Consider the following 243,072-nt stretch of genomic DNA (forward strand, 5'->3'; position numbering starts at 1 on the left):
AGCATTAGAGCTGAGGCTCTATTAAAATCTGAATTAGAGTTGCGGCTCTATCAAGTAGAGCTGCGGCGCTACATGAAGTCAGAGAGGAATTCCGGATCGCGAAATGCACTAGAGCTGCGGCTCTATCAAGTGGAGCCGCGGCGCCAGTCTGTACGGAAGCCGAAGTTAGGGCATTTTTCAAGGGCAATTTTGTACATAATTAATTAGGGATTATAAAAGCTTTCTTAATGACTTTTTAAGGGGAGATTAACCTAGGAGACGGTTGAAGGCACATTGTAGAGGATTGCAAGCGGAATCGAAGAATTCATCACAGTTTTCTTCTTTTCTACTTTGAATTTCTGTATTTTGGATGCTTTTTATTTCGTCTATGGTTATTATGGATTTGATCATGAACTAAACTAGTTTTCTAGGGTGTTAATGGATTCTCCTGAACCTTTATTTTAAATTAATGCAAGTTTTATGATTTCAATTTTATCTTGTGATTTATTCAATTCGAACCTAATGCTTGTGAATGATTGATCACCATTAACATGAAATATATGATTTTGATTCGAAATCTGAAAAGTGAGAATTGAATATGCTGTAATTGAATAAACATAGATTTCATATTAGGACGAGAGTACCTGTGTGATCTGTGTAGTTTTAGGGTTGTTAATCTTAATACCTATCTTATGTTTATTTATCACAGAGATATAGAAAATTTGCATAAGATTGAGACTTATATATCCTAGTACGAATATAAGTTATTATTGTTGACCTGCTATCACAAGAGAGAAATTGAATAGTAAGATTTGTGTTAAGGAGAATTAAAGAGGATGGTTGATGAAATTAATTGCCCTAGTTTTTAATCCATTGAATTTTCTTAACATTATTTATTTTCAGTTATTGAAGTTAATTTTAGAATTTTGTTTTGCAATTTTAGTTAATTCTTGAGACTTATTCATCGTAAGCCAAATAGAAATAGGAACTAAGTTTTGGTACTTAGTATACAGTTCTCATGGGAACGATCTTACTTACTCATTATTACTTGTTACGATTACGTGCACTTGCATATCGATTTTACACAACACTTCTTTATTCATGGCTCCTTTCGTCCATGTCTGAAAGCATCCTCACTCATGTTGTTGGTGACAAAACCTCAGCTCAGGTGTGGTCCATTCTTGACTCCTATTACACTTCTCAAACTTGTGCTAAGATTGATCAATATCAGACACAACTCAAGAACATCAAGAAAGGATCTCTATCGTTGAATGAATACTTGCTGAAAATCAAAACTCTTGTTGATAAGTTGGAATCTATTGGCCAAACTATTTCTGTCAAAGAACACATCAATGCTATTTTCAATGGTCTTCCTTCTGATTACAATGTCTTTATTGTTTCTGTAAACTCTCGAACTCAGCCATACAATGTGGCAGAGATTGAATCTCTGTTGCTTTCTCAAGAATCTGGCCTAGAAAAGAATTATCAAGATCTTGATTCTACCCCTGCTATGGCTAATCTTACCCTCTCTCAAGGGTTCAAGAAATGTGGCAATATTACCAATAATTTCTCTTCTCCAAGTTACTCCAACAATTTTTCCCACAATGGTCGTGGTAATGGTACTAATATGGTCGGGCGTTCTCACTGGAATCCTTTTGCCACTAGTGGCTGTGGTCAGTTTCCAAATGTATCAAGTGGTCCTGCTACTTCTCAAGGATCTTCTCGTGGTTATTCCTTGTCTCCTAATGTTGGTCGACCTATTTGTCAGTTATGTTCAAGACTAGGTCACTTTGCTTCTAAGTGTTACAATCTTTTCAATCCTGATTTTCCTGGATATGGTGCTACTCCAGTGGACAAGAATCAAGCAGACATGGCTGCAATGGTTGCCACTTCTGAAATTGTCAATGATCCAGCTTGGTATCTGGATTCTGGTGCTACAAATCACTGTGCTAGTGATGATTCCAACTTGATGCAGAAACAAGAGTACTTTGGACATGAGACACTTCATGTGGGTGATGGTAGTGGCCTCATGGTAAACAATGTTGGTAAGATAGTTTTTCAACCTCATTACTTTCCAAAATTTCTTCTCCTTAATCATATTCTCCATGTTCCAAATATAACAAAAAATCCCATCCCTGTTTCTCAATTCTCTAAATCTTCAAACTTTTATTAAATTAAATTAAATTATTTAATTAGATAATGTTATATCAATCTTTTATTATTTATTTGATAATAATTTTACAAATAAACCATTATTTAACTTGTACACAATTTTTTTTAAATAATTAGATAAATTTTATTAATCTTTTCATTCATTATTTTATAACTAGAACAACAAACAAACCTAGAATAACTAGAACAACAAAATATTTATTAAAATAATATTACAACGCAAATCAACATAAACCATAATATGATTAATACAAAAAAACAACAAAAGCATACATTAATAATCTTATTTTTTTTCTTTCAATTTCTTTTTTCTAAACTGAAAACATCAAAACTCTATTAATAAATAGCACACTTGCACTTCATATATATATATATAATATATATAATATACATACACTGATGGTGGTTTGAAAATCCGGCGTGGGGTTCGAAACTCTGGTGTGACGTGGGGGGTTCTGCAAATGAATACAAACAATTAAAATTAAAAAAAACTATATACAATCAATTAAAATTAAAAAAAATTAATACATACAAAATTAATAAACTACAGCGTGGGTTCCGAAACTCCGGCATGGCGTGGGGGCAGTGGTGGTGCTCGGACAGAGGGGCAGACTGAGATTGGGGTGGCAGTGCTCGGACAAAGGGGTGGTGGTGCTCGAACTGAGATTGAGAAAATGTGTCTGAGAGAGGGAGAGGAGAAATGGGAGAGATGGACGAACCCATTTTAATAAATAACATTATTACCGGCAGGGACTCGCTGCTATTGATATTACCTCACCGGTAATACATTATTAGCGGCGGGACCCACCACTATTACTATGACCCGGCAGTACTAGTGTAATTACCGGTGGATATAGACCCGCCACTAATAACATTAGAGATGGATAGTCCGCCGGTAATTAGGGAAAATACCCCCCGATAATAAATTTGAAACCGCACCCCTTTTCGTTTCCTAGGCATTGTATTAGCAGCGGACTACCCGCCGCTAATAATTGGTAAGTCCGCCGCTAATAAAAAAATTATTTTTTTATTTAATTTCCACATTATTAGCGGCGGACCCAGTACTCTGCCGCTAATAACCCATACATTACCGGCGGACCAAGTCCGTCCCTAAAAACGTCTTTTCTTGTAGTGGTAGGACACAAAGAAAAATAAAAGATTTCGAATATGGAGACATATGGTGCAAATCTACAGAATCTAAATCCATGTAGAGGAGGTCATACCTGATGTGCTAGTGGGGGGCTGACCTACCAAAGAAGAGGTAGACATGGCATTCGACTACATGGTAAGAAACTTCCGAAACTATTCTGAGAAGGCATCAAAGGCAGAGTTGGAGGATGTGAGGACCCAAAATCATATGAGTCAGATGGAGGTACAGTAGAAGTAGTGTTAAATTATGGTGGATGGTATGGTCGAGATTGAGATTGGCTGCTGAAATATGGTTGATTACCATAATGAGGCAATCGATTGTTGAATTGATGTTGGTTACCATAATGAGGAAGTGTACATTAATGTCTTTGTTGCTGAGGTGCACGATTTACTAGCTCAGGACATTGAGTCTTCCAGTGACCCTTGTATTTGCAAAAGCTGCATTCATCATCCCCAACCTTTGTGTGAGGTTTATTCTCATGGTTAGTAAAAGATCTAGGAGGAATTGCCAAAACAGAAAAAATGGGTGCTGGGAGAATGTCTTTTCCTGCTTGAGACTTAAGACAAATTTTACATGCCGACAACTCACTGACTACTGAATCAACTTAATGAAGTGGAGTACGATGCAAAATAGAGCCACGAAGGCCCTCAAAGTCACCACAAAGTGTCATTAAAAATTGAACCAATCATTGTTCCTCCCTATGAGCAATATAAGGTGCAAAAGCTCATAGCTCTACAGATTCGATAAGTGCTCATATCTTTATGTTCAAGAGCTCTAATATTTTATTCCAACTGATATTGCTTTGCAAGTTTGACTAATTATACAATCTTGCAAGATGGTCCCGAACTTCCTTCGGTGTTTCGTACTTGGCTAATTGGGTGCCTATAGCATGTTCAACATAATTATTTATCCAAGTAATAACTGTTTATCCAACATAACTAATGCGATAGCATAATAAGTCTTGTCACTTGTGGGTTTATTAATAATTCCATAAACATAACCCCAAATATCTTCCCTTTGAGAAAAAATTTCATCACATAAGTCCAATACGAATAGTTTCACCCATCTAACCTCACACTAATGATGAATTGGAGGGAATCATCTCTATTACTAGCAATTGCAAAAAATAACAAACAAATTTCCAAGTGTCAAATAAATAGAAAGCCCCAAATTGGTGAAACCCTAAAATTGCAAAATGAGACAAATTTCCAAATACCAAAGCAATAGAGGTTAATGAGGACTACAATGACTGTGTTGATGCAACAATTTTTATAAATATATTTCTTTTAATTAATAGGGACCCTTTATATATTATTGGGTTTATACTTTTTTAGTTCCTGTGTTTTGTCTCATTACTTGTTTGGACCTTGTGTTTTGACAAATTACTTTTTGGACCCTGTATTTTCTAAAATAATTTAAATAGACCCATAAACCCGATTTTGATCAAAATTTTTTGAACTAAAATCATAAATAATTAATCAAACTAACAACTTAGAACAAAAATACATCCATTCTGCCTAAGAACTGTGTTGTTATACTCAATTTTTTGTTCATCAAAGTCAGGTTTATGGGCCTATTTGAACTATTCTACAAAATACAAGATCCAAAAAATAATTTGTCAAAACATAAGATCCAAATAGATAATGAGGCAAATCTTATGGTCTAAAAAAGTATAAAACCTGTATTATTAGGGTGTAGATACTCACTTTCAAAATAAATATTTATTTAATCAATAATATTATATTATAAAATAATATAAGAGAAAATGTAGAAAGAAGAAAACTGTAATCAATCAAGACATGACCCACCACTATATACATATTCTCTTTTAATAAAGTTTAATTAAAGAGAAGGAAAGAAAAGACTCACTTATTGACTCTCGAAGACACTTTAATTGATACGTATAATAAGTAAAATTGGACTATCAACATATCTCTATTATTGTTATTTTTATTAACAGAATTATTTAAACCATGGATATCACCCTTCTCATTTGAATACAGTTTTTGTTACCTCTGCCATGGTTAAACTACACAACATTAACCAACATAAGAGTAAATTGGGGTTAAAAACTATAATATTTTTAAAATGTTGCACTTCTATATCAAAAAAAAATTGCAGTAAATATACTTAATGTTCTCAAAATGTTACACTTTTATACCTAACTCTTTTTTGAGGTACATATTTCTAATATTTTTAAAATGTTGCTCTTTTATATTTATTTTGAGAAATAATAAAAAAGTGAAAGAAAATATAGATTTTTAGTTATTTTCAAAATTTTAAATTATTTTTACTTATTTATTCTTTCTCAAAATAATAATAAAAAAAATCATTGAAGATTTTCAAATTAATCAAAATAATTAAACCTTATATTTTAAATTGATGGTAAAATATAAGTTTTTAAATATTTCAAATTATTTTTTATTAATTTCTAATATAAAATAATTACTTTGGGAAAGTTTAAAAAAGAGAAAATAATTTAAAATTTTAAAAATAATTAAAAGCTTTTATTTTTCATTCGCTTTCTTATTATTTCTCAAAATAATAAAAAATAGATATAAAGGTACAATATTTTAAAAATATTAGGTACATCTATCGAAACAAAATTTGGAAATAAAAATACAATATTTTAAAAACATTAAGTACATTTACCGAAACAAGATTTGGGTATAAAAATCGAAAATTTTGTAGATATTAAGTATATCATTTTGAATACATTGAACCAACATTAAACAAGTACATTATTTTCATAAGTTTTAGTGGTGTATATGGATTATCATCTTAACATAAACAAGAATGATGTCATGTCTGCCAAAGGTTGAATTAGAGGTATACATATAATATTATTATTATTATTATTATTGATTAAGAAATTAAGTACCTGTGCATCCTTGTTTTATTTTCTGCTATTGATACAAATTAACTGTTGAACCAACATTCGAAAAAAGAAAAAGAAAAAAAAAACATTGAAGTCAGTTTTCTAGAGTCAATAATTGTCATAGTGGTCAATCATAATCTTCAATGAAGTTTCCCTTAAACGTGAGGTCTCAGCTAATAGTCAATATAATTGTCATTTCTGCTTTAACTGAACTTTATCATTGGAATTGAAATATAATTAATGATAGTGGTGGGTCTAGTCTCTAGTGGGATCCAATTACCTTTAACTGATTGAATAAAGTTGTCGTCTTGCTTTTGTTCTTCTTAATTTTTCATTAACATCCCACGAAATTTCACAGAAATTCTCACAAAGATTACCAAGCTTGATGAACTTCTTTCAAGGCCTTTTATAAGGTAGGTAGGTAGTCCATGTTTGCAATTTGGTTTATCATTGTAGTTTTTCTCATTTGTTCTTGTGAGGTTTATTTTCTCAAGTTCCATCAATAATATATATGGCACCAAAGAATAAGTATGACGTTTTCATATGCTTTAGAGGTGAGGATACCCGTTGTAATTTTACTAGCCATCTCCACAAAGCATTGTCCAATAACAGTTTACAAGTTTACATGGATGAGAGGCTTGAGAGAGGTGATGAGATTTCATCTGCCCTTTTGAAAGCAATTGAAGACTCAAAACTTTCTGTCATAGTTTTCTCGGAAAATTATGCATCTTCGAGGTGGTGTTTGGATGAACTGGTTCATATTCTGAGGTGTAAAGAAAGAGATGAACAGATTGTTGTACCAATATTTTATCATGTGAGTCCATGTGATGTCAGAAAACAATTAGGGAATTTTGGAGTTGTATTTGGTGAGCTTGAAAAGCGGTTTAAGAACAACTCTGATAGGTTGACTCAATGGAGGACTGCCTTAACATCTGCTGCTAATCTCTCTGGCTGGGATGCACCCACTACCAGGTACCTTTTTTTTATTCGTTTATTTATATTGAACTATTATTATAAAGATCTAAATGTTCAGCTGTTTTTTTTTTATAAAAAAGTTTAAACTTTTTTGGATCCTGTGTTATGTTTTGTCCAATTACCTGTTTGGACACAAATGACTTTTTTGATCTTGTGTTTTGTAAAATGATTTTGGTCAAAGTTTTCTGAGCTGAAATTACAAATAGTTCACAAAACTAACAATTTAAAACAAAATTAAAATCATTTTGTCTAACAACTGTGTTGTTATATTCAATTTTTTCTTCATCAAAATTAGGTTTAGGGATCTATTTGAACCATTTCACAAAACGCAGAATTCAAAAAAGAATTTGTCAAAACACATGGTTCAAACATATAATGAAACAAAACACAGAATTCAAAAAAATATAAACCCTTATAAAATAGATGAAAAAGAAAAGACAAAGCTTCCAACCACTACTTATGACCACTAGACCTCTACTTTTCACGTTCAACTTGTAATTTTTAATTAAGGAAAAAAACTTATTTAAATCCTTGATATATATTATGCTTAATAATTCACTTTTATGTAGACAAAACAAAGTTTTAATGGTATATTTTGTAAGTATTGTAAAAATAACATGCTAGCTTCAAATAACAACGATTAACTTGTATTTGTTTTTGGCTATATTATTCTAGGTGCGAGTCTGAATTAATTGAGAAAATTGTCAAAGACATTTTGAAGAAATTGAATTTTATTATGTCACCAAGTAATAGTGATGATTTGAATGGTCTTGTTGGAATAAAGAGGCGTGTTGAATATCTTGAATCATTGTTATTATTAGATGCTAATAAAATCGTAGGCATTTGGGGCATGGGTGGTATAGGTAAGACCACTTTAGCAAGTGTCTTGTTTAATCGATTCTCCGGCGGATTTGAAGGTCAGTGCTTTCTTGAAAATGTTAGGGAAGAATGGCAAAAGCATAATATGCTCAAGTTGAGGAAAAAGCTCTATGCTGAGTTGTTGAAGGAGAAAGGTGAAGATGTGGTCAACATCTTTGCAAAGGAGAGACTTTGTCGTACAAAAGTTCTCATTGTTCTTGATGATCTAGATGATGTAGAACAGTTTGAGTATTTAGTTGGAGATCGTGATTGGTTAAGTCATGGAAGTAGAGTAATTATAACAACTAGAGATAAGCAAATGCTTAAGAATATTGGTGTTGATTGGGTCTATATGGCAGAGCAACTAGATGAAGATGAGGCTCTTCAACTCTTTACTTCGAACGCATTCAAAAGAGATGTTCCACCATCGAGCTACATGGAGTTGTCAAAAGCAGTAATGAATTATGCCTCAGGCATTCCCTTGGCCCTAAAAGTGTTGGGATCTCATCTGTATTCGAAGAGCAAAGAAGAGTGGAACAGTGCACTGAAGAAGTTGAAAGTATATCCCAACAAAAAGATTCAAAATACACTGAGAATAAGTTATGATGGACTAGACGACAAAGAAAAAGATGTATTTCTTGATATTGCATGCTTTTTCAAAGGAAAGTTTAAAAAATTTGTGGCAAGATTATTGGACGATGATTGTATGTTTGCGGATGTGGTCAGAGTTCTTGTTGACAAATCTATCATAATCGTGACTCCCTATGAGAAGATATGGATGCATGATTTGATGCAGGAAATGGGATTGGAAATTGTTCGTCAAGATTGCATGAAAGAGCCTGGAAGGCGTAGTAGACTATGGACCAGTGATGATATATGTCATGTCTTACAAAATAATACTGTAAGTCTTAATTGTTTAAACAATCAAAAGTTTATTATATTTAGCCTTATTTGTTCTCGATTTTCAGGGTAGCTCAAAAGTTGAAGGAATATTCCTTAACATGTGTGAAATTAGAGGGAAGAACATGATGAAATTGAAGTCTACGGTGTTTAGAAAAATGTACAATCTAAGACTACTTGAAATATCTAGAGATTTTGAACAAATGGAGATGTGCAAACTGCAACTTCCTCAAGGTCTTGATGCACTTCCTAACTCCCTTAGATATCTCAAGTGGCTTCACTACCCTTTGAAGTCTTTACCATCAACTTTTATGGCACAACATCTTGTTGAGCTCAACATGCCGTTTAGCCAATTGGAGAAACTAGGGGATGAATTACAAGTATGTATGTGCTTTGCAATTTTACAATGGCACAGGTTTATGAATAGGCTTTTAATAAGTTATACGAAGAATTCTCCTATAGAGGCTTCACTTTAAGCTTTATCGGTGGGGCTTTTAGTATTATCGACCTGTGAACAGTTTTCGACGCGATTTATTTATGACCGTGTATATTGTAGCTATTTAGAGCGTTTTGCAAATTTTCAAAAAATTCCGAATAGTTTACAGTACCGAAAACTAAGTTCAAACATGTTGCATACGTGACTAATTTTTTTTATGCTCGTGGAAAGCAACATGTTTGAACATAGTTTTTCGGTACTGTAAACTATTCAGAATTTTCTGAAAATTTGCAGGATGCTCTAAATAGCTACAATATACACAGTCATACAAAAAATTCGCGTAAAAAACTGTTCTCGAGTCGAGAACACTGAGAGCCTTACCAGTAGGGCTTAAAGTGAAGCCGCTATCCCTATAGAAGAATTATCCTAAGTTATACTAACTATAACCATTTTCCTCTCTTTCTCCCTATTTTTTTTTCTTTACAGGATCTTGAGAACTTAAAAGTTGTCGATCTAAGCTATTCCCAAAAGCTAACTCATATCCCAGATTTTTCTCGCGCTAATCTAAAGGCTCTAAAACTTCATGGCTGTTCAAATTTAGTTGAAGTTCCTTCACTAAGGTTTGAGAGAGTTCATGATACGTGTGTAAAAAAGGTTGTAAGACGTATACCTTTTTCTTATCCCGATCGAACCACACCTGTGATGTCTGATTCTCGATCCTGGTTGTGGTTTTTTCCTCATGTCATTGACTACTCTGTTTCTATGTTTGGATGCTCTAATCTCAAAGTTCTTTCACATATCTCGGGGAATATTCAGTACATTTGTTTACGTTCAACTGCAGTGGAAGAATTGCACCCTTCCATTTGGTCACTTCAAAATCTTTCTATATTGGATCTGAGTTACTGTAAATCCCTCAAGAATCTTCCAAAAATCATGATTCAGTTGAAATCCCTAGATCATTTAGATTTAGAGGGTTGTTTTTCTATTGACAGGTTCCCTGAGCTTCCCAAAGGCTTGAGGTTTTTAAAACTGACTTTGACAAAGATAAAACAAGTGTCTGTATCATCCTTTGAATGTCTTCCATATCTTGAGGAGTTACATTTAAATAACTGCACAAGGCTTGAATCCTTGCCAACCAGCATCTGTAAGTTGAAATCTCTTGTGGTTTTAAACCTGTCTGGTTGCACAGAACTAAAAAGTTTCCCAGAAATCTTTGAGCCAATGGAGTGTTTGAAGGATCTCTCTTTAGGTGGAACAGGGATTATCAAGTTGCATTCATCAATTGAGAAACTAATTGGGCTTCGTTGGCTATTTTTAAAGGACTGCAAGAATCTTGAGTTTGTTCCAAACAACATTTTCAATATGAGTGGCCTTGAATTGCTAAGCCTTTCTAAATGTTCAAAACTAGAAAGTTTACCAGCTGTGCCAGTTGGTTTTCATTTTAAGATTGAAATAGATCTTAGTCATAACAGCCTATTGAAATTATCTGATTGGATCTGCGGTTTATCTTCCACACCAATGCTAGATTCATGTGGATCAATGAGTGACATGAGACCTGTCAGTATTGAGCCACTTTCTAACATGATTTTCTTTATGTTAGACAAGGGTGATACAGAAAAAGTTGTTGATGTTCCCAGTTTCACTGATTGTTTCATCTCATGCCGATGCAAACTCTCAACCTATGTTAAAATGCCAAATATTTTTTGTGGCTGCTCAAGATGGGACACTGAGGAGTATTATAAGTTGGTGTTTAAGTTCTTGCTTTTCGTCATGAAAGAGGCAATTTATTTGGCTCTAACAGGTGGAGAATCAATAGAGGTATATACCTATATGTGTGTCTTTCATCTTATTAGTACTTCACATTAGAAATAATCATGTCTCTCTCTTGTGATGATGCAGGAAACAATTTGGCCTAAGTTCCATTTATGTTGTCCAGGAAATAAAATTATAGGATGGTTCTCTGAGCAAACTGAGGGGTCTTCAATAAATATTAATCTTTTTTCGGATTGGCATGGTGCAGATTTCTTAGGCTTTGCCTTTTGCATTGTTGTTGAGTTTGAGCACTATGGTTTTGATCTTAACAGTTTGAATTGTCGCTGCGAATACGTTTTCAAAATTGGCAATGGCGAAAGCCATAGATGGAGTTGGAACTCTCAGAGACTAGAAAAGGCTAAAGGGGGTGAGATAGAAATCAAATTTCTGAGTTCAGATCACATGTTTTTGGGGTATATTGATGAGGACTACAGTGACTGTGTTGATGCAATAGAGGTTTCATTTGATTTTTACCTTGAACAAAATGATTGGGAAGAACTTTTTAATGTTGGCAAGTACAGAGTAAAAGAGTGTGGAATCCGCATGCTATATCTTCACCATGCAGTGGAACTTGGCCTTATTGATATTGAAGATGGAGAAGAGGAATTAGATGAAATTCATTACCAAGTTGAGCCAAGAGGAACTGGGTCCTCAACAACTCTTATATTTCATAAACAAACTATCCATGTTACAGGTAATTAATTCATGTCTTTTTCACAGTAAAGGCTTTAAATTAATGCACAAACTTTCCATGTCAAACTTTGTTGCCAATAGATATCAGAGCATTTAAATTAGACTACATATGATTGTTAAACCTTGAATCTATTGCCAAGCTTGAATATATCACCTACTGTTAATTACGTAGCAAGTTTACTTTGGATTATGTTAATCTTATTATTTTCCTGCAGCTGGCAAATCAGAGTACCAGTTGAGCTTGCCTCAGGACTTGGGTGTTTAAATTTTGGTGATATCATATCTTTGAAAGCTTGTAAATTGTAGTTATTAGGCAGAGTGATATATCTCTTGGCTGTCCTGGTTTTACTTTCTTTTAAATCAAATAAAAACTTATGGTCTTTTGGTTTAAAGTAAGTAGTTTTATGTCACATAAGTAACCCTCAATAAGTTAGGGCGTTACATATACAAACAGACCAACACTACAAGAAAAAATAGTATTCATAATACTTAAAAACTGCTAACGGGAAATATTCATAACACTTCTCAAAACGTTAACATAGCCCCTCTTATTAAAAGTCTCATCCTTTCTACAACAGTTTTCGAATGTTATGTTCGATGTTATCTTAAAATATTCAATAACACATTTTTAGTTGCTATCATATTAAAATAATAACGCTTAGTTAGAGTAATTGGTTATAAATTTGAAGCTTAATCTTAAACTTTTTGCATAACACTTTTCAACTAGTATAATTGATTATTTTGATAACGTTTTTAGTTTGTTATATTATATAATTATAACGTTTTGTTACACTTATAATATGTATCCAAAACATCCATAAATACCATATTAGAGGTCTAGTAATAAAATTTTATTATTTTAGTCTAGATAATAAATTTTTAATTGTGTTGTGTAAGGATAATTATAAGTTTTTTTTAAAAAATTAAAAGGTTTTTATCATTGTATTTGGATAAAAAAAATATCAAAATTAATCACAAAATGTAATATTAAATAGATTGATAAACCATAAGTACTACATTAAACAAGAACTAATTCAAACCTTAGTTCTAACTTATGTTTGAAAGCATACATAATAAAGTTCCATAATCATGAACATCTTTTACTTCAAAAATGAAAAACAAAAACATAGCAAGATACACCAAAAGTAAACCATGAATATTGCTCCATATTATTAGTATATTCCTTGATCAAAACCAATCACAATCATAGATGCCTTCCGTGAACATTGAGTCATTTGTGATTCCTCATTTTATTCTGTATCCTTATTCCCCTTGAAAATCCAGATTCCGTGATCCAATATTTCCAAGACAAATTCACAAATCAAATCCTAGTCAAGCTCCAAATCTATAGAAAAATCCCCCATCAATGACATTAAAAATGCAGTCTCGTTCTCTTTTCTTGTTCCTCTTATAGTTACACATACACAAACCAAAAGTCTTATACCTAATCGAAGACATTGAAACTGGTTATGACTTTAGATAATCTTGGGAGCATATAACTAGTAAATACCAATTACCATAAATTAAATTTATGTCAAATTTCAACTATTCTAGTCACTAAATTTAAAGAGAAACCCTCTTAAAAGAATGATGATAACAATATTGCTCAATGCAAGAATCAAAGTAAAAAAAAAAAAAAAATCAGGTCACTCGACTCCTACACAGAACAATTAAAAATAAAATAATAGAAGATGAATCTTGCATTCAAATCATTTATACTATATGTACTTCAAACCAAATATAGTATCACCTTCATCTACAATTCTATGTCTCAAAACATGCGTTATGCATTCAAATCTTTATTGTTAAATGAAATTTTGTCTTATTTAGATACAAATGTTCTTGTGCATTAAAAAAACATCCTATTTATTCATATGACATTAGTGGTCCCTTATTTCAATCAACCCTATATTGAATTGGCAAATAACATAAAATTCGTGAAACTAGAAATTTCTAAGTGAACCGAACAATAAAAATGATCTAGATACACTTTTGAGTTTGTGCTAGCATATAATCATGGATGATTGTGGATGAGTGCATGCATATCAGCTCATGAACACATGTTACAGAAAAGAGAAGAAGCATTCTACAATAAGAATAAAAAATTAGGCATTTCTATTATGGTATTGTCCACAAATAACTACTGAATAATGGTATACTACGAAGAATACAAAGGTATGAAATTTTTTTTTTTTTTGTCAAGAAGAAAAAGCTTCATTGATCAAACAGGCAAATACAACCAAGCAATAGCTCAGAACTAAACCGAAACAGCCAGACAACACCAAAAAAACCACTTACATACTAGCTAGTTTCCTTAAGAAAATGTTAAAATTCGAAAGAGACTTCCTACTATGGACACTGTAAATTTTATACTGGACTAAAGTAACAATCTCTTTAGCTATACAATTAGCTGACAGGGAGAAGCCATCATATATACATCTATTCTATTCCTCCAAATCTGATAAACAGCAGCTGCCAAGATCATATTGATAGTCATGCTCATTCTGTTATGCTGGCTAAGGTTGAGACCCACAGTCCAAGCCGAGAAGCTGGAAGCCCAGGCATGAAAACCCAGCCACGAAAAAATGCAATGCAAGATCTTCTGAGATAGGTAGCAGTCGAAAAAGAGATGGCTGTGACTCTCCACTTGATCTTCACATACAGGGCAGAGATGGCTGTCAATGGGAATGGTGCATTTGGCCAGGTTGTCTCTGGTGAGAAGGAAAGAATTAATAGCCATCCATAACAAGAATCTATGTTTGGGAAGAATGGTACGACACCAGATGCCTTCTTTATAGGCCACCCTTTGCTGGTTTATGGAGCTATAATAAAGCTTTGAAGGTCTGAACGTTCCTGAGACACCAGCAGCCAGAATTTCTTTTTCATTGAATCGAGTTCTGAGGTGACAAAGCTTGCGCCAGTACCAACTACTATCATGTTTCAAATCATAATCCCAGAAGTTCACTCCTTTTAAGTAGACATGCTGAATCCATTTCACCCAAAGCGAGTCTTGTTTAGTCGAAACAGCCCGAATATACCTGGCAAGAAGGGCCCTATTCCAGCTAGTACCATCCCTAAGACTAAGACCCCCATAGGCCTTAGGCAAGCACACTTGGTTCCAAGAAGCCAAATGAAGCTTACAGCGAGTACCCGAGGCCCCCCAAAGAAACTGCCTACACAACTTCTCCACTTCCTTGATGATGCTTTGAGGTAAAGTGAAAATAGACATCCAATAGTTCCTTAAACCAGACAGCACCGTTTGTATGAGTAGTAAACGACCTGCATAGGATAAGTGTTTACTAGACCAGGAAAACAATTTAATACGCATCTTTTGGATAATGAGTTCACAGTCGGTGTGTTTCCATTTTGTAGGCCTCAAAGGCACTTCAAGATAGTGCATAGGAAAGGATCCAGCTGAAAGGTTCAACCCCTGTAAAATCTCAGTCCTAATTCCTGCTGAAACCCCTCCAAAATACACCTGGGACTTTTTGGAAAAAGGTATGAAATTTTTAAAGCCATTAAAATTAAATATGTTTTTTCTTTCCCCTCTCATTCATGAGCAAAGTGCAACTAAAAGTTATTCTCCATGATACTCAAATTAACCATTATGTAACCTGAATAGTTAAGGAACTAGCACAATAATGTAGCTTGGAACCTTTCAAAAAGAAAAATGCAGGTTGGGAAAATCCATAGAAAAAAAAATCAGATTTTAGAAATGTTTAGAATGTCACTTCAATATGGCAGAAGATATACAAAATAGTGTCATTGCTAAATGTAATCGAGCTTAAGCCATTCTAAACAGATCCATAAAAAAAAAGAGATCATTAACACAATTTTTTCTCAAAATGAGATGTTTCAAAATAAAAAAGAAGAGAGAGAGAGAGAGAGCATAAATATAAAACAAATAAAAAAATCAAAACTAACTCATGTTAGGTAATTCTAGTTGCCAAACAATTTAACTCTGCAACTACTATTTGTTAGTCAGAAGAATCTGCCACATTTAAATTAATCACAATAAAAAAAAATAGTGAAACGAGCATAGATATAGAATCCTAATAAATCTAGAAATAGTCTAAAAAATGTATTTGCTTCACATATTTAATTTTATGTAACTTGGACCGGGGAAGTAATTAAACATGATGAATTAATACCTCCAAGGCATATGAAAATATATGCTTTGAACAACAACCAAGAGTGTCAAATCCCAAACATGGGAAAACATATCCATAGTCCAAAATCTTCCCTAACATTTACAACTGTCTAGTATCACAAACCAAGGAAAACAACTAGCATGCATTATAATTTAAGCTTCAAATGAACAACTCATATTAACATGAAAATATCACTACAAGAGATCAATTTTGTCCAATTTTTATTGTACGAACCATAATAATTCAGATTCAAAGAATCAAAGGTCCATGATAAATAGTTTGTCAGTTCAAAAAATAGTTCGTAAGGAACAATTATTTTCTATCAAGTCATCAGAAAAACATAATAGCAGTTGGTCCACATACAAAAAAAGCAAACACAAACACTACTTTTTTTTTTTGTTTTAGCAATAACATAATATAACTTTTTAATAGAACAGTTATAAACACACAAGTATTACCTTAACAGAACAACCACAAACACTACTTCTTTGTTCTTCCTTTTCCTTAAATACACACTTCATCACATAAGTATATAAATGACTTGGTCTAAAGCTCAACAAAAAAGATCAATATCCTTGTTCAAATTAGGAGTGCCAACTTAAACATATATGGTGAAATTCAAACTTAGTTCCTGCTTTTGGTCCGTAAATGGCAACAAGAACACAATCAATATAAAAATAACAATGAATAAATTCTGCACTAATTAACAATGAATAAAAAGTTCAAATAGAAAAGAAAATAATTCACAAACAAATACGATATTTTACTGCTCCAAAATATTATATAGATACCATTTTATTGAACAATGATCACTAATCATTCATTGCTCCAAAATCTTCATATAGAAATATATATAGGTGTATCCATTCAATAAAGATTAAGTACATGGAAAAAAAAAGTTCAAAAAAAAAAAAAACCAAAAACAAGAGTTACAGAATACCCTTCCAATTTTGAAAGAGATCTAAGAAGAAGATGATAAATATGAAAGTTGATTTACATGATTACGGAATTTATAACAAGACAATCAATTTGATAAATGAAAAAATAAAAGTAAGAATTTCAAAATCTTAGTTACATGATAGTTTTCATGTAAAGTTAAAATAGCTAGTACACAGTAAGAATCATCAAATTAGTCCATCAATATAAATGAAAATTAATTACTCAAACTCCAAACAATTTCAAATAAAGTTTCTTTTCAGTTTGAAATTGAATTCAGCCGCTAAAATGACAGTAGAATTACATTCATAATTTTTCTTATGTGTCTATGAAAAATTAAAACAAAAATCAAAATAAATAAACATACAAGTTTATACTTTTAACAATCTAATTAATTTACCAATAACCAAACACAAGTTAATTATAAAATAATAATAAATAATTCTACATAAAATCATAAAACATTCCTCTCATATTATTAACCAGCCATCTACCATTATCAATTCAAAATATTCAAACAACACACAAGTTTTCTTCCTTATCTCGCCGCAGCACACAAATTTCTCAGATCCTACTTCACTAAGACACACAAGTTCTCAACCTTCCGTTATCACCGCAACACACAATAATAATCTCATGACCTACTTCACTATGGATGAATATCTAAGATATTCAAACTCTTCTAACATTTGCATAATATTATAACAAAAACAAAAGTAAGAGAACATACCTCTTGCAAACTGTTGCAAATAAAGTTTCATTCCAATTTAACAGCCAATGAAGCCGCTAAAATGAAAGCAAAATTACATACCAATTAATAAACTATCAACATCAATGGCCTTTAATTAGGATATCTAATTTAAAAATAAAAAGAAAAAAGAAATACAACTCTTGCAACCAAAAAACTATCTCAAATAAAATTAGTCTAAAAAAGAAAAACTGAAATGGCTCAAAGTTTGATGTTCAATTGTACTTTGTAGTCCAGATATGTTTTTTTTGGTATGAACCGATCGACCTCCAAGAAGAAAGCATTAGCACTTCATTAATAAAAAAACATAGCCAACACAACAAACCCAAAATTATGGGCAAAGTTGCAGAGCAAATCCATTAACTAAAGCCAAAATAAATAACAAAATGAAAATGCAAAAAAGCTTGGGTATGGCAGCAAGATCATAACTAAAATAAATATATAGATAAATAATATAACAAGTGAATACAAAGCCAATCATATAACTAGCAAGGAAGGCAACTACAACTTACTAAAGCTGCAAATAATAAGAAAAGAGAATACAGAGCAAATAAAATCAAGAAATAATTAATATTGCGTGACTGTGAGTGTAATTATTATTAAGTATTCCATGTAATATTGAATGCAACAATTGTTTATCATGTTTTTCATTGATACTCTTGTTTTTTATAATTGTTGCTTCATGCAACTGTAAATGGGACCCATCGATTTATAACTATTCCATCTCTGAATCAAACAAAACAAGAACACATAACACCATTAATGATAAACTAAGAACTGCATCCCCTGCTCATAGCAGAGCAAAAATATAAAAATAAAATACTCTTACACTAGAATAGAAAAAAAAAACTTGATATTAATGACAAAATAAGGACAATCTATGGGTTTTCTTTAGGAAGATAGAGCCACACCCTGAACCCAAATCAAATCATTTTTTTTAATAAAACTTTTTATTTTTTTAATTTATACCAAATCTGAGAAATTACAACTGAGAACAGATATAAAATACCCCAAAATCTCTCAAACCAATATGACAAGAGTACAAAATCTCTCAAACCAATATAATAGGAGTACACAATCTCTCAAACCAATATACTGCTTCAGTTAGACACATAAGCAAATAAACAAATACAAAACATAGAGATTAAAAGCAATACCGGTAATAGGCACTAAAACAGAACATGAATTTAGAAATGACATACTGAATTATTGTTGTGTGTTATGTCACCATTATAGTTTTATCTCACATCTGTTCCGCTGTCATCCCCCTCTATATCACAAAACATGCATAAACGAATTTAAGCATTATGGTATCAAAATGAACAGAGAAAACAAACATCATAAATCTTAGGACAAGGTAAACAGAATAAGCCTTATGAATAAAGATATATATATATATATAACACAAACAATTAAGACCAAAATTTCATTGTAGAACATAAAATCTAAAAATCTAATGATCTAATTGGAGTGTGATGATTGGGCAATGATAAGCCTATTGAGAAAGTCAAAATACAAACCAATGAGAAAAAGAATAGCCTAAAACTTATGACAAAATCTTTCCTGCAATTGTTTTCCCAACGTTTGACAAATCACAATTTTTCAAGAATAAGTACTAAATAACCCTCTTAGAGCAAAGAACATTAGAGAAACTCACCCACAAGATATATACAACCCCCCTCTAAATATGGTTCAACCTTAATCTGATTTAACAATGTTGATTAAATAGTTAGATTCGCTACCTTCTGTTGTCTGAAACACACAAAAAAAACATTTTGGTAAACAAAGATAAATATTGAAACAGCATAAAATAGTTACCAAATTCAGTAGCAACAAGAAAGTAATTAAGTAAAAGCTGATGAAGTTTATGAGCGACCAAGAAGTGCCAGTCAAATCCCTGTAATTCTGAAAGATAAACCACACATAATTAGTGACCCTAGCATTGATAAGAATCTTTTCCTATTAAGAAAAAAGTTTATGGAAAACATGGCAACAAGTGCAATATATATAAATATATATTATATATTTTGATGAAATCTACGATTGCAATTTTGTGGTCACAGACTCAATAATGGGTCTAGTTCCATGGGGCTATAGTTTGATAATATATATATGCTCCACGCTTATGTATTGATATTGGTTTTTCTATTCTTTTATTGTACGTTTCTCAGGTTCTTCTTTTTTATTAGGTTTTACTACAATTCTTTCTGTGGTATATATGTACTTTTCTACAGATTTTAACCTTACTATATAATCTTCAAGTCATTACAAATATCTCCCTTCATCAATGGCATATCAGGTTTGCTTTATTAATTAATTAAATCAGTTACTTTTATTAACTAAGTAGCATGAGATCATTATTAAGAGCTAGCTGTAGATATATAGAAGCAATAATAAAACCCTTATGTACTCAAAATAAGGAAAAACAATTACACAAACAGTTAGTATGCACAGAAACAAATTAAGAACATCACTTCAAACAGATTCTTCCATATTCAACACGAACCAGCAAGTTTGGCTCCAACACAAACAAATATATATTTATATATATACTGATTATATTCAAAGTATTTTCTTGATATTAAATTGAAATCTGAAAATATAAACATTACCTCGGAGACAAATGAAGGTTGGCAGATTGGTGTAGAGCGTCGCCTGGTTCTTCAGTGACTGCCTAGTTCTTTAGCAGCTCAATACGTTGCCTGGCTCTTCAATAGTTCAGCGGCTAGCACGCCTGGTCCTTCGGTGGCTCAGCGGCTACCACACCACGACGAGGGACTGTGTGATAGAGAGGTCGTGGTGTGTTTCAGCATCGGTGTCGCCATGGTGTGCTTCAGCGGCTCAATGGGAAGGAATACAGAGTACCGGTATGAATGAGAGAAACCCGAGAGATTGTGTGTGATAGAGAGAGAGAGAGGGAGAGAGCATGAAGGAGAGAGAACCAAGTGACTGAGTGTGAGAGAGAAACAGAGGAGGCGTGAATTGTTATTAGGGATTCAATTAGGAATAGTAATTTTTTCATTTGGCGCCTAATGTTTTCATTTCAATTTAGTAAAATGTCCATGTCTTTTTCTATTAAGCATGCCACAGTAGCACTTTTTAAAATATGTGAAATTTGATGGGTTTATACATTTTTAGATCATGTGTGTTTTTTTTAATTATTTGTTTGGACTCTGTGTTTTGATAAATTACTTTTTAGACCTTATGTTTTGTAAAATTGTTAAAATAGAACCCTAAACTCAATTTTGATGAAGAAAAAATTGAATATAACAACACAGTTTTTAAAAAGAATGATTTTTTTTTCTGAATTGTTAATTTGGTAAATTATTTATGATTTTAGTTGAGAAAACATTGACCAAAATCAGATTTAGGGTTTTATTTTAACAATTTTATAAAATATAGGATTCAAAAAGTAATTTGTTAAAAAGTCCAAACAAATAATGGAAAAAAAAACACAAGGACCAAAAAGGTATAAACTCATATTTTAATGTAATATATGAGCATAATTGTTGTAGTGCAAGTAAGCATTGTTGGTATAATCTGAACCATTAGAAGAAACTGAAAATTTCTGTAGACCTCTTCTAGCAATGAGGTTGATTCATTAGCACATTCTATTCTAGAGATGAGAACTTTTTTCTAATAGTCTACAACTCCAGCTAATATACCCAAGAAATATGTGCTTGCATTCATGTATCTCTCCAATCATTTCCATCTTAATTAATTAACTTAGTAAAATATTTTCTTTGAGAAAAGGGAATAATTGAAATTAACTTATTTTCCTCCAGAGAACAAGTTTAGTATTAAAAACTTGAGATATATGATTAAAAATTTCAGTTCTAGTTCTCGGATTTTAGCAAAATTACAGAAGCTTTACAACAGAATCAATATTATTATTCAAAGACTAATTATTCTATGACACAATTAATTCCTGGCAAATACATATTAACACTTGGCTATAATAATAAAAATAGATAGTAAAAAATAAAAACATCAAAACTAATGTAATTATTCAATATGGTGAAAAGATGTAGACTACTTGAACTTATTACCAACTAAATTATATCATTGAATTTTAAAGAGAGTTTCCAGGAAATGATGATATATAAGATTCTTTTGGATATAAGTAGGACTTTGAAGACATTTCAAGACAGTCAAAATCACCCTCAAACATTGTGATGACTTTGTTCATTGCCTGACGAGCACACAAGGCTTCAATTTATAGAATGGAGAAAGGAGAATTGCTTTGTTTCTAAAAGATGTGAGATTCTTTTCATATATAATTAGAGAGACATTTCATATCTCCCAATCATTCTATATATTGTAGATTTTTTTTTTTGAAAATATTCTATGTTGTAGCTAGTTGGAGAGTGACATGAAAGTGCCATTAATTATTAAGTAAATACTAATTTTGAAAGAGCCATTTCCTACCATATATTGTTTAATATCACATCTAGTGATCTACTATTGTTTAATATTAATTTTAATAAAATCTCTCTGTGATGATTATGTGTATTAATTTAACTAATCATGGATTATTGGAATTAAAATCTATCTTGATATAGACTTGTTGGAGATGAGAAGAGGTTGTAACTAATTACACACAAACTTGCTAACCATGGACATCACCTGCTGCAAGAGCTCTACCGATGCACAAGCACTCGTCGACAGGAAACCAAGAATCCTAAGGGGTCGTTTGGTATGCAGGAATCTGGACACGGGAATGAGAATTTAAACACTTTCTCATGTTTGGTACTGAGTTTAAGTTTTTCTAACCTAGGAATCTGTACTCCAAGGAGTTTACCTTTTCCTGATTCTAGATTCAAGTGAAACCCATCTGACAAGTGATTTTCAGATACCCAGGAATGTGAAACACTTCAAAATTATTATTATTATTTTTTTTAAAAATCTTAAACCAATAATTTTTTAGTTAATAACTTATTTTATTTTTGAAGCTTATAATATAAAAACAAATATACATATATCAAACTATAAAATGATAGAAATATTTGTTTATTTAAAGAAATTGATTTGTAAAGCCTTTATATCATTAGTTTAGTTTAAAATAACAAATGAATTATTATTAAAAATAAAATAAGGGTATTTTTGTAATTTTAAAAATTATACTTGATTTTAGTATTCAATAGATGTATTTTTTTAATTTTGTTAAAATATATTTCATGAGTAAAATTGTTTATAAATTATTTTGATGAAATATATTAATATTATGAAAATATGAAAACTTAACAAATTCATATGCACAACCAAACACAGAAAGTGATATTCCCAGAAATCATAGATAAGATTACAGTGCACAACCAAACACAATGATGTAAGTTTTGAGACTATCAGGTTACCCTCTTCAACTTTCCCAATAATATAAAAACTGTGAACTCCTCGTACCAATCGACCCCTAAATAGAAAATGATTGATCTCAGGTTCGAGATAGAATAATAAGAGAGTAAAGCATGCCAAATAGAAATCCTAATTTTCATCAAAATTATACTCAATATAATTTTTAATTGGAGATAGATTAATCTAGGAGTAGAGAGGTTGTGAAGAGAGTATATAGACACACCCTTCATTAAATAAAAGGCAATGAAATACAACCAAGCTCCAAGAACTCAGAAACTAAAACAAAACATACCCAAGGGATGACTAGTGATATCTCATCTCATGGCTACATTTTCCTTATTATTAACACAAACAACACGTACGTACGTACGTACATGCATGCATGCACAAACACATACAGAGCTGCCAAACATACATGTTTTTTAAGTAGCTAGCATATATATATAGAAAATAAGAAACATCCATGATTATTATTTATTATATAAATATAATATAGTTTCTTATTTTCATACATATATACGTACTATTATTCTAATAAGTTGAAGTTGAGACACTTTCTGCAACATTATCAGAGGGCAGTAGTTCATTATTTGGAACACAATATCCCCACGAGGTAGCGTTGCAATGATTCGGGTAACAACAGGGAGTTGATAACAATGCGCAGCCATAACCAAGTGGAAAACACTCTTTAACAGCCACACATTTTCGATTCTCACTGATCAAAGCTTCAGCTTCACATTCCAGTCCTTCACAACAAATCTTCCCTTGTGCCCAGTGACAGTATTCGCCAGGTCTCTTACACTGACCAAAGCACCCTACAACCATCATCATCATCATCGCCACCACCAATATTATGCCAAACTTCTTCATTTTCTTCATTTGGTGAACCTTAATTTTCTTTCATTTTGTATTTATATAGGAGAAAACAATTGTTCCTTTGAGGATGACCTAAAGAAATAATGTATAATTTTATTAAAAGTTTTCAATTATATTTGAGTTTATATTTTTTTGGACCCTGTATTTTTTTCCATTACCTGTTTGGACCTTGTGTTTTGACAAATTATTTTTTGAACCCTATGTTTTATAAAATGGTTAAAATAGAATCCTAAACCCGATTTTGGTCAATGTTTTCTCAACTAAAATCACAAAAATAAAATCATTCTGCTTAAAAATTGTGTTGTTATATTCAATTTTTTCTTTATCAAAATTGAGTTTATGGTTCTATTTTAACAATTTTACAAAACATAAAGCCCAAAAAGTAATTTGTCAAAACACAGAGTCCAAACATATAATGAAGAAAAATACAGGGTCCAAAAAGATATAAACCTATTATATTTCCACATAGATATTACCAACTACCATATTTAATATAAATAAAAAAGCTAGTCAATTAACATGCTTAATAATGTCTATAATTTTTTAAGATAATGTAAACAAAAGATTTTTTTCCACATTGATGAAACACACCAACTACTACAACATCACGTGATTATCTTTAATTGGTCGTAGCCTGCAAAAACTATCAAGCAAGAAGTTTTTACAACCTGTCGACTCACTCAGGGTGCAATATGCATAGGTTGCAACATACCAACTAATAGATTTAATAATCTATAATTTTATTAAGATTTGTTATAATGTAAACAAAAGGCTTTAATAAGGTTGAATATGACACGATCAATTAATATATTCAATAATGTATAACTTTTTTAAGGTTTCTTAGGATAATGTGTAAACAAAAGTTTTTTAATTTTTTTAATTTTCCACATTGATGCAACAATCAATATTGGTTTAACCCAATATATAATTCATAAATAAAAATGTTTCCCATGATTTTAAAAAGTAGGTAGCAGTAACAATAATTGTACTTTTATTGAATTAATCTATGTCTTTTTTTTTTTGTCTTTTTTTAGAAGAGATGATTTAAATTTTCTGTCTTAATTTTTCATGTATCATTTCTCGTTGAGATGTTTAAGATTAGGTTTGATACCTTGAGACACAGATAAACGTACATATTTGCCTCTTTTATAAAACATTACATATATATAAAAATAGATATAATGAGCATGTTTATCAACTAGTATCATTAATAAATTACTTCTATATCAAAATTAAATATAATAAGCACGTTTATCAAGTAGTATATATTTATATATATATATATATATATATTTTGAACCGCTAGTATCATATATATAATGACCATGCTTATCAACTAGTATCATTAATAAATTACTTATATATCAAAATTAAATATAATAAGAACGTTTGTCGGCTAGTATATATATATATATATATGGGTGCACTCTTAATGGTTACTACCCATGGATGGTTACTTTAATTTCATTTTCTTCATTTGGTGAACCTTAATTTTCTTTCATTTTGTATTTATAGGAGAAAACAATTGTTCCTTTGAGGATGACCTAAAGAAATAATGTATAATTTTATTAAAAGTTTTTCAATTATATTTGGGTTTATACATTTTTGGACCTTGTATTTTTTTCCATTACCTATTTGGACTATGTAGTTTGACAAATTATTTTTTGGACCTTATCTTTTGTAAAATGGTTAAAATAGAACCCTAAACCCGATTTTGGTCAATATTTTCTCAACTAAAATCACAAAAATAAAATCATTCTGCTTAAAAACTGTATTGTTATATTTAATTTTTTCTTCATCAAAATTGAGTTTAGGATTCTATTTTAAACATTTTACAAAACATAGGGTCCAAATAGTAATTTGTCAAAACACAAAGTTCAATCAGATAATGAGAAAAAATTCCAAAAATGTATAAACCCATTATATTTCCACATAGATATTACCAACTACCATATTTAAAATAAATAAAAAAGCTTGTCAATTAACATGTTTAATAATGTGTATTATTTCTTAAAGATTTTTTTAAAATAAAGTCAACAAAAGATTTTTTTCCACATTGATGAAACATACCAACTACTGTTCATTATTGGTTCACCCCAATACATAATTCATAAATTAAAATATTAGCCAAAGAACTATCAGGTGACTATTACGAGTAGGTGATTCTCTTTAATTGGTTGTAGCTTGCAAAAACTATCAAGCAAGAAGTTTTTAAAAACCGTCGACCCACTCAGGATGCAATATGCATAGGCTGCAACATACCAAACTGATAGATTTAATAATCTATAATTTTTCAAAACACAAGGTCCAAACAGGTAATGAAGAAAAATACAGGGTCCAAAAAAGTATAAACTCATTATATTTCCACATAAATATTACCAACTACCATATTTAAAATAAATAAAAAAGCTTGTCAATTAACATGTTTAATAATGTCTATAATTTTTTAAAGATTTTTTAAGATAATGTCAACAAAAGATTTTTTTCCACATTGATGAAACATACCAACTACTACAACATTCATTATTGGTTCACCCCAATATATCATTTATAAATTAAAATATTAGCCAAAGAACTATCAGGTGACCATTATGAGCCACGTGATTATCTTTAATTGGTCGTAGCCTGCAAAAACTATCAAGTAAGAAGTTCTTACAACGTATCCACCCACTCGGGGTGCAATATGCATAGGTTGCAACATATATGTAATAGATTTAATAATCTATAATTTTATTAAGATTTGTTATAATGTAAACAAAAGTTTTTAATAAGATTGAATATGACACGATCAATTCATATATTCAATAATGTATAACTTTTTTAAGGTTTCTTAGGATAATGTGTAAACAAAAGTTTTTTAATTTTTTTAATTTTCCACATTGATGCAACATACCAACTACTGCAACATTCATTATTGGTTTAACCCAACATATAATTCATAAATAAAAATGTTTCCCATGATTTTAAAAAGTAGGTAGGAGTAACAATAATTGTACTTTTATTGAATTATTCTATGTCTTTTTTATTTGTATTTTTTTAGAAGAGACGATTTAAATTTTCTGTCTTAATTTTTCATGTATCATTTCTTGTTGAGATGTATAAGATTAGGTTTGATACCTTGAGACACAGATAAACGTACATATTTGCCTCTTTTATGAAGATGAAATCGTATATTCATATAACATTCGAATCTTTTATTGAAGATTTGAAGTTAGTCAGAATTAAATCTCATAATTATTATACGTTAATACAATAGCTATTTTTTTATTGTTATTCGGTCTGTTCTACCAATTTATTTTAATTAAATAAAATAATTATATGTTAGTGCGAGATAATTATATGTTACAGTGCTGAATTATTTAAAAATTACCTAAATATTACGTCTTTATTAATAAAAAAAATTACTTATATATAAAAATAGATATAATGAGCATGTTTATCAACTAGTATCATTAATAAATTACTTATATATCAAAATTAAATATAATAAGCACGTTTATCAACTAGTATATATTTATATATATGTATTTTTTTTTTTTTGAACCGCTAGTATCATATATATATATATATATATAATGACCATGCTTATCAACTAGTATCATTAATAAATTACTTATATATCAAAATTAAATATAATAGGAACGTTTATCAACTAGTGTATATATATATATATTTATATATATATTTTGAACCGCTACCTAATGTGTAACTTATCTGAATAAAATATTGTATGTCCCTATTAGCTACACCTTATTACATGGAGTGAGATTTATTGGAAAATAATTAATTATGCAATTATTGTCTTATAATAATAAAGAAATATTAATACAGATAAGTTAAGAATAATAAAGATAAGAATAATTTTATGCTTCAAGCAAGCACTAGTGTTTCATACAGTATTTACTCTATATATGTCACTACAGGAAAAAGGGGTATTAGCGACGACATTTTTCGTCGCTAGAAGGGAATTTATCGTCGCTGGAGGCTCTAGCGACTACATGGTCGTCGCTAGTTGTCGTCACTATAACCCGGTCGCTAATTGGTTTTTATTAGCGACGATCTTATAATTGTCGTCGCTATAGGTTATAGCGACAACATTAGTCGTCGCTAGAGCCCGATAAATTCGTCGCTGGATGACTTCATATTTCCGTATTTGCTTTTTTTCTAGCGACGACTTCTTCCCTATGTCGTCGCTAGAGGTCTCATACGTTGTCGCTAGAGATATTATTTTTTTTTTTTTTTTAATTTGCTTTTTTCTATAATTATTATATATTTTATTTGATTTTTTTTTATTGAAACATAAATAAATCTAATAAAAAATTTTAATTTGCTTTTTTTTTATATTTATTATATATTGTATTTGATTTTTTTAATTGAAACATAAATAAATCTAATAAAATTTAATAATCATAAAATTTTATAAATATAATGTTCAAATAAAACAAGGTAAGTCTAAATAAAGTAGAATGTGATATATAATATTTTCCTAAAGTCAAATTACATAAAGTATAAAGTCATAAATAATGTTCTCCAGCATCCTATTGAGTAGGAGGTGTCGGATCTTGACCATCACCTGGCTGAGAAGATCCAGAACCTGAGGCTCCACCAAGTCTAGCCATGTACTCCTCAACGATTCGGAGATGTTCAACCACATCCCGCATCTCTTGGGCAGTAGGGGGCGGTGACGGTGGTTGAAGTGTGTCAGTCACTTCACGTTCCGCGCTCGAGCGAATCCGACGACCAAGTCCTGTCTGATGGCCCCGACGGCGTCCAAAGACTGTCTCAACAAGGGCAATGTCGTCCACCTCAGTTGTGGCAGTACTCGCATTAGAGGTGGTCGTAGAAGATTGGGTCTGCTGAGTTTGACGTACCTCCAGCAACTTTTCCTGTATTATTGAATTTTTAATACAACTATTGCAAATTTACAAAGTAAGAAAAATATAAAAAATATACAATTACTTACATAATTATCATGTGCTACTTGACTGACCCAACCTCTCCCTTCTTTATATTTAGTATCCATCCAAGTTTCTGGAACGCCTGAGAGATGGCCAGTTTGCATATTGCGCTAATATACAAAAATTATTTAGAAATTTAATAAAAATATATGAATTTTTTAAAAAATTTAATAAGAAAAAATACCTTCTTATAACGAAGTGCTGGCGTAGACTGCGATCCTTGGAAGCTATTTTGTTTTTGTTTTGCTCGATTCGCAGCATTAATCTCAGAGCGCCTCTACAAAATGACATTGTGTTAATTATATATATGTTATATTAACAAAACTAAATTAAAAAGAAATTTTACCTTCACTTCAGGTCGATCAAAATAATCAAGCACTTTCTTCCATTTTTCTTCTACCAAACCATCAGGAGCATGTCTCCGACCATGCTTCTTTATGTGAGTAGATATATCATTCTTCCATTCTGAGTAATGATCAGCGCAAGATCGTTGAATGCCGAGAAGAATGCCACTTCGATGTTCTGCCCCATACCGAGTGAGACCAATATCGAATAAATCATCCTAAATTAAAATAAATTAAGTTAATTAGTCAAATTTAACATTAAATTCAACAAAATACAAAAGATAAGAAATAAATTACCTGTAGACGAGGAAATATTCGATCTCTAACTTCCTTTGGTACTTTATCCCATCGATCATAGTCGGGATCGACATATTGTCGAATGAGAAGGCCGATCTCCCGAGACAAATGGTGAGAATATTCACCGATTTCCTTGTACGTCTTTCCTCGAACATCCCACTCAAGGGGTAATGGTCTACCTAAGGCAGCCCTAGCCTCTCGGGTTGATATCCCTTTGTTGATGCCACGCCTTTTTATTGCAGGCACTATTATTTTACAATTGCATAATATTAAATTATACATTTATAGTTATAAGGTTAATTTATGAATAAATACAGTAGATAGTGAATGAATTACCTCTCTCACAGTCAGCCTCTATATGTGTTGGATCTCGAGGAGGATCTGCCCCGCCATCACCTCCGTGATGTCGCATTACCGCAGAAGACATCTAATAAATTTAAATATAATGATATATATATGTGTGCATATAATAAAATGTTGACAAATAAAGATAAACATAAATAATATGGTTATCCATAAATAATATTATCATTCAATCTTTGAATGTAAAAATTACAACTTAATCATCACTATAATATTCATTATCACTATCATTCTCATTTTCTTCTACATTATCTTCTTCTAAGTCCATCTCTTCCTCTTCCTCTTCCTCTTCATCGACCATCTCCTCTTCCTCTTCATCAACCATTTCCTCTTCATCTTCCTCTTGATCAACAGGAGTATCTACATTGACAATAGATGGCGGTTGATCTCTACGGCAAAAATTGATTTCTGGCAACGGACCAAGATCGACAAACAATTGGAAATCAGATGATATTGTGTCATGCATAACATCTATTTCAATGGGATCCAACTGTTCATCAGCTGCTGAGGTGTCCCACACATTTCTATGATGAACTTCTTCAACAATTTTCCAATCTCGGTCATTTTTCAAATCATCAAGATAGAAAATTTGTTTTGCCTGAGTTGCCAAGATAAATTTGTCATCTTTGTACCACTCGAACTTGGTAAATATTCTGGTTATATTATTTTCATTCTTCATCCTACTCTTGGTAGGATCTGTATCAAACCATTTACACTTGAATAATACAACAGAACAACCAGCAAGGTATGACATCACTATAACCTCTTCTAATTGCCCGTAGAAACTTTTGTTGTCTACTTCGGGTACTAAGATACCACTGTTTTGAGTTTTCAAATTTTTATCTCTATCATAGCACAAAAATCGAACTCCATTAACAATACACCCAGTGTATGAAGAAACAAGATTAGAGGAGCCGCTTGCTAAGGAGAATAACTCTTCAGAAGCTTCTGCAGATCCCGCTTGTCGAAGATTGTAAAGCTTATTGTAAAACCACATGGGGAACTCCTTTTTCTGTAATTGATCTAGGTTTTCAGCACCACTAGATAAAAGGATCTGCTTGTGCTCTCTACACATATAAAATATGAAAGACTTAAAAAAATTGAAAGATAAATGGAAGAGTAGATAAATATATTGTTAGTGTGATCAATATATAAAATACCTTGGGTCATTTGGATCCAAGGTGATGATATATAAAAGAAGGCTCGGACCATGTTGGTCCGAGGAAGAAAGGGATGTGTCCGATCGAACATGGTGCTTATGGAGTACCTTGGACCATTTTGGTCCAAGGAGATGTAAGTGGTGGCTCGGACCACCTTGGTCTGGAGAGAAAGGACCAAGGTCCGATCGGACCTTGGTTGAACGAAGGAGGCTCGGACCATTTAAGTCCGAGGAGAGGGGCATTGTGCCCGATCGCACAAGATGCCTGAAGGAGTGCTTTGGACCATTTTGGTCCGAGGAGATGCTAGGAAGAAGATGGCTTGGACCACCTTGGTCCGAGGAGCAAAGTGCAAGGTCCGATCGGACCTTGATTGAAGGAGTCAAAGATGGTGGTTAGAACCACCTTAAGCCAAAGAAGACAACCATTGTGTCCGATCGAACACAATGAAGGAGTATACCTCGAATGTGCCCGAGGCAAGAAGCAAAGTAAGTACCCTCGGACGACCTTAGTCCGAGGAGAGCCAAATGTACCTGACCTTTGTCCGAGGAGAACCATGCACGTACCACCTTTGACCTACGAAAGGCTTGAAGAGTAGTCAACATGCATGAGAGACTACGTCAAATTGCCCGAAACTACTTCAGTGAGAATTGGTCCAAGCATCCGGGAATATCTCAATCCTCACTTGAATTTAGGGATCAGTTGTATTTTGAACATTTATTTTGTAATATAAATATTAGTTAAATAATGAAATATCCCTATCTAACGGGGATATCAGTTGAGAATCCCATCTCTATAAATAGAGAGTTGGGAGGATCGTAAAAGGACTTATGGAAAAATTAAGAGTGAATCTGTGTTCTAGAGAGAGAAAGTGTTTTTCCTGAGAGAACCCTTTTTTGTATTCTGGAGTATTTTGCACTGAAGAAACTCAATTGACACGGTTCATCTGATCTTGAGTGTGAATACAGTAATAAAATCTCTAAGTGGATTAGGCTATTACCGATCATCGGGGCTGAACCACTATAAAATCTCGTGTTATTTACTTTAATTGATAAAAACTGTCTGTTGTCGTTTATAATTCTCTTGAAGGCTTGTCGTAGTTGACGTTCTTACGTCGTTGGCTAAATTCACAGTCAACACCATATATTTCATAACTTAAATAAAATTTAATTAAACTTAAACTCACTTATTATAATAATATCATATTAAACATATAATATAATTTACTGTCAATTAGCAACAAATTACTTTTTAAAAAAACTAGCAAGAAACTTAAATTTAAAATCCAAGTATAATAGTTAATATTACATTAAACATATAATATATAATCTCTTCTTATCATTCCCAAATTTAAAAACTAGAACAAATATAAATTTAAATAACAATAAATAAATTATTTAATTAAAATATAATATTTATTAAAAATTTATATGACATTAATATAAATATAATAAAAATAATTAATAAATTCAATAAATAAAACTAAACAAACGTACACGTTGCTTGTATCTAGTATATATATATATAGCAAGACTCTTATGATTTAAGCTTGTTAAAATTAATAAATAAAGTTGTTTATTTCTCATCAATATTTGAAAATAAAATATGAAATCCATATTAATTTGCGCTAATACAACTATGTCACATCAATAAAAATAAGCATGGATGACATAAGGTGATGTATAGAAAGACCATTATTGTAATTAAGGGATTTTATAATTTGGTTGTGTTGGGGATTAGGACCTGCACAACACAGCCAATATAGTGCACAAAGAATAACAATAAAGAAGAATAAGTAATAGATAATTAAGCAAACCTAAAATAATCAAAAGTAAAACACAAAAGAAAGAACACCAAGAATACTTGGTTCATATATACTCAGATTGGTTGATCCTACATCCAAGGCTAAACAGCAATGCCTAAGTCAAATCCACTAAAACTATATTATAGGTTGTATCTAGATAAGGGTGGTTGTAGAGTTTTGTGGTTTTGAATATGTAGGGAGTATATATTATTGCCTATTAATCAATTTGTAATAATACTGGAATATATATTATATATGGGAGCATATCAACTTAATTAATTCAACTTTACAAAAAAAAAAAAAAAAAAATACAAGATGCCACAAGTGTCTTGAATTATTTGATGGCTTCACTATACTTAATTTTGCTTTAAACATACATCCTCAAACATTGATTTTTGGCAGTTTTTCTTTCTTTCTTTCTTTCTTTCCTTTAAATTATCGGATAGACAAAAGTAATCGATTGAGTGGTCGCTCCTTTGTGGTGCTATATTTTGATTATTTTGTTTTTATTCCTTCACTGTTTAATAATTTGAGAAAAATTATTAATATGAATTCTATTTGAAATTGTTTTTTGTGCTTGACTAATGATATAACTTTCACTCCATTCTACAAATGTATTATAACAATAAAAAAAAAAAAAGCTATTTTATTCATACATTTGAGTACAATACAATGTTTAATCGAATGATAGAGCTATTAAGCAGAGTGGAAGAATAACTAATGAAAACACAATTATTATATCTATGGGCACTTCATTAGTAAAATACGCCCATAGAATGATACAAAGTACAAGCAAACAATCACTAAAGTTATGAGCAATAAAAAGAAATTCATGATTGGAGGATGAATATATATAGAGGAGTAAGAGATGAAGAAGTTGTTGCAAGTAAATAGTTGAAGGGTCGAGTATTTATAGGACAAAAAAACTAGCCGTTTATGGCCGTGGCTAAAGAGTGATTCGACTGTTGGAAATAGTAATCTAGCCGTTGGAGATATAGCTGTTGTAAACAATATTCTATTATGGGATTTTAATAGCTAAGTTGTTGAAGTAACTGAAATTCTATTTTTAGTAATTACCAAATTAATTAAACTATGTGAATTAATTAAAGTGCGGAATGGTAATTAATTATTTAAACAGATTGCAGTCCTGTCGAGACAGAATCTGAACTTGTCACGACAGAAACTGAACACAATAAAAAGACAGTGCAAAACAATAAAGAACACAACGAATTTTTACAAGGTTCAGAAACCCTTTCGGATAACCTACTCCTTGGGGCCACACCCAGAGAATAAAACCAATTAATAAAGAATCACAAGTACAAAATATTGACTTAAACAAAACAAGATTCACTCTTGAGATTTGCCGCAACTTTGTTGTACTTCTCTTCACTAATCTGATCTTGATTGAAACGCTCAACCACTTGAACTCTCTTCAATGGCCAGCGAGTGCTTGCATCCTCCCGACGCAAGGCTTGTAAAAATCTTCTCCTGAAGACTATAAACGTTGTGTTCAAATTATAATGTGTATTCACTCATGAACATGGTATAAACTCACCACTAAAAACTAAACACACATATTTCTACAAGATCACGTGAATACTTATGATCTTGAATACAAAGAGGAACTCTCACAAATATTACAATTATGCTCACAAATTATGCATCTAAGAGTTCACTTTTCTCACTGCCTTTAGAGCCCTATTTATAGTGTCCTTTTTCGTGCTCATAAAGGCTGAGAAAGAATTCTTCTAATAAAGGCAAGAATCATAGAAGATATTCTTGATTGATGAAGAGTTGCCTTTTTTAGAAGATGCTGATCCGACAGATGCGATATTGGTGGGGACAGTTCAGACCTGTGTCGGATAAAAAACAAGATAAAAAAGGAAACAACAATTAATGACATTAAAGAACCAGTTTCCTGTTTGCAATCCTTGAGCTGCACGAAAATATATAAGAAAATAATCTATAAACAACTTTGGGTAAGTACCGAATATTTGCAATATATTTTTTCCCTTTATAAACAAAATGAGACAATATAGGCTAAATAAGGAAGCACATTATTGTCCAAAATTCACAAAAAAAGGGAAAGTGAATTTCCGAAAATTGTAATAAAGGAAACCAAACAATTCCGAAAATTATAATAAAGGGAAACAAACAATTCCGAAAATTATAATAAAGGGAAACAACTAATTCAACCAATTTATCTTTTTAAGAAAAAGATATTTCTATTAAAATGCCAATTATAGGATTTACAATCTCCCCCTTTGGCAATTTTATAGACAAGGAATATCTATTTTTAAAAGATCCCTGCAAAACACAAGTAAGTGCTAAAAATCATAAGAGTCTATAAGAGATCTACGTAAAGAAAAGCAAGAATGCAAGAATTGATGAAATGAATTTGTTAAGCTCAGCTTGAATACTGAAGCTTACGAGTATATATAGATATTGAGTTGGTTAGTTACAGGTACAGTTGTACAAGCTGCATGGACAGTACAGCTTAACAGAAAATAAAGAGAGAGACCCAAAGTCGTTGTAACTAACTTATAACAGCCTATATGGTTAGCCTTGGCCTGTAATGATTCTAACACCCCCCCTCAAGGTGAACGTAGCCTGTCAAAGTGTAAGCTTGTCTCTCAAGTACTGAAACTGCGTAATGGACAAAGGCTTGGTGAGAATATCTGCTATCTGTTGAGCTGAGGCAATATAACGAACATTGAGTTTTTTGTCAAGAACACGATCGCGAACGAAGTGAATGTCGACTTCGATATGTTTCGTTCGGGCATGATAGACAGGATTAGATGCCAACGAAGCTGCACTAACATTGTCACACCATAGTACGGGAGTAGTTTTGTTGAGCATGTTGAGTTCCCGAAGAAGAGATTCAATCCATATGACTTCGGCAGTGGCTGTAGCAAGAGCACGATACTCAACATCTGTACTTGATCTTGCTATAACTTGTTGTTTCTTTGACCCCCAACTAATCAAGTTATCTCCAAGAAGCACACAATAGCACGACGTTGATCTTCTATCGTCCAAAGAACTGGCCCAATCAGCATCCGTAAATGCTTGAATATTGAGATTGTTGGTAGGCCTGAAACACAGACCAAGATGAGGAGTACCAACCAGGTATCGTAAAACCCTCTTGCATGCTGTCCAGTGAAGCGAAGTGGGAGACTTGAGGTACTGACTGAGCTTATTAACAGCGAAGGAGATATCCAGGCGAGTCATGGTGAGATACTGGAGGGCTCCGATTATACTCCTGTAAAGGGTAGGATTAGCTAGAGGAACACCCAAATCTGATGTAAGCTTGATACTTGGACACATGGGAGTAGGTTGAGGAGAAGATGCACTCATGTTAGTTTTGTGAAGTAGATCTCTGACATATTTGGTCTGTGTTAAGAATATTTCATCGCCATGCCTTGTTACTTCAAAACCAAGAAAGTAATGAACTTCACCCATGACTTTTAGAGCAAAACTCATATGAAGATCAGTAATCAACTTGTGAAGCTGAGAAGGATCAGCACCAGTAATCAGGATATCGTCTACATAGATCAACACGAGAAGAAGTTTGCCATTTCTATTCGAGAAGAAAAGGCTGGAGTCAGCTCTAGAATTAGTCAAACCCCATTGAAGAAGAGATTGCTTGAGCTTGTCGAACCAAGCACGGGGGCCCTGCTTAAGACCATAGATAGCCTTGTTCAATTTGCAAACATGGGAAGGAAATTGAGCACTTGTGAAGCCAGGGGGTTGTTGCATGTAAACAGTCTCCTCAAGTAATCCATGCAAGAATGCATTATTTACATCGATCTGTTGAATGGGCCATTTATGAGAAGCAGCAAGAGTGAAAATCAACCTGATAGTGCATGGCTTTATAACTGGGCTATATGTCTCGAAGAAGTCGATCCCCGGAGTCTGTTGATAGCCTTTGGCTACTAGTCGGGCCTTATGCCTGTTAACCGAGCCATCTGCATTGAATTTAACACGAAATATCCACCTGTTTTGAATCACTGGCATATCAGGTGTAAACGGAACCAAAGTCTACGTGTTATTGTTCTGCAATGCTTGAAACTCTTGCTGCATAGCCTATCTCCAAAGTGGGTTAGCAATAGCATCCTTAATAGAATTTGGTTCCAATTCAGGTTAAATATTAGCCATATAAGTCTTAGGTCTAAGTGTGCCTGTTTTGGAACGGGTTATCATGTTATGAGTATTCGATGCTGGTGGTGGGACAGGTAAATCAATTTGGATAGATGAGATAGGTATATATGTGGGAGATTCAGTTGTATGAGGCAAGGGACTGATAGACTCGGTTGATGGTGACTTAGGTGGTAAGGATGACTCAGGGGACACAGAAGATCTATTTGGAGAATTATGAGATGACTCAGGTGTGAATGTCGTAGGTTGAGTAATGAAAACAGGTGATGGGATCCTATAATCATGAATATTGACTGGTGTACGTGTATCTGAGGAAGAAGCAACAGAGGAAGTAAAGAGAGTGGAGTGAGGAAACTCTGACTCATTGAATGTCACACTACGAGCTATGTACACTCTTCCTGATGGATGCAAGCATTTGAACCCCTTATGATGTGGACTATATCCAATGAATAAGCATTTTGATGATCTAAAAGCTACTTTGTGATTGTTATATGGACGGAGGAGTGGAAAACAAGAGCATCCAAAGACTTTTAATATGTTGTAATCTGGTTTGCATCTAAAAAGGACTTCATATGGTGATTGAAAATTGAGATTTGGTGTAGGTAACCTATTGATGAGATAGGCTGCAGAGGAAAAGGCTTCAAACTAGAAATGTAATGGCATGTTGGCTTGGGATAGTAAGGTAAGGCCAGTATCAACAACATGGCGATGTTTCCTTTCGGCATTACCATGTTGTTGATGAGTGTGAGGACAGGAGTTCCTACGGAGTATGCCTAGTTTGGTGAAGAGTTAATAAAGAGGTTTGTACTCAGTGCCTAGATTTAGTTGGATGCTTTGTATTTTAGCTTTGAAATTACGTTCAATAAAGGCATTAAAATGTTGAAAGATTTGTGTTACCTCATATTTTAATTTCATTGGATATAACCAAACGTATTTGGAGTAATCATCTAGAAAACTAATGTAATACTTGTATCCATCCATAGAAGAGTAAAAGGATGGTCCCCAAACATCCGAGTGAATCAATTGAAAAGGAGCAGTTGTATTATTATTTGTTCTTTTAAAACTGAACTGATGTAATTTGCCTATTTGGCATGCATCATAGAAAAAGGAACTATTACATTTGACATTGGGGGAAACATGAGACAAGACTTTATATAGGATAGGCTTTGAGGGGTGTCCTAAGCGACAATGCCAAACAGTGGCATGTAATGACTTATCTTGTACATTATTGCTAGTAGTAGTACAATTAAAGGCAAACTTATTATAGACATTCGAGGACTTGGACAATGAGGGAAGATGACCAGCGCCTGAGTGTAATGGAGACAAGAGATTGAGCTTGTAGAGTCCTTCATTGAGGGAACCCTGAAGAAGAACCTGCCTCGAGGTCTTGTCCTTAACAAGACAACAGGAAGAGTCAAACTCGAGAACAACATTGTTGTCATGAGTAAACTGAGAAATGCTAATCAAGTTTTTGGTAAGATTAGGCACATGTAAAATATCTTTAAGAATTAAAGAGTTATTGGCTTTAAAGGTTTGCACTGAATTGAAACCAATGTGATTAATGGATAGAGAATTACCATTGCCAACTAACACCTTAGCCTTCCCTTTGTAATCAACTTTGTTGTGCAGCTGGTTTGGATCATTTGTCATATGATTCGTAGCTCCAGTGTCTAAGAACCACGATCCAGGATGTTCATCAGAATAGGTAGACTCAGAGATCATTGCTTGTGGAGAGTCATTGTTGAGCGTATTGTTCGTGGTGGTTGGTGCATCGTTAGATGAGGGAGGAGGAGGACCTGAGTAGTGAACATCAAATCTGTGATAACATTTAAGCACCGAGTGACCTGTTCTTCCACAAAGTTGACAAGTGATCCTGTTGCCTCTGCCTTGACCATGTCCATTGTACGGAGGTCTGGAACCACGATAGCCACCACGTCCAAATCTTGATGGAGATCTGCCATTGCCGCACATAGACAGACCTGCGAAGTTAGCTTGGACGTTGTCAAGTGTGGAGCTGGAAAGTTGTTGGAGCCTCATCTCTTGATTATGAAGGCTGAATTGCAGATCTTGAATGCTGAGAGGTTCAGATCTGTTCGTGAGGTTGACAATAGTTGCTTCATACTCAGATCCGAGGCCGCCTAATATGTATAAGCAGAGGCTTTCGTCTGAAAGTGGTTCTCCAGCTGCAGTGAGATTGTCAGCATAGTTCTTTATCTGCAAGATGTACTCGTCAATTGAGAGAGATCCTTTCTTTGTAGATTGAAGTAATCCTTTGATCTGAAGGATTCGAGCCTTGGATTTGTTGGCAAACAGTCGAGCAAAAACATTCCAGATCTCGGCAGACGATCGACAGTTGAGTACATGACCAAGCATCAACTCATGAATTGAATTAAGTAACCAGTGCATAAGAAAGTGATCGAATCTTTGCCAGTTGAGATAATCAGGATTTGGAACGAGAGTACCTGTGATCGTAGGTGGCGGCGGAGTGATGGTGCCGAGAAGATATCCTTCCAGATTGTATGCACGAACGGCGGCGAGAACTAGAGTGCGCCAGTAGGAATAATTGTTGTGATCGAGACGGAGATTCAACGGAAGGAGGTGATTGTTTGGAAGTGCAACTGGATCTGGAGCGATCGACGGTGGAGCTTGAACTTGATTAGCGTCAGCTGCTTCGGAGTTGTTTGTTCCAGCGGAGGCCATGATTGTATGGCTCTTGATACCATATAAGAGATCTACGTAAAGAAAAGCAAGAATGCAAGAATTGATGAAATGAATTTGTTAAGCTCAGCTTGAATACTGAAGCTTACGAGTATATATAGATATTGAGCTGGTTAGTTACAGGTACAGCTGTACAAGCTGCATGGACAGTACAGCTTAACAGAAAATAAAGAGAGAGACCCAAAGTTGTTGTAACTAACTTATAACAGCCTATATGGTTAGCCTTGGCCTGTAATGATTCTAACAGAGTCACAAAATGATCAAAAAATGACTCCCCCTGCGAAAGATAACCAAAGCACAGTTAACAAAACCAATATGAAACAGCAGGTCAACAATATATCGATGAACCAAAAAATAGTCGCTATCTCCCCTTCATTGTTTGAAAAAATGCCAAAGAACAAGTAAATGAAATCAAAAGAAAGACACATTAAGTGTTATTTTACAACTAACAAAAGAAAAATGGATCAAAGGTACTGGGATCATCATGGGGCAGGAGAGTTGGATGCATTGAGAATGGCCAATGAAGCAAGAATTTGGCGCTGAGTCTCCTCCATGAGAGAGAACCGGTCAGAAAGACTTTTAATCCCTGTCTGGACAGCAGCAAGATCAGTTGGGACAGCAGGAGAGTCGGTCACAACATTGCCAGAACCAGGACCAGCCAGATTAATTCCTTTGACTTTCCGAGCGGTGGATGGAGCATGATCATCTTTGACAGTATAGGTGGGACCAACCAAGGGAGAAGTCAAGGTTTCATGGGACTTCTTCAGCGGACGTTGAGAGTCCAAAATTTTGTAAATGACCTGTGGAAACATCAAGTGTTGTCCCTTGCATTTGGCACCACTTAAAGACATGATTTGGTCAAAAATAACAGCTGCAAGATCTATGGCGACTCCAGTACCAATTTTGAACAATAGAAAGGCCATGCCATGTGTGATGGTGGAGGAATGTGTGGTAGGCATCCAATTAAACATGGCAAATTTGAAAAGAGCACCATAATAATGAGTGAGATCCGTGACTGCGTATTATGTAACACCGAGAGGGAATCAACTTTCCACCTATTTTGGCAATGCCAAATTGTGTTGAGATTGTGGTTTGGCACTATGGGAGGTATTAAGATAGAGGAATTTCATTTCCAAAACTGGGAGGAGTGGTTCCATTACTTCTTCCTAAACCGAAATCTACCGATAGAACTTGAAGATGAGGAGTTCTTCAGCTCAGCATCCATACTGATTGGCCACATCTGGAAAGAGAGGAATAAGATATATCATGGAAATCCACCTACTCCTTTGGACACCCAGTGCAACATGGTGAATAAAAGAAAAGAGGAGTGAAAAGAAGAGTTCAGGATAGGTATTAACAGCTCTGTGAGGGAACTCACTCCCAAAGATTGGATCAGTTATTACTCAGATGCGACCCTTAGTGACAATGGCGCCTTCATTGCAATAATCAGCAGAGATGGCCTCGAAGAGATTATAGTGGCTAAAACTTGGAGCATCGACGCAGCATAACCTATGATTGCAGAGGCCCTTGCGGTGATCCAAGCAGCTAAGGAGGCCCAAAAGAGGAGGGCGGGGGGAAGCATGTCTTATTCCATTGTGAAAATATCTGGGTAGTTGATTTTAATCTAGCAGGTAGATTCCAATCCAAATGGTTGGAAGATCTATGTCAGGAATTCATATCATTGACTACCCATTTTGACCAATGGAAGCTTACTAAAATCCCAAGAATTCTCAACTTTGAAGCCCATAACGCTGCAAAGTACGCAGCTATCAACAATCTCCAACAGGAGACAAACATCTTGAGCTGCAACACTGATATCTTGCAGGAGTCTAACAGGGATTTGCATATTAGAATTAATACAAGGAGTGTGTGAACCTTGTTTATGTTTTGTTTAGCTTAGAGTGTTTTAGATAATTCTTTTGTGTTTTTTTAGTCGCCCCCCCCCCCCCCCCCCCCCCCCCGATTGGGAAGCTTTGTGTTGTTAAGTTGTTTTCGTTTCCTTTTGTCTTTTCAGCGTCCCCTGCCGCTTTCTTTGGCAGCTGATGTCGTTTTGTTAGTTTGCTATTTTTCTTGTTTGTTCTCCCTTTCATGGGCATTTCTCCAGCAAAAAAAAAAAAAAGTAGACTACTTTCTTTGCTCTCTTTTGTACTTTCTATTTAATTTTGTGACAAATCTCATTTTTTAAAGACTGTTTATTTTTACTTAATAAGTAGTCATTATATTATACTTTTATTACACTTATGTCACTCTAACTAATTCACTCCATTAATTTTTTTTTTACTTAAGTGAGAGTAGAAATAAGAAAAAAAAATTAGCCAGCACAACAAACATGTAGAAGTTTTTTTTTTCATTATATAACAAAGCAATTACTTAAATTGAAGTACCAAAACAAATACTTAAATTAGGGGTGCACACTGTTAGGAAAAAGGTTTTGCCTCAATGGAAATGGTAAGAAAATGTTACAACTCTATGCAAAATATTACAATAGACAAGGATTGATTAAATAAAGTGTTACAACTCTATAACTGAAAATACAAATAAAACAAAGGAAATGAAGAAGATGATGAAGAAGAAGAGAATAGTAAAATACAACTCTAAGCAAAATGTTACAAATAAAGTAAAGTGTTTGAAACAAAAGAAAAGAAAAGATTACAACTCTTGAAAAAAAATACAAGTAAAAAGAACAAGAGAATAAGAAGAAAATAATACAATAGAAAGAAGAACTGAAATACAAGAAACTCTCACTTACACAACCTAAGTGAAGAGGGTTGGGGATCACCAACTTGAACAAGGTTTAAAACCTTTGTCCAAAAGCTTATTTCCCCCTAACTCAAGCACTAAGGGATCTCTCTTAAATATTGGAAAAGCTTTTTTGGAATTATCAAGCCTCAAGGTGTTTCTAGCCAAGTGCTCTAATGGATAGAAATGTTGTGTCTTACAAGTGAGCTAGAGGCTCCTATTTATAGAGTTTAGAGAAACCCTTTGAATTTCAAATTCCACCAACCCCCATGGCTGTTACCAATGTTTAATTGCATTAATATGGAATTAAAAATGAGATTTGGGAGTTATTTGGGCTTTTTGAGCCGTTCAACAAATATTGAAAAAACTGAAGAAAAAAAATGGTCAGTTTTTGGCCTGTGGCCGCGGCCAGAGATATTAGTGGCCGCGGCCACTAGCCTCTGTCCCACAGGCTGTAGCCACCAACATTCAGTGGCCGCGGCCACCGACCATTTCAGCACTAAAAAATGTGCTGTTTTTCCAAACGGTTCCACACCCTCCCAAATGATTTTGTAACTCCCAAAACACATTATTGGGGTTAAAATCATGTCTCTAACAGCCATATCACATATGGCTTTATGAAATTCATCTCAATATTGTGTAACAACAATTTTACACAATAAATGGTAATATTTGGAAGTTACAAATTTGTAACACCCAAATATGTTACATTATTTGGATATATCTCATATATCTAAATATTGTCACTCTCTATTATATGTTACAATATGTGACACACTTTGTCACATTTATTTAATCTAAAACATTATATTATAAAATAATATAACACACACAGGTTGGATTTTCGGGTTTCGGGTGCATCGGGTTCGGGTATTGCGGGTTTCGGGTGGAGAAAAATGGTACTGAAACCGATCCGAAAAATTCAGGTTTTTGTGAGGTTTCGGGTTTCGGGTTTTTTCGGGTCGGGTTCCAGGTTTGATTTCGGGTTGGGCCGGGCCTATTGAGTTTTGGGCCGAAAAGTCAAATTTTGCAAAAATACCATTTTTTCTACACTTTTTTTTTTTCAAAAAATACCATTTTTTTTCCAGATTTAGGGTTAGATTTCTCATTGGGCTGGGACTATTGGGTTTTGGGCCGAAAAGCCAAATTTTATAAAAATACCATTTTTTTTTTCAGATTTTGGGTTTGAACCCAAACCCAAGTTTAAAAAATTTAAAACCCGACCCGACTTTTTTCGGGTTCGGGTTAGATTTAATGCGAATCTGACGGGTTTTCCCAAAAAATGGGTTTTTGGGTTGCGGGTTGGGCCGGTTTGCGAATATTGCGGGTTTTTCGGATCAAATGTTCACCCCTAACTTAAATTTCAACCTAAAAGTAAAATCTATATTTCTATTATTGGAAAATAAATTAAAGATTAAATTCATTCAACATTTGTGGTGATTGTTACAACATATTTTTTTTTAGGGCCTCTTGGCAAAATGACATATTTTTTAAAGTCATTTTGCATTCTAGCCTAATTTTAATAATTCTTTGTAAAATTGTCTCTCATAATTTAGACAGCTAGTCAAACATTTAGAGAGGTCGTCAAAAAATTTAAACAGCCAGTCAAAAATTTTAGACAGTTGGTCGAAACAATTAGACAACTGGTCGAATTTTAGACAAATGCCATTTTGTAAAAAATTATAAAAAGTAGACCAAAGTGCAAAATCACTTCAAAAAAAAAACTATTTTCACTAATTTCTCATTTTTTTAAGCGTTATTGTTGAACTAGATAACACGACCTAATTTTTGGAGTTTGCCTTCTAAGTTATAGCTAAGAGAAGCATTAAATACCTAGTTTAGTTGTGTTGCAATGATAAATATTTATGTGCTATATAGTGTGTGGCTCCTTAGATCTATCAAATACAATTATGACTACAAAAATAGATAATATTGTAGGTTAATCATCTTTACTACCAGCCTAGACAACACTCTAAAAGACATGTAGAGTAGTTTGCATGGTGTTAAGTGATTGGGCCAAACCGTACCAAACCACATCATTGGGAACTACACTACCAGAACCAACTCAGGTCAATAACCACTATTCATTAGCCTGTAAGCAAGGTAATTAAGTTGCAACAACATAAATATATCAGAGTATAGAACATCAGAGATGACAAAAATAAAGTTTTCTAAAGGTTTCTCTTCATGCTTCTTATGTTTGTTGGGAAATTATTGATCATATGACATATCATATTTTAAGTTAATTACTCTCTCTCTCTCTCGAACCCTCTTAATTATAATTAATTAATATTTTGTTGGAATCGGGGGCTGATTGGGGGTAACTATCACAATGTTAATTACATTTTAAGTGATTATCTTTTATCTATCAAATTAACATTTGAATTTCCAATAATTTAGATAAGAAAGTTTGGCATTCCTCCTTGTATTTATATACCTCTTTGAAAAAGAAAAAAAACAATGATAAATATATACTAAGAAATAATCTATTTGTTATAATTTTTAATTTAAAATTTCGTGATTATAAAAAATAAATAGTATTTGGAGAAAGGGTGTTTGCAGGATTAATACCTTATGTTTTTGCGTTGATATATATCTTATGTTTTTGCATTGATATATTCATGAACGTTACAATTTTATTGCATCTGTGACCATCTCCATCGTACCAAGGTGACAAATGTAATCCATTTTATATTTTTAATTAAAAATTATTAATTTATTTTAATATAATAAAATCTAAATATTTATTTCAATTAATAAAAAATAATTATAAAATAAAACCAAATTTGTAGCAAAAGAAAGAGTAGGTTTAAAGAGGAGGAGCATATGATGATGCACTACAAAAAAGGAGCCTATACTGACAACATTGAAAAATGTTGTCAGTATATGTGTTTTCAGAAAAGTGCCTAATATTCGCGATTTTCTTTTGGGTTATACCTTTACCGACAACATAACTTCTACCGTCAACATATTGATGGTAGAATGGTAGAAGTTGTCGAGATTATTAAAACACAGAGGACCCCCTTCTTCTTCTTCCCTCCAGATGTGAGAAACACCCACTCTCTCTCGCTAAAATCCCCCCATTTTTTTCCTTTGCCTTCTCTCTAAAAAATCTCTAAACTCTCACTAAAAAATCAACCCAAATTAGTAACTCACATCTCAGATTGGGGAGGATTGGTATCACATTTCAAGGTTTGTTTTAATTTTTTGTATGAATTTTAAATTTTTTTGTATCAATTTGAATTCGAAATTGAGTCGTGACTTTGTTTGTTTGTAGGTATTTTATTGTCCTTTGGTGTTTACAAAAGACAAAGGACATCTCTATTGGTAATAATTTTTTGTTTTTTGTTTTTTTTTTTTTGGTTTCTCCATTTTTTGTTTACTTTTTTTCCTCCATAATTTTGGGTGTAGCCGCTGTAGGTACGACTTCGACACCTCCCCGGCGGCGTCTCCAGCGTTGTCTCCGCCCCTCCATAGCTGGTGGTTCCGTGTGCTAGCTTCCACAACCCCTAGGTATATATATATATTATTATTATTATTATTTTGCTGAATATATATTTATTTTGTTAATTAAATAAAAATCAGATTTTAGTTTAGTTAGAATGTGAGTGTTAATTTGAGTGTTAATATTTGAGTGATAATTTTTTAGATTTGGTTAAATAATGTGAGTGTTGATTTTTGGGAGATAAAGTAACAAGAAATGTCAATATTAGGGGTGGACGCATTAGAGGTGGATTCAACTAATAAGAGGGATATTAGCAGCGGACCCAGCAGTCTGCCGCTAATAAATTGTTATTTATTTATTTTTATTTAAAAAATCATTTGCGACACAATAGAAACTATCCACCGCTAATAAAGAAGAGGGAAAGTGCATGAATTTTCCTGGGCTTCTATTTGGATAGGTATTAGCGGCGGACCCACACATTATTAGTGGCGGACTGCCCGCGGCTAATAATGTGTAATTATGAACGCTTATTTTAATACCGGTGGGAACCCATTATTAGCAGCAAGAGTCCAATGCTAATAATGGGTAATTTTGACCATTTTTTTATTACGGGCGGAAAAGCATTATTAGCGGCGAACACTCGTTGCTAATAATCTCCTATATAAATGCCCACCGCGCCCCTTTCTTTTGTTTTCCCATTTCTTCGTCTCTCTATCTTCTCCAGCCGCGACCCTCCGCCCCCTACCCGAGCCCCTCCACAACCAAGACATCTCATGGGTAAATGCTTCTATTTGAGTTGAAACGGAGCCTTAAGTCCACCTTTTAAAATTTTCAACTTTTCGATGGCAAGTTTTGCAATTTTTTCACTAATATTCGTACATCTCTCAGTATTTTGGTTGTATCTCCCTCTACACCCCTTGAAATTGCTGGAAATTTTATACGTAGAAGCCTAAGACATAGGGCTACAACTTTCGTGCCCATTACCCTCATAGTTTCCTTAATATTCATTTTCAAAATATTTCTCGAATTCATATTATAGAAATTGAATTTTTCTGAAATGGGTACCTCTATAGTAAATTGGAGATTTCACTAATTTTGTCGTAAAGTATTACACTCGTGTGCTACTCGTTTGATATTTTTCCCCACGGCATCTCATGGGTAAATGCTTCTATTTGAGTTAAAACGAATCCTTAAGTCCACATTTTAATAATGACATTACGCAACCATTTTTTAAATATAAAAATAAACATTAATCTTGAATATTAATTAAATAGTTTAAGTAATAAATTCTAAAGGAACTAAATAACTTTTAACCTAATATTAGAAATTTTGTGAAAATGAATAAAACATTTCAATAATCTTAGAAAACAAAATTTAAACATAATCTTAATAAGTATCAAAATTACATTAATTGTAAATGATTAACCATTTATTGTAATTAAAATTTAAATTAATATTTGAGTTAGAAAAAAAAAGTATGTCAAATTTATATAATTTTAATAATATTTACACTTAAATATATTACAATCGGACATTATAAAACAACATAATTAACTTCAAAGAGCACAAGACATTATAAAAAAAAATATTTAATTTTATTTGTTTTTCTTTGGTAATAAGAAATTATTACCAAAGATAGGATAGTGTGTTATTATCACCTAGTGATAAATTTTTATTTTGTTATTGTTCATCACAAGAAGCCTTAGACCCGTTCGGAGATGGTGAGTTATTGAAGACTCTTAAATTTTCCTCTCTCTGAATTGTTCAATTCAGACAGTTTGTGATTACTGTATACCTATAGTGTGATTTGCTACTCATTTATTGTTTCATTTGTAAAGATTTCAGTATGCATTTCTTTTTTGTTCTCTTAAGTGGCCAGACTGTCTTCAGAAAGTGTCGAGGCCATCAGATGGGTTACGACCGTATACTTACCACGAGGGACGGTACACATCTGTCGTCGGTATAGGCATAGCCATAAACAAACTTGCGAGGGTTTCTGCCGACGACTTAACATCGATATATACCGACAATAAGTTGTCTGTATAAACTGTACCGACAACAGATACAATATCGCCGGTAGAAAGTGGACTTCTACCAACAAAGTTCTACCAATCGACAACATTTTACCGACAACATATTGTCGGAAAATCATCTACTGACGATACTTCGTGTTCTATCTTTTTTGTAGTGATGATGAGGAGGAAAAAATTAAAAATCCATCATGGTTTTGCTAGAATTCCGTTTCATCTTAAGCCTTAAAATATACATATATATGTATATATTTATATCTACGCATGACCTTTATTTTCGATTATAAAGAATTTGTGACTTTTTAAAGGCCGCTAAATTTCCTAAATATAATAAGTTAATAATTTAATTTCAAAGTGAGAAATTAGTAGAAGTGGTCCTTTGTTAACGAGGTAGTACAACGTTGGAGGCTCTTTCTATAAAGGCATTGTTAGGCGAACCCTATGCTATTGAATCAATTCATGCTTACTTACCATGCCTACGTACTTACACATAGACTTCTTTCCTCTTCTTCTTATTATTTTTTTTTATCTTTGTTGTATATATAAATGCCATTTTCCAACATTTGGTTCATCAATAATTTTCCTTCATATATTTTCTTAAGCAAGCCAAGCCAAATCACTAATCATGTCCACTCAAATCTTAGCATCATCATCTCAAAATGAAAAAATACATAAAATTCTTCGGCCAACAAAAAAATTTCAACCATCTGTTTGGGGTGAGCGATTCTTACATTACAATATTTCAGAACAAGAATTGGTAAGTAATATCATTCTAATCGATCTATTCTATAATAGAGTACGTATATAATAAAAGTAAATGATTATATTAATTTTTTTATTTTTGAGTGAATGTGCCAGCAAAACTTAATTTGTTCACTTATATTTATTTAAATATATAATCATGAAGATATATATATTGATTGTATTCTATGCAATCTCTCAGCGTTATAAACAACAGGAAGTTGAGGAGCTAAAAGCAGTGGTAAAAAAAGAAATATTTGGAAAATCTGCATATGATGTTTCTCATCAATTGAAGTTAATCAACGTCGTCGAACGTTTAGGATTGTCCTATCATTTTGAAAGTGAAATAGAAAATGAGCTAGAAAGCATTTATAATAAAAGTATTGATCAAAATTACATTTTGAAAGATGAGAATTTACATGATGCTTCCCTTCGGTTTAGACTTCTACGACAACATGGATTTAGGATTTCTTCTGCAGGTAAGTATATAAAACAATCATATATATATATATATATATTATATATATATTTAGGACAATTCTCCTATAGGGGTTCCACTTTAAGCCCTACTGGTAGGGGCTCTTCAGTGTTCTCGACTCGTGAACAGTTTTCAGCACGATTTTTTTTTTTTTATGACCATATATACTTTAGCTGTTTAGAGCATCCTGCAAATTTTCAGAAAATTCCGAATATTTTACACTACCGAAAACTAGGTTCAAACATGTTGATTTCCACGCACATAAAAAAATTAGTCACGTGTGCAATATGTTTGAACCTAGTTTTCAGTACTCTAAATTATTCAAAATTTTCTAAAAATCGTGTTGATACTCTAAACAGCTACAATATATACTGTCATAACAAAAATCACGCCGAAAACTGTTCAAAGGTCGAGAACACTAGGAGCCCCACCGGTAGGGCTTAAAGCGGAGCCCCTATAGGAGAATTGTCCTATATATTTATATATATATATAGGGTGTTTCAATGGTAGGGGATAGAAAAAGAGGTGCACCGGTGCACCTCTTTTCTGTTCTCCTATCGTGAACAATTTTCAGCGCGATTTTTTTAATGACCGTATTTATTGTAGTTATATATTTATAACATCGTCCAAAATTTTCAGAAAATTTCGAATGATTTACAGTATCGAAAATTAGGTTTGAACGTGCTGTTTTCCACGCACATAAAAAAAAATTAGTCACGGGTACGACTTGTTTGAACCTTGTTTTCGGCATAGTAAATTATTCAGAATTTCTCGAAATTTTGTAGGATATTCTAAATAACCAGAATAAACAAGATTATAAAAAAAATAACGCCGAAAACTATTCACGATAGAGAACACAAACAAAGGCCCACCGGTACGCCTCTTTTTTAGCCCCTACAAAAAAAAATCCAATATATATGTGTGTTTTGAAAAATGCAATATATAGCATTCCAAATACTATTGACACCTTGTATGATACTCTGTGTGGAGACCATTTTGTAAAATATATATATATATAAATAAAGGTCATTTGGCACAATGAAATTTAAAATTGTTGTACTTTCATCACTTATTTTGTTCTTGATTTAATATATGAATACTATTCTATATATGAATTATGTATATGCACGCAGATATATTTGAAAAGTTTAAAGATGAGGATGGAAACTTTAAAGAATGCTTGGTATCCGACACCATTGGTTTGCTTAGCTTATATGAGGCCTCACATTTGAGCTGTGTTGGGGAAAATATATTAGATGAAGCCCTTGCTTTCACGACCACACACCTAACTGAGTTCTTGGCAAATAAAAAAGAACATGATGATCCATTATCGAAAGAAATATCCCAAGCTTTAGAGAGGCCCTTGAGAAAGAGCCTTGAGAGGCTGGATGCTAGGCATTTCATTTCAATATATGAAAATGAGACCTCCCATAACAAAGTATTGCTACAACTTGCAAAGTTAGATTTCAATCTATTACAATCCATGCACAAAAAGGAGCTTAGTGAAATCTGCAGGTATATAAACACACACAATATAAATATATATATATTTATATATTTGGTAGGGTAGGTAATCTAATATGTGTTTTTGTAAAGTATTATTTTGGTACCTTGTATTTACAATGATGTTTATTTAATTACTTAATTACATATAACTGATAGTTGTTTGGTCATATTAACAAAATTTTATTTATCAAATTTGCGTTTAGGACAATATGTGAGATTTTAAAATACAAGGTATCATATAAACAAAAATATGAGTAAATTTCGTATTTGGTTTTTAATTTTAATGAAGCATGATTGATCTACTAAAGCCTAGCTATCATATCTCTGTCTTGCATATATATATATATATATAATTAGGTGGTGGAAAGAATCAAACTTTGTACACAAATTCCCTTTTGCAAGAGATAGGATTGTGGAACTATACATGTGGATATTAGCAGTCTATTATGAACCCCAACACTCTTTGGCAAGAAATATTTTAACCAAAATTATTGCACTCACCTCAATTACTGATGATATTTACGATGCATATGGTACATTTGAAGAACTTGAGCTCCTTACTGAAGCAGTTGAAAGGTTTGATTAATTTTGATATTATATATATGTATATTGTCTTCTCTTTATATATATATATATATATACTAATTAGTATATATGTTTTAGGTGGGACATAAATATTATTGATAAACTCAATCCAGAGTATTTGCAAACATTTTATAAGGAACTTTTGAACTCTTATGAAGAATTTGAGCAAGAGCTTCCAAAGGAAGAAACTTACAGAGTTCATTATGCAAAAGAACGGGTTCGTAATGTTTATACTAGTATATATATATATAGATTGAATATCAAATAGTTTTTATTATACGATCTTGCTAGTTACAAACTTGACATGATAATTCTCACTATTTAAATAATTATTAACAGTTTAAAGAATTACTTCGATCTTTTCTGGAAGAAGCTTGGTGGTTGAAAGAAGGACGTGTTCCAAGTTTCGACGAGTATTTGAAATTTTCTTTGATTACTACTGGTTACCACATGTTGATAGTGAACTCTTTAATTGGAATGAAAAGTAGCGTTGTAACAAAAGAAGTTTTCGAGTGGTTCTCTATGGACCGCAAGATTATTAGGGCATCTTCAACTATTTGTAGATTCATGGATGACATAGCCGAACACAAGGTATAATATAATAAATACATACAAACCACACTAATTAATTTAGGGTTGTTGGCAAAATGACTTAAGGTTTTGATTGATTCATGATTGGAAAACTGCATTTTTGAAAAGTGTGTTTCTAAAATGAAAATCTAGATTTATAGTCTTAACACATGTTTTTTAAAATGTGATATCTCTTGGTTTGGAATTCGTAAACTGTTTTTGAATTTTAAAGAGCTGAATATGTAATTGGTAGAGAATCTAAAAATATAAAAAAGTGATAGATTTGTAGGATTTTAGGATATAATGACTTGGATTTGGAGAAAACGTGAAAATATCGTTTTCTATTTTGTAGCTTAAAGTTAGAATCAGTATCTGGATTGAGAATTTGAAAACAATCATCTAATCAAGTATTCATGTGGGCCTTACTATTTTTTAGTTTTAGAAATCATAAAATTGAATTTGGATTCACTACCAATCATACTCTTATTTTTTTAAAGTTATTTTGCATGTTAACTTAGTTTTGATAATTTTTTGCAAAACGACATTCGACACTCACGACAGTTGGTCGAAATTTTAGACAGAGCCAATTTTGTAAAAAATTATCAAAATTAGGCCAGCGTGTAAAATTACGCCATTTTCACCAATGTATAGTACTTATACACATATTTGATTTGTTAACCAATTATTTGTTTACACAGTTTGAGCAAGAGAAAAATGAAGAACCATCTGCAGTGGAATGCTACATGAAGCAATATGGAGTTTCCGAAGAAGAAGCATACGATGAACTTAATAAGCGAGTAGTTAATGCATGGAAAGAAATAAACGAAGAGCTTTTAAAGCCAACTGGTGTAGCTTCACCTATATTAGTCCGTGCTCTTAATTTATCCAAGTTTATGGATCTTTTCTACAAAAATGGTGATGGCTATACACAAGTTGGAAAAGTGGCCAAAGATAGTGTTGCTGCGTTGCTTATTCATCCAATTCCATGATAAATCTATCATACTATTCGTATCATACTCTTATGATCTAAGCTTGTTAAAATTAATAAATAAAGTTGTTTATTTCTCATTATTAGACTATTGTGTCCCACATGAAATAAGTGTAAGAATATTGAACCATTAGTAAGAACATGTGTAACTCCACTAATCACCAATTAGTTTTTAGATGGAGCCTCATGATTCTTGACACTCATCGATATTTTCATTGTCCTATATGTATGTTAGACTTAGATGAGATATATATGTTGGTTCTTTGCATATAATTCTTAAAGAGATATATAGTGTGAATCTAATTAATGCTTTGTGTCAATGAAAAAATTCCTCTTTCCATTCTCAACATTTATTTTAGTATACTAGAGATAGATGGATGAGGATATGGGGTAGCATTATTCCTAAAAAGATGTGGAAAAAGTTTATTAATTTATACCTAATTTTGAAGATAAAATATGAAATCCATATTAATTTGCACTAATACCAGGATGGATGACATAAGGTGATGTATTGAAAGACCATTTTTGTAATTAAGGGATTTTATAATTTGGTTGTATCTTAGATGAGCGTGGTTGTAGAGTTTTGTGGTTTTGAATATGTAGGGAATATATATTATTGTATATTAATCAATTTGTAATAATACTGGAATATATATTATATATGGGAGCATATCAACTTAATTAATTCAACTTCAAAAAAAAAAAAAAAAAAAAACAAGATGCCACAAGTGTCTTGAATTAATTGATGGCTTCACTATACTTAATTTTGCTTTAAACATACATCCTCAAACATTGATTTTTGGCAGTTTTTCTTTCTTTCCTTTAAATTATCGGATAGACAAAAGTAATCGATTGAGTGGTCGCTCTTTTGTGGTGTTATATTTTGATTATTTTATTTTTATTCCTCCACTATTTTAATAATTTGAGAAAAATTAATAATATGAATTCTATTTGAAATGGTTTTTTGTGCTTGACTAATTATGTAACTTTCACTCCTTTCTACAAATGCATTATAACAATAAAAAAAAAAAGAAGCTATTTTATTCATACATTTGAGTACAATACAATGTTTAATCGAATGATAGAGCTATTAAGCAAAGTTGAAGAATAACTAATGAAAACGCAATTATTATATCTATGGGCACTTCATTAGTAAAATACGCCCATAGAATGATACAAAGTACAAGCAAACAATCACTAAAGTACTGAGCAATAAAAAGAAATTCATGATTGGAGGATGAATGTACGTATATAGAAGGGTAAAAGATGAAGAAGTTGTTGCAAGTAAATGGTTGAAGGGTTAAGTATTTATAGGACAAAAAAACTAGTTGTTTATGACCGTTGGTGAAGAGTGATTCGACTGTTGGAAATAGCAATCTAACCGTTGGGGATATAGCTGTTGTAAACAATATTTTATTATGGGATTTTAACAATTTTAAGTTGTTGAAATAACTAACATATGAGAATAATTAATTTATGAATGTTCGAGAAATGTTTTCAGAAAGGTTTGTGAGCCAAAAATGTTGAACTAAGTAAAATAAGAAATTGGGAAGTTTTCATTTTTTTGGTTATTATTCACTGGGGACAATTCATGGAACTATTCATAGTGGGTCCCATAGTGGGGTCCGCAAAGGTCCCACAATGGGGTCTACCCTATGGTTCCCACATGCTAATGCATTAGTGATGTAGTGACGAATTCAACTAGTTACTATGCTTGATATTTTAGATATTTTTATCATGTTACTATTTAGCATGGTAACTCAAAGTTTTCCTATAAATAGGGCTTCCACAATTCTTTTTGAATTGCCAAAAGTTCTTTTCTTTCTCTCACTCTACCTAAAAGTCACTACAACAAATTTAAGATATTAAAAATTAGGAGGTGTTTTTAATGTCTTATGGTGGAAGACATTGAATTTTTTTATTAATGACTAACACATGTGCAGAGAGGAGAACCATTAAATTCATTAAAACAGTGGGAAAACCTAGAAAAACGAGGGTCTAACACGTGTGCAGGGAGGAGATCCAATGCTCTCACTAGGAAACGTACCAGGTGTCCCATGCCTCCCAATGGGAGACGTTAGAAGTACATGACTTCCAACGTCCCCTATTGGGAGACGTGGGACACCTGGCACATCTCCTAGTGGGAGACGTTGGATCTCCTCACTGTATTTACCTGAGCCACCTTAGTTTCTCTCTTCTCTTCTTCATCCTCGATTACAGAGAGATGATTTTGGGGCAAAATCAGGCAATTTTAGGGCTTGAAACTACGACATTAGCTCCATTTCAAGCTTTTGAGGTAATTTTTCTTGAAAACAATCATGTGTTTGCTGTTAAGATGATATATATATATATATATATGCGATTTTGTGCAAGTTTTTTATGATCATGAGTTTTTTCAATGGATTTGTAGGATTTTCTTGGAGTAAGAATATAAGGTAGAACTTGAGATTTTGACTCAAAATTTCAATTTGAAGCACACATTTGAGGTAAGCTTTTAAAAATTATAAGTATAAATCATTAATAAAATGATATTTAGTGAGATTATTCTTTATTTTGAGTGTGTTTCTTAGAAAATAACTTTGTTGACAATGTAGAAAATAATTTTAATTTTACATATCACATTATATAGATTTGACTCAAGTATATATGTTTAGTTTTTTAATTTTTATTATTATTTAATTTGAAAATTATTATAACCTAAAGTTTAGATAGAACCATTAAGAGCATGACACTTGTCATAATCATGTTTATTTAAGGATTTAAATTTAAATAAAAGAAAGATCTAGAAACTCTAGAACCTTCCAGAACCATTAAGAGCATGATACTTGTCATAATCATATTTATTTAAGAATTTAAGTTTTTTTAATAGGATAGTTTTACTCCTCAAACTCTATAAATAGGACCTAGAGCTCAACCATTTTCTTCATTCTTCAAGTATTCGATCAGAGCCTCTAAGGTGCTAGTATTACTATAGAGAACACTTGGGAAGTGAGAAATAGTGTGATTTCAGTATTAAGGTTTAGATTAATCCATAAGATCAATCAAGGTATTCCTATTCCTAAGTTCAGTTCTTTATAATCCTTTAGTTTTCTTTAGTTTCTTTAATTTAGATCCTAACTCTTGTGTTATGATTCTTGATTAGGTATTTAAGTTCTTGAAACTTAAGGTCATTCTTAGTAAGTTTCTTCTTGATGGTTTAGTTTTCATATTCATCTTTATTCTTGTAGATTCTCACCTTTTCTACTATTGGTTTATAGGAGTATTCTAATCACGTTCGTGTTCCCAAATATCTCAGCTTTTGGTAAGAAAAATATGATAGATTTTGTATGTTTATGTTTATGCTTATGTTATGATATATTTATGCTATGATAAGTATATGTATAGTATGTTTTGTAGTCCTTGGGCATATGACTTGTTTAAACAACAAGCCCCAAGAATATGTTTTTAGTTGCTTGGGCATTCGACTTGCTTAGATAAGCAAGCCCCAAGAATTTATGATTGGGCATATGACTTGCTTAGATAAAGAAACCCCAAGAAGTTATATTGGGCATATGACTTGCTTAGCTAGCAAGCCTCACAAATTTATGGGCACATGACTTTCTTAGCTAACAAGCCCCAATAATTTATGATGGTCATTATTGTTATAGTCCTATATGATATATGTTTTTATAATCATACATTTTATAGTATATGTTTATGATATAGTCTTATGTTATGATATGTGATTGTTAGTAGATTTTTCTTGCTGGGCATTAGGCTCACTCTTTTATTTTAGTGTGATGCATGAAAATGAACATGGAAGGCGGGAGGATTCTTGGTAGCTTGGCTTGTGTGTTGAGGATGAATGGACTGAATGGATTGCATGTCGATCGAGGGCCAAGTTATTTATGTTTAGTCTTTTAAAATATGTTTTTTTTATGTAATTTCAGCAATTAGTATTTAAAAGTTACGTTTTTATGTTTTGTAAACAATGTTTCCCATACCCTATGACATTTTATTTTATGCTTTTATGTTATTTTGTATTTGATACAATATCTATTTTGGGGTTTTAATAAAATTATGATTATTTCTTATGTATGTTTTCTCCATTAGTAGAAGTTGTGTCTTGTAGTTTTAATGGTCCAATGCCTTAGAAGTAGTTGCGTCGTTACAGTAATAATAACAAGAAAATTGGATAATTTAGTGGCGAGAGAAAGGATTTCTTAATTTCCTAGCAACGACTTTAACGACTCGATGGCTGAGATAGCTGTGAATAGGACTACCAAACCTGCAACACAAGTGGAACTGGTCGTCCAAAGATCCTTAAAGTAAACCCTTTTGAGAGTTTCCTTAGCGCGGTTGTACCAACGCTCATAGAATTCGTTAAGTGGTTTGCATTCGTCATTGTAGATGAAATTTTCCACATATATATTCTTGGGAAGTTTGTTGATCATGTTCGCCACAGCCATATTACTTTCAAGACAATGAGAAATGACTTTCTTCTCAACTAATAGTTCCACGTCCTCCTCGGTATTTATGAGTTTATCCATTAGCCAAATGTAGCTACAGATGGGAGTCTTGGACTGCAAATCAGGTTGACATTGTTCCATTATCATCACATTTAGCAAAAAGCATTCTGTGTTATTCTGTATCTCCAAAACAGGAAGTTGAAGCTTGAGGGAATTCAAACATGGTATGAATTTGCACCACCGCCATCCTTGCTGCGAAACCCTAACTCTTGTTAGCGGTGTTGAGTCTTCTTTGGGTGGCGGAGGAGCAAAATCAACACCGACTTTGTCTAGCTTTGTTGCAGTGTATCTAAGATCGTAGAAATTTGTACGATAATGACTCTTAAAATTTTCTTTTGGGAGCCAAGACCTTCTGTACAAGTCAGTGAAGTGTTTTATTCCATCCAAGTGGTCTGAAGGAATTTTAAGTTGAAAGAATTTCATGGAAAGCTCCAGAAACGACGGTGAGTGGCCGGGCTTAGGGTTGGTAAAGTCGTATAGGTTCTGAAGAAAAGATAATGGAATCTGGTTCTCAAACATTACCAAGTCCTTCTTTGTCCAATATAATAACAATGGAGTTGACAATATGTAATCTTCTGGCCTTTTTCTTTCACACGTTAAGGAAAAGAGTTCAAATATGAAGCAAGCATCAGTGAGAATAATATCTTTGAACTCATTGTCATCAAGCTTTATGGGACCAACATATTTAGACCTGATCATATTTTCAAAATGTTCTTGAATGAACTGTGAGATTTCCTCTTTCTTCTTTGTAGAACGTTCATTAAGAAAGTTTTTCAAATAATAATTCTCCTTGTGACATTGCATTTCCTTCAAGCTTTCTTGGCCATGATGAAAAGGGCCAATGGAAACTAACTGAGGAGTGTAATGTTTTTCATCATCTACATTACGGAGAATTTTTGGGACTTGACAAATGATAGGTTCCTGAAATTTTAGCTTTAAAAAAAATTTATAAATTAGAGTACAAAATAATATCATTTCATTTATTTCTCTATATAAAACAATGACAAATGCATCGTGTATTTTAGGGGCACAATCTGGTAGTGTCATAAGTTTAAGGAACAAAAATACTGTTTATTTTAAATATTATCATAAAAAATTTAAAATAATTTAAGATGTCGAAATCATGATTCAAATTGCTTGTATTACACACGTGTTTGTTTCGATATTTATATGTGCGTGCAATAAATTATTTGCAATAATAATTTCAACATCCTGAATTATCTTAAATATTATGGAAATTTGTGTGAGAAATCTTGTGTAACTACATTATATGAAAAAATAATTAGTTCCAACTTAATTATTCATACTAAAAGTACCAATAGGTAGTCATTTTCCTATATATTGTAAAAGACCAATTTTCAATGGTAAGTTATCATGAGAGAGTTATATTTTGTGTAACTTACAATAAAAGGTTAAGCAGTCCATCAATAAATAACTTTCTAATTTTAGATTTTATTAATTTTGGAATTAAATATATAGATTTCTAAAAATAAAATCAATTAACTTTGAGATAATAAATTCTTACATCTTTAAAAATAAATATTAACTTTTACCTCACACAAGGGGATGAAAGTTTTGATTCTAATTTCAAAATAATTTTAAAAAATGATTAGCTTAGTATCAGTTTACTAGCTTATTAAGTTTTTAGTAAACGTTCCATACCATTCATTCTTCTTTTGAAATTTTCCATTCTATTCTACAATCTAAACTTCCACCAAAAAATTAATAGACAAAATAAACAACAATCGAATCAACAGTAGTCTCGTTAAAGCATGGGCTAAAACTACCCCATAAAAAGAACTTGGTAAAAAAAAAAAACTTAATATGAAAATCAAATTAATCACTATAACATATGTTACAATGATCTTGTGAGCAAAATATATATCTTCTATATAATAAGTGTGTAGATAATAATGGAAATTCTTAGTTTTAAATGTTTTATATTTTTTTTAATGTTAATTTTAATTGAATATTTTTATATTTAATAGAATATTCTTATATTTATTAACCGTAGTTTGTAAATATTTAAACTTAAATAAAATAAAATAAATAATTAAAAAAATTTAAAAAGATATTTTTGAGATATTTTACCATTGTGGTGATAATTATTTAAAAATAATAAATAATTAAACAAATTAAAATATGATATTTTTCAGATATTTTACAATGATAATTATTTAAAAATAATAAAATCATACGTTTTATAACTTAAATAAAATTTAATTAAACTTAAACTCACTTATTAGAATTATATCATATTAAACATATAATATAATCTAGATTGAATTAGCAACAAATTGTTTTTTTTTAAAACTATCAAGAAACTTAAATTTAAAATCCACGTATAATATTTAACATTACATTAATGTTGTCACTCCCAAATTCAAAAACTAGAACAAATATAAACTTAAACATAATATTAGGAAAAAATATTCATTAAATTCAATTGTACCTGTTTATTGTCATTTTTCAATAATGGGTGGTCCGAAGGCTGCTCGATATCCAAAATTTCCTCAGGAAAAGTCTGCAAAAATATTATATCATTTCTAAGAGCATGACTAATTAGTTTTGAAATAGCCTATTCCATATATTATTCTTTCAAAACATTCCATTAAATGACGAAGTCAGGATTTACAGCTAAGGGGGTCAATTCTTTTTTCAATAAAAAATATATAATGTCATCTAATATGATGTACAAAAGTAAAACATAAAACTAATATATACTTGTAAATAGCATTGTTATTTGAATGGAAAAAATTATGATAATTATGTTATATTCATATAAATATTTTTTTTAAATATATATTTATATATGAAATTTTTTTAGGTAGTGATTACAAATTTTTTTATTATAGAAAGTTTTCTTTTGAAAAATATTTATAAAAAGTACATATTTCAAGGTAAAAGAAAATAGTAAAGTATTTATTATAATAAGCCAGGAATCTCGGGATATTGAGGTTCTTAGACACAAACTAGTGTGCCAAATGATGAAAAAAATATGATCTATTTTTAACTGTCTTAACATTACAAGATATATAATTGCTTGAATTTCTGAATTTGAATTCGTGAAATAGAAAAATAATTGAAAATAAAATTTATATTTTTAAGATAAAAAATGATTGAGTAAATAATAATTTAAAAATTAACAATTAGAAATATAACTATTATTATGATTATAATTTATATATATTTCACACTAAAAGTATACAGACTACATATAATATCATTAAATTTAACAAAAAAAATCTGTTAAATATATATATATATATCACTATAGTAGTGACTATTTTTAATCACTATCTATAAATGCTTTTAGTATTTTCTGAACATTTATAAGTTCCAACTTTATTTGTATTTTACATGATAGTGTATAATGTACATGAGAACTTCTACACATTTTCAAAAAATTTCAAATAATTTAGGATGTCGAAATCATGATTCAAATTGCTTGTTACACACATGCTTGTTTCGATATTTATACGTGCGTGCAATAAGTTATTGGCAATATGTTACAATGATTTTGTGAGCAAAATATATATCTTCTATATAATAAGTGTGTAGATAACGGAAATTTTTTATTTTAACGGTTTTTTTTTTTTTTTTTAATGTTAACTATAACGGAATATTCTTATATTTAACAGAATATTATTATATTTAACCATAGTTTGTAAATACTTAAACTTAAATAAAATAAAATAAATAATTAAAAAAATATATTTTTGAGATATTTTACAATGATAATTATTTAAAAATAATAAATAATTAAACAAATTAAAATATGATATTTTCAGATATTTTACAATGATAATTATTTAAAAATAATAAAATCATACGTTTTATAACTTAAATAAAATTTAATTAAACTTAAACTCACTTATTAGAATAATATCATATTAAACATATAATATAATCTAGATTGAATTAGCAACAAATTGCTTTTTTTTTAAAAAACTAGCAAGAAAATTAAATTTAAAATCCACGTATAATATTTAATATTACATTAAAGATATAATATATAATGTTGTCACCCCAAATTTAAAAACTAGAACAAACATAAACTTAAACATAATATTAGATAAAATTGTTCATTAAATTCAATTGTACCTGTTTATTGTCATTTTTCAATAATGGGTGGTTCGAAGGCTGCTCGATATCCAAAATTTTCTGAGGAGAAGTCTGCAAAAATATTATATCATTTCTAAGAGCATGTGTTACTTCTCACATGACTATGGGGATTATATTTTTCCTAATTTGTATAGAAAAATTTATTAAGGAGAAAACTAAAGTATGGAAACACAATTGCTAATTAACTAAATATTATAAATTTGATTAAAAAGTGAAACTATGACATAAACTAATTTTTATAAAAAAAAATGAGAAACTAAACCCATAAAACTGAAATTTTTTGCAAACCCATAAAAGCCATAGAATAACTTTTTTTGAAAAAAAAACACTATATTTTTGTAAACTTTATTAAAAAACTCATATAAAATGTAATTTCTTCAAAATTAAATTGGATGAATTGGAATTGTACCTCATCAGGGTGAGGATAACCACCAAGACCCATAGTGTACTCTGGCAATTGAATTTGTAGCTCCAAAATACTATTTATATATAATTTATATGCTATAAGGGGAAGAAAACAATGAGTTACATGGATTTCCCTAGCTACGATCTTAATTTATAGAAAAGCAAAAGAACTACGCAACAATTAAGGCAGTTCAAGTATCTTTTTTCAGAAAATAAAGTAAGAAAAGCCATTTGAATGAAGAGTAATCTTTCATTCATTAATTTGTTCTCTTCTACTTATTCTTTCCTTCCTTCCCTCTTTTCTTTTCTTTATTCTTTCCTTAATTCCACGTTTTCTTTCTTCTTCTTCTTCTTCTTCTTTTCAAGATCAATCCAAAGCAAATAAAATAGCAGCTTCACACTAAAGACTAATTTTTTTTTTTTTGTATGTCATTGAATGAATAATGTTCAATATATTATTAGAGTTCAATAATATATGGTTTGGGAGTTATGCTAGGATTTATGAAGTGGGTTCTGTAAAGACCTGAAGTGTTCTTTGTCTCAGATTTGGTATTTGTTTCTATAGCAAATGATGATATTATATATATATAGAAGACTTCTCAATAGTTACTACTCATAGATGGGTACTAACAATTATGATAATGTGACAACATAGTAACTTGGTATAGCAAGTCACCAACAGGTAAAAAAAAAATCTCTACATTAATTTCGAATTTAGTTATTATTTTTTTGTCATAATTAATGTTGTTTCCAACCAATGAGAGACACTAGCTATATTTAGAAATTGACATACATTTGAAAAATAAAAATTTTACAATATTATATTTTCATAATAGATACACGTTTTTCATTAGGTAACACTTCCCAAAATTTGAAAAAATCAAAATTAACTTTTAGACATATTAATTAACAACTATAAATATGGATCATTGATCTTAATCCAATGGTTAATATTAAAGTAATCATCCATAGATAGTAACTATTAACAGTGCATCCATATATATATATATATATATATATATTGCAACATTCCTTAGAATATATCAGCTTTGGTCTGCAGGAAGTTTTCTAATCAAGCCAACGAGGTATATATTCATTGTTTACTGATTTGAAATATATCAACTTTTTCAACATCTAGATTGATTGTTTCTGATTTTATGTATTTTTTTATTAGCCATAAGTTTTTATTATTGCTGGAGTTTCCTGATAGAATGACTCTCTAATTAGTGACTTGTTAAGCTTACCCTACGAGTACATTAAAATTAAAAATATACTAAAAAGTGCCATAAAGTTTTTAATTTGTTTGACTAAATGATCCACTCGATTGTATTGTATCTTCTTTCAATGTATTTAAATTGATCTGAGCTCTCAAATAGGTTGCCATTGTTTGTGAATTTGCATGATTATACAACAAACCCAGTGAAAGGATCTTTCTATGTAGAGACCACTTGGATCATGAAGGCCCTGCAGTTCTTGGTGAGACTTGCTCATATATCAATATGAACTTATAATCACTTGAGTTCCACTTATGTTATTTGGCCTCTGGATCTGGATTTTAAAAAACTGTTACAAATTAGAGTGTCAAACTAGCTTAACTACTATGATAGCTCTAGCATAGCCAATCAAATTAAAGTGAATCTAACCATTGTCATTCCATAGAATTTCAAGAAGATTTGAAGAAGAAACATGCAACTGATATTTATTGGTTTGGTTATTACAGATTAGATGTGTAGAAGAATGAGAGTGGGGAAGGTTTGACCTGCATTTTTCTTGATGTTTTGTTTTCCAAGACACTGTCAAATAGAACAATAGGTTTTTTCTTTGCAAATTGAAATTTCTTCCCCAATTCTCTCAAAAATAGAAATTTGAGAAGCATCTGAGAGTACTCTGTATTTGTAATTGTGATTTAGTTCTGAATTGGTGATTGATTGTGAGTGGATGGGACTTCATGACCACGATTGATGTATGATAGTCAGAATCCTGTGATCCGTAAGGGGAAAGACCGGGTAAGCTGTGCAATCCCACACCGCCTGAGGAAGGTCAAATGTGATGATTCTAAGACTGTGTAGGTATGAGATTACACAGTTGAAGATGACTTAAATGGATTGATGGGTACTACCTATATCAACAAGATGCATCTTCTTTTCGGTGGCCCATCACTTGAGAACTCCAAAGTTAAGCGTGCTTGACCTGGAGTAATCTCAAGATGGGTGACCTCCTGGGAAGTTTTCCCAGGAAGCGTGCGAGTAAGGACAAAGCACGCTCGAAAGACTCGTGTTGGTTTGTAGGGCCACACTGGAAAGACTCGTGTTGGTTTGTAGGGCCAATCGTCATTCCAGGAAGCAGTCATAGTGACGTGGGGCGTTACAAATAATTTTTGGCACAATTTTTTTTATGACCGTGTATATTGTAGCTATTTAGAGCATCCTGCAAATTTTTAGAAAATTCCGAATAATTTACGTATTTGAATATATATATTGATTTTGACTATTAAATGTATTACTTGTTATTGATGAGGGATCTTTAGCATTGGTAGACTACAGCATGCACATCTTTTTTCTAATAAAATTTTATGAGGTGACTTTGGTTTCCAGATTAGGAGAGCTTCCTAAGTATGAAGTGAGGTAATACTTCCAACTACTTATAAAACTTCCTTAGTATCAAGTTTCTAGGTCTAATGGTTTTCATTTGTGTTCTCTGGTGTTTGCACAAAGCTCTTTTTGATATAAGGATGAGTTGGTCACTTTCTTTCTAAAGTCAGCTGAGGAATCTCATATTAGACTTTATAATCACGGATGTCAGTAATATCAGTTAGATAGTATGATAGACTTTGATGAATGTTATAGTTTTTTTGCAATGTGTAGGTATAATGAGATAGTATTTCTTTGGAGAAATAACAAAAAAAAATTAAGCAAAAATTGAGACAATTGTAAAGACAAATTAATATTACAAGATTAGGTCCAAACGGTGGTTCCAAACCAAACTAAACTGCACGTAGATGCATGGATTGGTTTGGTTTGGTTCGAAAGTAAAGAAAAACAACAACAGATAGAACACCTCTAGCAAAGAGATTAGAACGTTGTATAAAAAAAAATGTGCACACAAAAGCTACTGATATCAATTCTTTAAGTATGTTCCACTACTTGGATTCCTCTGAGTTCTGAGTTAGCTTCAGCTGAGATTCAAAAAATCAGCAAGACCCTCGAACTGTTTTCAAAAGAGAAACCTGTCCACACAATTTGTATATTACAGAGTTCATATATACTCAAGCTCAACATATATCATGCATCAGAGAATGTGACAACCTTCCTTTTCTTTTGGTTTTGCTTTACTTTCCGGAGCTGCACTAGGTTCAGGATTTGTTGACTCGTTACTGCCTTCAGAAACCTCTGGCTCACCCTTGTCTGAATTGCTAATTTTCTCAGATGTACTGGTTTTAACACCTTCATTATCACAATCTGTGGTATGCTTGTGAAAAAACTTATTCAAGACACCTTCCATTCTTAGTTTTCTTGATTCCACCTGCTTAGCAAGTTCTTTCGCTAGAGATATGTCCCTAACAAGGTAACAGAAGTAGAAAGGAATAGCTCCCCAAGATCAAATACACTAGAGAAAAGGAAACTCATCACAAACACAAAAAGTATAGTAAAAACCAAAACTAACTTGGCATCCAATGCTACAGAAAGTTGCTTCAGTTCATTTACCATGTCGACCATATCTCGAGATGAGATCTTTTCCTCGAGTTGGGGAATGTATTTTTCCAATTCCACCTAAAAATGATGATTGAAGAAAATAAAGGGGAAAAAAAACCACTGCAATGCATCCTAATTTCTTTACATGCTCATATGTGAAACAAAACAAGTGTAGAACCAGTATGTTACCTTGATTGTTTGAGCATTTGATGTAAGCTTCTCTTGATCTCTTCCATTTCCTTCAGAGTTAATGGCTTCAAATATTTCCCAAAAGCATAAATTCATTGGTGGATTTTCCCCTGCTATGAAATTTCTTGTAGAAACTTCAACGCTTTTTGGAAACAATGTTCTTACTACATTCTTGCAACAATTGGCCCCCACATCCACATGTAAAGCATCTGGAAATGAAGACTTTGAGACATGTGTCCCAACACTTGCAACGACCATAGAATTGCCAATCTGCTCAAATGCTTTGGCGAGTACATTTAGATCTAAGCTATCTAAATATGACTTGAGAGCAACACACAATTTTAAAGGCAAGTGTTTAGTGATTCTAGTCATTCCCAGCAAATCAGAAAGTAAATCTGAACTCATCTCGAAATTCGCATGGAGCAAACAAATTATCAAAACCATTCTAGACACAAGTAATGAATATGACTCGTTATCTCTTGAGGGAGATGTGTTGATCCAATCAATCATATACTGCTCGTCGTGAAAACATTGATCACAAACTGAAGTAGTTCTAGATATGAGAGTTGAAAACCAACTGAGGTATTGGAACTTGACTTGGTCATGGTATCAATCTCTTCATAGATGAGCCATTCAACAAAGGCTGATTTTGTTGTAATGAAGTAGCCCTTATATGAAGATGACCAAATCACAAAACGTTCAACAAGATACAAGAAAAAACCAAGAGATATTGGGTCACATTCTCTCTTACATTTTGCATTGTATGCATCCACCAAAACTCCATAAAAGCTACAAATCATAGATGAGTTTGGAAAGTATGATCTTCTTGATCTGTGCAGAAGCTCAAAGAATGCCTTCCATGGCAGGTTCTGGTTTATCCTTTTCATAATCATCTCAAATAGTTCATCATTGAGCTTACTAGAGCCGAGAACGAACACTGCTATGTTTCCAATTTGCCTGTGAGTCAGATTATTCCTCGAGTTGCAGTGTTCAACAATCATTTGTTTCAGAAACTTATTACAAACATCTGTTCCTCTGAAAGAAACAAGGTTCTCTGCCAATCTAAAGGGAATATGTGTCCTGAAAAATCAGTTGACAATCTTATCAATTTCTTGAGATCATCTGAATTTTGACATGTTCTATTCAGATTTTTGGACTCTAAAAGAAATTGCGCAACCTCATTGATAAGATTAAGAGTCCTGCATTTCCTAGAAAAGGAATCATCACTACACCAAATACCCATTACCCATTTCCATAACACATGAATATAATACTGTTATGCTAGAATATTATATTGTGCATGAAAAAAGGGCGGTAATAAACACCATCCCGCCCCTTAGTCTTTTTTTTTTTTTCAGTACTGAGAACTGAAAATTTGTGAGACCCGAGAGACCCTTCGGCCAAATCCTAATTTCGTTTTGCTTCTCCCGGTCGTCGAGCCTGATCGACTCGACTCTTTTCCCTGCCCCCCGGCCTCTCACTTCGTTTCTTTCTTCTTCTGTATCGTCGCTTGAATGAAGACACCCGATCGGCCCGACTTTCCCAAATGTCCACCACCGGCCCTTCTCCTTTCCGGGTCTGAATTTTTCGTGGTCGACGAGGAAGAAAGAAATGAATGAATGTTCTGAGACCCGAGACCTTCAAAGGCCAGGTTTTTCTTCTTTTCCTCTTCATTTGTTTATAATGGTTTTCATTTTATTTTCTGTTCAGTTTCTGGGATTTTAAATCTTTTTCGTTTTGTTTTTGAAATTGGTAAATAGAGTTCTGGTAAATCTTCGGTGTTGGAAAGCGTGGTGGGCAGAGATTTCTTGCCTCGTGGATCTGGTACTTCTTTCTGGGTTTCGTTTTTTTGGATGATTTGTCAATAAAGATTTGTGTTTGGTTACTTAGAAAGTGAAGGAATTGTAAAATGTGTGGAGGGTTTTTTGTTAGTTTATTTTGGCTAGCAAAATATTGGGAGCTTATCTAATTGAGCATACAGGAACTCGTTTGAAAAAAGCTTTGCTATTTTAAGCATCCCAACTGACACAAATTGTGGGAATTTCTTTCAAGTTTTCCCAATCTTTCCGAGCAGCCAAGCAGAGTATTTTAACTGTTATATTCAGCCTGATTGATTGGTGTCATGAATTGTGTATCTGATCTCATAATCAGAAGATGTGTAGTCAACTCATAAGAGTTAAAATCATTTAGAATTTTGTATCCAATATCTCGAACAGTTCTTTAGTTTGTCTAACTAAAGGTCCCTGATTTCTAGGTATTGATACGAGGAGGCCACTGGTGTTGCAACTTCATAAGATAGAAGATGGTCAGACTGAGTATGCGGAGTTTCTTCATGCTCCTAGAAAGAAGTATACTGATTTTGGTGAGTTAATTTTCTAATCTGGGAATTTCTTCTCGATTAAGACATTTATCATTTATTGAGGTTTTTATTCTATTTATTTAAAGATAATCTTTCTATTGTATTTTTTTTGTTTTCTGCAGCTGCTGTGCGTAAGGAGATCCAAGATGAGACAGATCGTATTACTGGGAAATCTAAGCAAATATCTAACATTCCAATTCATCTGAGCATATATTCTCCAAATGGTTTGTACTTTCATTTCATATGGAAGTGCTTTAAGTGAGCTAATAATATAGAAATATTAATCGTTTTATAAATTTGTGTAATCAATATGTGGAAATAAAAAAAATATATCATCAGTAATTTCTCAAATTTCATATCCTTTCTTAATTTTTAATCTTTCCTTTATATTGCAACTTCTTGGTGGTGATTGTCCTTTGTACCCCTTAATTGTCTATTAACCAAGATGTGTGCTGATGAATCTCTTTTTCTGAAGAACTATTGAACTTTTCTTTTTATAATTTTTGGACAAGAAAAAAACATGTATTAATTATGAAGAAAAGAGTACAAGTTAAGCATAGATAAGTTATCCATACTGTAAAATTGCAACAGAAAGCTCCAATATCTTAGAAGATCAGAAAAGTAATACATCCTTAAAATCTATTACACCAAACAACTATGGGGCAACCCACTTTCAGCTTCTCTACCATGTCATTGAAAATTCTGTTATACTTGTCATACTTAAAGTTTTTATTTTGCGATGGTAACCTTGTTTTGCTGGCGACTCCTTGATGGATCTGCTGTGAAATTTATAATTTCTTTAGTCCATCTACAATGATCGGTAATCCAATCCACTAGCAAACTGTAAATTCTTATGGAAAGCATACTCTGTTGTCTGTTATATACACTTAAACTCTTCTCGTAAATTGTTACAAGCATGCTTTATTTGTGCAAATGAAATTGGAGATCACTGTTAGCTTTTCATACAAGTGTTCATCTTGAGCTTTATTTGTTTTCCTGGATTCTATGGATGATTATTCATATTACATTGCCTTGTCGATGAAACACTTCTATTCTACGCTGGTTTTAATTGTATAATCTATAATGACTAAAATCACGTTTCCTCTGGCAGTTGTAAACTTGACAGTCATAGATCTTCCTGGGTTGACAAAGGTTGTTGTAGGTAATAATTTTCTCTAATCTATATAATTCAGTCAAAGAAAATGGCACTTCCTTTCTTTATTTGGTAAATATAATGAATATATAATATCGAGTAACAAATTTTGGCTGTTGCAGAGGGACAACCGGAAACCATTGTTGAAGATATTGAAAATATGGTCCGCTCTTATGTTGAGAAGGTGAGTACATGAAACATTTCTTTTTTATTTCTCTCTGTTCTTTTTTTATATTTTTATTTTTGAATTCGAAATAAATGGTGGCAGTTTTCCTAGCTCATGTAGTCACTTGATAAACCAAACACAGAAATAAATGGTGATACTGTAAATCTAGAAGAGTAAATAGATGTTCATTGCCTATTGTAGATTCTTATAAAAGGAAAAAAAAAAGTGTTCTTGTTTTTAAGAGATGGAGGTGTGAGCCGTGAAAATGTATTTCATATGGCTTCTCAAGAAATTGTTGGTATTTTTTTACCCATCATCTCTAAAAACATCTGCCAAATCCAGTATCACCACCATCAAAATATTAGATACTGCAAGAGTATCTACCAAGTCATGAGCTCCAAATCAATTATATATTGATGCAAAAAGATTCATTTTTTTTCTTCTTTTTTCTGGGAAACTAATGAATATTATTATTATTATCATTATTCCTCCCCTCTTAAGTTGCAAACTGTTTGGGCCAGTGCAATTATTATTATTATTATTTTTAATTTCATCATCTAAGAAACCAATTTATTAAATGAAGCAATGGAATTTCACGTTTTAGGATGAAAATATTCATGTTCTTTCTTCTAGAACTCAATTTTGTGAATAGGGCAATCATCTATCTGGGTTTTGGATTAAATTGCTACTTTCTTACATGCCATTGCTTAAGTGGTTGAAAAGCTTTCATAAAGAAGGGCCAACAGTCAGTTTTATCTAGTATTTTTATATTCACCAATATGCGTTTGTGTCTTAAAAAAATGCAATGCAGTTGTTCCTATCAATTTCTTAGATTGTAAAAATTGTGGAGTTCTACCCCTATGTCAGTTGCAATTTCTACCTCAAGGGGAAGGATATCATTTACCTTATACAACTGTCTTTCTAAGTTCTAACAAAATATGCCTTACCAAGCTATTAACAGAAGAATCTAACTGCTTTTTCTCTTTAGTGTTTATAATAGTTTTTGTAGGACGTTGGGATTGTACTTTTTAAAATATTTGAAACTGTACTTTTTAAAATAGACTAGTGACTCAACTGTAACATAGATTTTAGAAATCATGTGTTGTTGTGAATGCAACAGATGATCATCATGTACTTCCCAGAAATACTCTATGACCTTTGTATCAAGATGAACATCAAGAACTCTCCAAACAGATAGGATTTCTCCTCTGACACTCTTATGTCTTTGAGAAGCAATCATTTCATATTTTCTCACTGCAAGGCCACTCTTCTTATTTGCAATAATATCAGCTTCTGTGCAAACAAAATCATAGAAATCTTTTGTCTCATTCATGGCAAGTGACTTGGCTTTTGTTAGAAGAAGACTATCATCTTGTTTACCAGATGACCAGAGTGAGTTGGAAAGAACATGGGAAAGAATAAGTGTTGCTGCTTCTTTAAATTTCCCAGCTTTCTCAAAAAGATCTATTGCAGCTAGTATATCTCCTCTGAGCTTTGCAAGTTCTGCAGCTTCCACAAAATTTCCTGATCTTTCTTCCAATGACATAAGCTCATCAAAACAACCCAACGACCGCAAGAACTTACGGATTGAATTCATGGAATTAAAAGCTTCAACAAATCTCATCATAGATTTTTTGTTTTCAAGCTTATAATAGTACAGAGCACAACTCTCCAAGAATTCTTGTTCAGTTTTTTCTATTTCTGTGCCTCTACCAGTCACACCAAAGCCTTGTTTGGCTTGCTGTTTCCAGGATTGTATGTATTCCAAACCCTTTTCAAATAAGAGTCCTTTGGCACAGACTTTCAGACACTCTGAGAACAAATTTCCCTTGGCATAGGCATCAGCAGCTTGCTGGTAATGACCTGCCAGGGAGAAGCATTCCCCAGCTCTCTGCAACCCAAACTCGCCAAACTTGTCCAAATAAATTATGCCTGCACCAACCAATAATAGGAAATTCATTTAGATAAAATTACTAAATCTCATGGGAATTAAGCAAGAGCATGGGAATTTCTATACCTGCTTTCTCATAGTCTCCCGAGTTTCTATAACAACTCGCTGCAGAATCAAACTTTCCCACTGTTTGGAATATCTCAGCAGCTTCTCTAAAGAGAGATTTAGCTACTTCAGGATTGGAAGCACGCATACGATCAGCTGTAGTGTGAAGATCAGAGAAGAGAATGAGAAATTGTATAAATTCTGTTATTGAAGAATGTTACTGCTCAAGGAGCAAAAGGTATAAGACAGACTATATGTAAACCAAAAGGACACGTGTACCCTATACACTACCATTTACATATTAATTAAGTAAAGTTAAGTATAAAAATAATGATACTTAATTTGGCTTAACAGCCCCCCTCAAGCTCAGCGGTCTAGGCAGGACGGTGAGCTTGGATCGAAGAGAAACAGGAGTAGCAAGGGGCTTAGTGAGAGCATCAGCTAGCTGCTCAGCAGAAGGCGTGTAGCGAATAATGAGGGACTTATCAGCAACCTTTTCACGCACAAAGTGGTAATCGAGCTCGACATGTTTGGTTCGTGAATGTAAAACAGGATTCAAGCTGAGGTAAGTGGCACCAATATTGTCACAAAGGAGGATGGGGGGAAGAAGGAAGCGTGTAACACAAATCAGAAAACAAAGATCGAAGCCACAAGAGTTTAGCCGTACCATTTACAAGGCTACTATACTCAGACTCAGTACTAGAACGAGAAACAACACGCTGCTTGTTGGAGGACTAGGAAACAAGATTCAAACCATGGAAGATGCAGAACGCACTAGTACTCGAGCGATCATTCGGACAGAGGCCCAGTCAGCATCAGTGTAACAAAGCTCAGAGGAATCAGCAGACAGTTGATAGGACAAACCATAGTCAACAGTGCCAGACAGATAACGGAGAATACGCTTGACAGCGAGCCAGTGGGAATCCGTAGGAGAGTGCATAAACTGACAAGCCTTGTTAACACTAAAAGCAATATCAGGTCTGGTTAAGGTGCAATATTGGAGTGCTCCGACAATAGAACGATACTCAGAACCATCAGGAAGAGGTACCCCAGAGTGGAGAGAAAGAACGTGAGCAGTTGACATGGGGGTAGCAGCTGGCTTCGAGTCGAAGAAGGCAGCCCGGGCAAGAAGATCCAAAATATATTTGGACTGACTGAGATGAAGACCAGTAGGATCACGATAGACTTCAATGCCCAAGAAATAGTGTAAGTCGCCCAAATCTTTGATAGCAAACTCAGAAGCTAAACCAGCAATGAAATCTGAAATATGAGAAGCATACCAGGACTACTAATTAATTTTTTTTTTCTATTTTTACAAATTATAATAATAATAATAATAACATATGTTCAAGCAAAATGGAGAAAAAAAGAACAAAATAACATGATAATATGCACTTATTGTTGTTTTTTTTTTCTATACTCACTTTTTTTATTAAATAAACTATCTTAAATTTGTTTCAAAAAATTTCACAATCTAAACAAAATTAGTTTCCCTATTAAAAATATCAAGTTGCGATGAAAGTTAGTTAGTTATTTGACTAAATACTTTTTTTTTTGACAAAAATTAATAAGCAGTTCAAAAAATTTGGTGTGGCCGCTAATAATGGCAATGGAGGAACACAGACGTGATATAATTAGTTTGTTTCAATTTTAATTTAAAAAATAATTACAAATTTTTTTTTAAAATAAAAAATAATTCAAAATTTATTAATAAAATCTAAAAATATTTCAAACATTAAAAAAAATATTTTAAAATTTAAATTAGTTTTAATTGAATTTGTATATTTTTCTAGCACTTAGTTTAATTAATATTAAATAACTAAGAAAATGGTGATAAAGAAAATATGGGTGCTAATAATCTGATTGATCAAGTTTAAATCCTCTTTATTCAATATTAACAAAAACACTATATTTTACTTAATACTAAACCATCTATTATTATATTTTATAAATTAATTTAAATTATCACTTAAATTTTGTTTTTAACCAAAACAGTCCTATAATTATTTATATATTCCTATTTATTTTGATTTTCATCTTTCTTACTAATTTTCACTCCGTGGACAAAAAAAAATAGCAGGAAAGAAAGCAATTAAAAAATAAAGTAAGAATAAACATATATCTTAATAATAGATGTCAAGATTTACAGACCAAGGATACTAGCTAAAGGACTCAAAACTAAAATATTGTGCACTAAACAAATACAAAATAAATTATTCAGAAAAATATGTCCAGATAAAGAAAATATTAAATACAAAAAATATATCCACACATGTCGAGGGTGTGCCAAGGTCGTGTGTGTGTCGGGATCGTGGGTGTGTCGCTGTCCTTATAAAGAAAAAAATTAAGACCAAAAGATACACGAAAAAAAAAATTCAAACCAAAATAATATAAAACTAAGTATAAAAAAATGCAATATGTTGGTTAGGCATTACATTGCAAATAAGTATAAAATACACCATTATTCACCATTGAAGATGATTAAAGCAGAGAGCACAAAAGTAGCTAGTATAAAACAAGTGTTTCTATATCACTTACAACAACGACCTACACAAGTTTATTTATTTTAATCAATTTATTAATCTAACTTTTGCAAGTGCTTAAAATGCATGCACTTGTTTGGTTTAAATTAAAATAATAAATCCATCCTAATTTTTCTATAATATTAATAAATTTCACATAAAATTTATAAACACAAAATAATTAACAAACTATATTAATAATTTCTACATACTATAGAAAGAGATTATAAGTGTGATACAAATTTTGCTTAACCATTTAATCAACAATAATAAATGTGGAGAACAAAACACACATGATATATATATATATATGGGTGCACACTTAACGGTTACTACCCATAAATGGTTACTTTAATGTTAATCATTGGATTAAAATCAATGGTCCATATTTATAGTTGTTAATTAATATCTCTAAAAGTAAATTTTGATTTTTTTCAAATTTTTGGAAAGATTACCTGATGAAAAATGTGTATTTATTATGAAAATATAATATTGTAAGCTTTTCATTTTTTAAATGCATGCCAATTTCTAAATATAGCTATTGTTTCTCATTGGTTCGAAACACCATTAATTATAGTAAAAAAAAAATTAATTAAATTCGAAATTAATGTAGAAAAAAAATATTTACTTGTTGGTGACTTGCTATACCAAGTCACTATGTTGTCAAATCATCATAATTGTTAGTACCCATCTATGGGTAGTAACCATTGAGAAGTCTTCCATATATATATATATATATATAAGAATAAAGCAGATTACATATGTATAGTGGGTCTGCTCGGTGTGAAGGAGGTGACACAGAAAGACACCATCATGAAAAATACACAAAAATACACTTGGTTATATCAGAAAGTACAATTAGAAAATTTTGCTCCACAAAGCAAATCATATCATTCTTGAAGCATAAACATAAACAGTAGAAAAAAAAATGGAAAAATAGATAATTCAAACACTAAAACTTACGCCTGAGAGGTATGGGTCAGTGGCGAAGGAGGCCAATCGGCGTAGGTCACTAGTTGTCGTTTCCTGAGAGAAGTATAAAAACATTAGAGCACAATATGAATATAGATACATTGTTATATATATATATATGCGAGGAAGTGGTTCACCTGGGTTTAAGCGTAGAGAAGAGGCAATTGGGTTCGCGTGTTTATGGCGAACCAGCGTGAGGGACTGGAGAGGCTCGGTGTTAGGGAGAGAGAGCAGTTCGAGATGGAGTCGGCGTTAGGACTGGAGAGGCTAATATTTTTTTAATATTTTTTTAAATACTTACTATTATTAGCGGCGGACTCCCGTGTCCGTCGCAAATAGCCTTTATTCTTGTAGTGAGGCGACTTAGATGAAACCAGGGCAGATGGGGTGGGAGGCTGTGGTAATGTATAGTACTCAGAGGAGGGAAGAAATGTATTGAGATTAGTTGGGGAAGGAGATGGTTGGTAAGAAAAATTGGCTCGGTGGTAGCACACCAGAGCAGTATGGCCAAAGTTGCCACAAATCTGACATTGGGGTTGAGTAGTAGATGGGTGAGAGGGACGCCAGGCACCAGGAGGGCCAGGAGGTTTGCCCAAGACACCCGCAGCTAGGGTAGGGGAGCGAGGAACAAAAGGAGAAGAGGGCGGTGTAGAAGCAGGGGGTTTGGGGGAATAAAATGGGCGTTTAGGACGATTGGTATGGGTGAGATGTGTGTGAGTCAGATCCAACTGATCAAGGGCATTTTGAGATTGGAGCATGGCATCAATTTGTAATAATACTGGAATATATATTATATATGGGAGCATATCAACTTAATTAATTCAACTTTACAAAAAAAAAAAATACAAGATCCCACAAGTGTCTTGAATTAATTGATTGCTTCACTATACTTATTAGTTAGAAACTTGTAGCAACAGTTATGAATTTTATAAGTTTAGCCTATAGTTTAAGAATATTAATTATAACATAAGGTTTGATTAATATTGATATTCCTAGAAATATATTTATTATAACCTAAAGTTTATATAGAACCATTAAGAGCATGACACTTGTCATAATCATGTTTATTTAAGGATTTAAGTTTAAATAAAAGAAAGATCTAGAAACTCTAGAACCTTCGAGAACCATTAAGAGCATGATACTTGTCATAATCATATTTATTTAAGAATTTAAGTTTTTTTAATAGGATAGTTTTACTCCTCAAACTCTATAAATAGGACCTAGAGTTCAACCATTTTCTTCATTCTTCAACTATTCGATCAGAGCCTCTAAGGTGCTAGTATTACTATAGAGAACACTTAGGAAGTGAGAAATAGTGTGATTTCAGTATTAAGGTTTAGATCAATCCATAAGATCAATCAAGGTATTCCTATTCCTAAGTTCAATTCTTTATAATCATTTAGGGTCTGATTGGTTCGCGATTAGAAAACTATATTTTTGAAAAGTGAGATTCTAAAATGAAAATCTGAATTTAGTGACTAAAATCATGTTTCTGAAAATGTGATTGGTTCAATGTCAGTAAACTGTTTCTGAGTTTTAAAAAAATAAATCTGTGATTGGTATTAAATTTGAAAATATAACATAAATTGAATATGTGATTGGAACAGTTGAATTTGAATATTATTTTAATTTTATATATTTTATATACATAGGTTGTATAATATTAAATTTTGATTTATCAATAGATTTAATTAAGTAAAATTTAATTATATTGATAAATTAAAATTTAATAGTAATTATTGATTAAATTTATAACAATATTGCATTGTCATCTATAAAAATACCAGCACAACTTATTTTTGAATTGTGCATAAATGTCATAAAATGTTCCATAAACACCTTATTACTAGTGGGAATATACTCAAGTCATAAAAATTGGCAAAATAAAATAATAATAAATACAAGCAATGATACAAAGGATAGGAGTAGAGAGAACAAACAAATCCTGATTTTGATTTTAAGTTTTTGGAGAAAAAATCACAAAACAGAGAAAATGCAAAATTGTTGTTTTCTAAATTACAACATAAAATTAGAATTCTGATTAGGATATAGTTTTAAAAAAAATCTACCAATCAAATATTTTGGTAGGTCCCACAAATTTTAAGTTTTCAAAATCATAAAATCATTTCCAAATCCCCTACCAATCACACCCTTAGTTTCTTTTATTCAGATCCTAACTCTTGTGTTATGATTCTTGATTAGGTATTTAAGTTCTTGAAACTTAAGGTCCTTCTTAGTAAGTTTCTTCTTGATAGTTTAGTTTTCATATTCATCTTTATTCTTTTAGATTTTCACATTTTCTACTATTGGCGGTATATAGGAGTATTCTAATCCTGTTCTTGTTCCCAAATATCCCAGCTTTTGGTAAGGAAAATATGATAGATTTTATATGTTTATGTTTATGCTTATGTTATGATATATTTATGTTATAATAAGTATATGTATAGTATGTTTTGTTGTAACGACCCGATTTTTCTTAACTAGACCCACCGAACACGACTATGACTATCCGGGGTCAACTGGACCCTTACGGTCAACTTTGGTAAAAATCGGACGTTAACATTTGGTATCAGAGCCTACGTTACTTAGGCTCCTGTAGATCCTCACAGTATGCATATGAAGATCAGAAAGGCCCCAGCTACTACACTGTAAGTATATTTCTAAGTTTTGCAAGTATTTTTTTTAGTCTAACGATAATTATGGGTTTCGTAAGGACTAGATAATAGTGATGATGAAGAAATAGTTATGTCTGGCCGAGGACGTGGGGCTAAGGAAACCCGAGATTATTGAATCCAAAGGACTAGGGAAATAAAAATGAGCCTGAGGGTATCTATGATGAATTCGAGAGGCTAATTAGGCATATCATGGCAGTGAACTATGACATTCAAGTGATTAAGTGGGTAGAGGGCTTACTTGAGTGTCTAGAGTGTTTCGAGGTTCTAATGAGCACAATCTCTTGGTAGAGTGTTAGGGATGCTCTTAACCAGGCCTGGAGCGAGGTAGCTCACTTAGAAGGTTAAGCCCCAAATCAATATTCGGTTATGGGGAAGAGATTCCCTAGGATCTACTTTGAGAACATAGCCAAGAAAGTTAGGTTTAACCCTTTAGGGATCAAGAAAATAAACCATAGTAAGAAAAGGTGGTTATAAGGAACCCCTAAGCTACCCAGGGGAGTGATTAAGGAGTTGTCTCCAAAACTTAGGAAAGAATACGAGGATTCATTCCTAGTCCATATGGTAGTCTGTGACACCAACAGCAGTCAGGCCAGGGCTGGAATTGGGATTTAGAAGTTATTTCCTTTCCGGTTAGTGAGTGAACGGGGGGTTCTGTCCTTGTTCTAGGATATGTTTGCATGATTTTTATGATGTTAGATTGTTGTATTTCATTTATTTTCAGTTGACTACTTATGTATCGAAATCATGTAAGTAATATTAATGACAAGTTATTTTGCTCTTTTCTCCTTATTATACAATTGTATGAAGTATGTGAGGTTTGAAACTCAGTTTATATTATTGTTATTGTTCTCTTCGAGTTTTGGCTAGAATGTGTTAGGCCTTTTTCTCAATGGATAGAAGATTTATCGTTCATAGTTTAGGCCCTTTGGCTTAAGGATTTCAACGAATCGCGATGCCTCCATGAAGAGCTGTACGACGAAGAGTCAATAGGGCTCAGGCACCAGAAAACCTGAACCCGGGAAATGCCAACATGGATGCAGCTACGCTGTTTGGAGTTAGTCAGGAACAGACTGAAGAGATTGCTCGTCTTCGAAAAGAACTAAATTGGGCACCTAGGGTTGGAAGGCCACCAGCCCAGCAAGTTGTGGAAGTGAGGCCACAACAACTTGCTCAACCAAATCCGGTATACGAACATTTCCGAAAGCTGCACCCTCAGCCTTTCGAAGGAGGCATGGATCCTATGGAAGCTGAAGAATGGATGAGTTTTATTGAACCCATTTTTGAATTAATGCAGTTGGAAGACCGAGCTAAAGTATCTCGTGTTACATATATGCTGAAGAAGGACACTTGCATGTAGTGGGAGAACATGAAGCTTATCTATAATGTTAGAGTTATGACATGGGCAGAGTTCGTACAAGCTTTCAACGAATAGTTTTACAATGAGACTATCAGAGCTTTTAAGGTGGATAAATTTGTGAACCTGATCCAAGGAGATACCACTATAGCTCAATATGCGCAACAGTTCAACAGGTTGGCTAAGTTCGCTGGAAATTTAGTGGCCAACGAGGAAGCTAAGGTCGACAAGTTCATGAAAGGGCTTAAGCTAATGATTGCCTGAGATGTAGAAATGGCTAGTGTGGAAAGGATCACTTATGCACATGTCATATTCATATAGCCAATCTCTTATGCAATATGTTAGTTGATTCGGGTACTATCCATTCTTTTATATCAACGTGCATGATTGAGAAAATAGGAAGACATAGAGAGGTATTTTCGATGGCTCAGTACAAGGCCTTGTGAGGGCGGATTCCCCATGCAGCCGTACAGTGGGGTTATTCGCCAAGTCAATAAAGTCATCGTGTTTTAGCGGAGTGTACCCCTTTGGTATGGGAGGTGAGTATTCTCTGGGTCGTGGAGGCCACACTGGGATTAAAACCCCACAGATAACACGATGGCTCAGTTGTATGTTTTCAGTATGTTACGTAGCACTTTGACTTATGTGAATATGCTAGACGTGTTGCTCAGTTTGCAGTTTCTAGATATGCATTTCTGTTATGCAAAGTTTGTTTTGGATAGAAGAGTCATAAGTTGTAGCTAGCTTCCTTACTGAGCGTTATAGCTCATCAGTTACTCTGTGTGTAGGTAAGGGCAAAGCTTAAGGAGCAGTGCAATAAGCTGGAGGGGATTCTGTCTGAAGTATGCATACTTTGAAACAACCGACCTGCAGGGTTGTCAGGGTTCTCTTAATTTTTCCGCTGAGTCCGGTAACAATTTCATCAATTTCATGTTTACTAGTTTATCTAAAGAAAGCCATGTGGCTACAGACTATTTCTTAAGTTACGTTTAACTACATTTTGTTTTTAAAACTATGGGATCCCATCCAAATACTATTTTATTTCAAAGAACTCCAATGTAAAATTTTCCAAAGTTTACTTTAAAGTTTATTTAGTTTTTAACGTCCGATTTTTACCAAAGTTGACCGTAAGGGTCCAGTTAACCCCGGATAGTCATAGTCATGTTTACTGAGCGTTATAGTTCATCAGTTACTCTGTGTGTGTAGGTAAGGGCAAATCTTAAGGAGCAGTGCAATAAGCTAGAGGGGATTCTGTCTGAAGTATGCATACTGTGAAACAACCGACCTGCAGGGTTGTCAGGGTTCTCTTAAGTTTTCCGCTGAGTCTAGTAACAGTTTCATCAATTTCATGTTTACTAGTTTATCTAAAGAAAGCCATGTGGCTATAGACTATTTCTTAAGTTACGTTTAACTACATTTTGTTTTTAAAACTATGGGATCTCATCCAAATACTATTTTATTTCAAAGTACTCCAATGTAAAATTTTCCCAAGTTTATTTAGTTTTTAACGTCCGATTTTTACCAAAGTTGACCGTAAGGGTCCAGTTGACCCCGGATAGTCATAGTCGTGTTCTGTGGGTCTAGTTAAGAAAAATCGGGTCGTTACATTTGTAGTCTTTGGGCATATGTCTTGTTTAAACAACAAGCCCCAAGAATATGTTTTTAGTCGCTTGGGTATTTGACTTGCTTAGATAAGCAAGCCCCAAAAATTTATGATTGGGCATATGACTTGCTTATTAGATAAGGAAGCCCCAAGAAGTTATATTGGGCATATGACTTGCTTAGCTAGCAAGCTCCACAAATTTATGGGCACATGACTTGCTTAGCTAACAAGCTCCAATAATTTATGACGACCATTATTGTTATAGTCCTATATGATATATGTTGTTATAATCATACATTTTATAGTATATGTTTATGATATAGTCTTATGTTATGATATGTACGATTGTTAGTAGATTTTTCTTGCTGGGCATTAGGCTCACTCTTTTATTTTAGTGTGATGCATGAAAATGAACATGGAAGGCGGGAGGATTCTTGGTAGCTTGGCTTGTGTGTTGAGGATGAATGGACTGAATGGATTGCATGTCGATCGAGGGCCAAGTTATTTATGTTTAGTCTTTTAAAATATGTTTTTTTTATGTAATTTCAGCAATTAGTATTTAAAAGTTACGTTTTTATGTTTTGTAAACAATGTTTCCCATACCCTATGACATTTTATTTTATGCTTTTATGTTATTTTGTATTTGATACAATATCTATTTTGGGGTTTTAATAAAATTATGATTATTTCTTATGTATGTTTTCTCCATTAGTAGAAGTTGTGTCTTGTAGTTTTAATGGTCCAATGCCTTAGAAGTAGTTGCGTCGTTACAGTAATAATAACAAGAAAATTGGATAATTTAGTGGCGAGAGAAAGGATTTCTTAATTTCCTAGCAACGACTTTAACGACTCGATGGCTGAGATAGCTGTGAATAGGACTACCAAACCTGCAACACAAGTGGAACTGGTCGTCCAAAGATCCTTAAAGTAAACCCTTTTGAGAGTTTCCTTAGCGCGGTTGTACCAACGCTCATAGAATTCGTTAAGTGGTTTGCATTCGTCATTGTAGATGAAATTTTCCACATATATATTCTTGGGAAGTTTGTTGATCATGTTCGCCACAGCCATATTACTTTCAAGACAATGAGAAATGACTTTCTTCTCAACTAATAGTTCCACGTCCTCCTCGGTATTTATGAGTTTATCCATTAGCCAAATGTAGCTACAGATGGGAGTCTTGGACTGCAAATCAGGTTGACATTGTTCCATTATCATCACATTTAGCAAAAAGCATTCTGTGTTATTCTGTATCTCCAAAACAGGAAGTTGAAGCTTGAGGGAATTCAAACATGGTATGAATTTGCACCACCGCCATCCTTGCTGCGAAACCCTAACTCTTGTTAGCGGTGTTGAGTCTTCTTTGGGTGGCGGAGGAGCAAAATCAACACCGACTTTGTCTAGCTTTGTTGCAGTGTATCTAAGATCGTAGAAATTTGTACGATAATGACTCTTAAAATTTTCTTTTGGGAGCCAAGACCTTCTGTACAAGTCAGTGAAGTGTTTTATTCCATCCAAGTGGTCTGAAGGAATTTTAAGTTGAAAGAATTTCATGGAAAGCTCCAGAAACGACGGTGAGTGGCCGGGCTTAGGGTTGGTAAAGTCGTATAGGTTCTGAAGAAAAGATAATGGAATCTGGTTCTCAAACATTACCAAGTCCTTCTTTGTCCAATATAATAACAATGGAGTTGACAATATGTAATCTTCTGGCCTTTTTCTTTCACACGTTAAGGAAAAGAGTTCAAATATGAAGCAAGCATCAGTGAGAATAATATCTTTGAACTCATTGTCATCAAGCTTTATGGGACCAACATATTTAGACCTGATCATATTTTCAAAATGTTCTTGAATGAACTGTGAGATTTCCTCTTTCTTCTTTGTAGAACGTTCATTAAGAAAGTTTTTCAAATAATAATTCTCCTTGTGACATTGCATTTCCTTCAAGCTTTCTTGGCCATGATGAAAAGGGCCAATGGAAACTAACTGAGGAGTGTAATGTTTTTCATCATCTACATTACGGAGAATTTTTGGGACTTGACAAATGATAGGTTCCTGAAATTTTAGCTTTAAAAAAAATTTATAAATTAGAGTACAAAATAATATCATTTCATTTATTTCTCTATATAAAACAATGACAAATGCATCGTGTATTTTAGGGGCACAATCTGGTAGTGTCATAAGTTTAAGGAACAAAAATACTGTTTATTTTAAATATTATCATAAAAAATTTAAAATAATTTAAGATGTCGAAATCATGATTCAAATTGCTTGTATTACACACGTGTTTGTTTCGATATTTATATGTGCGTGCAATAAATTATTTGCAATAATAATTTCAACATCCTGAATTATCTTAAATATTATGGAAATTTGTGTGAGAAATCTTGTGTAACTACATTATATGAAAAAATAATTAGTTCCAACTTAATTATTCATACTAAAAGTACCAATAGGTAGTCATTTTCCTATATATTGTAAAAGACCAATTTTCAATGGTAAGTTATCATGAGAGAGTTATATTTTGTGTAACTTACAATAAAAGGTTAAGCAGTCCATCAATAAATAACTTTCTAATTTTAGATTTTATTAATTTTGGAATTAAATATATAGATTTCTAAAAATAAAATCAATTAACTTTGAGATAATAAATTCTTACATCTTTAAAAATAAATATTAACTTTTACCTCACACAAGGGGATGAAAGTTTTGATTCTAATTTCAAAATAATTTTAAAAAATGATTAGCTTAGTATCAGTTTACTAGCTTATTAAGTTTTTAGTAAACGTTCCATACCATTCATTCTTCTTTTGAAATTTTCCATTCTATTCTACAATCTAAACTTCCACCAAAAAATTAATAGACAAAATAAACAACAATCGAATCAACAGTAGTCTCGTTAAAGCATGGGCTAAAACTACCCCATAAAAAGAACTTGGTAAAAAAAAAAAACTTAATATGAAAATCAAATTAATCACTATAACATATGTTACAATGATCTTGTGAGCAAAATATATATCTTCTATATAATAAGTGTGTAGATAATAATGGAAATTCTTAGTTTTAAATGTTTTATATTTTTTTTAATGTTAATTTTAATTGAATATTTTTATATTTAATAGAATATTCTTATATTTATTAACCGTAGTTTGTAAATATTTAAACTTAAATAAAATAAAATAAATAATTAAAAAAATTTAAAAAGATATTTTTGAGATATTTTACCATTGTGGTGATAATTATTTAAAAATAATAAATAATTAAACAAATTAAAATATGATATTTTTCAGATATTTTACAATGATAATTATTTAAAAATAATAAAATCATACGTTTTATAACTTAAATAAAATTTAATTAAACTTAAACTCACTTATTAGAATTATATCATATTAAACATATAATATAATCTAGATTGAATTAGCAACAAATTGTTTTTTTTTAAAACTATCAAGAAACTTAAATTTAAAATCCACGTATAATATTTAACATTACATTAATGTTGTCACTCCCAAATTCAAAAACTAGAACAAATATAAACTTAAACATAATATTAGGAAAAAATATTCATTAAATTCAATTGTACCTGTTTATTGTCATTTTTCAATAATGGGTGGTCCGAAGGCTGCTCGATATCCAAAATTTCCTCAGGAAAAGTCTGCAAAAATATTATATCATTTCTAAGAGCATGACTAATTAGTTTTGAAATAGCCTATTCCATATATTATTCTTTCAAAACATTCCATTAAATGACGAAGTCAGGATTTACAGCTAAGGGGGTCAATTCTTTTTTCAATAAAAAATATATAATGTCATCTAATATGATGTACAAAAGTAAAACATAAAACTAATATATACTTGTAAATAGCATTGTTATTTGAATGGAAAAAATTATGATAATTATGTTATATTCATATAAATATTTTTTTTAAATATATATTTATATATGAAATTTTTTTAGGTAGTGATTACAAATTTTTTTATTATAGAAAGTTTTCTTTTGAAAAATATTTATAAAAAGTACATATTTCAAGGTAAAAGAAAATAGTAAAGTATTTATTATAATAAGCCAGGAATCTCGGGATATTGAGGTTCTTAGACACAAACTAGTGTGCCAAATGATGAAAAAAATATGATCTATTTTTAACTGTCTTAACATTACAAGATATATAATTGCTTGAATTTCTGAATTTGAATTCGTGAAATAGAAAAATAATTGAAAATAAAATTTATATTTTTAAGATAAAAAATGATTGAGTAAATAATAATTTAAAAATTAACAATTAGAAATATAACTATTATTATGATTATAATTTATATATATTTCACACTAAAAGTATACAGACTACATATAATATCATTAAATTTAACAAAAAAAATCTGTTAAATATATATATATATATATCACTATAGTAGTGACTATTTTTAATCACTATCTATAAATGCTTTTAGTATTTTCTGAACATTTATAAGTTCCAACTTTATTTGTATTTTACATGATGGTGTATAATGTACATGAGAACTTCTACACATTTTCAAAAAATTTCAAATAATTTAGGATGTCGAAATCATGATTCAAATTGCTTGTTACACACATGCTTGTTTCGATATTTATACGTGCGTGCAATAAGTTATTGGCAATATGTTACAATGATTTTGTGAGCAAAATATATATCTTCTATATAATAAGTGTGTAGATAACGGAAATTTTTTATTTTAACGGTTTTTTTTTTTTTTTAATGTTAACTATAACGGAATATTCTTATATTTAACAGAATATTATTATATTTAACCATAGTTTGTAAATACTTAAACTTAAATAAAATAAAATAAATAATTAAAAAAATATATTTTTGAGATATTTTACAATGATAATTATTTAAAAATAATAAATAATTAAACAAATTAAAATATGATATTTTCAGATATTTTACAATGATAATTATTTAAAAATAATAAAATCATACGTTTTATAACTTAAATAAAATTTAATTAAACTTAAACTCACTTATTAGAATAATATCATATTAAACATATAATATAATCTAGATTGAATTAGCAACAAATTGCTTTTTTTTTAAAAAACTAGCAAGAAAATTAAATTTAAAATCCACGTATAATATTTAATATTACATTAAAGATATAATATATAATGTTGTCACCCCAAATTTAAAAACTAGAACAAACATAAACTTAAACATAATATTAGATAAAATTGTTCATTAAATTCAATTGTACCTGTTTATTGTCATTTTTCAATAATGGGTGGTTCGAAGGCTGCTCGATATCCAAAATTTTCTGAGGAGAAGTCTGCAAAAATATTATATCATTTCTAAGAGCATGTGTTACTTCTCACATGACTATGGGGATTATATTTTTCCTAATTTGTATAGAAAAATTTATTAAGGAGAAAACTAAAGTATGGAAACACAATTGCTAATTAACTAAATATTATAAATTTGATTAAAAAGTGAAACTATGACATAAACTAATTTTTATACAAAAATATGAGAAACTAAACCCATAAAACTGAAATTTTTTGCAAACCCATAAAGGCCATAGAATAACTTTTTTTGAAAAAAAAACACCATATTTTTGTAAACTTTATTAAAAAACTCATATAAAATGTAATTTCTTCAAAATTAAATTGGATGAATTGGAATTGTACCTCATCAGGGTGAGGATAACCACCAAGACCCATAGTGTACTCTGGCAATTGAATTTGTAGCTCCAAAATACTATTTATATATAATTTATATGCTATAAGGGGAAGAAAACAATGAGTTACATGGATTTCCCTAGCTACGATCTTAATTTATAGAAAAGCAAAAGAACTACGCAACAATTAAGGCAGTTCAAGTATCTTTTTTCAGAAAATAAAGTAAGAAAAGCCATTTGAATGAAGAGTAATCTTTCATTCATTAATTTGTTCTCTTCTACTTATTCTTTCCTTCCTTCCCTCTTTTCTTTTCTTTATTCTTTCCTTAATTCCACGTTTTCTTTCTTCTTCTTCTTCTTCTTCTTCTTTTCAAGATCAATCCAAAGCAAATAAAATAGCAGCTTCACACTAAAGACTAATTTTTTTTTTTTTGTATGGCATTGAATGAATAATGTTCAATTTATTATTAGAGTTCAATAATATATGGTTTGGGAGTTATGCTAGGATTTATGAAGTTGGTTCTGTAAAGACCTGAAATGTTCTTTGTCTCAGATTTGGTATTTGTTTCTATAGCAAATGATGATATTTTTATATATATATATATATAAATATTGCAACATTCCTTAGAATATATCAGCTTTGGTCTGCAGGAAGTTTTCTAATTTATTATGGTAATCAAATCATCGAGGTATATATTCATTGTTTACTGATTTGAAATTTATTGTTTCTGATTTTATGTATTTTTTTTATTAGCCATAAGTTGTTCTTATTACTGGAGTTTCCTGATACAATGACTCTCTAATTAGTGACTTGTTAAGCTTACCGTACGAGTACATTAAAATTAAAAATATAAAATAGGTTGGCATTGTTTGTAGATCACTTGGATCATGAAGGCCCTGCAGTTCTTGGTGAGACTTGCTTATATATCAATATGAAATTATAATCACTTGAGTTCCACTTATGTTATTTGGCCTCTGGATCTGGATTTTAAAAAACTGTTACAAATTAGAGTGTCAAACTAGCTTAACTACTATGATAGCTCTAGCATAGCCAATCAAATTAAAGTGAATCTAACCATTGTCATTCCATAGAATTTCAAGAAGATTTGTAGATGAAGAAACATGCAACTGATATTTATTGGTTTGGTTATTACAGATTAGATGTGTAGAAGAATGAGAGTGGGGAAGGTTTGACCTGCATTTTTCTTGATGTTTTGTTTTCCAAGACACTGTCAAATAGAACAATAGGTTTTTTCTTTGCAAATTGAAATTTCTTCCCCAATTCTCTCAAAAATAGAAATTTGAGAAGCATCTGAGAGTACTCTGTATTTGTAATTGTGATTTAGTTCTGAATTGGTGATTGATTGTGAGTGGATGGGACTTCATGACCACGATTGATGTATGATAGTCAGAATCCTGTGATCCGTAAGGGGAAAGACCGGGTAAGCTGTGCAATCCCACACCGCCCGAGGAAGGTCAAGTGTGATGATTCTAAGACTGTGTAGGTATGAGATTACACAGTTGAAGATGACTTAAATGGATTGATGGGTACTACCTATATCAACAAGATGCATCTTCTTTTCGGTGGCCCATCACTTGAGAACTCCAAAGTTAAGCGTGCTTGACCTGGAGTAATCTCAAGATGGGTGACCTCCTGGGAAGTTTTCCCAGGAAGCGTGCGAGTAAGGACAAAGCACGCTGGAAAGACTCGTGTTGGTTTGTAGGGCCACGCTGGAAAGACTCGTGTTGGTTTGTAGGGCTAATCATCATTCCAGGAAGTAGTCATAGTGACGTGGGGCGTTACAAATAATTTTTGGCTCAATTTTTTTTATGACTGTGTATATTGCAGCTATTTAGAGCATCCTGCAAATTTTCAGAAAATTCCGAATAATTTACATATTTGAATATATATATATATATTGATTTTGACTATTAAATGTATTACTTGTTATTGATGAGAGATCTTTAGCATTGGCAGACTACATCATGCACATCTTTTTTCTAATAAAATTTTATGAGGTGTGTTTGGTTTCCAGATTAGGAGAGCTTCCTAAGTATGAAGTGAGGTAATACTTCCAACTACTTATAAAACTTCCTTAGTATCAAGTTTCTAGGTCTTATGGTTTTCATTTGCGTTCTCTGGTGTTTGCACAAAGCTCTTTTTGATATAAGGATGAGTTGGTCACTTTCTTTCTAATGAAACAAGAAAACATATCATCTAGCACTAATTTAAAGTCAGCTGAGGAATCTCATATTAGATTTTGTAATCACTGATGTCAGTAATATCAGTTAGATAGTATGCTAGACTTTGATGAATGTTTTAGTTTTTTTGCAATGTGTAGGTATAATGAGATTATATTTCTTTGGAGAAATAACAAAAAAAAAAATTTAAGCAAAAAATGAGACAATTGTAAAGTCAAATTAATATTACAAGATTAGGTCCAAACGGTGGTTCCAAACCAAACTAAACTGTACGTAGATTCATGGATTGGTTTGGTTTGGTTTGGTTCGAAAGTAAAGAAAAACTACAACAGACCAAACACCTCTAGCAAAGAGATTAGAAAGTTGTATAAAAAAAAATGTGCACACAAAAGCTACTGATATCAATTCTTTAAGTATGTTCCACTACTTGGATTCCTCTGAGTTCTGAGTTAGCTTCAGCTGAGATTCAAAAAATCAGCAAGACCCTCGAACTGTTTTCAAAAGAGAAACCTGTCCACACAATTTGTATATTACAGAGTTCATATATACTCAAGCTCAATATATATCATGAATCAGAGAATGTGACAACCTTCCTTTTCTTTTGGTTTTGCTTTACTTTCCGGAGCTGCACTAGGTTCAGGATTTGTCGACTCGTTACTGCCTTCAGAAACCTCTGGCTCACCCTTGTCTGAATTGTTAATTTTCTCAGATGTACTGGTTTTAACACCTTCATTATCACAATCTGTGGTATGCTTGTGAAAAAACTTATTCAAGACACCTTCCATTCTTAGTTTTCTTGATTGCACCTGCTTAGCAAGTTCTTTCGCTAGAGATATGTCCCTGACAAGGTAACAGAAATAGAAAGGAATAGCTCCCCAAAATCAAATACACTAGAGAAAAGGAAACTCATCACAAACACAAAAAGTATAGTAAAAACCAAAACTAACCTGGCATCCAATGCTACAGAAAGTTGCTTCAGTTCATATACCATGTCGACCATATCTCGAGATGAGATCTTTTCCTCGAGTTGGGGAATGTATTTTTCCAATTCCACCTAAAAATGATGATTGAAGAAAATAAGGGGAAAAAAAAAACCACTGCAATGCATCCTATTTTCTTTACATTCTCATATGTGAAACAAAACAAGTGTAGAACTAGTAGGTTACCTTGATTGTTTGAGCATTTGATGTAAGCTTCTCTTGATCTCTTCCATTTCCTTCAGAGTTAATGGCTTCAAATATTTCCCAAAAGCATAAATTCATTGGTGGATTTTCCCCTGCTGTGAAATTTCTTGTAGAAACTTCAACGCTTTTTGGAAACAATGTTCTTACTATGTCATTCTTGCAACAATTGGCTCCCACATCCACATGTAAAGCAACAGGAAATGAAGACTTTGAGACATGTGTCCCAACACTTGCAACGACCATAGAATTGCCAATCTGCTCAAATGCTTTGGCGAGTACATTTAGATCTAAGCTATCTAAATATGACTTGAGAGCAACACAAAATTTTACAGGCAAGTGTTTAGTGATTCTAGTCATTCCCAGCAAATCAGAAAGTAAATCTGAACTCATCTCGAAATTCGCATGGAGCAAACAAATTATCAAAACCATTCTAGACACAAGTAATGAATATGACTTGTTATCTCTTGAGGGAGATGTGTTGATCCAATCAATCATATACTGCTCGTCGTGAAAACATTGATCACAAACTGAAGTAGTTCTAGATATGAGAGTTGAAAACCAACTGAGGTATTGGAACTTGACTTGATCATGGTATCAATCTCTTCATAGATGAGCCATTCAACAAAGGCTGATTTTGTTGTAATGAAGTAGCCCTTATATGAAGATGACCAAATCACAAAACGTTCAACAAGATACAAGAAAAAACCAGGAGATATTGGGTCACATTCTCTCTTACATTTTGCATTGTATGCATCCACCAAAACTCCATGAAAGCTACAAATAATAGATGAGTTTGGAAAGTATGACCTTCTTGATCTGTGCAGAAGCTCAAAGAATGCCTTCCATGGCAGGTTCTGGTTCATCCTTTTCATAATCATCTCAGATAGTTCATCATTGAGCCTGCTAGAGCCAAGAATGAACACTGCTATGTTTCCAATTTGCCTGTGAGTCAGGCTATTCCTCGAGTTGCAGTGTTCAACAATCATTTGTTTCAGAAACTTATTACAAACATCTGTTCCTCTGAAAGAAACAAGGTTCTCTGCCAATGATTTCTGCCAATCTAAAGGGAATATGTGTCCTGAAAAATCAGTTGACAATCTTATCAATTTCTTGAGATCATCTGAATTTTGACATGTTCTATTCAGATTTTTGGACTCTAAAAGAAATTGTGCAACCTCATTGATAAGATTAAGAGTCCTGCATTTCCTAGAAAAGGAATCATCACTACACCAAATACCCATTACCCATTTCCATAACACATGAATATAATACTGTTATGCTAGAATATTATATTGTGCATGAAAAAAGGGCGGTAATAAACACCATCCCGCCCCTTAGTCTTTTTTTTTTTTCAGTACTGAGAACTGAAAATTTGTGAGACCCGAGAGACCCTTCGGCCAAATCCTAATTTCGTTTTGCTTCTCCCGGTCGTCGAGCCTGATCGACTCGACTCTTTTCCCTGCCCCCCGGCCTCTCACTTCGTTTCGTTCTTCTTCTGTATCGTCGCTTGAATGAAGACACCCGATCGGCCCGACTTTCCCAAATGTCCACCACCGGCCCTTCTCCTTTCCGGGTCTGAATTTTTCGTGGTCGACGGGGAAGAAAGAAATGAATGAATGTTCTGAGACCCGAGACCTTCAAAGGCCAGGTTTTTCTTCTTTTCCTCTTCATTTGTTTATAATGGTTTTCATTTTATTTTCTGTTCAGTTTCTGGGATTTTAAATCTTTTTCGTTTTGTTTTTGAAATTGGTAAATAGAGTTCTGGTAAATCTTTGGTGTTGGAAAGCGTGGTGGGCAGAGATTTCTTGCCTCGTGGATCTGGTACTTCTTTCTGGGTTTCGTTTTTTTGGATGATTTGTCAATAAAGATTTGTGTTTGGTTACTTAGAAAGTGAAGGAATTGTAAAATGTGTGGAGGGTTTTTTGTTAGTTTATTTTGGCTAGCAAAATATTGGGAGCTTATCTAATTGAGCATACAGGAACTCGTTTGAAAAAAGCTTTGCTATTTTAAGCATCCCAACTGACACAAATTGTGGGAATTTCTTTCAAGTTTTCCCAATCTTTCCGAGCAGCCAAGCAGAGTATTTTAACTGTTATATTCAGCCTGATTGATTGGTGTCATGAATTGTGTATCTGATCTCATAATCAGAAGATGTGTAGTCAACTCATAAGAGTTAAAATCATTTAGAGTTTTGTATCCAATATCTCGAACAGTTCTTTAGTTTGTCTAACTAAAGGTCCCTGATTTCTAGGTATTGTTACGAGGAGGCCACTGGTGTTGCAACTTCATAAGATAGAAGATGGTCAGACTGAGTATGCGGAGTTTCTTCATGCTCCTAGAAAGAAGTATACTGATTTTGGTGAGTTAATTTTCTAATCTGGGAATTTCTTCTCGATTAAGACATTTATCATTCATTGAGGGTTTTTATTCTATTTGTTTAAAGATAATCTTTCTATTGTATTTTTTTGTTTTCTGCAGCTGCTGTGCGTAAGGAGATCCAAGATGAGACAGATCGTATTACTGGGAAATCTAAGCAAATATCTAACATTCCAATTCATCTGAGCATATATTCTCCAAATGGTTTGTACTTTCATTTCATATGGAAGTGCTTTAAGTGAGCTAATAATATAGAAATATTGAACTTTTCTTTTTATAATTTTTGGACAAGAAAAAAACATGTATTAATTATGAAGAAAAGAGTACAAGTTAAGCATAGATAAGTTATCCATACTGTAAAATTGCAACAGAAAGCTCCAATATCTTAGAAGATCAGAAAAGTAATACATCCTTAAAATCTATTACACCAAACAACTATGGGGCAACCCACTTTCAGCTTCTCTACCATGTCATTGAAAATTCTGTTATACTTGTCATACTTGAAGTTTTTATTTTGCGATGGTAACCTTGTTTTGCTGGCGACTCCTTGATGGATCTGCTGTGAAATTTATAATTTCTTTAGTCCATCTACAATGATCGGTAATCCAATCCACTAGCAAACTGTAAATTCTTATGGAAAGCATACTCTGTTGTCTGTTATATACACTTAAACTCTTCTCGTAAATTGTTACAAGCATGCTTTATTTGTGCAAATGAAATTGGAGATCACTGTTAGCTTTTCATACAAGTGTTCATCTTGAGCTTTATTTGTTTTCCTGGATTCTATGGATGATTATTCATATTACATTGCCTTGTTGATGAAACACTTCTATTCTACGCCGGTTTTAATTGTATAATCTATAATGACTAAAATCACGTTTCCTCTGGCAGTTGTAAACTTGACAGTCATAGATCTTCCTGGGTTGACAAAGGTTGTTGTAGGTAATAATTTTCTCTAATCTATATAATGAATATATAATATCAAGTAACAAATTTTGGCTGTTGCAGAGGGACAACCGGAAGGTGAGTACATGAAACATTTCTTTTTTATTTCTGTCTGTTCTTTTTTTATATTTTTATTTTTGAATTCGAAATAAATGGTGGCAGTTTTCCTAGCTCATGTAGTCACTTGATAAACCAAACACAGAAATAAATGGTGATACTGTAAATCTAGAAAAGTAAATAGATGTTCATTGCCTATTGTAGATTCTTATAAAAGGAAAAAAAAAGTGTTCTTGTTTTTAAGAGATGGAGGTGTGAGCCGTGAAAATGTATTTCATATGGCTTCTCAAGAAATTGTTGGTATTTTTTTACCCATCATCTCTAAAAACATCTGCCAAATCCAGTATCACCACCATCAAAATATTAGATACTGCAAGAGTATCTACCAAGTCATGAGCTCCAAATCAATTATATATTGATGCAAAAAGATTCATTTTTTTTCTTCTTTTTTCTGGGAAACTAATTAATATTATTATTATTATTATTATTCCTCCCCTCTTAAGTTGCAAACTGTTTGGGCCAGTGCAATTATTATTATTATTATTTTTTTTAATTTCATCATCTAAGAAACCAATTTATTAAATGAAGCAATGGAACTTCACATTTTAGGATGAAAATATTCATGTTCTTTCTTCTAGAACTCAATTTTGTGAATAGGGCAATCATCTATCTGGGTTTTGGATTAAATTGCTACTTTCTTACATGCCATTGCTTCAGTGGTTGAAAAGCTTTCATAAAGAAGGGCCAACAGTCAGTTTTATCTAGTATTTTTATATGCACCAATATGCGTTTGTGTCTTAAAAAAATGCAATGCAGTTGTTCCTATCAATTTCTTAGATTGTAAAAATTGTGGAGTTCTACCCCTATGTCAGTTGCAATTTCTACCTCAAGGGGAAGGATATCATTTACCTTATACAACTGTCTTTCTAAGTTCTAACAAAATATGCCTTACCAAGCTATTAACAGAAGAATCTAACTGCTTTTTCTCTTTAGTGTTTATAATAGTTTTTGTAGGACGTTGGGATTGTACTTTTTAAAATATTTGAAACTGTACTTTTTAAAATAGACTAGTGACTCAACTGTAACATAGATTTTAGAAATCATGTGTTGTTGTGAATGCAACAGATGATCATCATGTACTTCCCAGAAATACTCTATGACCTTTGTATCAAGATGAGCATCAAGAACTCTCCAAACAGATAGGATTTCTCCTCTGACACTCTTATGTCTTTGAGAAGCAATCATTTCATATTTTCTCACTGCAAGGCCACTCTTCTTATTTGCAATAATATCAGCTTCTGTGCAAACAAAATCATAGAAATCTTTTGTCTCATTCATGGCAAGTGACTTGGCTTTTGTTAGAAGAAGACTATCATTTTGTTTACCAGATGACCAGAGTGAGTTGGAAAGAACATGGGAAAGAATAAGTGTTGCTGCTTCTTTAAATTTCCCAGCTTTCTCAAAAAGATCTATTGCAGCTAGTATATCTCCTCTGAGCTTTGCAATTTCTGCAGCTTCCACAAAATTTCCTGATCTTTCTTCCAATGACATAAGCTCATCAAAACAACCCAATGACTGCAAGAACTTACGGATTGAATTCATGGAATTAAAAGCTTCAACAAATCTCATCATAGATTTTTTGTTTTCAAGCTTATAATAGTACAGAGCACAACTCTCCAAGAATTCTTGTTTAGTTTTTTCTATTTCTGTGCCTCTACCAGTCACACCAAAGCCTTGTTTGACTTGCTGTTTCCAGGATTGTATGTATTCCAAACTCTTTTCAAATAAGAGTCCTTTGGCACAGACTTTCAGACACTCTGAGAACAAATTTCCCTTGGCATAGGCATCAGCAGCTTGCTGGTAATGACCTGCCAGGGAGAAGCATTCCCCAGCTCTCTGCAACCCAAACTCGCCAAACTTGTCCAAATAAATTATGCCTGCACCAACCAATAATAGGAAATTCATTTAGATAAAATTACTAAATCTCATGGGAATTAAGCAAGAGCATGGGAATCAAACTTTCCCACCGTTTGGAATATCTCAGCAGCTTCTCGAAAGAGAGATTTAGCTACTTCAGGATTGGAAGCACGCATACGGTCAGCTGTAGTGTGAAGATCAGAGAAGAGAATGAGAAATTGTATAAATTCTGTTATTGAAGAATGTTACTGCTCAAGGAGCGAAAGGTACAAGACAGACTATATATACAAAGTATCTGTACAGTGTAAACCAAAAGGACACGTGTACCCTATACACTACCATTTACATATTAATTAAGTAAAGTTAAGTATAAATATAATGATACTTAATTTGGCTTAACAGCCCCCCTCAAGCTCAGCGGTCTAGGCAGGACGGTGAGCTTGGATCGAAGAGAAACAAAACGAGGAGTAGCAAGGGGCTTAGTGAGAGCATCAGCTAGCTGCTCAGCAGAAGGCGTGTAGCGAATAATGAGGGACTTATCAGCAACCTTTTCACGCACAAAGTGGTAATCGAGCTCGACATGTTTGGTTCGTGAATGAAAAACAGGATTCAAGCTGAGGTAAATGGCACCAATATTGTCACAAAGGAGGGTGGGGGAAGAAGGAAGCGTGTAACGCAAATCAGAAAACAAAGATCGAAGCCACAGGAGTTCAGCCGTACCATTTACAAGGCTACTATACTCAGACTCAGTACTAGAACGAGAAACAACACGCTGCTTGCTGGAGGACCAGGAAACAAGATTCAAACCATGGAAGATGCAGAACGCACTAGTACTCGAGCGATCATCCGGACAGAGGCCCAGTCAGCATCAGTGTAACAAAGCTCAGAGGAATCAGCAGACAGTTGATAGGACAAACCATAGTCAACAGTGCCAGACAGATAACGGAGAATACGCTTGACAGCGAGCCAGTGGGAATCCGTAGGAGAGTGCATAAACTGACAAGCCTTGTTAACACTAAAAGCAATATCAGGTCTGGTTGAGGTGCAATATTGGAGTGCTCCGACAATAGAACGATACTCAGAACCATCAGGAAGAGGTACCCCAGAGTGGAGAGAAAGAACGTGAGCAGTTGACATGGGGGTAGCAGCTGGTTTCGAGTCGGAGAAGGCAGCCCGGGCAAGAAGATCCAAAATATATTTGGACTGACTGAGATGAAGACCAGTAGGATCACGATAGACTTCAATGCCCAAGAAATAGTGTAAGTCGCCCAAATCTTTGATAGCAAACTCAGAAGCTAAACCAGCAATGAAATCTGAAATATGAGAAGCATACCAGGACTACTAATTAATTTTTTTTTTCTATTTTTACAAATTATAATAATAATAATAATAATAATAACATATGTTCAAGCAAAAAGGAGAAAAAAAGAACAAAATAACATGATAATATGCACTTATTGTTGTTTTTTTTTTTTCTATACTCACTTTTTTTTATTAAATAAACTATCTTAAATTTGTTTCAAAAAATTTCACAATCTAAACATAATTAGTTTCCCTATTAAAAATATCAAGTTGCGATGAAAGTTAGTTAGTTATTTGACTAAATACTTTTTTTTTTGACAAAAATTAGTAAGCAGTTCAAAAAATTTGGTGTGACCGCTAATAATGGCAATGGAGGAACACAGACGTGATATAATTAGTTAGTTTCAATTTTAATTTAAAAAATAATTACAAAATTTTTTTTAAAATAAAAAATAATTCAAAATTTATTAATAAAATCTAAAAATATTTCAAACATTAAAAAAAAAATTAAAAATTTAAATTAGTTTTAATTGAATTTGTATATTTTTCTAGCACTTAGTTTAATTAATATTAAATAACTAAGAAAATGGTGATAAAGAAAATATGGGTGCTAATAATCTGATTGATCAAGTTTAAATCCTCTTTATTCAATATTAACAAAAATACTATATTTTACTTAATACTAAACCATCTATTATTATATTTTATAAATTAATTTAAATTATCACTTAAATTTTGTTTTTAACCAAAACAGTCCTAAAATAGCAGGAAAGAAAGCAATTAAAAAATAAAGTAAGAATAAACATATATCTTAATAATAGATGTCAAGATTTACATACCAAGGATACTAACTAAAAGACTCAAAACTCAAATATTGTGCACTAAACAAATACAAAATAAATTATTCAGAAAAATATGTTCAGATAAAGAAAATATTAAATACAAAAAATATATCCACACATGTCGAGGGTGTGCCAAGGTCGTGTGTGTGTCGAGATCGTGGGTGTGTCGCTGTCCTTATAAAGAAAAAAATTAAGACCAAAAGATACACGAAAAAAAAATTCAAACCAAAATAATATAAAACTAAGTATAAAAAAATGCAATATGTTGGTTAGGCATTACATTGCAAATAAGTATAAAATACACCATTATTCACCATTGAAGATGATTAAAACAGAGAGCACAAAAGTAGCTAGTATAAAACAAGTGTTTCTATATCACTTACAACAACGACCTACACAAGTTTATTTATTTTAATCAATTTATTAATCTAACTTTTGCAAGTGCTTAAAATGCATGCACTTGTTTGGTTTAAATTAAAATAATAAATCCATCCTAATTTTTCTATAATATTAATAAATTTCACATAAAATTTATAAACACAAAATAATTAACAAACTATATTAATAATTTCTACATACTATAGAAAGAGATTATAAGTGTGATACAAATTTTGCTTAACATTTAATCAACAATAATAAATGTGGAGAACAAAACACACATGATATATATATATATGGGTGCACTCTTAACGGTTACTACCCATAAATGGTTACTTTAATGTTAATCATTGGATTAAAATCAATGGTCCATATTTATAGTTGTTAATTAATATCTCTAAAAGTAAATTTTGATTTTTTTCAAATTTTTGGAAAGATTACCTGATGAAAAATGTGTATTTATTATGAAAATATAATATTGTAAGCTTTTCATTTTTTAAATGCATGCCAATTTCTAAATATAGCTATTGTTTCTCATTGGTTCGAAACACCATTAATTATAGCAAAAAAAAATTAATTAAATTCGAAATTAATGTAGAAAAAAAATATTTACTTGTTGGTGACTTGCTATACCAAGTCACTATGTTGTCAAATCATCATAATTGTTAGTACCCATTTATGGGTAGTAACAGTCTTCCATATATATATATATATATAAGAATAAAGCAGATTACATATGTATAGTGGGTCTGCTCGGTGTGAAGGAGGTGACACAGAAAGACACCATCATGAAAAATACACAAAAATACACTTGGTTATATCAGAAAGTACAATTAGAAAATTTTGCTCCACAAAGCAAATCATATCATTCTTGAAGCATAAACATAAACAATAGAAAAAAAATGGAAAAATAGATAATTCAAACACTAAAACTTACGCCTGAGAGGTATGGGTCAGTGGCGAAGGAGGCCAATCGGCGTAGGTCACTAGTTGTCGTTTACTGAGAGAAGTATAAAAACATTAGAGCACAATATGAATATAGATACATTGTTATATATATATATATATATATGCGAGAAAGTGGTTCACCTGGGTTTAAGCGTAGAGAAGAGGCAATTGGGTTCGCGTGTTTATGGCGAACCAGCGTGAGGGACTGGAGAGGCTCCGTGTTAGGGAGAGAGCAGTTCGAGATGGAGTCGGCGTTAGGACTGGAGAGGCTAATATATTTTTTAATATTTTTTTAAATACTTACTATTATTAGCGGCGGACTCCCATGTCCGTCGCAAATAGCCTTTATTCTTGTAGTGAGGCGACTTAGATGAAACCAGGGCAGATGGGGTGGGAGGCTGTTGTAATGTATAGTACTCAGAGGAGGGAAGAAATGTATTGAGATTAGTTGGGGAAGGAGATGGTTGGTAAGAAAAATTGGCTCGGTGGTAGCACACCAGAGCAGTATGGCCAAAGTTGCCACAAATCTGACATTGGGGTTGAGTAGACGATGGGTGAGAGGGACGCCAGGCACCAGGAGGGCCAGGAGGTTTGCCCAAGACACCCGCAGCTAGGGCAGGGGAGCGAGGAACAAAAGGAGAAGAGGGCGGTGTAGAAGCAGGGGGTTTGGGGGAATAAAATGGGCGTTTAGGACGATTGGTATGGGTGAGATGTGCGTGAGTCAGATCCAACTGATCAAGGGCATTTTGAGATTGGAGCATGGCATCAAAACTAATGAGAAGACTATGAATAGTTGCAAGAGAGGGTTTATCAGTACGCATTTTAAAGGAAGTAACAAATGGGTTATAATCCCTACCAAGACCACCAAGAAGGGCAATAATATGGTCGTTACGGGATACTGGCTCACCAATCGCAGCAAGGCGATTGCAGATGGTCTTCAATTTCTGAATGTAAGCAGTAATCGATAGGTTGTTCTTCTTGAGGCTTTGCAAAGCAGTGCGAAGATCGCCGAGGTGAGCCATGGTGACCGCCTCGAAATATTCAGCCAAGGAAACCCAGATTTCGGCAGCAGTAGTGTAAGAGACAATGTGAGCAAGCATATCATCAGTGAGGGATGCATAAAGCCAAGACATGAGGAGGCGATTGCATCGTTGCCAGGTATTGTAAAGAGGGTTAGGGGAAGTATTGAGGGGTGGGTCAAGAAAACGAACAGGCTCCGAGATAGAACCATCAAGATAGTCTTCCAAACCTTGAGCCATAACCACATTGAGTATTTGATTTTTCCAAATCATGTAATTCTCAGAATCAAGTTTGACAGTAAAAGACGGGTTGAGAGAAGGAAAACTGAGCTGTGGAGAAAAAGAAGAGGTAGGGTCTTCAGTGGGAGCAGTAATGGGGGAAGAGATTGGGGTTTGTTGGCTAACTGAAGAAGGAGAGTTGTCTGTCGCCATTGAAGGAGCAGCTGAGCTCTGATACCAAGAAGAGAATGAGAAATTGTATAAATTCTGTTATTGAAGAATGTTACAAAGGTACAAGACAGACTATATATACAAAGTATCTGTACAGTGTAAACCAAAAGGACACGTGTACCCTATACACTACCATTTACATATTAATTAAGTAAAGTTAAGTATAAATATAATGATACTTAATTTGGCTTAACAATCAGCAACTTTGGACTTCCTTTTCCAAAGTGTGTCATGTGCTTTTTCAAAGCAAAGTGTAGCCATTTCATAGATGTGTGCATGGTATATCTGTATATGTATGAAAAAGATGATGAATGACAGTAAGAAGAATAACACTCAAAGATGATCACATTCACATCATCAAACATAAGCTACATTTTCACTATTCTTGAAAAAATAAGCGACAGAGAAACAAACAAACCTTTAGACCCCTCCATTTCCACTCTTGTGGACTGCTTGGGCCTTGCATTGACAGAGCAAGTGAATCGTCCAGCTGCTGAACTTGCACAAGGCTCTTCTTCATCCAATAGTCAAACATAGGTTTGGAAAATTCTGTGTCATCACAAATCCACAGCCTATTCTTTGTGCAAGAAATGGCAGCATGTAATTGTTTCAGCTCAGCCAACAAAATCCTGTGTTTGCTCTCGTTGAAAAGAGGAAAATGCAGTGATGTGGAGTCTAACAGATCTTGCTCATTCATGTATTTATATATAAGACTCCACTGCATTCTAAGAGGGGACGATCCAAAAAAGTTGTACAACAGTACATCCTACAACGGGTCATAATGTTATTTCACCAGAATAGCATAGAGAGACTATAGCAATTCACAAGAAATTTCTGCTAGGCAATTTAGAAAAAAAACCAGAAAAAATAGTGCTAGAAAATCAATACTTTCATAGATAATACAAGGACATATTAGATATAGCAGTTACCTGAAACTCTAAGTCCTTGCATTCAAGTATTGTTATGATAAGAGCTTGCTTTCCAACAATGTCCTGTATACTTTGTCGAGCGGTTTCATCTCTGACCAAAATTGCCTGCTCCGCACCAAAACCATTGACATTTTTGCTTAAGCTGTCACCTTTCCCAAAAAGTTTTATGATTGCATTTTCACTCTTCTCAGATTGAAGTAAAATTGGAGCCTCACCAGGGACCATATAGGTGTCATGATCAATAATATCAATAGATAGAGGGAAGAAACGATACATCAGTTCAATAACACTTTCTGATAGTTTTAGAATACCACCATGGCTACGAAAGTTTCGAGTCAAACTAAACATGTTGGTGATATGTCCTCCTTTTCCTTTCATGTTCATCATGGGCTTCAAAAAAAACTTGTTACAAATAACAGATCGCATATCTTGAATCCTGCAACCGATTCCCCCAGCAGCTGGTTTTGCAACATCTCCAGAGAAAACAAAACCCTCTTCCAAGTTACTGCATACATGCTTGAACAAAGCAACTTGACTCATTGTGAGGTCTTGCACCTCATCAATATACACAAAATTCATTTTGTCACCACCATATCCTTGTTGTCTGAGTCGAAAATGAAGATCATTTACAAAATCAGCCAAATCAAATTCACCACTTTCCAACTTCAGTTTTTCATAAATCTGAAATATATCATATACCATCTCTCTTTCCTTCGTCCTTAAACTAGAGCCACATCCATTTGACAACATAACATAGTTCTTCCTTGTGAGTTTACCATCATTTGTTTCCAAGGCTTGCAGGCTGCCTTTGATATGAGAAACTATCTGAGTAAAGACACAAGAAGGATCGAGCTTTTTCGTTAATTGGGAATCAAAAGAAGGCCAATACTGTGAACAAAATCTCTTATAATCCACTTCCTTGGTCCTTAACAAGGAATGAAATATATTTGATCTTGAATTGGGTATTTGACACTGAGAAACTTCATCTATGTCAAGGAATCTTTGGAAATAAGATTTTCTCAGTGTTCCATCAAGCATCATCAAGAACTTATGGAATGTTATGACAAGAGGATATGAATTAAGGGGAATGCCATGAAAGGAGTCTGGGATGTTATTTAATCCTGAGTCTTCATTATCAATATTCTCCTCATCAATCAGACCACTTTCAGCTGAAGGACTACCACTGCAAGAAAATTTGTGGAAACATTATATTTACAGTAAAGTAAAACACATACAAGTAAAGATTACTTTAATTTCTATGTGCTTTTAAATTATTTATCTATCAAATTTGATTGGTTTAATATTCATATTTACATGCAAAAGACTCAAACTCTCTATATCATAATGTTAGTATTTATTAGATCAAGATCCTAGAAATATTACTTTCGAACCCCCCTAAAAATTTGTTTTGGTATTGATATTTTTCATACAAAATGTGTAAAATATTGTCATATGAATGTTTTTACACACCTTCTCAAGTAGGAAATGCATTTCTTGACAGTATCACAAAGCTTAGGAGTTGCTGTCACAAAAAGCTGGCGAAAAACAACATTCTTTTTATCAACATTTCGAATCCTATTTCTTTTCGCTCCATAAAGTCCTTCCATTTTCAGGCGATGCATATATTCTTTTTGGAACAACTTCATTGATAAAACAGTAGTTTTTCCAGTACCTGACCGTCCCAATACAAATGTACTTGTAGGGAAAAGGATGATCTCTCTTTCTTGGTCTGGTACTTCAAAAGGGAGATCCAGTTCTCTACCATCGCGGTCAGATAGCATGTGATTCACTACACAATTTGACAGGGAGTAGAATTTCATTGGGATCATATGGAGATCCTCAAACCAACCAATGTTCGAAGAGAGCGGCCAACTCTTTGGGATTTCCAATTTTCTAGGGACAAAAACCAGAAAAATCAAACCAAATCAAAGAATAGAAAAGTATTACTACTTAAACACAAACTAAAGGAGTTAGCATACCCTTCCAAGCACCTTTCATTGCAATTGTTGATGAATTCTTCTGTGTACTTGTCAAAAACAATATCAAGCTGGTTTTTTAACGTTGGAATTTCTTGATAAGGCAACAAATCCCAGATCTTCAAAACTTGTATGTATTCTGAATGCTCTTTTGCTATGCCAACAGTGCTGACCACATAAAAACCTTCAACCTTATGACTCATAATTTGCAAAGAGTTTGCACAGAGTGATACACTAGACCCCCTTGGTCTCCAGCCATCAGAAAGCTTAAGTAAAAGTTTAATAACTGGTTTCTTCGCTTCAACTACTTCAAGGTTTTTGAACGACTTTAGAAAGTTTTCACTGAAAAAAACCTACAATATTTGGAGATGTACAAAAGAAGCTCCTTTAGTATAGATGTAGAAGCCAAATAGAGTAAATACTATGTTAAACTATATTGACTCAAAAAGAGACAGAGTAGCAGTAAATGCATGTGAAAACGCAGTACCTTCCACTTTGAACGCTTGAAAAGTATACCATCATTATGGATCATATCATCAAATTGACCAGACTCTTTCTTGACCTCTGTTATAGCCTTGGCCAAATCATCATCTCTGTCAGCATTAAAGAAGCATTTTCTATTTTTTGCATCAATGACAATAGGTGTCCAAACAGTAAGACTCTTAACCAGAGTTCTTTCCTCACCCAAAATCCAGAGGCAGTGCCTGAAATCATGAAAAGGGTCGATGGTTATTTTCTGTTATGAAGTTATAATCTTAATGAAAACCATTGAAGAATTTACTTCACATAGTTTGCCTATGTAGTGTTTGTCATACATACCTGGCCCTTGTTAGAGCAACATTAATTCGTTGTGGTTTGGATATGAAATCCAGTGAATGAGAACCACTGCAGCGTACAGTAGACATTATTATTATGTCCTCTTCCCCACCCTGAAAGCCATCAATTGTCTTCACCTTTACTTGAAAGCCATTCTTTTCATTGTACCTAAACCCAAGTTGGGTTTGAATTTCAACCACTTGAGCAGCATATGGAGAAACAATACCGATACTGAGCTCATATTTGGACTTAAACCAGGCTGAAAAACATACCAAGCTAAGAAAAATGAGTTATTCATTGTAATAAATTTCATGCAAATTTATATATTTTTCTTAAATACCTTGAAATTTATATACCTTGGTACAATTTTTGTAGTATTCTCATGATAACAGCTACCTCAACCAAATTTTTTCGACTGCGTCCATCGCCATCCTTCTGCTCTCTTCCACCAATTATATTTATAAAAGAATATGAACCAAACATTGGACCTGGAAGATAACTCCTTTCATAGCTTTTCATCTTAACACTAGCAGCATCCAATAGCTGGCTACGATAGAACAGTGAATTTGGGAACATGCTTATTGATGGATGCATTCTGTATTGCATATTAAGGAGTTGCTTTGGATGATTTTGTGAACTCAGCCTTTCAAACAAACTTCTTCCGAAGCCAGCTTTCTCAGAAACCTATACAACAAACATACAAAAGGTAAAAACTTAGCTAGGATTTGTGTAATTTAGTAATAAGAACAATAAATAAGTTCTTACTTTGCTTTTGACAGTTGCTGGTAATTGCCATTCATCACCAACAAGAATAGCATGCTTTACACCAGGAAGTTGAAGAGGTATGGTTGATTCACACTCCTTCAGTTGTGCAGCTTCATCAATGATCAAAATCCCTGGCTTAATTTTCAAACGATGCAGCTTATAAGAACTTGATACAGTACAAAGAATTAGTGAAGCATTTTCCAAACAGAATCTCCTTATTGTTTTTTCGTCCTTAAACCAAGAAAAGTCGAGCCTGTTAAGGGAATCGCGAAGAGCTCTCATACTTGAAACACATTCCTTTCTCTTCATACTGAGCCTCAATGATATATCATCAGCATCATTTACTTCTGCACAAGAAAATAGTTTTTCCACTACTTCAGAAACCACTCTCTCTTTGCATAGCAATGACTGAAAAGAAACAAGTGAGCCAACAAGGGAGACCATATGCTGAAATAGTTTCCCCGAAATGTAATTCTTCGCTGTATGTGTACAGATGATAGAGAAGTACTCTTTGAGTTCTGAAAAAGCCATGTTAAATGTTTCTCTCACATACTGAAGAAATGCTGGAACTTTTTTCTTGCCAACTTCACAACCATTTCTGTCTTTGGTTGACTCACTTTCCAAAATGTTATTGTACTGAGAAACAGAATTTTCAAGAAGATCTATCATGGAAGTCAAGCTATGTCTCCAACCAAATGATCTGAAGCACTTTTCAAGCTTTTCAACTCGATCATCCATGTATATAACTTTCAGATCTGAACCAATGTTCAGTCTCTCCTTGGTGCCAAAAAGAAGAATATTTCCCAACGAACAGAACGGGCCATCACCACATGTATCCAATACCATCTTCAGAACACGAGATGCTACTTCAGTGATTGCAACATTCGTGGGAGCACACACAAGAGTTTTATAGTTCATTCTCAATAGGGTGACAAGAAGAGTACTGGTAGTTTTCGTTTTCCCTGTCCCCGGGGGACCCCATATAAGTTCCAAAGAAGATCTTCTCCTGCAATCCATCATATGAAGACAAGAGAGAGCTGCTTTGGTCTGGGACATATTCAGCTCAAAAGGTAACTTCTTAACCAATTTTTCATCCCATATTCCATTACTTAATCTGAAACAGCCATCGCAGTACTCTCTCTTAGCCTGTTATCACAAAGAAATTTCAGTATATATTCCACATTAGTATGTGAAGAAAAAAGAAGAAAACTCACCTCAGAATCAATGCATAGAACTTTATCTAGAAACTCCACATTGCACGACATGTGCAGTGCTTCCCATATTCTTTTGAGAGGGGTCAAATTTGCCAAGAAAACGATGAACAGTGGCTTCTTATGAATGTCATGTCTAAGCTCTGCTGATGACTTCACTGTGAATGTCGTACTATCATCGCCAATGAGATCAATGAGTGATAGGAAAGACCAAGATCTTCCTACCCTTTGGAGATCATAAACAGTTTCTGGTTTGCCATTTGCTAAGACAAATAATCTCCAGGCAAAGTCCTGTAAGGCTCCTTGCCACCTTTGCTGTGTTTGTTTCTCCAGTCATTAACTCCAAGTTTATACTTGTTTTTCCCATATGGTTTAGCTTCTTCGAAAGCTGTTACCTCAGCGAAAGGCGCTCCATATAGGATTTCCATGGTTGAGTGCAGTTCAGCTCGTGTTTCTTCCAATAAAGGGTTCACATAAGACCCCAAATAATGCTTGACTGATTGAAATGAGTCCGGAATCCTTTCAATCTACAAAAAATTAAATCAAAATGAATGAATTAATGGATGTTTTTTATGAATGAAAAAGCTTCTTGGAAGTGTACAAAATGATTGGAGCAGTCACACTACTCTTCAGAAGCCAAAGTAAGGGTATATATCATAAGAATAATGGTGCGGAGAAGCACCCAAAACTCTGCAAATAGAGTTGAGAAAATAATTTTTTTCAATTGCAGTCAAATTGTACACATTCAACTTTTTGCTTAAAATAGGAATTTAAATTATATATATCTTATATAAAAAGTGTATATATAATGGAAATTATTAGTTTAATGAGTTTGTTTTTGTTAATTTTAACAATATTCTAAATATTTAACTAAATATATCTTTAAAACTAATTTAAAAATAGATATTTATCCATTATATTAATATAAATTCAAATATTATTATTATAATAATATTTAATATAAGACTACATATATAATAATAATATTAATATAAATTTAAATATTATAAAATATTATTATGATAATCCTAATTTTTGCTAAATATATTAATATGAATTCAAATATTATAATAATACTTGTATCAATATAAATTTAAATATTATAAAATATTATTATAATAATAATATATAATACATAATCTTAATTTTTATTAAAAAAATTATCATTTATGTTTAAAAATATTATCGTATTATATATATTTTAAAAAATCATAAACATTGTATGGTTTAATTTTTCATTTAATATGTTTATAGCATTTTTTTTATATATAATATTGTTTATTTATTTGAAATTTATATGATAATGATACAAATTTAATAAATATAATTAATAAATCCTACAAATAATAAAACTAAGCAAACATACAATACACACTGCTTTACTTGTATCTAATATTTATATATATATATATATATATAAACACATATTATCTAGTCTGCTCACAATAATATTACGGAACCATGAAGGAAATAATGAAAACTTAGTTAAAAAGTTATATATACTTATGGAAAATGAATCATAATAGTAAACCAAATGGCCTAATGATGGTTTAAGTAAACACTTATCAACAAAATGGGCAATGTGATAGTGGGAAAGAGCTTTAGAATGAGCTCTGATCGAACTCTGTATTTTCCCAAAATCCTAAAACAAATAAGAGGAAGAAAAATAGAACACAGAGCTCATACATAGATCACCAAGCCTATAACCATGATCAGGCAAATAATATATGAAACCAAAACAAACTAACCTTGTTGATGAAAAGATTTTCATTGAAAACGTCTTCAAGAGACCAAGAGAACAGAGTGTCTATATAACGATCAGCAGCAGATAATAATTTCTTGTTATTATTCTGAGATTGTGAAGCTTCTCCTTTCATCATCACAAGTATAGGTATAAGATAACTCACTCACTCACTCAATATGTACAAATATTACAGATGAGAGTAAACTAGATAGAATTGGTTTTGTGCAGAAAAGAAAAAGAGAAAGCAGTAAGTAGTGTATTGTATTTCCAAGAACTTTATAACTTTGCATATAGCTTTGGCTTTTTTTTACCATGAATGCGTAGCCACTAAGCTACGTAGTGTAACATCACATCGATAATATCCATTCCTTAGACTCTGAGCTACTTTACTATAAGCTGATACCTCAACTCTGAAGTACTCTCTTCTCTTCTCTACCACAATTACTAAAGCAAAAAAAAGAAAAGAAAAGAAAAAATCTTAATGATATTCTACTGCTGACTTTGTTGTCTTTTTTAAGTCATATTTGATAATAGTAAAAAAGTAAGCTATTACTTAAGGCATTCACATTTCAAATAGTAAAATAATATACCTTTATTATTCAAACGTTAAAAAAATAATCATGCATAACGTTATTAATCTTCAACAACTTATATTTTAGACCCTCTATTTTAACAAATTATATTTTGGACTCTATGTTTTATAAAATAGTTAAAATAGAACCTTAACTTAATTTTGATGAAGAAAAAATTGAATATAACAATACAATTTTTAAGCAGAATAATTTTATTTTTGTTCTGAATTGTTAGTTTCGTAAATTATTTATAATTTTAGTTGAGAAAACATTTACCAAAATTGGGTTTAGGGTTCTATTTTAACAATTTTACAAAACATAGGGTCCAAAAAATAATTTATCAAAACACATGGTCCAAACAGGTAATGAAACAAAACACAAGGTCCAAAAAAGTATAAACCCATTTTTTTAAAGTCATATTTGATAATAGTAAAAAAGTAAGCTATTATTTAAGGCATTCACATTTCAAATAGTAAAATAATATACCTTTCTTATTCAAATTAAAATAATAATCATGCATAACGTTATTAATCTTCAACAACATATAAAGTATTGTATTCTTTGTTTGTACTAGTGTGGGTCAGCAGCAGCAGGAGAGGTTATTGGTCCTAACTTCCACTACAAATAAAGGTATTTACTTTTTAGTTAGAACTTATATTTTGGGTAACTAAATATCACTTTTAGTCACAATAAAAAATTATTTGTGGCTAAAATATTATATTTAATCACAAATTATCACTAATGTAGTTTTAATCACAAACTATTATTTTATTTATAAAATAATAAGTAACTAAAAATATATTTAGTAACAAAAAATTATAATTTTTGTGACTAATATTTTTAGTCACAAACTTTTTAGTGATGACATTGTAGTACATTCTGTTTTTTTTATTAAGTTTGCGAGTATTACTAAACACTTTGTAGTGTCGTATTTCATATATTTTATTTTAAAACATAATAATTGACATCCTATGATAAATTGTACTCTTTAATATAAGTGAATATACTATTTTGGTTTCTTAAGTAAATATAAAATACCAAATATGTCTTCTAATTTTCATAAATACCAAAATGGTACATTATGTTTTTTTATTTAAACCAAAATACTACCCTAAATCGATTTTAGACAAATTTATTTTCTAAAAAACTTTTTTACTCTCACTTATATATTTTTTCTATGATTAAAATTATATTTGTAATTCTTTCAATAAACTAATAATGCTTAAATTTTATTTTAAAAATCATATAAACTTAAAGAAATTAAAAAAATAAAAACAAAATAAATAAAATCAAGTATTACATTGATTTATTATTTAATATTTGATTTTAACTTAAATAAACTTATACTATTATTATTTATTCAATTATATTAATGTATTTAAGTTTTATTATTATTTATATTTTATTTAAGTTTATTTAAATAATTATAAATAACTTTAGTTATAAACATAATATATAAGTAAGGGTAAAAGTGTGTTTGAAAAAAAAAACTTTTACTAAAAATAGGTCTAAGGTACTATTTTGGTATGGATATCAAAACAGATGGTATCATTTTGGTATTTTGCATGAAGCATATTCTCTTAATATAATGTGGTGTTGGACATTATAAGTTGTTATATAGCAATGCTCAATTTTGTTAGACCTAATTATCAATTGATAATTTTAGCTTAGCCAAGTATGTGAAAATAAAGAATTTATATTCAATGTTGTACTATTTTTTTCAATATATTACATATATACAAGAGTCATTGCGGTAATACAAGATATTTTAGGACAACTGTAGTAGGATCTCTATTTAATTTTTTCATATTCTTCGGCCTTTTATAGTTAGTTTTGAAAACTATATTAATTTCTTGAATTTATTTGGCCAAATATAATGTTATGTTTTGTTATTTGGATTAATTAGTTTGAATTGTAGTTTTGTTTCTGAGATTGTTATTTGTGTTAAAATTTTAAAAATTATCTCACATTTTATAATAAAGTATTTAATACTTTTTAATATTTTCCTTATATTATTTCAAACTAGCTAGATGTAGGCACATAAATATTTGTATATATTTAATGACCAAATATCTACTAGGCTACATTAAAAAAAATGACCAAAATACTACTACAAAAAAGATTTTTTAGGACTCGCAAGGCGCGAGTCATTTATTTGAGAGCATTAAAAACTGAGATTTTTTAAGACTCGCGAGATATTTATTGGAGAGCCTTAAAAACTGAGATTTTTTAGGACTCGCGACGTGGTCAGAGTAAGTGGCGGCGCCACCACTCCACGGTGGCCATTGGGTCTAATTTTTTAGTTGGGTTTTGAAGCCCAAGATGCAAGGAATATGATGGTGGTGATGGTTCATCTCGTGGTGGCTCAAGGTGGTCGAAAAGTGGTCGGATTGTTGGAGAAAAACCCAAAATCGCATAAACTTCGACGAGCACTTTAAGGGTCTTAGGAGGCGCGTGAGGGGCTAAGCTCCTGGGGTTAGAGGTTTCAGGGGGCGGCGCATCTGCTGAGGCGGCGCGTGGCGTTTGGAGGCGACGACCAGGCGACCGTTTGGCCACGGTAGAGACGAGCTAGAGAGAGGGGGAGCTTCGGGAGAGAGAGAGAGAGAACCGAGGAGAGAGAGAGACATTTGAGTTATTTTTGCGTTTTTTTATAATAGTGAGTGATTTGAGGGATTTGAGGGAATTTATAATTTATTTAAATTCAAATTTTTAGGACACATTTTTTAGGACTCACAACACGATTCTTAAAAATTCAGGAGCTGTTTTTAAGATTCACATTTAGGTGAGTATCCTCAAAAGTGTCCTAAAATAGTGTTTTTGTAGCAGTGAAATATATATTGTCACCAAATTAGTAATGGAATTTATATTTAGCACTTAATTTTTATTTAAAAATGGCCACCATTTAGATCTTATACACATGATAATTTCACTGAGTGTAGCATAGCTTAATATAAATTTTGGCCTCCGAGCACTCCTATATCTAGTGTGCTTAACTACTTATTACTTCAAAATTTTGAAGAATTAGTGAAAAATTTCACCCCATCATAGGAGCTATAATGCATGTGTGAACCATGTGTTCATCCAAACAAAGTCCAAACTATGTTTGAATTTGGTCAGAACCTAAAATCCCTAAATCGTAGATTCCAAATGGAAATTCATCATTTCAGTGTAAAATTAATATTTTTTGTTGGTTCTAAGCCCATAATAGTGCAAAAAACATACATAAACAATTTTAGAATACATCCTTAAGTCATAACCTACAAATAACAAAAGAGAAACTCCCTATTATATCCATAATGTAAACCCCGACAACAAAAAAATACACCTTACACTACACCAATTTGCACATATAATTACAGTGATTAATTACACATTTCAAAAAACGTAATAGGCTTGTTTATTTAGTTTTCAAAAGGACTAACTATAGATTAATGTTATATTCAAAAGAGTAATCACTTTAGCATTACCATTAGTCTCACTTTTCAAATAAATACCCTCACTCTCACCATTTCTCTGTTTCGTCTCGTGATACCTTTTTGATTTTTCATCTCTCTCATGATTCAACCTTATGATTCTTCTAGTTTCTCTCATCTTGCAATCAGTGGAGATTCTAGCCACGATTTTGTTCTCGGACGATCAACGAGAGGCTTCTCGACAAATTTGTTTTCCGACGAAGCTTATAGAGAATTTATTCTCAAACGATCAACGAGGCTTCTTCTAGTTTCTCTCATCTTGCAATCAATGGCAATTCTAGCCACAATTTTGTTCTCAGACGATCGACGAGACTTCTCAGCGAATTTGATTTCTGATGTATAGATGGGACTTCTCAATGAATCTGGTTTGTTTTAGGTATAATCTTTGACTTTAAAGTTTAGATTCATGATTTTCCTTTGTTTATGCCTTTTTATTTTGGTTTAACATTAGGATTTTGTTAATTTGATAGGTAGCTAAATCCCTAAAAATCTATAGTTCAACTTTACAACAAAGCTTGAATTTGTAGTCATTGCTACATCGCTCACAAAATTCAACTTCACTACCACTAATGCCGACATCACTATCCAAAATCCATGGCAATAGTGATATGTGTTGTATTGTTCAGATTTGGACTGTTTGGGAATAAGAATGATTAAGAGTGCATGTTTGTATGTAGGCTAAATTCATATATATAGAGTATATTTGTGTCAATTTGTCTGTAAGTTTTGTTAGTCTTACTACTTAAGTTGGTCTTGTTTGCTTGTTTGAATGTATTACTAAGCTTTTCTCAAATAATGCATAATAACTGTTTGATGGAATGCTTCAGTGAGATAAATGAGTGAATTGAATTATTTTTATAGCTTTTTTTTAATCTGCTTATGTGATGGGGTATCGATTCCTTCTGCCCACTCCCGTCGTGTCCCTCTACTTCTATGCATTACTACTCCTTTATTTTTCAAAGCCTTTTTATAATCCCTACAAAAGTTTGCATTCTCCAAGTCTTGCTAAACTCTAGAGTGCTGCTAATATATTTTGCACTTCCTTTTGTACCTATTCTTATTGTGCTAATCTCTATCCCAAGATTTGTATATATGACGAATTGAAGACACAAGAATTAGAAAAAAAGTATGATCAATTCATATTGGACTCTTCATTAAAAACAGAGCAGAGAGACACAAAAAGTATGATCAATTCATATTGGACTCTGCAGCACTGTCAAACGACGTCGTCACAGTCCAGGAGTACTGGATTCCAACTCCAGAACAAATACTCATTGGCTTCACTCACTTTTCTTGCCATGTTTGCTTCAAAACATTTAACCGCTACAACAATCTTCAGGTGCAGCTATATATATATACCATTTTCATTAGTACCATTTTCAATTCATTTAATGAATAAACCTTATGATGATGATGATGATGATGATGATGATATTATATGCATATATAGTTGATGAAATAGTAGGACTTCTGAGCTCTTTTTGAGGTTCCAACATGCATTGTCTTTGCTTTAATAGCCACTCATATCTTCTCCAACAACTTTGTTCTGTTCATTTGTGTACCCATTAATATTGGCTTAAGTTTTTTGAGTTTGCTGTGATTACAATAAGAATTCTAGTCTTTTTAGAAATGATAAAACTGCATGTTCATTCACTCATCTCAAGTTATTGTCTATGGTTTCTGGCATTTGCATTTAGTTTAGTGCTGTTGGGAGCAATTTTGAGGTCAGGCCAGAGCAGATTTTCTGGAAAAGTCAATGAGTTTCAAGTTCCAATAACCAGAATCCCATCAAAAGAGAAAGGGCATCCTCATGTTCTTGTTTATTGGATTTATGGAACTAATGGAGACAGTTTTAAAGGCAATATATCATCCAAGAAATCGGTACCTGCTGGAGCTTGATTCTGGTTCTTCAGACAATGAAAGAGAGAGTTTAGCACTTTCTGTTCAATCAGAAAAAGCGTTTCAAGCCTTTGCCAATGTTGATGTTATTGGAAAGAGTTATACACTCAACGAGATTGGATTCTCAGCTCTGGCGGCCACACTTCACGCTGCAGCGTTGTTTCTGAAGATTAATGCAGATTGGGACTGGTTTATCACATTAAGTGCTGCTGATTATCCACTCATGACTCAGGATGGTACACAAACTTTCTTTTCCCTTATGACTTTGAAGTAGGAATAAGAGTTGGTTGTTCTGTCTGAATCAAAATTTCACTCACATTGGCATTTTAGTCCTCAAGCATTGGATCAGCATCAATGTCAAATTCAAGCTTTTACATGTTTTTTTATTTTCATTCAAGCACCTTCAATTTTACCTTTTCTACATATGATTAATGATATGTGCACACCCCCTTGTTGCCACATAGGTGTGTGTGTGATGTTAGTGTGTCAAAATTGTGCTGCTCAAAGCTTATTTAGATGCTAAATGAGGGCAATGCTGCCCAGCAAAACTCTGAAATTACCATATTATCCTTTCAATGAATTCTACCATTTGAGTCATTCAAAAGTTCCTTATGAACCCAACCAACTTCTATATTCCAAACGATTGAGGATTTGTTTGTATTGTGAAATAAAAAAAACGTAAAAGTTCTTAACTTTTCAAAATCAAGGAATCTCTTTTCAAGTGTCAAGGACTACAAAGCATAGGTTGGAGGTGAACTTTTGACGTGTTGTATATGAAGTGGTGATGACTCTTTGTATTGTAATTTGTGTCTCTTTTTCATTCAAACTATATTAAAAGCTATATTGTAGTCCATTTTTTTGACAATTACTTTCACAAGAATCTTTTATTCCTCATTCAAAGTAGTCTGTCCATTTTGCTTCCTCTTTCTACTTTTTATTTCTATTTGAGTAAAGGTTACGAGATTTTATTGTAGTCACCATTTCTCAGATGCTTCTTGTTTGGGAGAAAACAAACTTAAGAAATCCATGTATGGCTTTTTAAGTATATTGAACAGGCTAGACTCTGATGGTATCTTGACATGTAAATTTAAGATGATTTTATGACTTTTGGATGTAAATTAAAAGTTCTCAAGGACATAACTATATGAAGATAAGTACTTGTTAGTGAGCAAATTAAAATTAAAAGAAATAAAATATTGTCATTGGGAATATGATGTTCTGCCAATGTTGTTGTTGTCGTTAATCTTACAAAGTCATCATAATGATGGACAAGTTAATGAAATTAAGCACTCCCATGCAATGTAATTATTTTCTTTTTTGGACAATAGGAGGATGGGAAAATTGTGAAGACAGGAGACATCAACATAGCAAAAATTCTTGAGAAAGAAGGATACAAAGGAATTTCTATTGCATAACTGCGAAGAATGGGTATTAATGCTATCTCTTTCAGTGCATCAAGTTGAAATATTGGAAGTGTTGTTCTTTTATTTTCAAAGCCTAAAGCTTCTTCTAAAATTCCTTATTTTGCTTGCATTAGAATGTAAAATTTCTTTTATATGTCATTGTCTTATTGTTTACACTTTTTCTTGAGCATTTGGATTGAACATAAATAATGTTGTGTGTGTCTTTTGTTTTTATTTCTTTTCAATCTCCATTCTCTCTGATTTCTTAATAGTGGCACTTAAAAAACAGTGATAAGATACCTAGAAGAGAATGTATCTCCCAAGGCTAACTCATACCAGATCATTTATTTTTACAGTCTAGAAATTGAGGATGATAGAGTTAGTTAGAGGGTATTGGTTAAAATTAAACTTTACTTGCAATTTTTGACCTGACAAACGAACTCAATTTCCCTGGTTCTGTTTCTATAAATGTGTACTACTAAGTTTCACTTCATGTTTACTATGTTATTTCTTGTTTTCAGAATTGTGTTTTTTTATATATCCTTAGAGAGTTCAATTTGCTAGTTGATAGCATTGTCTTTGTTTTACTTGCTCTGTTTTTAGTGTCTTTGTTTGTGGGCTAGAGTCAGAAGAAAGGATTGATACATATCTTGTATGATCCATATGTGAGAGAGGATTGTGAGGGCATATTAGTTTGAGTAATATGTAGAACTATTTTGAGTTTGTATTTCAATTATGTAGAACAATTTCAAGATTATATTTCAATTATGATAGAACTTTTTCGAGATTACATTTCAATTTATTCTATTGGTTATTTATCCTATTTTCATTTCTTCAGTGATATTTGATTCCTCAAGTGGTATATGATGTTTTTATCTTTTGCATTAAATTGTACTATTCATGACTAATTATGTTGTATTGTTATTAAATAGGTTGACACTCATGGCTAATGAAAGGAATAGAAAGCTTTCAAGGATCGAAAAACAAAGAGAGAATGAGTCTCTTGCACCTTTGAAGCACAAGCGAAAGCATAGACTTCAAATCATTGAGAATTATTGGATGCGTGCAATTAATAAAGAGATAGTATTGGAAAAATGTTACAATTTTCCTTTTATTAGACTCATTAGACATTATTTCTAAGCATAAACTTTTATTATGGTATTTTGCACTTGAACATTTGGGACAATTGTACTGAATATTTTGGTTGATAAAAAAAGTACATTAGACTTTATCAAATTCAAATTACATTATTAAATAATAAATTGCTTTACCAAATAAATGTAATTAAAAATAATTTAATTACATTTTGAAAATGTAATTAAAGATAATAAGATTACATCTTGAAAATGTAATTTCTTAAGTAATTACTTAAGAAATTACTAACATATGTTCATTTTTGAATGAGCTTCCTAAAATACCCATCCCTCATTTTTCCCTTTCTTTCTTCTGTTTTGTCTCTTCTCTCTCACTCCTCTCTCAATCTGCAATCGCCCCTGGCTCCACCCCCTACCGCCGCCTAGAACATACCTCACCATAACTCACCAACCCTCGATAAAACTAAGCATGGACAGACCTCACCATATCTCACCAGATCTCAGCAATCCTCACCAGTTCTCACCAGACCTAGGGAAAACTAAACATGAACATACTGCAGCGTCTCAGAATTTTACTTAACTAGCTAGATAGTAGTAGTATCTTGTAGTATTTTAGTTTTTGTGGATATTGGTTCAAGCTGGGACTTAGTTGGAAACTCATAGAAATAGTTATGAATTTGATCAGTTTTACCTATAGTTTAGAAATATTAATTATACATAATGTTTGATTAATATTGCAGGTCATAGAAATATTATTCATTATAACCTAAGGTTTAGATAGAATTATTAAGAGTCTGACACTTGTCAAATGCATGTTTATTTGAAGATTTAAGCATTTTAAATGAATAATTTAATAAAAGATGAATCCAGAAGCTTTAGAACCTTCCAGTAGCTGCTAGGATCATGTTTTACTTAGTCAAAGTTTTTTAATCATTTTCAAATATGTTGAAAAAGTGCAAAAACGTGTTTAAAAGATCAAATTAGGTTATGAAATGTATATATAATAATTTAACAAATTAAGTTATACTATTGAAAATATTTATATAATCAGAATTGAAAATAATTATATATAATTGAAATTGAAATTTTTTTTTTTTATTAAAAATGCTAGGTTATAATATTTAAAATATATATAATTAGAATTGAAAATAATTATATATAATCAAATTTGAAAATTAATTTTTTTATTAAAATGCTTTCTCTGCTGTTGTCTTAATAAAACTACAGAAAAAGATCATCTTTCTCAGTGGTTGGCTAATTACAACCGCAGAGAAAAATGTTCTTTCTCCGCAGTTGGCATATATATCATTTTTCTTTGCGGTCGAATATACTGTGTTTTTCAATACTCTCGAAAACCACAGTGTATTCAGTAAAAAAACGGTAGAGAAAAACTTTTTTTGTAGTAGTGCAAAACATGTTATTATAAAAAAATATTTTAAAATTAATTAATGCACAGATTTCATGAGAACTTGTGCATGGTATGCTAAACCAAATCAGGACACCAATTTAGAATCGAAAATAACTTGTGTATTGGCGATAATCAGTATTAATGTAGCCAAATAAAAATTTGGCTATGGATGGAGGTGTACGTATATATAAATATATATATTAAAGGTCAGATCACTCAACAACAAAAAAAAAACCAGAAGGCAATATATAAGGAAGTACAAACAAAATAAAACAAGAACTTCAGAAACTAAAGCAAATCACCCCAAGGGATCATCAGTGATCTCATCTCATGGGTAGTTTTTACTTATCATTAAAACACACACCACAGGTACGTATACATATATGCATATATATATGCATGCATAAACACGTACGTACTTATCAAGGTATATATATATTATGTATCGAAGGGCAAGCCCTTAATAATGTTATTATATGCAGCAGAGACACAATTTCCATAGGTGGAAGCGCTGCAAACATTGGGGTAGCAACAGGCAGCTGTAAGCGCAGCGCAACCAGCACCAACTGGAAGACAGTCTGGTTGAGGCACACACTTTCGATTCTCACTGAACGGACTGTCATCATGTTGACAATACAGTCCTGAGCAGCAATACTTCATCTGTCCAACGTGACAGTATTCACCAGGCACCATGCATCGACCGAAGCACCCCACAACCATCATCATCATCATCATTCACCATTGCAATATCAGTTCTCTTCATCTTCATCTTCTTCTTCTGTTTTTGGTGCTGAGATTATGATCCTTCGATAGTCTTTTCTGTTTCGTATATATAGGACAAATTTAAGGATACTAGTCATTTGTTAATAATGACTAGTATACGTGTACTGAAATGGAATCAAATTGGTGTGCCCCATACTATCTAGAATTAGAATTTTTTTTGGGATTTGTTAGGATAATGCAGACAAAAATATTTTTCTTGAAAATATATACAAATATTTATGAGTAATAATTCATGGGCTTCTGGGCAAAATGACCTATTTTTTAAAGTTATTTTGCACTCTAGTATAGTTTTAATAATTCTTTGCAAAATGACATCTCATAATTTAGACAGATAGTCGAAAATTTAGACAGGTGGTCGAAAAATTTAGTAGGTGGTTGAAAATTTTGAAAGCTGGTCGAAAAATTTAGACAACTGGTCGAAAAATTTTGACAACTAGTCGAATTTTAGACAAATGCCATTTTGCAAAAAATTAGCAAACGTAAACTATAGTGCAAAATCACTTAAAAAAAAGATGCTATTTTTACCAATTTCCCATAATTCATTGACCCCATGTTGGTTGGAGCCACGTGAAATTACCATTAATTATAAATTAACTAATATTATTTTGAAAAGAGCCATTATTATTATTACCTACTATTATTGGATGCCATCAACAAATCTAAAACAAAACTAATCAATATTAATTGAAATATATAATTTAGTATATTGCACGTTCCATCAACTCTTAGAAACTTGCAAAAATAACTCGTGATTAAATTGCACACCGTTTATTTTTTTTAACTAAATATCACTTTCAATCACAATAAAAAATTAGTTGTGATTAAATAGGTGTAATAGCTCGAAATCATTTTTTTCGTTGAGAATATTATCAAAATAATATATTGGATATATATTCTATATAATAAGTTTGTAGATAACAAAAAAAAATTTGTTTTAACGGTTTTTTATTTTTTAATGTTAACTTTAACAGAACATTTTTATTTTTATCAATAGTTTAAACTTAAATTAAATAAAATAAATAATTAAAAAAATTAAAATAGGATATACTTTTGAGATATTTTACAATAATAATTATTTAAAAATAATAAATCATATGTTTTATAACTTAAATAAAATTTAATTGAATTTAAACTCACTTATTAGAATAATATCATATTAAACATATAATATAATCTACTGTCAATTAGCAACAAATTGCTTTTTTTTTTTAATAAACTAGCAAGAAACTTAAATTTAAAATTTATGTATGATATTTAATATTACATTAAACATATAATATATAATCTTTTGTTGTCACTCCCAAATTCAAAAACTAGAACAAACATAAACTTAAAAAAATTATTAATTAAAATAGAATATTTATTTGAAATTTATATAACATTAATATAAATTTAATAAAAATAATTAATAAATTATATAAATAAAATTACAGAAACGTGAATTGCACGTTACTTATATCTAATTATTTTGATAAGTATTAAACATATGGCGATTATTTAATTAAAATTAGTGTGAGTAATAATTAAATAACATTTAATATTTAATTATTTCAAGTAATATAGAATTGTGTTAAGATTTTTTGGGATAAAAATACCAAAACTTACATAATAATTACACTTGAGTACTAAATCTATCTTTTTTTACAATAATAATACTAAATATTTACTAACAGTTGCACATAAACAATAATTTAATTTATTTTTTATATTAATAATACCTTAAATAAGTGTAATATTTAAAAGATTTGATATTAATACTACTTAAAAAAAAATTGGTACTAAATAGTGCAACTATAAACGAAAATTTGGTATTATAATGCCCGCAAAAAAACAAAAAAAAAATTGGTACTTAAGTATAATTATTAATAAAAATTTAATATTATTGCCGTTAAAAAATTAAATTTGGTACTTAAGTACAACTATTATAAGAGATTTGGTAGTTTTGCCGAAAATATTCCTTTATGTTATTTAGCCCTAAAAAATAATCTCTAGAATTCTAGCAGAATGTTACATTAGGAATAGTTTGTTTTATGACATTATTTAGCAGTAATAATGAGTTGTAGACTATACTCTAGTTAGAGAGTTATGAGTGGGAGATAAGGACTGAAATGTCTGTCCCCCTTTTATTTATTTTTTATATTATTTCTGATCTGATAATCAATAATCCTCATTCTTTCTTTACTTCAACTATTATAACAGATGTCTAACACTACTATGTGTTAATAGGGGAATTCTCTTATAGGGGCTTCACTTTAAGTTTTACTGGTAGGGCTCTCAGTGTTTATAACTCGTGAATAGTTTTCAGCGCGATTTTTTTTATGACCGTGTATATTGTAGCTATTTAGAGCATCCTGCAAAATTTTCAGAAAATTCTGAATAGTTTACAATACCGAAAACTAGGTTCAAATATGTTGTTGCACACGTGACTAATTTTTTTATGCGCGTAGAAAACGAACATGTTTGAACCTAGTTTTCGATACTGTAAACTATTCGGAATTTTCTAAAAATTTGCAGGATGCTTTAAATAGCTACAATATACACGGTGATAAAAAAAATATTATGTCGAAAACTGTTCATGGGTTGAGAAACATTGAAAGTCCTACCGGTAAGGCTAAAAGTGAAGCTCATATCAAAAAATTGTCATATATATATAAATTATAAATTCTTCATTTTTACATTTATTACATTTTAAAACTTAAAACTTTGGTTGTGTTTGGTAACCATTAATAAAATAGTTTTATGTTTATTTGAATAAAAATATGAAAACAAAATCCAAAATTATGTTCGGTAATATTATTTGTCTTTTTTATTTTTTCAAAATGGTTGTGTGATAATTCTGAAGTGAGAGAGATGAGTGAATAAAGAATGAAATGAGTGAAATGATCTCAACGTAATGTTGAGATAAGCTTAGCTGATATATATTGAGAGAGTGTAACAGAAATCTGTTACAACCGAAGGGAGACAGTTAGGCTGAGCTGCGGACAGCTGGAAGCACTAAAAACAGAGTAACTAAACAGTCATTAGCAGCTTAACTAATCCCTTATTAACTACCCTTAACAATATTTCTAACACCCCCCCTCAAGTTGGACGTATTGTGAAGTCCTAACTTGTTACAAAGACTAGAAAAATGAGTTATTGGTAAGGGTTTGGTTAATATATCAGCTACTTGGTTTGCTGAGTCGACATATCGAACATCCAGAAGTTTGTCTAAGACTCTGTCACGAACAAAATGTAAGTCGATTTCGATATGCTTTGTACGAGCGTGGTACACTGGATTTGAAGCTAATGAGGCAGCTCCCAGGTTGTCACACCATATAATCGGGCATGGAGACGTGGACAATCCCAACTCGGCAAAGAGAGACTGCAGCCATACGAGTTCATCCGTTGCTAGAGCTAACGCACGATACTCTGACTCCGTGCTGGATCTTGCTATGACAGACTGCTTCTTTGAACACCAACTTATCAAGTTGCCACCAAGGTATACTACATATCCTGAAGTGGACTTTCTGTCGTCTAGATTGCCAGCCCAGTCGGCGTCTGAGAATGCGTGAAGATCAAGGGAGGAGCTGCTTGTGAATCGGAGAGCTTGAGACAATGTGCCAGCCAAGTAGCGAAGGATTCTCTTGCATGCTGTCCAATGAGCCGTAGTTGGAGCTTTTAGGTACTGGCTAAGTCTGTTGACAGCGAAGGAGATGTCTGGCCTTGTGAGGGTCAAGTACTGTAGTGCACCTATGACTGATCGATACATTGTTGGATTAGCTAATGGGACGCCTGTATCAAGAGTGAGCTTAAAGCTTGGGCACATAGGGGTCGGTTGAGGGTGGGAGTCCAGCATTTTGGTTTTAGTCAGCAAGTCTCTCGTATACTTTGTTTGACTCAGGAGAATGTGATCAGACGTGCGAGTGACTTCGAAGCCGAGGAAGTATTGCACTGGACCAAGCTTCTTCAAGGCAAAACGAACGTTAAGATCGACAATAAGACGGTGAATTTGAGCATTGTCATTGCCTGTTATTAAAATGTCGTCGACATAGACCAAGACAAAGAGTTGCTTCGGACCACTGACTGAGTAAAAGAGGCTAGTGTCTGCTTTTGAGTCCTTGAGGCCCCAACTGAGAAGAGACGATTTCAACTGGTCAAACCATGCACGAGGTGCTTGGCGTAGTCCATAAATCGCCTTGTGGAGTTTACAGACATGATTGGGAAAGGAGGTGTTGATGAATCCCTCTGGCTGGTGCATGTAAACAGTTTCATGAAGTTTGCCGTTCAGAAAAGCATTATTTATGTCGATTTGTTGTATTTCCCACTTGTTGATTGCAGCTAGAGAGAAAATGACCCGTATAGTGCATGGCTTGACAACTGGGCTGTATGTCTCAAGGAAGTCGATCCCCGGTGTTTGCTGGAAGCCCTTTGCAACTAAACGGGCCTTGTGTCGATTGATAGTCCCATCACTGTTATATTTAATTCGGAAGATCCATTTGTTGTTGATCACAGCCATGTCTGGAGTGAAGGGTACCAAGCTCCACGTTTGATTGGCCTGCAGTGCCTGAAATTCAGATAACATAGCTTGTTTCCAGCATTGGTTAGTGAGAGCACTTTTCACATTTAGAGGTTCCAATTCAGGTGTAAGATTTGCCAAGTAAGTCTTTGGTTTAAATGTGCCAGTTTTTGACCGAGTTACCATGGAGTGTGTATTTGTGGGGTTGGGTGGTATAGGCAAGTTAAAATGTGAATCTGAGATGGGTACAAATGGTGGGAGATTTGGAGAATCATGTGGTGGAGACACAGAGTTGGTTGGTTGTGTTGGGGAAATATGAGAGGTTACAGGGGACAAGGAAGGAAGAGTGGTGTTATTTGGAGACTGAGATGTAGACACTGGGGAGTGAGACTGAACAGGGGAGTCTGGGCGAGACACTAGTGATGGTGATTGTGGCTTATGAAGTGAGACTAATGGAAGTGCACAACCAGTATTAGATGTATTCAGGGTAGGCAAAGAGGATGTTGGACCTTGGACAAAGAGGCTATCGTAGGGAAATTCTACTTCATTGAATGTGACACTACGAGCAACATAAAGCCTACCTGAGGGATGTAGACACTTGTATCCTCGATGGTGTGAGCTATACCCGACAAAAACACACTTAGAAGATCGAAATGAGACTTTGTGGTTTTGGTATGGACGTAGAAGTGGAAAACATGCACACCCAAATGCTTTGAACAGAGTATAATCTGGTTTTGTTTTGAAGAGAGTTTCATATGGTGAAAGGAAGTCTAGAGTTGGTGTTGGTAGCCTATTGATTAAGTGTGCAGCTGTGGAAAAAGCTTCCCACCAGAACTTTAGTGGCATGTTAGCATGTGCTAAGAGAGTGAGCCCCATATCGACAACATGCCGATGTTTCCGCTCTATTCGGCCTTGTTGCTGATGTGTATGGGGACATGAGTGTCTACGTGAGATGCCAAGGTCATGAAAGAGTTGATATAATGAACGATACTCACCCCCTAAATCTGTTTGAACACTCTGTATCTTTGTTTGAAATGAACGCTCTATAAATGCAATGAAATGTTTGAATAGAGATGGTACATCAGATTTAGCTTTCATTGGATACAGCCATACATGTTTTGAGTAATCATCTATAAAGCTCAAATAGTATTTATATCCATCATTTGAAGTGTAAAAAGAGGGGCCCCATACATCAGAGTGAACTAATTGAAAAGGGAGAGTGGTTTTATGAGATGTACTCTTGAAAGTGAATTGATGAAGTTTGCCTAATTGGCATGCATCACAGAAATCAACTTGTTTACATTTCAAAGAGGGATTTATTGAAGACAGTACACTATCAAGAACAGGTTTGGAGGGATGACCTAAGCGGGAGTGCCATATCATAGCTGCTTTGGATTTATCTGATACTACATTGCTGGTAGTAGTAATATTGTATGCATGCTTGATAGGCGACTTTATTTCAGTGGACTGGGACTGAGCATTTGCTAAAGATGACTGAGAGGAGATCTGGAGAGTATACAGGCCATCACGAAGCGAGCCCTGAAGAAGTGCTTGCCTCGTACTCTTGTCCTTGACAATACAAGAAGAGGCATCAAACTCAAGAATAACATTGTTATCCTTGGTGAACTGTGATATGCTTATAAGGTTCTTGGTCAAATTAGGCACTAGTAAAATATCTTTCAGAATTAAAGACTCATTGGCATTAATAGTAGAAACTGAATTAAAACCAATATGTGAAATAGGAAGAGTCTCACCATTACCGACTGTTACTTTTGCCTTCCCCTTGTAGTCGGCTTTCTGAGTCAGAGAGTGATCGTCATGTGTCATGTGGTTGGTAGCTCCGGTGTCAAGAATCCAGTCATTCGATGTGTTGTTCGTGTAGGTTGGTTCGGATATGAATGCATTTGGTGAGTCGTTCGCATTGTTGGAAGATGGATAGGTGTGAGGATGAGCACCTGAAAAATGGACATCAAAGCGATGAAAGCAACGGTGAACAGTATGACCAGTTCTGCCACACAACTGACATATCACTCGACTCGATCGACCAGATCCACGGCCACCATGAGGAGGTCTGTGTCCACGCCAAGATCCACGACCGGGACGTCCCTGAGACTTGTTCTGACCACGAATGGAGAGTCCAGCGAAGTTAGCTTCAGCATTGTCGATGTTGGAGGAGGTGAGCTGCTGGATTCGCATTTCTTGAGTATGAAGACTGAATTGGACGTCTTGAATCGTCAAAGGTTCAGACCTATTCGTCAGATTCACGATCGTAGCTTCGTACTCTGATCCTAAGCCTCCAAGAACATACAGGCACAAGCTGTCGTCAGAGATCGGGTCACCTGCTTCAGCTAGCGTGTCAGCGTAGGTCTTCATCTTCAAGATATAGTCGTCGATCGTCATAGAGCCTTTCTTGGTGGATTGGAGCAGTCCTTTGATCTGAAGAACTCTGGCTTTCGACTTCGTGGCAAAGAGTTGTTGAAGAACCGTCCAGATCTCAGCCGACGTACGGCATCGGATCACATGACCAAGCATATTTTCCGTTATAGAGTTGAGAATCCAGTGCATTATGAATTGATCGAAACGAAGCCAATGTGCATGAAGAGGATTGGGCTGAGTCGTACCTTCAATATTCAAGGGAGGCTGAGGGAGGGATCCAAGAACATATCCGTCGAGATTGTACGCGCGCAGAGCAGCCAGGACCAATGCACGCCAGTAGGAGTAATTTTGGCGATCCAGGCGGAGATGAAGTGGGAGCAAGGTATTGTTGGGTAGGGGAAGTTGTTCAACTGCGGCTGGAGCTTGTTGGACATTGTCGGCAACTGAGTGAGTCGTTCCGTCGGACGCCATGATCCGTGTAGCTTCTGATACCATGTGATAATTCTGAAGTGAGAGAGATGAGTGAATAAAGAATGAAATGAGTGAAATGATCTCAACGTAATGTTGAGATAAGCTTAGCTGATATATATTGAGAGAGTGTAACAGAAATCTGTTACAACCGAAGGGAGACAGTTAGGCTGAGCTGCGGACAGCTGGAAGCACTAAAAACAGAGCAACTAAACAGTCATTAGCAGCTTAACTAATCCCTTATTAACTACCCTTAACAATATTTCTAACAGGTTGTTTTATACTTTCAATTCTTTTTAATCTCTGATGAAGTCGTTTTTTCCCAATATTTCTATTTTTTTTTCTCTACCTCATTGATCGACTTTCTCTTCCTTTTGTGACTTTGGAAAGAATGTATGAGGCTTTCCGTCACTGTCACCATAGTCGCTGGCGAAGATGCTTGCAGTGTCACCATGGTCGTCGGCCAAGATGCAGATCTCAAGATCGACCTATTCCCTCCAGCATAACATCTCCTACATCCTCAAGAATAGACTTTCTTCAACATTCCTAGAATTATGACATTTCTTCTCTTACTGCTGGCTGTTGCCATGGTCGCCGGGAAACATTGCCATGGTCGCCGGTGACCCGAAATTAACGCTGATGTCGTTGTTGAGAAGACGAGCTTACGTTTTCTACCTTTTATAAACAAAAATTAAAAAATTAAATGAAAAATCATTTATATTTGAATAAACAAAAATATTACAGAACGAACCCTTTATTATTAAAGTTTTAACTCGGTCTTATATTCCACGCTAAGAAGCAAACCAATCCAATGATTAATTAAGGACTACAAAGATAGTTAATGTACAATGGTTCCCCCTTAAAAAGAAAAAGAAAAATAAAAACAAAATAAGAAGATAATAATGGTAGTGGGTCCTATTAAATTTATAGTGTCTATGGGATACAATGAATAAATGGAAATTTGAGATTTCATGCATAAAAGGGTCCTATAACAAAAGGGAACCATGCTAATCACACATCAATTTTTTTATGCAATTTTTCTCCTAAATTCCCAAAATGCCCCTAATATAAATTTCCTTATCTTTTTCTCATATTGGTTTCTCCCTCTCTTTCTCTCAAGTTTTTCCTCTCTATCTTTCAAGCTCTCACACAAAAAAAAAAAAAACAAGGCATCATTCTCTCAATCCATAATAATTTTCGAGCTCATTTAATCTAAGATTTGGAGTTGTTCTTTGGGAAAATTTTGAATCCTTTCAAGGCCAAAAACTTCATTTTGGATTTTGGATGTAGGGGTAAAAATTGTATGAGTGTGTATATATTCGTTGTATGTAGTGACGAAACTTGTTTATCTACATTGCTTTAACTATTTTGAACAGATCTGTGTATGCTTTCATGTTTTATTGTATTGTTCACTGTCGGATTGGATCTTCGTTACTGTCTGCGTTTTTTCTGGGTTTTTCGCCTTCCTTGATTAGTTTCAGTGAAACTCAATATTCCTCGATGGCTTTGCATGATCAGAGGCTCGATGATCCTCGATGGTCCTCGACTTGCCTCGACGTGTCTCGATAGGCATTAGGATTTAGACACCTCAATGCAGCTAGATGATCCTCGATGTACCTCGATAGATCCTCACGCGTTTAAGTTGATAGGCTACCTCGATAGGAAACGATGGTCCTCGATAGGTGCATAAGAATTTCATTAGATAGTATGCCTCGATGTGCCACGATGGTCCTCGATGGACCTCAACATGCCGAGGAGAATTGAATTTGAAAGCAATCCTTGATGGGCCTCGACTTGCCTCGATGGGTCAGCATGCCTTTAGTTGAATAAATCACCTTGATAGGAAACAATATACCTCGACATGATTTGATAGCTTGACCTCGATAGGCCTCGACAAATCTCGATATAACTCTATTTTTTGTTGTTTTATGGTATAATTTTAATTTTTGACCTTTTTTTTTTTTTGATACAAATTCAACAGTTTTCATATTTGTGAATACAATGGTGTTTGGGAACTGGAAGATAGAGATTGGATTTTCAGGGGAACTCAAAGTGAGGTTGGGACATTTGTCCCAGAGACAAATCCAGACGTTATTGACCATGGCGATATCCTTGTTAGAGATCTAGCATATATTCATGACACAGTAAAGTACGATCCATATGGTTACGATCCTTATGTCAACGACGATCGTGTTGCTGATGCAGTAAATGTTGATGGGCCAGATATTAGGGCAGATTTGCCAACGCATAGTTAAGATGTTATGGTAGATGAGGAGCACAGAAGAGAAGATTGGCAAACACCTGGGACCAGCAGTAGTCGTCTAGGTCCAGGTAGAACCGAAGATAACTTTAGATGGAGTTCTCCATTAGACTTAGGTGAAGATCATAGAACATGGAGTGCTCCCTGTTCATCAAAGAGGATATAGAGGCCTCACTTCAAAACCATCATTCCTCAATCGACACAACTTCAGGAGAATTCCACCTTGGCAAGTTCTTTCAGAACAAACTTGAATTGAAAACCAATGCAACCATATTTGTGATGAAAAATAATTTTGAGTTTATGGTGAAGATATCTGATACTGATGTGTGGTACATAACCTGCCAGGATCTTGATTGTGGTTGGAGATTGAGGGGAAAGAAAACACATGCAGTCTTTAATGTTTGAGATTATTGTTTACAACGATGTACACACTTGCTCACAAGAAATTCGAGAGAAGGACCACCCTCAAGCAGCATCGTAGGGTTGTTGGCCGCCTAATCAAGAGGAAATTTTCTACTGATGGCACTCAGTACATGGCAAACAACATAAGGGAGGACATGAAGCGCAATTTTGGGGTCGAAAGGAGCTATGACAAGGTATAGAGATGTAGAGAAAAGACTCTTATGTATGTCAGAGGCACACCTGATGAATCGTACTCCAAATTACCTGGATACATGTGTCAGTTGGAGCAGAAAAACCCAGGTACAATTACTGATCGAGAATAATGATAAATGGTTCTTTCGTTAGTTTCACTTGTCATTACTTCATTAAACATATATTCCTAATTTATTAATTATTTTTTAAGTTCTTTCTCATTTTGTTTTAACTTTTTCTTTAGAGAGAGTTTCGAGTATGATATATGGGTTTATTTCATCGAATACATAGGCATTTTTATGATTTTTCAAAATGGGTAAAATTGATTTTTAATTTATTTTTGTCTTACTAATTATCTCCATAGTTATGTGAGAATTGTAACTCGGATAGGATTTTTATTTTTAATTTTATTGAAATTTTAGTGTATTTATATATATATACTAGATACAAGTAACGTTCAATATGCACGTTTGCTTAGTTTTATTTATAAAATTTATTAATTATTTTTATTAAATTTATATTAATTTTATATAAATTTTGAAATAAATATTTTATTTTAATTAAATAATTTATTTATTTTTATTTAAGTTTATGTTTGTTCTAGTTTTTGAATTTGGGAGTGACAACAGAGATTATATATTATATATTTAATGTAATATTAAATATTATACGTGAATTTTAAATTTAAGTTTCTTGCTAGTTTTTTTTTTAAAAATAATTTGTTGCTAATTCACAGTATATTATATTATGTGTTTAATATGATATTATTCTAATAAGTGAGTTTAAGTTTAATTAAATTTTATTTAAGTTATAAAACATATGATTTTATTATTTTTAAATAATTATCATTGTAAAATATCTAAAAAAATATCCTATTTTAATTTATTTACTATTTATTATTTTTAAATAATTATCATTGTAAAAGATCATTATTAATTTTTTTAATTATTTATTTTATTTTATTTAAGTTTAAGTATTTACAAACTACCATTAAATATAAGAATGTTTTGTTAAATATATGAATATTCCATTTAAAGTTAACATTATAAAAATAAAAAACCGTTAAACAAAAAATTTCCGTTATCTACACAATTATTATATAGAAGAGATATATGCAATTTTTGTATATATTGGCAACCATATATATGATACTCAGTTTTTAGTGTAATATTGGTCTTTCTTCATGTATTCCATTTCCATGTCCTCTTGCTGCTAAAAGACTTAAAATTTGTTTATTATGTTGCTTTTGTTGATCGGTTGAATTGACATAGTGTTGTTTTTTTTACTCTCAAATCTATATTTGTTTTTCAGTTCTCTTTACTTTAGTTAATTAGTTTCTCAATTTGTAGGCTATGAAATATAGAGATCGGCATAAGCTCTCTGAGTACAACAATATTGAATTATGATATCTTATTAAAAATAAAATAATAATGTATAATCTTTTAAAGGTTTGTTTAGGATAATGTAAATAAAAGACTCATCATAGTAATTAACTGTCAGTATTAGTCTCGAATTAACTGTCGGTGTTGGGGTTAATAGCGACATATTTTAACTGTCGGCATTGGTCTCGAATTAACTGTCGGCGTTGGGATCAATAGCGACAGTAAAAAACAACGGCGGTGACAGTTATTAGCTGTTGGCGTTGGTCTCTATGCCTACCATTTTTAAATATCAGCATAAAGTCTCGCTAAACAATTACGACAGTCAGAAGCCCAATTTTATAGTAGTGGTTGGTCCCAACATTATTACTCTAGAAATGTTTTACTGTATATTAACAAGGCAGTCAAGTAGATCAGTGTTCTTCTCTGTACACTTCAAGGAGGTTTCCCTTTTATCATATGAATCTGTATATTCCACCGTTGATTAAAAACTTTATATAAAGTTAATTGTAGTGTGGTGACTGGGGTCCAATTACCCAACTTTTCTTTTCCCCAAGGAAAAGTATTATTGCCTTGAATGATTAAAAGTTGTGTGTGGTGTCTTCTGAATCAATTATGTCAAGATTAGGATTTAAACAACTGTTTTTTTACCCAACAAATTATTTGATTAAGTTATCCAAAATTTATAAAAATACTTATGCGTCTTATTACATACTTTCCAAGAAATTAATGGATAATAACAGAATGTGTAAAACATTCTTTCTCAATTTCCCTCTTTATGTCTGCTGTACGTGTATAACTTGCTAATTTTTCTGTATTTATGCTATAACGCACTAACATGTCCACATAAAATGAATTTCATCTCTAAATATTGGTAGATAAAATGCTTCTACCCATAATCTTGACTAAATATTCCATAACTATTATTTTTTTATATGTATCATTTTAATGTTTTTTTAAATAAGTTTTAATATGATTTACTTTTTCACAAACTTTGATTGCATATTTATCTAAGTAAAAATAATAATATTCAAACTACCTTTGGTTAGGTGCAGTATTTTTATTTTTTGTCATAAAGCTTAGGTTCAGCTCAATCATATTGAAATATATATATTTTTCATTTTATCTACTATTTATAGAAAACCCCCTATTCTTTAGGTTTGTGATACTTATGTCCCCAATTAAAAAAACTTATAGAAAAATCACATTTTGTCAATGTTTTGTTGCAACTGTTAGGTTATTTAGTCGTTGACTGTCAGCAATAACCTACATTATTTGTAGCAAAACCCCATATTATTTAAAATTTTAGTGGCAAAAATGACGTATGTCCTCGTTAGCATTTAACGGTCAAACTTAACAGAACAAAAATATTGTCAGAAGAGGGTTTTCGGACAATAGTTTTGTCCGTATAGTAATAGGGGCAAATTTCTTACCGTTGATAAATAAGAGTTTTTCAAGCACAGGAATGATTGAACTTTGTTACTGAAAGTGAGACATTGGTGGTCTAGCCTCTAATGGGGTCCAACTACATTGATTAAAACACTTTTGATTTTCATTTTACAAAACTATTAAAAAATATACAATAAACAAGGTTTACAATTGTTTTTCATTAAAAAAGTAAGTTAAAAAAAATTAAATGTCCACTCACTAAAATATTTCATAAAGTTGATCATTCAATATATAGTAAAATAACATAAAATATACTAACAATTATCTTGAGACTCCAAAAGTGGTGATTCTCTCAATATTGCACCTCAAGCTTGATTTGTCAGAGGTGGTGACATAAAAAGTGTTGTGGGACATTATAGATGTTTATTTTTAATTTGTTTACTTTTCACGTTCTAATATAAAAAACAATCTGAGTACATTTTATCATATTTATATATTTCAATTCCCACAATAGGACATCAAATGTCTATCTAATTATAGAAAAAAATGTCACGCATCAATTAGAAACAAAACAATTTTATTTTCTCCATTCTTTAAATTCAACACTAACCTATATTTCCAAACACAATTGGCAAAATAAAGTGTTAAGTACGTTTGCCTGTATTGGTCGATCCACAGGAGTTGGTCGATTATACTTGATCAACATGAGGGAGCTATTCACCTTGGAACTAGATAAGAAGTCAAAGGATATTACACAAAGGTTGCTGGTCAATTGGAAAAGGCTTGGTTGATGGCCCATTGACCTCATAAAGCTGCTCGAAGGAAGAACTGGACGAAGGATGCTCCATTCAACCAAAGTGATCCAGATTTTAGCATGTCATTTATGTAAGAAAAGAGAAGCAACTAGAAAAGCACACTGAAGCCTTATGTGTGAGTAACACTATCTGACATGGGATCTTTCTCAGGAGAAAAATTGTAAAAGATTGGTAGCTACTTTAAGGTGTAAAACCATAGTGGTTTCAAGGGAAAAGCATGAGAATGGTGGGTTCCACTATCACGATGTAGCCAAGAAAGAAAGTGCGTCAAAGAACACTGGCACGCACCATAAGGGAGATATTTCACAAGTTTGAAGGGGTCCAATGCAACGTGAGATTTCCGAAGGGAAGGCGTGGATCCTCAATCCAAGTATCTTCTTTTGAGTGAGTTAGGAAGCAATGGAGAAAGAAAGAATCGTCTTTTGAAATCTCATTGTTGAAGGCGTAGAGGGGGCTAATAAAATATAAGATTATTTTTTTATAGCCATATGTTAATAAAGAATCGTGTAATTAATTAGACCAACAACCCTCTGTCCGGCAGACAATTTCCGTGCAACTATGGTATCTTTAGCCTCTGCTATGCCAACAATAGGAGCATTCAATACTTAATGCTTAATTAAGAAATGAATTAAGAGGGGTAGGAAACTAGTTTTAAGTTGGACTTTTCGCCACCAATATAACTCATGCAACACTTCTTCTTCCGAATAGTTAGATTATTGGGGATCTATTTGACGATTTCCAAAAGAATCTTTTAAAAACTTTTTAAAACAAAGTGGAGCCATGTCAAGGCGGAAGCTGTGGGTTCGAGCCCCGTCAGCCCCGATAAATCCAAATCCAATAAAAAAATGGAGCAATTCATCCCTTCCATTTTTTTGTGAAAGGGAGTACAAACAATAGAATTTAATTCCCAACAAGAATCCCTTTTCTTTTTATTAATTTTTTCTATTGTTTGTTTACAACCAATGTAAGTGTAAAATGATATTTCATCGAATGATTGTCCAAATAGGGCGGTAGGTTATAGAAAAGAATGGAACAGGTGGAAAATAATTTAAAATAGAAATAACAAGAGAGTAAATTCTTCCAGCTCGATACCATAAAAAATTCCTGACTATTGAATGGGAACAGGTTCATCTTCGAAATATTTTTCTCTTCCAATATTTTTCTATTGGAGCTTCCCGCATTCCTTTTTTTGAGCATAATGATGCGAATCGTGCTTTAATGAGTTCTAATATGCAACATCAAGCAGTTCATCTTTCTTGATTGAAAAAGTGCATTGTTGGAACTGGGTTAGAATCCTAGGTGGCTCTAGATTTCGGAGTTCCTGCTAGAGCCGAACATGAGGGAAAGATCATTTATACCGATACTGACAAGGTCATTTTATCGGGCATTGGAGATACTTTAAGCATTCCATTAGTTATATATCAACGTTCCAACAAAAATACTTGTATGCATAAAAAACCACAAGTTGCATGAGGTAAATGTATTTTTATATTCTTTTATTATGTAATCAATCGTAGCTGTGATGACCCTACTAATTCTAAGACTTAGGACCATCAAAACTACTATACATAGATGTTACTTTTAAGAAAACATACATATGAATCATTCATAACTTTATTAAAAACAATTAAAGTAAATGGTGACAATATTTAAATGCGGGGTTTGGGATCCCATTGTTTGAAAAATAAAAACATAACTTTGCCATAATTAAAACGGTTTACAAAACCAAGTGCGGAAAATACAAATAAACCATAATTAAAAGACTAAAAATTGACGTCGTCCTCGAATCGTTTGCGCAATCCATTGATTCCATTCTTCCTCAATACACAATCCCAAGTTGCCAAGAATCTTTCCGCTGCCATAACTATTTTCCTGCACGTATAAACATAAAGGAATGAGCCTAATGCTGAGCAAGGAAAATCTACACAAATATATACATAAACATATCATACACTATAAACATATGACTATAAAAACATATACCATAAAGGACTACAATATAATGGCCATTATGTCATCTGATAAACCATCTACGTCCCCTGTCTAATATCTGAGGTAGGTTAGATCACATGAGAGTATATGATAACCCATCTATGTCCCCTGTCTAATATCTGAGGTAGAGTAAATCATAACTCTAAAAAAGCATACATAACATAACATACTATTATCATAACATAAGATAGCATATAACATAACATAACATTCAAACATACAAGATCTATCCTATTCTCCTTACCCATACCGGGATGGGAGAACAAAGACAGGATTTCGGAACACTCCTAAAAACCAATAAGAAAATGGTGAGCATTATTTCTAAAAGAAAAGATGACTAAGAAAGGAACTAAACCACCGAGAAGAAGAGCTTACCGAAAAGGAAACCTTAAGTTCAAGGAACTTAAATACCTAACCAAGATTTGAATAAAAGTTGGGATCTGAATGATAACGGAAGAAAACTAAAGAAAAATTATAGGATTAATCTGAAATGAACTTAAGATGAAGAATACCTTTGAATGTATAGAACTGAACTACAACTCGATATCAAAAAGCACACTATTATCTCTACTTCCCAAGTGTTTGAAAAGCTTAAAATGATAAAGCTTATAACCCAACCCAAGTGTTTACACTCTATAGCAATCCTAGCAGCTTGAAGGCTCTGAATACAGCTTGAAGTATGAGGGAAATGGCTGGGCACTAGGTCCTATTTATAGAGTTCAATAATGAAAAGATCTTCTTTTAGCTTGAATAAAAATAATGATTATTTAATTGAAAAACATTTGAAATTTCGTTCAGCAGAGACTGAAGACTCGGTCAAAATGTTCAGAGGCTTGCTAGGAGGTTAGGGATTAAATGAGCTCGGTTTCAAAATTATTTGAATATCCATCCCTAGGGCCGATATATCACCCATGGTAGGCGATATATCGCCTGGGCTCATATCCCGAGGCTCCGTCAATGCGTTTGTGCGAAGTTCACGTGTTTTTCGTATTCCCTATGTGGCGATACATCGACTTCTAGATTGCGATATATCGGCATACGTGAATATATTAAACACGTAATTTCACATTTTTAGCTTAATTTGAAATGATAAAACAACTGGACTGAATACTACGAGATTCCAACAGGTTCTAGAAGAGTCTAAGGCTTCTGAAAACCTTTGTTTTTGAATAAAATACTTAAATCCTCAAATAATCATGGTGATGCCACATGTCATGCTCTTATTGGTCATGGAAGATTCTAGGGTTTTCTTGAATTTTCTTTATATTAAACTATAGCTAAATCCTTAAATAAACATGCTCATGACAAGTGTCATGCTCTTATTAATCTCATCTAAACCTTATAGTAAAATAAATATCATCAATATAATCAGATATATTAATCAGACCTTAGGTTATAATTAATATTCTTAAACTATAGGTTAAACTTATAAAATCGATAACTATTGCTATGAGTGTCCAACTAAGTCCCGGTTTGTACCAAAATCCACGGTAACTATAGTATACTATAACTACTACTAGCTATTACTACAACTACTACTATCTAACTAGCTAAGTAAATATTATGGGATTCTACAGTAGCAAACCCACACTATGTGTGTACGACCCATGACCCACTAAGAGACTTTATAAATAGATGTTTCTTATAGTCATTATCTCTCATGCACTACACTTTACATACAAAATCTCTGCTGAATTATTTTCTCTCTCAGGCTTAGGAAACTCAGTTGAAACTTGTTCTTCAGATCTTGAGTCTGAAATCTTTATTGATTAATAAAAGGGCAAGTGGACATAGGTCCTTACCAACTCTTAGGGCCGAACCACTATAAATTCTTTTGTGTCGTTTACTTGATTTCATTGCTTTAAAATCTTAATTATCATTTAATTTGACTCAGTGTCGTTGACTAAATTGCTGGTCAATATTTTGGTGCTCTCGTTGGGAGCTGAAATCTAGGAATCTCAATTCACTAATCTGAATCGATGGCTATAACTACTAGAACCCAAAGCTAGGAACCACAAGGGGGAAACCAAACTACTAGACCACATTACCGCCTTTCGAGCAATCAGTTTCCCCTTCTGCACCCTAGTCAACATGTCCTTCCATCTAGAAATCTGCCTCCACGAGGAGTAATGGGACATGATGTGTAGGATCTTAAAATTTAAATCTAGATGCATGCTTCCTATTATTTTTCCAAGCACATAATAGAAACATAGAATAACACGACATACATATGAACATTAGATTCGTAAATTAACATAAACACAATGATGTAGAAACTTACGAATACGCAGCGGAACTGGAACAACTCCTTCATTCAATCTCTCTAACTCTTGATTCCTTTCTGTAGCAGAGTATTATCAAGAGATTGAACTAGATCAGCAACACAGTCTTCCTCACCAAGCCTTTGATCAATCTAGAACTAGTGTGGGCTGGTTCTCAACACATGAGATAGAGATCTACAAAAGAAGAAGAGAAAGTGGCTAAGAAAGGATTAGAGTGTCTAGGTTTTCACTTACCCAATGAATCAACTGATACTGACCTATCAAAACCCTAGATATCATATTCCTTATATAGACAACTTAATGGGCTTTATTTAAATTTAAATTTTGAATTAATTAAAATAATAAACAAAAAGATAAAAGCCTTGGGCTCCCACAAATGGACCTGGGCCCAATACTTTTATTTTGAATTTAAATCTCAATTGGGCTTAAATTCAAAATCTTTTATTTATTTATTAATTAACGAAATCCTTATTCAAATTAACTAATTATAATTTGAAACTTGATTTAATTTTTATTTATTTATATTGACACCAATTTATCAATATTAATAAATTTACCCAAAGATTCTCTTTTATTCTCTAAATCTCACATCTCTATAAATTTTCCAAAATTGACCTAGTCAACTTTAAAAAAAATCCTAATTGATAATTAAATCAATTAATTGAGACATTCTAGATGATTTACTCAAAGGTGATGCGGGGACCATGGATCCATGAAATCAAGCTCCAATAAGTTACCGTGAATTTATTTACGAATAATTTCACTACCTTATTAATTCCTCGTGACTCCACTATAGACTTGGAATTGAACTCTTGAATTCATAGAACGTATTTTCCAAACCATAAATACGTTATCCATTGTTATAACCATTACAGTTACTCAATCCTCTATCGATGACTTACTAACAAGCTGGGTGAAAATTACCGTTTTACCCCTCATCAGTATTTTATCCTTAACTCCCACTAAGTTCCTTATAAATGATATTTCCGTGAACTTAATCACAGAAATGAGATCTCAATCATTTAACCTTTTGAACAAAGCAATTAAGGAAATCATCTTTTCACTTCTCATACAGAAGTTATAGATTTCATATCTATGAATAATACTCCCACTCAATTTCATTACTAAATCTCCAAGATGTAAGTATGGGCTAGACCGTAGGGTAAGCTGGTAACGAACAAGTCAAAAGATTTAAATAATATAATTAGCAGAATATTATCACTCAGAATTAAGATCGACTAAACCTATGGTCAACATTGTGATATTGATTAGATTCGATAACAACGATACTTATTTATCAATCAATAATCAATATCGGTCCTAGTCCGATGTAACCAAATACATCCGATCATATCTACTTGGTCAATGCCTTGGACAAGACATCACACTCCTAATTTGTAAGTAGATCATATCGTAGATTTCCTAATCAGTGAAAATCCAATGCACTGATCTAATCTAGGACTCGTTCTTTTGAACATATAATTACAACTATAATCCACTGTGACCTAGTCACCATAATTGTAACTATCCATATGTTCAGGATTTTATGAATGTTTGTATTAATTGAATAAACATGTAATAAAACAAGCAAACAATGCAATTGAATAAACAAAAAGATTTCTACTTCTTTTATTGATAATAATAACGTGTTACATAAGAAATATGGTTTTATTAAGGGCATAAAACCCAACATGATGAGCCCCACGTGGATTTAGGGGAAGACCTCAACCCTTACATTAAGAAGCTGAAGGAAGTTGTGGGACAAATGTAAGAGTAGTTTGTTGCCATTCATGAAAATCAAACAGCAACCCAAAAAGATGTACCTGAAGCCCTTGAAGCTCGACAAGAAGAAGCTGATCGCCATAATCACCGTAATACTGAATTAGGAAGGATGCTAGAAACTATCCCAAGTTGCAGAAAATTGACAAGTGAACCATTAACCTAAGAGCACTAGGCGAGCAAATGGTGAGACTCAAAGGCCAATTGGTCAGGTCCTAGAACCCAATCAACCAACAAGATCTTGAGACCAAGTAGTTCCACCTAGGCAAACCCGTAGTAATCACTCAAATAAAGGAATTCAACCTGGAGTGTATCACCAACTCCACCAAGATGAACAAGTGTTGCCTAGTCGTGACCAAGAACAAGGTTGTGGTAGATAAGTATCTGGAGAAGGAAGGTCTGTTGATGGGCAACCAAGACGATCAATCTCAAGAGAAGGACTACCTCCTAATAAACAGAACCCAGGACCTAGTCAACACTTCCGAACTAATACCTGTTAATGAAATGGGTGTACCAACAACAGTCATGGTAGGAATAGATGATGTAGGACACAAAGAAAAACAAAAGATTTCGAATATGGAGACATATGGTGCGAATCTAAAGAATTTAAATCCATGTAGAAGAGGTTATACCTGATGTGCTAGTGGCGGCTGACCTACCAAAGAAGAGGCAAACATGGCATTCGACTACATGGTAAGAAACTTCCGAAACTATTCTGAGAAGGCATAAAAAGCAGAGTTGGAGGATGTGAGGACCCAAAATCATATGAGTCAGATGGAGGTACAATTGAAGTAGCGTTAAATTGTGGTGGATGGTACGGTCGAGATTGAGATTGGTTACCGAAATGTGGTTGATTACCATAATGAGGCGATTGGTTATTGAATTGATGTTGGTTACCATAATGAGGAAGTCTAAACCAATGTCTTTGTTGCTGAGGTGCATGATTTACTAGCTTAGGACATTGAGTCTTCCAGTGACCCTTTTATTTGCAAAAGTTGCATTCATCATCCCCAACCTTTGTGTAAGGTTTATTCTCATGGTTAGTAAAAGATCTAGGAGGAATTTCCAAAACAAAAGGACTGGGTGTTGGGAGAATGTCTTTTCCTGCTTGAGACTTAAGAAGAATTTCATCTGCCAATAAGTCACTGACTACTAAATCAACTGAATGAAGTGGAATATGATGCAAAATAAAGCCACGAAGTCCCTCACAGTCACCACGAAGTGCCATTAAAAATTGAACCAATCGTTGTTCCTCCTTATGAGAAACATAAGGTGCAGAAGCTCATAGCTCTGCAGATTCGATAATTGCTCATATCTTTATGTTCAAGAGCTCTAATATCTTATTCCAACTGATATTGCTTTGCAAGTTTTACTAAGTATATAATCTTGCAAGATGGTCCCGAACTTCCTTCGTTGTTTCGTACTTGGCTAATTAGGTACCTATTGCATGTTCAACAGAATTATTTATCCCAGTAATAATTGTTTATCCAACATAACTAATAGGGTTGCATAATATGTAACTCCTTGCTAATTAGGGTCCATTACCAGGTGTGTTTTGAAACCAGTGCTGGACTCGCTAACAAGTCATTTGGACTAAACATGTGATTAAGCCACTATGGTTATGGAAATTTAGCAACTTTAGCCGGAATAGAAAAGTCGCTACAGCAGGAGCTGATCAGTGCCGGAATAGAAGTAGTTGTAGGCAAGCTGGCTAACTTGTCTATCCAGTCGAATCTGCTAGAAGACATACAGATTGGTCAAGGACATGACGACACACTAGAAGCACATATGGATGCAGTCAGAGAAGGCAAGGCTACAGATTTCTCAATATCTAGTCAAGGTTTATTGAGATATAAGGATCGAGTATGCGTGCCAAATGATCAGAAGATTAAGAGGACGATTCTGGAAGAAGCGTACAGTACCCCGTACTCAGTTCACCCAGGGTCTACCAAGATGACTCATGACATCAAGGCAATCTATTGGTGGCCAGAAATGAAGAAGGACATAGCAGAGTTTGTTTCCAAGTGTCTTATATGCCAACAAGTGAAAGCAGAGCATCAACGCCCTGCAGGCTTATTGTAACCGCTTAGCGTACCAGAATGGAAGTGGGACGATATAGCCATGGACTTCGTGACAGGTTTGCCAAGGACGAATAAGCAGCATGATTCCGCTTGGATAGTAATAGATAGACTAACCAAGTCGGCTCATTTCCTACCTGTTAAGACTTCATACATGGCAGACCAATATGCAGACATCTACGCCAAGAGATAGTACGGCTGCATGGAATCCCCAAGACAATAGTGTCGGATAGAGGATCAGTGTTTACATCGAGATTTTGGGGGAGTTTACAGCATGCTATGGGTACTAAGTTAAGTCTTAGTACATCTTTTCATCCTCAGACAGACGGGCAATCCGAGCATACGATTAAGATTTTAGAGGATATGCTACGCGCATGTGTACTTGATTTCGGAGGATCATGGAATAAGTACTTGCCGCTGATAGAGTTCTCCTACAACAATAGCTACCAGTCAACGATCGGGATGGCACCTTATGAATTGCTTTATGGAAGAAGGTGCCGATCACCGTTGCACTGGGATGAGGTAGGAGAAAGGCAGCTTCTAGGGCCCGAAGCTGTTAGACAAGCTCAAGAAGCAGTAGTGCTTATTAGACAGCGTATGCTTGCTGCTCAAAGCCATCAAAAAAGCTATGCGGATGCCAAGCGACGCGATGTGGAATTCAAAGTCGTAGATCAAGTCTTCTTGAAGATATCTCCTATGAAAGGTGTAAAGTGGTTTGGGAAGAAAGGCAAGCTTAGTCCCCGATTTATAGGTCATTTTGAGATATTGGACAAAGTGGGAGCAGTTGCGTATAGACTAGCCCTATTGCCAGCACTAGCAGATAGTTACAACGTGTTCCACATCTCGATGCTACGCAAGTATGTGTCAGACCCATCTCACATCCTCAAGTACGATACGATAGCACTCCAGAAAGACTTGAGTTACGAGGAACGACCGGTTAGCATCCTGGATAAGGGGGTGAAGCAGTTACGGTCCAAGAGCATTCCTATAGACAAAGTCCTATGGAGTAATAGTTCTGAATGAGAGGCAACGTGGGAGTTGGAGGAGGACATGCAAGGCCGATATCCGGAGTTATTTGGTAAGTAAATTTCGAGGAAGAAATTCTTTTTAGTAGGGGAGAATTGTAGAGTCCAAGAACTTTACTTAGCTAGTTAGATAGTAGTATAATAGTAATAGTAGTAGTATTTTTATGACTGTGGATTTTGGTTCAGACCGGGATTTAATTGGACACTCATAGTAGCACTTGTAGATTTTCTAAGTTTAACCTATAGTTTAAGAATATTAATTTTAACCTAAGGTTTGATTGATATTGCTGGTTATTAATATGATAATTATTATAACCTAATGTTTAGATAAAGCTAATAAGAATATGACACTTGTCATGAGCATGGTTATTTCTAAGGTTTAGATAGAGCCAATAGGATTATGTCATTTGTCATATGCATGATTATTAAGAAATTATTATTTTAATGATAAAATAAGGGAAATATAAGACTTGTCTTAACCAAAATCTGTTAGGAGCATGACATTTATCACAATTTTATTTATTTGTGTTATTTAGATAATTAAATAGAGTTTTCGTAACTTTAGGGTACTGTAACTTCCGACCTATTTTTGATCCAGTTATGTTATGAATTTTGAAATATATTATTTCTAAAAAGTTGTAGATAATTTAATTATCTTTCTAACGGTATAAAGAGAGTCTAAATCGGAGTCCTACAACTCCAGATATGTTGATTTTACCGCAGGGGAGTTTAGAGTTACGAGATTTAGGGAGTTAGAAGTTAGGATTCTATTTGTTTGTTTGTTTTTTTTTTAAATCAAGCTTTGAATCCTTAAATCTCTCTGAACAATTTGACCAATTCCTAAGCCTTTGGCTGAAGGATATTCAAATATTTTCAATTAAATTTATTATTTTTATTCAAAGCCAAAAAGAAATTTTTTATTCCTAGAACTCTATAAATAGGACCTAACACCAAGTATTTTTCATTCATTCATCAAGCTAAGCTCAGAGGCTGCAATTTGCTAGGTTATTGTGAGAGTGTAAACACTTGGGTTGGGGATTATAAGCTTAATCATTTTTAAGCTTACCAAACACTTGGGAAGTAAGGTTTATAACACATTTCGGTTCAAGGTTTAGATTGGTCATAAAGCATTCAAGGTATTCCAAAACTCTAGTTCATTTGGTATTATTTTCTTCATGTTCTTATAGTTTTCTACTCAGCCCCTAACCTTATTCTTTATTCTTGGATAGGAAATCTAAGTTCTTGAACATAAGGTTTTTGGTAAGTATATTCTTAATGGTATAGTTCTTCCATTCTTTTCATCTCATTCTCTTTAGTATACTCACCCTTCCATTTATGATTTTTAGGAGTGTTCCAAAGTCCCAAAACTGTTCTCATATCCCGGTATTTTTGGTAAGGAAAATAGGATAGGATTTATGTGTTATATGATTTATATGTTATGATAAATGTTATCTTATGATTATGTGTTATGTAATATGCTATAATATGTATAATTATAGACTTGGGCATATGACCCGTACAACTAACAAGCCCCAATAAATTATGGGCATATGACTTGCTTAGCTAGCAAGCCCCACTAATCTAATGGGCATATGACTTGTTTAGTTTATGGGACCCCAAGTAATAATTGCCATTATAGTATGTATGTGACATATGTGTTATGATATGTTTTATGTTACATTATGAAATTTATGTATATGGTTTATGTGTTAGATTTTCCTTGCTAGGCATTAGGCTCACTCCTTTTATGTTTATATGTGCAGGAAAATAGCTTTGATGGCGGGAAAGGTTCTTGGTAGTTTGGGCATGTGTATTGAGGCGGAATGGAATCGAAGGGCTGAGAGTTCGATTCGAGGATGAAGTTTCTTTACTTATGGTTTTATGTGTATTTTTTCCGCACTTTATTATGTGATCCCTTTTAATTACAATTATGTTATGTTTTGATTTTAAAACAATGGGATCCCATATCCTACTTTAAATTTTAAGTAAGTTTAACATTTATTTTTACAAGTTTTTAATAAAGTTATGATCATTTCACTTGTAAGCTTTATTAAGGATTAGTGTCTATGGATAGTTTTCGTTAATGGTCCAAAGTCTAAAGTAGATGGGTCATTACAGTTGGTATCAGAGAAAACGGTTCCTTCGCATGAAGTTCTCCTCGATACACACACTCAAAGCTCTGAATCTGACCGCCAAGTAAGTAATTAAGTTATAGTTATTTTGCTTATGTGTATAGCTAACGATTTTAGTATTTATGTTTTCAGTTAAGTATGAACGGAGCATTAACCAATGAGGATATCCAAGCCATTGAGGCTTTTAAAAGAATAAGGGAACCAAGAAACATCGTAGGAGCAATAGAAAGAATCACTCGAAGACTGCTTTTGTTCCACAAAGAAATAGGTCACCTTCAAGAATCTAAGCAAATTATGATGAGAGCAACGGAACAATATGTATTAGTAATTAGATTGTTTAAAGATTTTCATCCTGTAATAGCAGCCTTAGAGGAAATATGGGAAACAATGGATGATGAAGATGAGTACATAAACATTCAAATTGTATTAATCTCACAATTATTATGAATGACAAATTGAAATGCTTAAACTCACGATAGATGAGTACATAAGCACTCATTTAACGTCACAACAACATAATCATATTTTCACATAATGCCAAGTATTTTAAAACAAAACATAAGGCATAAATTTCAAATAAATATAATCATGTTTACAATTAATAAATGATATAAGATCAATTTTGAGATAATAATTTTAATTTAATTTAATTGTGTGATTATGTGTCAATTAATCGTTAACATTGACCAAACCCAATATATATTTACACAATTAAGTGGGAAAATAAAAAAAGTCCAAATGGTGAGAAATTGGTCCCAAAACGACCCTGCACGCGCCCCCAAGCGCCATAAAATTTTCTTTTTTTTTTTGAAAAATAGGCCGAAAAAACGACATGTCGTTTTCTTCATGGCTGAGGAAAAATGACGTGTCGTTTCTCCTCTGTTACTCGCGACTATTTGCATAAAAACGACATGTCGTTTTCTTCAGTAATGAGAAACGACGTGTCGTTTGCAGCATCAGAAAATGGCCATTAAATCTAATAAACGACATGTTGTTTTCCATTGGCTGGGGTCGAACGACATGTCGTTTGGGGTCGTCCCTGACCTCTGAACCGGGTTAACCCGACCCAATTCGGACCCGCGACTCCGACCCTGTCGGATTTTGGCCTCCGGTACTCCATTTTTAACATTGTTTAAGGGGTTTTCATGCCCAAGCTATTACCAATGTTTCCCAAGCTCCAAAACAGCCAATAAAAGCCCAAAGAGTTCCATTTCAGATCACAATATGAAATCCATTTTCATGCTTGAAAAAACCGGATTTCTCCCATTCTTGCTTGTAATAATGCAACAAAATACTTTTACTCAATTTGTTTCAACAACCCAAGAATAATAGACCCGAAAAATGTCCGAAAAAATTCAAAATTAAAATTTTTGCATACGGGTCTCTCACAAAACCGTGGGTATGGAAAAATTTGGAGAAAAATAGAAAAAAAAATTAAATTAAATAGATATACGCCTTAAAATCAGATGACCTAGCTCTTGATACCAATTGATGAAAATTAATTGAGCATCAAATAATAATCAATAATTGATCAAGCATATTCATGCTCAATATTGCATAATGGAATCATCTTATTTAAGGCATCAAACACAATAAGATGAAAAACTTTACATACCTTTATGATCAAGTCTATGAACTATCATTCTCCATAATTATGCTCATCACAATTCACCTACCTGCACATCAAAGATCAAATAGATGCTTGGGGTGTGAATGAACACTACTCTCTTTCTCTCTTTTTCCTCTAAACACCCATTGTCTACCTTCACATAATAAAGGTGTAACCCCCTTTTATAAAACATAATGAGCTTATTGGGCCTAGATACCCAATGAGAGGATTAGTTATCCTGGCCCAATGGGCTGGCCTAAAGACATTGAGAGTGTGTCCATGGGCCCCGAGCGTGTCAGTATATTATGTCCATCCCATTATGGCCCGATGGTAATAGTATGCAATACCGATTATATAGTTATCCTTACATGTTAATCACGACACTACGTGAGCAACATATAATTATGTCAGTCCATATAAAATATTCTAACAACAACAAGTACATTATTTTCATAAATTTTAGTGGTGTATATGGATTATCATCTTAACATAAACAAGAATGATGTCATGTCTGCAAAAGGTTGAATTAGAGGTATATATATATAATATTAATATTAATAATGATTATTATTATTATGTTATTGATTAAGAGATTAACTGTTGAACCAACATTCGAAAAAAGAAAAATAAATTGATGTCAGTTTTCTAGAGTCAATAATTGTCATAGTGGTCAATCATAATCTTCAATGAAGTTTCCCTTATACGTGAGGTCTCAGCTAATAGTCAATATAATTGAAATATAATTAATGATAGTGGTGGGTCTAGTCTCTAGTGGTATCCAATTACCTTTAACTGATTGAATAAAGTTGTCATCTCTTGTTTTTGTTCTTCTTAATTTTTCATTAACATCCCACGAAATTTCACAGAAATTCTCACAAAGATTACTAAGCTTGACTTCTTTCGTTAACTTAATTTATATTTAACATTTAAGCTCAATAATACAATATTTTTTTACCTCAAATTAAACAATAATAATTCAAATAACTAACTACAATATTTTACAACAAAAAATCATACAAAAATATATAAAATCAAAATAAACCCAATAAATTCAAAATTACTTTAAAACTTAATAAATCAATTAAAAACTCAAGAATTAAGCAACAATTAATACATAAAAAGTAGTAAAATAACTCTATTTTGTAGAGTTATCACACTCCCAAACTTAATATTTTGTTAATCCTCAAGCAAAAGAAAAATTAAAAGCACAAACAATTTTTAAAAAAAATTGGTGATGTAAAATGTTTACCTCAAAAAATACATAATGGAAATAGTTCAAAGAAAATTACAAATAAAAATAAAGATTATGTAATTAATTAAAAAGTAAAAATTGTTTTCAAAATAAAAATTTTTAACATGCAAACACAAAATAAATTAAAGCTCAAGAGATAATCAAGCAAATTCTATGATTTTCAAATTTTTTTTTAGAGATTTAAAAAATTTAATGTTTAAATAAGCATTGTCCAAATATCACAATAATTCAAATAGAATAGAAAAATGTCATATAAAAAAAATCTATAATTAAACAAAACTAACTCAAAAATTAAAAGTAAAGCTTAATAATTATTTATATTTTCTAAGAACTAAGAACAATTTCAATCATAATTCTTATCATTAGAAAATGAAAATCACCAATATATTTTTTTTTTCAAACAAAACAAAGAAAATAATTTTTTTTAACATTATATAACAAATGAAAATCACATAAAAACAAAAAGAAAAACAAATAAAAAAATATTTTTTTGAATTTTACAACAAATGAAAAACATGCATAAACACAAAGAATAATACATACACACTACCCCCAAACTTAAATGAAACATTGTCCTCATTGAGTAATAAAATGGAAAAAGTTAAGAACTACTCTTGGATGAATGCTTCCTTGATTTGACTCATTTGTTTTCTTCTCTTCTTTTTGGCACGAAGTTTTCTTCTCACATTTGATCATTGTGATCATTCTGATTTAGTCAAACACGCACACACATATATATTACAACATTCAAATATACTCGAGTTCAACATGCATCGATCAGAGGATGTGGCAATCTTCCTTTACTTTTGCTTTACCGTCCTGAGCTGTGGAATGCTTGTGAAACAACTGATTCAAGAAACCTTTCATTCTTGGTTTTCTTGATTGCACCCTCTTAGCAAGTGGTTTCACTAGACGTATATCCCTGACAAGGCAACAGAAGTGGAAAGAAATAGCCCCCAAAATAAAATGCATATTAGAGAAAAGAAAAATAATCACGAACACAAAAAGTATAGTATAAACCAAAACTAACCTTGCATCCAATGCTGCAAAAAGTTGTTTCAACTCATATACCATGTCAGCCATATCACGAGATGATGAGATATTTTGCTCGAGTAAGCAAATGTGTTTTTCCAATTCCACCTAGAAAAAGATGATAGAAGGAAATAAGAAAAAAGATAAAAATACCTAATAGCAACGCATCACAATATCTTTACATGCTCATATGTGAAACAAAAACAAGTAATGTAGGTTACCTTAATTGTTTGGGCATTTGACACTACAAAAAAGGGGACTTTTGCCGGCGCAAATTTGCGCTGGCAAAAGTATGGTTTTGCGCCGGAAAAGAATCACGTCGTATCTCCGTCGCTAATTTCACTTTTTCCGACGCAAATGTAATGCGCCGGCAATTGTCTTTTTTGGCGACAAAAAAATACGCCGATAAAAATAAGGATGCGCCGGTAAAAAATTTTGTCACGATGTTGTGGAAAACACTTTTAGCAACGCAATAATGCGCCAACAAAAGTTGACTTTTTTAGTGGCGCATTTTTGCGCCGAGAAAGGTGTATATGTGAAGTTAAGATTGAAACTTTTTGCCGACGTAATTTTGTGCCGGTAAAAGTATTTTTAAAATAATAATTTTGATTAAATTACTAATATTATTTTCAATATATTAATATTAAATTAATTAATAATTTTCAATTTTAATATATTAATAATTATTTAATTTTTTAGTAATATTATTTAATTAGAAATAAAATTAAAATTAAAATTTTATAAATAAATAAATAATTACAACTATTAATATTTATTGTCTCCACCAAACATGAAAATATAAAAGTAATTTAGTAAAATAAATGTCTCATAAATTAAACTTTAAATAAATAGAAAAAAAGTTCTACAAATGAGTACTGCCCGCCTCATCATTCCCGCCCCCGTCAGCATCATCGTCCTCGTCCGAATCCTGGTCTGGTAAGTCAACAGTAAAACCAGGAGCCAATTCACCAACCTGCTTCAACAAAGCACTGAGCAGGAGATCTTGACGCCGTTGATGACTCTCAAGTTTAGTCGTATGCTTCTTTAGGTTATGATTTTCTAGCATAATGTCCTGATTTTGCTGCAAAATGGTGTCCACTTCAGGTGGCAATTGCCCGGACATTTGAGAAGTTAACGAAGATGCTGCCCTCTTTGCGCCAATTGCCTTCAACCTAGGCAACCCCCCAAACCCTTTCTTATAACGCGAGCGAGGTCCAAGGACATCCGTGACAATATCCATATCAGGCGGGAAATGACCGTCGACATTATCGCCGACACAAGAAGCAGCAGAAGATACAGGGGCCGTACTCTGCGATGCTCGACGCTCAGTCATCTCATTCTGCACAATAAAAAGCACGTATTTCGAATTCCAATATAACATTATTTGAAAACCTAACTTATAAATTTTTAATATAACAACATATAAAATATAACTTTATTATCTATCTGCCAACATCCTATCATTAATGACTGCAGACCAGTGATTGAAAAATAATGTAATTAATTTTGTTCCCGTATCAGGGAGCAAGTGGGCTAAAGTAAATTTGATCATGAAAATCTATATCTGAATCAAAATCATGAAGATGTTGTTGATATATACGGTAAGTGCAGTTAATTCCATTAATGGGGAGTTTACGTCTCCAAACATATACATCAACTATATTTGCATGTTTTTTATTCAGATATGGATTTTCATGACCAAATTTACTTTAGTCCACAAGCTCCCTGATACGGGGACAACATTAATTACATTCTTTTTTTTATCTTAGTCCACAATCATTAATCATAAAAATATTGGCACATAGATTATAAAGATTTCATTGTTAAAAATTTAATTAATAATTAATAAATAATTACTAATTGACAACAACCAATTAATAATTAATATTTATTAATTATTTACTAAACTTTTTTAAAGTTAAATGATCATAAATTAGTTAAGGTTATGCAACTTACATGTTTTTTCGCCACTGCATCACTAATCCACTTATCCTTCTTCTTGTGGAGGTGCTCGAATGTGTCGATCATGCTCGGGAGCTGGCCAGTAGATGGGTCCATCTAAAAAAGCAAATTATTTAAACATTGTGACATTTATAATATTTTCGTAAATGTAAGGATATAGGTTATTATAATTTACGTGATCATAAACATGGGCAACGATGGATTTGGAACCGTGTCCTCCTGGTATGGTCATTTTAGCTCGAGCTTCTTTATTTTTCTTCGATATACGCTTCAAAAAGAAAACAGTACTCATTAATCTAAATTGTAATTTTATAATTAAAAATTAATGTAAAATCTACGGCATACCTGGTGAGAATCAGAAGCCCAAAAATCACACAGAATTGCCCAATCAGAAGAAGTAATCGACACAAAAGGTTTTGACTTCGCTCTCTCATTGTCCACCTCTCCTCCAACATCTACCCAGTGTTTCTTCATCGTGTGGCGCCAATCAGTCAGATGTTTTTGCATTTGTCTTACCATGGCATCGTTGATTACTGGATTGTCTTCTGGATAAATGAATTTTTCCTAAAATCACAATTAAAATTGAAATTTGTTAAAATATTATGAAGATAGACAAAATATTTAATAATGAGTTATTAAAGGTTTAAAGAATGCTTACAGATAGTCTCTTTTGAATAACTTCGATATCAGCTGGTTTTACTTGTTCCCAAGCTAGTGTAGTTGGGGGTACGATGCTACGCAAATAACGAGCCATGGAATTGTTGAACCACTTGCCGTACTTTTGAATAGCTTTTCCAGTTTCTTCATCAAACTCTACTTTCAAATGACTAACTTTTTTGATGGCCAGCTCCTTCTCGATATTGGCACCGTAATAAGCTCCCCTGCCTCTCTTGGAGCCACCACCTGTCATTACTTGTTTCGGCCATTCTACATTAAAATATTCATTAATTAACTAATTCAAATTATGTATGTCTGTTGTTTTTTGTTATAAAATTAACATTTATTCATTATGGTATTTCCAAACCTACCCTATTCCGACCTAGTGGATCCCTTGGAGATAGTAAGGATTCATGTACTTCTCCTCATTTTTTTTAAATGTTTCTCAAACATTTTTAAAAAATGAGGAGCAGTACATGAATACATTGGCTATCCCCAAGGCATCCACTAGGTGCATCACTATTATTTTTTGTTATAAAATTAATATTTTATTACTTATTGTCTTTCCCAACTTACCCTATTCCGACCTAGTGGATCCCTTGGAGATAGTAAGCAGTCATGTAGTCATTCTCATTTCTTCAAGATGTTTCTCAAACATCTTGAAAAAATGAGAACCACTACATGAATACATTAATTATCCCCAAGGCATCCACTAGGTGCATCACTATTGTTTTTTGTTATTAAATTAACATTTTATTACTTATTGTCTTTCCCAACCTACCTTATTCCGACCTAGTGGATCCCTTGGAGATAGTAAGCAGACATGTGCTAATACTCATTTTTTCAAGATATTTCATCAAATATCTTGAAAAAATGAGTACCAGGACATGAATACATTGACTATCCCCAAGGCATCCACTAGGTGCATCACTATTGTTTTTTGTTATTGAATTAACATTTTATTACTCATTGTCTTTCCCAACCTACCCTATTCCGACCTAGTAGATCCCTTGCAGATAGTAAGCAGACATGTGCGACTACCCATTTTTTCAATATATTTCATCAAATATATTGAAAAAATGAGTACCAGTACATGAATACATTGACTATCCCCAAAGCATCCAATAGGTGCGTGTGTACCTATATCTGATACTATCATTCACTACACCAAACACCCATTACCATAACACATCATTATAATAGTATTTAAAAAGAGTTATTGTATATGTGAATAGTCAAAGTAAAAATAAAAAAGGGCGGTATAATTTTGGGAGCCCGCGCTTTAAGTGGTCTCTAATTATTTTTTCCTCTTTCTTTTTTAATTACAAAGCTAGAAAAATTTCTGGAAACATAATATTGTTCGACTCCTCCGCCTACAGTGTCTCCGAAGTCTCCGAAGTCCTCCGTCTGCAACATTTGGGTCTTCGGTCGGCTCCATCTTCGACATTTCCAATCTTCTACAGATTATTGTTTGTGGTATTATTTCCAATCTGCTTTTTATCAATTTGATTCTAACAGCTTGTGTTTGTGGTATTGTTTCATAAAACCTAACCCGCATATGTTGAGCTAACTTCTCTCATTTTTATTCATCTTTCTCTTACTGGGTCTGAATCGAAAAATACAGAGCTTTCATATTCTATTCAGCTATTTTGGGATTCTTTCTTCCACAAGAAAAAGGTAACACAACCACGTATCTTTTGTTATTTTTTTCTTCTATACTTGTTATTGTCTTTTGGGATTCTGTTTTTCTTTGCTTTATGAGGATTTTTGTTATTGTGGTTCTGATTTGTTTTTAAACAATAAGGCAAGGTAACAACAGAAGCAGTCCCACCAAATGAGCTCAAAAACTGCTAAACAAACACCAATAACAATAAACAAAGGATAGATTTAAAGTTTCACAAAAAATACCACAAAGCAGCAATTGCCGGGAAGTAATACTTTTAGCCTCTTATAGTATTATTAAGAGTATTACTGTTACATTTAAATTTTGGCTTTGAACAGGCACAATTTACTAGCTTAGCTCTCAAGTACACGATACCACACCACACCTAGTTTGAGCAATAGGATTTTGTGGCATTATTGAAGAATTCCAATCAACCAAATACACTCTGGTTTGAAATGCACATAATTGACCAATTAGTGGTGCATTTATTTCAAAAACTTAGTTGCATTCTACCTAGGAGGAAAACCCAATATTCTTAGTTGTAGAGAAATACAGAAATGGGTAGGTAGGTAATGATATAATCTCTTACCATTCATTTAAGGGAGCTGGCAGAGCATCAGAGAAATCAATCGGCTGAATTCTCCTTGCTTGCTGTGAATTCTCTAGAGAAGTAAAAGGCCAAGTTTTTTTTTTTCAATTATGGTTTGGATAGTCTATTTTAATTTTTTTTTAAATCACAACAAATATTTTATTATATTTAAGTTAATTTTATTAATTAGACCAAGGATAAAATATGTAATCTAAGTATTTTTTTAAAAAAAAATTAAAACTGAAAACAACTTCCCTTTTTTATTCAAAAGATCTTTATGAAGAAGTTAATGGACATTTACTTCCTCATAGAGATTTAAAATTCATAAAACACTTTTGAAAATTCATCCAAACACACTTAAAAAAGTAACATTTAGGCTTTGGAAAAGTTTCAAAGCCATGTCAAATAGGCCCTCTGAATGATTTGTTTAAGACCTATGAATGTCGGGCTATGTGGTTATGTTCATAGTTCAATTGCTCATGTGTTAATATGTAGGTTCAAAGACAAATAATAAAGAAAATGTACTATTTGTTTTAAATGGGCTTGGTGATTGGCTAATTTATTTCTGTCATTGATTTGATATCATTGACAGTTATAGGACTCTTTTGGATTATAATTTAACTTTATTTTCTGATTAGTTTTGTTTTATGATAAAAAAATGCAAGGTTGCTCAATGCTGTTGCAAGTGGTTCTCCTGATGTTATACGGTTCCTTACAATTATGGCAATATGTAATACAATAATACCAGTACAGAGGTGATTTTGCTTCTATATGTATTTTTTTTTTTCTGTTTTTTATGGTTTTACAATCTTTTGATTTTCCCATAGATTAAGAAGATTACCATTTATTGTGATAGCATGTAGGAGATATGGAAGACAAAATAAATGCAATTATATACGGATTTTGATCTTTGCATATTTCTTTTGCTGTTTGTAGCAAAAGTGGTGCTATCATGTACAAGGCGCAGTCCCAGGATGAGGATGCACTTGTCCAAGCTGTTGCTCAGTTCCATATGGTTTTCTTCAATAAAAGTGGAAATATTCTTGGTACGCTGGTTTGTTCTTTACTATTTGGATATTCTGTTTTGATCTAAGGTTTGGCTATTTGATATTGATCAATATATTACAGAGATCACGTTCAATGCTTCTACACTTCGGGTTTTATTTCACTTTTATAAGTGATGATGCATTTCTCTCTCTCTCTTCAGGGTGTGATTGAGTGCCCTGTTCCTGACAAAGACATTAGAAGATTTGATGCAAATTTACGGTTGTTTCCTCCTTTTATTGATAACGATCTGTGCCCATTAACCATTAAAAACACAATTCTTCAGTCATGTTACTTGCGGAATACCGAATGGGCATGTGGAGTAGCTGTTTATACAGGCAAGTTTGTTTATTCTAGTTGTCAAGGCCATATTTTAATGCATACCTCTTTGTTCATGCATGCACATATTTGTTTTGTTTTGAAGCAATAAGAAAAGGGAAGTTCTCATAAATGGTAAATGACCTTATGCAGTATATGAAAAAAATTATGAATAAAGTATGAAAATTTGTACTTTAATCATGACATATGCTGGTGAAGTCGACAACTTTTATATTAATTATCAACATCAATATGCCAAGGGAAATATCTTAGTACCTCCCAAACTTGCTATTGTATCTTAAGAAATAATAATTGATAAAACTTGTATTTCTGATTAATGGGAATAGCACAAATTTAAGTGAGTCATGCTTCTTCTTCTTCTCTCTCTCTTTCTCTATCTATCTATCTATCTATCTATCTATATATATATATATATATATGTCTCTCTTTAAAGGCTGTCATGTGGTTGATGGCTTTAGTGCCTACAAATTTTGTACCTTCTCTGCAATCTGACCAATTTCAGTTATGGAAGTTTCCAGAGGATTGATGCACCCAGCTGTATTTTCTTTCCTTTTGGATTTTGGATTATGGATTTTGTGTCTATTTTTATATTTTTCTTTCCTTTTTTGTGATGCAAACCAAGTGTGTGTGAAAATGCCTCAATGGACTAAGATTGTGAAATTTAGTGAATGATTCTTCTATAGGCTAATGTAGTTGTTGCTTATTGTTCTCTAGGCCTTTTTTTTATTTCAGTTTTAAATTTGGAAGTATATATTATGGAATGACCTAAATAGTTGATTCTTTGAAGATGAATTTTTTAGATAATATTTTTAAACATTTTATTCCTAAAGATGATATGAATCTTAATTTTTATTTTGTTGCTCCTTAATGGTATCCATTTCTTCCTTCATGGATTTTATAATGCTCCCTGATGGTTGAAGGAACTGTCCAAGAATCCTTTACCTGATTTTTATGCGAGTCTTTGTGTCATTCACTTGTCAGTTACAAGTTTTAACTGCAGGTATAACATAATTTTTTGTTTCATATCTAAACAATACCCACAGTAGTAGGATTTACGGAAGCTTAGTTATCAAAAACAGACCAAAAAAAGTGGAGTATATTATTTTAGTGTCTCTGAATACATACGGCTCATAGCAAGTGTTGTATTCACAAGATGTTTGGAAGTTATTTTGTGTACAGTTTTTATTAACCCGATTTCCACCACTATGGTACCATGATTGATTTTTGCCTGCTACCTCTGTGTGAAGGTTGCTCATGAATTCATTCAATCCATAGCTGGAAAGAAGCCTGAAAATTTTAAGATTGTTGTTTCTTCTCATAATTATCAAAATACCCCATCTATGGAGGATCTTGGTAATCTTGTTGCAAAAATACAAGCAACTGGAGCTGACATAGTGAAGTTTGGAACATCTGCCTTAGATATAACTGATGCGGCACGTGTTTTCCAGATAACTGTGCATTCTCAGGTATCCCAAATTCAAGCTTCTCTCTAGTTTCTTGTTTCTGTAAATCCAGAAACATTAGTCAATATTGTGTGTTTATGACAGATGCTACGACTTTATAGCAATTTATGACTGCATTTTAATCATAAGTTACAGTTCCTCTGTACACTAGATGTGTGTATGACTAGTGCAAGAAGCATATATTCCAAATTAATACCTGTTAGCAGTTCTATACAAGTTATGAGTGGACATCGAGTCTGTTTTCTTCTTATTGAGGAATATCTTTATCCAATCAAGTTATTTGGTGGCTGGAACGTTAGCTAGTATGGTAATTTGGTTAGAAAACATAGCTTCCATCAATCAATTGACCTTAGTTTATGTCTAAAAGTTTTGGATAGGAGTATATAATTTTAAAGTTTCCTCTCTTTTCCCATTTCTAGGAAATTTTCTGTTTAGTATTAATGCTGGCTTTTGTACCTCTTATTTTCATCTTCTTTATATGATGTGAACACATTAATTTACTAACTGGAAATTCAGGTTCCAATAATAGCACTGGTTATGAGCTTCTACATTTATACAATTTCAGACAGATAGGGCCCGACACAAAAGGGTTTGGTGTTATTGGAAAGCCAGTTGGCCAAAGCAAATCACCAATTTTGTATAATGAGGCCTTCAAGTCAGTTGGTTTTAATGGAGTTTATCTGCATTTGTTGGTAGATGACATTGCAAATTTTCTCCAAACTTACTTGTCTGCAGATTTTGCGGGATTCAGGTTCAGTTTTTTTCTTTTTAATATTAAAGTATTTTGTTAACAAAACTTGTTCTAACTCTCGTTAAACAAAGCCCATACTTCTGGAATTTTCGTATGACCACTAATAAGCATTGATATTATAAATATGTATATTTATATATAACTTGTGTTGTATGGGAGAGATGTATTTGAAAAAAAAATTTGTGTAGTTGGAAGTGAAATTTTGATGGCATGCTTGTATTAAAATTAATTCTGTCAAATACAGTGTCACCATTCCTCACAAGGAAGCTGCACTCACGTGCTGTGATGAGGTTGATCCAGTTGCCAAGGTAATTGGCAAATCATTCATGTTATGTGTTGTCTGACCGTATAATTTGTAGTATGACTGAATTTCTAATCTTTTATTGTTCAGTGTATTCTATTTTTATTTTCAAGATTTTCTCATATGTGAATGGTTTATCTCTTGATACCATACAAGTCAATAGGAGCTGTTAATTGCATTATAAGGAGACAAAGTGATGGGAAGTTATTGGGATTCAATACAGACTATATTGGTGCCATTTCTTCCATTGAAGATGGATTACGAGGTTTATTTTTTTAACTGCGATATATTTTTTCTTGGCATCAATTGTTGTATCTGTAAGCCTTTCCTGTTTGTTTCTCCTTCATGCATACAGGTTCGCTTAATGCTAGCAGTATGACTGGCTCACCTTTAGCTGGTAAATTGTTCGTTGTCATTGGTGCTGGTGGTGCTGGCAAGGCGCTTGCATGTGGTGCTAAAGAGAAGGGAGCAAGGGTTGTGATTGCCAATCGTACCTATGGTTCTCTTCTATCTTTGTTATCTTTCTTGTTGTTGTTTTTTAACTGACTTTGCTACTCTGATTTTATGTTGACATAGCTCCATGAATATTATGATCTACTTTTTCAATCAAATTTTCTTTTTTATTCTTCTGCTTGTGTCTCTTGTTAGTAATATATTGATTTTTTTGTTTAGAAGGCCTGCTAGTTATTCTCCTTGATAGTGAATGCCAGTTTACCAGTTTAAAAAATAGGATTCCTCTGGTTTTGTTTACATGTTTTCTTAATGATCTAAAGTCATAGTTCGTGGTCATATCTAAGCTTATGCTTTCTACATATACTCATGTGAAGTGATCTCGTGTTTGTCATTTATTCTTTTAAATTTCTGTTGAGAGTTTAGCTGTGGAATAAAAGAGACATTGGTAACTATGCTCTCTCTGATATATTTTACTTGGAATTTCTGAAATAAGAATAATGTTGTTGCAGGTATTGAGACATAAAAAGGGAAAGTACGGGGTTGGTGTCATATGCAACGGTGGCGGGGGAGCTTCTTCACTTGTTCTTGAGCTCATGTAAGACCTGTAATTGTTTTTGAGCTTATCTTGATTGAATTCTCCTGATCGGCTAGCCAGCTTACAAATAAAGCTAATTGGCTAACCCAATTGTACTCATCACTTGGTTCATTTTCAATAATTAGAATCAATTTCTCATCATGATTCATATCAATAGAATAGCAAAACTTGTTGCTTATTCTTGCATTGTTGAGAGGAAATGATATTATATTATCATGGGTTTAGCTTAGACTACATATATTCAATAGGACTCAGCTTTACCAAACTAGCAAATGCTAATCTATTTTGTGCGACTTCAGTCAATTGTTTCTTTTGCTCACCTGTCATAACTTGATGAAACCAAAAAAGAAAAAACTGCTAGTATTTCCTTTATATCTTATGTGGAGACTTGGAAATTATGGTTTTTGACACTCTTAAGTCAAATACTCATTTCCGAGTAGTTTCGAAGTAGAATGGTTTTTGTTTGCTTTGGTGTAGTTGTGAATCCATTATTTTGTATGTGGTGTCCTTTCTTGGATATAATTTCCATAGCATTTTTCTTGAAGTAATTTGTGATGCTAGATAATAACAATAAAATATTTTTTTGTTTATTTTGCAGATGTGACAAGCGAAGTATAAAAGGATACTTAAGACTCCTTGAAAGTAGTAACTTTGTTTATTTATTTGTGTTGAAAGTAGTAACTTTTAGACTCCGTGAATACTTAAAGAATATTTTGTTGTTGATGACAGTGTTGAATGTTTTAAACTAAATTGTGGATTGTTAATTCAATGTAGAATGTTCTTACTTTTTGTTATTTGAAAGTCAAGTTCATTTGATGATGCTAGTATATATTAGAAAGTTAATTTTAATTATATAAAAAAAATTAAAATATAATAGAATAAATTAGTGTAATATAAATAAATATATAATGAGAATTTAAATATATCTAAATATAACAATAATACGAAAATTGAGTTATAATATATATTACAATAACACTTTTTATGCAAAGAATTATGTTATGGAAACTTCATTATATAACACAAATAATGTGTTATACTAAAGTGTAGTATAACACAAAAAAAGTGTTATAGTAAAGTGTAGTATAACACAAAAAAAGTGTTATACTAAAGTGTAGTATAACACAAAAAAAGTGTTATACTAAAGTGTAGTATAACACAAAAAAAGTGTTATAGTATCGACTATAAATAACATAATTCAACACTTATCTATATATTAAAATAACACAGAAATTGTGTTATCGTTGACAGTACAATAACACATTTGTATAACACTGATAAAGTGTTATGGTAAGTACTCTGACCTACGATAACACAGTCTATCTTAACACATCAGAAAGTGTTATCGTAGGTTTTGATAACACATTTTTGGTGTTATTAAAAGCATTTTTTCTTGTAGTGATTAATTAATGATAATAAATAAAGTTTTCATTGAATTAAATAAAAAGTTACATACACTTGTTTAAATTACATATCACTGTCCTCATCATCACTAACTACAACATCATTACGAACATCACTATCACTATCAACTAGAACATTATCGTCATCCTCATCGTCTTCATACTCGGCCAACGTGTCGTCTTCAAATTCAACTTCATCATCGACAACAAATTCATCTGAACCTTTGCCAACCAAATCATCGACGTTGTGCACTTTAGTGGCATTGACATCAACCCGATCACACTGAAGATTATCAAAAATTGGAAGTACTACCCACAACTGAAATGAAGAAGAATTAACTTCTTGCAATATTGGTATATCATTTGTGGTCTCAGTATCATCAACATCAGAATTTGAGAAATCCCATACATTCCTTGGAATGTATTCATTAGAGAGGTGATGAGATTTCTTCTGCTCTCTTGGAAGCAATTGAGGACTCAAAGCTTTCTGTCATTGTATTCTCGGAAAATTATGCATCTTCTAGTTGGTGTTTGGATGAACTGGTTCATATTCTAAGGTATAAAAAAAGAGATAAGCAGATTGTAGTGCCAATATTTTATCATGTGAACCCATGTCATGTTAGAAAACAAACTGGGAGTTTTGGAGTTGTCTTTCGTGAACTTGAACAACGCTTTAAGAGCAACTCTGATGGATTGACTCAATGGAGGACCGTTTTGATATCTACAATAAGTAAAATGATAGGTAAGCATTATATATATATAGTATACACTATCGATCTTCTTTTTGACTGCCCATGCTCTGTGTAGCTTTGTCTCTAATATATGTACGAATAATTTTCTTTTATTTGTTGAAAATAAATTTAAAAAATGAATATTGAAAATGTATACTTGTATTTTTAAGGATACGTCGATGGTTCAGTTGAAGAACGCTGCAGGAGTCATGAGTCTGATAGATTGAGTCAATGGAGGACTGCTTTAACATCTGCAGCTAATCTTTCTGGCTGGGATGCACCCCCAACAGGGTAATAACTTTTTTATTTGTTTATTTTACTTATTATTAAGATTTAAATGTTATAACAATTTCCCCTGTTTCTGTTTATAAAATGGAGCAATTAATGAAATTTCCGCAAAAATAAAATGCCAATAGTTTATTAACTACTTATAACAAGTACAAAAAAACCATCATAAAGTAGTCCATTAGCTCATTTCATCTTGTATTTTCTAAGGCAAAAACTTACTTATTTAAACCCTTAATAATATATATTTTTTTGGTAAATCAGAAAAGTGTATATATACTTCAACTGTTTTTACAAACTATTTAGCACCAAAAAAGGCCTGGTTAAGGCCTATGCAATCTCAATTACAAGTGAGCAAACCAATCTTTTTCTATATGTGATATCTTCCTAGGCATAATCCCAGCTATCCTATATTTAACTTCAGCTTTAATATGTTGTATAGTTAGTTCCCCCCGTTTGCTTCTATGATATGCCACAAGCTTTTATTTCTATTAGACCATATCTGGTAAACCATAGGAGCAAGGGCTACTGCGAAAACATTCTTCTAAAATCTGCCGTATCTGCTGCAAGTAAGGCCTCTTATCAAACATTTTATAGTGATGTAGCTGGAGTGTTCATTGTAACCAAGTTTTGATTCCTTGTAACACCCTGCTACTAAACAAACACTCAAAATATAAATGCGAAATATTTTCTATATCAGCACCACAGATATCACAATTTGCAACATTGCAAATATTATATTTCAACAACCTCTCTCTTGTTTGCAACCTATCCACCATAGCTAACCAAAAGATAAATTTATGTCTAGGAATAGCTAGCCGATTCCAAACCACAATCTGCCAATACACTGATTCTTGAACTGGAGAAAGCACCTTATAACCCTGCTTAATCTGACAGATCTCAGATGTAAATCTTTGAATATCAATGAGCCCTTTGAACCTATCTTTGACTGCTACAATTTGTTTCCAATACTAGCTACTGGACACCGAAGCTTTATAACTCCACCAATCTTCTTCACCCAAATACACATTGTAAATCCATTTTATCCAAAGATTATCTTGCTTTGTTGCCACATCCCATATGTATTTCCCTATTGCTGCCATATTCCACTGAATGACATTCCGAAAGCCAAGGCCGCCCTCTTTTTTCGGTTTGCAAAGTGATTCCCATGCTACATACCCCGGCCCAAGGTATTCGGATTCTCCTTTCCACAAGTAAGCTCTACCAATAGAGTTCACTTTTTGAAGAACTTTCTTAGGTAGGATCATAATTTGGGACCAGTAGGAATGAATAGTGATCAAAACCGAATTGATTAGAGTAATTCGACCAGCAAAAGATAAGTTCCTTGAACTCCATGATCTGATTCTAAACACCATTTTTTCCAACAACTAATCACACCCAGCCACTAATTTTTTTTTTTTGCACAAATTGGAATACCAAGATATCGAAAAGGCAAGTCATGTTTGCAAAAACCAGAGATATGTATCACTCTTTGAACTTCCCCCGAATCCATTCCACAACAGAATATTGCAGACTTGGATTCATTCGGCTGCAAACTTGATGTTTGAGAGAAAAGTTTAAGACCTTGTAGTATGAGGTAGATAGATTTGAAATCACCATGACAGAATAATAAAACATCATCTGCAAAACAGAGATGATTTAATTCAAGAGTAGAGCATATGTCATGGAAAATGAAGCCTTCTTTCTTCCCTACTTTCCCCATGATTCGAGACAAATAATCCATTCCCAGAACAAACAACAAAGGGGACATTGGGTCTCCTTGGCACAAACCTCTTTTCGCTTCAAAGTACCCAACCATAGATCCATTAAACATTAGAGAGAACCGGGGTGTACGCACACATATCATAATAAGATGAATGAATCTATCTGGGAACTTGAAGGCTCTCAACATCTCCTCAATGAAGTCCCACTCTATTGTGTCATATGCCTTCCTCAGACCTAGTTTAATCATACATTTGGGTCTTGTACTCTTTCTTCCATAATGGTGGCACACCATTATATTATGAGCGATATATCTCCCTTGTATAAAACCCCCTGATTAGAAGCTATGAGCTTTGGAAGAATTAATCTCAGTCGTGAAGAAATTATTTATTTGTTGTTATATGTAATTAACACAAACAAAGTTTTAATCATATAATATGCTAGAGACACTTTGCTTCACACCTAGCATATCCAACTGATAAAATTTTATTCGTTTTTGGTTGTATTATTCTAGGTGTGATGAATCTGAATTAATTGATAAAATTGTTAATGACATTTTGAAGAAATTGAATTTTGTGTCATCAAGTATTGAAGTTTTGAATGATCTAGTTGGCATGGAGAGACGAATTGAAAATCTTGAATCATTGTTTCAGACCAAGTCATCGTTAGATGCCCAAATTGTAGGAATTTTGGCAATGGATGGCATGGGCAAGACAACTCTAGCACATGCCCTATTTACTCGAATTTACAATAGGTTCGAAGGTCATTGCTTTCTTGAAAATGCCAGGGAAGAATGGAAACATAATAGGCTCAAATTAAGGGAAACGCTTTATGCTGAGTTATTGGAGGAACGCCATCAAGATATAGTCAACATGTTTGCGAAGGAAAGACTTTCTCGTAAAAAGGTACTCATTGTTCTTGATGATCTATCTGATGTAGAGCAATTTGAGTATTTAGTTGGAGATCGTAATTGGTTAAGGCATGGAAGTAGAGTAATTATAACAACTAGAAATAAGCAAATGCTTAATAATATTGGGGTTGATTGGATCTACATGGCAGAGCAACTAGATGATGATGAAGCTCTTCAACTCTTTAGTTTGAAAGCATTCCAAAGAGATTCTCCACCAAAGAAATACATGGACTTGTCGAAAGAAGTAGTGAATTATGCCGCAGGCATGCCCTTGGCTCTAAAAGTTTTAGGTTCTCACTTGAATTCAAAGAGCGAAGAAGAGTGGAAAAGTGCATTAGTCAAGTTAAAACAGTTTCTTGATGGAAAGATTCAGGGTATATTGAAAATGAGTTATGATGGACTTGATTATCATGAGCGAGATGCGTTTCTTGACATTGCCTGTTTTTTTAAAGGAAATAGAATAGCGTTTGTGGAAGAAATTTTGGGTGGTTGTGGATTTAAGGATACCATAAGAAATCTCATTAATAACTCTCTCATTAGTATCACACATGAGAATAAGGTATGGATGCATAATTTGGTGCAACAAATGGGGTGGGAAATTGTTCGTCAAAAAAATCCTAAAAAGCTTGGAAAGCGCAGTAGGTTGTGGATTACCAATGAAGTATGTCATGTTTTGCTACGTGATTTAGTAAGTACTAATTAATGTTTTATTCTATTATTATATATTCTTATTGTTGTTGATGTAAGAGTAAATATATATATATATATATGGGAATTCTCTTATACGGGTTTCACTTAAAGCTCTATCGGTGGGGCTCTCAGTGTTCTCGACTCGTGAACCGTTTTTGACGCGATTTATTTTATGACCGTGTATATTGTAGCTATTTAGAGCATCCTGCAAATTTTCAGAAAATTTCGAATAGTTTACAGTACCAAAAACTAAGTTCAAATATGTTGTTGCACGCGTGACTAATTTTTTTATGCGTGTGGAAAATAACATGTTTGAACCTAGTTTTCGGTACTGTAAACTATTTAGAATTTTCTAAAAATTTGCAGGATGCTCTAAACACTACAATATACACGGTCATTAAAAAAATCACGTTGAAAACTGTTCACGGGTCGAGAAACACTGAGAGCCCCACCAGTAGGGCTTAAAGTGAAGTCCCTATAGAAGAATTGTCATATATATATATATATATTACAAAGTATTAAGTTGTGTAATCTATTGTCATATTGCTTGTCAATTTTCAGGGTACTTCATCAATTGAAGGATTATCACTTAACACATCTCACATGAAGTATGATATGGACATAAAACCTACCGCTTTCAATAAGATGTACAATCTAAGATTGCTTAGAATTAGTGTATGCATGGGGAACTACAAATTAAGTGTTTCTGGAGGTCTTGATTTTCTTCCAGATGCGCTTAGATATCTCGAGTGGGCTCAGTATCCATTGAAATCCTTGCCATCAAGTTTCATTCCACATAATCTTGTAAACCTCGATATGCCCCTAGGCCAGTTTGAGCATCTTTGGAATGGACTACAGGTATATGTAGTGTAAATGATATATTTTGTTAATAAATAATGTTTAGGTATAATAATTACAAGAACATATTTTTTTTTCTTAATTTCTTTTTTTTTTTTCCTACAGCATGTGGAGAGCTTACAGTATGTGAGTCTTTGTTTCTCAAAGAAGCTATCTAATATACCAAATTTGAGCAGGGCTAATCTTAAGTGTGCAGATTTTGAAGGTTGTACAAGTTTGGTTGAGGTTCCTTCATTGAGGTTTCAACAAATTAATGAAAAAAATTCTATTAAGATAATTAGGAACCAAATTACATCAAATGTCTAGAGCAAAAGAGAAGACTTGTTAAGATATGGGCCATTGCAGGGTCTCAAAGTCCACGACTACTCTTTGAATCTTAATGGATGTTCTAATTTCAAAACTCTTTCCCATTTGTCTGGAGGTATTGAATATATATATTTACGCTCGACTGAAACAGAAGAACTTCACCATTCAATTTGGAGTCTTGGACATCTAGCTTTATTGGATCTCAACAATTGTAAAAACCTCAAGAACCTACCAGAAGACATTTGTAACTTGGAGTGCATGAAGGAGCTAAACCTAGGTGGCTGCGTGTGTATCAACATGTTTCCAAAGCTTCCGAGGAACATAGTGAGAGTAGATTTGAGTGGAACAGCAATAGAACAAGTCCCATCATCATCATTCGATTACTGTACAAGTCTTGAGGTTTTGTGTCTGAAAGATTGCACAAGGCTTGAATATGTTTCAACAGCTATTAGCAAGTTAAAATTGCTCAATCATCTTGACCTTTCTTATTGCTCCAAACTAAAGTGCTTCCCAAACATCACGGAGCCTATGGAACATTTGGTGCATCTTCATTTGGATGGCTCGGGGATTGAGGAGATACAATACTGGTCGATTAGAACTTTTATTGGGCTTCGCATGCTAAATTTGAGGCAATGCAAAAATCTTAAATCTCTTCCAATAGGTATTTTTTGTACAAGCCACCTTGAGGTTCTCTACCTACCAGAGCGTTTAGAATTGGAGAGTTCAACATTTCAGAGATTTGAGTATGAATACTACCGTGATGCTTATAAAACAGCTAAAAATTCCATCTTAAATCAAGTATGTTCGCACAAACTTTCATTTTAAATTATTTGACTAGATTTCTTAATTGAAATTCTCTTGTTCATGTTGTATGCAGCAGGAAACAGCTTACTCTGAAGAGGGTTCTATTCTTTTTGGCGATAAAATACCATTTTGGTTCACACAACAGTCTGAAGGATCATCTATAGGCTTTAAGTTTTCATCAAATTTGCTCGAAATTGACTCAATAACGCTAGCTTTATGTATGGTGGTTAACTTTGAAGAGTTGTATATTTCATGAGACGAGCCACATTATTCGTTGTGAATGCCATTTCATCAAATGTGATAACACAATTCGGAAACGGGTGTTTGTGTTTCCTAAACAGGAGAAAGTCATATGTTACAAAAATTCAAACTTCTTGTTGATGTGGTATTTGAATGAGACATTTAGCAATATTCATGACACGGTTGAGGTATCGTTTGACTTCTCCATTGTAGATGTAGAAGGGAAACAACATCGTGTTGGCCTAGTAAAAAAGTGTGGAATCCATGTGTTGAATAGCCAATGTGCAAATAGTGAGAAAATTCCTCACAACTACTTCCCATTACTACTTTTCATATCAGAGGTAATTCATAAACTTCCTTCCTTAACGTTGCTGCACCTTTAATTAATTGCGTTTATTTTAGACCGTTTATAATTAACATACATTATTGATCGATGCTCATATAGAACTATCATGATTGATAGATTATTCTTGTGATCTCCTGAATAGTGATGCACATGGGGCAGGAAATTGGCGGGGAGTGCTCCCCCGTCCCCGTCCCCGTCCCCGTCCCCGTCCCCGTCCCCATTTATATTTTTAATCTCACGTCTCCGCTTCATCCCCGTTTATTCCCCATTGGGGGCGAGGTGGGGAATCGCCTGTTGGGGCGGGGAATCCCCATGGCTAACAGGGGCGGGTGAAAATGTGCATATAGACTTATAAGTAAATGAAAGAAAAAAAAAGTTGGGAAAACTATGAAACTACTGACTTTGGTTAAGAATTTTTTCTCTAGGGGAGAAACGGCAACCAATTTGATATGCCCAACCCCATGGGGAAGACGAAACCTTCTGATCTCATTTCAATTACACGACGGGGTACGCTACAATTTCCCGGACGAGGCAGAGTACGACTTTTCAAATAAAGGCTCCAGAGAAGGATCATGGGCACAAAAACAATGCATTTAAGTTAATAATTTTATATATTGAATTAAATCTGTTTATAAATAAAGGTATTGTTGTGTTGTGTTGATTATGTTATGAGAGGATAATAAAAAATAAAGAAAAGATTGAGGAAGAATAATACATTCTAGCTCTCACTATCTCATGACACTGTGATAACTCTACAAAATAGAGTTATTTCACCACTTTTTATGTGCTAATTGTTGTTTAATTCTTGAGTTTTAAAGTAATTTTGAATTTATTAGGTTTATTTTGATTTATATATTTTCATGTGTTTTTATAGTTATTTTGTTGTAAAATGTTGTAGTTAATTAATTGAATTATTGTTGTTTAATTTGAGGTAAAAAAATGTTGTATTATTGAAATTAAATGTTAAATGTAAATTAAGTTTTAATTAATATTTTCAATGAATTAATATGATTTATTTTATAATTGAAAATAGTTGATTTTGATTTAATTTATGTTTATTTTGTAGGGAGTATGTATATTTTATTTGCTCTTGAAAATGAAGAAAAATGATGAAAAAAATGTGGTATTTTTGTGAAAAAAAACAGAGGAAATTGGCATTTTCCCAGCTGTGGGCTTGCCCTTCCCCAGGCCCAACGCCCAACTCCTCCTAGCTGCTCCTCACAGACCAACCGTGAACAGCCAGCAGCTCCCCCCACTGGCCCTCTTCCTTGCTGCTCCTCAGTCAACAATGCCACAACCCAGTAGGCCAACCGAATCAGCCAACATCCAGTTGCCTTCAGCCATTGCACCCCACAGTTCCTCCTTTCCAGCCACCTGCCACAGCCAACAAAGGTGTCATTTTTTCTCCCTTGAGCCCAACAAAGACACCAATGTTCCCTTGTCCCACAATGTCCAAAAATACCATTTTTTTACCCAAACTTTTCTACACATTTCACCTCAAAACATCATCATTACACCCTATAATTTACCCCTATTTTCCATAATATAATGAATTAAATTAATTTAATTAATTTAAATTGATTATTTTAATACCTCATGTTTTGGCTATAAATAAAGGATTTGGGGTCAAAATTTGAGGGGGGAGGTTACCAAACAAAAAATTCTACACATTTCAAAACTTCTCCATTCTCTTCATCTTCTTCTTCTTTTTGGTTATTTTCTATGCATTTTTAGAGGAAAAATTAGTGGGTTTTCCTCCAAATTTTCCCAAGTTATGTTTGTAATTTTTAGTTTGTATTTGCTATTTTAGTTATGAGTTTCTAATCTTTTTAAGATTATTAAGGTGATGATGAAACAATTTGTAACTAGATAATATTTATTTTGTATGTTGATTTCCCATTTTATGCAACAAAGTTTATGGAATTTTCTTCTTCAAATATTTTCTTTCACCTTAAATATCATGTATTTTAGATTGTTAGCACATATTTACACTTTGTTCTTCATTAGTGCTAAAACATAATATTCTTTGTGTAAGATGTGTCATTAAATTGTACACATCCATGCTTAGAGCAAAAATATTATGTTTTGCCTTATAAATAATGTCCATTGATTTAATTGTTATTTCATTAGATTGATTTATACTAAATGCTTTGAAATTATAATTTTGAAAAGTGAAGAAAAATCCTATCTTTTTAGAAGTAATTTGTGCTTAAAATTATAAAACTATTTGGAAAATGATAGTTTGATTTATTTTAACTATCACTAAAACTTGGGAATCAATATACTTATAAATATTATTGAATTTATATTTTGTGGAGTCTAATCCTTAATAATCTTATTTTACTATCTTGATTTCAATTATTAATTTAGTAATATATATTGTCTTTAATTTCTATATTATTGTCTTTTATTTTATTTTCATTATTAAAAAATCTCTTCAATCTTTGGAGCTAGGTTAGAATTTATTAATTTTCGTTTAAAATAGCTCTCTTTTTTATTTTAGACAACTCATTTGGATTCGATCTCGTGCTTACACGAACACTATATTTCATATACGATTCGTGCGCTTGCGAGTATAAATATTTAAAGCATACCTGTTTTGGGTCCATCACACTGTGCCACAAAAAAGGAGAATAGTTTCTCTTCTTCTTATTATTATTATTTTTTTTTCATTATTATTATTGTTAGGATTAGTTAGAAATATTGTTATTAGTTAATTAGTTGTTCTTTTGTATAGCTCACTTCTAACCATTTGGTATAGCTAACCTCTCTAACTAATCTCTGTATTTATACCCCTGTAACTATCTTATTGAATTAATGAGAATCAGTTCATTTTCACATTTATTTCGTTTTCATATTATGGTATCAGACCCTTTCTGATTCTCTTGATCCTCTTCATTTTTTCCCCTATTCTCATTTCCTCTGGTCATCTCAGCCTCTTCTTCTTGTTCGTTCATTCTCTAATGGCAGCTCTGAATGCTTCATCAACCCCGACTGGTGCTTCTGCTCCTTCGTTCTCTCTAGTGGTTTTCTCGCATAATATGTCTGTTAAGCTAGATCTCAACAATTTTCTCCTCTGACGACCTCAAGTGCATGCGGCGATTCTTGGTCATCAACTTCATGATTTCATCAATCCAGATTTCAAGATTCCTGAGCAATTTATTTTCGATGTCGATCGTGAGGCGAAGCAGGTGAATCCTGAGTTTGTGAAATGGGAGCAACAAGACCAGCTTCTTGTTAGGACTAGTTTTGGTAGGTTTTTATGGCGTGTTTTAAGATGCAATTTTAATCTTTTATTTGGTTTTGTGCGATATTATGCCGGTGTTTATTGTGTTTTCAGGATTAAGTGTGGTTATGGAAGAAATAGCTTGAAATTGGAGGAAAAGTGCTTAATTTTTGAAGAAACGGTGTTAAACGGGCTAAGGAATGGAAACTAGGCGAAACCGGGGGTTAAATTAATGATTTGGTGAAAATTTGGAATTAGAGCCGCAGCTCTATGGTGTAGAGTCGCGGCCCTAAGAGTTACAGAGAAGGAAAAGCAAATCTGTCAGCATTAGAGCTGAGGCTCTATTAAAATCTGAATTAGAGTTGCGGCTCTATCAAGTAGAGCTGCGACGCTACATGAAGTCAGAGAGGAATTCCGGATCGCGAAATGCACTAGAGCTGCGGCTCTATCAAGTGGAGCCGCGGCGCCAGTCTGTACGGAAGCCGAAGTTAGGGCATTTTTCAAGGACAATTTTGTACATAATTAATTAGGGATTATAAAAGCTTTCTTAATGACGTTTTTAAGGGGAGATTAACCTAGGAGACGGTTGAAGGCACATTGTAGAGGATTGCAAGCGGAATCGAAGAATTCATCACAGTTTTCTTCTTTTCTACTTTGAATTTCTGTATTTTGGATGCTTTTTATTTCGTCTATGGTTATTATGGATTTGATCATGAACTAAACTAGTTTTCTAGGGTGTTAATTAATTCTCCTGAACCTTTATTTTAAATTAATGCAAGTTTTATGATTTCAATTTTATCTTGTGATTTATTCAATTCGAACCTAATGCTTGTGAATGATTGATCACCATTAACATGAAATATATGATTTTGATTCGAAATCTGAAAAGTGAGAATTGAATATGCTGTAATTGAATAAAGATAGATTTCATATTAGGACGAGAGTACCTGTGTGATCTGTGTAGTTTTAGGGTTGTTAATCTTAATGTCTATCTTATGTTTATTTATCACAGAGATATAGAAAATTTGCATAAGATTGAGACTTATATATCCTAGTACGAATATAAGTTATTATTGTTAACCTGCTATCACAAGAGAGAAATTGAATAGTAAGATTTGTGTTAAGGAGAATTAAAGAGGATGGTTGATGAAATTAATTTCCCTAGTTTTTAATCCATTGAATTTTCTTAACGTTATTTATTTTCAGTTATTGAAGTTAATTTTAGAATTTTGTTTTGCAATTTTAGTTAATTCTTGAGACTTATTTATCGTAAGCCAAATAGAAATAGGAACTAAGTTTTGGTACTTACTATACAGTTCTCATGGGAACGATCTTACTTACTCATTATTACTTGTTACGATTAGGTGCACTTGCGTATCGATTTTACACAACACTTCTTTATTCATGGCTCCTTTCGTCCATGTCTAAAAGCATCCTCACTCATGTTGTTGGTGAAAAAACCTCAGCTCAGGTGTGGTCCATTCTTGACTCCTATTACACTTCTCAAACTTGTGCTAAGATTGATCAATATCAGACACAACTCAAGAACATCAAGAAAGGATCTCTATCGTTGAATGAATACCTGCTGAAAATCAAAACTCTTGTTGATAAGTTGGAATCTATTGGCCAAACTATTTCTGTCAAAGAACACATCAATGCTATTTTCAATGGTCTTCCTTCTGATTACAATGTCTTTATTGTTTCTGTAAACTCTCGAACTCAGCCATACAATGTGGCAGAGATTGAATCTCTGTTGCTTTCTCAAGAATCTGGCCAAGAAAAGAATTATCAAGATCTTGATTCTACCCCTGCTATGGCTAATCTTACCCTCTCTCAAGGGTTCAAGAAATGTGGCAATATTACCAATCATTTCTCTTCTCCAAGTTACTCCAACAATTTTTCCCACAATGTTCGTGGTAATGGTACTAATATGGCCGGGCGTTCTCACTGGAATCCTTTTGCCACTAGTGGCTGTGGTCAGTTTCCAAATGTATCAAGTGGTCTTGCTACTTCTCAAGGATCTTCTCGTGGTTATTCCTTGTCTCCTAATGTTGGTCGACCTATTTGTCAGTTATGTTCAAGACCAGGTCACTTTGCTTCTAAGTGTTACAATCTTTTCAATCCTGATTTTCCTGGATATGGTGCTACTCCGGTGGACAAGAATCAAGCAGACATGGCTGCAATGGTTGCCACTTCTGAAATTGTCAATGATCCAGCTTGGTATCTGGATTCTGGTGCTACAAATCACTGTACTAGTGATGATTCCAACTTGATGCAGAAACAAGAGTACTTTGGACATGAGAAACTTCATGTGGGTGATGGTAGTGGCCTCATGGTAAACAATGTTGGTAAGATAGTTTTTCAACCTCATTACTTTCCAAAATTTCTTCTCCTTAATCATATTCTCCATGTTCCAAATATAACAAAAAATCCCATCCCTGGTCCTCAATTCTCTAAATCTTCAAACTTTTATTAAATTAAATTAAATTATTTAATTAGATAATGTTATATCAATCTTTTATTATTTATTTGATAATAATTTTACAAATAAACCATTATTTAACTTGTACACAATTTTTTTTAAATAATTAGATAAATTTTATTAATCTTTTCATTCATTATTTTATAACTAGAACAACAAACAAACCTAGAATAACTAGAACAACAAAATATTTATTAAAATAATATTACAACGCAAATCAACATAAACCATAATATGATTAATACAAAAAAACAACAAAAGCATACATTAATAATCTTATTTTTTTTCTTTCAATTTCTTTTTTCTAAACTGAAAACATCAAAACTCTATTAATAAATAGCACACTTGCACTTTATATATATATAATATATATAATATACATACACTGATGGTGGTTTGAAAATCCGCCGTGGGGTTCGAAACTCTGGTGTGACGTGGGGGGTTCTGCAAATAAATACAAACAATTAAAACAGGAATTGAACCAATTGAACCAATCGTTGTGCGAGGTTTATTCTATCTAGGAGGAATTGCCAAAACAGAAGGAATGGGTGTTGGGAGAATGTCTTTTCCTGCTTGAGACTTAAGACAAATTTCACCTGCTGACAACTCACTGACTACTGAATCAACTGAATGAAGTGGAGTACGATGCAAAATAGAGCCACGAAGTCCCTCAAAGTCACCACGAAGTGTCTATAAAAATTGAACCAATCGTTGGTCCTCCCTACGAGCAATATAAGGTGCAAAAGCTCATAGCTCTGCAAATTCGATAAGTGCTCATATCTTTATGTTCAAGAGCTCTAATATTTTATTCCAACTGATATTGCTTTGCAAGTTTGACTAAGTATACAATCTTGCAAGATGGTCCCGAACTTCGTTCGTTGTTTCGTACTTGGCTAATTGGGTGCCTATTGCATGTTCAACATAATTATTTATCCAAGTAATAACTGTTTATCCAACATAACTAAGGGGATTGCATAATAAGTCTTGTCACTTGTGGGTTTATTCATAATTCCATAAACATAACCCCAAATATTTTCCCTTTGAGAAAAAATTTCATCACATAAGTCCAATACGAATAGTTTCACCCATCTAACCTCACACTAATGATGAATTGGAGGGAATCATCTCTATTACTAGCTATTGCAAAAAATAACAAGCAAATTTCCAAGTGCCAAATAAACAGAAAGCCCCAAATTGGTGAAACCCTAAAATTGCAAAATGAGACAAATTTCCAAATACCAAAGCAATAGAGGTTAATGAGGACTACAATGACTGTGTTGATGCAACAATTTTTAAAAATATATTTCTTTTAATTAATAGGGACCCCTTATATATTATTGGGTTTATACTTTTTTAGATCATGTGTTTTGTCTCATTACCTGTTTGGACCCTGTGTTTTGACAAATTATTTTTTGGACCCTGTATTTTCTAAAATAATTCAAATAGACTCATAAACCCGATTTTGATCAAAGTTTTTTGAACTAAAATCATAAATAATTCATCAAACTAACAACTAAGAACAAAAATACAGTCATTCTCTGCCTAAGAACTGTGTTGTTATACTCAATTTTTTGTTCATCAAAATTAGGTTTAGGGGCCTATATTTGAACTATTTTACAAAACACAAGATCCAAAAAATAATGTCAAAACACAGGGTCTAAACAAATAATGATGCAAAACTCAGGGTCTAAAAAAGTATAAAACCTATATTATCAGGGTGTAGATACCCACTTTCAAAATAAATATTTATTTAATCAATAATATTATATTATAAAATAATATAAGAGAACATGTAGAAAGAAGAAAACTATAATCAATCAAGACATGACCCACCACTAAATATATATTCTCTTTTAATAAAGTTTGAGAAATTATAGGAAATAGCCCAAAATAAAGCCATCAAGAAGCTAATGTCCTCATTTTTAAAATTGTAGATAAATGACCATTTTACATTGTTGATTACCTAAATTGCCCTTTTTTATAATTTATTTAGCACTGTATGACTTTAATATAGTGGTATATGTATATTAGTTTTGTTTAATTAGTTTTTATTTTAAAATTATATTGATTTTTTAAGTTTTTTATAGGTTGTTGGTATATTATTTTCCAATTAGTGTATATGTATTTTGTGGTATGGTATATAATTTTTTTTTTGTGATATTTAATTTCTATTTTATTATACATAGTGGTAGTATATAATTTTGTATCATGATATATACATTTTAATGGTAGTATATAACTTTGTTAGCATAGTATATACATTTTTTAGTAATAATTTTGTAAGTTTTGATGGTATATTATTTTTCAACTCAGTATATATATTTTGTGGTATGGTATATCATTCAACAACCCATAAAAAACGAAAAAAAATCAAAATAACTTTAAAATAAAAACTAATTAAACAAAACTAATATACATATACCATAATATTAAAATATTTAGAATAAAATAGTAATTTGTTAAATGGTGTATTTGGTAATATGTGATATTAAATAGATGATTAGGCCATTTTACTATAAAATTAAAAACATGGACATTTACTTACTTTCACACAACATTAAGGGTCATTTTGCACCATGCCCCTAAAATAATTCTGTTAATAAAAATAACAATAATAGAGATATGTTGATGGTCCAATTTTACTTATTATACGTATCAATTAAAGTGTCTTCGAGAGTCAATAAGTGAGTCTTCTTGTCAACATTTTCTTTCCTTCTTTAATTAAAAATGGTCATTTATCTACAATTTTAAAAATGAGGACATTAGCTTCTTGATGGCTTTATTTTGGGCCATTTCCTATAATTTCTCATTATTTAAACCATGGATATCATCCTTCTCATTTGAATACAGTTTTTGTTACCTCTGCCATGGTTAAACTATACAACATTAACCAACATCAGAGTAAATTGGGGTTAAAAGCAATAATATTTTTAAAATGTTGCACTTTTATATCCAAAAAAAAAAATTGCGGTAAATATACTTAATTTTCTCAAAATGTTACACTTTTATACCCAATTTTTTTTAGGTAAATGTTTTCAATAATTTTAAAATGTTGCTCTTTTATATTTATTTTGAGAAATAATAAAAAAGTGAAAAAAAATATAGGTTTTTAGTTATTTTTAAAATTTTAAATTATTTTTACTTCTTTATTCTTTTTCAAAATAATTAAAAAAATCATTGATGATTTTCAAATTAATCAAAATAATTAAACCTTATATTTTAAATTGATGGTAAAATATAAGTTTTTAATTATTTCAAATCATTTTTTATTAATTTCTAATATAAAATAGTTACTTTGGGAAAGATTAAAAAAGAGAAAATAATTTAAAATTTAAAAAATAATTAAAAGCTTTTATTTTTTATTTGTATTCTTATTATTTCTCAAAATAATAAAAAATAAGTATAAAAATACAATATTTTAAAAATATTAGGTATTTTTATCGAAACAAAATTTGGAAATAAAAATTCAATATGTTAAAAACATTAACGACATTTACCGAAACAAGATTTGGGTATAAAAATCGAAAATTTTGTAGATATTAAGTTTATTTACAGCAAAAATATATCATTTTGAATACATTGAACCAACATTAAACAAGTACATTATTTTCATAAGTTTTAGTGGTGTATATGGATTATCATCTTAACATAAACAAGAATGATGTCATGTCTGCCAAAGGTTGAATTAGAGGTATACATATAATATTATTATTATTATTATTGTTATTGTTATTATTATTATTGATTAAGAAATTAAGTACCTGTGCGTCCTTGTTTTATTTTCTGCTATTGATACAAATTAACTGTTGAACCAACATTCGAAAAAAGAAAAAGAAAAAAAAAAACATTGAAGTCAGTTTTCTAGAGTCAATAATTGTCATAGTGGTCAATCATAATCTTCAATGAAGTTTCCCTTAAACGTGAGGTCTCAGCTAATAGTCATTATAATTGTCATTTCTGCTTTAAATGGGTGCTGGGAGAATGTCTTTTCCTGTTTGAGACTTAAGACAAATTTTACATGCTAACAACTCACTGACTATTGAATCAACTTAATGAAGTGGAGTACGATGCAAAATAGAGCCACGAAGTCCCTCAAAGTCACCACAAAGTGTCATTAAAAATTGAACCAATCATTGTTCCTCCCTATGAGCAATATAAGGTGCAAAAGCTCATAGCTCTACAGATTCGATAAGTGCTCATATCTTTATGTTCAAGAGCTCTAATATTTTATTCCAACTGATATTGCTTTGCAAGTTTGACTAATTATACAATCTTGCAAGATGGTCCCGAACTTCCTTCGGTGTTTCGTACTTGGCTAATTGGATGCCTATTGCATGTTCAACATAATTATTTATCCAAGTAATAACTGTTTATCCAACATAACTAATGCGATTGCATAATAAGTCTTGTCACTTGTGGGTTTATTAATAATTCCATAAACATAACCCCAAATATCTTCCCTTTGAGAAAAAATTTCATCACATAAGTCCAATACGAATAGTTTCACCCATCTAACCTCACACTAATGATGAATTGGAGGGAATCATCTCTATTACTAGCAATTGCAAAAAATAACAAACAAATTTCTAAGTGTCAAATAAATAGAAAGCCCCAAATTGGTGAAACCCTAAAATTGCAAAATGAGACAAATTTCCAAATACCAAAGCAATAGAGGTTAATGAGGACTACAATGACTTTGTTGATGCAACAATTTTTATAAATATATTTCTTTTAATTAATAGGGACCCTTTATATATTATTGGGTTTATACTTTTTTAGTTCCTGTGTTTTGTCTCATTACCTTTTTGGACCTTGTGTTTTAGCAAATTATTTTTTGGACCCTGTATTTTCTAAAATAATTCAATTAGACCCCTAAACCCGATTTTGATCAAAGTTTTTTGAACTAAAATCATAAATAATTAAACAAACTAACAACTCAGAACAAAAATACATCCATTCTGCCTAAGAACTGTATTGTTATACTCAATTTTTTGTTCATCAAAGTCAGGTTTATGGGCCTATTTGAACTATTCTACAAAACACAGGGTCCAAAAAATAATTTGTCAAAACACAAGATCCAAATAGATAATGAGACAAATCTTATGGTCTAAAAAAGTATAAAACCTGTATTATTAGGGTGTAGATACTCACTTTCAAAATAAATATTTATTTAATCAATAATATTATATTATAAAATAATATAAAAGAAAATGTAGAAAGAAGAAAACTGTAATGAATCAAGACATGACCCACCACTATATACATATTCTCTTTTAATAAAGTTTAATTAAAGAGAAGGAAAGAAAAGACCCACTTATTGACTCTCGAAGACACTTTAATTGATACGTATAATAAGTAAAATTGGACCATCAACATATCTCTATTATTGTTATTTTTATTAACAGAATTATTTAAACCATGGATATCACCCTTCTCATTTGAATACAGTTTTTGTTACCTCAGCCATGGTTAAACTACACAACATTAACCAACATAAGAGTAAATTGGGGTTAAAAACTATAATATTTTTTAAAAGGTTGCACTTCTATATCAAAAAAATTTTTACAGTAAATATACTTAATGTTCTCAAAATGTTACACTTTTATACCTAACTCTTTTTTGAGGTACATATTTCTAATATTTTTAAAATATTTCTCTTTTATATTTATTTTGAGAAATAATAAAAAAGTGAAAGAAAATATAGGTTTTTAGTTATTTTCAAAATTTTAAATTATTTTTACTTATTTATTATTTCTCAAAATAATAAAAAAAAAATCATTGAAGATTTTCAAATTAATCAAAATAATTAAACCTTATATTTTAAATTGATGGTAAAATATAAGTTTTTAAATATTTCAAATTATTTTTTATTAATTTCTAATATAAAATAATTACTTTGGGAAAGTTTAAAAAAGAGAAAATAATTTAAAATTTTAAAAATAATTAAAAGCTTTTATTTTTCATTAGCTTTCTTATTATTTCTCAAAATAATAAAAAATAGATATAAATGTACAATATTTTAAAAATATTAGGTACATCTATCGAGACAAAATTTGGAAATAAAAATACAATATTTTAAAAACATTAAGTCCATTTACCGAAACAAGATTTGGGTATAAAAATCGAAAATTTTGTAGATATTAAGTATATCATTTTGAATACATTGAACCAACATTAAACAAGTACATTATTTTCATAAGTTTTAGTGGTGTATATGGATTATCATCTTAACATAAACAAGAATGATGTCATGTCTGCCAAAGGTTGAATTAGAGGTATACATATATTATTATTATTATTATTATTATTATTGATCAAGATATTATGTACCTGTGCGTCCTTGTTTTATTTTCTGCTATTGATACAAATTAACTGTTGAACCAACATTCGAAAAAAGAAAAAGAAATAAAAACATTGAAGTCAGTTTTCTAGAGTCAATAATTGTCATAGTGGTCAATCATAATCTTCAATGAAGTTTCCCTTATACGTGAGGTCTCAGCTAATAGTCAATATAATTGTCATTTCTGCTTTAACTGAACTTTATCATTGGAATTGAGATATAATTAATGATAGTGGTGGGTCTAGTCTCTAGTGGGATCCAATTACCTTTAACTGATTGAATAAAGTTGTCATCTCTTGTTTTTGTTCTTCTTAATTTTTCATTAACATCCCACGAAATTTCACAGAAATTCTCACAAAGATTACCAAGCTTGATGAACTTCTTTCAAGGCCTTTTATAAGGTAGGTAGGTAGTCCATGTTTGCAATTTGGTTTATCATTGTAGTTTTTCTCATTTGTTCTTGTGAGGTTTATTTTCTCAAGTTCCATCAATAATATATATGGCACCAAAGAATAAGTATGACGTTTTCATATGCTTTAGAGGTGAGGATACCCGTTGTAATTTTACTAGCCATCTCCACAAAGCATTGTCCAATAACAGTTTACAAGTTTACATGGATGAGAGGCTTGAGAGAGGTGATGAGATTTCATCTGCTCTTTTGAAAGCAATTGAAGACTCAAAACTTTCTGTCATAGTTTTCTCGGAAAATTATGCATCTTCGAGGTGGTGTTTGGATGAACTGGTTCATATTCTGAGGTGTAAAGAAAGAGATGAACAGATTGTTGTACCAATATTTTATCATGTGAGTCCATGTGATGTCAGAAAACAATTAGGGAATTTTGGAGTTGTATTTGGTGAGCTTGAAAAGCGGTTTAAGAACAACTCTGATAGGTTGACTCAATGGAGGACTGCCTTAACATCTGCTGCTAATCTCTCTGGCTGGGATGCACCCACTACCAGGTACCTTTTTTTTATTCGTTTATTTATATTGAACTATTATTATAAAGATCTAAATGTTCAGCTGTTTTTTTTTTATAAAAAAGTTTAAACTTTTTTGGATCCTGTGTTATGTTTTGTCCAATTACCTGTTTGGACACAAATGACTTTTTTGATCTTGTGTTTTGTAAAATGATTTTGGTCAAAGTTTTCTGAGCTGAAATTACAAATAGTTCACAAAACTAACAATTTAAAACAAAATTAAAATCATTTTTTCTAACAACTGTGTTGTTATATTCAATTTTTTCTTCATCAAAATTAGGTTTAGGAATCTATTTGAACCATTTCACAAAACGCAGGATTCAAAAAAGAATTTGTCAAAACACATGGTTCAAACATATAATGAAACAAAACACAGAATTCAAAAAAATATAAACCCTTATAAAATAGATGAAAAAGAAAAGACAAAGCTTCCAACCACTACTTATGACCACTAGACCTCTACTTTTCACGTTCAACTTGTAATTTTTAATTAAGGAAAAAAACTTATTTAAATCCTTGATATATATTATGCTTAATAATTCACTTTTATGTAGACAAAACAAAGTTTTAATGGTATATTTTGTAAGTATTGTAAAAATAACATGCTAGCTTCAAATAACAACGATTAACTTGTATTTGTTTTTGGCTATATTATTCTAGGTGCGAGTCTGAATTAATTGAGAAAATTGTCAAAGACATTTTGAAGAAATTGAATTTTATTATGTCACCAAGTAATAGTGATGATTTGAATGGTCTTGTTGGAATAAAGAGGCGTGTTGAATATCTTGAATCATTGTTATTATTAGATGCTAATAAAATCGTAGGCATTTGGGGCATGGGTGGTATAGGTAAGACCACTTTAGCAAGTGTCTTGTTTAATCGATTCTCCGGCGGATTTGAAGGTCAGTGCTTTCTTGAAAATGTTAGGGAAGAATGGCAAAAGCATAATATGCTCAAGTTGAGGAAAAAGCTCTATGCTGAGTTGTTGAAGGAGAAAGGTGAAGATGTGGTCAACATCTTTGCAAAGGAGAGACTTTGTCGTATAAAAGTTCTCATTGTTCTTGATGATCTAGATGATGTAGAACAGTTTGAGTATTTAGTTGGAGATCGTGATTGGTTAAGTCATGGAAGTAGAGTAATCATAACAACTAGAGATAAGCAAATGCTTAAGAATATTGGTGTTGATTGGATCTATATGGCAGAGCAACTAGATGAAGATGAGGCTCTTCAACTCTTTACTTCGAACGCATTCAAAAGAGATGTTCCACCATCGAGCTACATGGAGTTGTCAAAAGCAGTAATGAATTATGCCTCAGGCATTCCCTTGGCCCTAAAAGTGTTGGGATCTCATCTGTATTCGAAGAGCAAAGAAGAGTGGAACAGTGCACTGAAGAAGTTGAAAGTATATCCCAACAAAAAGATTCAAAATACACTGAGAATAAGTTATGATGGACTAGACGACAAAGAAAAAGATGTATTTCTTGATATTGCATGCTTTTTCAAAGGAAGGTTTAAAGATTTTGTGGCAACATTATTGGACGATGATTGTATGTTTGCGGATGTGGTCAGAGTTCTTGTTGACAAATCTATCATAATCGTGACTCCCTATGAGACGCTATGGATGCATGATTTGATACAGGAAATGGGATTGGAAATTGTTCGTCAAGATTGCATGAAAGAGCCTGGAAGGCGTAGTAGACTATGGACCAGTGATGATATATGTCATGTCTTACAAAATAATACTGTAAGTCTCTTAACTGTTTAAACAATCAAAAGTTTATCATATTTAGCCTTATATGTTCTCGATTTTCAGGGTAGCTCAAAAGTTGAAGGAATATTCCTTAACTTGTGTGAAATTAGAGGGAAGAACATGATGAAATTGAAGTCTACGGTGTTTAGAAAAATGTACAATCTAAGAATACTTGAAATATCTAGAGATTTTGAACAAATGGAGATGTGCAAACTGCAACTACCTCAAGGTCTTGATGCACTTCCTAATTCTCTTAGATATCTCAAGTGGCTTCACTACCCTTTGAAGTCTTTACCATCAAATTTTATGCCACAACATCTTGTTGAGCTCAACATGCCCTTTAGCCAATTGGAGAAACTAGGGGAGGAGTTACAAGTATGTATCTGCTTTGCAATTTTACAATGGCACAGGTTTATGAATAGCCTTTTAATAAGTTATACTATCTATAACCATTTTCCTCTCTTTCTCCCTATTTTTTCTTTTCCAGGAACTTGAGAACTTAAAAGTTGTCGATCTAAGCTATTCAAAAAAGCTAACTCATATCCCAGATTTTTCTCGCGCTAATCTAAAGGCTCTAAACCTTCAAGGTTGTTCGAATTTAGTTGAAGTTCCTTCACTAAGGTTTGAGAGAGTTCATGATACGTGTGTAAAAAAGGTTGTAAGACGTATACCTTTTTCTTATCCCGGTCGAACCACACCTATGATGACTGATTCTCGATCCTCGTTGTGGATTTTTCCTCGTGTCATGGACTACTCTGTTTCTATGGTTAGATGCTCTAATCTCAAAGTTGTTTCACAGATGTCCGGGAATATTAAGTACATTTGTTTACGTTCAAGTGCAGTGGAAGAACTGCACCCTTCCATTTGGTCACTTCAAAATCTTTCTATATTGGATCTGAGTGACTGTAAATCCCTCAAGAATCTTCCAAAAATCATCATTCAGTTGAAATCCCTAGATCATTTAGATTTAGAGGGTTGTTTATCTATTGACACGTTCCCTGAGCTTCCCAAAGACTTGAGGTTTTTAAAATTGACTTCGACAAAGATAAAACAAGTGTCTGTATCATCCTTCGAATGTCTTCCATATCTTGAGGAGTTACATTTGAATAACTGCACAAGGCTTGAATCCTTGCCAACCAGCTTCTGTAAGTTGAAATCTCTTGTGGTTTTAAACCTGTCTGGTTGCACAGAACTAAAAAGTTTCCCAGAAATCTTTGAGCCAATGGAGTGTTTGAAGGATCTCTCTTTAGATGGAACAGGGATTATCAAGTTGCATTCATCAATTGAGAAACTAATTGGGCTTCGTTTGCTATTTTTAAGGGACTGCAAGAATCTTGAGTTTGTTCCAAACAACATTTTCAATATGAGTGGCCTTGAATTGCTAAGCCTTTCTAAATGTTCAAAACTAGAAAGTTTACCAGCTGTGTCCTTAGTTGGTTTTCATTTTAAGATTGAAATAGATCTTAGTCATAACAACCTATTGAAATTATCTGATTGGATATACGGTTTATCTTCCATACCAATGCTAGATTCATGTGGATCAATGAGTGACACGAGACCTGTCAGTATTGAGCCACTTTCTAACATGATTTTCTTTATGTTAGACAAGGGTGATACAGAAAAAGCTGTTGATGTTCCCAGTTTCACTGATTGTTTCATCTCATGCCGATGCAAACTCTCAGCCTATGTTAAAATGCCAAATATTTTTTGTGGCTGCTCAAGATGGGACACTAAGGAGTATTATAAGTTGGTGGTTAAGTTCTTGCTTTTCATCATGAAAGAGGCAACTTATTGGGCTCTAACAGGTGGAGAATCAATAGAGGTATATTCCTATATGTGTGCCTTTCATGTTATTAGTACTTCACATTAGAAATAATCATGTCTCTTTCTTGTGATGATGCAGGAAACAATTTGGCCTAAGTTCCATTTATGTTGTCCAGGAAATAAAATTATAGGATGGTTCTCTGAGCAAACTGAGGGATCTTCAATGAATATTAATCTTTTTTCGGATTGGCATAGTGCAGATTTCTTAGGTTTTGCCTTCTGCATTGTTGTTGAGTTTGAGCACTATTTTTTTTATCTTAACCGTTTGAATTGTCGCTGCGAATACGTTTTCAAAACCGGCAATGGCAAAAGCCATAGATGGAGTTGGAGCTCTCAGAGACTAGAAAAGGCTAAAGGGGATGAGATAGAAATCAAATTTCTGAGTTCGGATCACATGTTTTTGGGGTATATTGACGAGGACTATAGTGACTGCATTGATGCAACAGAGGTTTCATTTGAGTTTTACCTTGAACAAAATGATTGGGAAGAACTTTTTAATGTTGGCAAGTACAGAGTGAAAGAGTGTGGAATCCGCATGCTATATCTTCAAGATGCAGTGGAACTTGGCCTTATTGATATTGAAGAAGATGGAGAAGAGGAATTAGATGAAATTCATTACCAAGTTGAGCCAAGAGGAACTGGGTCCTCAACAACTCTTATATTTCATGAACAAACTATCCATGTTACAGGTAATTAATTCATGTCTTTTTCACAGTAAAGGCTTTAAATTAATGCACAAACTTTCCATGTCAAACTTTGTAGCCAATAGATATCAAAGCATTTAAATTAGACTACATATGGTTGTTAAACCTTGAATCAATTGCCAAGCTTGAATATATCACCTACTGTTAATTGTTAATTACGTAGCAAGTTTACTTTGGACTATTATATCTCATTCTCATGCATTAATGTTAATCTTATTATTTTCCTGCAGCTGGCATATCAAAGTACAAGCTGAGCTTGCCTCAGGACTTGGGTGTTTAAATTTTGGTGATATCATATCTTTGAAACCTTGTAAATTGTAGTTATTAGGCAGTGTGATATATATCTCTTGGCTGTCCTGGTTTTACTTTCTTTTAAATCAAATAAAGTAAACTTATGGTCTTTTGGTTTAAAGTAAGTAGTTTTATGTCACGTAAGTAACCCTCAATAAGTTGGGGCGTTACATATACAAACAGACCAACACTACAAGATAAAATAGTATTCATGATACTTAAAAACTGCTAACGGAAAATATTCATAACACTTCTCAAAACGTTAACATAGCCCCTGTTATTAAAAGTCCCATCTTTTCTACAACAGTTTTCGAATGTTATGTTCGATGTTATCTTAAAATATTCAATAACACATTTTTAGTTGCTATCATATTAAAATAATAACGCTTAGTTAGAATAATTGCTTATAAATTTGAAGCTCAATCTTAAACTTTTTGCATAACACTTTTCAACTATTTTAATTGATTATTTTGATAGCGTTTTTAGTTTGTTATACTATATAAATCATAACGTTTTGTTACACTTATAATATGTATCCAAAACATCCATAAATACCATATTAGAGGTCTAGTAATAAAGTTTTATTATTTTAGTCTAGATAATAGATTTTTAATTGTGTTGTGTAAGGATAATTATAAGCTTTTTTTTTAAATTAAAAGGTTTTTATTATTGTATTTGGATAAAAAAAATATCAAAATTAATCACAAAATGTAATATTAAATAGATTGATAAACCATAAGTATTACATTAAACAAGAACTAATTCAAACCTTAGTTCTAACTTATGTTTGAAAGCATACATAATAAAGTTCCATAATCATGAACATCTTTTACTTCAAAAATGAAAACAAAAACATAGCAAGATACACAAAAAGTAAACCATGAATATTGCTCCATATTATTAGTATATTCCTTGATCAAAACCAATCACAATCATAGATGTCTTCCGTGAACATTGAGTCATTTGTGATTCCTCATTTTATTCTGTATCCTTATTCCCCTTGTAAATCCAGATTCTGTGATCCAATATTTCCAAGACAAATTCACAAATCAAATCCTAGTCAAGCTCCAAATCTATAGAAAAATCCCCCATCAATGGCATTAAAAATGCAGTCCCGTTCTCTTTTCTTGTTCCTCTTATAGTTACACATACACAAACCAAAAGTCTTATACCTAATCAAAGACATTGAAACTGGTTATGACTTTAGATAATATTGGGAGCATATAACTAGTAAATACCAATCACCATAAATTAAATTTATGTCAAATTTCAACTATTCTAGTCACTAAATTTAAAGAGAAACCCTCTTAAAAGAATGATGATAACAATATTGCTCAATGCAAGAATCAAAGTAAAAAAAAAAAATCAGGTCACTCGACTCCTACACAGAACAATTAAAAATTAAATAATAGAAGATGAATCTTGCATTCAAATCATTTATACTATATATACTTCAAACCAAATATAGTATCACCTTCATCTACAATTCTATGTCTCAAAACATGCGTTATGCATTCAAATCTTTGTTGTTAAATAAAATTGTCTTATTTAGATACAAATGTTCTTGTGCATTAAAAAAACATCCTATTTATTCATGTAACATTAGTGGTCCCTTATTTTGATCAGCCCTATATTGAATTGGCAAATAACATAAAATTCGTGAAACTAGAAATTTCTAAGTGAACCGAACAATAAAAATGATCTAGATACACTTTTGAGTTTGTGCTAGCATATAATCATGGATGATTGTGGATGAGTGCATGCATATCAGCTCATGAACACATGTTACAGAAAAGAGAAGAAGCATTCTACAATAAGAATAAAAAACTAGGCATTTCTAATATGGTATTGTCCACAAATAACTACAAAATAATGGTATACTACGAAGAATACAAATGTATGAAATTTTTAAAGCCATTAAAATTAAATATATTTTTTCTTTCCCCTCTCATTCATGAGCAAAGTGCAACTAAAATTTATTCTCCATGATACTCAAATTAACCATTATGTAACCTAAATAGTTGAGGAACTAGCACAATAATGTAGCTTGGAACCTTTCAAAAAGAAAAATGCGGGTTGGGAAAATCCATAGAAAAAAAATCAGATTTTAGAAATGTTTAGAATGTCACTTCAATATGGCAGAAGATATACAAAATAGTGTCATTGCTAAATATAATCGAGCTTAAGCCATTCTAAACAGATCCATAAAAAAAAGAGATCATTAACACAATTTTTTCTCAAAATGAGATGTTTCAAAATAAAAAAGAAGATATACAAAATAGTGTCATTGCTAAATATAATCGAGCTTAAGCCATTCTAAACAGATCCATAAAAAAAAGAGATCATTAACACAATTTTTTCTCAAAATGAGATGTTTCAAAATAAAAAAGAAGAGAGAGAGAGAGAACATAAATATAAAACAAACAAAAAAATCAAAACTATCTCATGTTAGGTAGTACTAGTTGCCAAACAATTTAACTCTGCAACTACTATTTGTTAGTCAGAAGAATCTGCCACATTTAAATTAATCACAATAAAAAAAAAATAGTGAAACAAGCATAGATATAGAATCCTAATAAATCTAGAAATAGTCTAAAAAAAGTATTTGCTTCACATATTTAGTTTTATGTAACTTGGACCGAGGAAGTAACTAAACATGATGAATTAATACCTCCAAAGCATACGAAAATATATGCTTTGAAAAACAACCAAGAGTGTCAAACCCCAAACATGGGAAAACATATCCATAGTCCAAAATCTTCCCTACCATTTACAACTGTCTAGTATCATAAACCAAGGAAAACAACTAGCATGCATTATAATTTAAGCTTCAAATGAACAACTCATATTAACATGAAAATATCACTACAAGAGATCAATTTTGTCCAATTTTTATTGTACGAACCATAATAATTCAGATTCAAAGAATCAAAGGTCCATGATAAATAGTTTGTCTGTTCAAAAAATAGTTCGTAAGGAATAATTATTTTCTATCAAGTCATCAGGAAAACATAATAGCAGTTGGTCCACATACAAAAAAAGCAAACACAAACACTACTTTTTTTTGTTTGTTTTAGCAATAACATAATATAACTTTAATAGAACAGTTATAAACACACAAGTATTACCTTAATAGAACAACCACAAACACTACTTCTTTGTTCTTCCTTTTCCTTCGATACACACACTTCATCACATAAGTATATAAATGACTTGGTCTAAAGCTCAACAAAAAAGATCAATATCCTTGTTCAAATTAGGAGTGCCAACTTAAACATATATGGTGAAATTCAAACTTAGTTCCTGCTTTTGGTCCGTAAATGGCAACAAGAACACAGTCAATATAAAAATAACAATGAATAAATTCTGCACTAATTAACAATGAATAAAAAGTTCAAATAGAAAAGAAAATAATACACAAACAAATACGATATTTTACTACTCCAAAATATTATATAGATACCATTTTATTGAACAATGATCACTAATCATTCATTGCTCCAAAATCTTCATATAGAAATATATATAGGTGTATCCATTCACTAAAGATTAAGTACATGGAAAAAAAAAGTTAAAAAAAAAAACAAAAAACAAGAGTTACAGAATACCCTTCCAATTTTGAAAGAGATCTAAGAAGAAGATGATAAATATGAAAGTTGATTTACATGATTACGGAATTTACAACAAGGCAATCAATTTGACAAATGAAAAAATAAAAGTAAGAATTTCAAAATCTTAGTTACATGATAGTTTTCATGTAAAGTTAAAATGACTAGTATACAGTAAGAATCATCAAATTAGTCCATCAATATAAATGAAAATTAATTACTCAAACTCCAAACAATTTCAAATAAAGTTTCTTTTCAATTTGAAATTTAATTCAGCCACTAAACTAAAATGACAGTAGAATTACATTCATAATTTTTCTTATGTGTCTATGAAAAATTAAAACAAAAATCAAAATAAATAAACATACAAGTGTATACTTTTAACAATCTAATTAATTTACCAATAACCAAACCAATCAACTAAACACAAGTTAATTAAAAAATAATAATAAATAATTCTACATAAAATCAGAAAACATTCCTCTTATATTATTAACCAACCATCTACCATTATCAATTCAAAATATTCAAACAACACAAGTTTTCTTCCTTATCTTGCCGCAGCACACAAATTTCTCAAATCCTACTTCACTAAGACACACAAGTTCTCAACCTTCCGTTATCACCGCAACACACAATAATAATTTCAGGACCTACTTCACTATGGATGAATATCTAAGATATTCAAACTCATCTAACATTTGCATAATATTATAACAAAAATAAAGTAAGAGAACATACCTCTTGCAAACTGTTGCAAATAAAGTTTTCTTCCAATTTAACAGCCAATGAAGCCACTAAAATGAAAGCAAAATTACATATCAATTAATAAACTATCAACATCAATGGCCTTTAATTATGAGTCCTAATTAAAAAAAAAAAAAGAAATACAACTCTTGCAACCAAAAAACTATCTCAAATAAAATTAGTCTAAAAAAGAAAAACTGAAATGGCTCAAAGTTTGATGTTCAATTATACTTTGTAGTCCAGATATGTTTTTTTTTGGTATGAACCGATCAACCTCCAAGAAGAAAGCATTAGCACTTCATTAATAAAAAAACATAGCCAACACAACAAACCCAAAATTATGGGCAAGGTTGCAGAGCAAATCCATTAACAAAATGAAAATGCAAAAAAGCTTGGGTATGGCAGCAAGATCATAACTAAAATAAATATATAGATAAATAATATAACAAGTGAATACAAAGCCAATCACATAACTAGCAAGGAAGGCAACTACAACTTACTAAACCTGCAAATAATAAGAAAAGAAAATACATAGCAAATAAAATCAAGAAATAATTAAAATGTCGTGACTGTGATTGTAATTATTATTAAGTATTCCTTGTAATATGTATAGATATGCTATATGCTTAGACATAGGAATATTATGGCAAGACAAATTCGAACTTGAAAGAAATGATATGAATATTCACATAAATAATTTTAGAAACTCAAGAACTGGAAAGATGGTCTCGACATTCTGAATGAACCACCCTAAACAAGTCTATGCTACTAAATTAATGAGGAATTGCATGGTTAAATTCTCATAACGAGCATAAACAATCAATGCATGAGCAAAAGTCCACTGAGAATAGATATATCTTGACGCTTTTCCTTTAACTGGGGTTTGAGAGCACTAAGTTTTCCCAAAAATTTAAGTATGTTTAACCCAAATCACATCAACCTGAAGTGATTATTACATTATCAAGTACCATAACTCCTGTAGCTTAAAGTAGATTATCATCATTATAAACCACATATTCAGACACAAAAACAAAGGCACTGCTGAAACTAGTAGAACAAAAATGATCAAAGTACCAAATGCCAAAATATTAATGGAGTGTATTTTTTCCATTGAAAAAAAAAATTCTGTATTGAATGAAAGCATTGCTTGCAAAACTGTACAGAGTAGCTTTTATATATGCTACTGTTAAAAAAGAATTAACTTCTAATTAGTAACTAATCAGCTAACAACTTCTTAACAGAACTAACAACCAAAACTAATTACACAACTATTTCTAACAAACATCCTAGCTGTTGAAAATTTGACTAAAGAACAAATAAAAAATCCATAAAATTTCAGTTTGTCAAGCAAAGTCCTTCACCATCAACAAAATCTTGTTAAAACATATTATATAAAGAGTAACATTTTTATTACAGAATAAATAAATTTCATTAACAATTCAAATCAATCAAACTGTGTAACCAAAACAAATCTTACAAATATGTACATAAATAATAATAATAATAAAACTCACCAGTATCTCAATTTTTGGAGTAGATGAAACATATAGTCTAGGAACTTACTTGAACGGCTCCATTTGGATCCCTGAAGGTCATGCAAAATCCATATCCCTTGACAAAAGAACTGGCCTTCTGGCCTTCTTGCATGGATAACATCCATCTTGAATGCCACAATTGTTTATCATGTTTTTCATTGATACTCTTGTTTTTTATAATTGTTGCTTCATGCAACTGTAAATGGGACCCATCGATTTATAATTATTCCATCTCTGAATCAAACAGAACAAGAACACATAACACCATTAATGATAAACTAAGCACTGCATCCCCTGGTCATAGCAGAGCAAAAATATAAAAATAAAATACTCTTACGCTAGAATAGAAAAAAAAAACTTGATATTAATGACAAAATAAGGACAATCTATGGGTTTTCTTTAGGAAGATAGAGCCACACCCTGAACCCAAATCAAATCATTTTTTTTAATAAAACTTTTTATTTTTTTAATTTATACCAAATCTGAGAAATTACAACTGAGAACAGATATAAAATACCCCAAAATCTCTGAAACCAATATGACAAGAGTACAAAATCCCTCAAACCAATATAATAGGAGTAGACAATCTCTCATACCAATATACTGCTTCAGTTAGACACATAAGCAAATAAACAAATACAAAACATAGAGATTAAAAGCAATACCGGTAATAGGCACTAAAACAGAACATGAATTTGGAAATGACATACTGAATTATTGTTGTGTGTTATGTCACCATTATAGTTTTATCTCATCTGTTCCGTTGTCATCCCCCTCTATATCACAAAACATGCATAAACGAATTTAAGCATTATGGTATCAAAATGAACAGAGAAAACAAACATCATAAATCTTAGGACAAGGTAAACAGAATAAGCCTTATGAATAGAGATATTTATATATATATATATAACACAAACAATTAAGACCAAAATTCCATTGTAGAACATAAAATCTAAAAATCTAATGATCTAATTGGAGTGTGATGATTGGGCAATGATAAGCCTATTGAGAAAGTCAAAATACAAACCAATGAGAAAAAGAATAGCCTAAAACTTATGACAAAATCTTTCCTGCAATTGTTTTCCCAACGTTTGACAAATCACAATTTTTCAAGAATAAGTACTAAATAACCCTCTTAGAGCAAAGAACATTAGAGAAACTCACCCACAAGATATATACAACCCCCCTCTAAATATGGTTCAACCTTAATCTGATTTAACAATGTTGATTAAATAGTTAGATTCACTGCCTTCTGTTGTCTGAAACACATAAAAAAAACATATTGGTAAACAAAGATAAATATTGAAACAGCATAAAATAGTTACCAAATTCAGTAGCAACAAGAAAGTAATTAAGTAAAAGCTGATGAAGTTTATGAGCGACCAAGAAGTGCCAGTCAAATCCCTGTAATTCTGAAAGATAAACCACACATAATTGGTGACCCTAGCATTGATAAGAATCTTTTCCTATTAAGAAAAAAGTTTATAGAAAACATGGTAACAAGTGCAATATATATAAATATATATTATATATTTTGATGAAATCTACGATTGCAATTTTGTGGTCACAGACTCAATAATGGGTCTAGTTCCATGGGGCTATAGTTTGATAATATATATATGCTCCACGCTTATGTATTGATATTGGTTTTTCTATTCTTTTATTGTACGTTTCTAAGGTTCTTCTTTTTTATTAGGTTTTACTACAATGCTTTCTGTGGTATATATGTACTTTTCTACAGATTTTAACCTTACTATATAATCTTCAAGTCATACAAATATCTCCCTTCATCAATGGCATATTAGGTTTGCTTTATTAATTAATTAAATCAGTTACTTTTATTAACTAAGTAGCATGAGATCATTATTAAGAGCTAGCTATAGATATATAGAACCAATAATAAAAACCTTATGCACTCAAAATAAGGAAAAACAATTAAACAAACAGTTAGTATGCACAGAAACAAAAATAAGAACATCACTTCAAACAGATTCTTCAATATTCAACACGAACCAGCAAGTTTGGCTCCAACACAAACAAATATATATTTATATATATACTGATTATATTCAAAGTATTTTCTTGATATTAAATTGAAATCTGAAAAAATAAACATTACCTCGGAGACAAATGAAGGTTGGCAGATTGGTGTAGAGCGTCGCCTGGTTCTTCAGTGACTGCCTAGTTCTTTAGCAGCTCAATACGTTGCCTGGCTCTTCAATAGTTCAGCGGCTAGCACGCCTGGTTCTTCGGTGGCTCAGCGGCTACCACACCACGACGAGGGACTGTGTGATAGAGAGGTCGTGGTGTATTTCAGCATCGGTGTCGCCATGGTGTGCTTCAGCGGCTCAATGGGAAGGAATACAGAGTAGCGGTATGAATGAGAGAAACCCGAGAGATTGTGTGAGAGAGAGAGAGAGAGAGAGAGAGGGCATGAAGGAGAGAGAACTAAGTGACTGAGTGAATTGTTATTAGGGATTCAACCTTAGAGATCAGCGATAATAATTTTTTATTTCGCAATATGCGGCGAAAATAATTTAGTTTTATAGATTGTGGCACTTAAATACTTAATACCTAAGTTTAAAAATTAAATAAAAATCTAATTAAAAATAAAACAAAAAACTGATTAACAACTATCTAAAAATTAAAACATCTTCAAAAACAAATCTGATTTTTGAAAATCACGTTAACCAACATATGAGAATTGATGATTACTATTTTATTTTTTCTCAAAATTATATTTGATGATTTCAAACTAATTTAATTTATGCAAAGACCACCATCATCAATCTTTGCTGTCACCTATCAAAATAAAACTACAACTAACAGGATATATATCCAAACACAATTCCAGAGAGAGGAATAGAGTGTGGACACTCTCAACTGAAATGGACCGAGCTCAACCTCACCCAACGGACACCGTCATGTCCGACGCGGCGCATCCCGAACCTCAGCCCCAACCACAACCACAACCCCAACCCCACCCACCCATGGGTATGGACAACATCCCAGCCACCCTCAGCAACGGCGATAGATTCACCCAGAACAACATCTTCGACAACACCTTTGAGGTAACCGCCAAGTACATCGTCGTCCCTAGCTCCGTTGTAGATCTGTCGTCCCAAGACCTATGAACCAAGATCCCATCCCGAGCATCGATTCAGGTCTCGTCGCAAGCTTCGTCGGTGGCTGGGTGCCATTGAAGTCAGCGGCAGCTTTGACGTCCCAACCGTTGCCTGAGAAGAAAAAGAAGAAGAAGAAGAAGAACGGGGAAGAAGGAACAGAAGAAAGGGAGAGCTTTTAGGGATTTTGTTTTTTATTTTGAGTTTGTCTATTTTTTAATCACTGTAATTTTTATATAGTTTAAGTCTTAAATGAAGTTTTAATAGTATTTAATTATTAAATTAATTTTTAAAATTTTAATTATATAAAGATGAATTTTTAAATATTTAAATGAATTTTTTTAAAATAAAAAATAAAAAATATCCACTTGGACCAATCAGAAGCCGCTACATAGACGTTTACCTGGCACTTAACGGCCAGCTACCTACGGGTGCCAAGAAATGTAAAAAAAAAGACTTAGGTATTTAAGTGTCACAATCTATATAAAACTTAGGTATTTTCGCCGCAAATATCCATTTTTCTTTTGCTTTTGTCTTTCATTTGGCGCCCAATGTTCATTTTAGTAAAATGTCCATGTCTTTTTCTATTAGCATGCCACAATAGCACTTTTTAAAATGAGAATTTACTCGTTTGGTACCCTATGTTTTTGCAAAGTATCATTTTGGTACTCTCTATTTTTAATAATGCTCATAAGGTACCCTGTATTTTAAAATTATACATATTTGATACCCTAGACTCAGATTTGATAAATAAAATTTTGGCAATATGATCAAATTGTCATTAATTAAATGTAATTAAGTAATTAAATTTAAATTTGGAACTTACATAATTGACAGTTGTTTGATTAAATTGATAAAATTTTATTAATTAAATTTGAGTTTAGGGTACCAAATATGTACGATTTTAAAATACAGGATATCATATGAGCATTATTGAAAACATAGGGTACCAAAATGATACTTTGCAAAAATACAGGTACCAAATAATTACCAACCCTTTTAAAATATGTGATATTTTAAAGGTTTATATTTGTTTAGACTCTGTATTTTTCCATATTACTTGTTTGGACCTTGTGTTTTGACAAATTATTTTTTGGACCTTATGTTTTGTAAAATAGTTAAAATAGAATCATAAACTCAATTTTGATGAAGAAAAAATTGAATATAACAACACAGTTTTTAAGCAGAATGATTTTATTTTTATTCTAAATTGTTAGTTTGGTAAATTATTTGTGATTTTAATTGAGAAAGCATTGACCAAAATCGAGTTTAGGGTTTTATTTTAACCATTTTACAAAATATAGGATTCAAAAAGTAATTTGTTAAAAGGTCCAAACAGGTAATGGAAAAAAAAAACGCAGGGTCCAAAAAAGTATAAACTCATATTTTAATGTAATATATTGGCATGATTGTTGTAGTGCAAGTAAGCATGGTTGGTATAATCTCTTAACCATTAGAAGAAACTGAAAATTTCTGGAAACCTTCTAGCAACGAGGTTGATTCATTAGCACATTCGATTCTAGAGAAGAGAACTTTTTTCTAATAGTCTACAACTCCAGCTAATATACCCAAGAAATATGTGCTTGCATTCATGTATCTCTCCAATCATTTCCATCTTAATTAATTAACTTAGTAAAATATTTTCTTTGAGAAAAGGGAATTGAAATTAACTTATTTTCCTCAAGAGAACAAGTTTAGTATTAAAAACTTGAGATATATGATTAAAAACTTCAGTTCTAGTTCTCGGATTTTAGCAAAATTACAGAAGCTTTACAACAGAATCAATATTTTTATTCCAAGACTAATTATTCTATGACACAATTAATGTCTGGCAAATACATATTACTTGAACTTATTACCAACTAAATTATATCATTGAATTTTAAAGAGAGTTTCCAAGAAATAATGATAAATTATATCGTCATTGGATACAAGGAGTAGCCTTTCTGGATGGACTGGCCAAGGTTATCATGCTTGCTCTACTTGCAATATGGCAACACCATCTATTCGTTTACAAAAGAAGATTGCTTTTTATGGTCATAGACATTTTTTACCAATCAAACATGCCATTAGAAAGAACAAGAAGACATATGGTGTCATTGAAAAAAGACTACCACTAAAGCCATTAACCATGCAATAAATGTTCACACAAATGGGTTTTATACCTGATTCTCTTCCTGGTAAGCATGTGAGTTATGGCGGCCAAAAACGAAAGCGTACAAAAGAGCAAGTAGGTTGGCGGAAAAAAAAAGTATATTTTTTGAGCTCCCATAACATAATGTTGCGACACAATCTAGATGTTACGCATGTTGAAAAAAATGTGTGCGACAGTTTAGTAGGCACAATAGTTGGGCTGGAGAATAAGACTAAAGACACAGTTAATGCCAGAGTAGACTTGGAGAAGATGAAGATGAGACCAGAGTTACAGTCGAGGAAATGATGATAAACTTGAAGTCGATGTCTCCTTAGTAGTAGCCTCTGCATTAGAATAAGATTCTTTTGGATACAAGTAGGACTTTGAAGACATTTCAAGACAGTTAACTTCACCCTCAAACATTGTGATGACTTTGTTCATTGCCTGACGAGCACACAAGGCTTCAATTTATAGAAGGGAGAAAGGAGAATTGCTTTGTTTCTAAACGATGTGAGATATTTTTCATACATAATTAGAGAGACATTTCATATCTTCCAATCATTCTATATATTGTAGATTTTTTTTTTTTTGAAAATATTCTATGTTGTAGCTAGTTGGAGTGACATGAAAGTGCCATTAATTATTAAGTAAATACTAATTTTGAAAGAGCCATTTCCTACCATATATTGTTTAATTTCACATCTAGTGATCTACTATTGCTTAATATTAATTTTAATAAATTCTCTCTGTGATGATTATGTGTATTAATTTAACTAATCAAAGATTATTGGAATTAAAATCTATCTTGATATAGACTTGTTGGAGATGAGAAGAGGTCGTAACTAATAACACACAAACTTGCTAACCATGGACATCACCTGCTGCAAGAGCTCTACCGATGCACAAGCACTCGTCGACAGGAAACCAAGAATCCTAGTCGTTTGGTATATAGGAATCTGGATGCGGGAATGAGAATTTGAACACTTTCCCATGTTTAGTACTGGATTTGAGTTTTTCTAACCTGGGAATCTGTACTCCAGGAGTTTTAACTTTTCCTGATTCTAGATTCAAGTGAAATCCATCTTACAAGTGGTTTTCAGATACCCAGGAATGTGAAACACTTCAAAATTATTATTATTATTTTTTTAAAAAAATCTTAAACCAATAATTTTTTAGTTAATAACTTATTTTAATTTTGAAGCTTATTATATAAAAACAAATATACATATATCAAACTATAAAATGATAAATAATATTTGTTTATTTAAAGAAATTGATTTGTAAAGCCTTTATATCATTAGTTTAGTTTAAAATAACAAATGAAATATTATTAAAAATAAAATAATGGTATTTTTGTAATTTTAAAAATTATACTTAATTCTAGTATTCAATAGATGTATTTTTTTAATTTTGTTAAAAAAAATATTTCATAAGGAAAATTGTTTATAAATTATTTTGATAAAATATATTATTATATAAATTTTATGAAAATATGAAAACTTAACAAATTTCTATGCACAACCAAACACAAAAATTGATATTCCCAGGAATCACAGATAAGATTACAGTGTACATCCAAACACAATGATGTAAGTTTCCAAACTATCAAGTTATCCTCTTCAACTTTCCCAGTAATATAAAAACTGTGAACTCCTCGTACCAAACGATCCCTAAATAGAAAATGATTGATCTCAGGTTCGAGATAGAATAATAAGAGAGTAAAGCATGCCAAATAGAAATCCTAATTTTCATCAAAATTATACTCAATATAATTTTTAATTCGAGATAGAATAATCTAGGAGTAGAGAGGTCGTGAAGAGAGTATATAGACACACCCTTCATTAAATAAAAGGCAATGAAATACAACCAAGCTCCAAGAACTCAGAAACTAAAACAAAACATACCCAAGGGATGACTATAGTGATATCTCATCTCATGGCTACATTTTCCTTATTATTAACACAAACAACACGTACGTACGTACGTACATGCATGCATGCATGCACAAACACATACAGAGCTTCCAAACATACATGTTTTTTAAGTAGCTAGCATATATAGAAAATAAGAAACAGCCAGGATTATTATTTATTATATAAATATAATATAGTTTCTTATTTTCATACATATATACGTACTATTATTCTAATAAGTTGAAGTTGAGACACTTTCTGCAACATTATCAGAGGGCAGTAGTTCATTATTTGGAACACAATATCCCCACGAGGTAGCGTTGCAATGATTCGGGTAACAACAGGGAGTTGATAACAATGCGCAGCCATAACCAAGTGGAAAACACTCTTTAACAGCCACACATTTTCGATTCTCACTGATCAAAGCTTCAGCTTCACATTCCAGTCCTTCACAACAAATCTTCCCTTGTGCCCAGTGACAGTATTCGCCAGGTCTCTTACACTGACCAAAGCACCCTACAACCATCATCATCATCATCGCCACCACCAATATTATGCCAAACTTCTTCATTTTCTTCATTTGGTGAACCTTAATTTTCTTTCATTTTGTATTTATATAGGAGAAAACAATTGTTCCTTTGAGGATGACCTAAAGAAATAATGTATAATTTTATTAAAAGTTTTCAATTATATTTGAGTTTATATTTTTTTGGACCCTGTATTTTTTTCCATTACCTGTTTGGACCTTGTGTTTTGACAAATTATTTTTTGAACCCTATGTTTTATAAAATGGTTAAAATAGAATCCTAAACCCGATTTTGGTCAATGTTTTCTCAACTAAAATCACAAAAATAAAATCATTCTGCTTAAAAATTGTGTTGTTATATTCAATTTTTTCTTTATCAAAATTGAGTTTATGGTTCTATTTTAACAATTTTACAAAACATAAAGCCCAAAAAGTAATTTGTCAAAACACAGAGTCCAAACATATAATGAAGAAAAATACAGGGTCCAAAAAGATATAAACCTATTATATTTCCACATAGATATTACCAACTACCATATTTAATATAAATAAAAAAGCTAGTCAATTAACATGCTTAATAATGTCTATAATTTTTTAAGATAATGTAAACAAAAGATTTTTTTCCACATTGATGAAACACACCAACTACTACAACATCACGTGATTATCTTTAATTGGTCGTAGCCTGCAAAAACTATCAAGCAAGAAGTTTTTACAACCTGTCGACTCACTCAGGGTGCAATATGCATAGGTTGCAACATACCAACTAATAGATTTAATAATCTATAATTTTATTAAGATTTGTTATAATGTAAACAAAAGGCTTTAATAAGGTTGAATATGACACGATCAATTAATATATTCAATAATGTATAACTTTTTTAAGGTTTCTTAGGATAATGTGTAAACAAAAGTTTTTTAATTTTTTTAATTTTCCACATTGATGCAACAATCAATATTGGTTTAACCCAATATATAATTCATAAATAAAAATGTTTCCCATGATTTTAAAAAGTAGGTAGCAGTAACAATAATTGTACTTTTATTGAATTAATCTATGTCTTTTTTTTTTTGTCTTTTTTTAGAAGAGATGATTTAAATTTTCTGTCTTAATTTTTCATGTATCATTTCTCGTTGAGATGTTTAAGATTAGGTTTGATACCTTGAGACACAGATAAACGTACATATTTGCCTCTTTTATAAAACATTACATATATATAAAAATAGATATAATGAGCATGTTTATCAACTAGTATCATTAATAAATTACTTCTATATCAAAATTAAATATAATAAGCACGTTTATCAAGTAGTATATATTTATATATATATATATATATATATTTTGAACCGCTAGTATCATATATATAATGACCATGCTTATCAACTAGTATCATTAATAAATTACTTATATATCAAAATTAAATATAATAAGAACGTTTGTCGGCTAGTATATATATATATATATATGGGTGCACTCTTAATGGTTACTACCCATGGATGGTTACTTTAATATCACTACAACAAATTCTATTATTAGCGGCGGGGGACTCCGCCGCTAATAAATGCCACATCCGCCGCTAATATACTGTAGCGGCGGGCCTCCGCCGCTAATACCCCGCGCCTAAAATGGTGTCGCTAATAATGATTATTAGCGGCGGACATTAGCGGCGGATCCCGCCGCTAATAACTATGTCCGATGCATTAGTATTAGCCGCGGGGTCCGCCGCTATTATTGTATTTATAATTTTTTTTAAATTAAATTTTAAATAAATTAATATTTATTAAATTTAATTATTTTTAAAAATAATTTATAATATAATTTAATAAAAATAAACATTTAATTAATTTAAACATAACTAACATTAAAATTAATATAAATAGTTTTAATATTTATCAACCTATTAAATATCACTATAGTCATTAAAAATAAATAAAGTATTAATTCAGTCCAAATATATAAACTAGTAACTAAAGAAAATCATTAAGATTAATATTAAAATTGTCCTCATCTTCAACATTTTGGTCTGGCTGTGAGGACGATGGCTGTGACGATGGCGGTGGCTGTGGCGGCCGTGGCGGTGGCGGTGAAGGAATATATGGTGGTTGTGATGATCGTCCGAGCGTGAGGTCCCCAAACAGATCTCGAGGCTGTGGCTGTGGCTGTGGCGGAGGCTGCATCGATCCTCCTGGAAAATCGGTAAAACTAAAATATTGTGGAGGAGACTGAGAATGGGGTCCAAATATGTATTGGTTTTGATACTGAGGAGGTTGTTGCGACGACATATGTGGCGGATACATTGGATGAGGCTGGTACAGCTGCTGCGGCGGATACTGTGAAGGAGGCTGGAACTGCTGCTGTGAAGGAGTCTGATACTGCTGATGTGAAGGAGGCTGATACTGCTGTGAAGGAGGCTGATACTGCTGTGATGGAGACTGAGAAGACGAAGCACCTTCGGATTGTGGTGGCAAATGCCTCTGCAGAAAACTGTCAAACATTGGGTTATACAGTTTACTGGGATGCACAGTTGTCGAAGTCTCAAACGTCTCACGAATTGCCTTCACCAGCAAAGCCATAACTCTCATATCTTCATTAGGCGAAGCAGCAGTATTTGCTTGGGACTGACTTCAACCCAAGAATATTTGTATCATTCTCAGACACTTTCTTCTTCAAATTTGAACAAAAACCATCTGGAAATCTAACTCCTTTTATAAACTGACAAAACTGTTGCCTCTGCGCCGGAGTTAATACATAAGGAGCGTGCGGCTTCATCAGCTTCCCATTCTCATCTTCATAAATCCACAATGATTCTCTCACACCCATCTTTTTCAAATCATGTTTGGCATTAGTGGTGTCCTTAGATTTATCACTGTCTAAGATGGTGCCAAGGAGACTATCACACACATTCTTCTCAACATGCATGACATCTATATTGTGTTTTAATTTGTTTGTACACCAATACTCAAGCTCATAAAAAATACTTTTTTTCCTCCAATTACCTTCATCTACTCCTCTTTTACGTTTCACACCCCCAAACTGGACATGTTTTCCTGGAACTTGTGCTGCAAGAGCATTAACTTGTTCTAGTATATCCTCACAAGTAAACCGTCTCGGAGGACGTCTTCTCTCAACTTCTCCATCGAACTCTTTGTCTCTTCTCATTCGATGAGTACTTGGCAAGAATCTTCTGTGACCAACGTAAGAAGTTTTACCGATCACTCGGATGGAAGTTGTGTCCTCATTACACGTAGGACAAGCTTTGTATCCCTGACCACTCCATCCAGACAAACTACTGCGAGCTGGAAAATCGTTCACTGTCCACAAAAGGGCTGCCCGCATCTTGAACATCCTGTTGGTCATACTATCTCTTGTATCAACTCCGTTAACCCACAGATCCTTCAACTCATCCACCAATGGTCTCAGAAATACATCCATGTCCTTACCGGGTGATTTTGGCCCAGGAATAAGGAGGGTCAACATGAAATAATTGTCTTTCATGCACAACCAAGGTAGCAGATTATAGTTTGCCAACACCACAGGCCACATGCTGTATGCAAGATTCATGTTGCCAAATGGATTAAATCCATCAGCAGCTAAGCCCAGACGAACATTTTTGGGATCCCTTGAAAAATCAGGATGCTTGGCATCAAAGTCCTTCCACGCAGAGCCGTCTACCGGGTGTCGCATCACCCCTTCATCTTTTGATTTCCCGGCGTGATGCCATATCATGTGTTTTGCTGTAATCCTTGAACTGTATAATCTTTTCAACCGAGGGGTCAACGGAAAGTAACGCATCACCTTGTGTGGCACTTTTTTTCCTTTCGTCATTTCGGAAGTAATCCATCTACTACTTCCGCATACTGGACATGTCTCTTTAGATGCATGCTCATTGTAAAATAAGCAGCAATCATACTGACACACATGAATGGACTCGTATCCCAACCCTAATTTTTTCAATCTCTTTTTCGCCTCGTAGTACGATCCGGGGATTTTGTTCTCCTTAGGAAATGCAAGCTTTAACAACTTTAGCAATTCATCAAATATGTTGTTAGGCATCTTCCCTCTAACTTTTAGATGCAATAACTTTGCTAAAAAGTTCAGGGATGAAATCCAATCACAGCCAGGATACAACTCCGCTTCAATCTCCTCAAATAACTCGTCATAATACTGACTCCCACCGGGATCCCTTTCTACTTCCTCAGTTGTCGGTAAAAGGAAGTCTTCCACAACTTGAATCATCTCATCGTCTTCATTCTCATCAACCACCTCATCAGCAACAATTTCTTCCACCTCACCATGAAAAATCCACTTATCATAAGCTTGATGAAAACCCCTATCGAATACGTGTGCCCGAACTACATCCAAAGATTCAAATCTATTATTATTGCATCTCACACACGGGCACCTAATTCTTCCATCAGAATCTTTATGTTCCGACGCCATCCTCAAAAAAGCTTGCAGACCATTCCAATATTCTTGACAATCACGATTTCTCAATGTTGTCCAAGTCTTGTCAATCGCCATCTAAAGTGTTATAAGAGTGTGAGTTTTAGTAATGTAAATGGAAATGGATAACAAAGGCGATTTGTTATCATTTTTGAAATCTTATGCAATATTATAATATCTTATGCTATTTTATGATGTTTTATTTGATAATGTTATTTATAAACAAATTAATTTTTTTTTCCTAAACTAATTTATTATTGATTAAAATTTTATTAAATATTATATCTAACTTTTATTATTTAATTAATTACATTATTATAAATTAATTAAAAAACAAATTATTATTTATTCTTAATTTTTTAAACTTTTAATAAATATAATTATCAATTTCTATATTCATGTAATTTATAAATTATTATTTATTCATAATTTTTTAATTTGTAATAATAATAATAATGATTTTATAAATTAATTATTATTTGACTTTAAGACTAATTTATATTTTTAAATAATTACATAAATTTTATTAATAATATTTTAAACTTATCATTTATGTGCCGATATCCATGTAATTGATGGTTGTAGTCAACAACCATCAATCACAAACATACCGATACTAAGAAAATAAATTAACTACTAATTAATTTTTTTGTTCTATTTTTACAAATAATAATAATAATAATAATAATAATAATATATGTTCAAGCAAAAAGGAGAAAAAAGAATAAAATAACATGATAATATGCACTTATTGTTGTTTTTTTTTTCTATACTCACTTTTTTTATTAAATAAACTATCTTAAATTTGTTTCAAAAAATTTCACAATCTAAACAAAATTAGTTTCCCTATTAAAAATATCAAGTTGCGGTGAAAGTTAGTTAGTAGTATAAAAGCTTTCACTTATTTGACTAAATACATTTTTTTTTTACAATAATTAACAAGTAGATCAAAAAATTTGGTGTGGCCGTTAATAATGGCAATGGAGTAACACAGACGTGATATAATTAGTTTGTTTCAATTTTAATTTAAAAAATAATTACAATTTTTTTAAAAATAAAAAATAATTCAAAATTTATTACTAAAATTTAAAAATGATTCAAACATTAAAAAAATATTTTAAAATTTAAATTAATTTTAATTGAATTTGTATATTTTTCTAGCACTTAGTTTAATTAATATTATATAATTAATAAAATGGTGATAAAGAAAATATGGGTGCTAATAATCTGATTGATCAAGTTTAAATCTTCTTTATTCAATATTAACAAAAACAATATATTTTACTTAATAATAAATCATCTATTATTATATTTTATAAATTAATTTAAATTATCACTTAAATTTTATTTTTAACCAAAACAGTCCTATAATTTTTTACATACCAAGATTAAAAAATAAAGTAAGAACAAACACATATATCTTAACAATAGATGTCAAGATTTACATACCAAGGATACTAACTAAAGGACTCAAAACTCAAATATTATACACTAAACAAATACAAAATAAATTATTCAAAAAATACAAAAGATATTAATTACAAAAAATATATCCACACCTGTTGAGGGTGTGCCAAGGTCGTGTGTGTGTCGGGGTCGTAGGTGTGTCGCTGTCCTGATAAAAAAAAAATTAATACCAAAAGATACACGAAAAAAATTCAAACCAAAATAATATAAAACTAAGTAGCTAGTATAAAATACACCATTATTCACCATTGAAGATGATTAAAGGAGAGAGCACAAAAGTAGCTAGTATAAAACAAGTGTTTCTATACCACTTACAACAATGACATAAACAAGTATATTTATTTTAGTCAATTTATTAATCTAACTTTTGCAAGTGCTTAAAATGCATGCACTTGTTTGATTTAAATTAAAATAATAAAATCAATTACATTGAGTAACTAAATTCTAGGAATTAAGTTTATGAAAGTATAAAATATGATATGGATAAGTTACATAAAAAAAAATATAAAGAAATTTATTATTGCTGATATAAATGAAAGCTACCAACAAATATATGAAATAAAAACTTGACATGAATAGAAATTAAATTAAAAAAATTAAATTAAATTATTTATTTAGATAATATTATATCAAACTTTTATTATTTAATTCATTAAATTATTAAAAATTAATCAAAAATTAAATTATTATTTAAATAATTATTTATTCTTAATTTTTTCTACTTTTATTAAATATTATTATCAATTTCTATTTACATGTAATTTATAACTATTTAATATTAGATAATATTATTCAATAAACAAATTAAATTAAATTATTTATTTAGATAATATTATATCAAACTTTTATTATTTAATTCATTAAATTATTAAAAATTAATCAATAAATAAGTTATTATTTATATAATTATTTATTCATAATTTTTTATACTTTTATTAAATATAATTATCAATTTCTATATTCATGTAATTTATAACTATTTAATATTGGATAATGTTATTCAATAAACAAATTAAATTATATAATTTAATTAGATATTATTTAATTAATTAAATTAATAAAAAATAATTAAAAATAAATTATTATTTATTCATAATTTTTTATAATTTTATTAAATATAATTATCAATTTTTATATTAATGTAATTTATATTAAACAATATTATTCAATAAACAAATTAAATTAAATTATTTAATTAAATAATAATATATCAAACTTTTATAATTTAATAAATTAAATTATGAAAAATTAATAAAAATTAAATTATTATTTATATAATTATTTATTCTTAATTTTTTTATACTTTTATTAAATATTATTATCAATTTCTATATTCATGTAATTTATATTTAACAATATTATTCAATAAACAAATTAAATTAAATTATTTATTTAGATAATATTATATCAAACTTTTATTATTTAATTCATTAAATTATTAAAAATTAATCAACAAATAATTTATTATATATATAATTATTTATTCTTAATTTTTTATACTTTTATGAAATATAATTATCAATTTCTATATTTATTCTTAATTTTTTTTACTTTTATGAAATATAATTAATATTTCCACAATACAATATTTAAAACCTTATACACAAAATTTACAGATAATAATCTAATACCCTACCAACCTCATCACTCAGCCACAACCCCAACCTCGAAACCTCCTGACATCACAACCCCAAACCCATGCCCCCGGTCCACCCACAATCTCAATCCCCCGACCTTAAACAACACACACAATCTCAATCCAAAAACTTTTTTTTTCCTGTCTTCTTTTTGTAAATATAGTGCAAGAGATAGGAGAATAAGACATTTCCTAAATCTGTCAATAGCTGTCTCACTAACATATATGAGCAAAATTTTAAAAAAAATCTAAGAAGCACCAAATAAAAAATCTAACACTAATACGTGGAACAAGAAATATGAACGTAAAAAGTAAGCAAATATCAACACATTTTCCATGGCAAAAGCAAGAACAGAGACAAATTAATCTGAGAATTAGAATATGAAAATGGAAATGGAGTTTGCTTGCTTACCTTTGTAGAAAGCAGCTAAACCAGAGAGAATCAGATTGCAGTGCGAGCAGAGAGCCCTGAACCTGGACATATTTGACAGAGAAAGCAAGAACAGAGACAATGAGACTAAGAATGATTAAGAGAAGATGTAAGACTCATAATCATATTGAAGAACTCAACGAAGAAGAAAATGGTTTAAGTTTTATCAAGAAACTTACTTGTCTCAGATGTATTCTTCTCTGTAACTGTGAAGAATCGTTGGAGATGAAGAAGAGAGAACGGTTGACGAAGGGATGAGAGACGCGAGGGAAGAAGAAGGGATGCATGGAAAATTTAAACTGCTCAAGAGAATTAGCGGTGGGGCCCGCCGCTATTATTATTCCCCCGCGGCTAATATTATTATTAGCGGCGGGTAGTCCGCGGCTAATAACAGTAATTACCCGCCGCTAATAATAATAGCGGCGGCCGTCCGCGGCTAATAATAGTAAATACCCACGGCTAATATTATTAGCGGCGGGTAGTCCGCGGCTAATAATAGTAATTACCCGCCGCTAATAATAAATGAAAAATTCCCGGGGTTTTTATTTTGGGTATTGGCGGCGGACTGTCCGCCGCTAATAATCGTATATCCGCCGCTAATAAAATATAAATATCCATATTTATATTTTACTTTTATTAAATATTAATAGCGGCGGAATAGCATAGTCCGCCGCTAATAACCTCTACAATGGCGGCGGACTGAGCCCGCCGCTAATGACCTCGCCGCAACTACCTGCATTTGTTGTAGTGTATATATATATATGTGCACTTTTAATAGTTACTACCCATGGATGGTTACTTTAATATTAACCATTAGATTAAGATCAATGATGCATATTTATAGTTGTTAATTAATATTTCTTAAAATAAATTTTGATTTTTTTGAATTTTTTGGAAGTACCTGATGAAAAAAATGTATTTATTATGAAAATATAATATTGTAAACTTTTCATTTTTTAAATGCATGTCAATTTCTAAATATAACTAGTGTCTCTCATTGGTTGGAAACAACATTAATTATGACAAAAAAATAACTAAATTCGAAATTAATGCCGAAAAAAAATATTTATCTGTTGCTGACTTATTATACCAAGTCAATATGTTGTTACATCATCATAATTGTTAGTACCCATCTATGGGTAGTAACCATTGAGAAGTCTTCTATATATATATATATTAGATATAAGTAATGTGCAATGCACATTTCTTTAGTTTTATTTATAGAATTTATTAATTATTTTTATTAAATTTATATTAATTTCATATAAATTTTAAATAAATATTCTACTTTAATTAAATAATTTATTTATTTTTATTTAAGTTTATGTTTGTTCAAATTTTTAAATTTGGCAGTGACAACAACAGATTATATATTATATATTTAATGTAATATTAAATATTACACGTAGATTTTATAAATTTAAGTTTCTTGCTAGTTTTTTTTTTAAATATAATTGTTGCTAATTGAAAGCAGATTATATTATATGTTTAATATGATATTATTCTAATAAGTCAGTTTAAGTTTAATTAAATTTTATTTAAGTTATAAAACGTATGATTTTATTATTTAAAATAATTATCATTGTAAAATATTTAAAAAATATCATATTTTAATTTGTGTAATTATTTATTATTTTTAAATAATTATCACTGTAAACAAAAGTTTTTTAATTTTCTACATTGATGCAACATACCAACTACTGCAACAATAATTATTGGTTTAACCTAATATATAATTCATAAATAAAAATGTTTCCCATGATTTTAAAGGTAGCAGTAACAATAATTGTACTTTTATTGAATTAATCTATGTCTTTTTTTTGTATTTTTTTAGAAGAGATGATTTAAATTTTCTGTCTTAATTTTTCATGTATCATTTCTTGTTGAGATGTTTAAGATTAGGTTTGATACCTTGAGACACAGATAAACGTATATATTTGCCTCTTTTATGAAGATGAAATCGTATATTCATATAACATTCGAATCTTTTATTGAAGATTTGAAGTTAGTCAGAATTAAATCTCATAATTATTATACGTTATGTAGTTGCGGCGAGGTCATTAGCGGCGGGCTCAGTCCGCCGCCATTAGAGAGATTATTAGCGGCGGACTAGGAGATTCCGCCGCTAATAATATTTGAGTATCGTAAAATATAAAATATAAAATATCTATATTTATATTTATTAGCGGCGGATATACGATTATTAGCGGCATACAGTCCACCGCCAATAGCCTTAATAAAAAAGTCTGGGAAATTTTCAATTATTATTAGCGGCGGATAATTACTATTATTTGCCGTGGACTGCCCGCCGCTAATAATATTAGCGGCGGGTAATTACTATTATTAGCCGCGGACATACCGTCGCTTATAATATTAGCGGCGGGTAATTACTGTTATTAACCGCGGACTACCCGCCGCTAATAATAATATTAGCCGCGGGGACTAATAATAGCGGCGAGCCTCGCCGCTAATGCTCTTGAGCAGTTTAAATGTTCATCGCATCCCTTTTTCTTCCTCGCCTCTCGCATCCCTTCTTCATCCGTTCTCTCTTCTCCGTCTGCTCTCTCTAACCAGACGAAACTGCCGAGCCCACGGTCGCTGCCAAGAAACCAGTGGAAGCATCACCCACGGCGAGAAACACCCACAGTCGCCGCATTCGTAGTAAGTTAAATTTCATTTTCATTTTCAAGTATATTTATTTTAGTTCCTATTTCTATAATATTGCAGTGAGGTTAAATGATTTGCGAAACAAGATTAATTGATTTGCTAAAAATCTTATGGAAATAAGAGATACATTGCCAGAAATATTAGGGTTTTTATTTTACAAAAAAAATCACTAGCAGAGATGAATATGTTAATAGGACTAAGCTATATTTGTATATTTATATAAATTGTATAGGACACAAATATTCATATTCATGATAGATCAGGTAAACAACAGCAGAGGTATTTATCAAAGGTATTTATCAAGAAAGAAAAAAAAATGAAGGTAGGCACTATAAATAATAGATGGACTGTTTAATCTATATATATATATATATGTATGTGTGTATCACTAAGTCTGAGAGTAGTACTATAATGAATCAGGTTGTCATTCTCTTATAAATCAAAATCAATATAGTAGTAATAGTTATTAACTTTACGTGATTATTCCTAGGATTCTTTGATGGGAAAACTTTTAGGAATTTTCTAATATTCCAATTATCAGGATGACATTAATTAGTAATTGGGTTTAATTCACTGCTATATTTGTGTAGATAGTAAAAGCTTTCTGACACAAAATGTTTCCTTAACCTTCTTGAATGACCAATAAATATGGGACTCTTCTTTGGAGATAGTGACCAGGCATAGACAGGGGTTATACATGGATTGTTCTCTGCTAGTAATATGTAAAATGTTTTATTATACTTCATCTTCATTATTATTCATGCATACGTGTATATCCATTCGAAACAAAACCCTTTCTTAAAATTAGTGTTATCTGTGGCAGAGAGGTTTTATTGACTCAAGAGGACATCTATTTCACTTTGGAGCCAAACTTCAAGTTTGTCGAGGTAGGACGTTTCTTGACAGATTTTTCAAATACATTGACTCTAATTATAGTGTTCTCTTATATAGGATAATATATATATATATATATCATGTGTGTTTTGTTCTCCACATTTATTGTTGATTAAATGGTTAAGTAAAATTTGTATCACTCTTGTAATCAATTATTTTGTGTTTATAATTTTTATGTGAAATTTATTAATATTATAGAAAAATTAAGATGGATTTATTATTTTAATTTAAATCAAACAAGTGCATGCATTTTAAGCACTTGCAAAAGTTAGATTAATAAATTGCATTTTTTTATACTTAGTTTTATATTATTTTGGTTTGAATTTTTTTCGTGTATCTTTTGGTCTTAATTTTTTTTTATCACGACAGCGACACACCCACGACCCCGACACACACACGACCTTGGCACACCCTCAACAGGTGTGGATATATTTTTTGTAATTAATATCTTTTATATTTTTTGAATAATTTATTTTGTATTTGTTTAGTGTACAATATTTGAGTTTTGAGTCCTTTAGTTAGTATCATTGGTATGTAAATCTTGACATCTATTGTTAAGATATATGTTTGTTCTTACTTTATTTTTTAATCTTGGTATGTAAATAATTATAGGACTGTTTTGGTTAAAAACAAAATTTAAGTGATAATTTAAATTAATTTATAAAATATAATAATAGATGATTTAGTATTAAAGAAAATATAGTGTTTTTGTTAATATTGAATAAAGAGGATTTAAACTTGATCAATCAGATTATTAGCACCCATATTTTCTTTATCACCATTTTCTTAATTATATAATATTAATTAAACTAAGTGCTAGAAAAATATACAAATTCAATTAAAATTAATTTAAATTTTAAAATATTTTTTTAATGTTTGAATTGTTTTTAAATTTTAGTAATAAATTTTGAATTATTTTTTATTTTAAAAAAAATTGTAATTATTTTTTAAATTAAAATTGAAACAAACTAATTATATCACGTCTGTGTTTCTCCATTGCCATTATTAGCGGCCACACCAAATTTTTTGAACTACTTATTAATTTTTGTCAAAAAAAAAAGTATTTAGTCAAATAAGTGAAATCTTTTATACTACTAACTAACTCTCATCGCAACTTGATATTTTTAATAGGAAAACTAATTTTGTTTAGATTGTGAAATTTTTTGAAACAAATTTAAGATAGTTTATTTAATAAAAAAAGTGAGTATAGAAAAAAAAAATAACAATAAGTGCATATTATCATGTTATTTTGTTCTTTTTTCTCCTTTTTGCTTGAACATGTGTTATTATTATTATTATAATTTGTAAAAATAGAACAAAAAAATTAATTAGTAGTTAATTTATTTTCTTAGTCTCGGTATGTTTGTGATTGATGGTTGTTGACTACAACCATCAATTACATGGATATCGGCACAAAAATGATAAGTTTAAAATATTATTAATAAAATTTATCTAATTATTTAAAAATATAAATTAGTCTTAAAGTCAAATAATAATTAATTTATAAAATTATTATTATTATTACAAATTAAAAAATTATGAATAAATAATAATTTATTTTTTAATTAATTTATAATAATTTAATTAATTAAATAATAAAAGTTAGATATAATATTATCTAATTAAATATTTTAATTTAATTTGTTTATTGAATAACATTGTTTAATATAAATTACATGAATATAAAAATTGATAATTATATTTAATAAAATTTTAATAAATAATAAATTAGTTTAGGAAAAAAAATTAATTTGTTTATAAATAACATTATCAAATAAAACATCATAAAATAGCATAAGATATTATAATATTGCATAAGATTTCAAAAATGATAACAAATCTCCTTTGTTATCCATTTCTATTCACATTACTAAAACTCACACTCTTATAACACTTTAGATGGCGATTGACAAGACTTGGACAACATTGAGAAATCGTGGTTGTCAAGAATATTGGAATGGTCTGCAAGCTTTTTTGAGGATGGCGTCGGAACATAAAAATTCTGATGGAAGAATTAGGTGCCCGTGTGTGAGATGCAATAATAATAGATTTGAATCTTTGGATGTAGTTTTACCGATTTTCCAGGAGGATCGATGCAGCCTCCGCCACCTAATGTTAGATATTGGGAGGTTGGAGGCGGGTCGCAGCCACAGCCACAGCCTCGAGATCTGTTTGGGGACTGTAGAGTCCAAGAACTTTACTTAGCTAGTTAGATAGTAGTATTATAGTAATTATAGTATTATCTTTATGACTGTGGATTTTTGGTTCAGACCGGGATTTATTTGGACACTCATAGTAGTACTTATAAATTTTCTAAGTTTAACCTATAGTTTAAGAATATCGATGTTAACCTAAGGTTTGATTGATATGGCTGATATTAAGGATAATATTTATTATACTATAAGGTTTAGATAAGAACCAATAGGATTTTAAGCACATGTTATGAATGGGTGATTAAGGATTAAGTATTTTGAGGATTAAATTTAATAAGGGTAAAGTTTGAATTCTCTAAGGTCAGTCAGCAGCTTTGAATACGTTTGAGGGCTTAGTCAAGGCTGTTAACTCAATTTGAATTAAGCTAAAAATGTGTAATTTCGTGTTTAAATAATCAGCGTATGCAGATATATCGCAGCTATAGGGGGCGATATACTGCAGCACGTAGATATGGAAAACACGAAACGATGCACGTTTGCCTCGGGCATAATGGTCCAGGCGATATATCGCCTCCTTCATCATATTTTGAATGATTTTGAAATCATTTTCCATTCAACCCTTCAACCTCTTGATAAGTCCAGCACCTTTCTAAACGAGTCTTCAGCCTCTGCTGAACAACAATTCAAATTATTTTCACCTAAAAAGCCATTATTTTTATTCAAGTAAAATTAAGATCCTTTCATTCCTAAACTCTATAAATAGGACCTAGTACCCAGCCATTATTCATCTTTTGCTCTTAGTTCAGAGGCTGCAAGTTGCTAGGAGAGTGTGAGAGTGTAAACACTTGGGTGAGGAAATCATAAGCTTGATCATTATAAGCTTATCAAACACCTGGGGAAGTAAGGTTTTAGAGTATTTCGGTTCAAGGTTTAGATTGGTCTTACAAGTCTTCAAGGTAACCCAAACTCTAGTTCATTTCTGTACTTTTTCTTTAAGTTCTCATAATCTTCTACCAGCCTTCTAACCTTATTCTTATTTTGGTTAGGAAATCTAAAGACTTGCACATAAGTTTTTGGTAAGTATTTTCTCAATGGTTTAGTCCTTCCATTCCTTTCATTTCTCTTCTTCACTATACTCACTCTTTTTCAAATGGTTCTTAGGAGTGTTCCAAGGTCCCAACTCTGTCCTCTTATCTCGGTAACTTTGGTAAGGAAAATAGGATAGGATTTATATGTTATATGCTTGTTATATGTTATCTTATGTTTTCTTATGTTATGATATGTGTTATGATATGTATGTTTGTAGGCTTGGGCATATGACCTGCTTAGCTAGTAGGACCCCACTAATCTAATGGGCATATGACTTGTTTAGTCTATGGGACCCCAAGTAATAATGGCCATTGTAGTATGTGTATGATATAAGTGTTATGTTATGTTTATATGTTTCTTATGAATTTATGTACATGAACTATGTGATAGATTTTCCTTGCTGGGCATTAGGCTCACTCCTTTTTGTTTATATGTGCAGGAAAATAGCTATAGTGGCGGGTAAGGTTCGTGGATGCTTGGGGAATATCACTACACCAAATACCCATTTCTATAACACATGAATATAATACTAATAAAAATGTGTTATTGTAGAGTATTATATTGGCATGAAAAAAAGGCGGTAATATTCACCATTTCCTGAGACCCGCCACTTAGCCTTTTTTTTCATTCCTGAGACCTGAAATATGTGAGACCGAGAGACCCATTTCCTCGTGAGACCGAGAGACCCATTTCCATTTACTCAACCCAAAGTCCGTGCAGCTCTAACCATCTCCAGTTCACTCAACCCAAAACTCTGAGGCGCTGATCTTCTATCTCCGGCAAGCTCCAAAATCTAAGGTTCTGCCCTCCTCCAATCATCTATCTATCTTCCCTTTTCTTGCTAAAGCCAAATGCATTTCGATTTTTAAGTATTATTTGCATAAACTAGGACGAGAAATTGGGATTGGAATGGTTCGAATATTACTACTCTGGTTTTAAGTTGGGGAAGCACCCACTCGTGTTGGTTGGTCAATCTGTGAGAAGCAATTTGGTATTTTTAACTTTGTTTAAAAATGAAGTGCCAGATTAGTATATTCATTTCACCATTTGAGCATCTAGGTTACAGTATTACTTATCGGTGAGACTACGAATTAAAGAGGTGGAATTAAAGAGGTGGAGCGATCACTTGGTGAGCGTACAAAGGATTTTGAGTTGTCCAGGAGGTATATAATTTTGTTTTATTTTTTAATTGTTTTCTGTAATAGTGAGTTCCAGAGATTCATTTCAATCTAAAACCCGTGATATTGCAATGCTTTGCAGAAAATGAGACACATGGAAACTTCATTGTCTAAAGCCAGTGCGGTGTACCCTGATTGCTCGATGAGAAAGGTAAATATATGTATATAAAATACACAAATATTTTAGATTTGAGGAAAAAATCTATAGTAATTTTTCTTTCCCCTATTGCCTCTTTAACTCTTCAAGATTCACTGATTGATCTTGATATAATGTACAGGCACACGACTTCTGTTGCTGCAGGAAACCATGGGGTTCCAGTTGTGGTATCAGGGCATTGCTTTGAGTATATCAGCAAGGGAGAACACATAAATTTGAGTATACCTAATTACAATCTGGAGTGTAATGAGATAGAATTGAGTAAGGACTAGTTCTTCTATCTGGACAATTGCCAAAAGTTTTATAGTCATGACTACCCTTAATCATGGGAAATGAAAGTGGATTGTTTGAAAACCAAAATTTGGTACTGCAGTAGTTTTTTTTAATATGACATTGAATGATTTATTTGGGTTGTGTTATATATACATATATATTTCTATATTGTTATTAAATTGAAAGTACTCTTGCTACAAAAAAAATTCAAAGTGCTCTGATCGAAACATATGTAAAAGACTTAAGCCTTTGTGTCATGTTGAATTTGATGTTGTAGTTAAGGTTATTGATGATAAAAATTTTACATTATTATTGAACTTTGATATTGTTGTAGTTAAATGAGGAAAGGTGCCAGTTCTTTGCCATGGTGTGAAGGAGAATAGTCAATTGATTAAGATGAAGCACAATTATAATTCTATTTGTGGCCTTTTATTATTATATGACCATTGATTTTGAATCTCGGTACTACGACAGAGGTATCTCGGTACCTTCCTTTTTCTCGTCTTTCTCTTGCTCGCCCTCTCTTTATCTTCTGCAGGTGGCGACGACGACGAGCTCTCGATGATGAGGCTTGGGATGTTGGCAAAGGAATCTCACTACCCTGCCTTCTGTTTCGATACTGGAAGTCTCTTTTTCAATCTCTAAAGTCTTTTGTCAACTATGTCCCATAGTCTAATTGAAAGGGTAAGTGCTCCATTCTTTTTGTCCTCTGCTATACTTTAATGCCCTAAATGTTGATATTTTTGTATTGTGCAAATGAGGTTCACCATTGTTTTCAGTTTACTTTTGGTAACAGTGCTAGCTAAATTATTTTTATTTTTCTTCTGAAATTCTTTTTTGAGGAAGTGTTTCACAGTACAGATTGAAGATAAAAACTGAAAGCTTTTGTGATAGTTTACCATGTACAGATTTAGGATCTATTAGTTTAAGTTTTTGTGTCTTTGTCTCTTGTGAGCTGTGATTTGCTACTAATTGCTTGTTTTATCTCTGTTGGGTGTCATATAACTAGCTGCATATCTCTTCATTCATTGAGCAAAATCTCATCTTATTTATCTTATGATAAAACTCTATATTGCAGGTTCTTAAAAGCTTGAGAAACTGGTCTACCTGTGTTGTCTTCTTATGGTAATTATAAGATTTACTTCAATTATTTATCTTTTCTTGTTTTTTCCACTCCACATTTGGCCTAATGTTTCTATTATATTTTTATTCTTATATATTGCCAAGGGAGTCTAGATTTAAGATGCTTGCAAGTTGAAAGGGCTTGTCATATATTAGACCATATTTTTCCTCATTTATTGTGTTTAGTTTTAATATTTGATTATAGATGCTCCCTGATCCTTGGAAGTAATGACTTATTTATTATTTATTATTTTTTGAAGAAAAAAGAATTGGAAGTCGAGCTGGTGAATGTAACAGGGGCAGCTAGGCCATGTCACAAAATAAGGTGAAAATTCATTTTTTTCATTAGCTGTTTGATCTGCTTGCTGTTTTTATTTTTCTTAACCTAGTTGGTATTGATGTCTTCAGGTCTGAGCAAGACAAGGAGCCAGAAAAGGAGGTTGTATCTGAAGTTGTGGGTGCTGGCCCATCTGAGGAATCTACATCTGATGGTGTGTAATACACATAGTCTATTAGATTATTCTTTTTCTTGGTTGATATTAAATGACGACAAGTAGGTGTTCTATCAGCGGGTAACAAGTGATTACCATTGTAGGAGTTTGACACTTTAGTGTTATATTTTATTAGTTTTTTTATTGCAGAGATGTTGGTTATTTAGCTCTCCTGTTTATGCATAGTTTAACATATTTTAATTGTCAGCTTCTCAGTAAATAGATGAGTATGAGCTCGTTGATCCTGTTGATATACTGGCCCCTTTGGAGAAGTCTGGATTTTGGGATGGAGTGGTCAGTCTTCTTTCTTATCTCCGTCAAACTAGTTCAGTTTTTTTTTTTGGTTGTAGTGATTTAATTTAGGAATATTTGGTTTTGATGTTCCTGTACTGCTATTAACATCTTGTGCCTTATGTCACAGAAAGCAACCAAGTGGCCAGAACGGAAAGAGGCTGTTGCAGAGCTAACCAAGCTTGCTTCAACAAAAAGAATAGCACCCGGTGATTTCTCAGAAATCTGTCGAACACTAAAAAAGGTACATTGTCTTTTTATGTTTGGGTATTTTGTTTGCATCGTTTATACCTCTATCTATTGCCAAGGATCTTTTTAATATTGCATAGTTAAGTGTTCAATCTGCTCCATTAAGTTTTAACTTCATGCTTTATATTCTTACTTATGTTATAAGTTTATACTTGCTTTTTCAGTTGATGAATAAAAATCATTTAATTCTTTTTCTGTACAGCTCATAACAGATGTTAATATCGCTGTAGCAGTCGAGGCAATTCAAGCTATTGGCAATCTTGCTCGGGGTTTAAGAACTAATTTCTCTGCAAGTTCACGCTTCCTATTGCCAGTTTTGCTGGTATGTTCATTTTTTGCTAGCTAAAAAAATAATATTATATCAACTTAAAATGCAAACAGACTGTTTGAATGTAACCAAGCTGTTCAAGTGTTCATTTACTTTTTGCCAGTTACTTACAACTGAGCATGGTGGTATTTTTTTTTTTTTTGGATTTTGACTTGTACATTCATTTTTCTTATTAATAAAATTGCACTTAGTCATACGAGTATATTCTTTTTTAGAAGTTCAAATGATGTTGATCGTAGCTTTGATTTGTATATAAAGTGATTTTTTTTATTCAATTTTACTTTTAATATATATTTTGATCTGGTTTATCTCAGATTTTTCTTAGAAATAATTTAATAAAGATTGAAGAAGGGATATTGGTTTATTGCATTTATCTAACTCCTTTGATTTATCTCTCTCTCTCTCTCTCTTATTTTTTTTATAAAGGAAAAATTGAAAGAGAAAAAACCTGCCTCTACTGAGGCACTAAATCAAAGTCTTCAGGCAATGCATACAACTGGGTGCTTAAGTCTAGCTGACATTGTGGAAGGCAAGTATATCTTTATCCTACGCTGTAGTTCTTTAATTCAGAATATAGTATTGTCATAGGATTCCTTACTATGTTTTTGGTTTAAGTTTTTTTTTTATTAGAGATTAGATGACATAAATTGTTTGCATTTGAGTGTTTGTAATCGCTTTGATAGGTGGCAATTTTGATTTTGCCCAAACTGTAATGGATGTTGTCTATTGCAGATATTAAGACAGTTGTAAAAAATAAAGCTCCTCTTGTACGGTCATCAACTCTTAACTGGGTAACATTCTGTATTGAAACAATAACAAGGCTGTTATTTTAAAGGTGCACAAGGATTATGTGCCTATCCTTATGGAGGTAAGTGCATTTATGTTTGTAGTTGTAATATATTTCATATTTTTGAACAATCAGTTGAGTAAAATGTGCTAAACATTGTTTATTCCCATTTATTTTAGAAGACAGCTTCAGTACTGGTTTTGATGAGTTTAGAGCACTAATTCATGGTTTGCTGCTTAATTCTGAATTTTGATTATTGATGGTATGGATTTATTTCTTCTTTGCCCATTTTATTTAGTTGGTTGGTATGAGACCCTTGGAGCGGTCACTTGAGAAACTTGATGATGTTAGAAGAAAGAAGCTTTCTGAAATGATTTCAGGTTATGAAGGTGGCACATCCACCAATACAAGCTCAGGTTTGTAATATCTTTATAGCATCAGTTCTTATATCACTAATTTTTTCAACATTCTTGTGAGTTTTTATAACCTTCTGTAGGAAAGGCATTCAAATGTGGACCAACCAACAACCTCTGCTACAGATAACATTCTTATACAACCTTTTGTCATAGGTAAAGTTGGATTGGAAAACTACATTGTTACGACATTCTTCTTTTTAATATATATCACGAATATGCCTTTAAACTTGGATTGGAACACGTACAAGCAACCAATATTTCACTTTTCTTTACTAAATAGATATCATCCTAAGTTGAGGGAAAAATTATGCTGTGGTCAGGGATGGATCTACATAGTGACCAGGATGGGAAATAGCCCCCCTACAAAAGATTTGTATATATATATTTAATATATCTTCCCAAAATTTCACCTTCTAATCTATGTGGTTCTTAAAAATTTTATTGTTTCCACCCTTAGCTTTTTTAAAAATTCATTACTTTGTTTCTTTGGTAGCCTCTTGTATTTCTATATGCTGGACTATGGTCTTGGCGCATAAGGTTTTCGTTCTTTTAGGAAGAAGAATTGTTGGAAGAAGCTTGTTCTTCTGTAGTCTCTTCTAGATATCACATTATTCTTTGCATGGCAGGGGTTGCTGGTGGAGCAGCTTCTGGTAAGACTACAGTTTGTGATTATACAGCAGCTTCATGACCAGCGTGTTCTTGTTAACCAGGTAATCTCATCATGAAAATTTTCATGATTTGTATGGTTCTAGGCTTCTGGTTTTCTCTACTTGAATATAATTGATTTGAAACATACTTATTGATTTATTTGCTTGTAAGAAATTTAATTATATTTATGAGCTGAACTTGGTAACACTCAGCTCAAGGGTTAGAATAGCTTTGTGTTGATTCTTAAGTTGATTTTTCTTTTGGCACATTTTTGGGTACTTGTGGATTTTCTGGTTTATGATGGTAAGTTTAACTAAATGGAAATCCATATTTCTGCTGTTTATTTGTTTCATAAATTTTCTAATATTTATGTCATTTTATGCTTGAGGTAAAATCTAGAAAGCTTTTATTTATAAAAATATCCGTGTATATGTGTTGCACATCATTCTTATAATACTTTTGTTTATGCTTTCTCAGGATTCTTTTTACCATAATTTGACACCAGAAGAACATGCAAGAGTACATGAATACAATTTTGATCATCCTGGTGAGGGAATTTCTGTTTTAGTCACATTATATTTTTTCTAGGATTATATAGTGTTTGACTGCAATATAGTATATTTTTAGCCATTTAGTGGGGCACATTAGAATTGGTTTGCTTTGTAGCCATAACTAGCCTAACTATGGTATGTATTTCTCCTATATGGTGCATGCTGTCTCTTTCATGTCTTTTGATGTAAAATTGCTTTTATTGTCAGATGCATTTGATAATGAGAAACTTTTAGCTTCTATGGATAAGTTGAGGAATGGGCAAGCAGTAGATATTCCAAACTATGACTTCAAGAGTTACAAAAACAATGTCTTCCCGCCTAGAAGGGTAACTTTTGTTTTCTTAACATGCTGGTCTAATGAATTGCCTCTTGGTTTCTTATACTTGTCTTACCAAAGAGAAGTTATAGGAGAATTAAAGTTATTCAGTACTTACAGTATGTGCATGCTTGCAATTATCATTATGTTTCTTATCTCTATTAGAATTCTGAATTAGAGGACCCTTACTTCAACAATATGGCGGCATATGCTGTGCAGGTAAACCCTTCAGATGTGATAATTTTGGAAGGCATTCTCATTTTTCATGATCCCCGTGTTTGAGAGTTGATGAATATGAAGATATTTGTCGATACAGGTCATTTAATTTCTTTTTTATCAATTAGGCTACTTGATGTTCTTTCTCTGTATTTCTGATGCTTTTCATTAGTTACTACTACAAATATGTGGTCTTGAGATGCTTATCTGACTATTTTTTTTTCTAATTTATTCAGTATTATACCATTACATTTGATATTCAATTAATATAATGATTTCTTTTATAGTTTCTGCATTAACTATGGGATGCCGTGGTATGTCACTTTATAGTGTTACTAAGTTGAGGCACTTCACATTGAAAAATTTTCAGTGCAGATGCTGATGTTCGTTTAGTGTTGCGGATTTTCCTAAGTGTGTGCAAGTGTACACAATCGTTGAACAAGTAATATAATGAAAGTAATTTTTATCATCTCCTCAAGGATTGCCAAACAAGTATTGTAAAAATCATCATCAAACAATTTGGGGTGCAATTAACTATCCCTTTTTTTTTATGATTAATCAAATTAACTAAAGGACAAAAAAGAACTAAACAAGATAATTAATTTAGGCGTTTAACAATAAAGCTGGAAAATAACAAATTGCGATTACTATGATGATAAAAGTTAGGCATATCAAATCCCCCTAATTTGTAGTTTTGCCCCTGATGTTGCAACAAAGTTCATAGCAAAGTTCTATTGTAACTAGGATTTCCAATTTAATGCACATGCCATTTTTCCAAATGCTCATGTTAAAATTCCATAAATTAGATTCACATATTCCTATGCTAAATTTAATTTCAATAACATAATTCCTAGCATCAATCCTTCAAGTTTGCAAGGTGAATAAAATATTCCTAAGTTATTCACTAATCAATACAAAAGTATCAACATGCATCAATCAAGCATTTCCACTAATTTTTACCCTTCCGGAATTAAAACTAGCTTGTCTCTCACATAAGTTGATCATTCTCAAGCAAGAGATTTGCACAATAAAAATAGCTCAATTGAACAAGAGAAAAATTTCATAAAATAGTCAACAATTTGGGGGCAATTGCAAATTAGGGTTCATCAATATCCCTAACACAAATAACTTAAGTCATAGTAAAAATACCCAAATCACCACAATAAATATTCAGCATTATCTCAAGAGCTCAAGGAAGGAAGAAAAAGAAAATAAAATTATATGAAAGTTGAGTTTAGAAAAACAAGCCAAGTTGATAGAGATATTCTCTTCTTGTCTTCTAACTCTTAATCCTCTTCTTCTTCTAGCTTCCTTCTCTTTCCTCTTCTCTTCTTGATGATTCAGCTCAAAGAAATTCAGAGAAGATCCCTTCAATGGAGCTTCGGCGGCTGGTTCTCTTCCTCTCTCTCTATTCTCTTGGGTGAAGAAGATAATCCCTTTTTTTGGGCTCACAAAGGGTATAAACCCTTTCCTTCTCTCTCTACACGTGGGGGACAATATTCTGTTCCTTTTCAGAAGTTGCAGCTCCTTTCCACCTCATCTAAGTACATGCCAAGTGTGCAGACTTTATGTTGCTGACTGTCCATACTTTGCTGCAGCAAAGTTGACTGATGTTGCAACAACAGCCAGAATTTCAGCTCTAATATGATTTCCTTCCACATGCTTCACTTAGCTTTCCAAGCACCCTCTTGCTATGCCTTCAAAATAAATACCACATTTTTAGAACATAATTCCATTATTTTCCACAAGAGTTATCATTAATTAAAACAAATTACAGAAACAAAGTTAAGAGACAAAGTGACTAAAACCACACAATAACAGCACAAACACTATATTTCACCTAACTTTTTAAGTCCAAAAGCTCAATTAATAACTCTAAAATATAGAGTTATCACACCCCCAAACTTAATTCATTGCTCGCCCCGAGTGATGACTTTAAAAATAAAAGACAAGAAGAGAAACAAAGAAATCTAACTTAACATAAGACACACACGCAAAATAACAACTTAAGACGACATAACACACCACACAACTGTAACAGACAACCCACAACACAAAGACTCAAATAAAACAAAGCTAGGAATCAATTTGGACATGGTCATATCAAGTAGGAATAGAACTCTCAAATCAGTGATTAAAAAGATAACTCAAGTGTATATGCAAGCCAAGTTCCTCAAGTATTAAGATGCTATCAAACCAAAAATCAAGTGTTTACCCTTAAAGTGTATACATAGCTCTTCCCAAACATTCTCAATTCTCCCTAAAGTAAATTAGATCTTGATCCTAAAGCCTAATTATTGTCTCCATAAGTTGACTTAATAATTCCCTCTCCACTAATGTAGACAAACACTAACCAAGGATCAAAAGGTCTTTATCAAGCTTGTAGTGTAAGGCTTAGGTGCGGGTGGTTAAGATAAGTCATTTTAGGCTCAATTTCACTTTAAAAGCACCTTAATTTTCCAGACCAAGTAAGAGCTCACAATCACTTCCCCAAAAGATTACCCCCCAAAAATCAAAGTCACTCTTGCCATTATTCTTTATTGCTAACATGGACAGAAACAAAGAAAGAAAGAAAGGAAATGAGACAATACTTCTTCTTTTTTTTTTTTTAACAAGATGCTACACCCCCAAACTTACGTTCGACCTTATGGATAAGGGATGCACTCTTTCTTTACAAATACACTTTCTTTTTCTTTCTTTTTTCATTTTCTATTTTTTATTTTTTATTTTTTTATATAAATATCTAAATTTAAATAAAACAATGGTAGTGACACAACATGAGATCCACTCCCCCCAAACTTAAAATGAAATCCACACGAAAATACCACTCATAAAGGCACACTCCTCTCACCCTCTCTCATGATGCAACACTCAACATATATTCAAGAAAAATCAAAGTGCTCAAAAGGTATGGTGACTGGATATGTATATAGTTGGGCTAGCATGTGGTGAAGAAAGAAAGGCAGTCTAATAAGCTCAATGGGGTGACTAAGGATAAAATAGTATATAATGGTTGGCTAGAAAGGCTCAAACGGTCCAAAGATGGCCTAAATCATGTCCTTGGTTTGGTGTTGTCTAGGATTTCGCCTCAAGGGAACCACTAAGCAATTCTAGAAACTTAAGCTCTCCTAAAAATCTAGCTACTTTAAGGGTTTAAGAAATTATTGGTTGAGCTATGCACACAAAATTGGGACACATTCTCATTATGGTTGAATTAGCATAAAAAAATTTAAGTATTAAAGGCTCGCTCATACACAAGGGTTGCAATTTTTTTGTTTTCTGACATGTTATCATCGAGCTATTCCACATTTAAACACAACCAAATTGATTCCATTATAACTAGACTCAAGACTCAAGACTTCAAACAAAACACGCCTAACAATGCCTAAAACATAATAAACATAAAGGAGATTAAAACACGACAGCAGTTATCAACAACACCCCCCCCAAACTTAAGGGAGAGCGCTGTCCTCAGTGCACAAAATCAACAGAGCAAAAAGAACAGGAAACAAAAAAAAAACAAATAACATAAACATAGCAGAAAAAGAAAAGATTGTGGAAAATAAGGAAACTCCCTCTACTCGCTGTCCTCCTGCTCGTCGGAAGAGGCAGGCACAGTGGATGGTTCAGGTGCATGCCACCGCTCCATGATGGCCTCAGGAAATGGTGGAAAAAGCTCGGGGGGCCGGAAGATTGACGCAAAACATCGTCACGTTGGCGCACATAGTCCAAATAGGTGTGCTGCTGGGCCTCCATATGATGCATCCTGCTCATCATACTCTGCTGAGTGGCGTAAAGATCCGCGATAGTGGGGTTGGAAGGCTCAGCAGAGCTATGGCTAGACGAGGGCGGTGGGGCAGAGGGTGGCGCTTACTCTCTCGGATGGGAAACAACTTTGGTCACCTTTCGAATGGTATGGGCATCGATGTAATCGGGAGAGTGACGACACTCATCATCCAGAGCGAGGGGTACACCCGCGCGGCGGCATAGAGCAGTGATCAACGTGGGAAAAAACAACGGGCCCTTAGACTTGATAACACCCAATGCAACAAGCTCCTCGGAAATGAGCTCCCCCACATTAATCGAGAGGCCAGTCAAGATGCTATAAAGGAGGACGACACGATCCTTGCTTACCGAGGTATCGTGAGTGGTGGGTAACATATTGGTCTTGATAAAATGATTCCACACACGAGCAGGAGTTGTCAAAAAGGTGCGGGGTATAGTGTGAGCCCCAAACTTTGGCGAAACATTCCATTGGGTGCCCGGCAAAGTAACTTCGGCTAACATCTTGGCAAGGTCTGCCTCACTTTGTTGAGGGGCAACGTCCCCATACTCAGCTGCCTCGATATTGGGCAGCCCAAAAACAACATTTATGGCCTGAGGGACGTAACTAACCTGCTTTCCCTGGACTGTGACTTCTCGCAATTTTTGTGAGACAAAGTTGGCGTAGAATTCTTTGATCCAAGGGACAACCGCCTCGCGAGGGGCTGTGCAAAAATTAAGCCATCCTCGATCACTAAGCACATTGGTCACATAATCAGGATTGCCATCAGTGGGGAAAGCTCTTTCAAACCAAATGTCGCGCACAATAAGTTTCTTGAATTTGTCGGCAGCCCTCGGGGATATAAACTTGGCAACAGCAGGTGGTTCGTTGGCCACAGTTTTTTTCTTTCTATTGGCGACTTGTTTGCTGCGAGGCATGATTTGCAAGAACCAAAAGTACAACAGCCACAGATAGGTGGGATGCCCAAAGTGCCAAGACAAGGGTAATAGAGTACCTTAGAGGAGCAGGACACCCTTGTGAATGCACTGGGTGGTGGAAAAATTGTCGTGAGTCCCCAAGGAAGAGAAGACAAGGAGCTGCCCAAAACGCGATGTTGTGAATACTTACGTAGATGTATGGGTGGGTCTCGGTGATGTGCAAGAGGGGCTGTGGGTCGGGTTGATGGGGTTGTGGGCCGTGGGTAGGTCAGCTGTGGTGGGGATCGTGCGTTTGGGTGGTGGGCTGGGGGGTTCGGGGCTTGGGTTGTATGAGTGGTTGGTTCGTGGAAATGGTGGGGTTGTGGGTGGCGGGGCCGATTGGGTTCGTTAAGTGGGGCGACTGGGTGCGGGGGTTCGTGGGGTGGGGTTGATGGGTTCGCTGGGTGTGGTGGCCGTGGGGTTTTGGGTGCGTGGGTGGGGTCGGGGATCGTGGGCGTGGTGGCCGTGGGGTTTTGGGTGCGTGGGTGGGGTCGGGGATCATGGGCTGGGTTTGAAGGAGGCGGGGCTGACTGGGTCCGTGAGGTGGTGGCGGCCGTGAGGTCTTGAGGAGACGGGCTGGGTTCGTGGGGGCTAGGGGCGGCTGGGTTCGTGAGGTGGTGGCGTCGTGGGTGAGGGGGCTGGGAGATGGTGGGTGGCGGCTGGGTGTGTTTCAGAGAAGTGGGGATGATGAAAATGATGGGTTTAGGGTTTCAAAAATGGAGTGGGTCAAATTTTTACTCTGTGTCTTTGAACAACTTTGTTGCAACATCATAGAACTTTGCTGCAGCAAAGTTAAGTCAGAGAGCAAGACCAAAAATGTGTGTTGTTTTAATGCTGATGTTGCAACATCATGGAACTTTGCTGCAGCAACAGCCAAGTCAGAGAGCATGCTGAATTTTGATGTTGCAACATCATGGAACTTTGCTGCAGCAACGGCAAGTCAGAGAGCATCCTGAATTTTGATGTTGCAACATCAGGGAACTTTGCTGCAGCAACAACCAAGTCAGAGAGCAAGCCCAATATGATGCTACATTACTCCAACTTTTCAACCCCTTTTTAATTCCTTTTTTCTACAACCATAAGCACATTAAACCATCAAAATCCGATGTTCCAAAGACATATATTTCTTGTCTTCTCCTTTTTATTTATTTATTTATATATATATAATATACATCTACATAAAACTTGGGTTGCTCTACAATTAAATCTCAAAGTTCCACAGCAACCCGAGTTTTTACATATTCTTCAAGGATCCTCCAAGGAGATTGAGCACTTGTTTCGCTCAACCTCACCTCCCCAATAATGCTTGATCCTTTGGCCATTAACCTTGAATTCCCTTCCGGAGCCTTCTTCACACAATTCCACTGCTCCATAAGGATGCACCTTAACCACCAAGAATGGGCCCGACCATCTTGACTTGAGCTTGCCTGGGAATAGTTTCAAACGCGAGTTAAACAACAAAACTCGCTGGCCTTCTTCGAACACCCTTCGCTGAATATGCTTGTCATGCCACCTTTTTGTTTTCTCCTTGTAAAGTTTGGCATTTTCATAAGAGAATAAGCGCATCTCTTCCAATTCATTTAACTGCAACATTCTTTTTTCTCCTGCAAGTTGCAAGTCCATGTTGAGTGCTTGAATAGCCCAATAAGCACGGTGCTCAAGTTCCACTGGCAGGTGACATGCTTTTCCAAATACCAACCGATATGGTGACATCCCCAATGGTGTCTTGAAAGCTGTTCTATAAGCCCACAATGCGTCATCTAATCTCTTGGACCAATCCTTGCAGTTGGGACTCACCACTTTCTGTAAGAGATTATGTGGTGTGTCTATAATCAGGAGGTAATTTCGCAAAGCAATTGTGGCATGTGTTTTTTTGTCAGTTTTTCATATAAATTTTATATTTGGAAGCAAACTCTAGAGGATTTCTATTCTTGGGCCAAAAAATGATTAACTTTTGTCTACCCTTGAAGCCAAATACCTTGATCAATTGTGTATTTGTCCATTACTGTACAATTCTGTCTACAAAGACAGCAGTTATTCTTTGGGAAAAGCTATCCTGGCTACTAAAACAGACATGCTGCATAATAGCTTTTTGTTTGGTCCAGAATTGTTGGTTAACAAAACTTCCAAGTTTAGTCTGTTGTGTTTTCTCTCTCTGTTTTTTTTTTGGTAGTGGCTTCGATCATAAAGCACACTCTGCTGCTGATTTTTGTAGCTTAGTTTATTATGGTGTTCTATTTGTGTTTCTCTTTTATGAGTTTCTTATGGCTTGTTGGACTTAGTCTAAACACATGGTCATGCTCTTTATTTAATCTCTCAAACTATTTCAGACTAATGAATTGGCACAACCATTTATGCTCTTTATTGCTTCTTTTTTAGTAAGCCTAATCACATGTTTACCTTGCACACATTGTAATGACCCAACTACTCTAGACTTTAGGACCATTAACGAAACTATACATACAAATCCTTAATAAAGCTTACATTGCGAAAATACCATAATTTTATTAGGAAACTTGTAAAAATAAGAGTTACTTACAAAAATATCAAGAAGGATATGGGATCCCATTGTTTGAAAAACAAAACATAACATGATTTATAATAAAAAGGAATTACATAATAAGTGCGGAAAATACATATAAAGACCATAAATAAAAGACTACATCCTCGAAATCGAACTCTCGACTCCTTGAATCCGTTCATCACCGATACACATTCTCCCAAGCATCCACGAATCTTTCCCGCCACTTTATCTATTTTCCTGCACATATAAACAAAAAGGAATGAGCCTAATGCCCAGCAAGGAAAATCTAACACATAGTCATAAACATAAATTTCATAAGAAACATAAAGACACAACATAACACTTTATCATACACATACTATAATGGTCATTATTACTTGGGGTCCCATAGACTAAACAAGTCATATGCCCATTAGATTAGTGGGGTCCTACTAGCTAAGCAGGTCATATGCCCATAATCTTTTTGGGGCTTGTTAGTCAAATGGGTCATATGCCCAAGCCTACAAACATACATATCATAACACATATCATAACATAAGAAACATAAGATAACATATGCATTTCTGTCCTATTTTCCTTACCAAAGTTACCGAGATATGAGGACAGAGTTGGGACTTTTGGAACACTCCTAAAACCATAAATAACAAGGTGAGTAGATTTGAAGAAAAAAAAATGAAAGGAATGGAAGGACTAAAGCTTTGAGAAACATACTTACCAAAACTTATGTGCTCAAGAACTTAGATTTCCTAACCAAAATAAAGATTAAGGTTAGAGGCTGAGTAGAAGACTATGAGAACTTAAAAGAAAAGTACAGAATTGAACTAGAGTTTTGGGTTACCTTGAAGACTTGTAAGACCAATCTACACCTCAAACCGAAATACTATAAAACCTTACTTCCCAAAGTGTTTGATAAGCTTATGTTGATTAAGCTTATGATTTCCCAACCCAGGTGTTTACACTCTCACACTCACTTAGCACTTGCAGCCTCTGAACTTAGAGCAAAAGATGAATAATGGCTGGGTATTAGGTCCTATTTATAGAGTTTAGGAATGAAATGATCTTAATTTTACTTGAATAAAAATAATAGCTTTTTAGGTGAAAATAATTTGAATAATCGTTCAGCAGAGGCTGAAGACTCGTTCAAAAAGATGCTGAACTTATCAAAAGGTTGAATGGCTGAATGGAAAAAGAATTCAAAATATATTGAAGGAGGCGATATATCGCCTGGGCCAGTATGCCCGAGGCTGTCGTGCATCGTCTCGTGTTTTCCGTATCTACGTGCTGCGATATATCGCCCCCTATAGCTGCGATATATCTAGCTGCGATATATCGGCACACGCTGATTATTTAAACACGAAATTACACATTTTTAGCTAAGTTTGAATGGAGTAAACAGCCTTGACTAAGCCCTCAACGTATTCAAAGCTGCTGACTGACCTTATAGCATTCAAATTTTTACCCTAATTAAATTAAATCCTCAAATAACTTTAATCCTTAATCATCCATACATAACATGTGCTTAAAATCCTATTGGTTGTTATCTAAACCTTATAGTATAATAAATATTATCATTAATATCAGTCACATTAATCAAACCTTAGGTTAAAATTAATATTCTTAAACTATAGGTTAAACTTAGAAAATCTATAAGTACTACTATGAGTGTCCAAATAATTCCCGGTCTGAACCAAAAATCCACAGTTACAAAGATAATGCTACAAATACTATAATACTACTATCTATCTTAGCTAAGTAAAGTTCTTGGACTCTACACATATAATATGAGTGTCATCTAGATTCTAGGCCATTGGATCTTATATATATCTTACATCATGCAGTTATGTTTATATGCACACAAGCATATATAGTGCTGTTTATTACTGTTATGGTTGGAATAGTATGGTACATATATAAATTTTGTTTAACTTCTCTATCGTTTCCTTCCTCTCTTTCTCTTTCACACATATACATGAACACATGGTGGGGCTGTATCATTGGGACACCCATTAGGATGCAGTGGAGCTCGTATCTTGGTCACATTGTTAGGGGTAATCTATAAGCTTCCCTTCTCTTGCAATGCATTCCTAGTTTGACATTCTAATATCATTTATATAGTTCTATGGTTTTGTTTACATGTTTTCTTAATAATCTAAAGTCATAGTTCGTGGTCATATCTAAGCTTATGCTTTCTACATATACTCATGTGAAGTGATCTCGTGTTTGTCATTTATTCTTTTAAATTTCTGTTGAGAGTTTAGCTGTGGAATAAAAGAGACATTGGTAACTATGCTCTCTCTGATATATTTTACTTGGAATTTCTGAAATAAGAATAATGTTGTTGCAGGTATTGAGACATAAAAAGGGAAAGTACGGGGTTGGTGTCATATGCAACGGTGGCGAGGGAGCTTCTTCACTTGTTCTTGAGCTCATGTAAGACCTGTAATTGTTTCTGAGCTTATCTTGATTGAATTCTCCTAATCGGCTAGCCAGCTTATAAATAAAGCTAATTGGCTAACCCAATTGTACTCATCACTTGGTTCATTTTCAATAATAAGAATCAATTTCTCATCATGATTCATATCAATAGAATAGCAAAACTTGTTGCTTATTCTTGCATTGTTGAGAGGAAATGATATTATATTATCATGGGTTTAGCTTAGAATACATATATTCAATAGGACTCAACTTTACCAAACTAGCAAATGCTAATCTATTTTGTGCGACTTCAGTTAATTGTTTCTTTTACTCACCTATCATAACCTGATGAAACCAAAAAAGAAAAAACTGCTAGTATTTCCTTTATATCTTATGTGGAGACTTGGAAATTATGGTTTTTGACACTCTTAAGTAAAATACTCATTTCCGAGTAGTTTCGAAGTAGAATGGTTTTTGTTTGCTTTGGTGTAGTTGTGAATCCATTATTTTGTATGTGGTGTCCTTTATTGGATATAATTTCCATAGCATTTTTCTTGAAGTAATTTGTGATGCTAGATAATAACAATAAAATATTTCTTTGTTTATTTTGCAGATGTGACAAGCGAAGTATAAAAGGATACTTAAGACTCCTTGAAAGTAGTAACTTTGTTTATTTATTTGTGTTGAAAGTAGTAACTTTTAGACTCCTTGAATACTTAAAGAATATTTTGTTGTTGATGACAATGTTGAATGTTTTAAACTAAATTGTGGATTGTTAATTCAATGTTGAATGTTCTTACTTTTTGTTATTTGAAAATCAAGTTCATTTGATGATGCTAGTATATATTAGAAAGCTAATTTTAATTATATAAAAAAAATTAAAATATAATGGAATAAATTAGTGTTATATAAATAAAATATATAATGAGAATTTAAACATATCTAAAAATAACAATAATACGAAAATTGAGTTATAATATCTATTACAATAACACTTTTTATGCAAAGAATTATGTTATGCAAACTTCCACTACAACAATTTTAAGTATATATTACGTTAAAAAATAGCACATATTCACAAGCGCTATTAATAGATAGTTAAAAAAAAAACACGGAGAACTCAATTTTTTTAACACAGTGGCGCCTAGTTATATTTCGTTTGGCGCCAAAAGAAAAAATTCTGGGTCTATCATAAGAAGAAAAGAAAAAGGAAAACAATAAAGCACAAATTCTCTAATTTCTCTCAGCCTCCATTGAATCCCTAAACCTAAAATACCCAAACAAGTTTCCATTACCGCCTCTCTGCCTCTCTTTCTTACGCCTAGTTGCAAAACTTACTCTCCTCCACTCACTCTCTCTCACACACTTATCCTCTCGTCTCGTCTATCTCTGCCTCAAGCAAGTCACTAGAGCACACGACGCCGGTGGAGCACACGACGTCGGTGGAGCACTCTCTCTCTCACGACTCACGCGAGCTTCTGGAGCACATAATGGTGGTATCTCCCCTGTTTGAGTCGATGGAGCAAGCTGGTACATCACGCTGGTATCTCACTTTCCCTCACGTAAGTCACGACAGTTTTTCCCTGCTGGAAGCAAGAACATCTCTGTGAGGTGAATTTTTTTTTTTTATACAGATTACATATAATCAATATATAAATATATTTATGTGTATATGTATTTATAAAGTATTTGATTGTTTTTTGTTGTCCCTCCCTGCATTTACTCTCTTCTACTCTCATTCACTCTTCGTTTTCTTTCTGTCTTTCTCATTCTGTCTTGCAAGTGATAGGCTTGGCGTCGACAGTAGTGTTCTGAGCTTGCAAAAGTTGGGTATTTTAAATTTTTTTTTTCAGTTTTAAGGTTCATTTTAATTTGATTAGTATACCGAAATAGCTACTGGCTTGTGATGAGACTTGAATATAATATTTGACCACAACACACACTAAATACTTACACACTTTATGTTGGAGCACTCACTAATAACTTTTCTCACACTCTTTACACACACTTATATAGTACTCACTTAGACTCACACTTTTAGAATACTCTGTGTACTCACTTTTGGACACACACAACACAAAGGACCAAAGGTCCTATTTATAGATGGTAAAAGTCGGGTTATAAACCGACATTACCATTGCTAGAAAATTCTAGCACAATTGCATAATAATGGGCTTGGCCAAAAAGCTAGAAAATTCTCCATATGTCTAAATAATTTTTTTTTATTGTGTACAAGTCTAGAAAATTTTAGACTATAGTCGATGGTGACTTTTAACATGAAAGTGAAAGACAACCAATGCAGCTCTTGTGCACAAACACAGCTAGTTGTGAACATTGTAAATAATTTTAGCTATTGAGATAAGAAGAAAAGGAAACTTAAAGTAGAGTCTGGAAGTTGCATGACTGCATAGTCAATTAAAATTAATAACCAAACTTTAGACATTAATTTTTTATTATGATCTGTTGTAAATGTAACGACTCGAATTTTCTTAACTAGACCCACCGAAATACGACTATGATTAGCCGGGGTCAACTAGACCCTTTCGATCAACTTTGAAAAAAATCGGACATTAAGAACTAAATAAACTTTATAGTAAACTTTAGAAAATTTTACATTGGAGTACTTTGAAATAAGATAGTATTTGGATGGGATCCCTGAGTTTTTTTTTTTAAAAAGAGCGTAGTTAAACGTAACTTAAGAAATTGTCTGTGGCCATAGGGCCTTCTTTAAATAAAACTAGTAAACATGAAATTGATAAAACTGTTACTGGACTCAACAGAAAACTTAAGAGATTCCTGAAAACCCTACAGATCGGTTGTTTCACAGTATGCATACTTCAAACAGAATCCCCTCCAGCTCATTGCACTGCTCCTTAAGCTTTGCCCTTACCTACACACACAGAGTAACTGATGAGCTATAGTGCTCAGTAAGGAAGCTAGCTACAACTTATGATTCTACAAACCAAAACAAACTTTGCATAACGGTAACGCACAACTGGAAACTGTAAACTGAGCAACACGACTAGCATAATCACGTAATGGGTAGTATTGCGTAACATACTGAAAACATATAACTGAGTCATCGAGTTATCTGTGGGGTCATGATCTCCGTGTGGCCTTCGCGGCCCAGAGAATACTCACCTCCCGTACCAAAGGGGTACACTCTGCTAAAACACGATGACTTTACGGACTTTGTAGCTAACCCCACTATACGGCTACATGGGATCCACCCTCACAAGGTTTCCCTTGACAGTCACAAATGTTGCACATTTGCATTCATGATAACTTTACTGCACTAAGTACATTCAAACCCGACAGATGGGTACTATTATGCACATCGAGCCATATAATCACACATATATAGCAATTAGAATTTAACTGGCAGCATACAAACATGCACACAATTCACTAAAATCACAACAAGCTCAGTTACTCTTGGTGTATACTTCCTTACCCCTTGTCCTTAACTTTCGTGAATTATGTCTTTGTGAGTATTTCCAATCGCGTTTAGACCCTATAATCATATTGGGATAATATGTCTTATTTTATGCTCACTAAGATTTTAAACATATATAAGGGAATTTTAAAATAAAAAACTGAAACTCCCGACCCTGGCCCGAACCCGAGCCTTGGGATAAAATGACCATAATACCCCTCTCAAAATCCCGAACTCAACTTAGAAAATTATTATTTCCAATAATAATTTTATCTTAGGCCATGTTCGAAATTTCAAGTTAAAACTCAAATTATTTCTTAAAATTCTATTTTCCAATGCTCGAGTTCAAATCACGAGCCCCTCGCCCACTTCTTGATCTTAAGACTTAAAAGAGGTAATATTGTACATCCTAAAATATTTTCTAAGTCCTTAAAAATATTTCATAGGTTCTAAGCCACCAAATCTAATCTTTGGAACTAATCCCCGAGCCTAAAATTTTCTTGAAGCTTAAGTAATAATTTCCTAGCCTTGCTCATAAATTGTTAAACTTGGGTATTTCTTAGATAAATTTTCTAACTCCGACCCTCAAAAATCAGGTCTTAGATTTTGGGGTAACTAATCCCGAGCCCCGCGACAAAATTCTAAAGTTTTGGGACGAACTACCATTTTTGGTCACTTTGGTTACTAATCAGTAACCACTAGTAACTAGTTGAATTCATGCACGCACATGCACGTGACCACCCAATTGTCATCATCCTCAACATACGTTCAGCCACCATGGCCACCCAAACCTTGCCATGGCCACCCACCATGGCATCCATGGCTTCAACCCCTACACCACAATGCCCATCCCTTCGGCCTCCACTACTACCACCACCATCACCACCACCGGCCTACACCCGTGACCACCAAAACATCCCAAACCTCAAGATCACTCGTATTAAACTATCCCCAACACCTTAATTGAGTGTTCCTAATCCCAAAACACCGATTAAAACCATACATAACAGCCCAAAAATTCATGACCATCCTAAGAAACGAAAATGAAAAATCGGAAACGTAAAACTACGAAGGAAATCTATGAATATACACCTCTTACTGTGGCCGGTTCTTGGTGTGTTCTTTTTTCTCCTAAACTTAGTCCAAAACACTATGAACACAACAAAACCATTCAACATGAATTTGGAACTCAGAATCTAAGAGAGAAATTAACACAAAGTAGGTTCGGACGTACGTTATTTTTGTTCTGGCTATTCTTGCACCGAACTCTCAAAACACTCCCTTCTTTCTCTTGCTTTCTTCTACAAGGGATTAAGAGATTCTATGAACGTGTTGCCGAAAGTATTTTTTTTTAGCAGTGTATGGATTGTTTCATCATTAATTTGATTTTAATTAGTAAGTATGTGAACTCTTATAATATTTTAAGTAGTGAGTATGAACTCTTATTATTATTGTATTTGTTTAATTTTGTAAATATATAATTATATATATCTTTATATAATCTAGGAATGAAGCTGAGTTAGTGAGTGAGATTGTCAACCACATACGGGAAAAATTGAGATCTACATCTTCAACTTGTTATTTAAAGGAAGGTTTAGTTGGAATTGGAGAGTCAATTGCAGATCTTAAGACATTGTTATCCAATTCACGCATGGTAGGGATTTACGGCATGGGTGGGTTGGGTAAGACCACTCTTGCTGATGTCATATTCAAGCAACTTTGTCATAAATTTGATAATCACTGTTTTCTTCGAAATTTTAGAGAACAACTAGAAAAGCATGGATCTACTGATGTGGTAAAAGACTTTTTCGAAACACTGTCAGGGGAAAAAAATATAGTATTGGAATATTTGGATTCTGTTAAGAAAAGATTACGTCATAAGAAGCTTCTTATAGTTGTTGATGATGTAGTGGATCCGTTGGAGTGCCATTCTTTGCTTAAAGATCTTCATGCTTGGTTGAATTCTGAAAGTAAAGTTATCATAACAAGTAGAGATAAACAAGTGCTTCGAAATATTATCGGAGATGTTGATGAAAAGATGTGGTTATACAGCTTACAGACACTAAATAGAGAGAAAGCTCTTGAACTCTTCTATTTGCATGCCTTCACAGGTAAAGCTGTTGATCAAAACTACAAAGAACTGTCAGAGAAGTTTGTAGATTATGCTCAAGGTCTTCCACTTGCTCTCAAAGTTTTGGGTTCTCAACTGTTTGGCAAAGATAAGAATGTTTGGCAAAGGATGTTGAGTAAGCTAAAAAAAGTAGACCCCGATCAAAGGATAGTAAAGGTGCTACGAATAAGTTTTGATGGACTAGAAGAAATAGAGAAGAACATATTTCTTGATATAGCATGTTTCTTCAGAGGGAAATATGAAAATGATGTGAAAGATGTGTTGGATGCTTGTTATGGGTCAGTCGATTCCGTTATTGAAGTTCTTGCTGACACGTGTTTGATAAGTAAATGTAAGACTTATACTGGTAAAGCAATTACACTTGAAATGCATGATTTGTTGCAAGAAATGGGTCAGTCGATTGCTTGTGAGTCAGATGATCGTTGTTTGGAAAACTATAGCAGACTATGGAGGCCAAAAGATATCTGCCACGTCTTGGAAAATAATATGGTAAGTATTAATATACAAGTGAATTAATATAGTTTTCTATGGAAAAACTAAGGTAATTTTGTATTTATTATAGATTGTATTGATTTTTTTAATCAATAATTTTTTTGAAATTTTTAAACGCATCACAGTTATCTTTACCATTAATTGTAAATTTGTCATTTATAATTCTTTTGAACAAATATCATGCAAGTGGAGAATATTTAAATTGCTTTCAAACTGGTATATTTATATCTATGTCAATTCAAACTTACTATTATAAGAGATACGCGATATATTTTTTTCTTAATAAACACAATTTTTTATTAAAATATATATATAAAAAAATCATTCATAAATTTGGGAGGGTCAGATATATTATGAACTTAAAGGATTTAAATTTAAATTCTAAAAATGATAATACATGAGTTTTATGGGGAAATAAAAATGAAGAATAAAATTTTGTTGAGTAGATAGAAAAGCTTTCTTTGTGTTTTTTGGCATGATTTTTTAAGCTCCTTAAGTGCCTAAAATAATGTATTGTGGTTTTGTTTTATGAGTATTAAGAAGTACTTTAAATTATTTGTTTGAAGTATTCAATAACTCCAAAAGAAATAAGTGTTCATTATTTTGATCTTGGCCGAGAAAAATAGAATAGTAATGTTATTTTGAGCTTTCATATAATATTTATACAGATTATTTTATTTATTTCCTAAAAAAAAATTTATTTTATCATTATTCTCATCAAAGAAAAAAGTACCTTAAAATATTATTTGTGTTAAAGTAGTGTACACTATTCAATCAGTAACACTAAACAAAATAGATTTTTAATTATCTTCTCTTGATGTAGGACAGTTTTATCATTATCCATAATGTACCCTATTCAAATATGATATCTAAGTTTATATTATTAAAACTATATATTCATATTCATTAAGAAACATGCACTTTGGATAAGATATATGTATAATGTATTGCTATTTTATCATAATATTATATCTTTGTAATTGATAAAATGTGTGATTGAGGAAAATAAGAAGTAATATTTTTAGTTACTCATTTTATATTTATTACCTAAATAGACAGCAAAATATCTATATTGAAATTTCTTTTGGTTTGATTTTCTAAATTTTAGGGCACTTCAAAAATTAAAGGGATATTTGTTGATGATTATCACATACAAGGAGAAGGAGAGATAAACTTGGACCCTTCAGTCTTTAAAAAAATGTCAAGTCTAAAATTGCTTCAACTATCAATCATGTATAAACCATTTCAGCTTCCTCATGGTTTAGACTCTTTTCCTATAGAGCTTAGATATCTTGAATGGTATGACTACCCTTCGAAATCTTTAGGGTCAAAATTTACACTGGGTAATCTTGTCCATCTTAGTATGCCTCGGAGCCGGCTTGAGAAACTATGGGATGGAATTCAGGTTGGTAAAATAAATATATGTTTGATCTTTTATGTATTAATTCATCCATCAATCAAGTTGATGAGATTTTAATTTATATAGTAAATTTAATTGTCAATCACAGGACATACACACATTATTAATATATGATTTCTCTTTTTGTCATTACAACATGCAGGATCTTCAAAACTTAAAACATGTCGATCTTAATTTCTCAAAGAAGTTAACTTGTGTCCCAAATCTCTCCTGAGCAAATCTTTGTGACATGGACCTAGAAGAGTGTAAAAGTTTGGTTGAGCTTCCTCCTTTAAGGTTTCACAACGTTCATGATGGCAAACTTGATCTCAGTGGGTGTCATAATCTGATAATTGTTTCAAAGATGTATGGTAATATCGAATTCATAGATTTGACTTGGACGGCAATAAAAGAATTACACTCTTCCATTGGCTCTCTTAAGAATCTTCATGAGCTTGATCTCTCTCATTGTGAACATCTCAAGAAGCTTCCCAGCAGTATTTGTTATTCTGAATCATTGCAAGTTCTAAAAATGAGGAGATGTGTGTCCATCGACAAGTTTCCAGAGCTTCCCAAAAATATAAAAGAATTAGATTTGAGTGAAACATCGATACGACAAATCAATTCATCATCCTTTGAGTGCATGCCTTATCTTGAGTCTTTATACATGAAAAAGTGCACAATGCTTAAAAGCCTCCCAACCACCATCTGTAAGTTGAAGTCTCTTGAAAAACTGTCTTTCAGGAATTGCTCAAAACTAAAAAGTTTTTCGGAAATCTCGGAGCCTATGGAGAATCTGGAAGAACTTTATCTAGATGGAACATTGATTGATGAGGTTCCACAATCCATTTGGAAGTTGAAGTCTCTTGAAAAACTGTCTTTCGGCAATTGCTCAAAACTAAAAAGTTTTCCGGAAATTCCAGAGCCTATGGAGAATCTGAAATATCTTTATCTAAATGGAACATTGATTGATGAGGTTCCACAACCTATTGAGTATCTACCTAAGATTACAATTTTAGATTTGAGCGAATGCGAAAATCTCAAGGCTATTCCAGTGTCTAACATTTATAATATGCCCAACATTTCTTGTGTCTACATTGAAGAATATCATAAAGATCAAGATTGGGCAGTTTTGTCAGATGTTTGGATTTCCGAAACTCTTCAACAGTCTAAGTGTAGATGTTCTTGTTCGAATACAAATATAATCTCTATCCTAAAATGGACTTCTCATTGTGACTATTATCAATTTTGGAAAGATTTCTCTTGTTGTGAGTGCTTTTTTCTCTACACAATACACAATATTCTAATGGGCAAAGCTCTGCAGGATAGAATTTTCGTAACAAAAGAGGGAGAGGTTTGTCTCTTTTTTCTATAGCGTATAATAGTAAGTGTGATAAATTTTCACTATTTTAATATCTAATAGAACTGACTCTACTTGTTTGTGTTGTATTACAATCGCAGGCTTTGTATGATCCTAGAGTGAACTTTTGTTATCCAGGAAATAAAATTCCCCAGTGGTTTGCTTATAAGTCTATGGGATTTGCACTACCTGTAGACTCTGCTCCATCGACTTGGATTGGTGATGAAAGCTTCTTAGGCATTGTTATATGCCTTGTTGTTGATTTGGGGAATTTCAATGATTTGACCATAACTTGTGAAATCCATTGTTTAACCTCTTTGGATAAATCACACGTGTTTCGTTCATGTCTAGAGATCACACAAAAACATACTCAATGCGATACAGATCGAGTGTTCATACTTTATCTTACGAGAGATGACATTTATAAGGGAAAGATTGCTTCATTTAAGTTTAACATCAAGTACTATAATCGCGTACCGATACAACATGGAATCGGCTCGCAACGAGTGGTATATGCAGAGGAGTTTGGTACTATAAAAGAATGTGGAATCCGCTCCATATACAAGAAAGATGCAGAGGAGTTTGGTACTATACATGAAGAACCACATAATGGTAAGAGAACTAAAATATAAAAATGTACGTAAGCATTTTTCTCTGATTTCAATACACCATTAATTGCTATCAATTTTTTGTATGCATACAATTACATATGCACAAAACATATATATTTTTCTTAACACCTCTTTGATTGTATCCACCGTCACAAATCTGATCAATTCAATATGTTATTATTATTATTACTATTTGAAATTTAATTATATTAACTATTGTATGTGTATATATATATATATATTTTTGAATATATACTATTAATTTTCTCGGTACACACTAATATACACACCACACAACATAAATATATAAATATATATATATATGTACAGAGTACGTACGAAGTTTTAAGCATTATTATTCTGTGGAAATAATTACTTGCATTTTTTTGTTAGTATTTAAGAATAGTTAGTAATGTACATATGTAGACCTATACCATGAGCATAAAACATATTTTTTGATTGGAAGGGGGAGTGAATGTTTAAGGGACATATGTAGAAATATGTGGTTACTCAGTGCATATAAAAAAAAGATTGAAGAAGAAAGAAACAAAAAGAGAAAAGAAATTATAAATTCAGAATAAACTACATTCCTTAAGTTATTTACTGAAAAATCTAAGTTTGGGGGAATGTAGTTTGAAAAAAAAAACAATGTGATGAATAAACAGTCAACTCTTCTCAATCTTGAAAAAAAAAGAGTAACAATGGGATGTGAAGTTGAGTTAAAGGGATAGGTTGCTTGGTTTGAATGCTTATGGTATACTTGAGCCTAAAATGTCTTCTTATCCACCTTTACCTAAGCCATCTATTACAAGCTTTGTAAACTCCTATTGATTTTTAAGTGTGTATTTGTTTACATTAGTAGAGAATAGTAATTATAGCAAGCATATGGAAGAACAATGTTGAGTGGATTGATTGTGAGAATTTGGCATGCATGGATTGGTTCAATTCTTTACATTTATTGGTTATGAGTGAATGAGCATGAGTATCGATGAATTACAGTGAATAGGTGAAGTATTTTGATTGAAATTATGGATTAATTTTTGAAGTGGCACATTACTTTTCTTTAGAATTATATGTGTTGTGAAATTTTAAGCTATGCAAGTGCACACAGTCGCAATTTGTAATAATATGGTAAAAATCAAGTATCATCCTCAAGGACTGAATTCTCAATTACCAGTCAATTAATTTCTCTTTCTATTTGATCAATTAGAATTCTTGATTCTTATAGACACAGCTAAGGAAACTATAATATTCAGAAACAATAATTAAAAATTAAATAAAATAACAAATAATAGCAAAACCTTGGATTTAAACACTGAAGAAATAATTAGGATATTTAATCTCATCAACTATCCTCCCTATCATTTCCTAATGCAAAATACTAAATTCTTCTTCTTTTTGCCTAATTCAATTAACAAGTTGATAAAGCAGCCTATAATCATACTATGAATTATAAACTCAACCTAGGTGACAATTTCCTATATTTCTATGGTAAATTGAACCACAAAGATAGCATTATTCTCGACAACTTAATAAACAGTTACACAATTAATATGGATACTTTCGTTCCAAATTAAAATTATGTCCAATATAACCACAGCAAATTCAAATCTCACTTCTCAGATTTTGATTTAAAAACATATATATAATGACTATAGATGGACAATCAATAATCAATCAATAAAAACAGGTTATATGGAATTGAAGAAGATTGAAGAAGAAGAAAATTGAAATTGCATTAATTCATAATAAGGATTCAAGTGATTCAATTAAGAATCCTAAACAGAGAATTAGTTCATAATCATAATGCTAATCACAAAGACAATTAAAGATAACATCAGGAGAAAGATGTCAATGAATAAAACATATATGAGATCCAAGCCATACTCACGTTAGCAAAATGATCAAAACTTCATGATTCTTTAATAATTGTACAATATATAATTTATGATTCTATATTAGCCAAGTTTCGGGAAGATTTAATGGGTACACAGCTGAAGTTCAACATAACTTTTCATCTTTAGATTGATGGTTAATCTGAGAATACTATATAGATATTGGAGGACATACTGAGAGCATATATTTTGGACTTCGAAGGATCCTAGAATAAGTATTTATTTCTGATATAATTTTTCTACACTAATAGATATAAAAAATACATATGCATTTTAACACATCTAATGCATGATTGTTTTTTTTTTTTTTATAAGTTTGTAAGCTATTTTAGGTCATTATTTATTTGACCTATTCTACTGTAGTGTTATTAGCCACTTATTTGCCGCAATTTAATAAAAATTAATTATATATTATAAATTTATAATTAAATTTAAAAAATTAAATAAAATATTAAGAGTAATATGTCACTTGACACTACAATCCTTGGCAAGAAGACTCACTTTTTGACTTCTTGTACGTAAATATTCAATGCAATTAACAATGGGGTCCTTAGTCCTTTAGTTGTCTCCAGCTAGGTAATGGGGTCCTATTGTACGGTCAACATTACACTACAACAATTTTCACTTTTTTTTTTTTTTTTTTTAATAAGATTATTGTATTGCTCAAAACCATCATGTACAAACTCCAATTCATGTACAAACTACCATGGATGTTATAATTCTATATATTCCCATTCTACAATTCCCCATTATATTTCCCCACTGACTCTATCTTTTATACATATGTACTCTTGTATGTACTCAGTAACTATTTTGACAAATTACATGAAACCAATCTTTATCTAAGGACTTCGTTTTGCTTGAAATTAAAGGGTATATTCTCAAACAATTTTCACTTTTATTGACTATCTATGATGACTTACACCAATGTTATAAGACATTAAAAGTAATCAGGGATATTTAAAGTCTAAGGGTAAGTCATCAAAAATTATTGTTTATGACTAAGTGTGTAAGTCACTAAATGTAGTGGGAGACGTTATTTATAATTAATTAAAAAATCGAAATAAAATAATTAAATATATATAATTCTGACAATTTGAGGTTTCTAACGTCTCCCTAGGGAGGACGTGCACACTTCCAACGTCTCCCCTAGGAAGACGTGCCACATCATATTTGTAGAATTTTATCTGCTTTTCCTTGCACATTTTCCTTTTTGTGGGTTACATAATTTTGGCAGGCAATCAGCCATAATTTACGTAACTACATATATTAGTCATGCATGTATAAGTTTTCTAGATTTACGTTAAGCCTGCCGTCAAACTTTACACCAATGAACTTGAAATACAGGTCAGATTAGGATAACAACTGAATCTTAAAAGAAAAACAAAACAACCAGATCAACAACACAAAAAGGAGGCCGTAGAGGGCGATGAGAGCGAGAGAGAGGGAAGAAGTAGAGGGAGAGTTAGCCGTACGTGTAGAGAATTATAATTCATATAGTAAAAATGAGCACAAATGTTCACTAATCAAGATCAGCACATTTATAAGCTTAATTATTGGCCATTTAGAGTAAATAATATTCATTCATATAGGGCTCTTACACCATAAACTCAGTTAGGTATTTAATTGTAGCCGGCGAAAGACAAACTTCAAAGTCAATACTTCCTTCTTCAGCCCCTGGAAACGGCGTCAACTTGCCGTCAATCTTATTCCCCGTGCCGCTTCGAACTGCCACCGGGGCTTCCCCAACCAAAATCATTACCATAAACATTAAACCGAGGAGAACTGCCACTGATCACCGTGTTTGGCGGTAGTTTCTCGAATTCTAATGGCATAGGGCTCTCAACCCAAAGCTCCCAAATCTTTTTCGCATTTGTGGCCGTCATAGAATTAATCTTTCGTTTAATCTGCCCCGCCACCCAGCCCAATCCACGATCTAATAGCTCCCTTGCTTTGCATTGTACGGTCACACCTTGAACCGCGGTTCCTAGGTACCCTTCTGGCAGTGGTGGCTCTAGTCTTGACCTCAGCCCCACTGCTACCATGTACCTGACATCCTCGTCGGCGTTCAGATTCCTGCCACGTGTCACCAATATCCAAAGATGAGCCATGAGCGCTTGAAGGGACGATATCTCGTTATTGGTGAACCCCATCTCGGAGTTGGCTTTTTTCTTAAGCTCAGCAATTCTTTCCTTGGAGAAATGGATCATCATTTGTTGTAGATCAGCTAATGATGAAGAGGTTGGTTGATGATGATCATGGAAGAAGGGGACTCGGATTGGGAGATCAAGGTAGTCAGGGCGATCTCTACTCAAAACGAAGTCGTAGTTGTTATTACCGTTGCATGAGATTTCCGACCAAACGTTGAAGAATTTCCAAAACAACGTGCCGTCACTGACGGCATGGTTTACACTACACGCGACGAAGAAGCCATCGACGAGTTTAGTTACTTGGACAGCCACCAAAGGTAGATTCGAAATGGCAGCTTCGTAGTTCAAAACTCCGTTAAATAAAAAAAGAGAGTAAACGATGTCGTCTGGGACAATGACTGGGTCTAGAATATCAGCCACCGTACGTGACGCTGTCAATGAAGGCGTGGACAAAAAGGACTCCGGCCCCGTCACAGTCAACGTGAAAACAAGCGGTTTGGTCGTCGTTTTTAGTCATGACGAGTCGGCCGGCGAGAGGATAGACAATATCTAACGTACGAGATAGAGTTGCTTGTAACTGGCGTACGAAGTTGGTATCGGGCGGTGGCTTTTGATGAAAAAGAAGACCCTTTTGGATGTGATGAGCATTGAGGAGTTGAAGATCAGAAGGAGTCAACTCGAGTCGTTCATTGATTAACTCACTGTGATTATTATTATTAGGATTATCGTGGAGACTCGCTGGTTGAAGGAGGGTGGTTGAGATGAATTGGGCTTTCATGATTTTAAGAATGATGAATGATGATCAGTTAGATCATATAGACATTATAAGATTATTAATTTTGAACCAAATTTGTGAAATTGGAAGCTATTTAATGATTTTGTCTCTAGGGTGTAACATTCAGCAAGATTTGAAACGATGGTGTTAAAATGAGAATTGGCGTGACGTTTTTAAAATGCTTATGTGCCTTATTTCTAGGCTATTACTGTAGTTCTTTTCCTTCACGTGTTTAGCAGTAAAGCAACAGTTCACTACACAATAAAAAAGATTATCCTTATTTTCAAATAAATTAATGAACGTTTTATTTATGACATAAGCCACATTGGTTATTTATTTATACCATTTTTAAGGAAGTGAACATGATCACATGGTCTCTGACAAACAAAAGGACTTCTCCTGCTATTTCTACGGAGTATATTTCTTTGCAATTTCACTCTCGGTAACTAACTACATTGTAACCAACATGTCCACATACTACAAGCTAAAGCTAATGGGGTCCTATTGTATGGTCAACACACATGGTCTCTGACAAACAAAAGGATTTCTCCTGCCATTTCTACGGAGTACTGCTGATTTGATTGACTACTTTTCTTTGTAATTTCATTCTTGGTAATAATTGTACTATTTCGCAAATTATGTGAAGTTTCGTAGAAGTGGTTAGCAGCCAAAAATAGAAAAAAAAAACATTTTCAAACACCACTTTACTAGTAAATACAGTTCTAAAACCTAACAATTTGAAAAAGAAAAATTGAGAAAAAACAATAAGTAATCATATAAAACCTACGCATTTAGAAATAAATATTTATAGTCAATAGTCATCACATACCTTACGCTCTGGCACAGACTGCATTTGGGTACAGAATTTCTACTGCTTCATGTTAATACAAGATATGTAAAGGAATTTTTTTTTTTTTTTTTTTTTATAGAAGCTTCGTTTTAAGTTTTACTGGCAGGGTTCTCAGTATTTTTTAATCCGTGAATAATTTTTGGCACGATTTTTTTTATGACCGTGTATATATTGTAACTATTTAGAACATCCTGCAAATTTTTAAAAAATTCCAAATAATTTACAATACCAAAAACTATGTTCAAACATGTTACTTTCCACACGCATAAAAAAAAATTAATCCTGCTTATAACTTTAATATATATTATAAATTCTTTCACTGAAAGATATCAATAACACATAAAAATAAAGAGTCTCACTTCTTCTTTTGTTGTCAAG

The 243,072-nt window shown here is 32.5% G+C and overlaps 16 protein-coding genes, 4 long non-coding RNA genes and 1 pseudogene across 45 annotated transcripts; 12 read left to right on the plus strand and 9 right to left on the minus strand.

Annotated features, from left to right (window-relative positions):
• The first annotated feature begins 6,505 nt into the window (after window positions 1-6,505).
• LOC133781385 (disease resistance protein RPV1-like) lies at window positions 6,506-12,555 on the plus strand. Its single transcript, XM_062220357.1, has 6 exons — window positions 6,506-7,151; window positions 7,830-8,913; window positions 8,981-9,292; window positions 9,835-11,166; window positions 11,248-11,854; window positions 12,069-12,555. The coding sequence occupies exons 1-6, from the start codon at window positions 6,691-6,693 to the stop codon at window positions 12,116-12,118; spliced, it is 3,846 nt and encodes a 1,281-aa protein (XP_062076341.1). The 5' UTR covers window positions 6,506-6,690; the 3' UTR covers window positions 12,119-12,555.
• A 266-nt stretch (window positions 12,556-12,821) lies between these two features.
• On the minus strand, window positions 12,822-18,278 carry LOC133781384 (uncharacterized). Its single transcript, XR_009870073.1, has 2 exons — window positions 17,671-18,278; window positions 12,822-13,297 (listed from the first exon to the last, which is right to left on the minus strand). It is a non-coding gene; the product is annotated as an uncharacterized LOC133781384 (long non-coding RNA).
• A 45-nt stretch (window positions 18,279-18,323) lies between these two features.
• LOC133783689 (uncharacterized) lies at window positions 18,324-20,678 on the minus strand. Of its 2 annotated transcripts, XR_009870921.1 has the most exons (4): window positions 20,301-20,678; window positions 19,507-19,593; window positions 18,891-18,958; window positions 18,324-18,414 (listed from the first exon to the last, which is right to left on the minus strand). It is a non-coding gene; the product is annotated as an uncharacterized LOC133783689 (long non-coding RNA). The 2 variants fall into 2 exon arrangements; XR_009870920.1 differs by having other exon boundaries at window positions 18,324-18,958.
• Window positions 20,679-48,482: 27,804 nt separating this feature from the next.
• LOC133781391 (germacrene-A synthase-like) lies at window positions 48,483-52,820 on the plus strand. The gene is made up of 7 exons (XM_062220363.1): window positions 48,483-48,683; window positions 48,870-49,146; window positions 50,279-50,660; window positions 51,009-51,227; window positions 51,315-51,453; window positions 51,576-51,827; window positions 52,505-52,820. Exons 1-7 carry the CDS (start codon window positions 48,552-48,554, stop codon window positions 52,793-52,795), a joined length of 1,692 nt encoding a protein of 563 aa, XP_062076347.1. The 5' UTR covers window positions 48,483-48,551; the 3' UTR covers window positions 52,796-52,820.
• A 4,148-nt stretch (window positions 52,821-56,968) lies between these two features.
• Window positions 56,969-59,822, minus strand: LOC133783690 (uncharacterized). Its single transcript, XM_062223340.1, has 2 exons — window positions 59,755-59,822; window positions 56,969-58,235 (listed from the first exon to the last, which is right to left on the minus strand). The coding sequence occupies exon 2, from the start codon at window positions 58,104-58,106 to the stop codon at window positions 56,997-56,999; it is 1,110 nt and encodes a 369-aa protein (XP_062079324.1). The 5' UTR covers window positions 58,107-58,235; window positions 59,755-59,822; the 3' UTR covers window positions 56,969-56,996.
• Window positions 59,823-67,328: 7,506 nt separating this feature from the next.
• On the plus strand, window positions 67,329-69,526 carry LOC133783631 (phragmoplastin DRP1C-like). Its single transcript, XM_062223279.1, has 6 exons — window positions 67,329-67,364; window positions 67,474-67,537; window positions 67,968-68,075; window positions 68,195-68,296; window positions 69,184-69,234; window positions 69,348-69,526. Exons 1-6 carry the CDS (start codon window positions 67,329-67,331, stop codon window positions 69,419-69,421), a joined length of 435 nt encoding a protein of 144 aa, XP_062079263.1. The 3' UTR covers window positions 69,422-69,526.
• An 856-nt stretch (window positions 69,527-70,382) lies between these two features.
• LOC133783632 (uncharacterized) lies at window positions 70,383-75,636 on the minus strand. Its single transcript, XM_062223280.1, has 4 exons — window positions 75,019-75,636; window positions 74,873-74,935; window positions 71,409-71,543; window positions 70,383-71,323 (listed from the first exon to the last, which is right to left on the minus strand). The coding sequence occupies exons 3-4, from the start codon at window positions 71,533-71,535 to the stop codon at window positions 70,383-70,385; spliced, it is 1,068 nt and encodes a 355-aa protein (XP_062079264.1). The 5' UTR covers window positions 71,536-71,543; window positions 74,873-74,935; window positions 75,019-75,636.
• Window positions 75,637-81,307: 5,671 nt separating this feature from the next.
• Window positions 81,308-84,161, minus strand: LOC133781393 (uncharacterized). The gene is made up of 2 exons (XM_062220365.1): window positions 84,094-84,161; window positions 81,308-82,574 (listed from the first exon to the last, which is right to left on the minus strand). The coding sequence occupies exon 2, from the start codon at window positions 82,443-82,445 to the stop codon at window positions 81,336-81,338; it is 1,110 nt and encodes a 369-aa protein (XP_062076349.1). The 5' UTR covers window positions 82,446-82,574; window positions 84,094-84,161; the 3' UTR covers window positions 81,308-81,335.
• Window positions 84,162-90,796: 6,635 nt separating this feature from the next.
• On the plus strand, window positions 90,797-92,950 carry LOC133781396 (uncharacterized). The gene is made up of 4 exons (XR_009870074.1): window positions 90,797-91,372; window positions 91,803-91,910; window positions 92,030-92,131; window positions 92,819-92,950. It is a non-coding gene; the product is annotated as an uncharacterized LOC133781396 (long non-coding RNA).
• A 1,370-nt stretch (window positions 92,951-94,320) lies between these two features.
• Window positions 94,321-105,996, minus strand: LOC133781392 (uncharacterized). The gene is made up of 13 exons (XM_062220364.1): window positions 105,486-105,996; window positions 104,272-105,417; window positions 103,863-104,190; window positions 103,510-103,765; window positions 103,178-103,394; window positions 102,694-103,043; window positions 102,185-102,607; window positions 100,715-101,897; window positions 100,204-100,551; window positions 98,458-99,785; window positions 98,306-98,368; window positions 94,957-96,159; window positions 94,321-94,866 (listed from the first exon to the last, which is right to left on the minus strand). The coding sequence occupies exons 1-10, from the start codon at window positions 105,534-105,536 to the stop codon at window positions 98,598-98,600; spliced, it is 5,490 nt and encodes a 1,829-aa protein (XP_062076348.1). The 5' UTR covers window positions 105,537-105,996; the 3' UTR covers window positions 94,321-94,866; window positions 94,957-96,159; window positions 98,306-98,368; window positions 98,458-98,597.
• A 5,157-nt stretch (window positions 105,997-111,153) lies between these two features.
• LOC133781397 (protein TRANSPARENT TESTA 1-like) lies at window positions 111,154-115,803 on the plus strand. 7 transcript variants are annotated; one of them, XR_009870075.1, is made up of 5 exons: window positions 111,170-111,647; window positions 111,742-112,610; window positions 112,974-113,406; window positions 114,499-114,598; window positions 115,506-115,803. XR_009870075.1 is itself a non-coding variant. In XM_062220366.1 (3 exons), exons 1-3 carry the CDS (start codon window positions 111,607-111,609, stop codon window positions 113,029-113,031), a joined length of 279 nt encoding a protein of 92 aa, XP_062076350.1. In that variant the 5' UTR covers window positions 111,154-111,606; the 3' UTR covers window positions 113,032-113,213. The 7 variants fall into 7 exon arrangements, 1 of the variants encoding a protein (XP_062076350.1); XR_009870077.1 differs by having other exon boundaries at window positions 111,248-111,647; window positions 112,354-112,610; window positions 112,969-113,406; XR_009870079.1 differs by having other exon boundaries at window positions 111,249-111,647; window positions 112,483-112,610; window positions 112,969-113,406.
• A 30,757-nt stretch (window positions 115,804-146,560) lies between these two features.
• LOC133783634 (uncharacterized) lies at window positions 146,561-149,335 on the minus strand. The gene is made up of 5 exons (XM_062223281.1): window positions 149,123-149,335; window positions 148,953-149,045; window positions 148,772-148,873; window positions 146,814-146,923; window positions 146,561-146,705 (listed from the first exon to the last, which is right to left on the minus strand). The coding sequence occupies exons 1-5, from the start codon at window positions 149,294-149,296 to the stop codon at window positions 146,561-146,563; spliced, it is 624 nt and encodes a 207-aa protein (XP_062079265.1). The 5' UTR covers window positions 149,297-149,335.
• Window positions 149,336-152,406: 3,071 nt separating this feature from the next.
• Window positions 152,407-156,698, plus strand: LOC133783635 (bifunctional 3-dehydroquinate dehydratase/shikimate dehydrogenase, chloroplastic-like). The gene is made up of 9 exons (XM_062223282.1): window positions 152,407-152,441; window positions 152,623-152,740; window positions 152,894-153,068; window positions 154,291-154,535; window positions 154,952-154,961; window positions 155,049-155,283; window positions 155,528-155,591; window positions 155,741-155,849; window positions 155,940-156,698. Exons 1-9 carry the CDS (start codon window positions 152,407-152,409, stop codon window positions 156,128-156,130), a joined length of 1,182 nt encoding a protein of 393 aa, XP_062079266.1. The 3' UTR covers window positions 156,131-156,698.
• Window positions 156,535-164,316, plus strand: LOC133783636 (disease resistance protein RPV1-like). The gene is made up of 8 exons (XM_062223283.1): window positions 156,535-156,546; window positions 158,468-158,777; window positions 158,937-159,057; window positions 161,288-162,371; window positions 162,935-163,231; window positions 163,337-163,456; window positions 163,538-164,166; window positions 164,313-164,316. The coding sequence occupies exons 1-8, from the start codon at window positions 156,535-156,537 to the stop codon at window positions 164,314-164,316; spliced, it is 2,577 nt and encodes an 858-aa protein (XP_062079267.1).
• Window positions 164,317-177,314: 12,998 nt separating this feature from the next.
• On the plus strand, window positions 177,315-182,632 carry LOC133781400 (disease resistance protein RPV1-like). The gene is made up of 6 exons (XM_062220369.1): window positions 177,315-177,935; window positions 178,614-179,697; window positions 179,767-180,078; window positions 180,191-181,525; window positions 181,607-182,216; window positions 182,462-182,632. Exons 1-6 carry the CDS (start codon window positions 177,475-177,477, stop codon window positions 182,509-182,511), a joined length of 3,852 nt encoding a protein of 1,283 aa, XP_062076353.1. The 5' UTR covers window positions 177,315-177,474; the 3' UTR covers window positions 182,512-182,632.
• A 587-nt stretch (window positions 182,633-183,219) lies between these two features.
• On the minus strand, window positions 183,220-191,765 carry LOC133781398 (uncharacterized). Of its 19 annotated transcripts, none has more exons than XR_009870094.1 (7): window positions 190,535-191,764; window positions 189,741-189,819; window positions 189,580-189,625; window positions 189,123-189,188; window positions 188,441-188,646; window positions 186,872-186,927; window positions 183,220-185,825 (listed from the first exon to the last, which is right to left on the minus strand). XR_009870094.1 is itself a non-coding variant. In XM_062220368.1 (6 exons), exons 3-6 carry the CDS (start codon window positions 188,531-188,533, stop codon window positions 183,583-183,585), a joined length of 306 nt encoding a protein of 101 aa, XP_062076352.1. In that variant the 5' UTR covers window positions 188,534-188,646; window positions 189,123-189,188; window positions 190,535-191,764; the 3' UTR covers window positions 183,220-183,582. The 19 variants fall into 19 exon arrangements, 1 of the variants encoding a protein (XP_062076352.1); XR_009870095.1 differs by lacking the exon at window positions 189,580-189,625 and having other exon boundaries at window positions 183,220-183,537; window positions 185,651-185,825; window positions 189,741-189,827; XR_009870086.1 differs by having other exon boundaries at window positions 189,741-189,827.
• A 25,090-nt stretch (window positions 191,766-216,855) lies between these two features.
• LOC133783691 (uncharacterized) lies at window positions 216,856-218,010 on the plus strand. Its single transcript, XR_009870922.1, has 4 exons — window positions 216,856-216,895; window positions 217,311-217,380; window positions 217,592-217,710; window positions 217,920-218,010. It is a non-coding gene; the product is annotated as an uncharacterized LOC133783691 (long non-coding RNA).
• A 14,064-nt stretch (window positions 218,011-232,074) lies between these two features.
• On the plus strand, window positions 232,075-233,527 carry LOC133783637 (disease resistance protein Roq1-like). Its single transcript, XM_062223285.1, has 3 exons — window positions 232,075-232,145; window positions 232,538-233,440; window positions 233,515-233,527. The coding sequence occupies exons 1-3, from the start codon at window positions 232,075-232,077 to the stop codon at window positions 233,525-233,527; spliced, it is 987 nt and encodes a 328-aa protein (XP_062079269.1).
• On the plus strand, window positions 233,518-235,202 carry LOC133781401 (disease resistance protein RPP2A-like). Its single transcript, XM_062220370.1, has 2 exons — window positions 233,518-233,651; window positions 234,763-235,202. Exons 1-2 carry the CDS (start codon window positions 233,529-233,531, stop codon window positions 235,129-235,131), a joined length of 492 nt encoding a protein of 163 aa, XP_062076354.1. The 5' UTR covers window positions 233,518-233,528; the 3' UTR covers window positions 235,132-235,202.
• A 101-nt stretch (window positions 235,203-235,303) lies between these two features.
• Window positions 235,304-237,045, plus strand: LOC133783638 (disease resistance protein RPV1-like). The gene is made up of 3 exons (XM_062223286.1): window positions 235,304-236,228; window positions 236,310-236,407; window positions 236,515-237,045. Exons 1-3 carry the CDS (start codon window positions 235,304-235,306, stop codon window positions 237,043-237,045), a joined length of 1,554 nt encoding a protein of 517 aa, XP_062079270.1.
• Window positions 237,046-240,516: 3,471 nt separating this feature from the next.
• LOC133783639 (uncharacterized acetyltransferase At3g50280-like) lies at window positions 240,517-241,847 on the minus strand (annotated as a pseudogene).
• Window positions 241,848-243,072: the final 1,225 nt, after the last annotated feature.

This window comes from Humulus lupulus, chromosome 6 (assembly GCF_963169125.1).
Source record: "Humulus lupulus chromosome 6, drHumLupu1.1, whole genome shotgun sequence".
NCBI lineage: Eukaryota > Viridiplantae > Streptophyta > Magnoliopsida > Rosales > Cannabaceae > Humulus > Humulus lupulus.

Bases quoted from the DNA above. Each gene is read 5' to 3' on its own strand.
- LOC133781385 (XM_062220357.1), top strand. From the start codon at position 6,691: ATGGCACCAAAGAATAAGTATGACGTTTTCATATGCTTTAGAGGTGAG. The intron at 7,152-7,829 runs GTACCTTTTTTT...ATATTATTCTAG, and splicing joins TGGGATGCACCCACTACCAG to GTGCGAGTCTGAATTAATTG. The intron at 9,293-9,834 runs GTATGTATGTGC...TTTTCTTTACAG, and splicing joins AACTAGGGGATGAATTACAA to GATCTTGAGAACTTAAAAGT.
- LOC133781391 (XM_062220363.1), top strand. From the start codon at position 48,552: ATGTCCACTCAAATCTTAGCATCATCATCTCAAAATGAAAAAATACAT. The intron at 49,147-50,278 runs GTAAGTATATAA...ATATGCACGCAG, and splicing joins ATTTAGGATTTCTTCTGCAG to ATATATTTGAAAAGTTTAAA. The intron at 50,661-51,008 runs GTATATAAACAC...ATATATAATTAG, and splicing joins GAGCTTAGTGAAATCTGCAG to GTGGTGGAAAGAATCAAACT.
- LOC133783690 (XM_062223340.1), bottom strand. From the start codon at position 58,106: ATGCAATGTCACAAGGAGAATTATTATTTGAAAAACTTTCTTAATGAA.
- LOC133783631 (XM_062223279.1), top strand. From the start codon at position 67,329: ATGAATGTTCTGAGACCCGAGACCTTCAAAGGCCAG. The intron at 67,538-67,967 runs GTACTTCTTTCT...CCTGATTTCTAG, and splicing joins TTTCTTGCCTCGTGGATCTG to GTATTGATACGAGGAGGCCA. The intron at 69,235-69,347 runs GTAATAATTTTC...TGGCTGTTGCAG, and splicing joins GTTGACAAAGGTTGTTGTAG to AGGGACAACCGGAAACCATT.
- LOC133783632 (XM_062223280.1), bottom strand. From the start codon at position 71,535: ATGCGTGCTTCCAATCCTGAAGTAGCTAAATCTCTCTTTAGAGAAGCT. The intron at 71,324-71,408 runs GTATAGAAATTC...TGGTTGGTGCAG, and splicing joins GGGAGACTATGAGAAAGCAG to GCATAATTTATTTGGACAAG.
- LOC133781393 (XM_062220365.1), bottom strand. From the start codon at position 82,445: ATGCAATGTCACAAGGAGAATTATTATTTGAAAAACTTTCTTAATGAA.
- LOC133781392 (XM_062220364.1), bottom strand. From the start codon at position 105,536: ATGTCGTGCAATGTGGAGTTTCTAGATAAAGTTCTATGCATTGATTCT. The intron at 103,395-103,509 runs GTATGTATGACA...TCATGATTTCAG, and splicing joins GTTGCTCTAACAAGGGCCAG to GCACTGCCTCTGGATTTTGG. The intron at 100,552-100,714 runs GTAACTGCTATA...GACCCGTTGTAG, and splicing joins GCAAGGACTTAGAGTTTCAG to GATGTACTGTTGTACAACTT.
- LOC133781397 (XM_062220366.1), top strand. From the start codon at position 111,607: ATGTATAGATGGGACTTCTCAATGAATCTGGTTTGTTTTAG. The intron at 111,648-112,435 runs GTATAATCTTTG...CATTAAAAACAG, and splicing joins ATGAATCTGGTTTGTTTTAG to AGCAGAGAGACACAAAAAGT. The intron at 112,611-112,968 runs GTGCAGCTATAT...ATTTGCATTTAG, and splicing joins ACCGCTACAACAATCTTCAG to TTTAGTGCTGTTGGGAGCAA.
- LOC133783634 (XM_062223281.1), bottom strand. From the start codon at position 149,296: ATGGTAAGACAAATGCAAAAACATCTGACTGATTGGCGCCACACGATG. The intron at 148,874-148,952 runs GTAAATTATAAT...TTGCTTTTTTAG, and splicing joins TTGCCCATGTTTATGATCAC to ATGGACCCATCTACTGGCCA. The intron at 146,924-148,771 runs GTAAGTTGCATA...ATCTTTTTCTAG, and splicing joins ATGCAGTGGCGAAAAAACAT to GTGGAATTGGAAAAACACAT.
- LOC133783635 (XM_062223282.1), top strand. From the start codon at position 152,407: ATGGCAATATGTAATACAATAATACCAGTACAGAG. The intron at 153,069-154,290 runs GCAAGTTTGTTT...TACCATGATTGA, and splicing joins TGGAGTAGCTGTTTATACAG to TTTTTGCCTGCTACCTCTGT. The intron at 155,850-155,939 runs GTTTATTTTTTT...TCATGCATACAG, and splicing joins CATTGAAGATGGATTACGAG to GTTCGCTTAATGCTAGCAGT.
- LOC133783636 (XM_062223283.1), top strand. The intron at 158,778-158,936 runs GTAAGCATTATA...TGTATTTTTAAG, and splicing joins TACAATAAGTAAAATGATAG to GATACGTCGATGGTTCAGTT. The intron at 162,372-162,934 runs GTAAGTACTAAT...GTCAATTTTCAG, and splicing joins ATGTTTTGCTACGTGATTTA to GGTACTTCATCAATTGAAGG.
- LOC133781400 (XM_062220369.1), top strand. From the start codon at position 177,475: ATGGCACCAAAGAATAAGTATGACGTTTTCATATGCTTTAGAGGTGAG. The intron at 179,698-179,766 runs GTAAGTCTCTTA...CTCGATTTTCAG, and splicing joins ATGTCTTACAAAATAATACT to GGTAGCTCAAAAGTTGAAGG. The intron at 182,217-182,461 runs GTAATTAATTCA...ATTTTCCTGCAG, and splicing joins ACAAACTATCCATGTTACAG to CTGGCATATCAAAGTACAAG.
- LOC133781398 (XM_062220368.1), bottom strand. From the start codon at position 188,533: ATGTTATCCATGCAAGAAGGCCAGAAGGCCAGTTCTTTTGTCAAGGGA. The intron at 186,928-188,440 runs GTAAGTTCCTAG...CTTTCATTTTAG, and splicing joins ATCCAAATGGAGCCGTTCAA to TGGCTTCATTGGCTGTTAAA. The intron at 185,696-186,871 runs GTATGTTCTCTT...TGTGTATCGAAG, and splicing joins TTTGCAACAGTTTGCAAGAG to GAAAAGGAAGAACAAAGAAG.
- LOC133783637 (XM_062223285.1), top strand. From the start codon at position 232,075: ATGAAAAATCGGAAACGTAAAACTACGAAGGAAATCTATGAATATACA. The intron at 232,146-232,537 runs GTGTGTTCTTTT...TATATAATCTAG, and splicing joins CTTACTGTGGCCGGTTCTTG to GAATGAAGCTGAGTTAGTGA.
- LOC133781401 (XM_062220370.1), top strand. From the start codon at position 233,529: ATGCATGATTTGTTGCAAGAAATGGGTCAGTCGATTGCTTGTGAGTCA. The intron at 233,652-234,762 runs GTAAGTATTAAT...TCTAAATTTTAG, and splicing joins ACGTCTTGGAAAATAATATG to GGCACTTCAAAAATTAAAGG.
- LOC133783638 (XM_062223286.1), top strand. From the start codon at position 235,304: ATGGACCTAGAAGAGTGTAAAAGTTTGGTTGAGCTTCCTCCTTTAAGG. The intron at 236,229-236,309 runs GTAGATGTTCTT...AATTTTGGAAAG, and splicing joins AACTCTTCAACAGTCTAAGT to ATTTCTCTTGTTGTGAGTGC. The intron at 236,408-236,514 runs GTTTGTCTCTTT...TTACAATCGCAG, and splicing joins TCGTAACAAAAGAGGGAGAG to GCTTTGTATGATCCTAGAGT.